Here is a 288,358-nt window from a genome sequence, read left to right on the forward strand (position 1 = left end):
CTACCAACCATCTGAAATAAGAGAAATCCATTTACTATAGATAAATGTATCTTGATGCAAGTTCCTAAGACACTATGACAAAGTTCAATCATGTTTCTGGATTTGTCTGAACACACCAGAATGTTCTCAAAGAAAGAATGAAGATGATTGGAAGTCAGAGAATTACGTATGTCTTCCTCCTCCCAACATTTCCATGACGGTCCAGTAGACAAGCTCTATTCATGACTATTCTCAACAGTTACTTTTTGCCCCACAAGCAGCAGGTCTCCAATATAAAGTCAGAATTTTCACAAGAGATTGATGTTGTTCTAGTCATCTTTCACCACCATTAGACAATTTCATCTTCTGTGGAATATCTTGGCTTATCCTCCCTGTCAATGAGATATAAGGAGGCAAGTGTCCCATCATCCTTGCTCACAAAATTTATGTATACCTAGAATTGAGTAAAAGTAGAGTAAAATGAATTTAAATTTAAAAGGGATGATTTTGTTAAGTAGGAAAGTTTTCTCCTGGGGCATTATGGAGCTTTCCATAAGCTGGTGTGATGTTTTGAGAATTTTATGTTCACTTGAGTGCAGAGAAAAATGATTAAGTTAACAGGAAAATCAAATAGATGTGACCTAGACTAGAACTTGCATGCACTCAGGTACTGATTATTACGATGTAAAGAAATATCTCAATTACTAGAAACATCTTCATTCTGTGAATTTTTTCTCTGAAAAGAATTACCAAAGATTTGGAAATGTTTTCACTCCCTTATCAAATGTCATCCAGAAATTACTTCTGTGATTCAGAAATACATTGGACAGCTATGCTGGGGAGGATTTGGAAAGTATATTTAAGAAGGTCTAAATTTAGAAATATTTATGCTAACCTTTATACCCATGTATAGGCAACAAAAATTTCTTCTGGTATTTTTCTGTTCCAGGTGATAAATAAACTCTTTCTCTTCCAGCTTCTTACAAAGGCATAAAAGTTCTAGATTTTCCCTGTAGGAAAAAAAAAATCTTGTCTAGTTTTCCCAAGCAGCATAAAAGTTGGAAGTCTCTCAAGGAAATACTCCGGCTTGTTAAAGAAATTTTTCAGTAATGGAAAGAGCTATAGATAAGTATCAAAGTTTTAGGACTCCATTCAAACAGAATTTATTTAGCCTTCGACATTTGCCTGAAATTTAACTTCCAGGACTCAGGGTGGGCAGATGAGTGTCAGGGGGGTTTTCTTTTGTCTAATCTCTTACAGTTTTATATTTAAATTAAGTTAGGGTAACTTCTGGAAAATTTAGTATCAAAATATTCTAGGAACATAAAGTTTGCAAAATTAATCCTGTTTAAGAAATATGGATCAAATGGTTTCTCTAAATTGTGAAGTTCTCCGGGTGATGCAGGCAGAAAAAAAATGCATACATTTAGTTCTTATACAGTAAAACCCTGGCAGAATATTTTTATATGTGTTCTGAATTTATGCAAACATGTATGTAAGACTAAAAGTAAATAACAAACTCACAGCACATGCACACAAGCTCCAGATGTGCTGGTTTTCTTACTCTGTGGTTTGTGTCTTCTATAAGGGAAAAGAAATATTAATCATTTCTTTTACTGCTAAGGGGATGGGTGCTGCTCTCATATTTCAGAAAGGGGCTGGAAAGTGAGGGAAGCCAAACTTTTTCCTATTTAAGGCCAAAGCAAAGGAATCTCAGTGGCTGGGTTTTATGACAGGCCCGGTGCTGAAGGGCAGGGAACAACTGATGGTGCTACTCTGAACTGCTTTTCTTTTCTCCTTTTTGCACAAAGAGTCTCATGTCTGATATTTAGACATGATGAGCTTTGTGCAAAAGGTGACCTGGTTACTTCTTGCTCTGCTTCATCCTACTGCTATTTTGGCACAACAAGGTAAGTAGGGACTGATTTCAGAAAATGTTATGCGGGGTTTTGTCTTTACTTCTCACAAAAATAAAAAGGGGGGGGGGGGGAATCAGCGTCTGAAAAGATAGATTTCTCTGAAGCCCCCGGTTGTGAAATGTCCAGCTGACAACTGTAATTGTGCTTTTTTACATGAGTTTAAAAAGAATCATGTGTTTTTAAAAGTTCTCTGGTTGTTTCAGAAAAAGATCTTCTTGTACTAACTTATTTTCATGTTAAAGGCACTGGAAACTTTTTAAAAGGCTTTCTAAGTCTCCCCTCCTGGGCCGTTAACATCTTGGAATGCTTTCCCTGGCTGTCTGGAAGTTATTGGTCTCTTGTAATAATTTTATGTTCTCCTTTGTATGTTGCAGACTTTGAAAGGATAAGCTATTAGGCTTTGTTTTCCCAAAAAGATACGTATTTTTAAATAGTATGCATGAAGAACTGTGTAACATAAGATTTGTTGCATTAGTCCAATCTTTTTGCCTTTTATGTGAGAGAGAATTAAACAGTATCTACTAACTTCCTTTTAATGAGTTCAACCTGCTAAAAGTGTTCCAGTCGCCCCTGCTTTTCTGTTCTAGCACTTACATCTTTGATTAATCCAGATTTTCCTAACAGTTTGAGTCTAAATGTTTTCTACATGTTCCACATTTCAACTATATTTGAATTACTAAACAGGCTGTTATTCAACTGGCATGTTTTTACTTTTCTGTAAACATGGTAAAGATGTGAGTATTGTTTGACTTAAAGGAAAAAAAAAAACATTTACTTTATTTTCTGATAAGTATGTGGAGTGGGTTTCATTGCTTAATTACCCAAAAACTATTGGTGTCTTTATTGATATGAGATATTTTTAAATCCTTGTGTTTTTCTAAGCTCTAAAAACCAGATAAACTGAAGTATAAATTTTGATAGAAACAATTAGGTGATAAATGTAAAACTAGCCAAAAGTCATTAGATGAGAATTTGTGTCTGTACATAATGCATTTCTGTAGTTTCGCAAACATGTTGTACTATGAGAATGAGAGTTTTTGCTTTTGTTGGTTTTAATAATAATATTTAACATCACTGGAGTCTGCAAAGGTCATCTGTGACAGTGGGGTTGGGGGAGTTGAATGCCCAGTAACTTTTTAAAATTTATGCTTATTCCATGATCACACAAGAAGAAAAACAGCCATAGTCCTTGTCCCCTAGATTCCTCTCCCCCTTTTTCCTCCCCTCTCTTCCCTCACCCTCCTTTTCTAGCCACCCTTGCTGACTCCTTTCAATCTCCTCCCTGTTTCTCCTCTCCCTCCCCCACCCCAGGCAATTCCATCCCTCTTGACTCCTCCCCTGCCAACCCTCCCTCTATCACAGGTTATTCTTAGCTTCCATGCTTTTTTCTCACCCTTGCTTCCTCACGCTTTCTTTCCTTTGGACCCACAAGCCTCCTTACTTTCTAATCCCTCTCCCCTTGCCTTTCTCACTCTGCTCAGCTCAATTCTGAGATGAGCCAAAAAATACCCATGTTCCACCACCACAAATAAAAAACTTCCTTGAAGCCCTCAAATTCTGCTTTCCCAGGTGTGTGTGCGTGTGTGTGTGTGGGGGGGGGGGGGGGTATTATCCAGGTTAAAATTTCTTGAATAGGTTAAAAACGATTGGTTTTTAGATCCCAAGGTTGGCAAGACATTTATGATTGTCTGGTGGTGATGAACACAATGAGATATAAATACTATGGATATAAGTACCATGGATAATTCTTATTTTAACTTTAATGAGAAAAGAGTGTCTGATAGCATTATCTTGCCATCACATATGTTTTCATGTTCCTTTTAATTACAAAAATAATAAGTAACTACAAAATTTTGCCAATCCATTTGTTTGGTAAAAGGCTCTGAAATATGTGAAAGGAATTTTGTTTGGCTGTTATTTAATTTGTGATTTTTAAAAAAGGATTCAGTATTTACATATATTATGTTTCCTATAGGTTCTGGAAGAAAATTCTTTTGATTAACTTTGGGGAAATTATAGGAGGTGGCTGACACATAACACACCCAAAACAGTCATTCCCCTGGGTGGGGATTTCTGGTAACCCTGTATGTCCTAATAAACTCAGAAACAGCAGAAGCACAGCAGAAGCTAGCTTGTGGTCATGCAACAGGAGTTTTCTGAAGCATAAAACATGTATTCTCAAAGCATGTTGGTCCCTTTACAAATTCATGAAAGTTTATTTAATTCCTGTGTCTGATTCCAGCAATGGAGAAACCTGGTCTGTTTTACATTTCCTGTAAATCATGCCAGATTTCAAGCTAAAAAATGCACCACCTAGTGGCTGAGTTCTGTGCAAAACCAGCAGCAACAGAATGTTACACAAATTCAGTGTGCTATAAGGTGATTTCAAAATATTTTTGAAATTTAAATATTAACCATTAGTTTCCTAAGGAAATCAATGTACGATATGTTGCAAAATGTATCATTCATTAAAATATTGAGCTTCTATACTTTTACTATGCAGATACTTGCACTAAAGCAAACTGTGAGCCTTGTATTGCTTTAAAACTTCAAACTGCCATGAACACAGAGAATCAGTTGTTACATGTATGTGTGTCTGTTTTCCAATATTCATTCTGGTTTGAACCATCCCTGAAATTAAGCACAATTGAACTAATGAAAATGTGAGGACAGAAGACAGTCATCTAACATGCTTGATTTAGGATTATAAAACTAGGAAGGAGCAATAGTAATACTAGAACCAAAATTCTGTTAAGTCCTAGAAAACTAAAAATCACAAAATATACAGTAAATTCTTAATGTTATTATTGTTATCATCATTTCTCATCAAAATGAGAGGGCAAAAATTGCATTTTATCCAAGACAATACTCACAGATGAACTGATACGTTTCTGTAGGTGAAAAAATATAACTAGCTTTCTGCCTGTTATTGACTTTGAATTTATAGACCTATTCCTTAAACAAGAAGCTCAAAAGTTTGTAATTTAGCCAGGCATTATTATCAGTCTGGTAACAGTACACTTCAAGTAAATAAAGTACTTCTGTTACAAATTTTTGTGTTCTCTCTTCCTGATGCCTTGAATGTGTGTGTGTGTGTGTGTGACCACCTACAGAATATTCAATATCAGATAGTCCAAAGCCCTTAGTAAATGTTCTAATTAAATTCTGCCATTGAAACAGCAGCAGCATAAGAAAATAACACCACTACAACATTCCTAGAGAGAATGACATTAAGTGCTTTCTAATTCAGATTCCTGAGTTGTTGTTGTCCTATGAGTTTTATGCGGATTGCAGTTGAAACTAAAAGGAAAGCCCCTGGTGTTAGGCTCTCTGTCAGACCATGAACTGTCACTTAGAGAAGAGAGCCATCTACCCAAACTGGTGCCCCCTGAGAATGACAAGGCTTTGGTGCAGATACTGTATTTTGTAATGTCAAGTGAAATCACCACCTTGAAATGATTAAAGTGAATTGCCTAAGAGGTAGGTAAAGCTTTAAAAACTAAAGATGTTATTGCTTTTGCTGGACATGAGGAACATTTGTCAAGTTTCTGGGTCTGCAATAACTTTTTGGAAGTGTCTTAGTGAACTGTTTCTTGTAAAGCAGCCTTCCCTGGAAAAGGGGCTCTGTTCCATCAGCTTCCACACTCAAAAGAAAAAGAAGAGGTCATATTGCATTAAAAAAAAATCCCGACTTTTCAAAGAGGAAACTTTCCCTGTTTCATGTCCAGATGACAATGGAAAAAGTGAGATAGCTTTTCTTACACAAATCATTTGTCAGCTACAGTTCGGAGAGTTACATTAAGCACTAGAATTTCTGTCTGTGCCTAATGAAAACACAGCACAAGTGCATTCCTTTCAGATGAACAAATAAAAGCTCTGTTTTTTCCATGACTGGGGTCAAGCACTGCAATTTAAAAAGTAACCTCCATGAACAAATGAAAGTTTAAAGAAGGCACAAACCAAAATGTCAAGAAGATATGAGAATCAAAAATAAAAGCTCCATATATAAGTAAAAGTAATGCCTTGAAAACTGGCACTGAGAAATTTGACTTCAGTCAAATTATACTTCTTTTTCTGGATCTTTTCTATAGTATTTGGTGGGGAGAATGACAGCGACTGCATTTCTCAAGTAAGTAGACCTCAAACAAACACACTTTGAAATTGCACAGCATGTGCAGTATGTTCAAACTCCAGTCAAGGAAAGCTTATAATGAAGCTGGAAGTGCATGGAGAACCCATATTTTCTGAAAATTGGAATCCTTCTGAGCTATCTTAACCATATGTTTCCATTGGATACAGAAGTCTTATCTGTTTGTTACTGTTGTTGCTGGAATCCTACTTATCTGTGTATGGCAAAATGTATGTTGGGCTGCTAAATCACCCATTGATCTTGCTGGTGGTCTGGATGTCATCAGGATGGCCTTGAACATACAACTCTTGTCCATAAAGTCAAGAAAAAATAAACAGTGCAAGTCAACTCCAGATGGTATCTTCCTGATCTAAGACCAGCTAGAAAGGATATTTTGTGCAGAGCTACGATCCTTTTTTAGGCTCTGGTTTGAACTTTACAATGTTACACACCAGATGGGAGTGAACTTTGAAGTTGGCCTTTTTAATCTGACCCAGTCATGGAAACAGCAGATAATAATACAACAGCTAGATTAGGCATGTCAAAATTCAAGAAAGCATTTCAAGTTTCAAATCTTAGCTCTACCTCTGAACATGTAACCTTGGGGAAAGTACTTGGTATTTGGTCCAGATTCCTCATATGTAAAATGAAGTATGTGTGTGTGTGTGTGTAAGATTAATTTATTTTTATTAGCAAGGCAGATTTACAAACAGAAGGAGAGACGAAGAGAAATATCTGTCCATTGTTTCACTCTCCAAGTGGCTGCAAAGGCCAGAGCTGAGCTGATCCAAAGCCAGGAGCTTCCTCAGCATCTACCACGTGGGTGCAGGATCCTAAGGGTTTGGGCTGTCCTTGACTGTTTTCTCAGGCCACAAGCAGGAAGTGGGAAAGAAAATGGAGCAGCCAGGACATGAACAGATTCCCATATGGAATCCTGATGCATGCAAGGCGAGGACTTTAGCCACTAGGCTACTGTACCAGCCCTGTAAAAGGATTTTTACAACAATCATCTGATAGGGTCTTTGGAAGGATTAAATAAAGTATAAATTAGAAATCATTCATAACATTATCTTCAGTATAAAAGATAATATATGAACTCTATCTAGCCCTAGCTTAACATGGGTAAATAAAATTATTCTAAGGAAGAAATCAAAGGTTTTAATGACAATGGAGGTAAGATGTAGAATTTCTGTAGTCAAGATATACAAGTTTATGTTATCTGTGTTAGAATATGTTTCTCTTCAGTGTTCTTACAATGGATTATATTGTCAATGTAACTGCTAGTTGTTAAGTACAAAAAATGTGACTGTCTTAATTTTCTATTTTTTAAAATTTAAACTAAATGAAATATTAATCAGTCTCAAGGAAATTTCTATTTAGAGATGCAAAACCATACATTGATACACAAGAAAAATATCCAGGAATAATGATTCTTAAAAGTTTCATTTTTTTCTGTCTTCTGGTAGAGACATAATAGACAGAATCTATTTTGTCCATGTAAAACAACATTTTAAAAATAAAATTACCCACATATAATGTCTACAACATATTTCCTTTGGAGTCCTTTTTATCAACTTATGTAACATATGTTAAGAAAATTCTATTAAATACCTAAGCAGCAGAAACATATTCAATAAAAAGGCATGCCTTTAAAAAGAGCCAAACCAAAAATATTTTAGTTGGAATCTATATTAATCCCAAATACACCCACTTATAAAATATTCAGCTTTCTAAAGTAATGGAAAGTGATGTCATAATAATTTGCATGACACATCTGTGATTTTAGATTTCCAAACTAAAAACACCTTTGCCTCCCTCAGGATTCTGTAAACATGGGAAAAATAAAAGCTACTTGTTACTCAAACTAACTTAACAAGTCCGTTAGATGCTTTAGGCAATATGTTTTTACATCAAAAATGGCATTAAAACTAATTTTCAATGTATCATAGTAGTAAGAGTCATAGATAGCTAACCAAAACTTTTGATTTCTCCTGAAAACAAAATATCTTTCGTTCAGCATTGTCATGGTTTTCTTGTCTATAATTCATCACTCCAATGCAGAGATCTGTGAAACAGCCTTGTGAGACATTTCACTCTCTGCAAGAACATCTTGCTGCCCGTATTTGGTCATGGAATGATAATACCTAAGAGGAAGCAGGGAAATTCCTTGCCTTGGCAAAGGTGACTAAGGAGCCGACTCCAAGCACAGCGTGAAATTCAGTCACCGATTTCTACAGCAAGAGACTTAGCAGGAGTGCCCAGGTCTTTCAAATGAACCTGAAACAACACCATCAAAGAAAATTGCACTGATTCTTGTTTTGTTAAGCATTCAATCTTCACTTATTTTACTTGGAACAACTTTCTAATGTAAACTGAAACATGTCTGTATTATTTTAATGATCACATGCAGATCACAGAGAAAAACACCCCACAAACCTTTATTTTGAACCTTTTGCATTTTTACAAGAATACTATTCAAGGTTTCTAGTATAATTTGGGCACAGTAAGATAACTAGCAATATCCATTACTAGAACATTGGATTTTACCCAATTCTAACAAATTGATTTACAATTTTAGGTACTTGACAATCTGCTCACTTAATAGCTTTCAGAGTAAATGAAAAATACATTATTGTAGTAGTGTGAGAACTCATTAATAAAACATAAACACAAAAGTATGATACATAGTAGGGAAAAATTTCATATTCATTTCAAAGCATCTTACGAAGATAGTGAAGGCTATTTTAAATGTGAGAGACATAAATGAACTTTGAGTTATCCTCATTTGTATTGCTTTGTCATTTACATTCAGAAGCTATTCTTTGTAACTCATGTAACATATTAAATATGGAAAGACATCCCACATAGAGAGACACAGAGTTGGAAGAACCATCACTACAATCCAGCAGGGCTTGAAGCAGGGAAGAAGGAGTTTGAAATTCAGAATACAAAATGGAAAATCTTGGGCTGAAGCTGATCAACAAAAAGATTTCGTATAAAGTTCATTTACAGAAAATTGAAAAATGATCCATTAGCAAAGGCAAGCACACACAAAAATCTAATAATTTATTGTAGGTGATTTTACCTGGCAATCTTTCTATTTGAAATTTGCATATCTTTTCTGCAGAACAGTTTAACTTAGTTCTTATATATAAGATATTCTCTTAGTCCAGACAAGAAAAGGGGGCTTTTTGCCAGGTCCTTTTAAATTATTGTTCTTAATAATATGAAAAAAATATTGTCCTTTTAAATTATTGTTGTAAATAATATTGTTCTTAATAATATGTTCTTAATAATATGAAAAATACTGTTGACAAATATCTTCAATGCATAAGGATATTTCAAAAACTGCAGAAAATGAAATTAAAGTGTAATTTGATTTTGATGCAAAAGTCTGGAATACTTGCATAGCTGTTTTTGTAACACACACTTTCTGTGAATTTTTAAAATACCATTAAAATTGTGATTTATTTACAAACTGACAAACTATTACAGTAATTCTCAACAAATAATGTTGTATTAAACCACAATACACACTTACTATTTAAAAACTAATATCAAGTTTTATGTTGGTAACCCATTAGCTCAATCATTCCTAATAGGCACTGAAATTTCAGTACCTTCACTATAAATAGAAACCAAACCTAAAATTTTTGTTGAAGCATTTTTTAATCACTTTAATCCACAAATACACTGTCATTCATATATTTCCTATTATTTTTACTTATACATTTCCAGTGCTTGTTTTAAACAATCTCTCTCTCTCTCTCTCTCTCTCTCTCTGTTCCTCTTCTCGCCTCTCTCTCTCTCTCTCATGCTATGGTAGCATTCTTTATGTGAAATAATCTTTGTTAAAGTTTTTCCAGGAAATCTGGAAAAGTTTAATGCTATAAGATTAGCTGAGTTTTTCAATACGGTTGAGAAAATAGAGAAAATATTCAGGTACTGACAAAATCAGCTTTTCTTGTTTTTTAAATGACATGTATCAATATTTTTTTTAAGATTTATTTATTTTATTAGAAAGTCGGATATACAGAGAGGAGGAGAGACAGAGAGGAAGATCTTCCGTCCAATGATTCACTCCCCAAGCAAGCGTGACCAGCCGGTGCTGAGCCAATCCGGCGGATCCAGGTCTCCCACTCAGGTGCAGGGTCCCAAGGCACTGGGCCGTCCTCCACTGCTTTCCCAGGCCACAAGCAGGGAGCTGGATGGGAAGTGGAGCTGCCGGGATTAGAACCGGTACCCATATGGGATCCCGGGACGTTCAAGGGGAGGACTTTAGCCACTAGGCCATGCCACCGGGCCCAAAATCAGATTTTCAATTTAATGATCCTATTAAGTGTGGAAAGAGAGTTTAGGAACTAATAGTAAGTCTTACTCCCAATTACATAGTTAATAAACAAGTGCTTCAATGTTTTATGACATCAATTTTTTGTTTAAATGTTAATATAAATGCAATTAAAATATCTGTTAATCTTAAGAATAATCAGCAAGGCTTTGCCATTTTGCCCAAATACACAGACTTTGTAATTAATTTATTTTATTGTTTGAGAAGCTGTGATGAGAGAGAGAGTCAAACCAATGGACAGGCGAGTCTCACATCTGCTGATTTACTTCTCAAATATTTGCAACAACTATGGCTGGACCAGGCCTATGTCAGGGAGCAGAACTTAATCTAGATCTCATATGTGGGTGTCAGCTATCTAATTGCTTAACCCATTGTCTGCACCACCTAAAGTACACATTAGCAGAAAGCTGGAATTGGGAGAGGAGCTAGGACACAAACCACAACACCATATTTCTGTATCTACTTCTCTTAATACTTGGTAATTTTGTAGGAAAAATGTGATTTTTCTAATTAAATATAGAGATTATCTGCCCCAAACACTCTCTGCTTTGGCTATTGTAAATTGTCATGTTTGCATAGATAAATTCACACTTTATTAAGGATAAAGAGTCACCACTCTGTTAACCTTACTTTCCAGCCCCCACTGGAGGATGCACACACCTTGGTCAGTCCTATGCAGATAGAGATGTCTGGAAGCCTGAACCATGTCAAATTTGCATCTGTGATGGAGGATTTGTTCTTTGTGATGACGTAATATGTGATGAAGAAAATCTAGACTGCCCCAACCCAGAGATACCATTTGGAGAATGCTGTGCAGTTTGCCCGGTGCCTGAAGCAACTGTGAGTTTAAAGAAAATCTGTACATCCTCAAACTTCCTATTTAAGCACATGAATAGCTTCTGTTTGAAAGTTGCATCTACCTGTTAGTATGTTAAAAAAATGAGTAAAAAATTAGGATTATAGCTTTGAGGTTGTATATAATCTGGGTTAAGAAACAAATATGTAAATTGGGGGATTCTATATTTTTTCTAAGTTATTCTTTGTTGTGTTTAACCTCTCACTTTTTCATCCATTAGACCGCTCGTCCTGTTGATGGCCAAGGACCTCAAGGTCCCAAGGGAGACCCAGTAAGTAAACATTCTTCAGTGAATTCCAGTTAATGCTAATGTCCATTCCAGGAATATTTTGCTTTACTTTTACTGTTCACACCCTTTCTAGATTTTAACTCTCACCATCTATATTTTTTCTTTAGCACCCAACCATTGAATAATGAAACCAAATGACTAAGTTAACAATTGTAGAAGTAAAGATACAGGCTTCCCAAAATTAATTTCGTGTCTTATTCTCCATAAACAGTTGAAAAATAAAATATAAGCCAATACATAAAGAAATACAGCACATGTAAACTATTCACATTGTTTGGAAAAGAATTTGTTTCCAAGAGAATGTATCACTTCTATTGTTTCTGAACACTATATAACAGAGCAGCAATAATGTGATAATTATTGAGTCACTAGGATTTTTCACTGTTTCACTCACTTTTATTTTGGATTTTCTTAGGGTCCTCCTGGTATTCCAGGGAGAAATGGTGACCCCGGTATTCCAGGACAACCAGGTTCCCCTGGCGCTCCTGGCCCCCCTGGAATCTGTGAATCTTGTCCTACTGGTTCTCAGGTAATAAATCACAGTACAAAGAACCTCCATTCTGTGATTTCATATATTTGATAAATCCATGCCTAGTTCAAGTGTGTGTAGACATTGTTCTAAACACTTCATAAGTATTCATGTTTCCTCTTAATGCTAACACTATATCTTAAAGGTATTAAATCCATGCAAAATTTCTTAACTTCTCAGCTAGTATATAACATGTAAGAAGGAGTTCCAATAGTTCATGGAAAGTGAATCTAAATACAGATTCATTTATTTATGAAAACTATTTTAATTGCATCAACAGGACTTCATTTCCCTTCTAACTCAAGCTTTGCAAGGTTCATACTAAAGCAGTTAATTAACCATAAACATTCTTTGTTGAATTTGCATCAACAGAAATATTTGTGCCTGTGTAATTACTCTGAAACCTGAAAAGCACCTATTATTGCTCCTGAGCATAGCAATACACTAACTCTTCGTATGAAGCAAATGATCAAATAAATAAATGTGACAAAAATTCTACTAATTGCAACAGGCGAATTTAGAAAGCATATACACAGATCTGTGTTAGGTTTAAAAGGTGATTTTTCAGAAGATATTTCAACAATAAGCAAAAGATATAACTTAAATTTACCCTGATAATTAAACAGAACACATTTCTATACCTATACTTAAAGATTAAATAAATTCCAAAGAAACCCAATAAGTATACATACCTTATTTTGATTGTTTTATTTGGTGATGCATATTTTCTAAGTATATCTACTATACAGATTAAGCACAAACCAGAGGGTATGAATTTCGTCCGTCATCACTAACTGTTGGAAAAATAATTTGACTTTTTAATTTTTCTGTTCAAAAAGAGAAAGTTAAATTGCATAATCTCAATGTTCCTTCAGCTTTAAATGGTCTACTTTCATATCTTTGTTATGACACAGATACTGCTTAGACGAAATAGAACAAGAGCATGTGATTGAACTATTTCTGATATTCACTAGCATTTCTATAAAATGTTTAGTATCAAAGCCATCTGAAAAATATCTAATCACAAAGTTATATAGAAACACAGGTTATGCAAGATAATTAGCATAGCATAATCTCTGGTAAGCAGAAACTTATTGCCAATGAATTGTGTGTGTTGCATACATATCAAAATAATTTTGAAAACAACTGTGTTCTCTGATTTAAAATGATCATATCTTTCTGATCTTTGCTACAGAACTTTTCTCCCCAGTATGAGTCTTACGATGTCAAGTCTGGTGTAGGAGGCATAAGTGGTGGTTTCCCTGGACCAGTTGTACGTACAAATGTCTTGAGTGTTTTTGAACAAAATTCATGCTTCTCATTTGTTAGATTTTTAATGGTTTCTTTTCTAACAACACAACATTTGTATGGAATTGTACAAAACAGTTTATTCTACATTGATGTTGAAAAAGAAAATGGTGGCATTTTCATTCTTATCCTGTCCTAACTGAATCTTTTTACTCATCATCAGTGCCTGTCCTGTCTCTTCCTCACATGGCCATCTGTATCAAGGCTCACTTGCGTTCTGTTTAGGTCACACTCATTTAATTGCTCATTTTAATGTGGTTTATTTCTTTTCATTTCCACTTTTTATAGTTCTTATCCAAGTGATTCAGAATTACCTTTTACTGTCATTTCATTCATTATATGCCACCTTGCAGAGGACAGTTTAAGCAGCAAATGTCCAATATCACAACTCATCCTCATCTCTAGTTTTCAATTCCCACATAAAAATTGCCAGAACTACAACTCTATAGAATTTTATTGGTTGTGATTCTTTTTTTAATCTTTCAATGCCACAGGAAATTATATTAACTAATGTAACCAACAGCTGATATCCTATTTTTAACCAAATATGCAGATTTTACTTTGAAACAACTAAAAAGTTACCATTTGTTGATGTTTCAAAACAGCATTTACAAGAGAAAATTTAATTATCAACTGCTGTTTCAGAACTTTTATCCTACTTAGAAATAGTTTGCTACAATATTGAAGATTTTCGATCTTAATTTATATCTCTGAATAATGACAAATCAGTTTGATATTGCTAAAATTGTTCTATGTGGGATAATTTTCTTGTGTGCATTTAAATCTCCATGGCAATACAACTCTGTGACATCTATGGTGGTAAAGGTATGATGTTTAGAGTTGATTTTCATCATTATTTTTGCGATTTGGAGCAGAAGAACATTAGTACACAGATAAATATTTTTCCACATTAAATGTGACTGTCAGACAAGGAATTATTTCTTCTATAGGGCAGTATTATCCACAGGTTGCAAAGTTAGAATAGATAAAACAGCATGAGACTGGAATAAAAATTGACTTATTGGTCAATGGAAAATACTGGAGAACTCAGATGGTAATGCACACGCACAGCATAGAGATGTCTTACAAAGATGCTAATAATAGCCATTGCTGAAAGGAAAGTCTTTTCAATGAATGATGCTGGTTACACATAAGTAAAAGAATGATGGATTCCTACTTATCACCATACACAAAAATCAGTTTAAGATGGAAGGACAACGCAAATATTAGATCTGTAACTATGAAATTGGTAGAAAAAAGGACAGGAGTAACACTGCAGAGCATTGGTGCAAAAATTTTGATATCATTTAATGCTGAATATTTACAGATTTTTAATTTCTTTTTTAGGAGTTTAAGCAAATGTCTTATAACTTGCATCAGAAATTTTTATTGATTTATGATAATTTCATTGATGGTGATATTTATCTTATAGAGTGTCATTGTAGAACACATAAAACTAAACAAACCCATGTAATAGTTAACAAATGAGATACTTTTTCATATTTCTAAAGACATCGGATTATATCTAAACAGAATTATCACTTTGCTATATGATCCATATTTTCAGTAGTTTATTTTGTATTTATCATTGACATTTGCCTTCCAGGGTCCTCCAGGCCCTCCCGGTCCTCCTGGTTCTGTTGGTCATCCTGGCTCCCCTGTGAGTATAGCCATCAATGCCTTCTACTTTATCATACCAAAATCAAGTAAATGCAGACCTTGCTGAAATTTCAACATCCAAGCATGGATAACTTCAGTTAAGTGATTGGGCCATAACTGGGAAGCTTATTTTTTCCAAAGATATTTGAATTCCATATTTGATTCTTTTCTACCAACAGCTATTTGCAATTAAAAGCCCTTTAAGCTTCCAGTTCTGCTCCCTGCTACTGAGGTCACCCATGTGAGAGACCAGGATGAACTCCTGCCTCCTAACCTTGGCCTGACCTTGCCCTGTCTGTTGTGGGCAAGATAGAAGTTGAAATGTGATGGAAGATTTCTCTCTCTCTCTCTCTCTTTTCTCTCTCTCTCTCTCTTTCTCACTCTCTTCTTCTGTCTCTTTCTCCCCTATGCACACACACACATGTGTGCTATAATTCTGCCTTTTTTTTAAAGTCCTAAAATTAAATACCACATTTAATTTGCATGTAGTATGTCTTTGCATTTAAGTCAATCCAGTTTCAATAGAATTCAGTGAATGGGATACAATACATTAACTTCACTCTGCACTGAAAAAAAAAAACCTATGTTTTCAATCTTCATAAACAGCAATCAAATTTACTGAAGCCATTCACAAATCTTGATTTTTTTTTTGAGATTTAAGTAAATCACATGAAGATTATGCTACTTTAATAAAATTTACTTTTATTGTACTATCTAGGGTTCTCCAGGATACCAAGGCCCTCCTGGTGAACCTGGACAAGCTGGTCCTGCAGTAAGTAATAATTAAATATATACATAATAATTGGCAATTCTGTATAAAAACTATGCTTATTTTATTAAAGCAATAGGTCCCAACAAAATTTACATGAAATTTACCCTTAAAATTTGAATAACAAGTAGAATTTCTATGATATTTAAACTAGCTTCAAAGATCTTGTAAATTCTTTTTTTGAAATGATTTATGTTTAATTTACTTCGTAGTCAAAGGTTTAATAGCTCTCTTAAATAAAAATTTAGCACATAAAAAGTAGAAAGATTATAGAAATAATATAGACAAGGGAATTGCAACAGTCAAGTGAAAAGAGATTCAGTGGAACATAATAGAGAAAAAAATTAATCCACCCACATTCAACCCACTGATACTTTAACAAATTTCTAAGAAGGCACATTCACGATAGTCTCTTTGATAAACAGTACACACACACACACACACACACCCCAATACAGTTAGATCCCTACCCCTAACCTTGTACAAAATTCAAGTCAATAATGAATCAAAGACATATTTAAGACCTATTAAAATACTAGAAGACAATGTAGAGGAAACACTTCAGAACATTTAAATGATGACTGGTTGAATAAGAATCCCAAGGCACAGAAGGAAAGCTAAACAATTGGGGTTATTTCAAACAAACAGGAGTGTATGACTTTTAGAAGCTTCTGCACAGCAAAGGAAATAATCAGTAGAATGAAGAGACATCTGATAGGAAATAAGAAAATATTTACAAAACACTTATCCTACAAATGATTATTATCTAAATTAATATCTTTCAAGCTCTTCCAATGATTCACATATCTTCAAAGCAGTTACAATAGGTTTTCCTGACTAGTTAGCCAACACAGCACTTCCTAGAGGTTACACAAATCTATCAAATACACATTGCATTTGCTTGAAGTCACCTATTAAACTTTATATCTGCTCTCTTTTTCTATGCTTATGTACATCAAAGACATATAAAAACATAGAGTAGATACAAAAGCTAATAATAATGTGTATGTATATGCAGATAGAATAAATATGTTAGTAATAGTACATATATATACACATACATACATAGAGTGGTCACACAGTCATAATGTAAACACAATGGTAAGAAGAATATTCTTCAATTAGGGTTAGGACTAGGGTTAGTGTTAACAGAATCTTCTAGAAGACTATGCTGTATAAACAGTGAATAAGATGGAGTTATTTTAATAAAATATTTACAAACATCTATATTTTGGTAACATATTCAATATCTCAAAAATGTAAAATGGTGCTTTCATTTTTATTAAAATAGACTAATGAATAGTAAAAATGGATATAATAGATACACATTGAAAGCATTTTCTAAAAGGAGGCTCCTTCCTGAAATATACATAATATACAATAATGAATTGTAGCAGAATAAATCTACAAATATGCTTGCTTCTATGTTCTTCTTTCCAGGGTCCTCCAGGACCTCCTGGTGCTATAGGCCCTTCTGGCCCTGCTGGAAAAGATGTAAGTTTTCAAGGACTGAGTGATGATAAAGCGAAATTTAAATATTCCAAATAGAAAATGATCTATGATGCAATATTAGAGGGGAGATTATATTCACAAAATTCATAACTTTTAACGTTTTAGCCCAAATAGTTGGTAAGTAGACATTTATGTATACCATTTGCTGGACTGAACGGTCGTAGTACCCTAAATGCTCTTCTACAGTATCAGGATGACTCATCCAGGGAATACACATAATTTTCTTCTGTCTCCAGCAATAAAGAAATTGATATCAGTGCTTTATAAACTTGAGAATCTGTAAAGCATTTTTAGTACTGTGCTATTTCTTTTTCATCAATTAATTTCCAATGTTAAACCCTTCTTACTAAAGTTGAGGAAGGGCCTTAACTCAGCCATGAGAGATACCTGTGTTTTCCTTTTGCAAGTTTGTATGGAGGGGAGAGAAGCCTTTCTCACTCCTTTTACTGTGAAAATTATCTTATTCAGCAATTTTAGTGTGTGTTATGTAAGAAACATGTAAAGTGCACAATTTGCTCACTGGAATAGCATGTTTTTTTCTCCTACCTGAGCATGTGTGTTTTCCTTATCTCTCTGCCTAGGGAGAATCAGGGAGACCTGGAAGACCTGGGGAGAGAGGATTGCCCGGACCTCCAGTAAGTCCAGCTAATAAACTAATTGGAATAATCAAGATTGTCTTATATTATTATAACATTAAATTGAATTAAGCTTAAAAGTTGAAGGTGTTTTACTGGTTGATTATATTTTTTGAAGGTTCATTGTCATCTATTCCGTTTGTTATTTTAGGGTATCAAAGGTCCCGCTGGCATGCCTGGCTTCCCTGGTATGAAAGGGCACAGAGTAAGTGGAGTTTCCAAATTGCATATCAGTGCTTCCCTTTTGCCTATGATTACTTTTTTCGCCAATTTTATTGGAAAGTTGAGTGCATGATAAATATGGTTTATTCTCACCGTTGTATTTCATTTATTTTAAAATGCTTGCCAATTTTATTTGTTGAGTTAATTCATTATTTTGTGGGAAATAAGTGAGCCAATTGGAAGAGTATAGGAAATCTCCAGAAAGCATAATTTAATTTTCTGACCATCACTATCAGAAGGAAAAAGAAACTATTAACTATACATTATTAATTGCCTTAATCATTTTATCTATAGACTGAATCTAGCAACTCTGCTTTGGGGAAAAACATTAAGTAGACTCAAGCAACCTGATTCCAAAGCTTATCAGCTTAATTGATAAAATATATAGGAAACAATTGTTTACTATGCCACAGTATGGCCACTTCTAATCCAACTCAATTGCCCCTCTAAATTAGCTCAGCATATTTTGTTATAAGAGTCAATATTAAATAACCCGTTTAAAACAATTGTATATACTCTCCACTATTATTGCAAATATTGCTATGCATTGAATGCTACAAAGATTTAAAGACTATGCTAGATCATTAACACATTTTAATGTTTTTACAACTTTTATGCATTTCCTAGGGCTTCGATGGGCGAAATGGTGAAAAGGGTGAAACGGGTGCTCCTGGATTAAAGGTGAGTCACACCAAGTCATGTTTTCATAAATGTTTAACGCTATGGTTCAGTTTTACAATATAGAGCTTATTTTTTTCCTGAAATTTACCTGACTGTTGGTGTTGATTTACATGTGATTGTTAATTGAGATAGTTAAGTGCAGATTATAATAAGCCTGCATGAAAATTCATACCTTGTAGAGGCTCAAATACAAATTGTTGATCATCTTAGTAAACCTTATGGATGACTCCAGTTTAATCTTCAAATACAATAAAATACAGAAATTTGATATTCTTACATTAGATGTCATTTTCTTAGTACCATCGTATTTTCCCTAACACAGTTTTTAAAATATATGAAATTTGTCTTGCCATCATATGAAATACTAATATTTTTGTGTAATTTAGGGCGAAAACGGTCTTCCTGGTGAAAATGGAGCTCCTGGACCCATGGTAATTATGTTGCTTATCATGTAATGTTTTGCTATTAATGTACACCAAAATTGAAACTTGCTCTATTTCCTCTACATCTGTGCATATATGTCAATTTTAAAATAAAATCATGTTAAATGTTCATTTTTAGGGCCCAAGAGGAGCTCCTGGTGAGAGAGGACGGCCAGGACTTCCTGGAGCTGCTGTGAGTACCATCCCTACCTGGCACAGCTGTGGCTCAGAGGGACGGACGAGTGTCCAGGCAGTGTTTCAGGCTGGCAGAAAAAAAATGTTCTTCCTGTAGGATTAGACCTCATTAAATAATTTACTATGATGAGAGGGCAACAAATGAAACCCTTACAATTATTATATTTGTATTATTTTGGGGGGATTTATTTATTTTAAAACTCAGAAAGAGGGAGAGAGGAGAGATAGCAAGAGATATCCACTAGTTCATTCTTCCAAACAGGTGCAAGAACCAAGCTGCAAACATGAGTCCAGAGTTCCCTCCAGGTCTCCCAAGTATGCAGGAACCCAAATACTTGAGCCATCAACCATTGCTTTCTTGGGTCATTGGCAGGGATCTGGGTCAGAGGTGGATAGCTGGGACTTGAACCAGTCGCGATACGGGATGCTAGCTTAGCAGGTGGCACATCCGTATCAGAACTTTAACTGACTCAGACATGTATAACTAGTACTAAGCATAGTTTAAGAAAATCTCAACTGCTTCAGATTTTTGATCAAAATGTTTGTCAACCAGATTGGGAATATTTGTGATATTTCTTTTTCTAGGGGGCTCGTGGTAATGATGGTGCTCGTGGTAGTGACGGTCAACCGGTGAGTAAATCTGAATCTAAAGTGACACTAATTTGCTTCTGGAGTAATGAAAGATTACTGACTGTACTTGTTTTATACTACATATTACACAACTATTACCTGCATTAGTTGCTCATCATTTTTATTATTTTATTTTCAGTTTAGTTTTGTTGTAGGCCCATGTTTACCTTTACTTAAACTAACACTTGACCAGTGATTCTAGATTCAGACACTGTGCTATTTGAGCAATTGCTCATGTATGTATGGTACTTACAGTGTTAGCATATCGTATTACCTATAACATCTAGGGAGAAAACATACATACTAAACTCCGTTACTATCATTGTATAAATTAGAGTGCAAAATTTAGAGATAAGTTCAACATAGCCTCAGAATATTTAGAATAGTATTTTATACACATAGTGTCCTGTGTATTTTATGAGTGTTCTTGTATTATTTACTAGCAATAATCTGTTTCATTTATTTGAATATGAGACCTTGAAATGCCATTTAATTTTTCAGGGCCCACCTGGTCCCCCTGGAACAGCAGGATTCCCTGGTTCCCCTGGTGCTAAGGTAAACACCTTAAAGACATGAAGAAAGTATTTGTGTTTCATAAGTGATTTTTTTATTAGCCAAATAGGCACTTTTGAAATCTATACAGATCTTTAAAGACTTATTCTGAATTCTAGAATTTCTTTCATTCCTGGCATCCTGTCATCCAGATATCTCTTCTGATGCCCTCTCTTTCTTCTGGGAAGCAGAGATAGCAGCCATGTTCAGACCTGTCATTTTTCTCTACCTTTGAACTTACTGGCTTCTATCCAGAGGGCAGGGGAAAGGAGGGTCATTTCAGAAAGCCAGTGGGGGATAAGTATAAACAAGGTGAACTGACTTACTGGTTAAAAGTTGCAATGTAAACTGATTACTTTGGCTTTTATCTTTTAGGGTGAAGTTGGACCTGCAGGGTCCCCTGGTTCAAGTGGTTCCCCTGGACAAAGGGGTGAGCCTGGACCTCAGGGACATGCTGGTGCTCAAGGTCCTCCTGTAAGTAATCAAGTAGTAATTGAGCTACAGAGCTGCTCTGTCTATCCCAGGAAAGCATGTGGTTCAGTGTCAACATCAGTTAAAATGGATTCTAGACAGGAATGTGTCTTAATATTCTATAACCATTCTGCTGTCAGAAATACTGATTTAATCCTTAGAGTTAACTATTAGTTTTGAGAATTGCTGAATTCTAAACTCCATGATTGTTATGTTTCTATCTAGAGAATAAAGTAGGGGTGGAGAGGAGAGTTGTATAATACCTTAAGAAATGTGTACCAAACTACTCGATTGTATGAAAGTTCAGAGGAAAAAAACGAATCAAATACTTTTTGCTGTTTATTCATTATTTAATATTTTGCCAATGACATTATTTGAATAATGGTAATTTTGCCTGCATTTTACATGTTGTGTTATATTTGGGCAAATCACTTTATCTCTACAATACAGGATGCCCAAGAAATTTATTTTAGAAAGAAATAAATAACCCCAAATATACAGACATTCCTTGCATTATTACTAAGATGCTCCCCTCTTTGGTGTCCTAGGGCCCTCCTGGGAATAACGGTAGTCCTGGTGGCAAAGGTGAAATGGTAAGCTGGCCCCATATCTCACCCTCATCTCATACATTGGTTTGCATTGCACTGTTCATGAGAATGTATTTGCAATATAAAGTGAGCTACTCACAAAATAAAGTTCAAGTTTCGCTCATATCAGTGTCCCGATGGCTTTTAGGGTCCTGCTGGCATTCCTGGTGCTCCTGGACTGATGGGACCCCGTGGTCCTCCTGGCCCACCTGGTACCAATGGTGCTCCTGGACAACGAGGAAGTGCAGTAAGTTGCCTTTTTCTTTCTTCTTTCTAATATGAAAACATTGGCTTTGAATCGACAGCAAAAATACTTTTTTTTACTTCCATTCAGTTAAATTTATATCGACTGATTCTGGCTTTGGGGGTTGATTATTTTGTTAATTGAAACCTTCCTGTTTTAAAAAAATGTATGATGTTGTTTCACTTTAGGGTGAACCTGGTAAGAACGGTGCCAAAGGAGAGCCGGGGCCACGCGGCGAACGTGTAAGTGTTAACAGATACAGTTATTTCTTAAGAAAATGAAAAATAAAAAGAAAGTAAATAGGTACAACTTTCGCAGCGAAGTCCAGTCCATTATTTTGCCATTCACTTTTTAGGGTGAAGCTGGTTCTCCAGGAATACCAGGAGCTAAGGGAGAAGACGGCAAAGATGGCTCACCTGGAGAACCTGGTGCCAATGGACTTCCAGGAGCTGCAGGGGAAAGAGTACGTTTCCTTTGTGGGACCTAAAAGAAAAGTCGTATGGCAGGCATTCTCACGATACTTCACACCCAGAGTGAAGCGTTGTGTATAATTCCAAATTTACAACATCTTCGAATTTTGTAACATGAGAACCTCTCCATTGCCACTCAACAAGAATAAGCATCACTCCTTTAGATTGAAGTATTGGCTCTCTTTAATTCCAGGGTGCCCAAGGATTCCGAGGACCTGCTGGACCAAGTGGCACCCCGGGTGAAAAGGTATATGTCTCACTTTTCTATTTTCCAGAAATAACAATACTACAAATAATTACTGCTTTTTACACAGATTCACTGGACAGAGGTCCAACAAAGTTGTCTTTGTGTAGCCTAAATGTTCTTGATGTCTAAGTCAATAAAGGAGTTTGAAATACTTGTTGCTATGTCGATTCTTAGGGTCCTGCTGGAGAACGTGGTGGTCCCGGCCCAGCTGGGCCTAGAGGCGTGGCTGGAGAACCTGGCCGAGATGGCGCCCCTGGAAGTCCAGGAATTAGGGTAAAGAGACACATATGTTTGATTTATTTTGGTAACGAGTAAGGGAAGATAAATGAAGACAAATCAAAGACAATTTAAATCAGCCTACACCTTTCATAAGACTCAAAACAAGATGCATTTAAGAAAATTTAAGAAGAGTTGAAGGGTAAAATAGAAAATAGACTACTTGACTAAAATGTTTGACAGGCAAAAAAAAAAGCATGAAAATATAAGGCTACGTATATAAGTGGCAATTTCTAAATTGTACAAGTAGCATAGATTATAGTTTTGAATATTTTTATTTCGAGTCACCTGACTACTAACTTCTTTAATTCAGGGTATACCCGGAAGCCCAGGTGGACCAGGCAACGATGGAAAACCAGGTCCCCCCGTATGTATCTTCCAAATATCCCAAAAGCTGAGTGAAATAAAATAGCATGTGTATACATAGTTAACTACAGAAAAAAATTGATCATATCTTTGTCAAATCTTTTTAATGTAATTCTTCTTTTTCATTAGGGAAGTCAAGGAGAAAGTGGTCGTCCAGGTCCCCCTGGCCCGTCTGGTCCCCGAGGCCAGCCTGGTGTCATGGGCTTCCCTGGTCCTAAAGGAAATGATGTGAGTGCCCCCGTTCATTTCTCCAATAAATATTTAGCAGAATACCTCTCAGTTTCTATTTGAACATGCAGATAGTCAGAACTCAATCCTTTTTGTCAAAGTTTAAAAAAAAGTGTGAAAATCAAGTAACATAAAGGGAATAATTGATTATGATTTTGTGTGTGCAGGAGGGAGACACAAATGAATGCAGGAGCGCACTGTATGATTAGTGAGTTCCTTTTGAGTATTAATAAACCCTATCCTTTTCTTCTTTAGGGTGCTCCTGGCAAGAATGGAGAACGCGGTGGTCCTGGAGGCCCTGGGCTCCCGGTATGTATCCTCCATCTGTTCGTTTGTTGCCTTCTCCTAGGTGCATGCAGATCCAGTGCTAGGACTTTGTTGTTTTTCATAATCCATTTTCTCTAATTTTTGTTTTTCAGGGCCCTCCTGGGAAGAATGGTGAAACTGGACCCCAAGGCCCCCCAGGACCCACTGTAAGTTCACTCCTATGAAGTGAAGATGGGAGGGGCGAGAGGCGGCATGGGCAGGCTTTGGAAATTACATACTCTGTGACTATGTCATTACAGTTCACCAAAGCAATTAGAAAGCATGCTTGTTTGGTTAACTAGCTAAATGGTAACAATAATTACATGTTGTTCAACTCTGTTTTGTGTATCCTGCATGGCCAGGCCCTCCCCTGTCTTCACATCACTGCTTTAAAAATTAAGCAATGGACTGAATTAAAAGAGAGAGCTTTTTGTAATGAAGTGTACCATTATTTGTTTCTACATAGGGGCCATCTGGTGACAAAGGAGATGCAGGTCTCCCTGGTCCACAAGGATTACAAGTAAGAAATTTGTTTAGAATATGTTTGAAAACTTTTTTTTTTTTAGTAAAGATATTCAGGTTTATTTATTTTTTTTTTGTTATCTGCTATTATTGCCATCCTATATTGTTTTTTTGTTTTTTTAAATTATTTATTATTTAACTTCAGTAATTACATTGTATTATGTGACACAGTTACATAGGTACTTGGGTTCTCCCCACCCCTCCCCAAACCCTCCCACCATGGTGGATTCCTCCACCCTGTTGCATAACCACAGCTCAAGTTCAGTTGAGATTCCCCCATTGCAAGCGTATACCAAACATAGAGTCCAGCATCTTATTGTCCAGTCAAGTTCAACAGCTTCTTAGGTATATCCTCTCTGGCCTGAAGACAGAGCCAGCAGAGTATCATCCCAGTCAATTGAAAGCTCCAACATACCATCAGCAAAAATTTACATCATTATGGAATTAATTGACATAGTAATGAGTAACCAATATGTTAAAAGTAAATGCGAGTTCCCAGCCACCTTCTGTGACCACCTCACCTATACTTCAATTTTAGTTTATACACAACATATAACATTCAAAACATAACATGTTATACATAACATCATATCATCTTAAATTAAGGCAAACATGTGGTATTTAACCTTTTGGGATTGGCTCATTTCCCTTAGCATGATGGTTTCCAGTTTGGCCCATTTGGCCACAAAGAACTGCATTTTGTTTTTTTTAACAGCTGAGTAGTATTCCATGGAGTAGATGAGCCATAGCTTTCTTATCCAATCCTCTGTTGATGGGAAAACTTATTTTTAACAGACAATTCTATTCTTTCTCTTCATCACTGTATTTATAGTATCTGGTGGGTGAGGTGGGGATCCTACTCAATTATGATTCAACTGGAGCTGGATTTGTAGCTCTAACCTCCATCTTTTGAAATAAAATGTCAAGGGATGGTAATGTAGGCGTGTCTCCCATATCTGTTCTAGAATAAGCATGTTGTTCTTTTTCATCTTTTTTTTTACTTCTTAAAAATTTGTACAAAGTGAACACATTTCATATATTTATATATGCCGTTCTAAGAGCATAATACACTCCCTACACTACCCTCCTTCCTCCCTTCACTCCCACCAGATGCAAGCGTGCTGTTCTTAAAAGAGAGTCAATTTAACTCAAATAGTTCTGTCATGGTTTCACTCAGTTTTGTATGTAATGCACAACTATAATGTCACTAAATCCATTCCGTAATGCCCATCCATAGAACTTAATAAACAAAAGGAAATAATAGATGACAATGGAATCTGGGTTTCTAAGGCATGATTATTCTTTGTTGTCACTAGATTTTGAGTGGCCGAGATTTTCTGCCTTGGGAAACCACTCAGTTGATTCTTTTACTACGTTGCAGACACATGTTTCCATGTGAGAAGCTTTCCTGTAAGTAGCTTTGAAATGATTACATTATGCAAATATTGTTCTTTCTAGGGCATGCCTGGTCCCAGTGGTCCTCCGGGAGAAAATGGAAAACCTGGTGAAGCAGTAAGTTGCATTTCACTTCTGAGATCTCAGAAAAAAAAAGAAATAATGGCATTATTTCAAAATTAGTAACAATTTTGCTTTTGCATAGCATGATGTCTCTGTTAACATTTTTTTTGAAATACTCATTATAAAAAACACATTAATGATTTTTCAAAAACTGTTCAATAAGTTTGAATTTTGTCATAAGATCATAAAACTTAAGAAAAAGATACCTAGCTTCAGGATTTGAAAACCTGATATATAAATGAATCCAATGCATGTATTTTTCTTTTATTTGTATAATTCGATTTTATATTGACCTAACTCTAATTCCAATCTCATAGGGTCCAAAGGGCGATGTAGGCGCACCTGGAACCCCAGGTGGCAAGGTAACATTTAAATTCATTCCTTGCTTTCTTCAGTGGTTAATCACACATTTACTTCATACTCTGTCAAAATATTTTATCAGAACAACATTACAAGTGTTTGCTGAACACACTTCAGGAAATTCAGAACATTTCTACTACATCAAATGTGTTTTATGTGAAAAATTTAATTACTCTCATGTTAATAAGTACTTACAGAACCAATCATGGACTTGAAATTTTAAAAGGATATTAGCAATGTGTCAGTTACATATTGGAGTGTTTATTTGTAAAAAGCTTGAAATTCTGCCTTTGCCAATAAAATAATGATTTTCCTATGACAGGGTGATGCTGGAGCCCCTGGTGAACGTGGACCTCCTGGACTGGCAGGTACTCCAGGTCTTCGAGGACTTGCTGGTCCCCCTGGTCCTGAAGGAGGAAAGGTAACTACAGAGAAGCCAATACCCCTAGATTTTACAAAGTATGCTCCACTTCTATCTTGTCATTCACTATTTCCCCCCATATTCTTAGGGCCCTGCTGGTCCCCCCGGCCCCCCTGGTGCTGCTGGTACTCCTGGTCTGCAAGGAATGCCTGGAGAAAGAGGAGGCCCTGGAAGTCCTGGTCCAAAGGGTGAAAAGGTGCCAATCTGCTTTCTATTGATTTTGATGCAAAACAGGCATGTGTGGGCTATGGGAAAGTAATAGATTTTCAAAATTAATGTCATCCTTTTATAGAAAGTGGAATTTGAGATAGATTCCCAAGTCAATTGTTGTTCAAAATGATTACTATACTGCTCCAGAAAAGCCCCAGCTTGCACCTTTTCTTGGCAGATTTTCACTGAGGATGCTCACATTGGATGACCTTGGCTTTTGTTTGACAGGGTGAACCAGGAGGTCCAGGTGCTGATGGAGTCCCAGGAAAAGATGGCCCAAGAGTGAGTACTCACGTTTGGGAAAAATGGGTCTCACTCACAGCTGATGCAAAACAGTCTCTTATGTCATCTTTTATTTTTTTTTCCGAAAACTACTTATTGTAAATTGGGTCACACTTTCCCACCTTGTGAACACTAGAGATAGAAATGCTTTGAAGGTTTAAATTTCAAATTCGTATCTTCTACTATCTGAAAAAATGCTGAAAAATACTTTTAAAAAACTCATTCTACAGTCATAACAAGTCACTAAAATTCAAAATAATCAAAACTTTGAAGAAACTTTATTTTTTAAAAATTGCAATTTTGTAATTTTTTTCATAACACTGGATGCAATCTGACAACAAATAGAACTAGGTGGTTGATACACACACAACTTGTAAATGTCTCAAAGGCATCAAGTTGAGTGAAGAAAAGTCAGCCTCAGAAGATATACCTAGCTTAATTTCATTGCAATAACATTCATAAATATTATAATCATAACAATTTAGAGAAATTTATGTATAATAGTATTTCAGGGGATAAACTAAAAATTCTGAGTTATCCAAAGTTGAATAAAGAAGCGTGCTTTAATTTTCAGGGATCATTACTATGAGATATTATAAAACATGCTCTTTATTTTCTGTAATAAAACTCAAAAGCCATGAATCAGTAAGCTGATGCTGAATTCTATTTATATGATACTCTCCTGGAAATTTGTATTTAATAAGCTCTTTACTATTTACCTACTGAGTAGAACAGATGTCATTCCAACAGTGAAGAACATAATATTTCTAGTTTATGAGATGAATGATATATCTGCATCCTCTTTGATTAATAAAAATAGTAACAAATTCTTTTTCAAAACCTAAAAGTATGTTTCTATTTTCTTTAGGGTCCTGCTGGTCCCATTGGTCCCCCTGGCCCAGCAGGCCAGCCTGGAGATAAGGTAACATTTACCACTTAACCTGATCAAACATCCAAGTATATATATTTGTCCAAACATATATATCGATCTATATCGATCTATATCTATCTATATATTTGGCTTGGATGCAGAGCAGCAGTACTGCTGGTTCATTCCTTTCCCTTTTCTCAGGGTGAAGGTGGCGCTCCTGGACTTCCAGGCATTGCTGGACCTCGTGGTGGCCCTGTAAGTATTAGAGACATTTTCAGAGTTTTTATCACTACCCAGGCAAAAGTTTCTTGTGTTACCCTTAGCAACTCGACCCCAGATATCCTGATTGCCAGTTTTAGTGTTCTGTCACTCAGAAGGTATGAAATGCAAGAGGATGTAAAATTTGCTGAATCTGAAATTTACAAGAGATGATTTTAAAGTATGACCTTTTGTAAAAAAAAAAAAAAGTGAAAAAACATAAAGGTTGTACAAATCATATATGATTAAACAACAAAAATCTTCATGTATATTTAATGAAAATGTAAGCTTGCATCAGTATGACATTTTTGAAATCTGTGCCTCTTAAACGTATGAGATCTTTGCCTAAGACTCCTTATAAATCCAAAATTCTTTACCTTCCTGCTTTAAGATCACAGATACATCATAAATGATTTTTTACAAAATCGGTTCTTTTTTATTTAAATTCTGCAATGTTTTAAATTCTATTTTCTGAAATTATTTAATGAACTGTGTTAAATATTTCAAAATGTTTCCCTATAATACAACAATCGGTAATGCAGGTATTGTTCATTACTTTTTCTGAGAAATAGAATATTTTTCAAAAGTTAGACTACGTTAATAACCTGTGCACATTTAATTTTAAAAGAAAATTGAGAATGTGGGGGAAAGATGTGTTGCCTGTGGGAAGGTGTCGCCATTTTGCCTAATAAATGTATCTTTCTCTTCAGGGAGAGAGAGGTGAACATGGACCTCCAGGACCTGCAGGCTTCCCTGGTGCTCCTGTAAGTCTGACTATTTAAACACACTTGTCAAACCATCCAGAATCAACGCCTTATTAAAAAAAGAAGGAAAGAACAGAAGTACAGTTGGGGTTTTAAGTTCAAGTTATCTATTCCCCATTGGGTTGCATTACTTATTTTCATTTTGGTTGTACTCCTACTCCTACTTTTTAACAAATTGAAATTAAAATACCTATTCTATCTTTATCCCTGTGTAGGGAGACTAAAGCATACTGTAGGTTTAAAAGTACCTAATTTTTTAAGTTCTTATCCTATAAAATGATACTAATTAAGTTTTAGCACATTTATTCTTTTTATTTCTCTTTACTTTTTATTATTATTTTGTGATACAATTCCATAGGCTCTGATATTTCCCTTACCCTCTCCCAAAATTCCCTCCACCTCCCAATGTTTTATCCTATTTTATTACAATAGTATAATCCTTCATAAACAGCCATAAATTCATCATTCTCCTATTTAATTTGTATCCTGACATTGTAGATATGTACAATGGCAGAGAGTCCAAAATTCTATCGTCAAGATATATTTCACATTTTCATTGGTAGTCCATCTTTGATTTGAAAGTAGAGAAGCACACTACATTGTATTTTCATTTCTGGATATGATAATCTCTTACACAGTTTACTGTACATCCCCTTAAATGAAAACCCATAAAACAAAATCAGCAACAGAAAGAAAAATAGAAAATGTACAAATTAAATAACATGCTACTGAATGACTAATGTGTTGCTGACGAAATGAAAAAGAAAATCAAAGACCTTCTTGAAGAAAATGATGCTACTGTGCGACCACTGAGTCTACAATGAATTAAATAAGAGAGAAAAAGCTTTTCTGAAGAAATAAAAATTAAAACAAAAATATCAAAACCCATGAGTTTTAGCCAAAACAGTATTGAAAGGGCTATTGATCTTGTATTTTGCAAGGAAGTTGCCTTATATCAGAGAGAACAAATGATATTTGTCCTTTTGGGATTGACATTTTTCACTGGGATGTGGCCTCTAGTTGGGACCATTTGGTTGCATATGGTAGAATTTCATTTTTTTTTAATGGCTGAGTAGTATCCCATGGAGGGATATTCCAGTTTCTTTTGATGGGTATCGGGGCTATTTCTACGTCTTTGGTATTGTAGATTATGCTGCTGTAAATATAGTAGGAGTACAGACCCGTTCTCGTATGCAGATTTCAGTTCCTTTGGATTTGGATATACTCCTACAAGTGATATAGCTGGATCATACAGCAGATAAATCTTCAGTTCTCTTACCACTCTCTATACTGACTTCTATAGTGGTTGTACTAGCCACACTCCCTCCAACAATAAAGGAGGGTACCTTTCTTCCCACATCCATGTCAGCAGGTGTTAGTAGAGTTCTGAATGTAGACCAATCTCACTGAAGTTATGTGAGACCTCAAAGCTATTTATTGGTACTCATTTCCAGATGGGCCTCCCTGAAGAGTTCTCCCTAGTTGCAAACTAGACATACTTTAGTTTTTCCTTAATTATCTTCCCTTGTGGAAATGCCTTTACTAGTTTTACTTTGTCATGTTTTATGGCTCTCCTTTTCCATATGAAGAATTGTATGTTTGAAAAGAGATGATGATAAACTAAGCACATTATGAGAACTGTCAGATGACAAACTGCCATTTCTCTATATAGGGCCAAAATGGCGAGCCTGGTGGTAAGGGAGAAAGAGGCGCTCCTGGAGAGAAAGGTGAAAGCGGTCCTCCTGGAATTGCAGGACCACCTGGAGGTTCAGGACCTGCTGTAAGTCTCTCTCTCTCTCTCTCTCTCTCTCTCTCTCTCTCTCTCTCTCTCTCTCTCCTAAATACGTATTTTATTAACTTGATAGTTCACAAGTTGGTTCTTTTTAATCTTCTACCATTTTAAGTTTAAAGATTTTGATCTTTGCTCCAACAGTCCTGGTATCCTTTGACCTCGACATGATTATTTCTCATGCTGCAAGCCTTCTCTCTAACTTTGATTTTGATGCTGTTCTTATACACTTCTCCCCCTCTGTGTCACATAGGGTCCTCCTGGTCCTCAAGGTGTCAAAGGCGAACGTGGCAGCCCTGGCGGTCCTGTAAGTACTGATGCTCTATCTACATCTCTCTGAACTAGAATTAAAAAACATTTCTTCTTGACAAGCTATGAGAAACCTATTTTAAACACTCGGTACTAAAGCACAGAATAGAAAAGTTATGGTCAGTCACTCCTGTGAATTCTATGCAAATTCCAAAGAGAAATAGCAAACCACAAATGCTGTGACAATTCTTACACTTTGTGTGTACAGCATGGATATTTGTTCTGCTATTAAAATATGATCATTCCATAGGGTGCTGCTGGCTTTCCTGGTGCACGTGGTCTTCCTGGTCCTCCTGGCAATAATGTAAGTACTTTTAGAAGTCTTTCTTTTTCATTTTGTGTTTCAGAAGCAGCATGCAAATATGTACGAAAAACTTGCATTTCTCATCTCCCTATGATGTCCCATGTAAAATTATTAAAAGTAGATGAAAGAAAGAAAAGGGATTGAGTTTCCATTATATATATTTAAGTGTAAAATGATTCTTTGCAGGGTAACCCAGGACCTCCGGGTGTCAGTGGTTCTCCCGGCAAAGACGGACCTCCAGGTCCTCCTGGGAACAGTGGTGCTCCTGGCAGTCCTGGAGCAGCTGGACCAAAAGGTGACGCTGGCCAGCCAGGAGAGAAGGGACCGCCTGGCTCACAGGGACCTCCAGTGAGTGGCTTCACTGCTCTACTGATTGACAGGATTAATAAATGAGAACGTGATCATGTGAAGGTGAACTGTGTCTTCCTCTTCTGCCATAATAGGGAGCTCCGGGCCCACTTGGAATCGCAGGAGTTACAGGAGCACGTGGTCTTGCAGGACCTCCAGGCATGCCAGGTCCCAGGGGAAGCCCTGGCCCACAGGGTATCAAGGTGAGTAGGCATCTTCAGCTGAACTTGGACTTCTTGGATCTAAATCATCTAACTATCAAAAATCAAAATTTCAGCAAAATCTCAGGTGAAATGGGCATAAAATCAAAATTCAACTTTGAAGGTGTTCAATTTATATGCCAAACCTAGTGAGTGAGTGTTTTTCAGTTATGAAGAAATATTTCTGAAACCTAATTCTAATGGCCACCATAACCTGCAATTTCCTGAAAATTAGTCATTATTAATTTCTTACAACACCCAGGTCTCTTTTACTAAAATGCATTCTAAGTGAGATCATCAACGTATTTGCATGGCTCTGTGGCATTGGAGCAAGTTATAAAAAGCAAGGAACCTGCTCCCTTTTAGCATTTTCCCAATGGATTACAGAGTTTTAAAAAAGAAAAAAAGCAATAAAATTGACTAAAGCAAGCTTTTCTTGGGGAAGTAGGAATAGCAGCATTTTGATTGACTTCACAAATTTCAGCATCTTTCATTGCTTCGTTCACAGGGTGAAAGCGGGAAACCAGGAGCTAACGGACAGAATGGAGAACGTGGCCCTCCTGGACCCCAAGGTCTCCCTGGGCTGGCTGGTACTGCTGGTGAACCTGGAAGAGACGTGAGTAACAATTCTTAGGAAATTTGCAATGAGTCAGGTAAAATTGGATCATTTATTGAAAGTTGGATTGAGTATTATGTCTAAAAGCCTAAGTGGGATAATGAAATAAAGTTCTCTTTCCTTCTCTATCAACACTTTCCTCATTACAATTTAGAACACCTTGGAAGGCCAAGTTTTACTAATATTTACCCAATGAATAATCATCAGTGAAGAAAATTGATCAGCTGCTAAATTAGGGAAACAATTGATAGGGAGAGCCACAGCTCACAATTTTTTTTTTCTGGGTGAAATTGTTCTTCAACTCTTTTTCACTTTGTTTGTTTGTTTGTTTTGTTTTGTTTTTCAGTTTTCAGACAGGTTCTCTTTTTGAAATGGAAACATTTTTACCTAAATCCTTTTCCTGCTTCGATCTCACGAAATGCTAGTGCCTTACATATGTTGCGTGTATGTTTAGGTACCATACCTTTGAAGGACTACAATACATTCAAATAGCTGAGCTTTCTCCTCTTCAAAACCAGTTTTTAACCCCTTGGGAGCTGTGATGCTCCTTAGAAAAAAACAGGACTTAAGAAAGTGTGACTTAAACTGTATTAGGAATACTCAAAGAAACATGATTTTTCTTTTTTTGTTTCTCCCTTTATAAAATCAGGGAAACCCTGGATCAGATGGTCTGCCAGGCCGAGATGGAGCTCCTGGTGGCAAGGTATAACAACCCCTGTGTGACAGTTTACTGTCTTTAAAACCAGTGATTATGGTATTGACGTTGGATTGTGAATTTGTTTACAGGGCGATCGTGGTGAAAATGGCTCCCCTGGGCCCCCTGGTGCTCCTGGACATCCAGGCCCCCCTGGTCCTGTGGGTCCATCTGGAAAGAGTGGTGATCGGGGAGAAACAGTGAGTTCTAATAAGTACAATGCCTTCTTTCATATTGCCCTCAGTAAAGGGGTTTGGCGGTAGAATAGAGTGTCCAATCTGCCAATCAAAATATCTATTACCATTTGTCTTACAGTTTTTGTCTCAGTCATTCCTTAGGCAATTGTGGTAATAAAGCTACACTGGAAGTTTCTGGCAAAACCCACTATTAATTAACTAGTAAAACACAAATTAATACTAATCAGAACAACAAGCCATTTTCTGGATGAATGCAAGACTGAGTCAACTGAGCTTTGCACAGGTTCCTGTTTAGTCCACCAGTAAAGATAAAAATAAAGAATAGACTTGGAAGAGGATAATATTACTTCCCATAACAATAAACATGTGAAAAAAAACTTTCATAACTGCTTGCTCATTTGCATGTTTTCATTTTAGGGCCCTGCTGGTCCTTCTGGGGCTCCTGGTCCCGCTGGTGCCCGAGGTGCTCCTGTAAGTTTTGTTTTGTTTGTTTTTCTACCTCCTTCTAGAAACATAGGAACTATGCTATTTTAGGGCATGTTTGAGAAGCTGGTATGTAAAAATATAGCCATGCAATAAATATTAACTGTCCTTTTATAATACAGAAAGTGATTCATGTTCTAAGAGTTCTTTGGGGCCAGAGATATAAGCATTAATTATTGGCGCCCCAGGCATTCGTCAGGTCAAAATGAAAATAACCACCAAAAAAAAAAATTAGTATTGTTTCTGTGTGAAGTATTTGTTTATTGGCAGACCAGAAAAAAATAGATTTGTTCTAAATTTGATTTCTCCAATATGTATTTGTATGTGTGACCTTAATCTAAAATGTGTTTCTAAAGGGTCCTCAAGGCCCTCGTGGTGACAAAGGTGAAACAGGTGAACGTGGTTCCAATGGCATCAAAGGACATCGAGGATTCCCTGGCAACCCAGGACCCCCAGGCTCTCCAGTAAGTGCATGCATTCTGTTAGGAGATCTACCTCAATGCATTTTAACTAAAGGGCCAGGTAAATCTGAAAGACTAAAAAAGGAAATGTTCCCATCTCTAAGAGCATGGATTCAAGGGTTTATTTCAATGGACACTTGGGAGACATAATAGAAGGATTAAGGAAAGAGAATACGATGTTTGAACATGATCCCCATGGTTCTTGGTCTGATCCTAAGTGTGTATTTTCTAAACCTTTGAATGGTCTTCTCTCACACTCGTCTTTCATTTTATTTCAGGGTCCTGCTGGTCATCAGGGTGCCGTTGGTAGTCCAGGACCTGCTGGCCCCAGAGTAAGGAACATAGATGTGAATTGAAAGATCCATACTTTAGCATTTGTGTGCAAGAGATAGATGTTCTAACATTGTGATATCACAATACTTTTTAGGGACCTGTTGGACCCAGTGGCCCTCCTGGGAAAGATGGAACAAGTGGACACCCGGGTCCCATTGGACCACCAGGACCTCGAGGCAACAGAGGAGAAAGAGGATCTGAGGTAAGACCTCGCTTACACGCATGGATTGAATGTGCAGTTATCTTTGAGTATTCAGAAACATTGTGCAGTATTTTATACTGTTAGAGTCACTGAAACACATGCAGTCATCTCATTTAGAAGTTGGACAATGATTTTAAAATGTTCACCATGTTAATAGTTTTTCCATTAGGACAGAAGTTACAGTGTGATAACTGTGAAGGCAGAATAGGCACAACTGGCCAGTTTGCCGAATGAACATTGAAGTGTTGAGTTTACTTTACAGATATCACAATTAGACTGATCGTGATTTGCATTACTGAGAAGAAATTGCTTCTCAAACAAATTCCACAGTCTGTTTTAGTGCTCTGACCATCATTCCTAATATTTTCCTCTCCCATACTCTGAGAATAAATGGAATAAAAACTACTGTCTCCACAATTTGTACATATGGCAATTGAAACATAAATCACACCCATTTGGTAGTAAATTTGGGCTCAGAATCTAGGTTCCTGAATTTATTCCTGTCATCTCAGTATGAAACCTGTGCTCTGTGGGCTAGTTGTATATATCAGTTATACAGAAGAAAGAATTACATAGTAAAATCTGTACTCTAAAACAGCTGATTCTTACATAAAAGAAATTTATGTAAATTTCTTGGTCATTAAGTGCAGCTATTGTAATTTGACTGAGTATAAAAGCATGTTTATGAAAGTAGTTATAGTAGCATGATGTGTGCACCATTTTTAATGTATTTTCTTGGCCTGAAAGCATATATTTTCCATAGTAACCAAATACATTCACTTCAACACTGCATGTCTTTCTTCATCCTAGGGCTCTCCAGGCCACCCAGGACAACCAGGTCCTCCTGGACCCCCTGGTCCACCAGGTCCTTGCTGTGGTGGTGGTGCTGCTTTTCAAGCACCTAGTGGTGAAAAGGCTGGTGGTTTTGCCCCATATTATGGAGATGAACCAATGGATTTGAAAATCAACACCGAAGAGATTATGTCTTCACTCAAATCTGTTAATGGACAACTTGAAAGCATCATTAGTCCTGATGGTTCCCGTAAAAACCCTGCTCGAAACTGCAGAGACCTAAAATTCTGCCATCCTGAACTCAAGAGTGGTATGTAGGGGATCTTTCACACACAGAAAAAGCATTACAGAGAAAAGCTGCTTCCACTAGAATTGGAGGAGGAGAAAACTTCCACTGTGAATGGAAAATATTTTGTAGGCTGGATAGCACTTAAGGAATGTTAGTTAAATTGAAAACGATTCATACTGTAAGAAAGATATATAGTATAATGTAAATAACTTCCAAGTAAGCCAAGTATATCAACATTCAAGCACAGATTATAGAAATTTTAATATCAATACAATTTGGCATATTCTGAATATAATCACAGTTATTTAACACAAAGTGACATGCATTATAGTGCTCACAGAATTAAACACCTAATTTGGTGCAGGCTTACATAATTGTCACATTGATTTATTTTAAACTAATTTACTGAGGTAAATCGAATCATTGGTTTGTAAAAAAGACACAAATGAAGATTTGCACACTGCTCTATAGAACTGAATATTGTGATGGTCTAAGATTTTGCACATATAGGGTTAATTGTTTGTGAGAAGTAATGTTACTTCAATCATTCTGGTATCTGTTGTTTCTGATAAGGGTAATTTTTCAATATCACTTAAAATAGAAGACAACCATTTGGCGGGAGACTTTAATCTTAGATGTATTGCCATGAATTTGAACTAGACAACAAGCTTACATTATTGAGCAAAATAACATTAGTCGTCTTCTTAAAATAGAAAGATTTCAACAAATGCTCTATTTCAGTAAAAATTATAGGGCTAGTACATAATCATTGTTCAAAATCAAGATGTTGTATTTCATTTTAGGGCTCCCTATAGACGTTCCAATATCTTAATCCACAAACTTCGATATAAAAATTTCTCTGGCATGCTATATGTAAAATACAGTTGCACGAGCAGTCAACAGTATGAAAGCCTTGCTAGATAAACACTCTTTTTCACATTTCACTACTGGATTTTATAACCAATCCCTATTGTCTTTCTTGTGACTTTTCAGGAGAATATTGGGTTGATCCTAATCAAGGCTGCAAGATGGATGCTATCAAAGTATTCTGTAACATGGAAACTGGGGAAACATGCATCAATGCCAGTCCTATGAGTGTTCCACGTAAGAAGTGGTGGACAGATTCCAGTGCTGATAAGAAACATGTTTGGTTTGGAGAGTCCATGGAGGGCGGTTTTCAGGTGAGAAAGGACATGATCTTTAAAAAAATAAGACATCCTCACCTACATGACAGTTTTGTTCCACCTATTATTTCATCACAAACCTAAATTCATTAACAAAGAGCTTGAGTGATTGATTTTAAACCCTCAAAGTGGTCAAATGAGTATTGTTTTATAATTTTTGTAAGAGCTAAATTAGGTTGAATTGCATTGTTTGCAAACACCTTTTTACTTCTGAAGATTGTTATAAAATACATTCATATGTAAAACATTCATGACATCTAACATGCTGCTTTAACTACAAAGTTTGAGCAGGGTTATGTGTTCTTTATTACAGTTCAGTTACGGCAATTCTGAACTTCCTGAAGATGTCCTTGATGTGCAGCTGGCATTCCTCCGTCTGCTGTCCAGCCGGGCCTCCCAGAACATCACATATTACTGCAAGAACAGCATTGCATACATGGATCAGGCCACTGGGAATGTGAAGAAAGCCTTGAAGCTGATGGGATCGAATGAAGGAGAATTCAAGGCAGAAGGAAACAGCAAATTCACATACACAGTTCTGGAGGATGGCTGCTCTGTAAGTAATGATTTTTTTAAGCATCGGAAATAATGTCCTGAGCACTTCTCTATCAGTTTACTTTTCAAAAAGAAGTGAATCAAATTTTAACATTAAAAATGAAATTTAGATTGGGTTTCATCTACTGATTGATTACAGGGACTGCCAAATATCACAAAAAAGCGAATAGTTTTTTTTAACCTCCAAATAAAGAACATGATATCAATTTTTAAGACATAATAAATTTATTAGTTGCTATAAGCAGGTGGTTGCTATATATCCTGTGTTATAGGAACTCTATTGAAAACTCTCTGCTTTTTAATGTTTTGAATATTGACTCCAGAGCTATCCTTTATTAATTTCAATGGTGAAAAATGTTGACTTCACTTCTAATGTTAGTAAATTCCATTATGAGTGACTTGTTTGGGATTAATGAGCAGGAACATGTCCTCTAAGAATAGGTGAATCTGTGTTGAGCTCCCTACTGGGTTTATCATGCAATTTTGCACAGTTTTTGCTTAAGAATATGATTTATCAGCTAAGAGGATGACAGCTTTGAAACAAACCCATCATGTGTGCAAGTTAACATGATCCTCTGAGAACTCCCACAGAAGGTCATTTTCAATTTGATGAATTGAAAGAATTATATAATTGTAACCATAATCATAGACTCACTTTATTTATTGCTCTTTTTCAGAAACATACTGGAGAATGGAGCAAAGCAGTCTTTGAATACAGAACGCGCAAGGCCGTGAGATTACCCATTATAGATATTGCTCCCTATGATATTGGTGGTCCTGATCAAGAATTTGGTGTGGACGTTGGCCCCGTTTGCTTTTTATAAACCAATCTCTATCTGAAGCCCCAGCAGAAAATACCACACTTCACATGTGTTCCTTTTGTTCTAATCTTGCCAATCAGTACAAGTGACCAACTAAATTCCAGTTATTTATTTCCAAGATTTTGGAAAAAGTGTAATTAGACAAAAAAAGGATACTTTTTTTGTTATTCCATCAAATACATTTCAAATGTGTTTTTTGTTCTATTTTTTTACCAATTCCAATTTCAAAATGTCTCAATGGTGCTATAATAAATAAACTTCAACACTCTTACAATAACACTGTGTTACATTGTTTGAATTCTAGACCATCTCCAGTGCAATGGTTATGTTCACCAGTGGAAGATAATCTTTCTTTCTGAAACAGTCAAATCAAAATTAGGAATGACCTCCCTATTCCAACTACCTCAGCTGGTCAGAAACAAGTAAATTCTATGAGTTCCAGATGAAATATATATATATATATGATGACAAAATAATAATTTCATATATTAATTTCTTAAAATTATTGTTAAAAAGAAAGTAGTGCAATTAAAAAAAATTTTTAAACCAAATTTACATTAATTTTGGGTATCAACTGCTTTTAACGGTGCTTCTCTTTTTTCTTATCATTACTGGTGAATATTAATAATTTGGAAGGCTTCAAGGACACGTGTTATGGTGCTAATGTACTTTCACTTTTAAAACCAAACCAGAATTGCTGGCTTTCATTCAATACATACATGGACAATATCTTTAGCTGCTTCCTGTCAGACCAATTAATCAACATACCACAGGGAAATCTTTCCCTTCATCTAGTAAAAGTCAACAACTAAAGGCAAAGTGTGGGGCTACTCTTGTCACGATAACACAGAGAATGTCTTGAGATCTAATTGTGTAAGCTTGTATATGGTTGTTCTTTCTTTTTTTTTCTTTCGGACACCCATAATAAAATATCATGATAAAAGATCGCTGGTTTTTGTCACTTTTCATAGATTTAATAAACAAGTATGCATGTACTCAGGACCTCTAGTGATTGTCATGGAAAACTACATTGAATTCTAGCTCCCCACAATGCAGTGATGCGCAGATAGGTTACAATGGATCTTCATAATACAAGTCGTACTCACTAAGGGAATCATTCAGAGTTTCAGTGTCATATAATTGAGGGAAACTTTGAAGCATATTTAAAACTAATTTTGCTCTGTTTGAAACAGTTTATCCCTACAAAGCAAAGTATCAATCTGGGCTGTCTCCAAAGTGGGACTAGTCAAAAAGGCAGATGCTGGTATGAGGAAGATGAGACTCCTGACCCACCTTATATGAACATTGAATTTTGTTATGATCTCATATTGAATGATCTCAATCATATGGGAATTCAAGAAGTTGAACTCAGAGTGAAGAGCAGAATGGTGATTTCCAGGGTCTGAAATGATGATGTTGGTGAGATGTTAGGCAAAAAAAAAATCAAATTTTAGAGGAAGAATAAGTACAAGAAACCTATTAAACAATTCTGACTATAATTAATAATAATTCAATAAATTATTAGAAATGGTTAATAACATATTTAGTGTTTTTAACACACACAGTAAGTATGTGAGCTGATGCATATGTTAATTAGTTCACTACAGATAGCCCACAACATACACCTTTTCCAAAACATGATATTATATATGGTAAATATGCACAATTTTTGTTACAAAATAATCATTATTCTTAAACTTAAAACTAAACTCAGAGATTGGTTAGGCGCCAATGTCCCATGTCAGAGTCCTGGGTTCTGCATCTGGTGCCGGCGATTGCTGAACTGCTTGAGTACCTGTCAACTACAAAGGAGGCTGGCAGCATCCCCAGCTCCGGATTTTCACCCAAGCCTTTCTCAGCCACTGTGGGAAATCAGGAGTTAGGACTAAATCAGTGGGAAGAATCGATCTCTCTCTCTCTCTCTCTCTCTCTCTCTCTCTCTCTCTCTCTCGTCCTTACCTAGCTCTTGCTATTCCTCTGTTTTTCAGACAACATTTTACCACCATAGTTTTCATTAACTGTAAACTAAGGTCCAGAATGGAGACAAGTACAAACTTAGGAATTCTGATATGAGACACGTGTCTCTGCTAGGCCACACACTTTAAATTGCAATTCTGTAGCTTTCTCTAATCTCTCCTGAACTTCAGATGAAACCCTGAATGTCATGTTGCTACTTAAAGACAAAATTAACTTAGGTGGCTTGCAGAAAAGAATTCTGACTAGGAGCAGGGATTGGTAATGAGGGGATGGTTGGCAGAACAAAGGCATAAAGCCTTTGAACTAAAGGCTGTGCTACGTAGGAATGAAAGTGGGAAAGTGCAGTTTGCACACCACAGTGAGCATTTGGAAGTGATCTATGATAAAGCACTTTGCACTCTCAAGTCAACATTTGTTTTTTTCTGATCTCAAACCTTTGTGAAGTGATGAATTTCTCATCCTTTCAGAATGAGACTTATGAAAACACAGTCATAGGGAGGGTATAGATTTTCTCCTTGGCTTTGAGTCAAGTAGTTAGGGGTTTGATATAAATCACTGATAAAAGCAGTGATATTCATCTGCAGTCTTGCACTTTCTCATGAAATGGCAACATATTATTTAGGAGAAGTCTCTTTTCCTCTGTTCATCTGTTTGTTTGTTTTTTAGGAAGACAAAATATTTTCAAAGCTCAGAGCAAGGAGCTATGGCAAGTGTCACTTAATCTGTGTCCTCCCTCGCCCCCTGCCCCAAAAGATTAGGAAGCAGATTCTTATGAATTCAAGTTAGGGCATGATCAGCTCGTGTCCAAGCTCCTGGTTGGTCAGTTATACTAGTGACCTGCATTGGATGGCTCGTGACTACTCTGTTCTTCACAGAAGTGTCGTTTGCCCAGGTAGGCTTCGGTTGGTTTGGGGTTACGCATATGTGACAGTCACAGCACATTCCAGACCTGGAATCCCCCTAAACAAACACCTCCAGACAGTTCCAGCCATCAAGATTTTGTCTAACAAAAAAGCAAATGACAATCTAGGAATGTAATAAGAGCTCTAGGAATGTTATCTTTATTAACAAGGTGGTTTGGCAGTACCCAGGCCTCAAAAGTAGCCCAAAGTAAATGAATTTGATACATCACAAACTACAGCTGGTGAAAAACATAATCAAAACACTAAAATGACAGAAATCTTGGAATGACTTTATCCTATGAGTATGTGCTACAGCTACTCATTTTCTAAGTGGTTTCTCAAGGCGGGCTATTAAAGACTCAAAAACTGACAGGGTTGAAAAAAAATGCCCTTGGGTGGCAGTTCCTAGGTAACAATGCATCTACTTATCCTTATGCTATAAGCCCTAGTTGATGGCTTGTTTGGGAGCCTCACCTTTTTTTTTTTTAATAACAATCATATCACAATGAGGTATTATCTCACTGCATTTACAATGGCTATTACCAAAAGATTAAAAATGATGAGGAAATGGAAAAAAAAAAGAATCCTTATATATCTTTGGTGGGAATTCAAGTTAATACAGCTGTTTAGAAGGACAACAGCTAGCCTCCTCTTGGAGTATCTAACTTTAGGAGATGAAATGGCATTTCAAAAAGATATATTCATCCCTGTGTTTGTTACATTACTACTCATAAGAAACAAGGCATGGAATCAACATACGAGTCCCTCAGTGGGTAAATGAACCAAAATTCATATAATACATTAATCATGTTTTATTCTGTCATAAATTAAGATAAAATCCTGAAAGTTACAGTAATTTTAAAAAGGGGGGGAGGTTTCTGTGGGTAACTGAAAAAAGCCACACAGCAAAGTCAGATACTGGGGTCCTGCTTGAAGGCTCAGTGGCAAGATCTTCACCTTGTAATTGCTGAGATCCCATTTGGGTGTCTGTTCATGTCCCAGTTGCTCCCACTTCCCATCCAGTTCCCTGCCTGTGGCCTGAGAAAGCAGTACAGGATGACCCAAAGCCTTGGAATCCTATACCCCTGGGGAGACCCGGAGGAGGCTCCTGGCTTCAGCTCGGCTCATCTTCAGCGACTGTGATCATTTGGGAATAATCCAAGGATGCAAGAGCTTTCTGTCTTTTTCTCTTTGTAAATTTGATCTGCCTTTCCAATAGATAAAAAAAAAATAAATACATCTTTTAAAAAAAGCCAAATACTTCATGTTCTTTCTTACATCTGGAAGTTTTTAAAATAGTCAATATTTTTCTTATATCTAATTCAAATACCATAATTCATGTCAGCAAGCAGATTTTTAGTAAGTCTTGGAAATGTAAATGTTTATTGAGCAAGTAGCATGTCTAATGTACTCTTATAATAACTTACCCTAAGATAATAATTTCCTTTCATCATAAGACAGCCCCTTCTTTGTCTCCATCACGTTCCTCTAGCCACTCGCTTGATTGCCATTTGTCACTCTAATATCTTTCCTTGAAATCTTCATTGTGCCACAATTCCAGTCATCAATGCAACTGAAGTTAGAACCCATTTGCATCTGGTTTCTTCTATTCTATGACCTAGTTGGGGATCCCATCAAAGTTTTCAAATATATTTTATGAAGCAAGCAGCATGGAACTCTTAAAGAAGATCTTTCCTGGAGGATGGAACAACAGTTGCTTAAGAAAAGGAATGATCTTGGTGCTCAAGGAAAAATTCCAACTCATATGGGAAAGAAGCTGATAAGTACAGGTTGATCTTGGAAAATCAGACTATGCTGTTTTCCTGATGTGCCATAGAGTTAAACATGTTCAAGCCATCATACACACAGCTTTGGTGATGTTATACAATCACTCTACTTTCATCTGGCCAATGTGAGCATTTCCCTTGGCATGATGAGACTCCACTGTGATTACAAACGACACGATCTGGCTAACAGTTTCAAAATATTGCTGTGGCTGTGCTTTTGACATGTCAGTGTGTAGGCACTGAATTCATGAAAGCAGTTTAGGTTCCATTGTTGAGGATAATGGTATCCTCTATCACAGTAGTGATAATAGGAGGTGAATGAAAAGTAGCTATGTTGTGGATATATTCTGAGTATAGAACCAACTAGAATTGCTAATAAACTATGTGTGCTATAAAAGAAAGATTGTTGTAAAGCACAAATCCATGTTTTTGGCCTGGGTAATTAGAAGAATAGTTTTCAGGGATTCCCCATGAGAAATATCAGAGAAACGCAACATATCTGGCTGATATGCTGCACTGTGGATTCCTGTCAGTCACTTAAGTAACTGTTGGAAGTTGGATGAAAAATCCAGTCTAAAAAATAAATTAAGAAATTTCAGCATTTGTATGATTTCATACCCATTGAAATGGAAGAGGAAAACAGACAATTGCTTTTTTTTTTTTGGTTTTTTTGTTTGTTTGTTTTGTTTTGTTTTGCTTTGTTTTTATTACAAAGTCAGATATACAGAGAGAGGAGGAGAGACAGAGAGGAAGATCTTCCCTCCGATGATTCACTCCCCAAGTGAGCCTCCATGGGCCAGTGCGCGCCAATCCGATGCCGGGAACCAGGAACCTCTTCCAGGTCTCCCACGCGGGTGCAGGGTCCCAATGCATTGGGCCATCCTCGACTGCTTTCCCAGGCCACAAGCAGGGAGCTGGATGGGAAGTGGAGCTGCCAGGATTAGAACCGGCGCCCATATGGGATCCTGGGGCTTTCAAGGCGAGGACTTTAGCTGCTAGGCCACGCCGTCGGGCCCGCAGACAATTGTTTTTACAGAGGAAAAAATTCAGGACCAAACATGGGGGTGTTCAGAAGCTAACAAAATGACTAGGAAGCAGCAAAGAACACAGAGAAGCAATAAAAAGGAAACAGGAATTGTTGTAACCTTGTTGCCAAGTGAAAAGTTGTTATTTTAGAAATATGATGTACTTTGCCCATGTATAATTAAGCCAATGCTGAGTAAGCTTATTCCAAGGCCATTAAGTAATAGATGTTTAAAAGAGAGGTCAAGAACCAGCATGGTAGTGTAGCGTGCTAATGCTCCCCCTCTGGCATTGGCATTCCATGTGGATGCGGGTTTGAGTCCTGACTACTACACTTACAATCCTGCTCCCTATAATAGCTTAGGAAAACAGCAGAAGATGGTTTAAGGCCTTTGGCCTCTGCACCCATGTGGAAGACCTGGAGAAAACTCCCATCTCCCAGCTTTGGACTCTCAACTCTGGTCATAGCATCCATTTGGGGAGTGAGCCAGTGGATGGAAGATCTCTCTCTCTCTAATTCTTTCATGGATATATATATAATATTAATATATATTAATTATATATATTTCATACATATATTTTATATATATTTCATTTATATATATTTCATGGATATATATTTATATATACATTTTAAGAGTGATGTCAATGAACAAGGAAGATGGAAGATCTTTCTCTCTGCATCTCCTCTCTGCATATCTGTCTTTCCAATAAAAATATATCAATATTTTTTAAAATGTGAGGCCAAATGGTGTTATATCAGTTTACTTACTTCCTATTGTGATGCGAAGCAATCCTTTAAATTACAGTCCATGATACCTTTTGAATATCTATTTCATGATAGGGGACTGAATACAATCCTCTATCTTAAACTGACATCTTAACAGATATTATTCAATTTCTTTATTGGAAATAAAATAATTTATAAGGTGTGAGGAAAGAAGAATTTATCCTGTCATTATAAAATATTCACAAAATGCAAAACAGAAGAAAAGTTGATCATCTGAATCCTACACTAGTAATATTTCCATAAAATCTTTTCTGCATATTCTAGCATCATTGTGACAATGATACAATTGTATCTGTGATTTGTATGCTGGTTATATAATTTAACATGACACATTTCATCTCTAATAAAAATTTTTACAATAGTAATTAAAATATAGAGCAAATTGCTTTAAAACATTGTAATTATGTAAGGCAGGCATTTGGTGAAATAGTTAATTCATTGTTTTGAATGCCTGCATTCTATGTTGCAGACTGTTTTCCTAGGACGCTGGCCAGTTTGGTAATGTACACTCCAGGATGCAACGGGGATGGCTCAGATGCTTGGATTAAGCAGGACCCATTGCCACTGCTGTGGACACTTGAGGAATGAGCCAGAGGATGCAAGATACCTCTACCTTTCAAGTAAAACAAAAATAAATATGTAAATAAAATTTAAATGTAATAGCTTTGAAGTTAGAAATCACAAAATGACCTTATCTTTATCTAGCTTGCATTAAAATTGTACTTGTCTGTCTCTATCCTTAGAGAAATCTTCCCAGTTTTAAAAGAAATGGAAAACTATTTTCCTTTCACACAGCTCTCCATTAGCTCATAACTCATTCCGAGAGCAGGATACAATATTGCTAAAAAATATTCTACATAACACCGCATATATGTAAGCTTCCCCCAAGGTTCCATATTCTCTTGTCAATCACAATAATGGTTCTCGAAAGTTTTAGGAAGAACCACTTGGTAAGTGTCTGTCATTAAAAAGAAAGTCTATCAGCCGTGGCCAGGATTTCTAATTAAATTATTATCTGATGATATTTTACTCCTTTTTCTTCTTAACTATACAAACTGCCTTGAAAAACATATTTCTATTTAAAGCTTCTAAGTGCTTTCACTAAAAAGCATTGAATTATTTGGTATCTTCTGGTTACAGCTAATATGATGCTTATTGCCAGAAGAGAGACTACCCTATCATGCCTATAAAATTTAGAAATAAAAATTACAATATTCCACCACAGTTAAGCAATGAGATTACAGCAACAACATTCTTGTTGAAATATTAAAAACAAGATGCCCTATCATAAAGTAGAGCTGAGAAAAAAAATTTAAGTGCTGCCTTAGATTTATTTTCCTGGAAACAAAACACTGAAATGTTAAGTGTAGCAGAGGTACTGAGAAGTCATTTGGGGAGACATTTCTGAAGGGAAATGAGAAAGACTGATTTGGACAGAACAAAGTGTTGACTCACACACAACTGACACTGAGGTTTCAGGAGATGCTACAAGAAGCTCAGGAGCTGAAGAGGTGCTTTGGAAGCATCACAGTTACAGCGTTAGGGATGCATCCTTGTGTTCCTGAATCAGTCAATGATGGTGAGCCGCTGCCTGAAAGTGTAGAGGTTACCTTCAGTAAGGCAGTTTTGGTGACTGAGGGTGATTCTCAGTGAGGGGACAGCTATGAACATTCTGCAACAAATATTCCCAGTAGCTGATGAATCAAAGGGAGAATGCTGTCTTCAAAGGGAGAATGTTGATAGAGCACCAAGTTATCCACTACAGGCTCTTGCTACATACTCAATACTCTGTTAAACACAATGGGAAATATAATATGTAATTGCTTCTCTTTAGGAGAATTTGATTAGGATACATAAGTTGCACTTACATGCAATGGCACAAAACCATCAAAGATGAACAATCATGGAAAACCATGGGAAATGATAGATCAGAGATACAGGTACTAGAAAATCACAGGAAGGTAAAAAAAATGAACCCACTTGGAGGTCTTCAAGAATAGGGAGGTATCATATGAATCAGATCCTAAATAGCAGGAGGTTTGTAACTAGAGAGAGTAAGGGGGAGACAGCGCAGTGAGGACAGAACTGCAGATCTGTGTGGCATATTTGACAATGTAAATCAGCCCAGCTAGAGATCGAGTCCCTGTTCCACATGCTGGTGTTGTGAGAGATCAGGCTGGATGGGTAATCTGAATCTGAGATCTTAGAATAACAAGATGATGAGTTTTTATTGTATCTGCTTTCAGTGTAAGCCATATATAGGTTTTGAACTTTGAAGTGTTGTTGCTTGAGGAGAACACAAAATCAAACGAAATAGGAGAGCCAGGGTAAGATTTACAGGCAATAAAGAAATAATTTTCCTCATCTATCTTCTAAAGCTAATAACATAATAACAACACAATGGATTTGCAATTTTAAAAAGGGATGTCTTATGCTTTATTATTCAAGGTCAAAGGCACATATCTGGTAACGACCATCTTGGTGGCAGAGTTCCAAAGTGGCGTAGGACATCATATCACAAGACCAGGAGTACTCAAAAACTAACCAACTTGATTTTTAAAGAAGACCTGCAGTTGAGAGAGGCTACCCACCCATTAATTCATTAATCACACAAATAGGTGAAACGAATCAAGAAAGCACAGCCATCACCTCCTCAACATTCTCAACTGATTCCTGCCTGAACAATTTCTGTGAGTGATCAAACATGAACTTCAGAGGAGACAAACCTTATGCAAACCATGGCTGCCAATAACTGTGTAACAAGGAAGGAAAAAACACACTTTAGAGTAATGTCAAAAAAGGAGGCAGAGGACAATTTCTTTAAGGTCCAGACTAAAGGAAGATTAACAGACTGTAGAAACACTTCGTAGGAAAATTAAGCTAAGGAGGGACAATGCGGACAGCTGAAGAACTTCAAGAACCATGAAGAAGATGTTTCCACTGAATAACAAAATGGAAAATTTCACAACCCCAGTCATTCTCACAGCTTTCTACGTGGCAGTTCAACATGACAGTGATTCATTGGGAAGGGTGGCTGAACATGATAAAATGTGTGACTGATTGAGGAATACTAGGTCAGGGGCGGCTAAGCAGATTTGGAAATTATCCTGATACAGATGGCCGATGAAGTAATCTGGCTCCAAAATGAAATCATTAGGGAGCAATACTTCCAAAAGAAAGGGGAAAAGGACAACGTGGTGTGTATGTGGTGGGAATTGGGATGCGGGAGAAACATCGCCACATGGAGATTCTGTAGTGTTCAGAGGTTTAAGAAAATGGGATTGAATTTTCTTTCAGTGCCAAGGCTCTGATTAATTCCAGGCCTACCTGGACAAAGAGGAAATAAACAGAAGAAGGGTATCATTACCGCTATTGATAAAACTGAGTCTGATCTTCAAGTCTTGTCTCAAATTGAAACCAGGTGGAAGCTGTCCTCAGTCGAGCCAGCGCTGGCCCAGCTTTGAAAGCGTGAAAACAACCGCTGCCTGTGAGAAGTCACAAAGCCCAGCATTGTGGTAGGAGTCATGTCAGAAACCTCAGGGAGGAGCTTGGGCTGCAGTTCCTCTTTGAATCCTGGGGACTCAAATTTTAACTACAGATGTCTTCAATTTATGACTCATTTTTCTCGTTGGAGCAACCAACAATTCTGAAGGTTTTGTATGCCCAGCTGCCTCTCATTATACGATCTACCTCACAATAGTTTCAACTGCTGGGAAAATTGTTCCCATTACCATTGCAATTCTACTTTCCCCTACTTATTACCATTTGCTTCTATTTTTTTTTTCACATAGGTATAGAGCAAATTTTTGCAGTATTGAAAGAATTTAACTATAACTGCTTATATGCATGTGTTTGACATGTGCTCTATAAAATGTGAGGTATCATAATCTAATTCAACATAAATGCAGTCTTCAAGCTTGTTTCACTTGTAAGATAATCACATGTTAAGGCATTAATGTGAATTAAATGTCATCTGAGGTTTGGCAGTAACATCAAACTACAATTCGTTAAAGAGTTATAAGCATAAATGATCATAGATTTTGCTAAATGGGTACAGTTTTCTCTGCAGAGCTGTTTTTTACAAACAATCTCACTCATATTTTCATTCCTATTCAATTTTCTGAAGAACAATTTATGGAAATATTTATTTATTTATTTTAACAAGAGTTAGAGAGCAAGACCAAGCAAGCTTGCACCACTGATTCACTCCCTAAATGGCTACAATGAGGAGTGACGAATCATGCCACATCCATGATCCTGGAACTCTGTCCTGCTCCCTCTCACGGGCAGCAAGAGTCAGTGCACTTGGGCCAGCTTCTGATATCTTCCCAGGCCTATGAGTAGGGAGCAACTTGAATTGGTGCTCATATGGAATGCTAGAATTGCAGTTGGTAGTGTAAAAAGTTGTACCGCAATGCCAATTCTGATCCAATTCAATATTCCACCAGAATTCTCAGCTTACTCTTACATGTTTTTTTTGATAGCTTTCTCTTGGGTTTAGACATGAAAGTATAAAATTAAAAATAATAAAGGCCAATGTGCTGGTGTATCAGGCTAATTCTCTACCCCCCCCCCCAACCCAAGCATCCCATATGGATGTTGATTCATATCCCAGATGATTCAATTCTGATTCAGCTCCTTGCTTATGGTCTGGAAAGCAGCAGAGGAGGATGGCTGAAATCCAAGGGCCCCTGCACACACATGGAAGAGTCAAAAGAAACTCCGAGGTCCTGGCTTCAGCTCTGCTGGCCATTGAGGACATTTGGGGAGTGAATTGGGAGATGGGAGATTCCTCTCTGTGTGTCCTTCTCTCTGTTAATCTGCCTTTCAAATATATATGTGTATATAGAGAGAGAAAGAGAGAAAGAAACAGAGAGAGAGAGAGAGAGAGAGAGAGAGAGAGAGAGACAGAGAGATGCATTATAACTTCATACTTGGCTTTATGCTGTCTTTTCCAATGTTCACCCCTGCCTTTCACAACACAATTCCAAGACTCCATAACTAAAACATGATGTTCTGTGTGTGTGTATGTGTGTGTATATATTTATAATACATTAAGCACATATATAGTAGCATATACACACATATAAAATTTGTGTAAAACTTTCTCCTATCTCTCTTCCCTTTAAACATTAGTCCCCAAAGCGGTCTCTTCTTGACTACTGTTTACTGCCTTTGTAAATGATGCTGCCCATATCCAAAGCTCCAACAATGGCTCCATGGGATATCTCACTTGTCTTTAAGTATAATGTTGGCCTGTCTCCAGGTATATGCTATAGACCCAACACACATACTATCTCTCCCCACTTTCCCTCTTTAACTTTTCACTCAGTGCTGTCACCTTTCTCCCAGCTACCCACGCTTACAATTCCAAAATCCCCAATTCCTCGCCCTCTCACTCTAACCATATTTTACTTCTGTGTCCTAAATATCTGAAAAACTCACCTCTCTTTCTCCACAGGATCGCAAACACCATTCCTACTTGTTCTCCTCAACCATCATAATAAATGCTCTATTTTCAATCTCCTTCACAATAAAAATTCTTACTGAGAGTTTCAACCAAGATGATCTTTCTAACACAAAAATGACATGTGTCTGTTTTGCTTAGAACATTTTAAATTTTGACAGTAAAAGTTATAGTGGTATTTTAGGTGGTTCAGATTCTGTGCAAATGAATTGGCCTGCTTATAATGCCTTCAGATCCTTCGGCCACCCACAAAGTTCCTGAAATATTCACCAGCTTTTATGACTATCAAAATCTTCCTTTTCATCCATTTCCAGAGATCCTCTAAATGATATAGCTGCACTTGTAGCTAAGAATCACAAGATGGACCTTGCGTGATAGCCTAGTGGCTAGTCTTCACCTTGAATGCGCCTAAATCCCACATGGATGCCAGTTCTAATCCCAGCGGCCCTGCTTCCCATCCAGCTCCCTGCTTGTGGCCTGGGGAAGCACTCAAGGATGGCCCAAAGCCTTGGGACCCTGCACCCGTGGGGGAGACCTGGAAGAGGCTCTGGGCTCCTGGCTTCAGATTGGCACAGCACCGGCCATTGCTGCTACCTGGGGAGTAAATCAGTAGACAGAAGATCTTCCTCTTTCTCTCCTTCCCCCTGTATATCTGACTTTCCAATAAAAATAAATAAATCTTTTTAAAAAAAGAATCACAGAAGATGCTTCTTAAACACATTCAAAATAATTATCCTCCTCATTAGCTTTGAACTCAAGTCCCTATATGACATGTATACTTCTGTATACTTCCCTATACTTCTGTAACTGTATTGGCCACCAACACCTTAAAGCAGTCTCCGACTTGCCAGCCTGTGAGGGAGCTGTGCAAAGAAGTCATGAGTTCTGAAATGATGTGTGTTGATCTAAACTTCTCTGCAGGTTAGGCATGTCTTGATTGTTCAAAATACTAGTTATACCCCAAGATTTTTTTTTGCTTTTTTTAAAAAGTGTTCTAAATAACCTTCCTTGCTTCTTCAGCTCCTTAAATGTCAGCCTATTCCTAAAATTTTATTTATTTATTTATTTATTTATTTATTTATTTATTTATTTATTTTTACTTTTTTCTAATGATTTATATTTATTTTATTGGAAAGTCAGATTTGCAGAGTGAAGGAGAGATAGAAAAATCTTCCATCTGCTGGTTCACTACCCAAGTGGTTGCAATGGCAGGAGCTGAGCTAATCCGAAGCCAGGAGCCAGGAGCTCTTTCCAAGTCTCCCATGCAGGTGCAGGATCCCAAGGCTTTGGACTGTTCTTTACTGTTTTCCCAGACCATAGGCAGGGAGCTGGATGGGACGTGAAGTGGCCTGGATTAAAACTGAGCCCGTATGGGATCCTGGCGCATGCAAGGTGAGAACTTTAGCCACTAGGCTACTACACCAGGCCCACCACATTTTATTTATTTGCTTTCATTTATCTGACATACAGAAAGAATGAGAAATGCAGTGGAAGAGAGAGAGGGTTAGGAAGAGAGGGAAAGGCATAGTTTGCTATCCAAGTTGCTCCCTACATGCCTGCTGCAAGAATGCCTGTGCTGGAATCAGGAACACAATCTTTGTCTCCAGCATGATTCCAGAGATCCAAGTACTTGAGCCATCACCTGGTGCCTCCAAGAGTGTTCAGGAATCTAGAAATAGAAGTGATACTCCTTTGAACCCAGGTACTTTGATGCAAGGTATAGTCATCCTTGACAGCATACTAGTTGCTCCAATAAATTCCAGTACCAGCTCTAAACCAGCCTAGCATAGATGGCCAGGTTCACTGCTTCCCTCTTATGTGACTCTTTAATATCAATTCTCTTTATATGTGTATTCACTTTAGTTGGTTAGTTTTATTCACTAAATGGTAAGAGCAATACAGGAAGTACATAGTGACTTCCTATGATATTGACTGGGTAGTCATTCTGTATTTTACACAAAAAGATGCAGAATAGTTATAGAAAGCATGTGCCTTCATCTTCCTGGTTCATGTCCGTGTCTCTGTCTCTTAGACTTCTGCATGGAAACTACTGATAGCAAAATGTCTTCAGGAAAAGCCAAGATTGGGCACCCAGCCCCCAACTGCAAAGCCCCAGTTGTTAACGCCAGATGGTGAATTAAGAGACATCAGACTATGTGACTACAAAGGAAAGCATATTGTATTTTTTTTCTACCCTTGGATTTCACCTTCATGTGCCCCATGAAGATCATTGCTTTTAGCAACAGGGCAGAAGAATTTAAGAAAGTCAGCTGGCGGGTGATTGGTACTTCTGTGGATTCCCACTTCTGTCATCTGGCATGGATCAACATGCACAAGAAACAAGGACTGGGACCCATGAACATTCCCATGGTGTCACATCCCAAGCACACCATTGCTCAGGATTATGGGGCCTTAAAGGCTGATGAAGGCACCTCATTCAGAGGTCTCTTCATCATTGTGGATAAGGGCACCCTTTGCCAGTTCACTGTGTATGACCTCCCTGTGGGCCGCTCTGTGGATGAGACCTTGAGACTAGCGCAGGTCTTCCAGTTCATTGACAAGCACTGGGAAGTGTACCAAGCTGGCTGGAAACCTGGCAGTGACACCATCAAGCCTGTTGTCCAGAAAAGCCAAGAATATTTCTCCAGGCAGAAGTGAGCATTGGGCTGCTTAAAGGTAACTGCACACTAATGACAGCTGCAGTGTGCAACCATGAATGCAAAATCTCTTCTGCACATTGTTTTTCATGCTTAAAATACAAGACTTTAGATTCAGCCAGGATGTGTGCTATAAAGGAAAGGCCTTTCCTACAGGCTTGGGGAGTCCTGCCTTTTGTTGGAAAAGGCCTGAGAAGTGTTGGGGCATGCCGTCTGACCTGCATGTTGTACCAGTAATGACATCAGCCCTTCGACCTTCTCTCATTTCTATTAGACTTGAATTGAAAACAAAAAAAAAAAGAAAGTGTGTGCCTACAACAGCTTCGTAAGCTATTATCTAAACCAATCTGGGGTCATTGCAAAAATAATTTTATGTCTTGCAGGCAGATTTTAAATTCCATTCTGTTTTATAACTGTTTGCATATATTTTTTCAAAACTGTTTTCCATACAGTGAATGGCATATCTTTATTCTGTAGTAAATTTGTTATAAATAACACATTTTGAAGTATTTTTAGTTAATGTCAGTGTTCAGCCTTTAAAAAGATCAACTCAATGGTTGTTACATAATAAGAATGATCATTTTAATGGCAAAGCATCTTGTATTGTGAAATGCTGCATTCTATACTGAGATGAATGGGAGCAAAGCCAAACTCTTTCAAAACTATATTCAAAGTATCAGGAAAACTTTTCTTTTTACAAAGTTATATAAAAGCAATAGGAATCATCAAATACTGAATCATGAAGACTCTATAGCCAAAGTTCAAAACAGATTTTAAAGAATTTTGTGAACATGGAAAAATTTGCATTTAACACACTGTAGAATTTCACAGTAAAGCTGCAATAAGAACTAATGACCTAGGGCCCGGCGGCGTGGCCTAGCGGCTAAAGTCCTCACCTTGAAAGCCCCAGGATCCCATATGGGCGCCGGTTCTAATCCCGGCAGCTCCACTTCCCATCCAGTTCCCTGCTTGTGGCCTGGGAAAGCAGTCGAGGATGGCCCAATGCCTTGGGACCCTGCACCCACATGGGAGGCCTGGAAGAGGTTCCTGGTTCCCGGCTTCGGATCGGCGCGCATTGGCCATTGTGGCTCACTTGGGGAGTGAATCATCGGAGGCAAGATCTTCCTCTCTGTCTCTCCTCCTCTGTGTATATCTGGCTGTAATAAAATGAATAAATCTTTAAAAAAAATAAACAAACAACAACAAAAAAAGAACTAATGACCTAACAGGAGTATTGCCAACAAGGCCTTTCCTTTCTCATCTCCTAACACTCATACACCACTGAGAAGTGGTCAACAGTGGACTTAGACGCTGCTTTGTGAACTACCCGATGTTTCAGGAGCCACCCTAGTGTTTATTGCTCTTTCCTTCGCTCCTTTCACTTCTGGAACCACTATCTCCTCTTTTTAAAAAAATTTTGAATATAACAATTAGAGAACAACGTTTAACTATTCTTTCCTCAACCTAGTGAAAAGAAGAAAGACAAAAGTACATGAGGGTTTTTCACATCTTCTTTGCAACTATCAAGAGTCTAATTCTTTTCCATTTTAGATTTTAATCATTTTTAAAATGTTGCCACAGTCACTTTATGTGTTATTATATACATAACATATATGTACACTATTTTTCTTGAAAATAGAGAAATTCGTAACACAACATGTAGGATCCATGATAATGACCACAATGTACATAAACAAGGGTATATTGTCATATATAAAATAGTTTAGTAAGGCAGGATTTGTAACTATTTTTTTAATATTTGGCAAAAATTGATGTAAGTTAATTCATATTATTTCTGTTGCATTTTTACACGTAGTAATATTCAATGTCTTCCACATGTTCATGATGCTTATATTGTGATTTTGGGACACTATCATTTTAGGACTGCTCATATTTTGCTTATTTCCTAGTTTCCATGCAAGTAATATGAATTAAACATTTTCTCCTATTTATTATAAAAACGTTACCAGTTTTAGCATGCTTTCAAGCATATTTATTGTGTTTTGAAGAATATGTATCTTAGAATTCTTTAGTTATCTATATATTTGTTAGTTTCCATTCCAAGATCACTAAGATAGCCAGTCATTTTATACTAACATATTCAGTTTTTTTAATTGAAATGATTAATCTATACAGAAACTGTTTTGATGAGAGAACTGATAGAAAAAATGCTTCCAAATGATGTCTATCAAGTCACTCTAATAGAATTTACTGAACAAATGAGAACTAATGATGCATATTAAATTCTAATAGAGATACATTAATTTCCAAATATCATTGTTTATTTGTAACTGCTAGATTTCTGCTATTTTTAAATATCCTATGTGGTCAATGTCTCAACTTTAATCACCATTTCTGCTTGGGGGTATCCCTTACAATGTTCTTGCTAATTTTTTAATCCAAACAGCTCTAAGTCAATTTTTGTTTTCATTTAAGAGTTGATAGTGGGTCCAGCACAATAGCTCACTGGCTAAATCTTCACCTTGCAAGGACTAGGATCCCATATGGGTGCCAGTTCCTGTCTTGGCTGCTCCACTTTGCATTCAGCTCCCTTCTAGTGGTTTAGGAAAGCATCAGAGAGTGTCCCAAAACCCTGGGACTCTGTACCTACATGGGATACCCAGAGGGAGATCCTGGCTCCTAGCTTTGGATCAGTTCAGCTCCGGACATTGCAGTCATACGGAAAGTGAGCCAGCGGATAGAAGATCTGTTTCTCCTTCTCTCTGTAAATCTGATCTGCCTTTCCAATAAAAATAAATAAATCTTTAAAAAAGAGTCAACAGGAATTTTGAGTGAAATTATTGTGTAATTATTAACTTTTGAGAGAGAATTACATTTTTAAATATTGTGCTTCATTATATGAGAAAGGAGGTTTACTCCTAATTTACTTTACATGTCTCAGTCAAGTGTCACACGTTTTTACCCAGTAAATTTCTAAAAATTTATTTTAACGGCTGATTGGATATTTTTATTGGTACTAGATAAAAACCATTTCTTGTGTTGTGTTATCTATCTTGCATTACTAGCAGAAATTGTAATAAGAATATAATAAGGACAACATATATTTCACACAAGTACAAAATTAAATGTGGGTACTTTCTGAATGTCTTCTCCAGCTACAGAGCACGTAATTTCTCATTATGCATTTAATAAAAGTGTGTTGAACATGAATAAATTTTAAGGTTTTTGGTTTCTGTAAAACAATTACTACATATTTAACAAACAGAATTAATAGAAAGACTATCACTAACCAAATAATTGCCCAACTACATATAAAATTGTAAATTGCTCTGTAAAGAAAAAGTACAGGGTGACAATGAAGTTTAGAGAAGGATACTATATATAGCCTGGATTGTGGGAAGAGCTAAGGAAACTAGAGAGGATTTTGTGAGGATACGTTACGTGCCAGAGCTCAGAAAGCTGAGCACAAGTAATGTGAGATAGGGAACACATATACAAATGATTTTCTCCAGGGATAACACTGAGTAGCATTAGGAAAGGCTGAGGAGTCTGGCTGGCGCAGTGCAGAGTAAGGCATACTGTGCTTTCATGACATCTGAGAAGTATGCGGAAGTTAGTTCACAACAGAACCTCACAGTATGAGAATTTCTGTCTTTATTCCAGATGTGTATCTGAAGCTTTTAAGTGTGTGTGTGAGTGTGTGTGTGTGTGTGAGTGTGTGTGTGTGTGTGTGAGTGTGTGTGTGTGTGTGTGTGTGTGAGTGTGTGTGTGAGTGTGTGTGTGAGTGTGTGTGTGAGTGTGTGTGTGTGTGTGTGTGTGAGTGTGTGTGTGTGTGTGCACATGTATACAGTGTGATGGCTGGGTGAGGGGAAGTGAAAAATGATGAGTGACATTTGTATATTCAGATTTATGTTTCAAATGGATCATTCTGGCTACTGTGGGAAGCATAGTAGGATACAAAGCTGCGTAACGCTGAGACCTGCTAGCAAACTTTTGGAAAAGCCCATGTGAGAAATGATTGTGAGGATTAGGCAGCGGAGATGGAAGGAGGGGCATGGTCCTAATGAATATTTAGAAGAAACGCCTGAAAACATGTGTCAATGGCAGGATTCCTGTAGAGTGAGAGTGAGAGAGCAAGGGAGAAAGCAAGAAGGGTAACAAGAATGACCCTCAGATACTTAGCCTGCCCACAGGGATGGCAAGGCTGTGGACTGAACATAAGTCAATTTTGAGACAGAAACACTGTGAGCTTTGTTTTGAATATAACACCTCAAGATTCTCCTGAAATTCAAATGAAGATGGTGAGTTAATTTATGTATACATTTTTCATTCTCCAAGAGCAGATTTGTGTGAATGTATGCAGACTATGAGGCTGCTGAGCTAAGTGTGGGTTTTTAAAGCCACGAGTGCAGAGCTGAGAGAGTGATGGGAGTATACCGGCCCGAAGAGAAAGAGAATACGATTAATTCCTATGAAATGCCAACATTTATGTCATTGAAAAATGAGGTATTGACAAGGAAGGGTTACAGAAAAGGTTGCTGCTATTCAACGAGTTACTCATTTTGATGAAAACAATAATCAATCTACTGGCCTCCTGATTGCTCTATAGGATTTTATCTTGCTGCCACATGGTTATTTGATTTGTCACTATGGGACTTCAGCCCCCACATTTACTTGCATGAGATTATTTTCTGTCTTGAAAACGATCATGTTTTAAATAAAAATAAAGTTATTTTATATTGCTGTAGGCATAGTGAATTGGGGATTCCGTGATAGTTACAAATAATTTGTTCAGAGTTTTGTGCACTTGCTTTGCAACACAAAATGCCATTTGCTTAAGAAATGATACTTTTTATAATGTCCTTGAAATTATTTTCAATTTGGGACAAATTACATTGAAATTGGCCAGAATTTTAAAATTTTATTGTATGAGTGTAGATTTTTTCCATTGATGTTATGATTCCATTTCATTTTGTTACTTTTGATCATTTATTTACACTTTAAAATATATTTTTATAAAACAATATCGCCATTCTCCTCTTTTGCAGATTATTTAACTTTTGAGCATGCAGAATTTGAGGTGCCTGTAGAACATGAATGCAAAGAAGCCCACCAGCCTACAGGGACATAAAGAATTAGGTTGTGAACAAAAAAATTCAAGGGCTTTGGAATACTCTTGGAAGCCTTTTATTTGTAGAATTCCTGATCTCCAAATAAAAACTGCCATTTCTGCAGCTGGAATCCATCAGTGTTACTGAATTCACAGAATCACATATATTTCTGGCTCATCTACCTGAACAGTATCATTTGTTGAATTTGAAGGGAGCCCGGCAGAAATTCACAGGTGCCTATAAGCATGCAGACATTCAAGTTCAAGATACAGAGCTGAAATAATAATTTGAGGGGGAAAGTGATGATTTGAAATAAATATCAAAATTAAAACTCTGGGTGCTCAGCACAGTAGCTTAGTGGCTAAAGTCCTTGCCTTACATGTGCCAGGATCCCATATGGGTGTTGGTTCGTACCCTAGCTGCTCCACTTCCCTTTCAGCTCCTTGCTTGTGGCCTGGGAAAGCAGTCTAGGACAGCTGAAAGTCTTCGGACCCTGCACCCGCGTGGGAGACTTGGAAGAAGCTCCTGGCTTCAGATCAGCTCAGCTCCACCAATTGCAGCCACTTGAGGAGTGAATCAGCAAATGGAAGATCATTCTCTCTGTAAATCTCACTTTCCAATAAAAATAAATAAATCTTCGAAAAGTAAAAGAAACTCTGTAAACATCTATGATAAACACATGTAATCATTTTAAGATATGTTTTATATCATAGCTTATGAAATAAACCATGAAATAATTGTTGTTTACCCTTTGGGTCAATTTTAAAAGGCATAAAGATATGTTGCAGCATGTGTCTCTACTCCCAAATAAAATTTGGACTCCCAATGAAACATTAAACATATCTTTACAGTAAGTTACTTGATTTTGTATCTTTGCCCATACCTTCCATGCCATGATATATTTAAATAACAGAAAGCTAAACTTGTAACTGTTACTAAGGGACTGTACTACTGTGATAATTGGGGGTGGGGGATGGCAGGAGGGGAAAACAGAACAAGAGAAAAGGAGGGAAAGGGAGGAACTCTTATCTTTGCAAAATTGTATCATGGAAAATAATAATTTAAAAAACCTGCAAAAGTAGAAAGGCAGGGGCAGTGGTAGCCAGTGTCATGTGACCTTGGTGATCAATGTTGAGACAGATTTCTGAGCCAGTATATGCAGGTTGCAAGAGATTTGTTTTATCTTCTTAACAACTAATAGAGTATACTGCAACACCTTACCTTTCACCATGAAAAATGAAAAGAATCTAATGCTTTTGAAAGCATTTCATTTTAAAAAACAAAAGAAAAAGAAAACCACTGACATGAAAAAAGCGTGCATTTAATTTGATGCTTCACAGAAATACATGACCAAAGTTGTGTGCATGGCTTGTCTTTTGGGATGGCCCCAGCTGCTAGGGAAGAAATAAAAATGGAGCCAACAAATGCAATTAAGAAAAAAAAAAATCTCTGAGACACAAGGGAACCCACATGTTCTACTCTAGGAAACATGCAAGTATTACAGAGCGCTCCAGACACAACATGACGCAGGGACAGCGAAAGGCACTGCAACAACGCTTCTTCTACCAGAACTAGAGGTCTAGCAATTGCGGTTTCATAAATGGTGTTGATGAAACAATCTTTATTTTTAACGACTTTAATAGAAATAATTTTAGCACCATCATTAAAGAGAAAATAGCAATAATATTTTTCAGCCCTGCCAATCTCCATTCTTGGAATAATAACAGAAGCATAGCACCTTTTAGTATCTAAAATATAAACAAGAATAGTTAAATCCATCCCAGCTTCTAGAGATGAGGTAGCTCATGCTAAGAAATGTTGGGTCATTTTTTTCCTATGAAAGTTCAAAGGCCAAATGGTCTAATTATCACATTTGAATGAGTTAGCTCCGCAACTATGTGTTTCTGGATGTTTTTCTTCATTATAAGCTTCAGGATGATGAGACTGTATATGTGGAAGAATTTCAACTTTGAGTCTTAGATGCATGTATATAAAGTGGTATGTGTAAATAGTTTTGTATTAAATGCCATCTTAAAAAAGTATGTTAAATGTTTACTCACGTAATTTCTATCTGTATCAATAGGTTATATCAAAAGGGAAAAATGTACTGTTACATTTAATCAAGGATGGAGTTTACATGTATTACTCTTTGTGAAATTTCAGAAGATAAAAGTAACTTATTGGTTTTCCTGAAATTCTTTTGAATATATATTATTTAAAAATTTTCATTTAACAGAAAGTAACTGGTACTTTTGAATACTCTAAAGATTCTGTATAATGGTTATACAATATCAAGACATACATGTGGTTCCAATCACAACATTAAACAATTTGATTTTGCTTTTCATTGTAATCAGGGGGTGAAACAAAAGGGCACAACTTTTGAATTTTAAAATTGCAGCCAAGCAAACTAAACATGTCTTATAGTTTTATATACCCCACTCTTTAAGCTACCTGCCAGGAAGAAGAATTTCCTCATAAACTCTGAATAACCTTTTCATTACACTGATATAAATTGAAGAAAAAGGAGATTTCTTTATTTAATCAGTTTACTTCTTTTTAAAGGTGTTCACTGTCATTGGTCATCTTAAACCTAAATTGCAGTATTGGGAAATATTTTTGATCAATTAAAACTTGAGAATTGTAAGTAAAATAAATATTCTGAAGGATAAGAAGGCCAGGCACTTCAGACCATATGTACAGTGCTGCTGCAGGATCAGCCACTACTTCAAGAGTCTCAGGATCAACTTCAGTCAGAGTTCTTGTCAATGATGGTGGTCGTCATGGATGGTGGTGGTTGCTGTCGGTGCATCTTGGCTTACTTTACATAAAACAAACTGGCCCAATTTCAACGCCAAATTCCTGGTCGGTGCTGCCAACATCCACAGGGGCAATATCTATGATGGGCAAGCGTGCCACGTTCTGTGTTCTGTATTCAAAGACAGTCTTGCCCATATTTCCATTTCGTTTCTGGAATTAAATGGTGCAGTGGTTAATGCTAGCCACATGCATGGTATGCATTTGTTCCATGATTTGAGGACATTTCCTTAGTTCTCTGGCCAGTACCCAAATGATAACTAGTAACATAAATTACCGAAGATTTCTTCTTCACAAATGAAATGATCATTCATAATATTATCTCTTCATTCTATATCTAGATATGCTAATGAGATGTACAAATCAGGAAAAATAGCAGATATTACAGATTGACTATAGAATTTAAAGTTTAGAATTAATGAATTTTAAGCCTGGATTGTAATCCACTACGTTGATAACAGATTGACGGAGAGCTTGCAGAACAGCTGGTATCCAGTCATTTTCTTTTTTGTGTGGAAAAACACTACCCTGCTTTGTGGGTTAGAACTCACTCAAGTTCATTCTGAAGAACAATCAGCAATAAATCGCTTCTGTGCCTACATAGAGGGTAAATTTGCCTCCACTTGTAGATCTCTGACATCTTTCTTATAAAAAATAATGTTTTTCCTCATCTAGGAAGCAATGCACATTAAGAATTACTTACAGAGCAAGTATCATGGAGAACTGTGTATCTGAATCTAGCATTTCCTTCTGCTTTGATTTCTAGGTCATTCGCCCCTTTGAGAATCACAGCTTTCTTCAAACTCTTGGTCTGATCATCCATGTATCCTACACTGTTTTTGCAGATGTAAGTAATGTTCTGGGAGGCTTCTTTTGACAAAAGGCGCAGGAAGGTCATTTGAGTAATTGCTGTGTTGGGTGAATGGTGGTCTCCATAAGTAAACTGGAAAAACAGAGTCATAGATATTGTATTGAATATTTTGATAGTGACTTTCAGAGATGGCAGGTAGGTGGACAGATTTCAAACAAGTCAGCTTTGAAGAGTGTTAGAGGACAAGCTATTCTACCCATGCATATGCAAATATCCTAAAAGTTCTATGAATATTCATAAGAACTTTTGCCCTTATCAGTCCTAACCAAGAAGTGATGAAGTCAGTAATAAAAGTATAGATATTTTTAAAATATGCTTCAGTCACATATCAAAAATAACTCACCATTTTATTGCTAACTATAATTAAATTTTGGAATTAACTGCTGCCATAAAATCTTTTTTAAACTAACTTATACCTGAAGCAACTATGAATTTGGGGCCGATATTGAGTTGAAACAGGCTGAGGCATGCCTGTAAATGCAAGCACCCCATAAAAGCTCTGGGTCATGTCCTGGAAGCGCCTCTTTTAATCCAGCTCCCTGCCAATATATCCAGGAAAGAAGCAGAAGTTGGCTCTCTCTCTCTTTCTCTCCTCTCTCTCTCTCTCTCTCTCCTCTCTCTCTTCTTGCAATTCAGTCTTCAAATGAATAAATAAGTCTTTTTCAAAAGAAATAAAAATTCAGTTTCCATAAACAGAAGTAAATAATCAAAAATAATCTCCAAAGCATTTTTTTTCTATATCTCCACTTTCAGACTTATTTTCAGTGATTTGAGATTCTTACACAATAGTAAGTAAATTACATTTCAATCACTTATACTTAAGTTTTAAAATTCCCTGCTCACTCAATGATGGTAAAGTCCAACACAGTTGCATAAACTCATGTTGGTCTTATTCATGTTAATTCTGAAAATGAATTCTGGGAAAATGTTGAGAGAGCTGAGGTGAGAAGAAAATCTCAGGTTTAAGCTGCCAGAAAGAAGTAGACATATTATAACAGCATGTGGCAAGCCCAGGTAACACGTTAGTCAGTGAACTATAGTAAAAGCATAGGATAAGTTGTGAGTTAGAAAAATGTTCATAGAATCCCTGTCATTACAAATCATGCCTTAAGTTTAAGTAAGACTATAATTTATAGTGATTGCCTCACTTTATCCACATACTGTGTACTAGACAGTACACTGAGCACTTCAAAATTCACACAAAGCCTTGGGATAATGTGCTTTGAATTGACAAAGTTGAAGGTTTTATGACTTTATAATTCTTCAATGAGAAAGTTATAATTCAAAATTTATGCTAATTCAACTCACAGTGAAACATTCCTTGTGTAATAATCATTGTAATTATATTTAATGAGAATAGATAACTGGAAGATAACATGAGAATGGAAAACTGCTCAAAGAATAATAGCACAGTCCTCAATAAAGTAAAATAAAATAATGGAAAGTTGAGAGCACAATTTTAAATAAACATATTCAATTACCTGAGATCCTCTATTCATATCAAGACCATACCAAACAGGCTTATGGTCAGGCAATTTGCTGGCCCACCAGGTTTTACGTGGTATACTGGATGGAATTGCTGAAATACAAGTTTCTCCTGTTTCCATGTTGCAGTAAACTTTGATTGCATCTTCCACAGATCCCTGGTTAGGATCAATCCAATATTCTCCTATTTTCCAAAATAACAATATTTGTTAAATAAAGTCTCAAAAAGATTTTATATCTCCACAAGAATCAACAATGAGTGGCTTTAAGGATGTAAACTCTAAGTACCCTATGAATAGTCCTTAAGGGAAAATCAACTATGAGTGCATTTTGGACATTTTAGAAAGGTTAGTAGCTGTTTCAAGGCATTTTGCCAAATTACATGATTAAGGCTCAAAATATTCACATGAAGAAAGTATTGTACAATTTCTAATTTATATCACCACAAATCATTTTTCTTCTCAAAATCATCAATATTTTAACTCTTGCATGGAAGTGTAACTACCACCATGAAATAAAACTACTAAATAGAATATATCTATTTATCATCTTGCCCTCTAATTTTTCATATAATTGTTTCCAACCATAAGCTTGGTGACATGTCTGTAATATTATCTTTTCTCTACCACTAAACAGAAAGCCAACAATGTCTTTTGGGAACGATTTAGAACATACAATTAGAAACACTAAGTCTCACTCAGCTGGCCAACATTTACTCACCACTTTGCTTTGCGGAATGGCAAAGCCTTAAGTCATCACAAGTACGGGCTGGGTGCTTTTTAGAACCATCAGGGCTGCGCATGGTTTCAATCTGACTACTGAGTGATTTCAACGTGGCATGGACCCCAGGGTCAGTTATGTTTTTGTCATCAGGAGCCGCCTGATCTTCAGTAAATTCTGGAAGAGGATCTGGCATGCTTTCATCATAGTGCCCCATGATGTCTCCAAGTGCAGCTGTCAGGTGGCCAGGGGGACCTGGAGGGCCAGGTGGTCCAGGCTCACCAGGAGGACCCTGGTTAGAGAGAAATCATAAAGACATTAACACGCTGATTTTCACCTTCCTAAATTTGTGACTTTGTGCATAGGGAGTACAGCGCTGGGGTATCTGTGACTCATGGTTTTTTAATACCTAAAGGGCTGGCCTGACAAGCTGTAGCATTCCAAGGATGAGGAATGATGCTATCTTTCCAGGCAACCTGTCTGCAGGCAGCATATGTAGGCATCAAAGCAGAAAACATCTGCTCTGTTGTTCACTTGGCGGACAGAACATCCTTCATGTGAAGAACATGCAGAGTTTGGCTCATCATTGCCAAACTCTTGGGGGCCAAGGTGCTACTACAAAATAAGTATTTTTAAGTATTTATGGACAGAAAAAGAAGGAATGCAGGACAGTTGTGGATGGTGGTTCAATAAAACCATGCGTTAATAGCAAGGAAATATCCACACAAAACTCCAGCAAGAGAGAATTTCCTCCTACTTTGGGTCTTGGGAAAGGGAAGGACAAGAGAGGCCTTTTCCCACACATTAAAGACTGTGAATATCAAAATTCAAAGTACTAACCAAAACATGGACAAAGTCCTCTTCAGACTTTCAATCAAAATAAATAATGCTACTATTTTATTTGGCTAAGACCTAGTGGAATGAGAGGGCAGACAGAGGCCAGGAAGTTGGTCCACTTCATGAATTCTCTTCTACATTGCCCAAGGGAAAAACTTGACAATAGGAATGACTCAGGTGATAAACTGCAGATACACACAGTCCCATGTTGCCAGGAAAGACCTGGGAATCAGATGGCTGGAGTTCTGTGGTGAACATTTGGCCTCATAAAGAAGCACCAGCTGGATGCTCACAAACTCATTCATTATCCAACATTTTATGAATACTAATATGCATATCCCACAGATACTTAGATATTGCCATTTAAAGTATAGCAATGTTTTAATAAATTATAAATACACTTCTAACTTGCTATTTGTTGTCATAGCTTTAGCATTAAGTTGACGCCTGGGGAGCTTGGACCCTGAGTTTATATACAGTAAACAGCCAGTGTTAAAATATTTGAACTAGTCACTATGTGTCTAAGCTCTTGTGTGATTTCTAGGATCAGTTTTCAGGGTTAAGTCTCTTCTCACGAAGCAGCAAAGATATTACTGGATAGAATCCAAGCTATTCAATTCAAAGGCATTTCCAGAGTGCAAACCCTGGTGCTTTACCTCAGGTCCTGCTTCTCCTACACTGCCCCGCACACCAGGAGGTCCAATAGGTCCAAGTGGTCCAGGGTTTCCTTCTTTCCCAGAAGGACCCACTGGGCCTGGAGGACCCTGTAAGAAACCAAGACTGCATTTTAGTTTCTAGGAAGAAAAATGTTACCATATCTTTCTCTAACCAAACAATAAGTTTACATTTGGAATAACTGCAATGAAGTTGAGGTTCATTGTCTTCATGATTTCTGGTACTTTATACTATTCATAATTCAATCACTTGAGAATTTTCCATCATCCTTGTATGTAAAAAGATCACCTGAAGCTAAAAATTTAATGGGTTAGTCAGCCACTTTTTTTTTTGAGGGGGGCGTGTTTACAATAAGATTTTATTATCTGCATATACGTACAGGATTCATAGTGATAACCTGATTTTCCTTTTTCAAATTTTATTTATTTACATAAAGTGAAAAAATTCACACGCAGTGCAATACAGATTTAGGAGCTTATTGATATTTTCTAGTCTATACCTACTTCTGCCCACATTCCTCACCCACCCACCTCCATCCCTCTGTTTTTTTGGTTTTTGGGGGGTTTTTTTTTGGTCTACATTTTACAAACACAAGTTTAACATTTCATTAGGTAAAGATATTAATACCAAGCAAGTTGAAATTATAATAATAAAGAAAAAGATCACAAAACAAAACTGAATGAAACAAAAATTTGCTATTGCTTGGGAGTATATACAAAGGCTATACACAGCAACTAAATTCCAGAATGTTACCCTTATACCTGCAGATTATATTTTTGTACTCTGTGTTTTAGTATCACAGATTAGGGGAAACATATGACTGTTTCATCTTATCTCAGATACTGCAAACTTAGTTAAAAATCCAATCAACTTAGAACAAAAAAATTACAGCTGGGGGCATTTACTATAAGTTTTATTTATATGCATACATTTTAAAATCTCATCGCATTATAGTAAATTTTGTACTATCATTTTTTATTTCATGTGTAATTTCTTTAGAATCTAGACATGAGACATTTTTAAAATAAATATTCCCAATTTTTGTCAACATTTTTCAATTTTCATAAATAATTATGCATGTCCATTGTCTTCTGCACTAATGACATTATAGGCAGCACAAATACAAATGTAAAATTTATAAAAGCTTCAGGTATTGATTTTGTTTTACAATTTGCTTCAAAATAAGCCTTATGCATACTACTTGTGAGAAACTATCATAATTAAATATAAAAGACAAATTAGATCCAACTTCAAAATTCAACTCCTTTATTGGTAGTCATATAATTTCAGCTCAAAAAGTATAAGTTTAATGGAATTTCAAATAAATTCAGAGAAAATTAACAGCAAGCATACTGAAGCCCTAGCTAAGAGCTTTTAATGTCATACCATAAAGTAATATGTCACATTTCATATCTTTGCTTAAAACTAGTTGCTTAATGGATCATCTCATATATTTGCAGTTTGAAAGAACAAGATTGAACTCTACCTTCAATATTAGTAAGGAGCAGGTTAACAAAGGTGCTAGTCATATCTGTAATTTAATTTTTCTTTTCTTTCTTTCTTTTTTTTTTTTTTACTTACTCTTGGGCCAAATGGTCCAGGAATTCCAGCACTACCTTGTTCACCATTTGGACCCTAAGTAGAAATAAAAGTAAAGCTTTGTCAATATATATATATACACCTATGTTGCAACATTCTCATATTTAAACGCACTAGATTGGCGTTAGAAGCATAAACTACTTTATACATGCATCAGTCTAATTGTCTACATGAGTTGACCAATAACAAAAATATGATTTCAGAAGTAAACATACATATAGCTTTTGGCTGTATTTCTTCCCTACGTGCAAATATGGGCAACTACATCAGGTTATTAAGACACACTTTAAAATAAAAATAAGATTTCAAAAGTCCATCTATCTTATAGACAGAACAATGTTCGTGTGTTCATGTCAAGATATCTGTGTGTTTTTACATGGTGGGCAGGAAAGCACTTAGAGGAACGGCTTACCGGAGGGCCTGGAAGTCCCTGGAGACCAGTGAAGCCCCTGTGGCCTTTCTGCCCTCGGTCACCTCTATCCCCATGATCACCTTTGTCTCCACGTGGCCCTTGGGGTCCCTAGAAACAGTCAAGGCATGGACATTACTAGTTGTGACTACAATTCACCATAATTTCATGTTTAACAATTATATTTAGTGCTAATTTTAAATAGTATAGTTCATATGAGTTAACATACTGACATATCTGAATATTATAAGACCTAGGAATTTTGTCTCTTTTTCCCAAGGAAGAGTAGATGACCATTTGAGACACAAATATAATCATTCCTTCCTAAAGATCTGGTTTTCAAATGTTAACCCTACATTTATACTAAAAAGAGGTATTTTTAACTTCTGTATTGTCTGAAATGTTTTTTGAAGACAGTTTTTCAAATATTTGTGAAAATATTGTCAGCATATGCAGATTCTTTTAAATTTTAATGGAAGTACTTTTGCAAATTACCATATTTTACAGGAATTATATATTTACTAAACTTACATATGCCAACAAATTAACCGGATATGAATGTTGAGACTCTATTAAAACATTTTAAAATATTTGAGAAAAAAGCAGAAATGTCATTAAGCTTCTTTCCTCTAAGGAAAACAAAGATTACTTCATGCAAAATACAAGATAAACAGATCTGTAGATAACCATGTATATATGCATATTCATCTAGAGGAACTATATAAGGGAGACTATCATACTGAGAAGGAAGATACAGTGCAGTATGCATCTCTCCTTCTGAATAGATGATGGACTCCCAATGAAACTATTAAATATATCTTGACAATAAAATGCCAGACTCTACTATTGTCTATACCTACAATATCACTTCAAGAGAAGAACGATGGACTTGTGACTGTTACTGAAGGATCATACTGTTGCTTATAATATAAGGGAAGACAGTGTGGTGGGGAAGGTAGAAGGGGAAAACCTGGATCTTATGAAAATGTATCATGAAAAATAAAAATAAATATTAAAAGAAAAGCCCTCCTGGAATCCAGTCCTTTGTAGTAATCTTACAAGTGACCAGAGTGTGGGATCAGCCCAGGTACAAGGACAATTTCCTCTGCCTCTATTGTTTGCCTAAAAATGAACTGAGCCCTTTACCTCTAACCTTGGGAGGCTGACAGAATCACCAAATTCACATGGCTCTGAGGTGAATTTTTCTCTGATTTTCTTTGCCTTTTTTTCATTTGATCCTTTTTCAAAAAAATCTATTTCCTAGTTGTCATGAAGACATCATAGAAGCTTTTTCATTATACAAGTAAGACTAAGTTCAGTAGCTCTTACATATTTTACCTAGCAAGGTAAACTATCAAAACCAATCTTAATGCTTTCATAATGTTACGAAGGCTCCTTAATTTGGGGGATATCCCAAAGTTCTATAACCAAAACTAATCTATATTGGGAAGTACCTATTTATTATATTAGTTATAATTAACTCGATTATGAAAAACTAAAACATCATTTTTGTGACTACTTAGGAATCCATTCACTCTGCTGATATACTATGAAATGATGGTAACTTTGCTAATTCATCTTGAATCTAACCTAAGAATTGTATCATTTAATAATAGGCCACAATTTTAAGCATATAATTTTTATTCATGATTACAGGCCTTCTATAATATGCAGCACAAATAATGACCTATTATTTTTGCTCATAAGAGGTCATTCATTCATGGGCTGTCATGGTGGTTTAGTACGCTAATCCTCAGTCTGCAATGCAAGGACTCCATATGGACACCAGTTTGAGGTCTAGCTGCTCCACTTCCCATCCAGTTCCCTGCTTATGGCCTGGGAAAGTAGCAGAGGATGGAGCATGCCTTTGGGTTCCTTCACCCACATGGGAAACCCAGAAGAAGCTCCTGACTCCTGGCTCCAGATCAGCTCAGCTCTGATCATTGTTGCCATTTTGGGAGTGAACTAGCATGTGAAAGATCTCTCTCTATAGATAGATAGATGATTGATAGATAGATAGATAGATAGATAGATAGATAGATAGATAGAAATATATAAATCTTCCTCTCAAATAAAAATAAGCAAATCTTAAAAAATAAGAGGTGATTCATTCACAAACACCTCTAATAAGAATTAACCTGAAAGTGACTGTAAATAGCAAAACCATCAGGACACAGTAAAGTTTAGTTAGAAAAAATAAATAAATAAAACATGGAATTTGAATAGCACTTTTTCAGAGTTTTAAAATCCACTTGTCCCTGTACTTTTAGAACATTTTATTATTTTGGGAGAAAACTGTGACTTGAAATGTCTTCCCTAGGGGCTGTTGTGATGTGCACCACACATTGGAGTGCCTTAAGTCCTGGCCACTGCATGCCTCTGATAAAGCACCCATTGCCCTCTAGTTTGCCTTGGGGGAAACCAATGACATACTTTCTAGTTTCTTTATAGTCACAAGCTTAACCTGCCACTGAATACAAAATTCAACAAGTAGTAAATAAATTAAAAAAAAAAGAAAAACAGCTGTTCCTCAAGAGTATCAATAAGGGCTAAAAGCAATAATCAAATCTAAGAATATTAAATTTGATCATACATATTACTTAAATATTTTTATTAAAGTCTTCATTGACCATTTTGAAGGAATTCAAAATAAAATTCAGAGCATCTGTGTTAAAATTGCAAAAGCCAATACATGTGCTTATGTTATTTCAAAATAACTTAGAGAAATTAGTATTTTTCAGTTATGTATCTTAAATTTTATTTCTTCTTTGGAAATAGACTGATCACAAGGAAACATACATTTTTTTTTAAGAAAACTAGAAAACTTACAGGTAAGCCACGTTTTCCAGCCCGGCCAGGTGGTCCTACAGGGCCCCGAGAACCCTAGAAGAAGTAGTCACAATTGGCATGCAAAAAAGATCTGCTTATATTATATTGATACATCATATTCAATTCTACGTGTTTGTAATGTGCATGTATTATTCGTAACTGCATCTATGTGTATGTTCTTATGGCTGATTGATACAGGAGGAAGACCAATACATGCAGTAGCAATCTGCTTGCTCTAACTGTAATGACATTTTTATGTCAATTTTATTCATTGGCTTCAGGAAATCATGCTACCTTGGTGTTACTGCAGCATATTATTTGCTTTCACTTTACAAAACAGACACATCAATCAAAGTATTTTTAGATGATGGAAGCCAAAGGATCAGGATTGCCTAATTCCTAGTAGACATTATCTCCTTGCAGACTAGAGGAAAACACGAACCCATAAACTGCTGTTTATCATTCTCTGGAGTCTTAACTCACAGCACATGCATGACTGCATACAGGTCTATATGTAGCTTATAATACATACAGTGGCCAGGGGACTGCCCCTACTCACCGGGTCACCTCTCTGTCCTGCATCTCCCGGGGCACCAACAGGGCCAGGAGTTCCAGGGGCACCCTGAGAACCTGGCAGTCCTGCAGGCCCAGGGTCCCCACGATCACCCTGATGAAAAGAACAAATTTACTCTTTTAACATTTAGCCTCTATATTCATAGTATTCATAATAGAAACATCACCTTTCAACCCTATGATTACTTATTATTTGCTAAGATGTTTTACTTACATTTAACAATAAATAAAACAAAATTGAAAAGACTAAGATTGCTCTTTGCCAATTTTAAATCTCATTTCACCCCTGGTCTCCAACTGCTTACTCCCGCTGTCATGGACTGGTGGGTTATAGAAGTGGTCAACTCTAGAAATCAACATGCTTTCTAGACTAGCAGTCTCCATATTGGAGTGTTAGTAATTTGCATACATGAACAGGTTCCAAAGTATAAAAACAAGGAAAAGTTTAAGGCATACACTTTCATATTTCAATTCTTCGTATATCCTTTCATTAACCACCCTTTGTCACTCCCTTTGTTATTCATGCTTCTCCAATTTCATGAAAGAAAAGTAGGTATCATCATACCATGTATGTGATTATTATGGTGCAATGTCCCAAAGAGAATGACCTCCAAGCTTAAAATTCAGAAATTTTTCTGGAAGCACTGTTCACTTTTGAATAAAACTAGAGGAGACATTATGAAAGGCTGCTCCTTGTTTTAACCACATAACCCAACCATAACAAATATCACTCGTCTTTTTAAATCAGAGATGGGATAATTGTGTTATAAACATATACGACCATAATTATGTCACTTCAGAGACAACTAAATTTTTATTTTCTGACATAAATTGTCTCACTAGACTGATTTGCATTAGCACATAATAAATTAGAGAGGCCAAATTGGCAACTTCCAGCTTTTGAAAATACATTTAAAGCACAGTGTTCATTCAGAATTTAAACGGAATGTGGACCCGTCATGGTGGCCTAGCAGCTAAAGACCTCGCCTTGAACGTGCCAGGATCCCATATGGGCGCCGGTTCTAATCCCGGCAGCTCCAATTCCCATCCAGCTCCCTGCTTGTGGCTTGGGAAAGCAGTTGAGGACGGCCCAAAGCCTTGGGACTCTGCACCCATGTGGGAGACCTGAAAGAAGTTCCTGGTTCCCGGCTTCAGATCAGCTCAGAACCAGCCATTGCGCTCACTTGGGGAGTGAATCATCGGCCGGAAGATCTTCCTCTCTGTCTCTCCTCCTCTATGTATATCTGACTTTGTAATAAAAAAATAATAAATAAATCTTTTTTTAAAAAATAATCTAAACGGAATGAGACCTATTTCAACTATTTAATCTTGTAATTTCAAAAAGGTAATAACTAAAAATGGACATACTGTTTTTAGTTTTCAAAATATTTCAGGGGATCCATCAACAAAACTGTTGAGAACTGCTGCCTTAGGTAGTACAGACCAACAAAAGAAAAGCCAAGATGCCAAGACAATTTACGGTCCCTGAGACTGCAGTACGCACTGAAAACATTTGCTCAGAGATCTCCAAAACCCTTTCTCCACCCTTAGCTCCTTCTTCCACCAGAGTGCCCTTCAGTGCTTATCCTGGGATCAGTTCCTTGGGCATGCTACACAAGTTACAAATGCCCAGGATATCAATCACATTTTAATGTGTGTGGTTAATGTCTTTGCCTTGTATGCACCAAGATCCCATCTGGGCATCGGTTCTAATCCTGGCGGCCCAGCTTCCCATCCAGCTCCCTGCTTGTGGCCTGGGTAAGCAGTCGAGGATGGCCCAAAGCCTTGGGACCCTGCTCCCGCGTGGGAGACCCGGAAGAGCTCCTGGCTCCTGGCTTCAGATTGGCTCTGCTCCAACCATTGCAGTTGCTTGGGGAGTGAACCATTAGACGGAAAATCTTCCTATCTGTTTCTTCTCCTCTCTGTACATCCGCCTTTCCAATAAAAATAAACACATCTTTAAAAAAATGAGGTCCAAAAACTTTGCTCAAGATAATGTAGCCCATTAGTAAATCAAGATTGAAGATCAGGTATACCTGCCTCCAAAGTCTATTCTATTTTATTATTTATTATTATTCTATTTTATTCATGAGCCTGAGAGCAGAAAAGCAATGACATCATGATAGTCTTTAGAGTGAACAATGACAGCTAGTGTGGGACAACTGTGTAACGGCCCAGAGAGCAAGGGAACTCAGGCCAAGTTGGTGATGTGTTCAGTTCAACACATATCTAATTTAAAAGCACAACATGCAAAAGCAAAATAAAATATTTCTGAAACCATACGGTTTCAGTTCCCATATGCCATTCCTTTTAGGGGATGAAGAGAAGAATTCAGATGCCAAACAGCCCTATTTCATCTGTAATATTTTTGCTAATGAATCTGGAGTTTACAACACTCCTTTATATGAAGCCTTTATGCTGCACTGAAGATGAAAGTATTTTGCCTTCTTGCCTTATAATCCTTGTTGAACATTCAAATGCTATTAAGACTTTCGAAAATTATGATCTCATACACAAGGGATTGTTACCATTAGGACAATCAGCTTTACTGGGGCTAAAAAATGATGAGTAGATTTTAATATTATCTGAAATTAAAACCATTTCCGATTTCCATGACTAGATTTTACATTCAGTAGCATTGCTCTTACACGTTCTCCAACAGCACCATCTCTTCCTGGAGTCCCATCATTTCCCGCTGGACCCTGTAATGAGTAATGTCGGAAAATCATCAGCAGAGTGACAGAAAGGAACGTCCTGATAGTCAAAACCTGACAACATCTCTTGCACCTCTTTTCTTTAAATATTAAAATTGGATTTATTGCATTTGAACAAGGTTTCTGTCCCTTCTATCATTCTGAAGTGCTTATAAAATCATTAACATATCTCTATGTAAGTTTTTAACTTCTCATTTACAAAGAGAAGAAAATCCTCAAATATGATCAGCAAAAAACACAACTACATTCTTGTCACTTTACACTTTGTTTCTATTACCAACAAATTATCTGTTCTTATTTATATTTCATATATTAATCCAACTACCAACCTTGGACAATCAACAAAATCAAATAACTATGTTTAAATATCATTTTTTGATACTATTAAAAGCCCTCTGTTTTATTTCTACTTTGTATTTTAGAAGTGTTTTCTACTATTTTATCAAAAATTATTCTGAAAGCCTTTGCTGATTCATTCACTGAAGCATTGAAGGGAGGCTATTTCAAGTTTTTACTTCCCAACCTGCCTGTTCAAAGGCCCAATGAAACATGGCATTTATGTTGACTTTTTAGTTATTGGGAAGTAAACTGATTTCCACCTGCTTTGCCTCTATTCAACTGCTATGAATTTTGTCACTATAAAACTCAGCAATTTGATAAATATATCATTATGGAGTGAAAAAATAAGAACAAACATGAATGAATACGTCCTTTCACCTTTGAAACAATTTGAGAAAGAAAAGCCCTTTATGAAGGTCAGTGCAAAACGTACATCTCATGCCTTTTGGTTTCCATCACCATTTAGCCAACCCTCTGGGGAAGTAGCAGATATCAAATGAAATCTCTGAGAAACTTCCTTAAGGGCAAATGTGCAGTCAGTGTCTAAAGCTAGTTCTAAATGGAATACATTGTTCTTATGACACACTGATGACAAGAAGGCTTTTAGTTTATTTGTTTCTGTTATTTTTCATTGTAATACTCACTTCTGGTCCAGGCTCCCCTACAGGACCATTTGAACCTGGGGGTCCCACAGGCCCAGGTGGACCTTTATCTCCTGTTGCACCAGTTGGTCCGACTTTCCCTGGTGTACCCTAAAATACAAGCATAAACAAGTCAACAGTATAAGGATGCCCATTCCCTTGCTATTTTTACACAGCAAGGAAACCACAAAATCACCCTTTGCCACCATCTCAGATCTGCATTTTGGTTTTCAAAAATATCTAAAATGATTGGTTCTGGCTGCCTTCCTGGAATCAGCAACACTAATCAGTTATACGCATTGCTCTCCACGTCCATTTTGTCTGATTTTATTCTATAGGTCTGTACACTTCCACCTCATGACTGAGACATTCTGCATTCAGATCCTTGAATTACTTTGGCTATTACTGCCTTTAACTTCTACTTTGCTGGAATCAGATTTCTACCTATGCACTTTGCATTTCTAGTATCTTGGGAATCTATTTATGTACATTCCATGTAAAAATACCATCACTTCATCATATACAGCGAATTTTCAGCAGCGAAATTTGATTTCTTCAAAGCAAACATTGAATCAAATTGCTACCCATTCCCCTGGGGATCTGAGATTCTTAAGTACCCTCCTGGGAAGATTTCCTATGGATCCTTTAAAGCTCACCCCACATTTACCTCTCATATTACTTTAGCTCAGCAATTTCTTCTCTTTGATGGTTTAGTGTGAAATATGGATTTTTTTTTCTGTTGTTGTTAAGCATGTTTATTTTAAGAGAGCTCCCTACTCATCAGGAGATTACTCTCATTTCTAGCTCCAAGGAAATTTAATCTTTGAAAGAAAGATGTAACAGTCAGCAAAAATCCATATCCTTATTTTGATTCTGCTCAAGTTTTGGGGTTAAATATTTTCCAGAGACTTTGCAAGGTAGTTAAGCATTCAACATGTTAGACCAAAAGGGTTTTAAGGGCCTCAGGCTGTATAATAGAAGACTGATTAAACCTACCTATTGAGGAAGAAAAAACAATTCTCTCTGCACAACTCAGATGAAGTATAAACCAAAGCAACTACTCACTGCTGGGCCTGGCAGGCCAGGCATGCCCCGCTCTCCACGCTGCCCAGGCATGCCCACGATGCCTCTCTGTCCCGTCGTCCCTGCTGGGCCAGGAGGGCCATCAGGACCCTAATGGTAAGGACAAGCTCTAATTACAAATTTTTCAATCTTTAGAAATATGTTATAGATGGATTATAGCTTCACATCTGACAAGTAAGCTGAAATTCACATAAACACACAAAAAAATCCCTAAACATTATTTAAAGTGGAAACAGCCAATTGGCAGCAAAGGCACTGACAACTAGTGTAAATATTGACTGAGTAAAAGAACTAACTATTCAGAGAAATATTTTTCTATGTCTCAGAAGACAAAACTCTTAAAAATAAAGAAACATCAATTTATCTAAACACAGTATGGAGTCATTTGGATAGTAAATAGTATTGTTTATCAATATGAAAGTTATCTAGAGAGATATATGTATCTTTTCTCAATATAGCACACATCTTGAACAAATATTCTCTTTGGGAAAACGCATTTGATGCTATAGCTATGATACCACTTGGGACTCGTTCTAACCTCCTGCTTATGCACAAACTGGCAGGCGGCAACTGATGGCTCATCTGCTGAGCTGCTCGCCACCCTCATGGACACAGATTGAATCCCTGTGTCTGCCTTTGAATTCCACGCACCTGGCTTTTTAGCCAGCTATTGCACATATTTAGGGAGTGAATCAGTTCATAAAACTCTCTTTCTCCCTCCCCCTTTACCTTCCAAATAAAATAAATTTTTTTAAGTATAGAAATAATTTTGAGGGTTTGCTTTCTGGACACCATATCCATTACCATTGTACTTTTTATATTTAAACATACACTTTTCTCCCAGATTACAGGATTATCAATTCAGAATCTGTAGGGCCTAATGTACTATAGGACTTAGGAATGTACCAGGCATAGTATTTAAATTGTTTCCCTGTGTCAGTAATTATTGTGAATTTCTTTCTGTGAATATCTCAACCAGAGGTGATCTGGAACCCAGACGCCAAACTTACAGGTTGCCCATCTTCTCCTGGGTCTCCTTTGTCTCCTGGGCCACCAGGGGGGCCAGCTGGTCCTCGATCTCCCACTCGCCCATGAGAGCCAGGATCCCCACGAAGACCTGGAGGTCCTTCCTTCCCAGGTTCCCCTATGGGCCCTGCAGGTCCTGGTGCTCCCTAGTATGACGCAGAAAGAAGCATAGAAAGGAGAAAAATGGAAGCTATTTAGAGGGATGGACATAGTGAGCCCAGTCTCAGAGACAGATGCCCAAGCCTCTGGGGTCATTCTTTCATATTAGATCATCAGGCTTTCAGTGATTTAAACAAATCAACATGGAAAAAAACACAGCTATACTTGCATCCCTATGGAACTCTAAATGTAATTTCAAGATAAATCCATTTACATCATGGTCAAAAGAGGGGTACCATTAGCTGGAATTTTCACCTTGACCTAGGACTCTGTTCCAACAATATATTTTATTTTCAGATTTAATCAGACAATGAAAAAATAATGTTTTGTAAGCAAAAGTTACAAAGATGTTGCTAGGGGAAGACAGTAATTATTAGCACATAATGCTCAAAAGAATCATCCCCCAATGTTAAGGTTAAACAAGACTTGTAAATATGTACCTGTAAGAAATACTGAATGACTAAATATGAATTATTTAATAAAATATCACTGTGAATTATTGTGATTCATTGTTAAGCAGGAAAACAAACATTTAAATAAAAGAATATCCAGATGTGTATGCACATGTGTGTGTAATTACTGGACCATCAGTGACTGCAAACACCAGATTGACTTACAGTAGGGCCTGGAGGTCCAACTCTGCCAGCAGAACCAGGAAATCCTGTAGCACCCTATGGATACAACACAGAAAGTTTCAAATAATATGAATTATGTACATGTATTTTTCTAAGAATTAGGCCTTTAGATTGACTCCCATGCTGAAAGTATAATTTTTTTCTGTGTTCTGTTTTTTTCTGAAATTATGTGGATTAATTGGCAGAAAAGGCACAGTAATACTCTACAGAATAAGATTATGCAAAACACTTTTGTATTTTTTATTTATATCTTTATCTGGATATATCATTTCTGTTACCTAGGCCTCCATGATTTCAAAACTGATTTCAACTCAGATCTCTAAGCTAAATGTCATTTTCAGTACTGTCTAGTTGCTATATTACAATTTGTTATTACATTTTCAGAAGATGAATTTTCATATGGCCAGGAATAATAATCTATGTGAAACTAGCTGTGCATAATGCCCAAAGTATCAAACCAACTTACAGGTGGGCCCTGGGTTCCTCGACCACCTTTGAGTCCAGGAACACCGTTAGGACCCTAAGAAGAAAGAAACAACAAAAAAAGGCACACTGTAGTGAAGCAGGTTCAACATGCAATGAGAACATTGAGTATCCAATTGAGATTTCTCGTTGCATTTTAGCTTCACTTACATGAGGGCCAGGGGATCCCGCTAGCCCTTGTGGTCCAGGAGATCCAGCGTCTCCCTTCTGGCCTGGCTCGCCGGGTTCACCTTTCACCCCTGGCTGCCCATCGGGACCCTGCATGTTATTGCATAAATAAGCAATTGGTTACAAAATTACAGACAAGACATTTCACAGTCATGATTACTAATGCCTCCTTTAGTCATATTATTAAATAGTGCTTTATACCCAATATAAAACAACAAAGAAAATGTGTGCTGATGAGATCTTTGAAGAGAGCTATTTCCCACATCCTAGGTAATTCAAACAACTATAGAAGCTCTACAAATAAACATTGATTTGTATTCTTGTTTACAAAAAAAGTATTAAAAGTGAGAATAAGACATTAAAAATTAAAGCTCCTCATTTTTTAAACTTTTATTATACACAATGAGTCCAATTAAATTCATTACTAGGACAACAGGAGTGTTCATATGTAAGTTAGATATTTTCAAATGATACCTGAGGTCCAGCAAAACCCACAGCTCCAGTTGGGCCATTTTCACCACGAGAACCCTAGAAGACACGGATTATCATAACTGTTGCACATTGTTTTAACTGGTGTCAGTATTTTAAAATGTAATTATGTGTAAATCTGGTGTATTTAGAAATGTACTTAGATAATATTAGACATAAGATTGAGGAAGATTCTTAAGAGTGATACCAGGATTTGGATCACAAAGCAAAATCCTAAATTGGAAAGCTTAATGTAGCTTCTTAATTATTTAGTGAACAAGATGCCTACTTAGACTGATAATTTTTTAAACTTGATTAGTGAAGTAAAAGTTACAAGCCAAGAAGTTATAAAATCCTAAAGTACTAAACATGAACACATATACCTCAAAATGGAATGCTGAATTATTTTATTACTCAACCTTAACACTGAAACATATCAAAACATTCCCACTTACAGGATTGCCACGAGAGCCAGGTGGGCCAACTAAACCTCTAGGACCAGGTTCACCCTGGAAAGTAGATATTATATGCTTATTATACAGAACAGCAGCAAAATATAATACAATGGAATAACACAACTGCAAAACATTGGGCAGCGTGTGAAGGTAGTCAATGGAAGGAAATTCTACAATAATCCATCTCAGCTATCATATTTCATAACAGAGATACTTTATGAAAAAGCCAGCATCCAGGCCTCATGATGTCGAATGTCCAGAATTACACTTTGTGACTTACCTTTTCTCCCGTTGGACCTGCAGGACCCGGAGGACCCAAGGGACCTGGAAGACCCTGGCAATCAACAGAAAACAGGCATACTGAGTGGAAGCATGCAAGCATATCTTTCTGTTTAAGCAGGCTAGTAAGCAAACAAAAAGAAGGGGTTATATTGTTGTAGCTTGCCTGTTCTTGCAAATCACTATCACATACTATACAATCTGCATAGTTTCAAGATTTTTCTATCCAGTCTAATACCATCTCCACCAGATTTCCTCCACGTAAAAGTTTTGGTCCAGATCAACTAATAGGTGCACCAAAGTCTTGAAATACTGGCTCTTAATTAATGCCACACACAAAATATTTCCATGTTTCTTGGACAATTAATTTTGATAATATTTATTTTGGAATCTGAGTTGAGATTTAAGAGAATATTTTTTCTCTTTTATGTAGAGATTTACATTTCTAAATCATAATACCATTGAGATGAGAAGGAGTGGCATACTCAAATCTACACTCAGCTGGTGTATTTAGAGTTCCTTTTACTTAGTGCAGAAGAGCTAATTCAGGGGCCTTGCTTGTTCTCCTGGACAGATGATCACAATCTCCAAAGGCTGGACTTGCTTTTGGAAGCCTTTCCAAAACAAGCTCTCTGACATTTGTGTTTTCTCAGTTCATACACAGCCAAAATACTGAGATCATTTAATTTCTGTATGTATTATTGAAGAAACAAAAAAATTGTTTTTAGACTGCATAGTTTTCTCAAGAACATGAGGAAATTATGTTTCTACATTCTCTGGATCTACAGTAGGACAATTTATCCAATGTGCTGCCCTTTAGGACTTAATTAAACAGAACACCACTTTTATACATATATTCCACATAATATTCATATGCAGAAAACGTAACAATGATTTTTTACTTTATTATGATATTGTAGTAAATGCTTTGTTCTGCTTATTTCCTAACATAATGTGTTAACTTCACTATAAAATATACTTGTCATTGCTTATGTACCAATCCTGTTACACTAAATTTTCAAACTTACTCTATGAGCACAATACATTCATATTTGTGATTTCCTCTTAGACTGGCAACACATTATTCCTTCAAACATAGTAGTACTACTTACCATGTGTTTTGGGATATTTGTGATGCAGAATGAAAAAAAAATGTAAGATTTACTTAAACTGCTTTTAAAATATTAAGTCAAATACTTTATTTTATTAAAAGGCAAAAGAGATAGCATATTCATGGTTTTTAAAACTGTCTCACACTCACCTAGATTTATGAGGAAAAAGTAGTGATTACCATTAAGGTAAAACTTTCCTGTGTATCATTATGTTTGCTTAATCAAAATTATGTTGACTCAATGTGTAGAACTAAATTGTGTCTCACTGTGTTCCTGTTTTAATGATACAACCGCTGTTGTTATGGCTCAACATGACAACTGGACATCTAACGGCAAATCATGTCACTTTGAAACTGAATTTATACATCAAACATCGGGAACTTTCCCAGAAAATATTGAGTGTTTGAGACAATGTGACTAAGCATTCTTACATTATGTTATCATCCATCTCCAAAATACATTGTCCTTCTAGTCTGATTATTTTTGGAATTCCAAACGTCTTGTAACTTTGAAGGCCTAAAGCTTATTAAATGAAAATTTCTGACATGACTTTAAACAATGCTTTGGAATCAATGATTCTTCCTTATATACTACTAGTTCAGCTTCTTTATTAATACACTATCGATGATAATTTACCATCCTGTAATATTCTTAGTCCTAAAATCCATCACATTGAGACCTGATTATAACTTTGGTGAATCTACAAACTCTGCTTGCCTGAAGTAGAATGAAACCAAGGCCAGCTTATTAGATCAACATTGTAGCAGAAATAAACATTGTGCGTGAAAGTTGCCCAACAATGACTTTGGTTTTTGGCTAGTTTTTAAAACAGGGTAAGCAAATGTCCATCCACAATTGATCAACACGAAATCTTAAATGTCATCATTTTCCGAGGAAATTTGATTAAATTTTAAAAAGTTTTGGGAAACACATATGACGTTGGATCCCAGACCTGCTACAAAAAGAATGCACCCACTTACTCTTGCTCCATCATTGCCAGCTGTGCCTTCAGCACCTTTCTCTCCTATTCCACCCTGAAAAAAACACACAAAGACCATTTAATTCTACATGTGTGGGGCAGCTTCTTAGAGCAAGGGCTTAATTGTCATGTGTGCAGTCTCTTGAGCATAAAACAGTCTGGCCCTCTGAATTCTCTCAATCACTCTTTACTAGAATTAAGGAATGAAAGACTTGTGATTCAGGTTGGTAGAAATAAAATTCTGCTCAAGAAATGATGATCATTAAGAAGTCTAAAAAGATGAACTTGGAAATGAAAAATAAACAGACTTACTCTGTCACCTTTCGGGCCAGGAGTTCCTGCAATTCCCCTCTCTCCTGGCATACCTTGAAGGCCTGGTGGGCCTGTGTCACCAATAGTCCCAGCTGGCCCTGGACTCCCCTAAAATGAGTAAATACAATGTGACCATACTACTATATTAGGATTAAACACAAGAAGTTGCTCTTTTAATAAGTCAGCAAATGTATATAGACCAATTTACTACTTATATTTTCATTTTGAAAAGCTGTCTGAGTTGTCTGTGAGTTGCATTTTTTTGAAATGGGAACAACAGGTTTGATCTCTCCTTGTTCATGTTTTCGACATTTCTCTTGCAGGAAATTTGAGCACCACTCCCAATAGTATTGACAGCGTTACCTTTGGTTGTTTTGTTTTGTTTTGTTTTTGGCAACATCATAGAAATACCAATAGAGAACATATTGCATTTAGAGAAATCTCTCAGACTCTCCTTAATAAACTTGTGATAGTAAACTGATTTTCAGGTTGATTTTATGATTAACTTAAATCAGGACTTTTTTAATCACTTGGGAACATGAAAATAATAAGGAACATCATTTTATATGATCATAAAAAAATTCTACTTCAATTATTTTTTTACTGAAATTGCCACATGATCTTTTGCCAGTAACAAGTGGCACCTAAAAGGAAAGGAATGAGTTTTGTCATGTAACATGTTGTATTTTCAACTTTTAAAAGCTACATATAACCATATATATGGTCAGAAGAATTGTAAAACAAGGAAAACGAGGCATATAATTAGAAATACTATCCAGTAAATTATGTCCGTTTGTATGCTTGTCTTTGCTTCACTGAAATTATTAATAAAATTACATAAATCAGCACGGAGAATGTATTTATTTACAGAAATGTATCATCTTATGTCATGTTTAATCATCCCTATCATAAACAAAGGCCTTTGCTGGCTTTGTAGTTTCCTGGGAAATACATAATGGGTGCTATCACATATTTCTTGAAGAGGAAAATTACATAACCAAATTATCTTCCAAAAAACAAAAGAAATTAATTTTACAGCCATCATGTATTTACTGAGCAACCACTTTAGAGTTCTACCAAGATCATAAATGTACTTACTTTTGGGCCATCGGGGCCATGACCTCCAGCCATTCCCTTCTCCCCAGGGAGCCCAGTTATTCCTGGTTCTCCTCTTTCCCCAGGATTTCCTCGTTCCCCCTAGAGCAACATTGCAATGTTAAATAGTCTCAATATTTGAACTCAAAACACATTTAAAATGTTTCCACAAAATGGCTTCTACTGGAGAAAAATTTAGAAGTGAGCCATCATTAAGTTTTAATTTGCTAATTTGGTGACCAAAAAAAAATGAATTTAAACTCAGAATATGCTGACTTCACATAACAAAATATTAGAAGAATTTAATAGTTAAAGTAAAGCCCGGAATAAAATTTAGGATGCATCTCTAACCCGAGAGCAATTGGAATTATAAGTAATCATAAAGGAGAAAACACTTACTCTAGGTCCTAGTGGGCCAACTGCTCCAGGATCTCCAGGAACACCCTATAAATACATTTTGTTGAAATGGAAGAATAGTTTGAAAAAGCTCTTGAACATTTTTAGACATCTTTCCAATTCACACAGCTAATTCATCGTAATGTATACCATTAGAAGGCATAGTGAGCCCACAGTACCGAATACTGAAAAACAAACACACTTTTACAAATGAGAGGATAATATACATGTTGCATGGAAACATTTTTCCAGAAAAAAATCTATATGCCCAATTGTTTGATTTTTGACAATGAGAATGTAGAAATATTATCTCACAAAGATAGTGCATTAGTTTTCTTAGATATAAGAAAGTACATGCTATGTGGCTTTTTTCTCCCTAATACAAAGCTCAGATAGACTAAAAAAAAAGACAGGGACAGACACAGCCCAGATGCCTGCAGTGGCCGAGGCTGGGTAATAGGAGACCTGGTTAACCCAGCCATCCCCACTGCCTCCCATGGCCTGACTGCCAGGAAACCGGAGTTAGGGGCCAAATACTGAACTCAAGCACTCTGACACAACATGCTGGCATCCGAACTGATCTCCTCACTGTTAGGCTAGGTCTCTGCTCCAGTGACAGTTCCAGTATTTCTAGAGTACTCTAAGAAACATTCTACAGGTACATCCAAACATGAACCAGAAAATTAGATTGAAAGAAAAATCTCTTTTAATTTTGAAACCCTTTACAAAGCTTCATTGTGGAATCATGGATTCAAACAAGTACAGTCACGTCTATATTAAACCTTTGTTTTTTACTTTAAGAAAAGTGTATCATCTTAATAGTTTTCTTTTTGATAAAAAAGTTACAACTTTACATAATAAGCTCTGTTCATGCATTCTGTGATTAACTGTTCCCACAGTAGCATGATTTTTCTGAAATCCAAATCTGAAGGCCTTGCTCTTTTGAAAGGCTTTCATCGGCTTCGAGTGCTGAATTTAAGATTGTTTATCATGAAGCCTCTGATTTTCCACAGCAGCCCCCTCTCCCCCTGCATCAAGTTGTAGGACATATTCCTGATTTATCAAATACATTTCAGCACCCTAAACTGAGCAGCAAGTCTTTGCTCTAAGTGCTCCTATATCTTGGAATATTTTCTTCCCTCCTCCATCTTATTTTATACAAGATACTACTTTTCCTTGGAAATCTTCTTAAACCTCTAAATCTCAAATAGGTCGATCTTTTATGTTTCCATAAATGTAGCACCTTACTTATCACTGCACATAGAATGTTCTGTTACTATACCTATCTCTCTATCTTTACTACTCTGTAGAATACGGGCAAGATTTACACACATCTTGTTTAGCTTGCTCTGGCCAGTGTTCAGCAGAATCAAACATACAGTATTCATTAAAGAGTTGCAAAATGGCTCCATGAACACACGAGATACTCAAAGAAAGATAAATTAAATAAATCTACTAAATAAAGTCATAGCAATAAAATAACATGTTCATAACTCTTTATAACTACTCCAGTAAAAGTCTATGGTGAACCATAATCCAGTCATCAGCAATTATCTAATTTGAGAAAGTTACCTAACGTTTATATAAAATGCAAATAATAACAGCATGTAGAATAGTTCTGAATAGTCAAAGATGATGTGCTAAGAAACCCAGAACAGAGACTCACAAAGTGATAGCATGAGCCAATGATGTGTAGTATTCAAAAACTTACCTGATCACCTGGTTTTCCACCTTCCCCAGGAGGCCCTGGTGGCCCAGGAAGTCCCTTAAAACAAAAGTGAATCAGATTGTGAATCTGTGAAGGCTTACTAGCCTACCAATATTAATAATCCTCCTTTTAGCTTCTAGATGACATTTTCAAGGAGAAGATATTGTGTACACACATTAAATGACACCTTAAGCAACAATTAACTGCTTAATTAAGCAACATGCTTAATTAAAAACATGTTAAGAAAACCAATTCTAAGGAAACATAAGAGATAATTTAAAGCATTGTATTTTCATTTGTATGCAGCCTAACGAAAACAAAATCAGAATACAAGTGCAGGATTTTCATGGTTCTGGGAACAATACTTGAAAGTGTTAGAGTATTCAAATTTTGTCCTGAATAGTTTCCAGAAATTATGATTATTCATGCTGTTAAATAACGTGCATACTCTTATGAAGATAAATTGTGAACACTTTTAATAAAAATGGTAGTGACTACCAATAAAAATAGATAAGCTTAACTTAAAAGATTCAATAACCTTGTTGAGACAATGGAAACATCTTATTATTTTCAATTTACTAACAAGTTTGGATTTTGACTAGTTTTTCAGGAGAAATCTGTTCCTTCTCATTGAATAAGGTGTTTCATTTTATACAATGTCTCTCCTATTCACTAAAAGAGGGGCAATTCTTTCTTTTTTAATTTAAAAAAGAAAAATAGCGTTTGAGTTGATGAAAGAGGAAATGGTCCTGCCTAATAAGTTATAATTCCACCAGTCTGTAATCTAAGTGTGTCCTGACGTTGCTGATACATACAATGTCAGACAGTCCTGCATCCCACTGTCTAGACACGTCCAACAGTTTCATTTGGAGTCCATCTTTGATTTGCAAGTAGGGATGCATACTGCATTGTATCTTCACATCTGGATATGGTAGTCTCTATTAGACCATCACTATACATTTCCTTTAGTGATAAGCCACAAAATAAGGTCAACAACAGATATGAACTATACTATTGTAACAATATGGGGAAAATCGGTTGGGGGGAGGTATTTGGGGGGATCCCAGACCCCCCCACATGATTGTACTATAAAATTCAAAAGAAAAAAAAAAGAATTTTCAAAATACTTAGAACTGAATGTTAATAAAACTGTTACATAAAAACCTTTGAACTGTAAATAAATCAATATGCAATAAAATTTATAAACCTGATAATCTTATATTAGAAAAGAAGAAACAGTGAAGGTCGGTGAGCTAAGCATACAACTTGAGAAGTTAGAGAAATAGCAACTGAAATAGACACACAGCATGAAATAGAGAGGCAAATGGGGGGAAAAACTAAGCAAAATTGAAGAGTGCCATAAACAGGTAAGTTCCTATGTTGAAAACATTAATAAAAATGATTTCAGGAAAAACTGCTTAAGAACAAGAAAGAGAGAAATGGCATATATAGTCAACACTGTAAATTTTAAGTTCAAGACTTAAAAAAATAATAAAGTAGTTTGCTCTGAACCAGAAAAAGAAAAGAAAAAGAAAGAGGAAATGGAAAATAAGTCATGTATACCTGAAAGCCAGTGGGCCCTGGAGGTCCCTGCTCTCCTCTTTCCCCAGCAAGACCCTGGGGCACAAAGGAAAGAAAATCAGGGTTATTATAGTCACATCTCTGTCCCCGTATTCCATCAAGTGATCCACTAGATGTATTGACATCTCTTCAGATTTCTGTCAAAGTTTTTCCTTGTAGTTAGGTATTAATACAGCATCCTAATCATTCAATGAAATTGAGAAAAGTCCCTAACAGGGAGAAAATGTCTTCTAAAGCCAGGAAAGAGACAGAGGATATGTATTTGCTTTTTGATATAAACATGTCTGGAACCAACCATAAAATTATGAGGAAATCAGACTCGAGCATGGCAAAACCCATTTTATATATAATCTATAATACAGATTTATTACATACATGTAAATAGTAATGTTTGTATTGCTTCTGATAGTCATATGAATTAGTAATCAAATTTCAAGAGCAGAATGACTAACAAAAGACAAAATAACATTCTAAAAAGATATTTCAATTACTCCACCCCAAACAAAAAGAAATGCCAAAGTTTTCCTGATAAGCAATTAATTTTAAAGTCCCAAGCTGAAGGTATAACCTCAAAGGGCAAACAATACTTTTTTTTAAATCTCATCCAGAAAAATAACAAGAGCTTGAATAAATTTTATAAGATGCATTATTGGCAAAAGTAAGCATAATCCATTATTTAACTATTTTAAATAAAGTACAATAGACATACTTGTGTAAAAACATTCCCTCAGATTATATTATCTGAATCAATACATAAAGATAGTGAGATAACATTTGCCACTCAACTTTTAAAGTTTAGGATGAAAAGACCAATGGTGACATGTAAAAAAAAATGCCACTGCAATCAGAAGAAAAGATAGAAACAAAATTCTGCAAGTCTGTACACGCACATTCACTACATCTGAAACTTACTTATAAGTAAAACCTGAGACAAACATATATGTTTCCACTACAGGATCACATACCGGGGGACCAACAGGGCCTGAAGGACCAACTTCGCCATCTTTTCCAGGAGCTCCCTAGTATCAGAGATTATTTGTCAAATGAGGTCATATAATGTGGGGAGTTTCATACACTCATATACATTTTGCTTTGGCAGAAATGTATACTTACCCTCTGCCCAGGAACACCAGCATTTCCTGCTTCCCCGGGTTTTCCAGGGTCACCCTAAAGAATAAATGGAAGCTATTCTAAAATTCAGTCCGTTTACCACAAATAAACGCACTCCAAATGAGGATTCGAATGAGGCTGCAAACATCACACAAGGTACTCACACTGCTACCTTTGGGGCCGGGAAGACCCATACTGCCGGGCTGCCCTCTGATCCCCACGGAGCCTGGAGGACCCGGGCGGCCATCTTCCCCAGGAGCACCCTAGAAGATCGACAGGAGCCGCGCAAGTTGTATGGAAATTATCTCTTGTACCACACTGGCCACATTGCACTTGCCTTGCTTGTATAAAAGTCGTACAAATCTAAAATTAATGTATGAACTGAACTGTATTTGTGAAAATAAGTATGTCATTGTGAAAAGTTTAGAAAAAGAAAGGATGGTGGAGGCTAAGTGGGGAATGTGGGCAGAAGAGAGGGTTGGGTGTACGGTGGGAAGTAGCACTATACTCCTAAATCTGTAAAGTGAAATATGTTCATTTTAGATAAATGAAATAAATTATATTAAAAATAAAAACACATGTAGTTTGAGAATTTAGAAGAGATTTTACTCGTGTTCTACACGTATGCCTAATCTTCATGCTTCCTAACACCTGCATCTTGGTAAACAGAATCTTCTTTTGTTTATTCTGGTTTGTGGTAACAGAACTTCAGGACTTGTGTTTCAATTACATTATTAAACGTAGGATTCAAAATACATGTAAAATTAATAGCGATTGTTGTAAACATGAAACATTTACTTAGCATCACACATTGGTACTGTGGCACATTCGGCAAAGTTGCTGCCTGTGATACCAGCATCCATTGTGGGCACTGGTTTGAGTATGAATGCTCCACTACTGATCTAGCTACCTGCTAATGTGGCTGGGAGACCAACGGAGGATGGCCCAACTGTCTGGGACCCTGCCACACAAGTAGGAAACCTGGAAGAAGCTCTGAGTTCCTGGTTTTAGACTGGCTCAGTTCTGGCCACTGCAGTATTTGAGCAGTGAACCAACAGATGGAAGATCTCTATCTCTCCTTCTCTCTCCCTGTAAGTTTTTCAAATAACTAAATGAATGCTTTAAAAAATGGAAGTACATCAAGAAATGAGAATGATACTAATAGGCAAATTTCACCAGTATTTAAAAATACATCATTTCACATTTTTTTCTTTTTACTGAAGTCAGGGAAGCAATTTGAATATCAGACATATGTTTGGAAAAAATAAGGTGAACTATTGGCCAATGTGAAAGCAGACAGATTTACGAATTTTTAAAATTTGTTTTCATAGAGTGAAAGGGCATTTTTGGTATATAAATATAATCAGTTACCACATGATCAAACACATTAACCTCAAATAATTATTATTTGTCTCTTTCTACTGAAAAATAGTAATGGATGTGACTCTTTGCTTAAATTATTTACCAAAGGTCCAAGTTTTCCTTCAGGGCCTTGAACACCAGGATTTCCAGTCAGACCCTGAAAACAGAAAGCACCTGTCAGCTTGCTGGACACAGTCAACAAGACACAAAAGGAGGAAACTAACACTGCATTCTTGACAACTGAATAAAAAAGGAATTCCTTAACATGAATAAACTTTCAAATGACGTTCAGTAAAACAAATTTTCTTTACAAGTTGTTTACTGTTCTGTAAAGAAATAGCACAAAATTGGACAGTTTTTTTTTCTGACATAAGGTAGTGAAGCTATCAATTTATACTGCTTAAAGTTATGTTTTCTATATACAATTAAAATAAACTAACATTTAAAGTTAATGAATTGAAAATAATGTTCCAAGGTCTGAAAATAAGCTAAATTAAGCTGTACAACACAACCTTTGGATAAATGCCCAGCGGAATTTCTCCTGGGCTGACACAGCCAATGACTATGAAGTTCTTACCCGTGCACCAGGAAGCCCTGGCTCACCCGGACGTCCTGGGTCCCCTTGGCCTCCTTTAGGTCCTGATGAACCTACGGGACCCCTCTCTCCTTGAGCGCCCTGTTCCAAAGCCGGGCAGGGATTAGCAGAGAAAAACAAGATGGAAGGCCATAAGCAAAACTCTTGTTTTATAAATCAAGGCAATAATATGATATGCATTTATTTTGCCAGAGAAGGTATAGTTACCTCTTTGAAAATAATATCAATACAGATTCTGTTCTAAGTTTAGTTCCTTGCAAAACAGTGATTATTTTCCCTCAATAGTGAAGAAAATTTTCATTATTCCTAGAATTGGGATTTTCTTTAGATAAATCTAAATTTTCCAACTATAGGAATATGTGAATATATGAGTCTATGACTTTTTCTCCTCAGAAATATCCCTAAAATGTCTAAAAGCAAGTTTCCTTATTTCTGTGATCATTACCTTTCTCCCTTAATAGTTTAGAATGCAAAAAGTAATACATGAGGGAGTTTGCATTAGACCTGACTCTTCTCTGGGTCTGAAAGCACACGGGTCAGACCTGGATTACTACTCTGGAGAACGGCATCTTTTGGAGAACCACCCAGAAGAGAATCAACATTGAGGGATAACTTACCTTTGGGCCAGGTAAACCATCAGAGCCTGGAAATCCACGATTGCCAGGAGCACCCTACAAATAACCAAAAGCCTTCATAACTATAACTGAGCTTTTTGTAATATACATCAAATGACTGTTTTTTTTTTTCTATTTCTAGTACCCTAAAGTTTAAGGTTCTGTGGTCAAGCCAACACAGGTATAGAAATAGATATAGATATGTAAGGAAATATGACTAGAAAGAGGATAGTTTCAAGTTTTGAAGACTATATAAGTATAGTCTCAGATAATTCTTTAAATCAGAAAATGTTATAGATTCAAAAGAATTGATACATTAGACATGACATGGAAAGGCACCATTTAATTGTGATCAAAATGTCAACAGAAACATATAGTGATGGCATCTTGGACTTGAAACCTTTGGCATTCTCTCCAATATAGACAAATATGAGATCATTGTGTCTTGCAAATTTGGTTCACTATATGCTAGTCACAAGAATCTATTATATCTTGAGAAATCAATTAGATCTTTCTAGGGTTCGACCTAGGGTTTGCATTTTGCTTTTTCTCTGTTGAATACTCTTTTTCCCCAGTTCTCCTGTTGGTTCATTCTCATTTCCAAATCTCATCTAAAACACCATTATTTTAGAAAACTAAAATAATTATCTAAACCATTATCTCAGAAAACTGTTATTTCTGGACAACACATATGATGCTAAACCACAGCCATAAACCCATGGTTACTCTTCACCATGTCACTTCACTATTTACTAAGTGCAAATGGCTCTTACCAAAGTGTACAAATATACTTTATTCAGTGACTTATTTATTGTTTACATCCCCACTGAAGTTAGCTACTTTTTGTTAGCCCCCACATGAGAACTGGATTTCTGGTTCTTGATATATTCTGAACATCAACAGCTCATATTGATTTTTTTTTTTGTTCATATTGATTTAAAGTAGGGATTTAATTTTTACAAACTGAAAGAACACATAAAGAATGATGAGACCCTTGGCTTTGTTTTATTCATAGATAATAATAATAAATTGTGTACATCACATACATCTATTTCCCCTATCCCTTGTGTTCCTAAAACTTACTCATGCAATATCCCCAGAACTACTAAAATCTATTTTATTATTCAAATTTACCCTCTCTCCCATTGGACCTGGAGGACCAACTGTTCCAGGATCACCTCGGGGACCTCTTTTACCTTCTTCACCAGGTGGACCTATGGGACCTTGAATACCATGTGGCCCCTGGTAAAAACAAGACAGTCATCAGAAAGAGGTATTTGATGAGTGAGTTATAGCAGATTTGTTGAATGAAATCAAGTATAAGTTTTAATATGTATTCAATTATTTTCATTACAAGCTATTGAAGTTTTCATTGCTATTGTAAGTAGTTAAGTATTTTGATCTGTACATTCTAGATAATATTTGTTCTCTTCTTGTCATTAAAAAGAAAACGAAGTCTTACTGGTTCTCCTTTTGGGCCAGCTTCTCCTTTGAAACCTGGAACCCCTGGGTCACCCTAAAATGAAATATTAATAACTGTAAGAACCAGGGGACATAGCCAGCTCAACTTGCTCAAATTAATTAGTGAGTAGACCTTAAAAATTCTGTGTAGCTGATTCTGTATTGAATCAATAATACAATGTAATCATTGATTTTCATTTGGTATAGTTTCTGGAATGCATTTGAATTATTCTAAAATTCAATACAATCTGGTGATATTTTGTTGTTAAAATTAAAAATCATTTTTCTCTTGCACACTGGCATCATTAGAATAACTGTTATTCAGATTTTATCATTAAAATTATAAGGAACAATGATATATCTACACATGGTCCATTTTAAGATATGAACTTGCTTGCCAGAGTTGAAATGATTTTATATTTATGTTATATTTATTAAGAATTTGGAAGGTTCAAAGATGGTATTTCACTTTGGACACTTCTCAGGTTTTTTCTTTAAATGCTAATTATACTTTATGTTCCAGAACTGGATTACTAAAATCAGAACATGGTAAAATCAAATGTGACATGTCAGAACAACTCAAATTTTTATATATCCATCAGTAGCACTTAAAAAGGATTTATCATCCTGACCACATTATTTAGAACACAATATAAAGTATTTGTCTAAAGTAGCACTAGGAGAAAAAGTTCTTTTATCTTTATACAAATCAAATTCAAAATTACTTAGGCATAACTTTCAATGTTTTTAATTACTGCAAAATATGGACCTTAAAACATTGGAATTTATTCAACATGCATAATATGTTGGAATCACTTCACAAATAACTATTAAGAAAAAACCATTTAACCTATTTTGGCTAAATCCTTTTTATAAGTCCCTATTAAACTTCTATATTTCCTCCAACTGGCTTTCTATACCAGTAACTTTTCAACTGCTCATAACATTCTATGAAGCAGTCTGTGATATCATGACTTACTATTTTAGTAATTGCTCAAGTGCAATATTCTATAATAAGTTTCTGCATAAAATTTAAACATTTAAATATACTCTAACATTTGGCTTTAATTTGCAAAGATGCCAGTCTACCTTTCCCTCATTGATGCAAGTCACATTATCTTTTTATTTGTTTTATATATCATGTTACTATTTTGGTGCTCTTTGTTGGATTATATTAAAGGATGACAATTATTGTAAAAAACCTTACCGGTTGCCCTCGAATTCCTTGAGGTCCAGTGCTGCCTTGTGGTCCTGGAGATCCAGGGGGCCCTGGCAATCCAGGAGGACCAGAGGTCCCAGCAGAGCCCTATGAAATAGTAACAGCTGATGTAATGCAAAGGATCACATCCACTTCATTTTCATTAAGTATAAATAAATTCAGTTACGCACCGTCGGGCCTTTGGCACCAGGTGTGCCATCAGTTCCCACTGCACCCTAAAAGAGATACAAAATGATTATCAAATATCTAGCCACAGCTGGACATATCTGTTTTTTTTTTTTTTTTTCAAATGTCCAGGTATCTTCCAAGAGAAGCCAGGAAATTTGCAAAATAACACAAAACCAATCACCAATATTTCAACAAATTACTCTCATGACTGATTTCAATTTCCCATAAAATATGAAAAACATTTATAGAGATGACATTGGAAATAATGTTTTGTTGTTGTTGTTTGGTTGGTTCGTTGGTTTTGTCATGAATTTGAAGCACTCACCCCAAATTCAAAGAAACAACATTACAGTAGGTAGCATTTGTTTCAATGTTAGAATAGCATCTGGTTTTCTGGCCCGGTCTTAGGTAGAAACTTACAGGAAGACCCTGAGATCCAGCTGGACCTGGTGGCCCAGTTTCCCCTCTCTGCCCTTGAGGACCTTCAGGACCTCTAGCCCCAGTTGGACCTGCTTCTCCCTAAAAGGGGGAAAGAGGAAAGGTCAATTCAGAGAAATGCAAAAGTGAATGTTTCAAAGTTGATGGCTTATTTGGAGTTTTGCAATTTAAATCCAAACAATAAAAGAGGGCATGAGCACAAAGAGATTTATCAGGAATGTAAACCTAAACTCAGCCTAAGGAGTGGATTCACTTGCCCACTCCCTTTAATGGGATGATAATGGTGAACTCTTCACTTCGGAACATTCTTTGTATTTCAGTTTACAGAGACAGAAGCCTCCACATCCATCATGGTTAATTTCATTTCCCTGTCATCCTAACCTCCAGGAAATCTGGGAATTTTAACTACCACATCTATCAGAGTTTTCTACTCATTACATATTTAACATTTAACATAAACTAGATTGATGATGAAAAAGCAGCAACAATGCTACAATAGGTACTGCAAAGTCATACAAATAATGAGAATATACAGTCTTATCCCAGCGGAGTTTTCTTTTAAATACATTCCTTAGAAAAATATTCAAGTCTGAGTACATATAGGTAAGGAGTATATTCAAATTCCTCAAACAAAACAAATTGAGTAAGGGATGAAAACTGCAGAAGTTGTTTCTGTTGGGAAACTTCAAATCTATCAATGCATCACATGACAAAAACTTGATGGACCCATCAAAGATTTTAAAAATTGCCTCACATTTTTAGAATAATCCAATGTCAGCTAAAAGGCACTGCAGGATTTGGAAAATAGTTTTTCAAATGTACCATACTTACTGTAAAAACATCCATCTAAAAATTTATCTCATCAGTACAAGAAGCAATATAGCAAATCATGTATCATACTAGAATATTTTGTTTTAAAACTACAATTCCTTTGACTTTCAGTAAAATGAAAAATAGTAGGCCTATAACTCTCAAAAGAACTTAACAACTTCTGGCAAAACAGTATGACAGCCCATGCAATAGAAAATGGTGACAGTAATGCTAAGTCTTCTGAAACACTTCTGGGACATGTCCATAACCCGACATTTGCCATAACCTTGGGTTCTTAGAAAGCTTTGAAAGAGAAATTAGAGCGCTTACCTCATTCCAGGATGAGATCTTGCTTTCCTTTTACAGCTCTAGCAGTAAGCAGTAAGGTGATTGACCCAAACTATTTTGTATAAACAGAACTGGAAGGTCCTGTTTGTCTGGTTCTGTTGTCCACTTAGTGATCGGATAGTTTAGAGTGCATGACGCTTAAACTGGATATCTGTTTCTTGCTACTATAGTTGATTTAATTATTTGTATTGTGCACTGATGTAAGCTTGGTTGATTGAATGATTCTTATCATGAGCCTGTGCTCTCTAATTGATTGAATGATCATTGCTTAAGAACCCTTGAACATGGCTGAACAGGGCTGCTCTCCTCTTCCACGTGTGGTGGAATGGGACAGTCCATTTGGTAAATAAAAACTCCTGAGCTTCTACGAGTCTTCCTCTGACTCATTTCTAGGATAGAGTCGGTCAACTTGCAACATTGATCTATTCCAGAAGTCCCTAGAAAACCTTCATTAGAAGCTTTTGAAGTCACATCAATAAAATATATAATAAAATATATCAAATTCCTATTTTCACTGAAATATAAAGAATCAGGCACTGCAAAATATTCATCACTCACAGACCCAGAGACCAGGGCAGAACCTTACAAGAATAGTAGGAAGATGGTCAAAACAAATACTTTTTAATGTGGGCAATAGAAAGACAGATAGGGAAATATTTTCCAAAAGAAGCAGAGAAGCTAGGTGTTCAAGCTTAAGTTAGGATCTTTCGGTAGCCACACCCAGTACCACAAAAACCCAAAAGGAGAGCAATGTATCTGGCATGAATGACTGTAATCCCTGCGGTTGCAAATAGTCTAGAAGTTACATTCCCGCCTGGTGACTCACAGTTCCAGGCTTTACGAAGGTTCTGGCCTTATTTTCCTAGCCAGAGCTGTTTTAGGGGTAAGTGTGCTAAGATAAAAAGGGCAGGAATTATGCATAGGTTGATAGGGAGAACTGAGATTGGTGCAGAGTCCCTGGTAGTTAGATTAGAACTTTAAGGAAGTCAGATTAAGAACACCCCATTCTTGGAGTCCACATTTGGTCTCAGGGAAAGCAAGGACTGGCTTGTGAAATGAGTTAAAGCATCATCTTAAAATAGCTACAATCCTGTGGCAAAGATTTTAAAGATGACATTGGGCAGAGTCTTTGGAAATCTGACTTGATTAATCCCACATTCAAAGCATATTTGACTGTTTTACTGAAAGTTCTATTAGCTTGCTTGTTTACAGGTTCAAATGCCAATATAAGTAGTACAGCCAACAAGAAGCACAAGTTTACATGGTGTTCTCTGTATCTGGTATGATGCCAAGGATTTACATAGATTAATTCACATAATATTCAGCAAAATGTCTTGGGAAAGCAAGGTTTAAATGAGTTGTAATCATTTCATAGAGTTCAATTTTGCAAAGAAATCCCTTTTCAAGATAAAGGAAATTATTGCTAAAGGCACTCTGGGTGTGAAGGGTAATCAAAAGTGCTGTGTTGCTTAAAACATGAAGGCAATGCTCTGAATTTATTCACTGAGTTAGCTAATATAACCTTGTGTTGGTACTGCAGTCCTTGAATTTATACCAACCATTAAGAAAAAGAACAAATTGTGACTCATTAACAAATGTTAATTTCTCCCAGAAAACACTGTAGTTCACTCCCACATGGAGAGCCAAACATCTTCCCTTTTATCCTTTTAATTTCCCAAACATCACTCCTTAAAGAGCTGCGTAGAATGAGGGGGAGGAGGGCAGCGTGAGGGCTTGTGTTGTTTGAAGGAACAGCCTTTCGTGATCTCTAATTTACTTTAACCTCATTTTGTTTAGAACATTCTGCTGTTTGTTCCATCAAGCAATCTGTCCAAGACCAAAGTTCCAGTTTAAAGCCATAATTTCTTGTATCAATTTCAAATTTTTGCTTTTACAGTTTCAACAAAACAGATCTTTTGGTGCAACTGTATGATGATGTTATTATCCTTAAATTACATATCCTGTAATTTTATTCTTTGATTATATTTAACTCGATAATAATTGACAGCCAGTATAGTCAATATTCTTTCTTTAGTAAATAATTACTTGCAGAGGTAGGGTTTGACTCTATTTAAGACACCACTAGGGATGCCCAATCCTATATCAGAATGTCTGGGCACAAATCCCAGCATTAATCCCAACAATAGTTTCCTGCAAATGTGCACAATTGGAGGCAACATATGATTCAAGTGATTGGGTCCATGAGACACATATCAAAGAACCAGACACTTGTCTTAAGTTGACCAAATCCTAGATGTTGCAACACTTGGGGAGTGAATCAGAGGTTAGGAGATTCATTCTCTCTCTACTTCTCTCTTTGCCTTTCAAGTGAATAAGTAAGTAAATAAATATCTGAGAGTAATTATCATACTGCTCAATGAGTGAGATATTGTTCTTCCCTTTGGGATTCATATTATCAAAAAGAGATAAATACATTAATATTTTACCTTCATTCCAGGATTTCCCGGAAAACCAGCAGAACCAGGTATCCCAAGAGGACCCTATTGAAAAAAAAAAAGAAAGAAAAGTAAACAAACATGTATTTAATCAGTATCTAAATAGATCACTTATATTTTTTGATATCATTGTGTGCTTTCACACATGATTTAAGAAAAATCATCTTGTTTTTAAAAATAATTTTGATAATAATGTAATTCTGTTACATGCATCTTCCAACATCCATCTACAATAGTTCTGAGACATATTCAATGATACTCAACGGGATTTGTCAACTGTACCAGTAGTGCTGTTAGTCACAAATTCAAATTCTTTGGAACGATAGCTTATTGACAGATAATACTTCTCTATGTTAATCAAGCAATAAGCAGCTTTAGAAATTTTTATTTTGTATCAGAATCAGTGTTTATTCTATAAAAAAGTTATGTTTAAGAATCATCTGGGGGGCTGGCTTATTTGGTAACACAGCTTGTGAAGCTACTGCTTTTAACTCTGGCATCCCATATAGGTACATATTAAAAACCTGGTAAATAAATCTATTAACACAGAATCATGTGGCTATTTTGAATGATTTCTTCAGGCAATATTAAAGCGATATTTATTATACTCATACATTTGAAAATAAAGCTATAACTCTGACTAGAGGTTGCATTTAAAGAAAATGAGTATAGGAGAAATCTAATTCAAGATGTCTCATTTTTTATTACAATATTTTAATTTCATAAGTGTTGAATCAATAAAATTCTTCTCAAAGTACATTTTCTTAAATCCTATATTGTGTTTCCTTTTACAATTAATAAAGGAAAAAAAGACCCTAGGGATCCATAATTTAAACTACTTTAATTCAATTTTCTTTTTAGCACAGAAGAATTAAAAGGTTGTTTGAAAAAAAAACCAGGATTTATTTATTTTTGTTGGAAAGGAAAATTAACAGAGAGGAGGAGATACAAAGAGAAAGATCTTCTATCCACTGGACTGCTCCCCAAATGTCTGCAACAGCCAGAGCCGGTCTGAAGCCAGGAGTCAGGAGCTTCTTCCACATCTCCAGAAAAGGTGCAGAGTCCCAAGGTTTTGGGCCATCCTCTGCTGCTTTCTGATGCCACAAGCTTGGAGCTGAATCTGAAGTTAGAGCAGCCAGGACATTAACCAGCACCCATGTGGGATGTGAGAGCTTGGGAGTTAAGGATTGGCCAATTGAGCCAGTGTACTGGTCTAAGCCCTTAAAAGCTTTAAAAATATTTTATATCTTTCAGTGTCAATGATGACCCACATTGAGCATAAAACTTAAAACTCTCACATATTTTCTTTCATTGTTTTTTTTTTTTTATTGGCACGGCTTAAGTTGTGGAGCATAATTAAACTTCTGTTATTTCAACAAGATAAAATTGTCCAGTGAGAAGCCAACATGCTTATGTAGTAGGTAAAACTGCCAGATGGTGGGTGCCAGTTTAAGTCCCACCTGCTCCACTTCTTAACCTGCTCCCTACTAACGGCCTGCAAAACCAGAAGACAGCTCAGGGGGCTTGAGGGAACTTTCACCCGCATCAGAGACCAGTATGAACGCCTGGCTTCGGCCACTTGGGGAATGAACCATTAGATGGAAGGTCTCTCTCTCTCTCTCTTTCTCTCTCTTTATAAACCTGATTCTCAAATAGGTAAATCCTTTAAAAAAAAATGTTCAATGAACTATTTAGCTACAAGCAACAGAAGTACTCCACTACTAAAAAGTTCATGTTAAAAGGAAAGATTGTAGAAAAAATTTCATACGTCTTAGATTTTAGATTTGTAAAACATTTTAAATTATTGAAACAATTTTCAGTAGATGAACCACCTGCAGAATTTTTTTAAAAATTGGGATTTCTGAGTCCATCTCCAGAGACTGTATTCTAATCGATGAGCAGAGACTTTTTAAATTGCCCTAAGTAATAAACTGGTAGGCTCTCTTTTCATAAATACACATAAAAGTCATTAGATGATGCCTACTGTTAGCATTACATATTTTACTGATACACAATTTTAATCTTTTATGCAATTATTTCTTTTGCATGCCACATTGTATCTTCATTTTGAAATTTGGCTACCGCTTTTAATGTTCTTCATTGTGAAAAAACAGTAGTTCTATATTTCAGAAAGTTACTTTAATTTCATACTACTGTTAAAAAGTAATTTATTTTTATTTTGCTAATAGAGATGAAATTTAAGTGCCTCAGACAAAAGACCACTGAGCATAACAATAATCTGCTCGCTCTCCTGGCTCTCCTGGGCTTCTTGTGCGGCCATACAACTCAGCAGTTAATGAGCAGCCATGGAGGTGTTTACACATGGGACAGTAACCATGAGGACGGCAAAGAGGAAAAAAGGTTAAACAATATGTCCAAAATTTACGAAATTACACTCTTGTTGATTTTTATTTTAACAAATAGTTAAGTAAAATTTCATAGTTCTCATCTTCAAATTTAAAGTTTTATAACTGCAGAAGATCTCTCATGATAGTGCAAGACTTCCTGTAGCAAAATGGAACAGTATTATCAATACTGGGCAGAATAATCAATTTTTTAAAAATGTAAGAATGTCCGGGCCTGGCATGGTGGCCTAGTGGCTAAAGTCCTTGCCTTGAATGTGCAGGGATCCCATATGGGTGTCAGTTCTAATCTTGGCAGCCCCGCTTCCCATCCAGCTCCCTGCTTATGGCCTGGGAAAGAAGTTGAGGATGGCCCACGACCTTGGGACCATGAACTCACAAGGGAGACCTGGAAGAGCTCCTGGCTTCTGGCTCCTGGCTTTGGAACGGTGCAGCTCTGGCCATTGCAGTCACTTGGGGAGTGAACCATCGGACAAAAGATCTTCCTATCTGTCCGCCTCTATACACATATTTGACTTTGCAATAAATATAATAAAACTTAAAAAAATTTAAACATGTCCTGAGACCTCATCATTTCCTATACCAAGTTGTACTTTTATTTTCAGGGTTTTAGTTTCTATCTATATGTTAAAAATTGCAAAATCTATGTTGGCCCATCAAATTTCCATCCTGAGCCCAACTCTAACCCAAAATTCAACTCAATTTTCTTTCATCCTAAACCCAAATTTACAAACAGTGGCCTGTTGTTCTTCCTGTAATTCTAATCACAAATTACTTACATCCTGAGTGAAATTTTAAATCAGAAAGTTATTGGGTCAAGGCAATCAGAGGCTCATCATGCATTGAAATGCAGCCTGAGTAAATTAATATTGTGATAACTTTAGTTCACACCCTTATAATCTTCCACTGAAATTATGGCAGTGTCACTTAAATTCAGTCTTTATTCCAATCATTTCAATCTCAGCTTACAAACAAGATGGTCTTTCTATTTATGATACTCATATATTTAAATCCCTGCAAGTCTTCATCAAGTATTATATGGAGGCATCGAAAACCCCTTAGAAGTGGTAAATGTAATATTTGACTATGTAGTTCTTATCTCCCAAACTAATTATGCTGCATTTCATTGAGATTATTATGTTTGTCCAAGTGTCTATCTCATTGTATATTTTACAAACCCATCTTTAGAGACTTTACTTGAAATTTGTTCCTTTTAAATATTCCTATATATCCTCTTCCATAATGTTTAGATACTTCCTCATCTATGCTCCCATATCTCAAGTTATAGTCTATGTCATTGTACTTGGCAATAGCATTATACAGTAGTATTAATTAATGTATATAATTTTCAAGGATAAGAATATGTGTTTGTCGTCCTTTTTATTCCAGGTTTCTGTAATACAGTAGATTGTCTCTAAATAATTGTGAATGTACAAATAGAAGAATTAATTAATTAATACAAAAGAATACAACTTTCATCCAAAAGATTAAAAAAAATAATAAATGCTAATAAGGATGTGGAGAAAAATGTATCTTAATATATCATTGGTGGGAATGTAAAGTGGTGCAATCATTATGGAAGACAATACGGAGATTTCTCAGAAATGTGAAAATATGCCACATGATCCAGCCGTCCTACTCCTAAGATTTTACCCAAATAAAAGGAAATCAGCAAGTGAAAGTTGCTTGTGTTCTAATGTTAATTGCAGCCCCATTCACAATAGCTAAGATATAGTATCAATCTAGAAGCCCATCAAGTGATGACTGCATTAAAAAAAAAATAGTATACTTTTACCATAGTACTTAACCATAAAAAACGTGGAATCATGTCTTTTGCAACAAAATGAATATAATTGGAGGCCATTATGATTAGTGAAATAAGCCAGTCCGAAAAAGATAAATATCATGTTTTCTCTAATCTGGAGTAGTTAACATAGAGCATAAAAATGTAAGACTGAGGGGACAGAAGATGACTCAATTAAAAATCCTCCACCTACAAGTACCAACAACCGATATGGGCACTAGCTAATGTCTCAGTTGTTTCACTTCCCATTCAGCTCTTTGCTTTTGGCTTAGGAAAGCAGCAGAAGATGGTTTAAAGCCTTGAGACCCTGCACTCATGTGGGAGATCTGGAAGAAGCTGCTGGCTCCTGGCCTCAGATCAGCTTAGCTCTGAACATAGTAGCCATTTGGGTAGTGAACCAGCATATGGAAGATTTAACTGTATCTTTATCTTTCCTTCTCTCTGTAAATATTCCTTTTCAGAAAAAAAATCTTAAAAAAAATAGATAATGAAATGAACATCCCGTGATATCATTTCCATTTTCAGCTCTTATTTGTACTCCTGTATAACTTTGGTCTTTCTCCTTCTTACTTGTTGAAGATATGGCTAATGCTGCATCAAGCCCATGATTACAAAATGAATTAAAATTTTATTTTTCAAACATTGAAGAAAAAAAAAAATAAATGAAAGAAGAAGTAGTTGAGGTAGGGAAAGACAGACAGAAAAATAGTTATCTTTTTAGAATTGTAACCATGAAATACATGAGATCTGTTCTCTTTATATTAAGAAAGTTATAAAAAGTACAACTCACCATCGGTCCAGGTTTTCCTGGCATACCATGTGCACCTCGTTGTCCCTAAATACAAGAAGAAAAATAAAAAGAAGAACACAATATTGAATATTTCATAGTATTTCTTCATAGTTCATTTGCTTTGAAAATAATATCCACTGGAAAAACTGAATAAATTTTAAGGATTAATAACTGACAGTAAAATAACAGTTATACAATGTACATTTATACAAGTTGATATGGCAATAGTAAATAAACACATATATGCTATCATTAGAAAATAAAAATCAAGATTAAGAAAATTAAATGAATCAAAATTATTCTTTATGCTTCAAGCTATCACCTGTCACATGAGCTCAGAGACCATGAGTATTTAAATACTTCAGCCTTCCTAACACTCAGAATAACACAGAGGAAGTTTTGTGCTCCTTGTGAAAACCAGCAAGACAGAAAACCAACAAACACACAGGAATTAAGTTGTTCATTTTCTGGGCTTCACCTAGATCTTCCTTTAAGACTGATGTATTCAGTCAGTAGGAAGTGTTTCTGCTGTGACTCATGACTGTGGCTCTCTTCAGTAGCTGTCATTAGCCAGAAGGAGCCAGATCTGTCAAGGTTGTGTCTCTTTGGTCAGTGCAGAAGGACAAAGGATTGACCCCCGTTCAAAACAACTCTTAAGATCCCTCCCTTCCATCTGCAACACAATTAAATTCCTATGGAAAAATCTACCTCTTTATTCACCTATTGACAGGAGTAGTTTTTAAGGGCACTCTTTGTTTTGAGTCAGTGTCCTAGGAAACCTGACTTGAAACACTAAGAAAGTTGGTGGTGCTAGAAGTGGTTCATGAAAGTGGCCCATAAAATGTAATTTTTAGGCTGGATTCTCCACTGTCTAGCTGCTGGTAAAGGGATTAGAGATCACCCTTGGCATGCTGTGGTGAGGCAGTCATGAATATTTGCTGAGGTGGTGGAATGAATATAGAGAGAGTGTAAGGGAATGGGATGAGGACGCAACTTCATCAGCATGAAAGAAGGTTTAGGGAAATGAAACAATACATCAATAGGAGAAAGAAAGTCTGACAGTGCTTAGTCAAGGCTCCTTGCCAGCATTTTGAAAGATTCTCATCTTCCACAACCAGAGAAAAGAAAACGCTGAATATCAGATCCAGTTTTTAATTATAAGCACATAAGCACTTGAACAAGCTGAATACTCAAACCTGGAGGGTCTGTTACGCCCTAGTTAGATTTCTTCATTAGAAGGAATGGATCTATATAATTTTGCATTAGAATATCTTAGTTAACACAATTAAGAACTTGGAAATCTTAAACCCCTGAAGCCACTGGGCCTGTGGAAGAGACCCATTATCTCCATTAACAGCTTACGTTTCTCTTTTGTTTGAAGAAGATGTGGAAGATTCTTCTTCACAAGACAACATAAGTTTAAATGTTATAAGCATAGTGGGTGCAATTTCATGAGCTACAGATTTAAAATATTAGCCAAATATTCCTGCAGATCTGAATGGGCCCAACCCTGTGGAACTGAGATTTCTACTGGTTTACTTAAGAGGTGGGATAATGACACGCTGAACTAGGCATGACCATGGTTCTTTCTGATACCCATGGGAGCTGAATTGGGAACAGGTCAGGCTGGTCCAAGCTGTCACACAAGCAGGCACACCCAAGAAAAGGGTATGTGGCAGTCTGGGCCATAACATCCACCAGCTCATATAGGCCGGGATAGAGGGTACAAACTGTGCTAGGTAGGGACCTAGCACCCACTGGCACGTGTAATATCCGGGTCTGGGAGTAGTCCTGGTTGGAGAACTTGGGAAACTCCTCTGGTGGGCCATAGCTCTCACTGGTGAACATATGATTTAGGCCTAGGTGTTGGTCAGGCCAGACAAGGCAGCCCCACAAGTATGTGGGTTGGTTCTGGAGGTGGATGGATTGGGCACAGTCGAACCAAACCTTAAAACACTGGTATGTGTAGGAATCAGGCTGGAGTGCAGATCATGGCTGGCTAGGCTATCATACCTACTGGTTTACATTAGCCAGGAATGGGAGCAGACTGTGCAGGGCTAGGCTGAAGCACCTGCCAGAGTTGGGACTGGGGGCAGGCTGGCACAGGCAGGCTGCACCATCTGATGGCAAAGGCCAAGACAATCAATGGGCTATGCAGAGCTGGGTCAGAACACCACTGGCATGTACAAGATCTGTGGCTGGGTACAGGCCTGGCTGGGGAGCCAAGGAGATACCCTGGCTGAAATGAGGCTCCCACTGGTGAGCATGAGAACCAGAATGGGGTCAGCAATCTGGGCTGGACATGGCCTGCAGTATTCCTTGGCATGGTTGTGGACTGGCTCTGGGGTACACAAGGCTGGGCTAGACTCCAGCAATCACTTGTGCTCATGACAGCCAACGTGGGTATAGGATGGGCTGAGCTTGGCCTCAGTTCCTGCTGAACCATATGAGAGCTGTGTCTGGGCATTGTCCAGGTATTGCTGGACTATAGCAACCAGCAGTAAGAACTGGAATGGCTGTGGGCTGGTTGGGCAAACCAATGTTCCTGCCAGAACAGGAGGTGGACTAAGCCAGCCTGGGCCAAGGACCCATCGGTGTGCACAAGATCTGCCACTGCAAACAGACCTGATAGAGGAGTTTGGGGAATTCCTCTGTCACAACGCACTCCCTGCAGCTGAGCACAGGAACCAAGGCTGGGAGCAGCCCACACCATGCCAGGTTATAGTACATGCCAGTATACATGCGGATCAGGTCACAAGGCAGGCCAGGTTGGGCCAGTTCATAACGTTCACTGGCAGATCTGAGAACCAGGATGGGGTGCAGAATAGGCTGGGTTAGGCCACAACTCCAGCCAGTTCACATTAGGTCCAGAACTGGGCTAGCGGGATTGGGCTAAGCTGCAGCACCCACCAACATGAGCTGGAATTGGGTGCAGACAGGCTGGCCATATTACAGCACCTGCCAGCAAATGCCAAGGTAAGGCAGGTCATGCCAAACTGGGTCACAGCGCTGATCAGTGTACCTGAGTCCCAGGGGGAGGGGTATGAGCCTGGTTGGGTGGCAGCATGGGCTCCCCTGCTACGCCACTGCTCCCACTGGTGACTGGCAGCAGACCAGGCCGAGAAGGGCTACAACATCTATTGGCCTGGATGTTAGGGGGAGAGATAGACAGGGCTACGTGAATGTATCCACTGGTGCATGCATAAGCCAGAGTAAGTGCAGCTTGGTTGAGCTTTACCACAGCATCAGCTGGCAAGTGCTGGGAATGGGGGCAAATCCTGTTAAGCTAGACTGCAGAACCACTTAGACAGTGCAAGATCTAGGACTGGGAGTGGGCCTGTCAGGGAAACTGTGGGCACCTCTCTGATGGGCTGCAGCTCCCACTGGTGAGCATGAGAACTAGGGCTGGGGGTGGGCCTGTCTAGACATGCAGTGGCACCCACCAGCATGAGTGTGGGCTAGATAGAGGGGTCAGTTGGGTTGAACTAGGCTCCAGTGCCCACTGATGTGTACAAGAGCTGAATGAAATTTGGGACAGATTGGACAAGTCCACTTCACATGCCAGCAAGCACAGGAACCAGGGTTGGGGGCAGGCCTTGTGGAGGTTATTGTGGGTTGCTCTATCTAGGCTGCAATTTCCACTGGTATATGTGAGGACTGAGTATGTAGTGGGCTGAGCTGCAGCATCAATGTGTTTGCATTAGAGATGGGGCTGGAGAAAACTGATCCAGCAATTGCAATTACCAGTGGGTACCTAGGCTGATGTGGGTGACAGGCTGAGTCAGACCCCATACTGGCAAACACATAAGAGTCAGGTCTTGGATCACCTCAGTTGAGGTCTCTATCGGGATCCTCCCAACTGAACCACTAGACTCAGAACTCCAACCATGGGGTGGGGCTGGGGGATTGCAGAAACAGTGACTGTAGAGTGCATGTGTCAGAACTGGATCTCCTCAGTGGAAGACAACGCAGTGGACAGGATACACGTATGCCCATGCAGAATATGGCAGTCCACTGGGGCCTGCAGAGGACATCTGGTACCATACCAAAGGAAGAAGGACAGAACAAACTGGACAACTACCTCAGCCAACTGTTGACAGAAAATATTTAGGCAGATGGAGACTCTAAGATGTCCTATGTCAGTCAATGGACCTTGTAAAGATTGCCTCATCTTTGAATTGGCGAGATTGACAGCACTCCACAACTACCAAAACCACTGAAGGAGAACTGTTGGAGCTTGCTCCACATTGGGGACCCTGGGATGACACTGGGTGACCATTCCCCATCCCCAAGTACTGAGGTAGTTGGGAGGCTGGGTGCAACTTCTTCCCTATCCTCCCCCACCCCCAGATACAGCAGGAAAAGAAAATTTGGAAACAAAGGCCTCACCCACTTTCCCCTAACCTTCAGTCCTTCCCACTCTGATCAACAAAGTAAACATTAGCGAAGTAATTAAATAACCTCTTATTATATCACAAAAGACAAATAAAGATAAATAAGAGATAAGATTTTAGCCAACCACAGTCTGATCTTTAGAGAGCTGTTAAGCAAATTAAAAGACTTTGCTTGCTACCCAGCTTCAAAGTTCAACATCAGGACAGTTCTCAATCTGTGCAATCAAAATAGAGTAGACAGATGACTAAGGAAGCTCACATCTCCAAAAGCGTGTTCTCAGAACTTACCATTTCTTATTGTGATAAACATGAAACAAGAAGACGTGGAAGAAAGCTTGGTGTGCAAAAACTGCTCCATAGATGTTATCTACTTTTATGATTTTATTATCACTTTAAATCTCATGGTTCCCTATGGCTTATATTACATGATACTATACTTTTTCATTCTTCTTATTTCTCATATCAAAAGAAGTAGGTAGCAACATACCCCAGTTCTGTGAGATGGTAAAGGTAACAGTCCAGGTGGAGGTAAATAGGAATTCTTTATACTATCTATTCATATTTCTGTAAACATTATAATTTATTCCAAAATAAAAATGTAAACAATAGTACTATTAATCACTTTGAAAAAAGAAGTTCTATAAAGCAAATCAGAAACAGAGTTCAAAGACATGGCCCAACAGAAAAGCAGCAAGTTTACTTACAGGAGCACCCTGTGGCCCAAGCCGCCCTCTCTCTCCTGGCATTCCTCTCGGACCCTGCAGAGGAGACATTAAAAGCATCCCTTGTATCATATACGTTGAATTGTAAAATACTGAATCCACTCGAGACTGGATATAATCCATCAATAAGCCTCAATGTTTACAGGAGCAATCTAAGTTTGGAAAAAATCAGAACCCATGGCGATACTTAACCTTCCTGTGTAAATTAGCTTACATTTAACCTAGCCTCAAGAGGTTTAAATGCCCAAGGAAACACAGAAAGGGCTCCTCTCCTTTCAAACCCTGTTATATCTTTTGTGATTGTCTACCAGCAAGTTATCAAGATTTTTTTCATTAGCTAACCTATGTTCTCATGTCTTTTCATTTTTTTACTTAAATGTTCTCTTAAAGAAATCTTTAAGCCAAATAAATAACAACAACAAAAAAATACATACCAGGGGACCCATGGCACCCATTGGACCAGTAGGACCAGCTTCACCCTAATGCAAAAATGAGAATGAGAAACCTGAAAGTTTTATTCACATATTTTGCTCCATGCATGCATAATTTCAAAGAGGACAACAAAAAGAGCAAACTGTCAATGAACGATATAAAAATTCAGCTTATTACCTCTTTTCTAAATGAAATGAAAACTGATTTTCTGTAGAAGTAAATACATACAAGAGCAGATATTTCATACAGTGGTTAAATGCCACTGGTTTTGAGTTCTGTTTCCAGTTCTGGTTTCCTGATAATGTGATAATGTGCCCCTGGAAAGCAGGTGATTTCTCAAATACTTCCATCCCTGCCACCCACGTGGGAGACTCAGGCTGAGTTCTGGGCTTCTACTTGAGGCCTTGCCCAGCGTCACAAATTGTGGGCATTGGGAAAAAGCTATTGGATGGCAGATCTCTCTCTCTCTCTTTCTTTCAAATAAATGAAGATAAATAAGTAGGAATAAATGAAATAAGATTGGAGATTTAAACAAGTTGATGAAAACTTTCAGACCTAGCCATGGCAATATCTGAAAAAAAGTAGCATATATATGATATAACTGAATTAAAATTAGGTGTCTGGTATCTCTGAGTTAAAAATTAATAAAGCTAAAATTTGCTGTCACATTCATTGAAAATCTTTCATAGAAGATTTAAAATAAATATCTAAAACCAAATATTTTTTCCACATGTGTATCAAATGATACTTCCCACTAAAAACTCTACATTGCCTTGATGTTTTCCCTTCCTGTGGAAATGAATGCAGTCTGGAAAGAAACAAGGTCTGGAAGTCCCTGGAATTAAAAATTGGTAACTAACAGGGGAATTTTTATTCAGCTAATAACTTATTTATACTATTCTTTTCCAGCAAATAATGTAAAGGTGGAGGTAAAAACCTGTAGCACTGAGTCAGACCTGAATGATACAGTGAGGTCACACCGAGTTACCATGCAGCTGATTACCTTAGAGCCCGTTGCTCCAACTTCACCTTTTGGACCTTCAAGACCTTTGTGTCCCTGAAAAAAAAAAAAATACAAATCTACCTTTATATTCTGCTTTTTCAATTCTCAAAAACATAAAGAATAAAACAATAAGCCCACAGAAAACTATTCTCAATTTTACCAACATTTTCTCTAGTTTTCAACATTTTGGAAAATATATTGAGAGAAAATTAATGTTTTTACCTCTAAATAACATTTCCCCTTGTAATAGCAGCACCTTTCATATATTTCTGACTTGACAGAAATTTAATCTATAGCTATAAATAAAAACTTCACAAAGAAAACACACCATGATAGAATTCATGCTATAAAATATATACCTCTATTGTTAATATTCAAAATATAGTTGGATTTGTGTATTCAGTCTCTATTTGTGGGTTCAATCAACCACAAAGGAAAATATTTTTAAAGTAATATTCCATTGTTCCCTATGTGTACTACGGATTTGGCCTATGTTATATTTGCACTGAATATATGTAGATTTTCTTTCTTAGCATCACTGCCTAAAATATAGTAAAATAATTATTTACATAGCATATGCATTTTATTGAAGGTCAGAGATGAATTAAAGTACATAGGGGGATTTAAAGAATTATATGCAAATGATAGGTCATTTTACATTAAGAACTTAAGTGTCCAAGGATTTTGGTAACCTCAAGGGTCCCAGAACCAATCCTCCACAAATATCAAGGGGAAAAACAGCTAATAACTATTACAGAAGCACAAGTCTAATTGGAAATATCATTGCTCAAAACAGGGGCTAGTCAGTGTGTATTGAATGAAAATCAGCATTGCTTCCAGATAGCCACATGACAGATGCATTCTATAACAGCATACAATATGGAATACTAGGTTGAATTATAAAATAAGCATCGCATTACCTCCTAAGTATAGGCTGACTGGATAGCACTAAGGACCTAATGAATTCCCTGCTTGTACCATGTCATCTATTCTACTATGTATTAGCTGTTTATTTCCTTGACTGTGTCTTATCAACTTGAAACTGCTTCTTTCTGGCTTTGACTTTCACAGCTGCATTCTCTTTTATAGCACAGAATCCCATACATGGGAAGAACTTCACATATATTGCTTCATACAAGTGAATAAAATTCCAAAGAAGTAAGGAAAAGCTTGTGATTTCAGGAACCACAGGTGACAGCAAGTTAAGGATGTTTGACAAATGGGATTGGGAAGATTTTGAAGTTGATGTGTTCAGACTTTATAAAGCACAGTATCTAAGATTATGATGGATGAACTTACTCGGTGACCCTTCAAGCCTGGAAGACCAGGAGCCCCAGGAAAGCCTCTAGCTCCCTAGGGAGAAAAATGGACATGGTACTTGAGAGCACTAATAAGAACAGGAATTCCATAATAGGTATTTTTTTTCAAATGTATCAAGTATACACTTTTTCACCAATATACCAAAGGAGCAGTTTTTCTGTCACACTAAACCCAAGTGAGTAATATTAGCAAAGCAAACACATTTTTGGAAATAGAAAAATGACAACACAGATAAACATCAGGCTTGATTAATATCAGGCTTTTCATTTGATGACATTTTAAAATTTTACATGATACACTGAGTCACAAATTACTAGCAAGGGAATAAAACAAGAACATAAGCATAAATCGGCATGTTCATTTGTAGCAGAAGAGTAAATGTTATCTGTTTCAGGCCAATGTTTTTTTATTTCCTTGGAATTTCTGAATATTGGCAGCAGAAAATTATGAGGATCGTATTATCAAGCAATTTTTAATAAAATGTCCATGAACAGCTGTATAGGTTTAGTTAAGAAACTAAATGGAAAAATGAAATATCCAGCAGAATTTAACGATCAGAAAATATAAGATTGGTTCCTGACGAAAATTAGAATTCTGCAAATTCTATGCATCTACGCACACTAAGTAGAAATAAAACAGAAAATCAAATTCAATGTTCTGACTGCTTTGAAATGACTTTTAAATCACTTCCCTTATTTTCTAAAATATAGAGAAAACAGTGACAATTATTTTTTTGTTCTCATTGCCTATGTTAGGTTTTTTCAATGATTTGTCATCTAGCTTCCACCAGGTGATTGCATTACTTAACACTGAAAATTGACACAATGAATGATTATCAATTACTATTTATTAATCACCATATTTCTGACACATAGTTTATGCCCAGCACTATATAGAAAACATTCAGTGAATAATAGTTAGCAAAACAACTCAATGGGAAAATTCTTTAATATTTCTACCTCAAATAACTTTTATCCGAGCCTTTCTTGAGAAGTTTCTCTTATCCTAGCTCTGTCTTACATAAGGTGGCAAAACCTTGCTTGTCTACATTTGATACATTGCATTCACTATTACTGAGTGAGTGAACAGGAAACTCAATAAACAAAAATCTCGCATTAAAATCAAAGCGGTAATTCTTCTATAAACTTTGGCCCAGAAAATACGGGGGAAATCAGTTGAGGGGAGGGAATTTGAGGAGATGGTAATGAAATCCCAGAGCCTATGGAATTGTATCATAAAATTAAAAATAAATTAGAAGGAGGAAAAATAATATTTCTTCAGCATTTGGGGGGACTTTCACAATAAGAATACATAAATTAATGTTGTCTGAACAAGTGAATCCCACCAAGTTTCCTGTTAACACAGCCCTGCTTAGGAATTCTTTCTCATCGGTAATTCCCTTTCAGATTTTTAACTAGAATTTTCCATTTTTTTCTGAGCTATCTCTGCCTGCCTTCCTTCTTCATCAGGCAATTCAGTACACATACACTACAGTCTATAGGGGAATTACTGAGCTATGTTATTCCAAATAATTAGCTAACTTCAGTTTTTATGGTCTGGGAGGCAAATTCCCATGTCATTACATATCCCTAACAAAACAAGAAAATGAACCAAATGTACGAACACTCATAAAACATTCCTCATTGTGCTGACCCAGGACTGTCAGCACCATGCAATCACACGTTGCTGGGCTGAGCTTGCAGAGCGCATCTGCGTGGAGCTGGCAGGGCACCTTTCCTCCCATGGAGGACCCATGCTGGGAGCTCATGCGGCAGGACACGGGAGGTTCCCAGCCTGCATTTGCTCAAAAGGACATCTGTGCTAATGACCAAACCTCATACCTTTGTCTGCACTTACTTGGGGGAAGGAGAGAAAAAAGAAGAGATTGGCTTTATATTACAACTAAATAATCCTTAGAGCCCTGTCCATTCCCATAAAATGTCAGCTTTGTTAAAAAAACAAAACAAAACAAAACAAAAAAACCAAATTCTAGCGGTGAACCTCATCAATTTTCAACAGGTAAACAAAGCAACGCAGCGCGGTGCTGTTGGCTGTCTTGAATGGTAGAGTTATTAGCAACTTCTAGGAAGCACAACTGGAGGCTGGATCCACTTAGGGGCCGATAGGCAAGAGCAGGAGTGTCTAAAGAGATTTTTAGCTTGCTCATTATTTTCTGGTTTTCTCCATTGCCTGTAGAGCGCACCCTAGCGGAATACCTAGGCACTATCAGTCATCACAGTATGGTGAACTCAAATGAGCAAGTGTTCCAGTCCTAAATTATATGAAATCAGTTGCCAAAAACCTGTCTCTTCTGTGAACCAAGGGTGAAGAAACCTATTTAGGAAGGCTGGCAATTCGTGTTAGGAAGACTGGCAAAACCTTGTCATCAGAGCTTAGGACCTAGAACACTGATTAGAAATTTCAGTCAACTTTAAGTTTTAGGGAGTTCATAGGCATCCTATTTACAATTTATTTATTTTCCCAGATGATACAAAAACAAATCCACAATCTCTCATTCAAGCTATTGTTTTAAATATGTGGGACAAGTATAAAATAACAGCATCAGAAAGTAAAAGATAAACAAGATGGATATGTGAAATGTGAAAGGTTGGCTACTTTATTTTTGGAAAAACAAAAGTTCTGAAGCAGGTGCTGTTATAGCAAGTTAAGCCATTTCCTGCAGTGCCAGCATCCCATATGGGTGCTGGTTTGAGCCTGGACTGCTCCACTACTGAGGTAGCTCCCTGCTGATGTGCCTGGGAAAGTAGAGAAGGATGGCCCAATTTCTTGGACCTCTGCATCCTCACAGGAGAACTGTAAGGAGCTCCTGGGTCCTGGCATGGGATTAGTTTGGCTTCAGCTGCTTGTGGCCATTCGGAGAATAAATCAGCAGATGAAAGATCAGTCTTCCCTCTTCTCTGTGTACGTGTGTCTGACTCTTTCAAATAAATAAATAAGATCTTTTTTAAAGTTCATAGGCTTTTGAAAATTCAATACCCAGTCTGAGTGTATCCACAAGTTAGATTATGAGATACTTATGGCACTAACACAAAGAAAGTAATTGGAATTAATTAATTATATTGGGTTTATATTTTGACAAGGGGAACGTTGGCCAGTGGCTTCCAATTAATAAACGTATAAATAATAAATTACAAGTTAAGCTTAATGTTGTTTATCTTTAGCAATTTGTGTCTTGTTAAGAAGAAACGTACCGGAGAGCCTGCAAATCCTACTTCACCAGTATTTCCGTTTCTGCCTGGTTCACCCTTTGAGGCAGGAAAGGGGGTAGAGGGGTGAAGTGAAGAGAGATTAAAACGTTATTCTCAGAGACTTACATGAAAAATATATTGTAGATAAACGTCTTTAGAAAGCTCTTGTGCAACAGTCGAAGCAAAACAAAACTAGGCTCTATTTCTGATAACAATGCATTCCATGAGACCATCTGCAGAGCTTCCATGAGTTTACAAAAAGAAATAAATAATTATCCTGATCTTATCTCCTGCACCATGGTATGAACATTAGCATTTACAAACAGAAACACACACACACACACGTAAATACACATTTAGGCCAGGAAATCCTGTAGGATCACCTGGTACTGAATAATAATATTATATCTTAAAATACTACTTGGTACTTCTTCTCATGTGAATTTTTTAAAATTACATACTATGACTCATAAGGAAAAAACCTATATATTTGCCCTACCCATAAGTTTTATCATAAACTTTGGTATAACTAAGAAAAGAATATAGAAAAGCAAATGTGTTGTTACCATTGTTCTCTGGTCAGACTTTTGTTTTTTTTTGCGTTAAAATCTGAAGCTGAATCTTAACTTTTATTTAAAACTTAATTGAATAAAATACTTTCCAGCATTGGGAAGTCACAGTGGCATTGTACTGCTGACATTTTTCAGAGCTCATATAATTAAGATCAAGTAAGGATATATTGTCATCACAGCAATGCGATTTCTTGCAGGACAGTTCCGTGGTGCCATCAACAAAGGCTGTGCCTATGGCGACACTGTTCTATCTCAGTGAGAAATCTTAAAAGAAAACCCAGGCTATACAAGGAAGAGACGTTATGTAATAATCAATGTTGTTAACATTAAGAGCCCTTTTAGATTTTTATGAAATGCCATACTAAATTCTCCAGGTTATAATAAAATTAGTGGAAACTAAAAAGGTGAGGAAAGTGAAGTGAAAAATAATCCAAAACACTCTTAGTGACATTGTTCTACTTCTTAAACAAAAAATTTCCAAGCCCAATTAGAAGGTTGCTTACGTCTTCACCAGGTTTTCCAGGAGGGCCCTCTGGTCCACGTGCACCAATTGGACCCTAACCACAAAACAAATTAAAGAAAAATCAGGAATATTGCCTCTACCAGCCAATGTGAAAATCCAAATTTATGGATACAAGTGAACATTATCATAGTAAATTTTAATTAATGCTTATATTGTATCTCTAAGGTCATGATTACAAAAAGAAATATGGTAATTGCTCAAATATAGGTATCTCAATAAACCTACTAAAAATGATCTAAGTCTTCACATTGAAATACTGACATATCATAGAGAACATAAAGCTCCCAAACTGAACTATAAGGTCTGGCTCCATTAAGGAGGTGCCAGGAAAATAAATGTATCATATTATTATAACAGTGGACCCAAGCGTAATTGGGTCTACATGCTTACTTGACATTTACCATTGGTCCAGGTTCACCAGGTTCACCAGGGGGGCCTGCAGGTCCTACACCACCCTAAAATCAAGAACACATGATATATAAAAGGATATCATAATACTCTAACCTACAATCTCTATAACATATAGGCTAGTTGTTTAGCCTCCTGGCTTCGGTACTTTCCAGCTTTGTGAAACTGGGCAAGTTATTTAACCTCCCTTGAATTCTACTTCCCAATATGAAATCTGAGAACAATTATGGTATTGATTTCAACAGTATGTTATGACTACCTAAATGCTCCATGAACACTAAGAACTAGAATAGAAGTGGCACATAGCAAGAACTCAATCAATGGTCGTTATTATCATCTCATCATCATCATCATCTTCACCAACTCCTATTTCTATTAATCAATAACTTGAAGTAAAATACCATACAATATGACTATGGCAATGCAAATAACCTTGACCAATTTGAAACATTTTTATTTAAAAAATTATTTACTATGGCTTATTAAGACACTACAATAAATAAAATAGCACTATATCATAATTTTACTGGTGTTTGATGCATGTAGAAATACAATTTGTGGTATTAAGCTCTTTGTAAAGACATCATGGAGTTTTCTTGACTGACACTTCTGACATACACATGGACATGTCTGTCCTTTGAGTTGATGTAATATTTTCATAGTAGGCACGTAATCAACTTTGAAAGTTTTCTACACGAAATGAGATATTCATCTTTTATTTCAGAAGCAAAGGCACATAATTCTTGCAGTTGGAAATCAGTTACAGAAAGAAATCAAATGATGAAAATTTAACCTCTAAATAAGGTTTGACAAAACACTGTATGTATTTCTGTGTGCAAAACATATTTAACACAGCTTATTTGAAGTGAATAGTGCAAAAAGCAGTTTAAAAGACAACAAAGCTATCACATAACATTGACATTGTTTATATTCTCCTAAATTGTGTAAATAAATTAATTTTAAAAACTTACTTGCTGCCCTTGTAAACCTTGAGGTCCCCGAGGACCAACAGGACCCTTAAAAACAAATAAGAATAAAAGTTGCTTGGTATTCATGACAATTAGGTCCCATGTTTGCCCTAGGATTGGGAAAAGTGAAGCTTTGGCACTGGGATGGGAAAGCGGTGATCGGATGTTTTCCATCTGCATTATCGTGAAGGCAGCTCACTTCAGGAACAGGAAAGCTTGGACAATACATGGGATGATCTTACCCACTCAGTGATATCACAAAGGGAAAGACACAATATATTTGGGAACCACCAAGAGCCTTCAGGACACCTGCATGTTTGAAGGATGACTAGTTAAACCAGGATATTCAAATAAAGAAAGCTCTTGGCAGGCATAAAATATGTAGCAATCTGCTTATTTAATTTTTCAGTTAAAGCTTATATCTAAAAAGACAATATTTCCTACTATTTAATACAAGTTCAATAAGACGTCAGACTAGATTATTATTATCACAATTTAAAATAATTAAAATCAGATTTGTTCTTTTTTTTTATTTATTTACTTTTTTTATTGCAAAGTCAGATACATAGAGAGGAAGAGAGACAGGAAGAAAGATCTTCCATCCACTGATTCACACTCCAAGCAGCTGCATTGGCCAGAGCTCAGCTGATCCAAAGCCAGGAGCCTCTTCCAGGTCTCCCATGCGGGTGCAGGGTCCCAAAGCTTTGGGCCATCCTCAACTGCTTTCCCAGACCACAAGCAGGGAGCTGGAGGGGAAGCGGGGCTGCGGGATTAGAACTGGCACCCATATAGGATCCCGGGGCGTTCAAGGTGAGGACTTTATTGGCTAGGCCACCGTGCTCCAGGATGGGGAGAAAGGTGATTTAATGAGATCTCACAATACTTCAGATTTCCTGAAATTCTGTTAAAATAGGATATTTCAAATTCTGTTATATGCAAAGAAAAAAAAAAGAATTTAGAAAGTAAGTCATTTCACTCCAAACAAAATATGAATATTTCTGGCTACTCAGAACATGGAGTGGAGGAGAAAGATCAGTCAGGAGATTGTGAAACTGTTGGCCTAAGGCAACCAGGGACTATTAAGATGACTAAGAAGCAATAAAAATAGGCATAGTAAACTATTTCCTATTTCAAAAGTTTGCCAAATCACTGTGTCTCATTTGCACCCTAAAAGACAATGTTTTATATATATATATATATATATATATTTATATATATATATATATTTATATTTACATATAGATGGTACAGCTTTTGTTCTGGTAATGGTTTTGTATCTTAGTATTCTTCATTTTCTTCAATTATTCGTATAGCGCCTTTGTCATGTCAATAAATGCCACGCACAGTTGTCCATGGAACAAAACTGGGGTTTTAAGTGTAAACATAAAGAAATGGGAGAGAGGAGGTGGTGATACCCTTCTTATTTCTCAATTAGCTAGCTCAAGCCTCTATATTTTTCCACATATTCTGTGATTAACAGTAAAATCTGTGCTTACCACAGAGCCAGGCATCAGTCCTACTTGACTTCCAAGTCCAGATTTCTCATCCAACCCTGCCATCTGGGCTGAAAATGGCTAGAAAAAGCAAAGTGTAGACATTATTTCCATACGTTAGCATACGTTTAAATTTGAGAAAGTCGTATTCTCTGGTATTCTTATTTTAAACATTGAACTTTAAAGCATGGAAAAAGATTCAAGCTGTTTTGACTGTGTTATCGCATGTTTTTGATGGGCCGTTCGTCCCAGAGGCTGTTGTAAGTATGCTGCCTCAGAACAGCTGCAATGGGACAGATGTCCCCCACCAGCTAAAATGATGGATCATGGTAATAAATGTGTGGCTAGTCTAATTTATTTCAGATTTTACTCTCTTTATCCGATTTCCTTCCACAACTACACCATGTCAAACATTTGAGCAAAGCCTAAGTGATGTATTTAAAATATTTGCGCTAAAGATTCCAGATTCCATTTCAGATCATGTTATGTAGTCTTGGTTCTTAGTTCTCAGCAAGTCTGTGTTAAACTGAATTTATGCAAGCTGATAACAATTTTATCATCTTTTTCAGGAATCCATAAATGTGGCAAGAACTGCAGACCATTTCATCTATTTTCTTTCTCATGGAAGAGAGCCAAGTAATCAAGCTGACCAGAATGGTTTACAGTCATTCCAGCTCTTATGCTAATTTCATGGTTTCAGTGGGAAAATGTGTGAACTGCTTTAAAAAAATAATAATTTCTTCTACAATCAGTGGAGAAACAGATGTATGAGTTCTTGTAAAATAAACACTATGTTTTTGCTATGCTATGTTATCTACACACAAATCCCCCAGTGTCTACTGTAATTAGTATTAACTCAGTGGCCATTTCACGGATGTCACCGAGAGTGTGTCATCTTCCCTTGTTGTGGAGACATGGTGCAGGTTTTGTCAGCATTGCGAGCCCAAGGAACAGCAAGAAGCCCAGAAATACATCTCTCTTTCCAGGTCACAAAGGGAAGTGCCAGTGGTCTTTCAGAATCATCAAAATTACAGAGTCCAGAATTAAGACCTACAAATAACTAGAAGCCACAGTTCAGATTTACTGAAGATATATCTGTTTCATTGTTGTTTGTGGCAGCAGTGTATTAAGTTAAGGGTTGTTCTAGTCAAGCATCATTATCTGAACAGACACAGGTTAAAATCACAGCAATAAGACAATGGTTTGCTGTGTTTGTTGCATATGACACTGAACAATGTACACAACTCACCCTGCTTATGCCATCAGGGCCTGGGTGGGATGGATGGCCCGGAGGTCCTGGAGCTCCAGGTTGACCAGGAACACCGGGTTCTCCATCAATTCCCTGAGGACCACGAGGACCCTGGAAAAACATGGCTTGGTTATTAGAACCCAAACTTTTAAATGTGTACTTAGCAGAAGGCCGAAAGCACAGGTTTCCTTTTGGACACCACGTGTTCATTCTTGTAAAGATAGATGGAAATTAGGCCACCTACAGTAATATACCCCAACTTAACACTGATGAGAGACATTATTATTGTGACAAGATCTCGCTAAATTTTACTTCCCCTGTTAAGTATCAGTCAACTGTCTTAAAATAATCGTAAAATGATTTTTAGTTCCTGAGTTTCTAAAATGAGCTTCCTAAGCTGAGCTTGATCGTTCAGTTATTTTTGAACAGTACTTCAGCAACACATTTTACATTCATATCTTCTTACCTTCTTTATATTATAGTTATTTAGTCATGTTTCTAATTCATCACCATATTCTCCAAAAGTAGATTAAAATGTCGAGAGGGATTTTCATCTTTCAATGTTTAATGTTTTGTCTAGTTCCTGATACACAGAAGGCACTCAATATATAAGTATGACACTTTCATGTTTCAGTCCTCTTGAGTACTTGAAGTCTGGCACTGTTTATTTTCTTCCCACCACCGGAGGAAGACTAGACCAGTGAGAAATCCAAGGCAAAGGCACTGTGCCACAGGCAAGTCTAGCTCTCAGCCCAGTGAGCAATGATTCCCAGCTGCCAAATTCCACCCTTCTTCTAACGCACATTGTGAATATGGCTTGGGGAACTGCCACGTTGTCAGTTATGGAAATTCTCAGTGCCTAACCTCACCATTCCCACCGTCTTGTTCAGTAGTTCCTGGCTTTTTGACCATGAAACATCAGAAAACAATTCTTGTCTTTTAAAAATCAAACCTCTTACAATTCCTATATCATTGACCACTTACTTCCCTCTTTTCCTTAAACATAATAGAGACTGATTTAAATTGCTGTGTAGGAGTTCTGGATCATATGACTATAGACATATATCTTTAATTACATTGCAGACAAAATAATAGGTTTACTCATAGAACTTTGTATGGAAACCCTTATAATAATATTTTTGCACGCTTCAATGCCTTGATAGTCAAATATCATATAAAAAAGTGTGAGTGAAAACATAATCTTTGTTCCCAACGAGGTTCCCAATGATAAAACAGATCAGACTCAGTGTCAAGGAGCATAGCGAGAAGCTGCCAGGTTCCTGTCATTAACCAAAAAATTTCAAATATGAGACAATCCATTTTCTCAAGGCATGATCCATTCCCTATTTCAACAGAATCCTTTCCAAATAACCCACATTATATAAGATTATATAGATTAAGAATATAGCTAATGTACATTTATAAAAATTATCCAAAAATAAATAAGCAATATTACCCAAGAGAGCTTATATATATAAATATATATATTATTATACATATGTATTATATATTACATATATTAGTTTTAGCAGCTTTTAGGATGAATTTTTAGTGGAAAAATATTAAAAACACTAATCCATTAAATATATTCCTATATGAACGGAATCATATAACTATTATTTTAAGAGAAATATTCCTATCATTACCTCCTGAAGATAGTTGCTGTTAAGCCAACAGCAATCCACAGCAAAAAGTACTTGTGCATTGCCACTAGGTGGCAACCTATAAACATCCACAAATACAAAAGACTGACTCAGAACAGTCTAGAACTATATTTGTTGCTGGTTAATGGCCTCTTACTGCCTCTCTCTCTCTCTCTTTCCCCTATATTTCTTACATACACATACAAGATAAAATGCTAGGACTGACAAGAATTGGTGTTTTCTGCTGTTTCACAAAACAGGAAACTGTAATAGAGATTAGACATCATGAGCCTAGAGCTCGGCACACTGCCCATCTCAGTGGGATGCTAGTTTGTCACTGTGAAATCACATGGAGAGTGAACCTAAAGCTAAGGATGTGTGCTGCGAGACAGCCATAGTGATCAATGGCTAGTACTGGGGTTTTCATGAGAATCTCTCAGTATCAGTAACTCTCTATCCAGAGCAATTTTGACCAGATTTGATGACAACAAAAGATGTAATGGGTATTGGGGGTTGCTACAGGCACCTAGTGGATAGTAAACAGGAATGTTGCAAAATGTCTCAAAATGAAAAGGGAATTATCAACTTCCTCCCCCCAAATGACAACAGCACTGACACTGAAAAATTACACCATACATTGTGAACCTTTTACATATTTGATGATAACAGAAACAGGAGTTTTCAGCACCACCCTATATTATGATGACCCTAATTTTAGTACAGACAAACAACTCATAGAAGGCTTGGAAGCAGAGGCAAAACATTCTATGTATGGGGATTCTGTGGTATTACCGGTAGTGTGAAATATTTGCACTAGCAAATTAACAAGACTCTACAAATCAAAAGGGATTTAAAGACACACACACACACACACACACACACACATGCTTAATAAGATTAAAAGGAGAAACAGATTTCCTACTAGGGAATCTGCTACAGTAATATTTAATTCTTCATAAATACTTCCCACTTTTTCCTCATATAATACACACCTACACAGACTCAATTCACATTACTTTGGGCCTAGCCAAGACAAGAAATGGATGCCATCACATGTTTAATCCGTAAGACAATTAAGAGAAATGAAGGGTAGATTCATTGACTACAAGTCAGAAATTCTGGCAGTCTGAAAGTACTCCCTTGGCAACTCCCACCTGGAATTGGGACCCAGTATCATCAATTTCTTACAATGTACAAGAACCTGATATTAAATCTCTACCGCATGGCCTTCCATCTTCCATCCATCTATGTCTTAACAGACTCTAACACTGAAGACCATGGGTAGACATCCAGAGAGCTACTAGCAGTGTTTAAGTTACCAACACTGGTAAGACAGTTCAACAGAGCAGCAATGAAAGTGGGATTGAGAACAGTTTGAATACTGCTTTGCTGCACACCCTATGACTACGTCCAACTAACTTGGAACACTTTAATTCAGTCAAATGCCTACGGTTCCAACCATGACTCCAGCTTTGTTTGGAGAAAGTATTAACATTATGCTATTTACTTGCGGAAATGTGTAAAAACATAAGAGCACAACAAGGATGAAACCAGCAATGAAACTTCTTAAGGTCTTGATCTAAAATGTTTTACTCTCATTTATGTGTTCAAAGCTGTCTATTGATACATTGCTCATCTCTTTCTTCCATTTATTCATCTCCATTAAGATTTATTTATTTGAAAGCTGGAGTTGCAGAACAGAGAGAAGAAGAGATCAATATAGAGACAGGGAGATATTCTATATTCTGGTTCACTCTCTTAAATAGTTGCAATGTTTGGGGTTGGACCAGGCCATAACCAGGAACCAGGAACTCCATCCTGGCCTCCCATTGGGGAAGCAGAGGTCCAAGTATTTCAGCCATCAACAGGGACTATCTCAGTCACATTAGCAGGGAGCTATGTAGAAGTAGAGACTCTGGGGCTTAAACCAGCACTCTTATGTAGAATGTCAGTTTTAAAAGTAATGGCTTAACTCAGAACTGTGCCAGAACATCAGTTCCTAGCTCACATTTATATAGATCAATACATATTCAAGAGCTTAAAATCCACTTACAGCAAAACTTTAGTGGGTATGATGAGAGAAAAAATTAAACTAAATGAAGTTTTTAAATTAAAACATAAGATAGGAAGGGTGGTAGTTACAATGCTCTCTGGGACACCCATATCTCATCTTAGAGAGTCTAGGTTCAAATTCCCACTCTGCTCCCAATTACAGCCTTCTATTAATGTGTCTCTTGGGAAGCAGTAGCTAACAGCTCAAGTAGCTGGGCCCCAGTCAACTCATGTGGAAGACCTGTGATCGAGTTCCAATGCCCCTGCTTCAACCTGTGTTGAAGGGTATTTGGAAAATGAACCAGCAGATGGTGATCTCTCTGTCTCTCTCTCTGTCTCTCTCCCTCCCCCAAAATAAAATATGATAAAAAATAATTTCAAATAAAATATAAAAGGAGGCATAACTATACACACAGGAATTTTTTAATGAATAAAACCAAAAAAGCAGGAGGCCATTTACTCAGTGGTTGAAACTCCACTTGGATTGACCTTCATATCAGAGTGTGCTTACTGAGTCCCAGCTCTGTTCTCAGTCCCAACTTCCTGCTAATGTGCACTGTGAGAGGCTGCGGTAGGGCTCAAGTACATGCATCCCTGGCTTGCCCAGGACCCAGGACTGTACTCCAGGTCCTCCCTTCAAACAGACCTAGACTCAGCGGGCAGTGAATCAATGAATGGATCTTGATCCCTCTCTTTCACGCAGTCCCCTCTATCTCTCTCTTTCTCTCTCCATCCTTCAAAAATAATATATTACATTTATTAAAAAATACATAGGGTATTGATAGTTGTAAAACAATTGATCCAGTTATTGAATATGTGAAAGATGTTAGAAATTCAATTTTAGAAGTGAGATATTAGACAGAAAAAGAAATGTAATCCTAGATTTGGGAACAATTTTATTCTGTATGACAGATAATGAAAAAAAATTCATATGTACATATCTATATATCTATATCTACATAGATATAGAGAGACTATAATATCCAAATGTTTTTTCAGGATTATTGAGGTGATCATTTCAATTTAAAGATGACTGCTTTCTGAGGAAATGAGTTTGCTGATTTTTAAAATCACTACTTTGATATCAGTGTAGTATTTACTCAAAGAGAAAGAGAAAAATACTATCTGGGAAAAATAATCTTTCATGAAACTGTTTGAAAAAGTCTATCCTCTGCTGATTTCTTTTTCATTTATCCAATTCTTTACTCCAACAGTAACCAAAGATCCCAGAGTTTAAGTGATTATCTCAAAGTACACTACTCTTAGCACTGATTACTCACGAGTAACAATTTCTCAGAAAAAGTGATCTGTTAATTATATTTCCTCAAATTCTATTTTAATTTGACCATAAAAAGGACAAAGAAATATCATTTGAGTTATCTAACCAGATAATAAGCAATCATAAGCCTGTGGTTAATTTCCTCTGTATTAGAAGAACCTCGTAGCAATTATGACACATATTCTTGTTAACATCAAACCATTGCCTCTGCAGCAGGAAGGAACAAGGTGTGAAGGGCTTGCTTGACTTACAGGTCTGCCCTTGGGGCCTCGCTCCCCTCTTGGTCCTTGGGATCCTGGAGGTCCCTAAAACAAAAATGATTACTATAATTTAGACACATTTATACTTTGGGTAGATTTGCTTTAAAGGCTTGCCTATTTTAAAAAAATGGAAAGCAGAATGATCATACTTTTTAATTAGGTCTAGTTGAAAACTGTAGAGAACACTACCATGTGCACTTAAGTTCTTTGTTTCTTTGACGTGGAGCTTAAAGGCCTGTAATTAGGTACCACGGGCCAGCATGGCCGCGTTCAACTCACACGCATGAGCATGACTGGAATCTGCAAGATGTTAAGGATTATATTTGCTGTTTTCTCTCAAGTAAAGCTCTTGTGACCAAATGATGGTCATAAGAATACGCAGTTTGGATCTTTGAGAACTATGTAAGAGGACAAACTTCAAATTACCAATTATCACAAGGAATATGAGAGTTCAGTTTGGTACATGATATCCTAAACTCCTCGTGACTATTGAGCTACCGATGAAAGCAATGAAAAGAAAGGCTTCTTAGTCTACAAGTATCTCATATTCAACATATTTTTCCCTTGATTTACACTGTTACATAGTTTTTCACTATAACCTTAAAACTCAATTCTACTTTTCCAAATGACAATTGCAGCTATTTTGCTCTTAAAGTAACAATGATTACTATATTTCAAATGTGATATTATCTGTTATCTTAGTGTGGCTTTATTTCCCTCTGGAAATGAAATGAGAATTTCCAGAGGGCTTTTATTTCTCTTAAAACGAGAATTTCCATTGGATTATGAAGACAGATTGTGTATTTATTTGGTGAATCATAAAAAGTAAGGACCTTCACAAGGGCCACAGTAGGTCCACTGAAGTTCTATTAGCATCTCACTTAGTTGACCTGGTGTTCTACACTTCACAGGAAGTGTGAATTCATTGCTTTATGATTGCTGATCAGATTCCAAGCTTGAAATAATTATCTTTGATACTGAACAGGAAATGTGCTATTCTTTATCTTATTTTTCAAAATATATTGAATATATTCTTTTCACTAAGCTAACAAAAATCAGACTTCCTTAAACATAGTAAACAGGTAGACTCTAATTTCAAGGAAGAAGGTCAATTTAAAATTAGCAATGCAACAGTAGATTGTTTTGACTGTCACATAACCAATAATAACATTAACACAAGGAATAATAAGATTCATCAATTTTAGAAAATGATCCACTGTGTCATTCTCTGCTGACAAGAAATGCATAAACTTAAAAACGGTTTGACATAAATGTGTCAAGAAATCAAACATCATCTTTTTATACTCTCTTACTGTCTCATGGACATATCTGTGAAAATTTTCAGTACCTCAAATAACATGAAAGTACCAGAAATATTTAAGGTCATTACTTACTGCTGGTCCTGGACGACCACGTATGCCTGTGACCTGATTAAATGACAAATGACATAATTTGTAAATGTTTTATACAGAGAGTTATAGGTCAAGCAAGCAAGAATACCAATAACAGCACTGGGAAATTTGAGTGAAGCAATCAGTGTCCTATAATGATGCCCTGGAGCTCCACACCACGTGCATTCAGATATTATACAGCTCAAACTCTACTACAGGAGGATGTGCTGGCAGAGTGATTAACAGTACCAACACTGGAGACAAGAAGCTTGCATTCATCCTTACCCTACTAATCCTCTCTGTGGTCAAGTTTCCTTAAAATAAAATCTTAAGTGGAAACTTAAGATGAAATGGTAATGGTGATTATAAAACAATCTGCATCATAAAAATTATGAATATGTGAATATTTATAAAGCTTTAACCACTTAAGCCATATAAACAGAATATACACATGGTGTCTCAAATGAAAGAAAACCATATACAAGGTTTCTTCTAGGTAATCTGATTTCTTTTTAGGTGATATTTAGTAAAAATTGATTTAAACAAAAAACAAAAATAAACACTGCCAAATAAATGACCAGTGCATGCTTTTGTTTTGACAGACATGATAATGTCTTTAAAACCTGTTAGAACTGTTGTGGAAGAAGTTTCATTATAGTTAACAATATCCATTTATTATCAACAAGTCTAAAAAGGTCTTAAGACTTCTTAATGAAGAAAACAGTCTCCAAAGTGTGAATATTAAAGTACTCTACTAACTTACGTTGCACTTGATATATTCATACAATATATTTAATTTTATAAAATCATGATTTCTGCCTTTAGCAATAGAAGTACAGAGTTAGGAATATAGAGCAATAAGTAGTATGTTAAATAACCTATTTTAGTTTGCTTGTGTTATGCTGAAAATGTACATACAAAATAACTAAATTCTTTTATTGAGAGTATGCAATATGCAATAATGTACAACTGAAGTACAGTGAAGTTTAAAATAGCGTGCGAACACACACACACATCTATATATACTTACCACTGGCACTAATCCTGGTTCTCCTTTTTGTCCCTATGAAGTTAAGGAAAAAAAAAGATTCACAGTAAAACAGAATGCTTTACTAGATAAGAATATACTACTCTAGAATATATCTATATTTTTTAAAAATGAGAAAATACACACCAGCATCCCATTTCGGAATATCTGCATTTGACACCCAGCTCTGACTCCTGACTCCAGCTTCTATCCTAGGGTGCAGTGGTGTGGTCAAGCCATGAGTTTATCCATTATGGGAGACCTGTCTTGAATTCCCAAGACCTGGCTCCGTCTCTGGGCTAGAGATATTTTGGCCATTGTGAGCATCTGGGTAGTGAATAAGCACACAGAACTCTCCCACCGTGTCCCCATGTCTCTTTTTTCTCTTTCCCCTCCCAGGCGCTCTCTACCCCTCAAATATTTTCAAATACAAAATCAATCTAATCAATTTTATTATATGTAATCAAAAAATGTTTCACAAAAACATCACTATTCCTGAGTGGCTAAATTCTAGCTTTCCATTCACCGGGATCCCATGTGGGTGCCGGTTTGTATCCCAGCTGCTCCACAGCCCTTCCAGCTCGCTGCTTGTGGCCTGGGAAAGCAGTATATGACCCCCCAAAGCCTTGGGACTCTGCACCTGCATGGGAGACCCAGGAGAGGCTCCTGGCTTCGGATGGGCTCAGCTCCAGCTTGTGTGGTCACTTGGGGAATGAACCAGCTGATGGAAGATCTTTCTGTCTCTCTTCTCTGTATATCTGCCTTTCCAATAAAAATAAATCAATCTTTTCAAAAATTACTATTCCTGTGATGCTTCAAAAAGTCCAAAAAGGTACAATGTACAGCTGTTTCCTTTCCATTTTAACACTGACTTCTTATAAACAATGGACTTGAATAAGAAGTAGCTATGCAAGAGATACGTAAGGAGAACGCTTGCTAGAAAAAACTACCAAAAAATTAAAAATACACACAAAGTTCAGAAATCACGTTTTAACTTTCCTATGCTTATTCTTTATGTGACATATTTCTGTATTTCTAAAACACTATTCATTCTTTCTAGCACTCATGTAAGAATATAAAAAAGAAATGAGAGATATGTATATTCATCTTTGCAAAAAAGAAAAGTAAAATATAATATTTCTGGTTAAAGAATTCTTGATATTAGAAAAATTTAGGAAAAGCAACTGAATAAGAATATGAAAACGCCAAGAGGCAAAAATCTCCCCTTATTTGTCTGTCTCCCTCTCTGTCTCTCCCCCTATTTACCTTCCTATCTATCCATTGTATTTTTCACATATTAATCTACCTTAAGATCTACATTAATATTTAATTTTCAATACACTCAGCTAAATGTGAACAGTATTTGAAGTCCTTTTCTTGCTATACTCATTTGAATCTAAATCACTTCGTGGACCTTTTGTCTGTATTAGATTTATGATATCTTCCTCGGAATAATTTTTTTAAAGTGCACAATTAGCCAGGACCTCTCCTTTATAGTGTCACTGTCATTTATCTCTCTATATGATAAATTGCTTCACTGAAGTTTCACTATTTTCAAAAGTAAGAAAATTTAAATTAGCCAGTAATCTGTCTAATGTCTGTCATGAAAATTGGACTCCTTGCGCATTTTCATTTTTGATCCCCTGGTCCACTCCATTTGGATCATATTGAAGGGAATATTCTAATTGCCAAGGTAACTAGAAAGTTGAGAGCTCTGCCAAGAGACAAGGAACTCTGTTCATTCCATGGGATTATCCATGTCCAGATGACAAACGGCCAAACTCCCCAGCTGTGCCAGCATCTCAGTACATCCCACCACTCTCCTCTGGGGTTTGAAGTTTGTCTTCAGAGTGAGACCTAAGCCCCTGAAAGTGGAGGAGGGGAAGTACTGGAAGAAATGTGTGTCTGGCAAAATGTTTAGTTAAACTGAACTAGAACTGACATTCTTCTCTTCCTGCTATCCTTCCTTCTTTTCTTCCTTCAAATGTATACTGTACTTCTATTTATGTGTAGGGTAGAAATAAACCCAAAGAAGTAAAGTGTATTCTTAATTCCTAAAAAGTTTGCAACTTTCTCTGAGAAACAGATACAGACATTTAACCATAAAGCACACGGAACGTGAGCACCCGCAGTCTCCAGGCTAGATGAGCAGCGCTCATACCTGTCACAGAGGTGGACGCAGTTCTTTGCACCTGACAGAGGGCCTGAGAACATTTCATAACATAGTTTTTTTGTGGCAATATTAGAAGGAACTCTTAAGAAAAAAGACATTGTAAAGTAAAACTTACCTTTCTTCCTCTACCTATAGAAAGAAAAGAATAAATATATTATTTTTGGAGAAATGATTACTTAGAATAAGCAAAATATTTAATTTTAATAATGGGTTTCCTATGGAATCAGACTTTAGTTTAAAAAGATGATCCTATCACAAGGAAGCACTACTCAAAAGTATTTTGTATGAAAACAGTGCATCCTTTTTGAAAACTCTAACATGATTTTAATATTTCTCAGTGTTTACATCATATTTAAAATTATATCTGATCAGAGTTCTCTCTTTTTTATACTTTTTATGCACAAGTCTTCTCATTCCTATGGTCAAAATAAAATATGTTAAAGGTATTTGATTACCCAATAAAAATCTCATTCTGTCCTCAAGGTTACTATTATCTGTTCTTTTCTGCTGTTCTCAGGCCCTTTTTGTATTTTCTCTGTTCTTCGTTTGTCTGCATATGGATACTGAAAGGTTACAGATCTTTCAGTACATGTTTCCCTGAATGCTTTTTAAATAAAAGTTTACAGGATTCTGTTGGATAATCCTAACCCAATCTAGGAAACTAACTTTCACCTGTCCCCATGATAAGCCTGTAGATTGCTGCTAACCTTTTGCTATTACAAGGATATTATCTACTACCCAAATGGGACAGTTTAAATATTACAGGCAATGCTAATGTTCATTATGCCAAGATGATCCTATGAGTTAGAATGTTCATGGGCAAGTTGGGATGGATGGCCATGTAATTAGAAATAATGATATAATGAATAATGGCTCTATGAAGATATGAAAGCTTATCTGCATGATAAATTCAATGCATTTTTGAGTCTAACCATATAGGCATTTGCACTTTGATACAGATTGTTAATATCCCTTCATAGAGGTTATATTTCTTCATATTTTCACAATCAGTGCACACTCTTCCCCACAGGCAGCACACACAGTAATACCCGTTGTGCTGTCCAACACTCTGAGCCAGTCTGACAGGTGAAACACTGCAGTTCAGTGTAGTTGAGATTTGCATGTATTTTATTATGAGGAAATTTTACAATCCTGTATGTTGAGGAACATTTGTACTTTCTTGTTTTAAAATCATTAGACAATTACCTTTGCCTATATTTTGACAGAACAATTTGGTTTTGGATCCTGTATGCTTGGTATTTTTTTATGTAAAAGTTAGTAATCATTTATAAGTTGAATTGTAGTTTTTTATTTTGTTCATTTTTATGATTTCTGTATTTAACCTAGCATTAAGAAATCTTTCCATACTTTAGCACTACAAAGAAATTCTACTGTGTCATATCTTTGAAATTAGGTGGTTAGTTTTTTCACATTTGAATCAAGATTTATTTAGAATTTGCCCCAGTTAGGAGATATTAATATTGCTCAACTTCTAGATTTTCCAGATGACTGCCTAGCTATTCCAAGAAGAGATGGGAGGCAATTCTCTTTTTTCTACTGCTAGGATACAATCTTCATCATATCCAAACTATGTATATTTGAATCTACTTGGAGAGTTTTATTATACTTATATTCAGATAAAAAAATTTTAAACTAACAAGTCCTTTTAATATCTTTAATTCTTACAGACTAGTCAACACGTGATTACTCTTTATAAGATTTTACCTAACTGTTCTTTTTTGCTTATGCTGTATCAGTTTTTGTTTTTAATCTGTCAAATTCTTAGTGTTCCATATCCCATTAGAATTATGTTTAAACTGTTAACTTATTGAGAATGTTAAACTAATTTCTAATTTTTAATCTTAATTTTGAGATAGTTTTTAAGAGTTGGTATTATTTGTTGTATATCAAATTATCAACAAATAATACACAACAAATATCTTTCCTTACTACCCCTCATTCCCTCCCAAACCATTTCTTGCTCTTTTTTTCCTTCAGTGTTTGAGATAACGTGTTTAAATCTACATTATAACAAAAAGGCTTAAAATCTCACGTAATAAGAAGTTTAACAAGTACAAAGCAAAGAAGTTCCCAGGTTAGTGAGAATACAGACAACAGGTATAAAAAAAAGTAGCAGAATGGACAAAAGGCCATTTTACCCACAAACATTAAAATTTTTACGTATCCAATGATCATTAAGACCAAAGTAGGCAGAACATTCAAATTTTGAAGTCTGCAATTTGAATTAACACTACTTTACAGTTTTCCTCAGATAAATGTCATTTATTTAATGTCAAGTTTATCCTTATGTTCTGTTACTATTGTAACTAAGATTTTTTTCAATTCCTATTATTTGTTCTATACTGTAACTTTTTATCCATAGTATATTTACTAATTTAACTTTGTTATTTTGTACTAGAGTGTCTGGCTAAATCTGGCTAATTCTGTTTTTGTATTAATTTACTTAGTTGCTTTAGGTTGTATAATCACACAACTGTACTGCCTATCAGTGGTTAATTTTAAACCTCTGGTATCTCCTCTTTTGTTCATTGCTGGGCACATTCAGGACTACAAATGGGAGGTGGACACTCACACACTATTCCCTGAATTTAGAGTAAAGATTTCAGTATCCAGCATAGTAAAAATTTTAGCTAAGGTGTAAATATTTTACCATTTTAAAAAGCATGCATTTATTGCCAAGTTACTACGTTTATTAAGAATATTTATTGATCTTTATTAATGCCATTACATTATTTATGTATAGAAGCATATTCTTTCTTTTCATAGATCTGTTAAGATAATTATTTTTTTTAACAGCTTTCTAAATACTGAATTATCCTAAAGGTTGTGCATTAATCTCTATATTTTCATTACTGGTTCTTTCATCATGCTAAAAGATTCAGTATTTTATTTAAGATTTCTAAACAAGAATTTGTAAGACTAGTCTACACCTTTCTTTTTATGCAATCTTTGTTATATTTTCCTTCCATAATATTCCCTTCATAACAAGAATTAACGATGGCCTTCTCTTTCAGTGTTCAAGAGGGGTCTTAATGCGTTACAATCACCTATTTTTGAGCATTTTTCCACAACTGTGAAACCACCTACATCTGTACTTCAGGAAGTCTAGCTGCTTAACGAATTAATAAACTTGCTGTTTTCTAGGGATATATGTGCATTCAGTTTTTCTCTAGTACGTGGGATTATATTTTATCACAAGAGTATCCATTTTATGTAAGTTCGCTGATGTAGTAACACAAAGTAGAAATGGCTTTCTCATGATTCTTTCATGTTGTATTGTTATTTAGAAATTTTCTCCTGCCACTTATTATTTTGATTTTTATGTTTCCAATTTTGTAGAATTATATTTTGGATTTGCACATTATTTACTCAGTTTCAGTTAGCTCACTTTTAGTCCCTGATGTTTTTCTTTTATAATTTCCCTCCAACTCTTTTCAGCTTATTTTGTTGATGCTATTCTTGAGGTGAATGCCAAACGCAGATTCACTTTCTTTGCAAATATTCATTAACAATTTTTTCATTATCTATTTAAAATCATATATCTCACTACACCTTCAAGGATTTATTTTGTCTTGTGTGTTAATCCTGACATTTAAAAACAGTTATATGTAGACACTCCTATTTCCCTTATCACTATTCTTTTGCAACCTCTTCGATCTGTATTTGCTTAGATAGTTTCCATTAATTTCACTAAAATGGGCGATGGTAAAAAATGGCAATATTCCGTATGTCTTATGTGCCTCCCACCTTAAATTCCACAGTCAATTTTAAACAAAAAAAATGCCCTTCCTTTGCATCACAGTAGTATTAAATGTTCCAGTAATTCATTATATGATATATAAGTTTGAATGATATTCTCTTGAATTCTAACTCACTCTAGTTCACTTCACCTTTGACATTATATATCAGTTCTACCCTTGCATCTATATTGTCAGAATAAAGAATTATTGTTTCCTTCTATGTGGATGAGAAAAGCCATGAACTTAGCAATGAATAAGGCACTGGGTATCTTCTTGGCTTGCTGAATTCCGAGAGAGAAAAACACTGTGAATGCACAGGGAGACTCCAAATCACTTCAAAGTTGGCCTTAAGTGTTCTTACCAAAGTTAGTATTGCTGCTCCCACTCGTGTGTGGACACACAGGACAGCATTCGCCAGGTGGGGTCACGGGATCGGCACAGTTGAGTACATCCTGGCACTCTATCTTGTCACAAAGAATGGCTCCATTGTCACAGACACAGATCTGGCAGGGGGCAGGATGCCAAATGTCCCTGTTTAAGTACATCTGACCATTCTGTGTGCAGGCTATTTCTTCATCATATCCGTCTGTAATAAGAAGAAGAAGATTGGTAAGATGAAATTTTGGTTTTTTCTGGGGGAATGGTTAAGAAGGTGAGTCATCTTGTGGTTTCTAATAACTTCTGGCCTAAGAGTAATCTCCCAAGGAGGTAAAACACAAATGAGCTTACTTCATTTAGTTTTCATGTGCAAAATTATATGTAACTCATCATCAGTTTATTGTGATATTTACATCTTTATATGACATGGGAAGAAAAATCAGTGTAATCACAGTAATATACTATTTAATTGGTGAACATTTTCCACAATATTTTATTTTGCATTAAATATGTAACACAAGGTCAATAAAGAGAGACAAACAGCAATCACCTGAAAATTGGTAAAATAAAAAGTTAAAAATGTAACTTCTGTGTTTGGTGAGCTCAACAGGACTTTCAAACCATTAGATTAGTAAATCCCTCCACAGGAGATAAAATGAGTTCATTAAAACAAAAACTCCTAAATAAAGTAAATGGGTTTATTCCAATTATTTAAACATGAAGTTAAACAAAAAGAATAGCCGTGCCCCATTCTGTGGAAAATGTTTCCATTAGGCATTCCAAACTAAAGGCTCTTACTAAACTGGAAAAGAAATGTAAAACAAAAATACATGATGAGTTAATTATTATTGAACCAAAATTAATTAAAGAATGCCGTAGGCAATATCTTCCAAATCTTCTTCTATATTACAACAAAAATTTAAGGAAAATGAAAAAATTATGTTCATACACATAAACACACAGTAACAGCAGTTATATATATTCATATTGCATTTTTAATACTGTGATTCTGTAAGAAACAACACTATAGAATTTAAAATACACAGTTGATCATATAATCCTTGGTTAATCCTTCCAATTACTTAAATTTAAAACTCATTTACAAAGGCTTAATGCCTTCTTTCTTAGTCCTAATCAGCTTGATTGTGTTCCATGGCATTCACTATTTCACTCCCACCTTCCAAGCTGGTAGCTTGCTTACTTATGATCTCCCCTTGAAAATGCCGATCTGAATACCTTACATATTTATGTGTTGGGTCTCCTCTATCCAACCCATAAGCTTCCCAGATTCTTTCAAGAAAATAATTCATTCACCTTTGACTCATTCATCAAGTATGTTTTGTTAGCAAGGTAACTGAAGAGTTACTACCAGGCAAAAATCACTACTCTCATGAAGTCCACCACAATTAGTATTAACTAATTAATTTTCATTTATTTTCACTTGTTAAATAAAACAAGAAACTCCATGAAGGTAAGGTCAAGGGATATTTAGTTCATTATTACATTTTATTTATTTATTTAGTTGGTTAGTTATTTATTTATTAACTTGAGAGTCAGAGGCAAAGAGAGATTTTCCATCTGCTGGCCAGAGTTAATCAGGCTGAAGCCAGTATGCTGGAATTCAATACAGATCTCTCATGTGGGTGCAGGGCCCAAGGATTTGGTTCATCTTTTTTGTCTGTTTTCCCATGTACATTAGCAGAGTGTTTGCTTAGAAGCCAAACAACTGGCACTCAAACCATCGCCCACATGGAATGCCAGCATCACACATGGCAGCTTAACTTGTGGCACCACAACAATGGCCCTTCATTCCTGTATTACTAATGCTTGACACCATGTCTTTCAGAGAGTGGCTATTCAATAAATGAAACTTTCCTTGCTGAATCAAACAGTATGCACTAATATATCTAAATTATGGTTCTCTAATTTAGTTGCACAGCTTTTATTATTATTACTATTTATGTCTGTTTTCAATGTTACCTACAAAGGTAAGGGAATTGCAGACCCATGTGGGCCACTGATAAGGATAGAGACAGGGCTGGGGTGGTGGAGGAACTTGAGGTCTTTTGTTGAATTAAAGAAGCTGACCATTCTGTCTTTCACATGCATGTGGGTATGTTGCTCATCTTTGCAAAGGAGTCTGCAACTGAATTGGCCCAGCCTTGTAATGCGCTCAGAGGCTGGAGGACCCGTCCACGTGATGATTCCTGAGGTTGGGGGTCAAATGGAACAGTTCAGTCATGAAGCCCCCAGAACCTGTCCTCAGATCCTTCTCTCTGTGTACTGGCAGGTACAGCAGACCAGTCCAGCCCACACTTCAACCCCTCCCATGTAAATCCCAGTGGGCACAGCTGCTGGATCTTGTCCACCCCTAGCCCTGGTTCTCTTAGGCACCAGCCAGTGCTGCAGCCTAATCAGAGAGACCCCTAAAAACTCCAACTAGACTTGTCCCAAGTCCTGGCTCATGCATTCATGGGTACTGAAACCTAGTCTGGAAGACCACCAGGAGCCCCCACCAAGTCCACCCTCAGGCCCATCTCTAACATGCAATGGCAGGTACTACAGCCTAGCCTGGGTTGGCCTTTTCTCAGACTGGTTTCACAAATGCCAGCAGTTCTGCAGTCTAATTGGGGAGACCTCGAAGAACTCCTACCAAGCCTGCTCCAGCCCCAGTTCCCACATGGGCATTGCATCCTGGCTTGGCCCCAATCCTCATGTGTGCCCACATATATAGCCTGGCCAACACAGATCCCTCAAATCACCTCAATTGGCTAGCCACAAGACCTAGCTTGCCTGTGTAGCAATGCTAGCCAGCCCCCAGGCTCAGAATACTTCATGTTCGGGCCCAGAACTGTAGCTAAAGTCCTCACCTTGAAGGCACTAGGATCCCATATGAGCACTGATTCTAATCCCAGCGGCCCCACTTCCATCCAGCTCCCTGCTTGTGGCCTGGGAAAGCAGTTGAGCACGGCTCAAAGTCTTGGGACCCTGCACCCACACGGGAGACCCAGAAGAGGCTCTGGGCTCCTGGCTTTGGATCAGCACAGCTCCAGCCATTGCAGTCACTAGAGGAGTGTAATCATCAGATGGAAGATTTTCCTCTTTGTCTCTCCTCCTCTTTGCATATCTAACTTTCCAATAAAAATAAAGTAGATCTTTGAAAAAAAAAGAATATATCATGCTCGTAGGTGGCTGCAGTGCCTGTTTAGGTCCAACCTTCAGAACTTTTCATCAGGTTGGCCCCCAGGTTGGCCCCTTGCTCTGACCCTCCCATGTGTTGATGGATTCCTCAGCCTGGCCTTGGGGTGTCCTCTGGGTTCCCCCATCTAACCCATCCCCTCTCAGCTCTCTCAGATATCCATAGGTTCAATGTCCTAGTCCAAGGAAGCCCTAGCTTCATTCTATATTTCTCAAACAAGCCTCAGTGCCACCCTTCCATGAATTCCACCCCTGGGTTCATGTAGACCCAGTCACAAAGCACAGACAGGGCAGTGCCCATGTTAGTAGCAGCAACAGATAGCCCAGCAGCCCACAGTGTGTGGTGGCTGATGCCCCACTTTCACTTTCAAAAATTTATTTGAAAGAGAAATTGACAGAAATCTCCCATTCTCTGGTCTACTCCCTCAGATATAAGCAATAGCTAGGGTTGGCCAGGTCATGGAAGGAACCAAAGTAACCTGAGCTACCACCTACTACTTCCCTGAATGCGTTTTGGCAAGAAGCTGGAATTGGAAACAAGGCTGACACTAGATTGCATATATTCTGATGCAGGATTGAGGCATTTTAAATAACATTCACTCTACCTAAATTTTGCAAAACTAAATGTCAAAAACAATTTATATTAACTTTTCGAAGAACATTAGTACTCAGTGTTAAAGATAAACATGATAAAATGATAAAATCAGGATGCAGACTTATACCTAAGAATGTACCTCAAATAATTTGTACTGCTCAATTACATCTCAATAAAGTTGGAAAAAATTGGTTTTCTCATAATCTCTATGGAGTACATTGTTTTACATATTTAATTTTCACTAGAGATGCCAGGAAAATAGGAAATTTATTCCAGAGCATCCAGATTCCTCATGATTTGCTTGCTTTGTTAGAAGAAAAAACTCAGTTTCTAGCCTGGTCTATCTTCATGAAGTCATACAAATAAATACTGCCTGCTTCTGGAATCAAGGAGACACTAGGACTCATAGTTTAATGTGTATTTTGTAAAAGCAATTTCTCTTAATGAAAAAAATGTCTGTCAAATATGGAATGTGCCTTTTAGATGAACAATTAAATTACAACAGTATATTTCTATGATGTACATTTCTTAAAAATATGACTTGTATAAATTGGGTTTATACTAAAACCCACTGAAGAATTCCATGAAGTAGATAATCTAAGAACTTCTTTCATTAACTTTTATAATTGAGAAAGAATCATTCAAACACAAATGTTAAAACACCTTTGCCTGAAATAAGATATGCTGTATTGTGATCTTATTCTCTGGATTCTTGGAAGTAACAGCGTTAAAACATATTTACTGGGAATTAAGCACTGATAGTGCATGTAAATTGAAAATACATGTTTTTTTCCTAAATATGTGCATATGTATCATTTTTATAGAGCATCATATATATGTAAATGGCTATATATATATATACACACACTTCTAATTTATATATTCTTACTATATATTATATACATTTTAGTTTTTATCTAACACATTTAAATGATATCTATAACATGTCAATATCAGTTAAAACAATAAAATAATTTATTATATCACTATGAAACCTATATTTCATATATTCGTAAATTCATTATGTTACACATTATATTTATAATAAAATATATTAGCTTTGAGTAGGTATCATAAATGGCTAAGAGAGCTTCAAAGACTTCACGGAAAATGGAATTAAATGATAATGTAATTTTTCCTTAACATTTTTGAAGCATCTTCATATCACTCATGTAGTAATGAACTATTTCAGATACACAGATAACATTAAGAGCAAAAAACAAACAAACAAAAAACACCAAAAAAGCAATCAGACGACCTTAGTTGGGATGTAGGCATTTCAATGATGTTATCAATTAAATATCATTACACTAAGAATGGACCTCTATGGGAGCACCTAGCTTTCTGTCTCTTTCAGACACAGAATAAGAGGACATGCTCTCTCCATCCTGTGTTACCACATAGTTTCTTCCTGAGCGATGACATGACCTCAACCCATTGGGCAACATGGACCACTGCATTACTTTCTTTAAATGGCTATATTAAAGGATAGCTTTATACTGTGATTCATCACTGGTCTCTTTTCCTGGCAAATTTATAATTACATTTAAGATGATGTGGAAAGTTAGATGGAATGCTTTTAAATGGCAAGGAGAGGAAAAACCACATTTGCGGCTAAATCCTGCCTCTCCTCACCCTCACAAGAATGCACACACATCCCAGAGGGCTCTGCAGCTCAGTGCACTTCATTGTTCATGTCTGAATGAAAGGCACATACAAAGAAACAGTGGGTGGAAAATGCAGGCAGTCTTGCCGTCTTCATGTTTCTACATAGTAGTTGTGCTCCCTGTGATTAGGTTGTCTGTTCTGTTTTCTACATTTGTTTAAATGCGAAGTAATGTTAAAAAAAATGCAGTTAATTAAAAAAAATTTGCAGTGAAGTTTTCATGATATAATCCTTTTATGTATGGAAATGTACTAAAATAACTGAATCATTTTCAAAGGACATTCTGAGAAATATAATGCTATATTCCTGAATCCTACACACAAATTATGAAATTAACCTAAACCAATATCTTTAGCCTAGATCAAAGGCTCAGAACTTAAAAATGATTACATGTCTTAAATATTGATTTTTGGTTCAATCTGAAAGAATTAAAACTATAATTTTGAGCTGTTTATGTTTTTATTATTTATATTTCTTTAACTTTCCTAAAGTTTAGGAGCACTGATAAAAATTTAATAGTAGTGTCAGTACTTTATGATTTTCATAGCTTTCAAAAACTTGTATCTTCCAAACCCCAAGATTTCTTTACCTCATCAAATTTTCCAATAAATTTAATCCATTGTGAAGTCATTCTCACAAGTACCTTGGTAGTAATACTTTAGAGAAAAAAGATGTTTTATTTTTATTTGAAATCAATTCAACAGTCCTATGTTCCTCATATAACCTCCCAGATGTGTCTTCCCATAAATCTTAATATTAAAGTTTTTTGTTAAAATTCAGTTCTTAATCATTAGATGGCAGAGAAAATCTATAATTATATTATAAATAGACATTTGGCAACTAAATTATTGTAAGTATGGCTTATCCTGTACATCTCCATTGTTTTATATGCTTGGCCACACAAAACAAAACACCTTCATAGAGATGGCTCTATTGAAACCTTCTGACTAGGCAAGAGACAAGTGATTCTATTGCTATATTAGATAATTACAGCCAACTTAAGGACTTTCAAAAGTATATAAACTAAAAATATTTAAAAGAATACTTAACATTCTGTACCCATTAACTAAATTTCTTTCTCACAGAAATAATGTAGGGTGCATATGTGTTACAAAAATCTCTCATTCAAAGAAGAGGTTGTTTAAATCATTCTCATTCACTGGACCGACCTTTCAGGAACTCAAACTGAGTTCATGTCGTATAGCTAGTCTTTAATAAATGTATTTGTAGCATGGATGGCTGTGCAAATGAATGGACAAAGGAACTATTTCATTCATGTGCAAAAAGAAGACACCATAAAATGGAAAAATCTTCCATGTGTGTAGGCAATTAAAAAAACATAATCAAAATGTCCATAGTACTCAAAGCGATTTACAGATTCAGTGTGATTCCTATCAAAATGCCTACAACATTCTGCTCAGATCTAGAAAAACTGATGCCAAAATTCATATGGAAACACAAGCTGGAAATAGCACAACACTGAACTTCAAGATGTATTCCAGGACATTTTTAATCAAAACAGCCTGGTACTGGCACAAAAATAAGCATAAAGACTAATGAAACAGAACGAAATCCCAGAAATTAAGCCACACATAAACAACCAGCTAATTTTTGACAGGTAAACTGAAATTAATTTAGGGAGAAATGACAATCTCTTCAACAAATGGTACTGGGAAAATACAGTTTACATGTGCATAAGTATTAACAAGACCTGTTACCTTAACTTCATATAAAAATAAACTCAAAATGGATCAATAATCTAAATCTACCATCTGTGACCACCAAATTATTAGATGAAAACAGAGAACCCCTGTAAGACATAGGCATAGGACAAGACTTCCTGAAGAAAACCCCATAAACATAGCCATTTAATGCAAAGAAATAATATGAGATCATAACAAACTAAGAAGCTTCTGCACTGCACAGGAAACTGTCAGCAAAGTAAAGTGGCAACCAACAGAAAGGGAGAAAATATTTGAAATTATGCAACCAATGACGAATTAATATCCAGCATTTATAAAGCACAAAATTAATTCAACAAAACAAAAATCCACTTAAGAAATGAGTAAAGGACACGAACAAGTGTTTTTTCAAAGGATGAAATATAAATGGCCAACAGACACATGAAAAAACCGCTTAGGGTCTCTTGCCATCCAGGAAATGAAAATAAAAATCACAATGAGATTTCTCTTCACCCCAGTTTGAACTGTTATGACCTGAAAATCAAAAAACAATAAATAGTGGCATGGATGTAGGGGAGAAATTAACCCAATTCTTTGTTGGTGGAAATGTAAACTAATGCTTCTATTATGAAGGACAATATTGAGATTCCTCAGAGATTTTTTTAAATAGATCTACCACATGGCCCAGGCTTCTCACTTCCTGGGAATTTACCCAAATGAAATGAAATCAACATATAAGAGAAATATTTGCACACTCATATTTATTACAGCTCAATTCACAGTAGCTAAGATATGGAAGCAACCCAAATGTTCATTAACAGAAGAACAAACAAAGCACAGCATACATATAGACAGACATATATATACATACTATGCAACACCACTCAGCAAAAAATAAAATAGGATGAAATCTTGTCTTTTGCTATATATATGTACTGGACACCATTAAGCCGAGTGAAATAGGCCTTTTTTCAAAAAGAGAAATATCATGTTTTCCCTGATCTGTAGTAACACAAGAGTACAAAAAAAAATTTAACCTGTGAGAATGAGATGGGCATCATGGCCTTTGATTACTGTTGATAGCCTTGACCATATTCTTGACAAATAATGTTTTTTATTTTCTACTTGTTATTTCTTGAAATATTTACCCAATTGAGCACTAAATCTGTGATTGCAAAGTGAAATGAAAATATGGCTTTGTAAAAATATTTTTTAAAGGAATAAGAAATTAGGAAGGAGGGTGGGTGTTGAATGTAGGCAGGAGGGAGGCTAGGATGCAAAGTATCACCATGTTCCTAAATCCGTATTGTTCACTTTATATAATTTTTTTAAGTAACAAAAAAGGGAGGGGGGGAAGCACATCCCACTCCTTTTCATCTTTCCTTATATGCCCCACAGAAAATATGCACTGAGAACCCCTTTTCGGAAAGAAATGGAAATGTGTCATACGATCCAAAAGTCTCTGGGGTCCAGACCTCAGAATGGCTAGAATGGCAGATTGTGTCCGTCACAGCATGACTGTCCATGACCCTTCAGCCTTGCAGACCCATTTTCCTTAGGTTAGGAAGGTCTGAGCTAAAATGATTTCGTTTCTCTGTGATGCCTTGGAAGGACTGCAATCGCAGCACTATGAGCTTTTGTGACAAAGCAGACAGCATGGCGCCTGATGTGTCCTCTGCACCCAGCCACAGACGCTGCCTTGTGACGCTCCACAGCACAGTCCTAGCTGCTGCACTGTTTTCCAGAGACCCTTCCAGGAAAACCCTTCCTTCTTTCCTTTTGCTGTGAGGCACTGTTTATCATCAGAGGGAGACAAGAAACAGCATTCAGTTCTTCCTTTCACTCCTGCCCAGTAAATGCCAGCAATTGCAGGATCTGCATTTCTCTTTTCTTATCCAATGTCCAAAGTTCTGTAAGTTCCTCAGTGATGAAGTCAGGAGGGTCAGTCACTTCAGCATCCAAGTCTGGGTGAGTGGAACTATTATCCACTTTCACTTTCTCATGGCAACCTAAAATTCAAATACTTTCTGGAATATTTATCCAAATCATTATTTTTCCTGGGTTGCTCTCTCCTCTTCACCATATCAGTTAAATATGAGTAGGAATTCAATGAATTATTTGAGCTGAATTAAATTTCTATACAGCAAAAAACCAATGTTTTATATTCTAAAGCAATATAATAATTATCACTTTAAATTTTTAACTGAAATTAAGAGAAAAATGGAAACAAACCATTAACAAAATTTCAATGTTGTATAAAATCTCATATGCAAAAGTTTTTCATTAACTAATACAATTGCTGTTCTATTTAAAACAGAAAAAATACTTAGGAAACATTTTTATATTGGTAGTACTTATACATATTTGAATATATTATTACAAAATTGTATCATTGTGGCCAAAATGTGCAACTAAAACTATGCATGCTTCAATGCAGCACTCAATTATGTCTTAAAGAAAGCTTTAGATTCTGATCTACATAGATTTAATTTACATTTATTCTTGCAACTATTAAAAATTAGGTGATTTCAATGAGGAACCAAAATGAAAATAAAAATTGTCCTTCCTTTGCCATGCGTTTTCAGAACAGGTACTTAGCATTTTAAGACTGTAATCTGTACTCCAGAATCTAAATCCATCTCTTCACCTTGATATTCAGTTTACAACACGTACTCATGGTTGTTTAAAATGCAACTATTGCAAGTTCAAAGAAATAATATGTACTGTATTTCAAACCAGTCAAATGTCATTCCCAGGTTCAGTAAGAGTCATTGCCTTCATTCAAAATCATAGCAATAACTTCCTCAAACCACAGAAAATTTATTCACCAGAAACTTCTATGATATTAGGGAGAACAAAAAACAAATCAGGAAGAGGACAAGAGGAGGGAAGTAGACAAAGGGGCAGAGAGCAGAGAAAACCAACAACCAAAATCATTTTCTTCTCACAAAACTACTACACTGAGGAAGATTTTAGTCTGTCATTTCATGTGCTTCTAGTAAGTTACTCTTTTCCTTAACACACAAATAAGATACAGTGAATGTGAACTGGACAAGATTTATTACAAGATCAAATACTTTATTTTATTAAGTTATTTAATGCAATTTCATTTAGTTTTGTTTAAATTCCAATTTTAATTATCATTATTTGACTAGCATCTTAATTTTGTAAAACAAAATTATGAAGAAAACATCTATAAAGAAACATGCTATGTTCTTTAAATATTTCTGGGAAAATTAGGAATTTTTAAGATGTACAGCTGAGCACACTGGCTCCCTTGGGGGAGCGAAGCACAGTGGGCCTCCAGGACTACCCCATCCTGGAGGTTAGGTTTTTTGGAACCACACAGGTGCCTGTATCCAGGCTGCTTGCTACCCTGGGAGAGGGGAACTCGCTGCAGACCTTCAAGACCCCCAGCTTGGAGGCTTTTCAAACTGGGTGCAGGTACGTACAGCTGAGAACGTTGGCTCCCTCAGGATGGCATATAGCCAGGGCCTGTGGCTGGGCTAAGCCTCTCGGGCCATCCAGGGGTTAGAGGGTCTTGATTTACAGGTTGATGATGGGATCGCACATGTGGTGGTGGGAGGTGACTTGTTTTTATGCCCAGGTTAGGAATTATAGCTGAGGGATTTCCATTGATAAGTCCACGACATGTATACATATGTAGGGGACTGACACCAGAGTGGTTTGGAGGGGAGAACAAGAGTGAGAGAGGTGAGTCTGATAGCAGAATCTGCGGGGCATTGTGGGCTCAACCATGTAGAACTGATATCCCTGCAGGCTCGCCCAAGAACTGTTGATGGGGTCTGACCTTGCTGGAGAGCTAAGGGGGCACCCCAGTGGGCTGGGGTTCCCACTGGTGAGAATGGGAATAGGATTAAGGGCAGCAGGCTGGCTGTACATGGCTACAGACTGCACCAGCATGCATGTGCACTAGGATGGTGTAATGACAGATTGGGTTTGACTCCAGCCCCCACTGGTACTCAGGAGAGCCAGTTTGGGTGGAGAATAGGCCAGACTAGGTCTTGACTCCCACTGAACCAAGTCAAAGCTGTGTCTGGGTGCAGACCAGGTAATGCTGGGCTGCAACAAACAACAACAAGAACCAGAATGGACATGGCTGGTTGAGCAAGGCCACTGTTCTTGTCAGGACAGGAGGTGGACAAAGTCAACCTGGACCAACGACCCACTGGTATGAGCAAGAACTGCCACTGGGAGGAGACTCGATGGAGAAACTTGGAAAACTCCTTCATTGGGACACAGTCCCTGAAAGTGAGTGCAAGAAGCAAGGCAAGGAGAAGCCCAGACCATGCCAGGTTACAGTATCAGCTGGCATACATGTGGGTCAGGTCTGGGAACAGATCAATCTGGGCCAGCACATAACACCCACTGACAGATCTGAGGACCAGGGCAGGAGGCAGGAGGAGCCAGATCAGACCGCAACACCAACCAGTTCACTTTAGGACCAGGACATCTATGACTGGGCTGGGATAGGCTGCAGCACCCAGCAACAGGAGCGGGAACAGGGGGAAGACTAGACTAGGCCAGGCTGCACAATAAGACTGCAGATGCTGAGGTGAGGTGAGTTATGTCAGCCGGGGCCCAGCAAGGGCCGGGTATGTGAGTCCCAGAAATAGGGGATCTGACAGGGCTCCAATAGCTTGGCTCAGGTCATGGGGACCACCTTTGCAGTGGGGGATGGTTCCTGAGCCCCAGGGACAGGGGAACTGGTAGGGTCTGGATCACTTGGTCCATCCAGATTCTGGGACGGCCTTCTAGGTGGGTATTGATTTCGTGAGCCCCAGGGGTGGGGGATCCAATGATGCTTGAAACACCTGGCCAAGGTACTTGGACTTGCCTGCAAGAACATGCCCTACTTAATGAAAAAAGAGGAACTGTGAACACAGGCCCTGTTGTAAAAGGAGAATATGGCAACACTTTTGATGCTGTAGCAGAAGAACAGAACCAACTGGACAACAACCACAAATGATAACAGCAAACAATCTCGGTGAATGGAACCGAAGGACATTGGGAGGGTGACATCATCCTTGGATTGGTGAAATCGGCAGCATTTCAAAACTATCCAAACTACTTGGACAGAACCCTCAGAATATGTACAGACTGAGATTCTGGGTTGATATGAGGTGGTGGTTCCTCATCCCTGGGAACTGGGATGTATGGAAAGTCGTGAGTGGTTTCCCTCTTTGTCTCTCCCCTTACCCCAGGAACAACAAGAAGAAATAGCAAATTTGGAAGCAATGAATTCACCCAATTTTCCCTAAACTTCAATCCTTCCCACCCTGATCAACCATGTAATCATTATTAAAAAAATAAAATTTATTTTAAAAAAGCATGTTTAAATGTTTCAACATTAATACTAATTACACTCACACAATGGTTAGTACATGTAAACATTAGAAAAGAATGTAGAACATTTTCTAAAAAGCGGGGAGGGTATTAAAATTTTCCTAAGACAAAAAGATTCACTAGGTTGCTTACTTGTATTTAGTAATAACTAAATTAACTAAGAAAAGTGTCTCAACTCCTCTACTGGTTGATGTATTAGGAAATCAAAAAGATTAGTACTCACTGTTGGTAAAGGAAAAAAACACTCAAAGATATCACAAATTTACCATGTCAATCTAATAAAAGAAACATCAACATGAATTAACCCATTTAGTCAATATTTATTATCAAAAAATTTTAAATAGTAACTGTCCAGTACTTTGGATCAGGGAATAAAACATGTGACAAATTTTTATGCCCCCAAACAATCAAATATCCCACAACTGCAAAATGTAATGAAACTTTCTTGTACAAGAATATTGCACCCATGTTTAGTTTCAGGAGTAAACTGTAACATTTGCATTGAAATTGACAAACTCAATTCTATTTTTTCCTTTAACACAAATGTATCCTGGGGACTTATGAATTACTGGTTCTTGTCTCCCTCTATGTTGAAAAGGTCTTTACCTAATGTTATTTATCTTCAATAGTTACAACTACGTTTTGAGAACCTGAATATCTCCTAGAATCCAAAACAAAAACAATCTCCAATCATCTGGTAAGGCATGGGAGTGTATTCGTGAAATAAACTAGAAGTAAAAGGAAGACAAAATTCCAAATGACGTTAAGCTATCATAAGAGTACGTAACCTACTTGTCCTTTGCGGTTCTATTTGATGATGAGATATATTCCAAACCTGAAGGCAGCAAGGCTGTCTGAGTATATAGCAGGGAGAGTGGAGACCCATCAGTGCATGTCATCCAATGGGCCCCCAGAATGTAGAAGCCAAAATGGCTTATGGCCACAGTTTCAAGATTTAAGCATGCATTTCAGTCCTCCTTGGATGTTTTAGTCTTCCCATACCTATGGCATTAAGAACATTTTCAAATTATAAAATAAATGCATGCATTCTTGAAGCAAAATTAAAAAATACATAATGGTTGCATTTTGGTAAAGTAGTTCATTTTAACATTTGTATCTGTTTATTTTCACTTTATTTGAAAGGCATTGACAGAAAGAGGCAGCCAGGGATCTTCTATCTTCTGGCTTACTCCCCAGATTCCTGCGACAGCCAAGCCTCGGCCAGACTGAAGCCAGGGGTCAAGAGCTCATCCAGCAAACCACACTGCTGGTGGTGACCCAAGCACTAGATGATCGATCTGCTGCATCCCAAAGTATGCATTAGGAGGAACCCAATATAGTTTCTTTGTTCAGCAATACTTATTATCTGTTACTTTGCCATGGGAATACAGAATTTCTTCCCACTGTAAGGAGTATACAAATTAGCAGGGGGCCTCCACAGTAACAAATTACAAAAACATGATTCTCCACAGATGAAAGCAAAGGCAAACCCAGGTTCTGTGGAGACAGGAATGACATCTCACCTAGGCCAGAGGTGAGAGAAGTCACAAGAAATCTGTAGTTCAAGTTCTGTAGTTTCCTCTCTTCTGGTTTTTTTTTAGATCCTTTATTTTTAAGAGAGAAAATTAAGATCAAAATTGATTTTACAAATTCACTTCCAAGCTGTATAACATGGTTACCCCTGCACCACTGCCCATAACTGACAATAGACGCTTTCTCTCTGTCAACTGGTCAGAAAAAGCCCAGGTAATTCCTCTCACCTATTTAATTTCATGGCCATCTGCTTGCTTGCCAGAAGCTAAAGCAGTGGCACTCTTGTTTCTAAACCAACTGGTGAGTCTACAGTGGCTGCCTTGGAAGATTGCGCTGTGGTTCCAAAGTCCAGGAGCTGGGCGAGCAGGTACAAGAACACAGGGAGGAACCAATAGTTGCCGGTGACTAACTCTGGAAATACAAGGATAAACTGCAAATGTGTTTTCCACATCCTATGCCACAGCTATTTCTCAAATTTAGATACAAAATTTTGAATTATTCTGTCTTGGCATTTTAAGAAGTCCAAAAAGGTATTTCTATTGGATTATGTATGAAGGAAGCTAAATTTAGTCCATGGATACTGGTTTATTAAAAAAAAAGTAGAGATATCAAATGCCTGACCTAGATGCTCCCTTAGATTTATGTTCAACAAATCTGCTTCTCCTCATTGCATACATAACTTAAATATTCATCAAGGATCCACCTGCTGTATGTTTGGCCATGCCTTAAAAGAGAAAGGTGAAAAAGACACACATACAAAATCTTACCGCAGAGGTAAGATTTTTTAGGTGAAAAAATAAGAGAGTTTGTGAATTGAAAGGATTTCTTCATAATTTATGTTTTTAAGATTTATTTATTTATTTTTATTGGAAAGTCAGATATACAGAGAGGAAGATCTTCTATCCATTGTTTCATTCCCCAAGTGGCCGCAATGGCCAGAGCTGAGGCTACCTGAAGCCATGAGCTTCTTCCAGGTCTCCCATGTGGGTGCAGGGTCCCAACTCTTTGAGCCGTCCTCCATTGCTTTCTCAGGCCACAAGCAGGCACGGGCTGAATGGGAAGTGGGGCCACCGGGATTAGAACCGAAACCCATATGGAATCCTGGCGTGTACAAGGTAAAGACTTTAGCCAGCAGGCTATCATGCAGGGCCCAATAATTTATTTAAAATCCAGAGTAACAAGAAGGAGGAGAGAGGAAGAGGGCAATGAGAGAGGGGAGGAGAAAGAAGAAAGGAAAGGGGAGAGACTAGTTTATTTTCAGTAATGGTCTGCATCCAGGAGCCAGGAGCTTCATGTGGGTTACAGTGTCCACAGTACTTTGGTCTTCTTCAATTTCCATCCAAGGGACATAAGCAGGAAGCTAAATCTGAAGTGGGGAATCAGTACTCTAATTGGTACTCCCCTGTGGGATGTTGAGTTCTCAACTGGTAGCTTAACTTGTTGAACAAAGGTGTCAGTCTCATGTAACATGCCTTCTATCCTGTCATTTTCTCTAGTAACCACAGTTAGACAAGGGAGAAAACAATATGCATAGTGTAACAGGTATGAGGAATTATATATAAGAAATCTGAAAAAAAAAAAGATCAGATCACTAATAACTGAAAATACCTGAGGAGGGGTTAGCTGCAGTTGATTCTTAAGCAAGCACTAAAAAAGTGAGGTCTTTGAGACAGTTGAGGTGAGAAAAACTGCCCAGAGAAGAGGCGGCACAATCAGCTGAAAGAGGGGTGGAGAGGTGAAGAGCGCATGTCATATGTGAAGGGACCGGAGGCACCGCATTTGTCCACTCTGCTCTCATCCTGCAAACACACATGGCAAAGTATTTGAAAAATACTATTATATTTATATATTTACCAGTAAACTCTATCTCAGAGGTATTTTTCCTGAGAGTGAAATATGTTTAGTTTCTCTCCATAATGCAAGTGCAGAGCAGTGTTTAATATATGGAAGATATTTAGAAGACACTGGTTAAATACATACAGTTCATCAACAGGAGACTGTATAAGTTGCTTTTAGGAATATTAACCTAACAACAGAATGAAGGACTAATTAGAAGCAAATGAACACAAATGCCACAAATTATTATACCAAAGTTAGGAAAAATAATACTTTGGGGAACAAAGAGATAGGAGTAAATTCATGAGCTGCCAGGTATAAAATATGTAGGGTTTGATTAATTATGGGTGAGATGTAACACTAGAAAAACTAAAACTCAACTTTGGAGTATCTATAAACTATACATGTTGGGTACTACTATATGTTAAACTGTTCCTCCTCCCCACAAAAAAAAATTACTGTGAAGTCTTAGCCCCATAACTGTACAATGCAATTTCAGAGGGAAATTAATTATGTTAGAGAAATAATTAGCTAAGATGGGTCGCGCTGGAGTAATATGGGCCCATTATCCACTATGAGCAATGTCGTTTTCAGGAGAAGAGGCGCAGAAATGCAGACATGCTTTGTCATTTTAAGCCACCCAGTCTAGGTGGCTTAATGTACATATCTCCAGGATAGGAACATGCCTAAACACAATATGAAACATAGTTTTAGAAAGATATTATGGAGAAATTCTAAACCCTACTTAAATTTTGTAAAAATTATAAACCATATTGGGGATGTATACTAAGGAAGAACTAAGAATTACACCAAGTGTCTTAATGAAAATGTTCTACTTCTTTCTAATATGCATCCTGGTGGGGGTGCAGAGTCAACAAAAGTCACAATGCAAACAAACGCCAGAGTCGCCATTTAAACCACACTCAGCTGTTACACTCCAAGTTAGACAATGACGCTACTGTAAAGAGAATAGAAAGAAGACGAGAATGGGTAGATAACATTTTAAATCTAAATGTTGATTCTGAGTTCAGAGTAAGAGAGGATGATAATAAGCTAACAGAGATCACACAAAGGATGGAGAGCAAGAAGTGTCTGGTCATTTGAAAGAAGCAAAGTAAGCAAGTGACACATTTAATGATTCTATGATGATGTCCACCTTAGAGACAGGGATTGGGAAAGAATAAAATGTGTGTGTTTAAATAGTAAAATTGTTAGTAAAGAGAAACAACTGAAGTACACTAAGGTCAAGAACCCTATTTCTTCTTTCCATTCAGGTCCTAACACTAAATGGTCAATATTTCATTTCCTGCTGCTTTGCCTGCAAATCCACCAAATATAACCATCTTAATATCCGGTGCAACTTTTCCTGGCTTTCATGGGGCCCTACCGGATATTGATGGGGGAGGGAATAACTATCTCCATGACATGAGTAAGTCTCCAGGCATTTTAATGAATATGGACAGTAAATTATTGCATACCAACTATTATTTTGTTCTATTTTTAGTTTTCAGAAACCAGGAAATGAACATATTTTCCAGAACATTCAGTTTATATTATATAAATATGACTCATGTCAAAACAAACAATATACATGTCATGCTCTCTATTTTATTTCAAACAGGTGTCTCTGAAAAACAAATTGGGAGGAAAAACAATTCAGGATAATTCAACATTTAAAAATGTGATTTAAAGCAAGTTGTCAACTGCCCGTTTTAAAAATTGAACCATATTCTTATCTTCAGTTTCTGTTTTTGAAGTCTGAGGAATCCTTACAAAACTTCTTACCTAGATCCTGCCTTTTTCTCTTTCTGTAAAAGAAAAAGATTTGTTTATTTACTTGAAAGGCAAAGTTATGGGGGCGGGGGGTCTTCTGTCTGTTGGTTCACTTTCTAGATGGCTAAACGGCCAGGGCTAGGCTACAGTAAAGCAAGGCCGCTGAGTCTCAGACTGCCGCCCATACAGGATGTCAGTGCTGCAGGCAGTGGCTTCAATCACTACACCACAATGCTAGCCCAAGGTTTTGGCTTTTAATTTAATCTTTACTAAGGGGTTTGAAATAGACTTCTTGCAAGGACCAAGCTAAAATCTAAATTACTCCTGTTCAGCCAATAAAGCAATAAATATGACTATACATTTTGCTTTGCCATAATATCAGAGCAAATGTGATCTAATCAAATTATCCAAACATACACTGTTCTTTTTATAAACATTTATTTGTTTTTGTTGGAAAGACAGACTTACAGAGAGACAGAAAGATGCTCCATCCATTGGTTCACTCCCCAAGTGTGGAGCTGAGCTGATCTGGACTAAGGAGCCAGGAGCCAGGAGCTTCTGGCTGGTCTCCCATGTGGGTGCAGGTTCCCTAGACTTGGGCCATCTTTTCCTAGGCCACAAACAGGGAGCTTGAGGGCAAGTGGAGCAGCCAGGATATACTCAGTTATTCATGTGGGATCCTGCCACGTGTAAGGCAAGGGTTTAGCTACTACACTATCAGACCCAAACATATATTTTTCATATGGAAAATAACTGCATAAAACTGGATATTCTCGTGGCATTAACAAAAAAATAATAAGAGGTTTTTTTTAATAGAGTTTTACTAGTTACATTTCAAGTGTAAAGGCTAATGGGATTTATAGTGAGCATAACAAAACTTTTCCTGACTCTACTGTATTATCAAGTGGAATAACAAAATGTACTGAATATAGAAAGGAAGGTAAAGTATATCTGCACCAGTAATCATCTTATTACAGAGGTCCAATCACAGCAGAACTAAGTCATGTTTTGCACCTAGATTGCTAAAGAGAACAATGCGTTTAAAGGCATTGTTTTGTGTCCACCTGCATTTACCCACAAATTCTCTTGGAATTAGAAATTCTACAAGTCAGACACAGTCCCCGAATCTATGCAAAACTTCAAAAATAACACTATTCAAATGTTTCTTGTTACTCTACCTTATCTCCTAAAAGTAAGAGACAGTTTACATCCCTTATCAACCCAAGACCTTTGATTCTTTTAACTGCACATAGTGGTTCAAGAGTTTAGCTAAAACTTGTGAACATGAAGTGTTCAATGACAATGTTATCACAAGCAAGAATTGATGCTACCCTGGATCAACATATATATAATAAATTATAAACTCCATTTATAAAAATATCTAAAGCTAAAAAATTATTTCTTATCCAGGGATTGGATTATATCTAAATTCATTTAGAAATAATTTAGTGTATTTATTCAACTTATCTAATTTAGGAAGTAAATGAGTAGAAATACCAATACAGACAAAAAGTAAATGATTCATTTAGTATATGTGGATTCTTTATAATGGTAATATTTTATATAATGGCATGAGACTATGTAAAATCTCCCTCAACTATAATGAACACCAAATTAATATTTTCTATTTTAAATTATAATATCTTGAGTTTTATTATCAAAAGAAATTTTTATATAAAATTTGGCCAAAACTCATAAAATTTTATTTCTTTTCACATTGCTAAATAAGAGTGAATTTCAAAAAAAATCATACATCACTCAGAGCACATCAAATGTAATATTCTGCAGAGTGCCTTAAAAGAAAAAATCCTTTTTCCACTCCTAAAACAGCTGTGAGAATAAGTTAGATTGCTTAGTAAAGCATGTAAATAAAATAATGCAAACAAGTATAATTTATCTTGCAGACCTATAATTATAACAAAATGAAAATTTTTAAAAAGTAATAATAATAAGTGTAACAAAAATGGCCATACTTAATAAAAGTAGTATTAGCAATCCAGGAGGCTACTTGGGTTTGGAAATATTTTTGTAGGATGAAGTAATAGAATGAAGTTTCCTAAGATGAATCCACAAGATACATCAAAGAATACTAAGACAGGCAGGTGTGGTGGTGCAACCAGCAAGCTAATCTTCCTGTTGGAACTGGCATCCCACATGAATTTCAGTTCATGTCCTGGATGCTACACTTGCAATCCAGCTGTCCACTTTTTGAATGAGAGTGCAGCAGGGGATGCCCAGGTCCTTGGCCCCAAATATCATGTGAGAGACTAGGAAGAACCTTCTGGCTCCCAGGTTAGGATCAGCTCAATTGTGGCCTTCGCCACCACTTGGGGGACTGAACCAGTGGATGGAAGACTTCTTTGTCCTTCTCTCTCTGTGAAATCTGCCTTTCAAATGAAAATAAATAAATCTTTAAAAAGAAAAAAACAAACTCTAGGATCAATAGCAGGAGACTGGGTGATCTTTATCCATCCAACTGATATCAAATATCTATATGTGCACCATGTGATTTCACCACTCAGTACTAGAGTTGCACAGAAACAAAGGCTTCATTCTAACACCACAAAGACAGAGCCTAACAAGTCAGTCAGGTAATCAAAAAACCTGAGTGGACATTGTGGTTTACCAGGTTAAGATACCACTTGGGGTACTTACATCTCATGCTGGAATATCAGTTCTGACTACTCTGCTTCTGATTCAGCTCTTGCTGACACATCTAGAAGGTTGCAAAGATGACTCAAGTGCTTGAGTCACTACCGTCTTTGTGGCAGATGGAGTTCCTGGTTCATGGCTTCAGCTCATGGTTCAGTGGGCTGAAGCAATGGATAAAAAAAATCAATCCTTCACTCGCCTCTATTTTTATCTCTTCTTTGTCTTTATCCCTGCCTTCATCCCTCTTTCAAATAAAGTAGAAAGTCATTAGAAAGTCTTTGAAAACATGTAATAATTTAAATAGCAGAAAGTTAAACTTGTAACTGTTACTAAGGGGATTATACTACTATGATAATTCAGGGGAAAATGGGAACCAAGGAAACAGTGAGGAAGGGATGAACCCCTATACCTACTAAACTATCTTGTGGAAAGCAATAACAAATAAAATAAACCTCTCCTTGTTGAAGGAAAAAGAAGAAAACATATAATCAACAATTAAAGTACAAATGATAGGAAGCTTGATACAAACAGATACTAGATTCCATAGGAGAAAAAAAGCAAGCATTGTTTAAGGTATGTTTCGGAGGATGCAGTTAGCCTTTCTACCGGAAACAGCTGATAACTGAGAAGGGGCAGACTCTATCGGGAGATGGGTCACTACAGTCAGAAGCTTAGGACAGAGAAGTCGCACAGTGAGAAAAGGGCCCAGATTGGAAGCAATAACAGCCTCACAGATCTGGAACATGGATTTCTAATGCACTTCAGGGTGAATACGACACTGCCAACCCAAATCAAGAGAATGAAGAATAATGACAAAGCAAATTTGGAACCCGAGCTAATAAACATTTCAGACATATTTCTACTATTCATCTAGTCACTGGAAATCCCCAAGAAGCAAAGCGATTTGGGACAGGGCAGGAAGAATGTAAACTGAAGGGCTCAGGCAACCCGAGGTTTGTTTTTTTTTTTTTTTTTTTTTTTTTAAATCTTGCTTATTCACACTGGCATTGTAATCTTTGGCAAGTGACTTTTTTGATACTAAAATATTTCATCTTAAAAATAGGAATAATATACTTCCCACTGAGGTTCATTTGGGAATCTAACACTGTGTGATTGAAACATAAACTACTGCTACTTAACACAGAGACAGCGTACTCCAAGTTCAGAAACAGTGACCATAGCAGAGAAGAAGCACAACGTGATTGACACTTGTCAAACAAGATTATTTTAGCTAGTATATGATACTGGACAAAGATATCACAGCAAGTTACTCAGACCTGTTAATACCACAGTATCTGAACCTCATGCTCAAAGCACCTTTTTAATATAATCACAATGCAAAGTTTCTGAAGCCAGCTATATGGCACCTTGTTGAGAGGTTTGTTAAGCCACTAGAGAGTATCTTGTGATTTCTGTGCATTTATCTCTAGGCTTCCAGTTGTGTTTTAAGAGTAGGTTGGCTTTGTGCTTTCTGAGCCAGGCGGCAAATCCCAGTATCATCTTTCAGAGCCATTTAAACATTCAGGTTATTTTTATGACTGTATATTTATGATCTTTAGTGCTTTTAATTCAAAAATTTCTTAAAATCAGACCCATAAAAATTATATGTGTTTTGTGCTTTTAAATACTGTGTATCCTGCAAATTGAAGGGTTTTCATTTCTTCTTAAATTTTAGGTTTGATTTTTGTTTTTTTAGGTTGGTGTTTCTCAAACCTGGCTTGCCTCAGAATCATTCAGAATGTTTGAAAATACAGAATATGTGACTTGGATAATTCTGTTTCTGATTTTATTTTGAAACTGAAAATCTGTACTTTTTAGAAGCTTCTCTGGCATTTTGATGCCAGATTTGGGAATAATTACTGTCGTCCTCACAATAAGCACTTTCAGCAATGGACTACTTTCTTTATACAAGAGAAAAGAAGAAAACTGTCATTCCTTACATTGGCATTCTGATTTGGGATCTTACCTTTCTTCTAGTTGTTACAGAGGAATGCAATTTCTACTTCTCTGTAACAACACGAATAAAAATTAAATGTTCCTCAATTTGATGGGACAGATTGAGACTGAGAACTACAGCACACCTGAGATCTCTTTCACTAAACATCTGTCTGAAGATATAAACACCTCGAAACTAAAATCACGTTAATCATTAAGACTCTTTGGCATCTTAGTAAGGAACATTCCTGGAGAAACTTAAAATTTAGATTGGATTGGTGAGTTTTGGGTGTAAATGTAGGAAGCCACTGAGTTTTCCCAGAATTCACTTGTGTTTATGATCCCCTAGTGAGTTTTATCACTGAGTAGAATTCACAGTACAAAAACAGAAATCCCAAGAACAACACTTCACATGGTGAATTTAACAAGCAAAAACAACTACCTTATAGAAAACAGATGGTTGATGTTACTAATGCCGAAATGCTGTCAACTTTGTCTTCACCCTATTTTTCTGTGCCTTCATAAATTGGCAAAAATAAATCCTTGACATTTTAGCAAAGTGGAGTTGGCCTGTACATAATTTATTAAAGAAATCTGAAAAGTCACGTTTTCAATTTTATATATGTAAAAGGACTAAGAGTGTCTTTTATTTGGAGAGCAATTAAGAGATATTCCTTAAAACACATAACAATAGAGAAAGATTAATTAGTCTGGATAAAACAGTAATTTTATATTGAATTGCCTTTATTTTTCTTCTTTTAAAACATTCTTCCCTATTTTACACCCACGAGTTAGTAAGTGCCAGATAATGTTTATTTTTATCAATCACCTACCTGCTTTCAATCTGTGAAATCATAGCATGTAAACAGGATATTATTTCAAATTTGGAATCAATAAGCAACTTATCTGTATAACACATTTCAAACTTCACTCATGCTAAAACTTCAGAAAAGAAGCTGGATTATAGTGAGTGGATTATATAATGAACTATTTCTTCAAACAGATTTATTATGTTGCTACATGATATAACCCAGTGCTGGGAAGTTTATACTAGTATAATCGAGGTGCCCTCATTCAGCTCACACATTGTTTTTTTTCAGTTGTTTACAGAAAAGAACAGATTTTATGTGTTTCACACCTATTTCTTTTTCATATATACTATTTAAACCCATAATGAAGCTTCTTACCCTCCCACCCTTCCTTCTTCCTATCCCCTGCCCCTTTTTACTGTCTGCAATAACAACTTTCAATTTGCTTTATTTGACACAGGCTTAATCCTTTACTAAATAAAAATTCAACAAGCAGGAAATGGAAAAGCCTCAGGAGTACAGACAATGGCTACAAACAATAATCCAGCCTCAAGATGTGAATTTCATTTATATGCATCGTAATTTTTACACTCCTTTATTAACTACCGCAAATCTAAGGAAGCACGTGATGTTTGTCTTTTTGAGTCTGACTTATGTCAATAAGCATAATAGTCTCCAGTTATTTTAAATTATGATTTTTCAATGATTCTATCTGCATCATTGATGAATTTTATCATCATAAGTGATCCTGAAGCCAAGAAAAGTGAAAAAATTCATGCTTAACTAAAGTAAGATGCCTGTATTATACTCTAGAAATCTTTTTGGTAAGAGAATTGAGATATTTTTCCTTCTTCTGTTTCTTTAGCTTAATTTCTTTATCTCTGAAGGGACCAGTCTCCATGTGTTTTGCATGCAAGTTTTCCTTCCTGTAGCAATTCATGGGAAGGGGGATTTTGTGGATAGAGACTGCATATGCTTCTGAAAACTTCACTATAGTCTATAAAAATATTTGACTTTCATTTACAAGAATAATTGGAAAAGGATTAAGTTTGGATTAGAACCTGAATATTTCATTGAATTATTACTCAGCATTTAGCACCTAATAAGTGCTCAAACTCAAGAGTAGTTATTTTTAACAATAATAATATTCTTTCTGAATGTGTGCTTTAGTTCCTAAACTATTCTATCTGTAAATGGATATCGATCTATTTGCTGCCATATTCCTGACATCTAGCAGGACATCAGGGACACAACAGGCAAACTAATTTGGAAAAGAGAAAAATTGCTAATACACGTAAATAGTCACATTTTCTCTGAAAAGATCTCATATATATCCAGCATCTCTCCAGAGAGTTAGGTTTGTTTGTTTCCATAAATAAAAACAGATTTAGAGAACAAATCAGTCCATAATTCTATCTTTGTAAAGTGATTATGAACAATGGATCCAAGCAACAAAGTGAAAAGCATATAAAAAAATCAAAATGTATTCATTTTCATTCATTCATCACATAAATTAAATGCTTTCTATATGTTATGCATTATAGCAGTGTTAGGAATATTCATGTGAACAGGCAAAAAGCTTAGTTTATTCTTAAATTAGTGGAAGCAAAAAGTAAGAAAATAAGTCTTTAATCTTTTATATTTAACAGTGACAAAATGGCAAATAAAATTGAAGCAAAGCAAAGACAGAGATTGCCAAAAGAGAATCAAATTGTAAGAGGAGAATCTGATCCTAATTTCAAGTAATCAGACATAAGCTCAAAGAAAGTAGAATTTGTGTAGAGACATGAGAAAAATAACTGTGTTTAAATGACAATTCTAATTGAAAAAATTTCCATATTTAAGCACTATCAACTTAAAAAGTGATTTTAAGTTCCTTCTTAGATTTTAGGAATATTGATAGCTAAGTGAATTGTAGAGCTCATAGATCAGAATAATCAGCTACTTTGCGTTTGTGCTATCTAGCAAATGCAACATAAGGAACCAAAAACAAAGTATTCCTTTTTATTCCTACAATGGCTAAACTTTCCTCAAAAGTTCACAGAAACATGAATAAGAAAATCTAATTTCACTGAGGTAAAAAAAAAATCTGTAATGAATTACATTGTCCTTGGACTTCAAACTACAAGTCATAGGATATTTTATTGAACAACAACAAAAAATTTACATTCAAAGATTGGCTTCAGCTCTCATTGAATTCTGAAGTTTTCTGTTTAACAAACACAAAACTTGAGCTCAAAATTTGATAGAAAGACAGATTGAACTTGGTGGGGAAGAAATATGTGATGATATTTGTGCAATTGGGATTTAGAAAAACCCACTGAAGCTACTCTCTTTTGTCCAAAAATATAAAATTCTGCCAACAATAATGAATATATGTTAAAGAATTGAAGTACTGATAAAAATGAACCCTTGAATATTATTCAGTTTTATAATTATCTAAAGAAAATTTTATCATTCATATATCTTTCAGTTTTATCTGGTTTACTCTCATACTTGTCAAGAAAATTAGAGATGAAACAGAGAACTTCTATGTGTAAATCGGTAATTAAATATTTCTCATAAAAATATTTGAATATAAAAAGTAAGCTATATGTAGTGTAATGTAACTGGTAAAATTAATATGAATATTAAATTTCAAATAATACAGAAGGTAAGAGATTTTTTTCATAAGCTAGTCATTATCCACCAAGGTTCATATTTATATTTTGCTTTATTTAAATGTTTGAATAACTATTCATTGAGATGTGCTGACATATGGTTACACATGTTCATGGCAAAATCCTCTGACCTCAAGAGGCCAGAATAGCCACGTTTCACATCTATTTTTATGATATGCAATCATGGCCCAGATTCTACAGACATAAGTAGAAGTTTCCTACCACATCAACATTCCACAATAACATTATCATCTTGCTACACATAACTTCAGAAAGTCAGAGGAAAGAAAAAAGGGGACTTGCCTTTTGAAAAGCTAAGGATATGTTGTACATATATATATATATATTTTAAATCTGTTAGATGCATTAAATTTTGTGCATTTGAAGTTGTCTTATAATCATGTTAGCCCTGACTTCAAACATTAAATAAGTAATTAATAAGTTTCTGATACTTTGGCTATATTTTTATTCAAAACAAATACCATTAATATTTTTGAAAAGTATAAAAGTATTAAAAACAATGAGTGAAATTCATATAACCAAGCACAGAAGAATACATATTTCATACCACTTGGTCTTTTATATAATTAAAAATATGCCTTTAATTTATTGACAAAATAAATAAAACAATATTAATTAAATTTTCCTCAGCTGGGTATTTTGAAAAAATGCTGGAGAGAAACTTAAACATTTACACAAAAATAAAGAAGTTAAAGAAGAAGAGCGTCTGGAGAACAACAAAGAGGCTGGTGGGCCTAATACTGATGGAATAATCTATCTGGGCAACAAGCAGAAGAAAGATCAGTTGTGCTGGCTCTCTCCAATCATAGACATCTTGAACACGAAGTCAAAGTATTATATTTCCTTGGTTTATGATAATGTGACACCATAAAAAGTTTTCTTCTTGGATGATGAGCTGTGTAATGAAGGCAAGGATGATTGAATCACCTGGGATTCTAGAAGGAATTTAAGTCAGAGAGGAGGAAAAGATTCCAAGAAGTCATGCAGGATGTTAGTCATTCCTCTGGAACGAGTATGAGTTGAGGAGTGTCAAGCCCATGGTCAGAGAAAAGGAAGGAGTAAGAAGAAAAAGAGAAGGTACAATGTTCAAGTCACCAGCACTTGCTGAATAAGAATTTAGAAGTTATAGACCAAAAAGGGGGGGGGGGAAGATTTCTGGAATGATCATCGCTCTCAGTTTTCTTTCAGTATTGGTTTCTGATCAAGGGATTGGAGAGATATACAGGAAATCACTGCCCTTCCCACCTATGACCCTACATTCTACTGAAGACATGGCCACACAGAATCAATTCACTCTTTCTGAAAACTTTCACATTACCGATAAAAAGAAGAAAAATGATATGCTGACCAATATTTTTGGAGATCAAGACAGATGCTTATGAGAACTGTCTGTGTCATTCTCACTGGTAAGGCAATCTTTACAGATGTGATAGCAATATAATGTAAGCTTGAAAATCACTACCCCTGGGCCCGGCAGCGTGGCCTAGCGGCTAAAGTCCTCGCCTTGAAAGCCCCAGGATCCCATATGGGCGCCGGTTCTAATCCCGGCAGCTGCGCTTCCCATCCAGCTCCCTGCCTGTGGCCTGGGAAAGCAGTCAAGGATGGCCCAATGCATTGGGACCCTGCACCTGCGTGGGAGACCCGGAAGAGGTTCCAGGTTCCCGGCTTCAGATCGGCGTGCACCGGCCCGTTGCGGCTCACTTGGGGAGTGAATCATCAGACAGAAGATCTTCCTCTCTGTCTCTCCTTCTCTGTATATCTGACTTTGTAATAAAATAAATAAATCTTTAAAAAAAAAGAAAGAAAATCACTACCCCTAAAGTAGGTAGTAATACAAACATAACTTCTATGGCCATTTTCTAGACTGTTGTACATTATTACCAACATGTCTGCCTTAAAAATTTCAAATTCGATGAACATTGGAAAACATATAAAATATTTTTTTGGAATCTGAGACATTTCAAAGGCCAGCAAAAGGCTAACTTCCAGAGGGAATAGAGCAAATTATCTTATAAAGCTCAATGTAAAAAAAAAATATATGTTTCTTAAGCTTTTCTAAAAAGGGTATCCTGCTAGCCCCAATCACAACTGCTATCCACAATCTTCTGCATGCATTACGAACCATATGACATTAATGCAGCCTTACAAGTTTCATGAAGCATTACTTTCAAACCTTTGAAAAATTATCTTCTCCTGATGAGAGTATCCTTACTTCTAATTTATGCTCTTGGGTACCTGGAATAAAAATGAGGAACCTTCAAAAAGTTCACGGGAAATGTGTTTTATGAAAAAAATATGTATGAGTTTCATTTTTTTGGAACAAAATTAACTTACATTTCATTTATCCATGAACTTTTCAAGTTCCTTCATATAATGTGTGTCATAAATTTTCAACACAAGTCTGAATTTTTTGTCTTTTTATCTTCCTATTTCTACTTTCCCTTTCAGCTGACTGTTACAGATGAAGTAAATAATAAAGAGATAGGGATTACATTCTCTCATTTTCCTAATTTTTAAGCCATGGGTCAAGAAGCATTTTCCTTTTTGTTCACTGGAAGATAAACAAATGCATCCACAAGGTGGATTAGACTGTCTGACCAATATTATGGGGACAGTGAGGCAAGAATAGGTTTAGACTGATGGTTACTGAATTGGATTTTGGCCAAACTCCCCAAAGTCTAAATCACCATAAGCACAAGTTAAATGGGAAATCAATAATGTGGGCCCAGTATTTCTATGATCTGGTAAATTTTAAGGAGAAACTGAAAATCAGTGTTTGCATTGAAATGTCTTCATTTATTAAAAAATTACATAATGCAAACAATTTTATAAATGTTATGTGAGCCACACAAAACATACATGAAGACATTATTCAGTTTGAGGTCCCCAGGAAAGAATCAGTAGTTTGGAGCACATTTTTAAAATACTTTGGGGGGGATCAAGATGGCAGATTAGGGTAAGGACATGTTTAAACAGACAGAGAATCATTAGCCGGGATGAAGCAGAGAGGGCACATGCCAGGAAAAAAGGAGAGGACAGACCGACGGTAGAGGGGCACCTGGAGACTGACAGACACAGAAAAGCAACAGAGACAGCAGTGTGGTGTTGCAGTAACCAGATACCTCAGTGGCAATCATGAAGTCATAATCTGAGCCCCACCACCAGCAGCAAAACCTGGTGGAAAGGGAAGCTCACTAAGTATTCAGGAGTTGAACCCAGTCTAAGAAATGCTCATCTTGCTGATCTACTTGATTCTACAAGAAGCAGAGACAGAGTAGCAGATCCCAAACAGGCAGTGCAGGAACAGGGTGAGTTTCACAGCACAGGACCAACCAGAACTATATCAGGTGCCATTTTGTGTAGTGAGGTAAAGGCTTTGGGATGGGACTACCACTAAGCTGGGAGCAAACTCATTTTTGGCTCAGTACATTGCAACAATGTTGCATCTTAAATGTTCCACAGAAAATAGGTCCCAGTAGCCCCCAGGCCTAAAGGCCAGCAGATCCAGAACTCCACAAGTGCCACATCAGGTGTCATTTTGTATAGTGTGGCAAAAGCTGTGAGGCTGGAAAGAAAACAGTGAGCTGCACATACGCTGAGCTGGGAGCAAACTCACTTCCAGCTCAGTGCATTCCACTGGTCTGATAGGCAAAATGATTCTGACTTTGGATCCTACAAGTCAAAACAAATCTGGGTGGCTCTCAGACTTAACAGTAGGCAGGTTCTGACAAGATCAGTACCACCACCAACGAAGTTATTTAGGATACCTGCTGTCTCCCTGAACCTGGAAACTGCTTGAACTAGAAGTGAGAGAAAGGCTGTACAGACAATTCGTAGCACAGAATCACAAGAAGTAGAGAGTTGTAAGCCAGGAGTTGGGGCTACAGAGACTGGTGGAAGTCTAACACAACAGACCAGATCTGAAACTCGCTAGAGGGAGTATCACACATGACTGCCAACAAAGAATCATGTACCAACCACAATAAATAAAATCAAATTGTAGACCTGTGGGTAACACCGCTTAGAAACCTGCCCTAAGGAGAAGAATCTGCTAACCAAAAGTACAATGACCAACAGCAAAAGAAGAGACAAAGTCACAAGGAAGATTTCACTGAAGACTCCCTGAAAAGGAGCAAAAGCCTTTGTCAGTCTCAAATTTAACTGAGGAAGACATCAAGAAAATGGGGGAATAAAGAACTTAAAAACACTTGTTATGAAGCTTCTTATCAACAATAAGAAGCACATGCGGGAATTAAAGGAGTATGTCAGGTAGAAACACTGAAATAAAATCAAGTCGAATTATTGGAAATGAAGGACACAATAGGGCAAATTAAAAATTCAGTGAAAAGTCTCCATAATAGAATGAAGGAGGCAGAAGAAAGAATCTCAGAATTGGAAGTTATTTCTTGCCACAAAGGTGAAATAATCAAAAAGCTGCAAGGACTTTTTCAAACTGAAAAAAGTATTCAAGAATTGAAAGACATTATTAAAAGGCAAATTTAAGAGTTATGGGAATTCCAAAAGGGCAGAAAGAGAAGATGGGTTTAAAAATGTATTTAATGAAATAATAAAGGAATATTTTCCTAATCTGATGAAAGAATTGGGAAACAGAATACAAGAGGGGCACAGAACTCTCAACAGGGTTAACCAAAAGTGATCTTCACCATGACACATGATAATCAAGCTATTATCAGTTGAACATATGGAAAAGATCCTTAAATAAGAACATGAAAAAAATCAATTGACATATAGAGGAATGGCAATCAGATGCACAGGTGATCTCTCACAAGAAACTACAGGCCAGAAGAGAATAGAATGACATATTCCAGATCCAAATAGAACAAAAATGTCGGCCCAGAATAGTGTGTCCATCAAAGCTTTCCTTTATCTTTGAAAATGAAATAAAATTCTTCTACAGCATAGAAAAGCTCAAAGACCATGCCTCTTCCAAACCTGCCCTTAAAGATAACTTGAAGATGTTCTCTTGACAGAGAAAAGACATCCATTGAAACCAAAGGCAAATGTAAAGAACATCCAGTAAAATAACAACAGAAGACTAAATCAAACAATGAATAATCCACTGCTAAAATGACAGGAAAAAGTTACCACCTGTTTATATTATCCCTGAAGGTTAATGGCTTAAACCCATCAATCAAGCATCATAGAATAGTAGTCTGGACCAAAAAGCAAAACCACCTACCTGTTACCTACAGGAGACATACCTCACCAACAAACAGCAGTAGGAACTGTATCTGATGGATTTGATGATTTCATTTTTATTTTCATTTCCTCAAAACAGTTTTTTTTTCTCATATTAAATTCCTCACTGACGCTTATGTCATACAACTGCATCATTTTCTTCAAGAAGGTTCTTGATTTTTTTTTCACTTTTTCAGCAACACATTGGTCATTCAGTAACATGTTATTCATGACATTGGAAGAAATACAGAAACCAACTGAAAGAGATTCTAATGACCAAAACTGTAACAATTTGACCACTAAAACAAATTTGTGATTGAATTTTCAGCTCAATTATATATAATATAGATGAGTTCATTTTAACATTAATCAATTAGACAGATATGTGCAGGATTAAAAGTTCACCTGCAATGAAATTGTAAATAACTCTGAATTCCTGAAATATAAACTCTACACAGTGACTTCCTCCCAACAAGTAAAGATGAAGAGAGGGAAAACTGGAATATCTGTATTGCAGACACGTGACAAACACCACCCTTGCCTGGTTATCAAACTGACTGGATGATGCTGGTCCTTTACCTGAGAGCTTCCTCTCAAACACAACTCTAGTCTAATCATGAAAAAACAAACATATTGTAATTGAATGATGTTCTATCAAATACATTACTCATACTCCTTTAAACTAGTAAGTCACAAAGAATCAGAGACTCATGGTCAAGAAGAGCCTAAGGAGACATGGCAATGAGATGTAGGTAAAAATCTAACATGACTGGGAAAAACATACTTGAAGATAATTATAAAGTATTGCTACCGGTTCACTGTTTGTTAATAAATGTAAGATCTTATGAAAAGAAGGGGAATTCAGTCTGCTGTTTTGAGGAACCCTCTATACTACCTGGTTTTTTTTTGCTGTAAATACAAAACTTCCAACATTAAAAGAGTATATTTTTAAAAATAAGCATATAAAAAGCACATTGCAGGAATAATTTGGTTAAATTTTAGAAATTAGCTGTAAAAGCAAAAATCAAATAAGCATAAAAGTTTAAAAGCATTTCAGTAATGCAACAACTACACACATCGTCTATATAATATCATACAGAGAAACAAACATACAATAATATCATACAGAGAAACAAACATACAAATAAAATTTTTCATCATTCAAACATAAGGCACATATCTAAGGCCTTAATGGTACATGGATTCCTTTTATTTTTATTCCGGAGTCTTTTTTCTTATTAATGCATTTTAATGTGAATGAACATCATCACTTTTTATGCATCAAATGTATGTATATAGACCAGAAAACTAAACACTTTAGTTATTGTTGCACTTCAATAGAACTAATGATAAAGATGCAGTAAATTTACGCAGACAGAAACACACACACCCACGCATACGAAGTAAGAAAGAGAAAGGGAATTTGATCTTTGCTCAAATTGCATAGCTACAGTCAGAGCTTTATGCTTTCATATCACATTCCTTTTACGACATATATCTCCCTATCTTTTCTTTTTATTAATTCTTATTTCTCATTGTTGTCTTTCAAAGTATGCTAGTAAAAACAGTTGCTGGCATCAAAGATCCAGTTGTAGTAATTACCATCAAGTAGCCTTTGACCAAATCACTTTTTTACTTGATTTTTTAGAACAGTTCTTCCAGTAAGAAAAAAATAGCCATCATAATTGTAGCTCAAATAAAATGAAATAAATTAGATAATGAAGCACATTATTTAATACTTTACAAATAGAACTGGTTGGTTGGTCCAAGTATATTCTACTCTAAAATGTACTTAAAATTTGTACCTTGATTACTTCAAATTTAAGAAAAAAGAATAATCATTCTTTTATTTAAAGGAACTATAAAATAGTCACACATATTCTCTTTAATTATCATGTGCTGCAAGTGTGTTTTATGAGACTTAATGGAGGACTTGAAAAGACAGAAATGAGAGAGAGGTCACAGGAGCCTGGATGACCTGAGCTATAGATTCCAAATGGTCAAGACTGAGTTGGAAACAAAGTAGAAAAATATTGTGCATCAGATTATGGAAAACTCTGATGCCTTAAAATGCTCAATGTCACAATTAACAATAAGCAACATTTATTATTGTTGATTTTATACTAGCATTTGGTCAGATGTGATCTGATAATTGACCATGACTAATTGAGGTAAGTGCTATTGGCCTATTTTACAGATGAAAGAGAATATTACTATGACAGTTTTCAAAGTTTTATCTATGTGACCACAGAAAATACATTCTTTCCATCACTTTAACCAAAACCCAAAAACTAAATTGATGATATATAGTGGGATGTCTATCTGATTGGATTGGTTTATTCATAACTCTGGTTAAAAATTTCGTACTTTAACTCAATAAAATAAAAAAAGCTTTTACAGTCACAAGATTCACATGATTAAAACATGTTTTTGAATTACCACATTCTGATCTCTCAATTTCTTCCAGAATTCTTGAAATTAACCTGTGCCACATCAAAAGAGAAATGGATTGCTAACTTCCTGAGTGCTCAAGGTATATTCTGATCCATACATAAAGTTAACTGTCCAGTGTTTGATTCAAGAAACTGTGGGCCCAGCGCAGTAGCCTACTATCTAAATCCTCATCTTGCATGTGCTTGGATTCCATATGAGCACTGGTTTGTACCCCAACAGATCCCTGCTTGTGACCTGGGAAAGCAGTAGAGCACAGCCCAAAAGCCTTGGGGGCCCTGCACCTGCATGGAAGACCCAGAAGAGGATCCTGGATCCCAGCTTTGGATCAGCTGACCTCCAAGACATTGTGGCCACTTGGGGAGTGAACCAGAGGACAGAAGATCTTTCTCTCTGTCTCCCCCTCTCTCTGCAGATCTGCTTTTCCAATAAAAATAAATAAATCTTAAGAAAAAAAGAAATTGTGGAATTTGTTGATGAACCCAGCTTTTTTTTAAATCTAAAGATATCCAGTTGTCCAATATGTTTTATTTGCTTGCATAAGGAAGTTTATGCCAAGAATCAATAATCAACAGTTGAGATTGATCAAGATAAGCAAATATCCAGATGTGAAGATACAATGCAGTATGCATCTCTACTTTCAAATCAAAGATGGCCTCCCAATGAAACTGCTGGATATATGTGAACAATAGTATGCTGGACTGTCTGCCATTGTCTGTACCGACAATGTCAGGACACACTGAAATAGCAGAATGATGGACTTATGATTGATCATGAACGACTATACTATTGTAATAATATGGGGGAAATCAGTCGGTGGAATGGAATTTGGGGAGGGCATAGGAGAAATTCCAGAGCCTATGGAATTGTACCACAAAATTAAAAATAAAACAGGAAAAAAAGGTGAAATAACTTTAGATATTTTATGTAAGGTCATTTTATAGATAGTGTCAAACTCTTGCTTGGAATCTCTTCTGTCTAGGCTAAGATATAAAATGAATCTAATGTAATTAACATCTAAATTTTTCCCAGGCTGGCACAGTAGTACAGCAGGCTCAGCCTGCACCTGTGACATTAGTATACCATATAGGCAGTGGTCTGAGTCCCAGCTGCTCACTTCCTACTTATGTCCTGGGAGAGCAGTCAAGAATGACCCAAGTTCTTGGACATCAGCATCCATATAGGAGGCGTGGAACAAGCTCCTGGGACTGGGCTTTGGAACAGCTCACCTACAGCCCTTGCAGCCATTTGGTGAGTGAACAAGCAGATGCAAGATCTCTGTATCTCCTTCTTTGTCTGAAACTGACTTTCCGGTGAAAATAAACAAATACTCAAAAGGAAAAGAGTTATATTTTCCCTACTCTGAGCATATATTGCAAACACTACATAGTTTTGATAAGCTACAACTGGACTGGACATGGAGTATTCTCAGAAACATATGTTAAAACCATGGGTTTTGATGTTATTAGTGAAAATTATCTTTCCAAAAATTTACTTTTTTATTTGAAAAGCAGATTCTACAAAGAGAAAGGAGAGACAGAGAGGGGTCTTTGTCCATGGGCTCACAACCTAAATAGCCACAATAGTCAGAGCTAATCCAAAGCCATCAGCCAGGAGTTTGCTCCAGATCTGCAAGGCACATACAGAGGCCCAGGGACTTGAGCTCTCCTCTTGCTGCCTTTCCAGGCCATAAGCAGAATATTCGGGAAGAAGTGTAGCAGCTGAAAATCAACTCAGTCACTACAGTTCAATTTGCATATATCACCTCTTTATGTGTATTTGTCATTAAAATTTATTTTACACTTTTTCCTTCTTTATATTTCATTCTAAGTAAATTCTAAATTTGATAAGCTATCAAAAATGAATACAAGATGTTGTATGTTACTGAGACTATATCACATAACACCAGTGACAAATGTGTCATGTTTTAAGAAACACGCTCATAGATCATAGAATTAGAGTATGAATAACTGTTTAGGTTAACTCAAGTCAGAAAAACCACGGGTATATCAAAGATTAAGAAAATCAATGACTATAATAAAATAATATTTAAATATACATAGGGAGACTTTATTAAGATTACATTAACATTTTACTACTGCCCACATCTAAGACTTTATTGTACATGGGCTTAACAACTCAGTAAAATTATCAGGCATTCCATAAATGTCAACCTCAAGATAATAATTATTATTATATTAATGCACATTCATGAGTGGTTATTTAAATCATTATTATTCAATCTCTTTAACAGAACATACCTCCTCACATTTTATGATCACATGCAGTTGCCCAAGTCCTTCAGATTTATTTGTGCTATTATTACCTTGTAATCTTTTTTCATTGTAACTAGTAAGTCTTCTTAAAAAGCTTTCAACTATGTCACCTTCCTGCAATTTCAACAACTATTCTGTTACACCCTGACCCAATAAACAAATTCATTCTACTTTCAAAATACAGTTATTTCCTTTACTCTTGTTACTCATACTTTACATCCCTCGTCTTATTTATATGTCTTCTTATTCTCTGGGCTATCCCCTTAGATATTATTTTCATATGCCAATAGAAAAACCAATGCTTAATTAAATCTCTCTTTTTTTCACATTAGTCAGGACTTCTTATACTTCCCTGTCAATATGTAACACATAAGATTCTCAGGAGCCTCTAGCTTCAAGCTGCACAGGCTATACAGCTAGCTGATTCTGACACCAGGATGCATTCTGTTTGGAGGGCACCTGTGTGTTGTCCCCACACTTCACAAAGGTTCTAACTGAGGGGTTCCAGTAGGAGTTGATATTCAATACAAGTGCTCCTTGTCTTCCTATGATCCCTGCTGAAGCTGTTGTCTACTGGATACACACACTGGATACTGGATGCACAAAAGTCCTGTTCCTCTGTCTAGGGTAACTCAGCAGAAGCACTGTTTTTTAATTTGAAACAAAGCTATGTAAAGGCCTATCCTATCCCTGAGATTAAGATTACATTTCCTAGTGAAGAATTTTTGTATACTATTTTCCTAACTGAGTATAATCATAATAGTGTCTCCTGCATTCCTTGCTAGAATGAAGCTTCTTCATTGGCATTAAAATACATAATATCATCCAGCAATCAGTTCTTTAACAATCATTGTGTCCTTTTTGTTTTGAGTACAAGACACAAAGGATTCTGACAGCAAACAATTTACAGTCAGATTCCAGAAACTGGCACACACATGGAACATTTAAGCAAAAGTACATCATGATTTTATGTGAAGCCAAGTATTTCAGGCAATGAAAAAGAGATATATAGAGGTCAGCCTAATTAGCAAAGACTTCAAAGAAGAAGACAGTCTTAAAACGGGCTATGAAAAAGGAGTAAGACACAGCTCGGCTTTAGGAAAGAATGAAGACATGGAAAACATCTACATATGGGTATTTTATGCTATTTTACACTTATATATACTATATGTAGCATACCACAGATGTTTTATGTTCACCCTTCAATAAACACATAGCTCCAGAAATAATTTCTTAAATAATATGACGCCATAATGAAAATTAATAACAGTAGAGATCACCAGATTAGAACTTTGGTTACTATCTGTCTCAGATCTCTGGGGAAAGGAAGAAGGGAAAATCCAATGCTCATATTTATCATCTGCACACCAGATGGTTATGAAAAGGAGTGTGGATATTCAAAAGCATTCTTCCCCTTCAAGAACCATGCTATTATGATGCAATACTCTTGAACCTCTAAAAACAATGAACTCGAAATCACTGAGAAGTTTCCTGAACAATTCAATAAACAAAAGGGTAAATAAATTAAAAAGTGTTTTACATACACTAAGAATAGGAACATCAGTTTCAATAAGCAAGTACACAGTTGGAAGTTTTTAAATAAAGTTTCACCAAACTGGGAGATGAAAGTTTTTTTTTTCTAAGCAAGAATTTTCTGAAATGGAGAAGGTAGAAAATGAATGATCAGTACTTGCTGACCCTAAATTTTGAATTAGAAAACTAGACATTTTTTGTAGTGATGTATTTTAGCTCTTAAAAAGTAAAGTATTTTGTAATCATACAATAAGAGTGTGATCAAGCAAAGATATGTGTAGCTATTCATGCTCTTTATGTATGTTATGTTCAACTTTTTCAAGTGGTTTCAAGTGATCTAATTGAATAAAATCCACTATCCATTTTATTCAATTTTAAAGTATATGTATATACTTCTATTACCATAAAAATCCTACAGAGCTTGGGAAGATGTTACTTGCTTCTAATTCCAATACATACTGTGAAACACGAGATGCACTAACTCGTCTGTGTGAGTGGAACATCCTGAGCCGTAAGCAGAATTTGAGCCCTAAGTAGGCCTGACTTGCTGACGTTGATGAGGAATTCTCCATTCGCTTTTAAATGGGAACAGATGCCTCGTATCTCTGAGAGAGGAAATTGCATTCTACAGTAGAGGAACTCAGCCTTGCCATATTAATAAGGCAAGACATTTCATCATCTCCTAAAATACATGAACATTTAACTTTCCTTCTGATCCTTTTTCCAAATTAGCCCTTCCTTGACTCTGGAATCTCATGAACTGAGTTAACCTAGTCCAAAGCTAGAATGGCCTTCAAAGACATGCACTTTTTAAATCTCTACATGTGTGAAATGGTGGAAATCATAAGTGTTTCTGCATTCTCATAAATGCTGTCCTCCCTCTAGCACTCAATAAATAGAACACATTGAAAATACAGAGATTCCTGCATTTAGGAAGGGTTAGAAATACAACATGAGGGATCAGTGCCTTATAGCAGGTAAAACCCCCTGCATTCAACATGAGCGTCAGTTGAAGTTCTGAGTATTCCACTTGTGATCCAGCTCCCATAAGATGCCCGGGAAAAGAGCAGAGGATAACCCAGTGCTTGAACCATTGGATCCATGTGGATGTTCAGCATCTTGACAGATTTGAGCAGGAACTGATGCAGACTGTATCATGGGTACCCATTTCTTTCTATTCACTATTCACAACAATTAATAATCCCAGCATTTGGCAAAAGAATGTCATACAAAATAATGTTAGGAAAGAGAGCTAAGAGAAATGTAGTCATGACTGTCTTTAAGCAAAGTAAAAAGGAATTGTTTAAAATAAAGTAAGCCACAGAAATTCTGAAGACTTTTAAAATACATCATTAAAAGCCCAAAATAATTTTGTTGTCATGAGTCATAAAAATAGACCAGATGCAAAAAAAAAAATGCTTTCACAGCAAACTGTTACAGTAAAAGCTGACTTCATGGGAAGAAACAAGCACAGAACAGAATGATTTAAAAAAAAAACCTCAAGAAAGAGGGGAGCCTCCAAAATGTGAAAGATGACCTATAACTAAAATTGGACAAGAAAAATATCTGCGAAGTTTTATTGCAAGCAACTTCAAAGTCAACAATGAAAGGCTAATTTAAAATGTCAAAGAGAGGAAGGAATTTAACCATAGAATCCAAAAGAATCCTAAAGATAAAACGGTGTATTTGGAGAATACCCAAAGAATGATTATTTCTTTTCTGCTTTGCTGTATACAAGAAATTATTTCACAACCAAAGGCTATAATGAAAGTAGCTATATCGGAAATACTAAAGGAAATTGCCAAAATGTGTCTTATTCATTAAATCTTCAGTGCAGATAAATGCTCAAGATGCTATAGCACCTACACAAATAATCACAGAAATCTTAAGGTTGAAATACTGAAAAATGAACTAAAACATGTCACTGTTACTGGCAAATTAACCAAGCCAGAAAAGACAAAATGTTGATGTGACCCTAATTTGTACACAGCAACCAGCTAAGAGCCTGTGAACCTAAGACTTATTTCCACCCAGCCAGTCTGGTGGAATTTTCTACAAAGGGGAAGATAATGATGTTCTTATCTCAATGGAATCAGTAGAGGAAACTTGGTCCTGGAAGGGGAAAAGTTGCTTATCAAATAATTGTACAGAAGAAAATTGGGGAAGGAGGGAAGAGAGGTGGTATTGTCCAAAGACAAAGTTCATACTAAAACTCTTGGAACATCAAGCCATCGTTGGATTCAGGAGGATGATTTGATGTATTAAGGAAGCTGACATCTTTGGAAGTACTGTTTCAGGTAGAGAAGTTCAGATACTGGAGCCTCGGAGGGACTAGATTCCTACACCTCCTCTAGCTAGACAAACTAGTTTAGAGTATTCTCACAGTGATTTCTGTTGTCTTGAAATTTCATGCACATGCTTTCCTTAACAGCCCAGGGCTGTTGCAAATTCCTAATTGATATAAACAACAAAAAAAAACCTAAAACTTTTATGACAAATTAAAAAAAATTAGATGAAGAAGAGAAGCTTTGCCTTGAGTGGTAATCAAACAAAGAAATGTCTCTGCAGATATCTGCTTGTATTTAAGGAAAAATATGTTTTTACTCATTAAAGGAAGGGCTATACAAATTTATCTGGATGACTAGCTATGGGAACCACTCAGGAAAAAAAATCAGCCTTTTCACAGTCCTTGAACACAGTCCAACAGGAAACCAATTTTAAAAACCAACTTACTTGGGAAATGGAAAAAAAACACAATGGAAAAAATACATATGATGTTTGACACTTGTATTCAACATACTACTAAGTACAGAATATGTCATGTGGTGTAAGTAGCATATCTAAAAAAAGATACTAAAAGCAGAAAACAATTAGCATGGGGCAAGCAGAGGCTTAAGAATTGCCACAAAGAATGAAATTTCTGGATGAATTGATCTAGAAGAAACGGGATTCTCAAATTGTAACATTAAAGAAATCAAGAGTGTGACAGTCCAGTGATGTCTACCAAGTTATAAAGGACTTGAAAAATAAAAGATTAGGAAGAAAAAAATAATATATGTATAAAACAAAAATGTACATTGCCCAATTTGATGTCAGAAAACTGTGAAATGAAGTAAGAATCAAAAAGAGTTAGCTAAATCTGGAAATACAAGACATGATACAAAGATACTGGGAATACTTTTAAACTTCCCTTTTCCCTCATATTCAACAATCACAGACTTATCTGAATCTTCATTTTCCACAATACAGCTTCACTGCATAAACATGAGTTCACACATGGAATAGTAATCCATATATATGATTCTCTTAGACAAAAATGAAAATTCGTAAAATACGTGAGTGGACACTAAGTTCAATTGAACTCTCACATGGTCTTCAAAAAGAAATGTTGATTATACTTCAATGAATGTTTTTACTAGAGAATATTGTTTTTCTAGTGAAATGATTTCAGCATCCTTCTTATCAAAAGGAAAGCCTGATATGTGAATTCCGGATGAGAGCTTTCCCATTGTTACACATTCTATGCAGCTTCAGAAACTAGTTGTGAAGACTGCTAGGACAAAATTTCCACAGTCTTCACATACAGTTATTTTTGAAAGTAAAATGAGTTTAGCAATAGTTACAGATTATCAGTATCTGAATATTAATATCTGACAGGAGAAACAAAACTTTTGACCTTCCAAAATCCAAAGAAACTCTATAAATGTCTTTAATATTAGTTATTAATTTTTGTAAGTTTGAAAAATCAACGATTCTTTCAGGAGTCACACAGAATATAACTTCATTTTGGGGAGCCTTGTGAATAGGTTTAAACAAAAATCTACCACACTTTTGTCCAAAAGTATGCATACTAAAAAGGTTAATTACAATTTAGACTTGAAAAAGGAAGAAATTATACTAAGTGTAAAACAATGGCTGTTCTGTGGGTAAGGTTTAAGTCTAGCAGTTAACATACCAGCAAAGAGGGGTTTGGGGGGGGGGGCAGAATCTCTGAGCCTAAGAAACTGTATCATCAAAAAATTTAAAAATAAAAATAAATATACCTACATCCCATATCAGACTGCCTGAGTTAGATTGCTGTGTCTTGCTCTTGAATCCACCCTATTGATAATGAAGATTCTGGGAGGCTAGTGATGGCTCAACAGATTGGCTTCCTGAAAAGCTCCATATAAGACCTGGATTGAATTTCCTGTACTTCAGTCACTGTGGGAACGTGAAAAGTGAACAAGTGCAAAGGATGGTCTATCGCCATACGAATCAAAATTAATTAAGTGAAATTTTAAAAAAATGACTGATCTCTTTGATGAGTTGCGATCTAAATTGGGCATTTCCATTTTTTTTTTAAGCACTTTGTGGTGTTGAAGTCTACCATTTTAAGTTTATCATTCAGTCACAAATTTGCAGAATAGCTGTCCATGTTGGCATTCTTTTCTCTTAGCCAAATTTTTCTACTGAAAAATAAAATCATGTTAGCACTTATCCAAATAGAAATGTATTGGACTGGTATTGCAGTACCGTGAGTTAAGTCACAGTTAGTGATAATTCGGATCCCTTATTAGAACACCAGTTCAATTCCTGGTGTCTGTTTCTGATCCACTTCCTGGCTGATGTGCCTGGGAAAGTAATGGAAGATGCCTGAGTAATGCCATTCCTGTCACCCATGTGGAGATCTGGAGAGAGTTCCTGACTTCTGACTGGGACTTAGCCTAACCCTGCTGTTAAGCCCATTTGGCAAGTGGAATGTATGTTTCTGTCTTTTCCTCTCTCTTTGCCACTCTTGGCTTTCAAATATATAAAATAAATCTTTAAACACAAAATAGAATCTTATTTAATGTTGTTTCAAAGTTTTAGCAGAAACTTAAACACAGTTTTTAAATAACACATGTTTTCTATGCCATGGATTTTTTAAATTGAGAGCAATGCCAAGGTTTTACAATTTTATTTTCAAGTGTATTTTATGTGTACCTTCAATTGTTATGATTGGCTTTAATTTATGTAATTAAGTATAAAGTCAATATGAAAAACTGGCTCTTGCTCATTAGTGGTAAACATTCTTGAACAATGTGTGTGCCTTCAGGAATCAAACTAACAGGCTCACAGTCTATATTAAGGTCAAATGAAAGCAAGCAATTGTGTAACCACTGAATGGTTGTGACTGTTCCCTAAGGCATACATCTTAAATAGTCTTTGATAGTTTCAGTAAAATTATATCCTAGTAAGAAATTACATTAAAAAACAATTTTGTTTTAAAAGCCATCCTGCTTTTGGGGGAAAAAAGTGACAAATTATGTAGGTTATCTCCTGATAGAGTTCAAACTCCTGGCTCCAACTTCTGACCATTAGCTGGTGACCATGTGGGGAGTGCATCAGCAGAAGGAAGAAAGCTCTCTCTCTGTCTCTCCCTGTCTCTGTGTAACTCTTTCAGGTAAAATAAATAAATTTTTTAAAGCAAAAAAGATCATGCAGTTTATAGACTATTGGTCTAAGATTTAAACTGAAAGTTTCTAACTGCAAGAACAGTAATAAATCAGTAATTTCTCTACAACATCTAGCTACAAGTCATGATCATTGTGCAAAACAACGACAGAAACAGCAAATTCAAAAACAGCTGAATTACATCTCTGTGATGTTTCTTCTGAGAGGAACTTAAATGGCAAAGGGCATGGATAGTTAATTTGGCAAACTGAAGTGGTAGGAAAACCAAAAGCAATATAGTTCAATTCAAATTGGAGACTTATTCCCCCAGCAAATTTACAATAGAACACAGGTTGCCCAGGTGTAGCCCAAGACTATCCCGCACAGGAATAGCTGAAGTATGAAGTAGGTCTTTAGATTCCATGTCCAGCAGAGGCTGACTTTTTACAACAGCCTAGCCTTTTCTGGTTCATGGCCAAACAGCAAAAATCTTTTATGTATAGGGAAAGTATGGGGAAGATGGAATATCTTATTAAGATGTTCAGAAAGATGGGAAATTGTATTTATTGCTGAGTAAAATTCATTGATTACTTAGGGATAGCAACAGATTGATAGTCCTCATTCTTAAAACAACACATAAATTTTAAAAACACTGGGGAAAATAATTATAGCTGATATTGAAAATGTAAAGTCAAATATTTAATCAAGGATTAAGTTTTTTGTTTTTGTATTTTTTCCACCTTTTAGAAAACAATCAAAGAGAGTACCTGATTTGCAGACAGAATTCTTGGATGCCTATGCAATTCAGTTTCAAGAGCTCACAAGACATCAGCTTAACTAAAAACATTTAAAAGTTGATTCTGAAAACACTATATTCAGTCTTCTAACGTCATTTGACAAATGCATTTTTTTCCCAAATGAACAAAAGCATAGTCTTGATTCTAGAGGCCTGCTGAGAAGGGTTCAGATGGGAGAAGAAACACATTTGTGCATGCACTTCACAAACATGTCATTTAATTCCCACGGTAGCCTTTCAGCAGTAATATGTACAACCACCATTCTACAGATAAAGAAATTGAAGTTAAATAGCTGTCGAGATCACTTTGATAGCACATAATAAACTCAGGATTTGCTTGACTTCAATCATTTAAGTTTCACTAACCCCATAATTCCTAACAAATAGTAGTAGTTCAGAAAAATATCTCTGGTTAACCTATATTAGTATTATAATATTTAGAGAAAAGACAATGAACATGTATAGGGAAGAATAAGTGGAGTATACGGGATTAATAAGCCTAGGTGTACAACCCAGTACAGAGGCAGACGTGTTTGACTACATCCAATTAAGAGCACCAGGTTTTGTCCTGTTGCCTCTTCTCTTGCCTGTATCTATATTGTCGGGTTCCTGCCTGCCTTCTTTCCATGCATCTCAGCCCTCTTATATCAGTGCTTCCCATCCCTTCTGGTTATTCTGGAAACATATGTTTCAGTTTTCTGTAGCAGTTGCCAAAACAAGCATTTCAACATCTGGAAATCATCCTCCATCACTTTCACTGGTACGATATATTTGCCTTAAAAGGTAGTTCTCATACAGAGCCCCTGAGATTCTGCATTACCTTTGAATATGAGTTTTCCAGCATTTACTGATTATGGAAAATTGAATTCCACAGACTGCAAACCCTAGCACTTTCTATTACGTTAATAATAGCTTATTTTATGACTCAATGTGATGGTATCCTAAAGTAAAACAAAATTAAAGGAAAATATTGAGACAACTAAGCATATGAAAAAAAATATCTCACACACACACACATCTATATTCCTTAAAGGAGAACTTGTAGATTAAGTTTTTTATTTTCTAAGACACGATAGTTCAAAGTCGATGTTTTAATACAAACTGCAAAACAACAATGAAGGAATGCATAGCCAAACCACAACAAAACACATGTTATCAGGTTGAAGTCTCAAGCTGACTGGCAGGACTTGTTCACAATGATTCTACTTATCTATTAGAGAGAGAAAAGAGAGACAGACAGGCCAGAACTTTCAGCAGCTGGTTCACTCCCCAAATGACTATAATAGCCAGGTTTTAGCCAGGCCAGATACAAGAGCCAGAAACTGTGTTCTAGTCTTCCACACGGATGGCAGTGGCCCAAGCACCTGTGCCATTCTCCTCTACCTTCCTAGGTCTATTAGCAGAGATCTGGAACTGAAGTGGAGGATCCAGGACTTAAAGTGGCAGTCAGATGTGGGATGCCAGCATCACACATAGCAGATCACTCAAGGGTGTCAGAACATTAGTACCTGAAGCCCAATTCCTAAAAAGGAGAATTATATTAAACTTTGAGTTTTGTCAAGCTGCTGGTAAATACTTGATGAGTGAATGAATATATTGAGTAGTTATGAGTACCTTAAAGCAAAGTCACAAACTTAAATTTTAATTACATTTATATTATATTTATTAACTGAAATAATCATACATATGTTTGTATGTATATTTACAATTTATCAATTATCTTTATTTTTCTCTACTAGTTTTTGATTGCTGCTATAGCAAACTACCCAAACTTGGTTGCTTTATACACACACACACACACACACACCTCTCATAGCTTCAGGGTCATAAATTCCAAATGGTTCTCACGTCCAAAGCCAATGAGTCAGTGTTCCTTCTAGAAGCCCTGGTAGTGACAATCCATCCCATGACTCCTGTAGCTTCTAGAAGTTGCTTATATATTTTTTTGGCTCATGATTCCATTCCAAATTTAAAGCCATAAATATCAGGCTAGGGTTTCTACTACTGCGAACTACATGGTTCTTTCTGTCAATTCTTTCTTCTATGTGATACTGTTGTATTAATTTCCTGAGGTTACTGTAACAGATTACTCTAAATTTACTAGTTTTAAACAATAAAACCATATCATTGTATAGTTCTGAGGTTAGAAGTTCAAAATAGGTTTCCCTGGGCTAATAGTGAAGGGTTGGCAGGGCCTCAGATCCTGGAGAGGGCCAAAAACAAAACAAAACAAAAAACTGGTCCATCTTCCAGAAGCCATCTGTATTCTTTGACTAGTGGCTTCTTTTTGTTTTCAAAACCAGAAAAGTAGTATATGCAAATCTCTTTGGTTCTAATCCTGCTTGCAACATCACCATATCCTTCACTGCCTTTCTTTTCCCTCCTTATTTCTCTCATAAGAGCCAGTTAATCCAGGATAATTGGCTGATTAACAACCATAATACTACCTACAAACTTAAGTCCCCTTTTTCATACAAGTTAGTGTATTCACAACATACTAAAACTGAAGTTTTCTTTGGGCAACCATTACCTTGGCATTCACAATTGACAGTAGTAGTTCAAGTTCATGTGCTCAAACACTTGCTCCTTACTCTTTCCTCAGAGTTGTATCTGTTCCATTGCACTGAACACACAAAATGTCTGCTGAATAATTAATTTTAAATGTTCTTTTCAGGAAATACTGTTATTGGAATAACTATTGAGAATTATAGGATTTTAAAATCAAACAATAGAAAATTACATATCATATTGCATTTTAAAATACATTATTTTTATGTATTATCATTTCATAATACCTTTCCAAAATTTGAAAGTTTAAAATATTCTCACTTTTCTGATTCATTTATTGTTTATTCAGTATCATAAATTAATTTTGAGAGAATCTGATTATCCTGCTTTATCAGAGATATCATACCAATAATATTTCGACTGATATAAGCAGAATATTATCAAAAACTTGATACTTGAATACAGAAGTTACATTCTAATTTCTTCCAACTGTGTTTGTACTAAATATTGTGATCTAAGACCAGACACACGATGTAAAATCACACTGTCTTCTCAAACTTCTAAAACAGTTAACACAAAACCTCATGATAATGTTTGCTGGGGAAAGTAATAAGCACACAGCCTATTCAATGACTCTAAAAGGCAACAATAAAACAGTAGAAATATGATTTAAGATCAGTTGCCATGGTAGCTAAAAAATAATCTCTGATCACAAAATGGAAAATTCAGCCTAGGCAACTGTTAATATAGCTTTGTAATAATGCAAACTGACTGTCTCTATATATATCTCCACAGTGGATGATAATCAGGCTATACCAAAGCAAATATTGGGGCAAATAGTTAAATATTCTGTCCAATTTAATGAAACAAATTAACATTTTTAGCAAAATGTGCTAAATAAGTTTTTTGATATATGCAAACAGCCAAGATAAATAATTCTAAAACTGTCAGATTCCATTTGTTTCTTCCAAATATATTACAGCATGTACAAGTCATAACACATCTGGAAGTTTATTCCCTAACAAATGAAAAACCAAAGAAATGGTACACAAGACTCCAACGTATGCATTGAGTTAACAAGATCTGCTAAGGACATCCAAATAAAGGATCCAAAAAGAGCATTTTATAATTGTTTTATATATTTGCAACCATAATAACAAACACATGATTCTGTTTCCTCAGAAATCTATGCAGTTCCTTGCAAACCCAACCAGACAAATAACATGGAATCTCATCCAGGCTACCATTCATTTCAATGTGTAATTCACACATACAATAAAGGCAGAGTGGAATGGAATGGAATGTGCTTTGCACGAAAAAATTAAAATAAAGCATGGACTAACTGTTACTGAGACTGAATGCTTTGTGGTATCCTTACTTGAGATATTGTTTGCCAAAGATTGGGTCCAAATGTCCTACTCCCTTTGGTATGTCCTGGTTTAAAGAAACAATTTAATACTTTTATCATCAATTAAACCATTGGACTAATAAACTGTTTAAATCTGATATTATTCATAAACATATGATTCATTTTTTACCTAAATAGGGAAAATATGTTTATGGTAACTCAAAATAATAAAACATTTTTATTTTACATATTATTTTTTTTCTTATGATAGACCTTAGGTTCAATGAAAGTAGAGGTTGTGTTTTATACTGTGCTATTACTATAGCCTAACACAAAACCAGGAACATAGTCCATTTCTGATAAATACTTGATAATTCTTAATCATAAAGTCAGTTTTATGCAACATTGAGTAATTGGAAATTAGTTACTAAGAGTTACTCCAACAGGCAAGGTAAGTACAATGTCTGAGATCAAAGTAACAGCACTATGTAGTTCATAGAAATGTACAGTCTTTATGGTAACAAAATATCATTATCACATATGCATTCTAATCAAGCCAATATTTTATGTAATTCATTATTAAATCCCTAATCACAATTCACTACTCTTTGTATATTTCCTACTAGAGCTACAGAGATCCCTTATCCTCAGAAAATATAAAAGCAAAGTGAACACCATCATACTATATTCATTCCTTTGATAAAATGTCCTTAAGATTAGAAAACAATATAAGCCTTAAATTTATTGAAAAAACATTTTAAACAATTATGTGAATTTAATAATTACCATGTAAAATTAGCTCAGAAAACACTATGATTTCTGGAGATCTCCTCTTTAGAAATTCTATTCTTTGTTTTTGAAGATTTATTTATTTTTATTGCAAATTTAAGTATATAGGGAGAGGAGGAGATTCACTCCCCAAGTGACCGCAATGGCCTGAGCTGAGCTGATCCAAAGCCAGGATCCAGGAGCTCTTCCAGGTCTCCCCAAGAGACAGGGTCTTAAGGCTTTGGGCCATCCTCGACTGCTTTCCCAGGCCACAAGCAGAGAGCCTGATAGGAAACAGGCCCCTGGGATTAGAACCAGCACCCATATGGGATCCTGGCGCGTTCAAGGTGAGGACTTTACCCACTAGGCTACCGCTTTGGGCACTAGAAATTCTATTCTTAAAGAAATCTCACAATGCAATAGAAGACTGACTCCATGCTGCCAGATCCAGTAACTTTTCCTCCACCATCCTATGCACAACAGGCACAAAAATCTCTTGCAATAAACTTTCTGATGGCTTTCACCACACTATTTTTCCCTGTCTGCTTCTTCTGAGAAATTTTCATTCATTTCCTAACCACTTCATCTGATTTTTCCATTACCTAAACTGATTCTTGACTTATTTTCCAAAATGTGTCTTCTAAACTTTCCTATTCAATTATTTCTTTAGAATGATTACTTCAAATGTTTGTAAATACACTGAAAGCTTCCCAAAGTCAGGAACCTATTCTACTTCTGAGTTTATTCATAATATATACATTGATTGCACTATGACACGTTATTTCATGAATATAAATCAAATATTTCTGATTGGTGGTCTTCTCAGTTATGCAAACTGACAAAACATTTCTGCAGGATATCTAATTATTAACTCATTTATAGCTGCCTTCATGAAAATTATGTTGATCAAAAATGTCCTTACAACAAAAATATTTTCTTAGTAAATATTGCCATTAGAAATCCTCCTACTAAAATCCTTACATGTCTAATCCTTTCTGCAGGTGCTCCAATGACATGTTGTTGTTTATTTACCCATTAGATCTTTTTACAAAAACCTAAAACTAATCGTATCTCTTGTATTAGTACTTGAAGTATGAAGACCACTTCTAACTCTTTTTACTCCATTGCCTAAGATGGCACTTTGAATGTAGGGATCTAGGAAGAAAACCAGTAAGTACTAGCTTGGTGCCTCCCCCATTAATTTTACAAACAGCAGAGTATATAAAGCTAAGGCAGAAACCTTGAAAATTAAGAGCATCTAACAAAATGCTAAGCAGGTATTAATTTCCTTTCCATGACTTGTTTTTTTTCTTTTGTTTTGTTTTTTGTTTTTGCTATTTTTCAATCATATAGCTTGAATTTCTTCCTTAATTTATATGCAGAGTTCAGCTTGAAAGGTACCAGTTTCGTCACAAGGCAATTTTATCTGGATAAATTAGAAACACTGTGGTTATTTTCCCCTCTCATTATGCTCCTCATGTACACCCACAACTTTTAGAAACCAGGTGTCATAGCGTAACTAAATACGATCTTTAAGAAAATGAATTGTCTATAACATCAAACTACACTTTCTGTAATTACCACCTCCAAAAGGTTTGGTGTCACTGACATGTTCAAGAATGTGGTACTGAACCTAAGTGATGTTTGTGTATTGAGGGGTACTCTTCATAATAACCAAAATTCTCTTCCCCCCTTTCTAAAACATACAATTAAAAGAGCCCTGGATGAGGAGCCAAAATGCCTAGGTTTTACATCTTTGTCTGAAATGCTATGAGTAATTTTATCTCTTCTAAGTCTCATCATATAATGTAAGGTAATGCATGTCCATTAACTGAGTGGATATACTTCGTGAATATCACACATTATTATTTATATATAGAGAGAATGCTAAAAAGAAAAAAAGTCAACAGAGTATATTGCTGGCCAGCACAGAAAACACTAACCCTGCCACTGATACAGCACATTTCTTGTCATTGGTAACATGGCATCACCCGATCTTTCATGCATTCAAAAGAATAACACATTGCCTAGCTAGAAAAGGAAATGCCATGTATCATTATGTAGAAGTATTTCCAACAACTTATTATTATTTGTATTTCACTAATATTCTTGATTTAAAAAAAACACACACTATTCACTGGTTATCTTCACAGTGCTTATAATCCCTGCTTATTAAAGTAAGCAGAGCAGAAGTATAGACTAGTTTAGAAAAGCATCCCAGCATATATAATTTAACGAATAAAGTATACATTGTTCCCACTTAATCACCAATTTGGGATGCTTTTAAGTATATATTTCATGAGCAAAGCAATAAAGGTAATCTTAATTTAATAAATAAATGCTGGTCTAATATATAAATACAGGCTCTGAGTTTTTAATTACTCATATAAGTTTGATTAACGAAATTACTCAATAATCTGACAATTAGTAAAAAAAGGCACTTGACGGAACCATCAAGATAAGTACATTTTGTTTGGAATATTAATGAAAAACATTTACTGAGTGCATGATATATTTTTAGCACTGGATCTGCATCTGATTTTCTGGTTTGGAGAGATGGCCTTAAAGTCTCTTTGGCATTGCAGATTTGTCAGTGGCACTTAATGTATGACAAGTAAAACAAAATCATGAATAAGGAATAGAAAAAACTACCAGTGCCATACTTAAAAGGAGAAAAGATTTTTAAAAATGTCTGGGGTATTCAAAAAAGTAATGAAACACAATGCCTGTCAGATTTGATTGAGGACTGGGAGGATTTGGCTGTGAAAGAGAAATGAGAAACAGTAAAGTTATCTGAGTTTTAACCCAGACAAATGATTCTAGTCAGATATTCTGCCCACTGACATTTTCTCTGACCTCACATTGTTGCCTTCTCTCTTCTTTCTATACTCTTTTGTCCTCCTTGCTCTTGTCTTACTCGTCTCATCCTTGAGTTAGACAAGCAAATCCTTTGAATTAAGGTGCAAATGTATGTTTCTGCACCATTCCTGTACATGTATACTGACTAAGTGAAAATCACTGTCAAATCAGTTGCATGATGGGATACAGAGCAAGGAGAATAACAATTTCAAACAAAACACCATCATTCAAGATTAGAGCATCATTTCTTTTAGCAAACAAATTATTCAGCAGCATCCAAAGCAAATTCTAGTGTTACTGACACACATTTATAATGGCTTTTCAGGGATGTAATTTATATTCCCCCCAAAAGTAAGTTATTGTCTAGTGTTTTAAGATACACACAAATGATTCACTTACTGAGGAGTACATTAAGTTAGAACCTGACAGTTTTCACCCACTAGAATTTCTGATTGAACGTATATGTCAGTACTTGTGGGTAGTTATTTTTAAATAAGTTCACCAAACTTTTAATATGAACAGATCCTTATCTTCATTAGATACCTACTTCTTGCAGTCATTTAAAAATAGGCTTTTCCCTTCTCCACTCTGCCCTACCACCAAATGACTTGTACTGAGCTTCCAGTGGGAGCTGAGAAAACAAAATGTTTACATGACTCAGTCAGTGCTGGCAAACGAGGTAAATGAGAGAAAGAAACACAGAATTAGAGTCTCGTTTTCCCAAAAAAAAAAAAAAAAAAAAAGACAAGCAGAATGATCCAAAATATTCTTTGCTCAAAAAACCAGTGGCGGTAAATCAAACATCCTAAATATTCATACTATAATAATCTTCCAAGAAACATTATTCTAAAAAATAAGACATGAAGAATAAGGAAAAAATAAGAAATTGAGTACAAGTAGGGAAATTACATGTTTTCTACTCCTCAGGTAAAAAGTCATAATGTTCAATAATAATAACTACTGTTATTTATTTTTCTCCTTCATCTAAGTTTCTTCCCATTAATATTATTAATGACATAGCAGTACCATTGGTTCACTGGTTCCTGCAAAAAAATTAGCAGTACTACTGTGAGGATTAGAAGACACAATGCTAAACTCAGACATGAGTTTGCCTAAACCCTTAGAGATACTGAGTGTTATGATGGTAAAATAGTACACATTCATATACCTTTTTTATTAAAAAGCCTAAGTTAACATGTAACCTATACACTTTTACATGCATTCATTGTGATTTTTTTTTGCTATAATCCTCATCTTTTTTTAGCTAGAAACTTGTTATTGAGCCATTCACTAAAAAGCACAAATAAGGCATTGTGTTCCTTAAGGGAACCATAATTATAACTCTGGATCAAATTTCAACTCCTAATTCATAGTAGTGACACATATTTTGCCCAGAGACTACATGTGATGCTTTCTTTCACCATGCCTGTGAGACTACTTACAGAATTACACCAACAAATCCAACCAACATGAGTCTGTGTATGGAAATATTCTACAAGGAGACTTCCAAAGACTTGTGGGAAAAATGAAATTAAAAGACAATCTTATTGCAAAAAAAGAAAAACCTTGAAATCCACATAAAAGGATTTCACAAACACCTTTTCCATGAATATTTTGAAGTCATTTTTCATTCTGGGTTTTCAATGGCAAAATTGTTCCTGGGTGATTTTTTAGATTTTACAAAGGAGGAAACTGAGGTGGAAAGAATTTAAGTCACTTCCACAATATCTGATACAGTTGCAATTAGAGTACAGGTTTCCTGTGCAGCGGTCAGTTTTAATTTAGAAACTTTTCTTTCAAATTATTTCAACAATTCATTCATGAAAGACAGTACCAGTCTATTTAGTTGAGACTCTCATCTCTCTAACTGCATGTTTCTGTCCACACAGGATTCTTAAAATACACCAGAAAGTACACAGGCCTGAAGGAAGATGGAAGCTTCAGCTAAACACTTGGCTCCAGTTCTTGTGAAGATCTGTCACCAGTTTAAACTTCTAGTTCCAAGTCCCCTTGTAACCTCTGGAAGAGGGATTCCATGCTGCAAACAGACCCTTAGAATGTAACTTTGATTTGGAGAAAGGCTTCCTGATGAGACATTAATAAGGAAAAAATAAAAAGTAGTGGATCTAGCCTTCTGCCAGGAAGCTACACTTTTCCTTCAGAATTGACTGTATCAAGCTATCTTACCAAAAAAATGATTTTGTTTCTTCATGTTAGATTGATCAAAGCAGCTATCCTTGATTTTTTTTTTCCCTATTTAGTTCCTTTTTGGGGCCCTGGATGTTGCCAGAAAATGATATAAGTAAACAACTTTACTCAATTCAGATTTTAATAAGCATGTTGAAATAATAACACAACCTTTAGCTGACAAGGAATTTCCACAAATATTCTGAACTCTCTACTTGCGATATGTAAAGAGAAAATATATATGAGGTACTATTGTGTTGGATAAATGAGAGAATTAAGCTACCCTGCGCTGTATTTACAAGAAACTTACATTCCAGTTCTCTGACTCAGAGTCAGTGCTGTTGGGACATGATTGCCAAGTTTACTTAATGTAAGTCGAAAGAGTGCAAATAGCTGCTTGCTCTTCACTGACTTCTTAGAGCAAGATATGTGTCCTCCCTCACACAAACAGTGCCCCAGGGTTCAAATGAGTGTACTCTCATCTCAGTAAAACATCAGGAACATTAGGGGAGGTTATATGTATTGAGCAGAGTCTCATTTTCTCAAGCAGCTCCACCTGAGCCGTATGTACAAACAACTGTTAAAATCTTGGTATTAGCAAAGAAAGAACTGACTTGAATGAATCTACGGACTGCTGAATTTGTGAAAGGCATTCCAATAACTCTGAAGGTTTTTGTCCATTTGTTTTCCTGACTTGGTTTGTGGGTACCCCAGAGCTGAGCACAGGATTGGCCCAAGGGGAAAAATATAAGTTAAATAAGAACCCATAATTATCATTTCAGGTGTCCCTACTACACCCTCCCTCCACCCACCTAGCCTTCAGTTATTTGTCAGATGCCTAGAACTTATTGCTCCTTTATCTTTCCTCCTACCAAATTTAGTAACTACGAATAGTCTCAGGAAGATTATTTCATTCATGGAGGCGATACTCTATTAATGACTGTGAAGGAAATCCTTTAAAAAGTGCTACTAAAATCCACATTTCTTCTGTGTCCATAAAGAGTCATCTTTTAAAGTCATCCTCAGCATGCAGATGCTGGAGGTCACAAGGTTAACAAAAGCAAAGTCAGAACTCAGACAGGAGACCCCACAGTCCCTGGCATTGCTAACTGTTTAGGCTAGATAGAAAAGAAGTTCTTTTTTTTTATAAGATTTGTTTATTTTTATTGGAAAGTCAGCTATACAGATAGGAGGAGAGACAGAGAGAAAGATCTTCCATCTGATGATTCACTCCCCAAGTGACCACAACGGCTGGAGCTGAGCCAATCCGAAGCTAGGAGCCAGGTGCTCTTCCGCATCTCCCATGCAGGTGCAGGATCCCAAGCATTTGGGCCAAACTCAAGTGCTTTCCCAGGCCACAAGCAGGGAGCTGGATGGGAAGTGGGGCCGCCAGGATTAGAACCTGGAGACCATACGGGATCCCAGTGTGTGTAAAGCGAGGACTTTTTAATCACACTGGGCCCAGAAAAGAAGTTCTTAATGTAGGAATTGTTGACTATAAAATTTCTACATGTAGAAAAATACTAGTGGTCTAGAACTAGGGAAATTCCAAGCATTAAAAAGAAAAAAAAATTCTCACCTGTTAAGTCAATGCCCTCCTCACACTACCTCCAGGTCTAACTTACAGTATAAATGTTAATAGCTCAAAAGAGTACAAATGTGGCATGTGGCACTACTTATATTATTGATTCTAAAGCAATTGAGCCTTAGAACATGCTGAAAAACAACTGAAGAATCAAAGAAAAAAACCCGGGTTGACAAAAACCTTGAAATTGTCTAAACAAATCTATACATATGACCGTATCGCTGTGCATATCAGCATGGAACCTTATGTTTTAAAATACCTCAGCGAGACGATAAAGGTCAATTATCAATCACTTTGCTTCTTCGCTGTCAGAGAACCCTTGTCCGATGCACGTGATACTTCCACACTCTCCCTCCTGTCTCCCACATGCTGCTGATCCCAAAGGGGCACACAGGCACTCCGTGTCAAAACTTTTTACTGAAGGTTTTCACAGTGGGAAGATTTTTTTTTCCAAAATATTTTATTTTTCCAAAATATCCCAGATAAGAAAGGGAAGAGATTGCAAGCAAGGAGATAAAGAACAGGTTGCAGAAATTCCCACTGTAACATGATGCCAGGAAATTGGGCAACTGCTTTGGGAAAGGTCAGTTTGAATATACATGTACGTTTTAAGGTACAATCCTGAAAGAATTCAAAAGATATCTTCAGAAACTTTTGGAATCTGGTGAGAAAATGTCCATTCTGAATATATTAAGCAATTAAGTTTCTATTAAAAAAATAGCCTTGTTATCTGTCATAAAGAAAAGAGCTGAACAATTCTGAACTTTGGGCCTGGCGCAGTAGCCTACTAGCTAAATCCTCGCGTGGCATGCTGTCATCTCCTAAGAGCATCAGTTTCTGTTGTGGCTACTCTACCTCCCATCCAGCTCCCTGCTTGTGGCCTGGGAAAGCAGTCAAGTTTTGCCCAGAGCCTTGGGACCCTGCACCCGTGTGGGAGACATAGAAGAGGATCCTTGCTCCTGGCTTCAGATTGGCTCAGCTCTGGCCATTGCAGCCACCTGGGGAGTGAACCAGCAGATAGAAGATCTTTCTCTCTGTATCTCTTCTCTGTAACTCTGACTTTCCAATGAAAATTATAAATAAATATTTGATGAGATGGAAATGTTAATTGCCCTGAATTGTTCACCACACAGCATACACATATTGAAATATTGTACTATGTCCCCTAACATTGTATAATTATTATGGATTAATATAAGACAAATTAAGCAACATAATAGACTTTAAATGATTCTACTGTTTAGACTGTGAAACTCTTCATGGACACTTTGGAGTTTCTATGACAACTAAATTCCATCCTTCTAGAATCTTAATCACAGTTTAAATGGAACATTAAAACATTTCTTTCAGAGCCACTGTCAGCTGACTCCCAGGAGCAGAAAATATCACCCAGATTTCCTAAAAGGAAAATCACTGTATAATAAACTCACATTATAAGTGAGTAATAGGATTAAAACTGTACTAAAGCAATAATTACAGAGCACAGGTAGCAAGCTCTAGTTTCCCACGTCATTAGAAACAAGAGGATCCACAACTGATTAAATATTATAGGAAGTTAGACTGGATGGAAATGTCCATGATTTGAGGCAGTTTAGAAGAGCGACATGCAAACGGAGCAACTCTGTGAGACCCTCGTGAAGGCAAGGGTGGCCTTCAAATACCAACGGCCTGTTATTCAAATAGAGTTTCAAAGCATATTTCTCTCAAAAAAGTAAAATAAGTCATCTGCTTCTTGCTTCTAGGGCATTGGCAGCACTGTACTCAAAAAACACATGGCAGGGACATGAAGCAGCTTATGTGAGACATACCTTTGACACATGTAGGAGAAATATTTATGTGCCAAAAATACTAAAATATCATAAAACATATTGGTTTAACATATTTAGTCTTCCTTTGCATACCAAAACATGAAGACTCCCAGTGGAATTTGCAATCATTTGTCTAGATCAATATATAGAGCTCCTTTTGTTTCAATTTAGTCTAATCCTTTATACAAAAGATTACCCTTCACCATTCCTTTTTGTTTTAATAGTCAAAGAAAATGTAAGTACAATGAAATCTTCCCAAGATTATGGGAATGCCAATTGGTTGGGGAAGCTATGAGTTGTTTCTAAGCAAAGTTCATTTTAGTTATACTACACTTAAGGGAGAAAAACATAAACTACAATTAAAAACACATCGATTCTACTTAACAGGGTTCAAGATTTAAGGGAAAACAGGGAAGGAATGGAAAAAGCATTGAACATTTTTGTTTTTTTGTTTTAACAAGCATCTAGAAAGACTAAACAACATTTCCCTTTCATGCTTCAACAAAACCTCCCTAATGGAATTAACAGTCGTTCTTCATTCATGGCTTCACCTCTTTTTTTTTTTTCTAGTATAAACTCATATAAAACAAAACTCTTTAGTCAAGATCTCTCATTACTTTGTAACACACAGTGGAACTAATGGCCTTTGGTGAAATGACAGAAGTTTTGTGTTTATAATCAAACAGAAGAAAACTAGAGACTTGTTTGGTGTTTTTTCCCATGGTAATTAGTTAATCTCACTGTCACCCAGTCCACTCCACCAGAAAGCCTAGCTAAAATCTTAGCACTGACATAAGAAACATTATTGCCTGAATTAAACTATATAGTGTGATTTCTTCAACATAAAGCTCCAAAAAAGGGGAGGGAGAAGGGGAAAATGGCTTAAAAATACTATCAAACCAGCACAGATAAATCTGATAGATTTCTCCACCTCAAGAGTAAATAAGCACATAACTTCTATTAAGAGAATTAGAAACATTTGGAATGTAAAAATTGAATTTGCAATGGTAATGATCTGTATTCTCTGAATTCCATCACGAAAATCATCTAAAGCTGAGGGCTACAAAACAATTCATTTAGCATCAAATACAAGAAATGCCATAGTATTTTATCATCTGGTGAAAGTCCACTTCAGTTAAGCTCTTTTAGGTTAAGCTCTTTTTTTTTAAGGCTTAAAAAATGAGAAGGAAAATAAAAACAAAAAAAAAATTGAGAAGGAAAAACAAAGTGCAACAAAATAAGAAAAATGTGTCTGTATCTTATACCCATTTCTGCTTTCTGGAGTCAATTTCACAAGAATCTCCTGGGAATGAACAGTGAAGTAGATTAACAGCGTCTGGGAAATGAGGTAACTTACTGCAAAGTCTGGGAAAAGACAGTCCCTCCCAGCACCATATCCAAGGAGTCCCAGGAGCAGCCTTGTAAATCCCGGTGCAGTGTAGCAATTCCTCTCATTCCAAGGCAACCAGAGCAATGCAGAGGGGAAAACAAGCTTCCAATTTTTAATAAACATTTTATGAGTGGCACATTTTTCAGAAAATAACTTGCGAACGAGACAAGGTTGGCAAATAGGCATGAGGCATCACTGCGACATGGAGTGGATCACACATGGCTTTCACATAAACTGGAAACGATCACAGAGAACGAGATGTTTTTGTGAAACAGCAGAGGAACATGATGCTTCAGTTCATGGGACCATCAGCAACTCTCCAAAGGGAAGAGGTTTTTGCTTGACTTCTTTTTATTCTCCCCAGTAGTAAGGCTACCAAAGGAGATGATACAATATACACCTTCTATTTCAAAAGCAAAATTTTTAATTGGCTTAGAAAAATTTATGAATACAATATAAAATTATTGGTGTATTATCAAGGCAATGATCCCACAATAGTAGATGAAACTTACATTTTAAGTTTCATTTGATGTAAATCTCTCTGAGAACAGAAGTTGTTCAATTTTATATATATCATCTAACATCTTGGCTCTCAACTTAACCAATAAAAATGGGTTCTTATTGATGTTACATGATTGAGCAATGTAATAATACTTACTAATATTTGATGGGCACCTCCTATATTTTTCAATATCATGCTATCATATAGGTGGTTCACATACATGATAGTCTTCATAAAAACTGATATAATATTATTCTTATTTTATAGAAAAGGAAACTAAAGCATAAGGAAATCATAAAAGCTACCTAACAATACACAAAAGAATTTGCAAACCCTGAATTGAAATCAGTTTACCCAGGCTTAAATGAATGCATTGTAATAGAGATTTTTTTTGGATTTTTCACACTTGGTATGTGCAAGAAATAATTACCATGTACCTAGTGTAGTGAGTGAATTTGTGACTTGACCCCTGTCTCCCAAGAAACTTGCCATTAAGTAATACTAACGCACCCAAACACTTAGAAAACATGCAATTGAAACAAAGGGGTTATCTGTTGAAGATTAAACTCTCCTAATTTTTTCTGGGTATAACTGAGACAGTTTTGGAGGAAAATGTCAACAAGTAGAGAGAGGATGAAAAGAAAAGCATTGATGTAGTCAAACAGCAAAGGTGATTAGATATACCGGTTGGATGTGACCTGAGAAAAGATGCTGTATGGTGTGCAGCTATCGATTGTGTTGAGTAGGGACAACCAAAATAATTTCAGGTGTTTGGTATAACGGAGAAGATTATGAGTGGTATTGAAAGTCAGTTGGATTATTTTAGCATATTTATATTTAAAACACAAAAGATATAATGTACTAAGTGTGATACAACAAGCAGTGGCAAACTGGAATAAACCATTAAACTAGTAGTAACACAATAAAATGGAATTTAGGAATACTAATCTGTTATGAAATTGTAAAATAAATTCATGGAGAAAAGCAATCTCAACATAATACAGTTCCTGCATGGGAGAGGTGACCCAGGGTTGTGAAACAGCAACATGAGTGCATTTAGTAAACTAGTGACAGAATGTGAATTCCCAGTAGACTATGAACCATAGAGATTACAAAAAGAAAAATGTGTGTGTGTGATGTGTATTGGAGCATGAGAGCTATAAGCGATTCATTATTCTGAGACAGCTAATGGCATGGTGGCATAACAAAGCAATTGTCCATTTGCAACACCTACATCGTAAGTGGGTGCCAGTTCTATCCCCAGGTATTCAACTTCTGTTCCAGTTCTCTGCTTGTGGCCTGAAAACACAGAAAGGATGGCTCAAGTCCTTCAACCTCTGCACCCATGTGGGAGACTCAGAGAACCCACTCGTCTCTTGGATCATCCCAGCTCCTAAACTATTGCAGCCATTTGGGGAATGGTCCGTCTCCCTCTCTCCCTCTCTGTTTCTCTCTGTCTCTGTCCCTCCTCTCTATAACTCTGCCTTTCAAATAAAAATAAATAATTCCTAAATAAAGTAGAATATTATTTTTTTCCTCAAGTTACTGTGAGCATTGGAAGATTTTAGTGAGGGAAATTGAATGATCAAGTTTCAGTTTTATTCCACACTCAAGGGTAGATCAGTATACATATGCGGGTGGAATAGGCATGTGGAAAGCAAGGATATAGTTTGAAGGCTAAGTAGTAACCCTGTGTGATGGCTCAGTGGTTAAATCCACATCTGCCAGGATCCCATATGGGCACCAGTTCATGTCCTGCCTGAGCCATTTCCTATCCAGCTCCCAGCTTGTGGCCTTGGAAAGCAGTTGAGGATGGCCCAAAGCTTTGAGACACTGCACCCACGTGGGAGACTGGAAGAAGCTACTGGTTCCTGGCTTCAGATCAGCTCAGCTCTGACCACTATGGCCACTTGGGGAGTGAATCAGCAGATGGAAGAACTTTCTCTCTGTATTGTCTTTCCTTTGTAAATCTGCTTATTCAATAAAAATAAATAAATTTAAAAAATTAAAACACTAAGTAATAAACAGGGCCCAAACGGAAACATTTTTAGCAGAGATGGATGAGATGTAAACTGAGAAACATTAAGCAAGCCAAATGGTAGACAGTAGTAAGAATTTTATTGATTGAGTGTTCAGAGTATGATAAAGAAGAAATTGATGTCATAAGCAATACATGAAAAAAGATAGTGAACTGTGTATTTGAAATGCCTCCAAGTTAATCTAGAAAGTCGAGTGAAAGAGAGACCTGAGACATGCGAGAATTTAGTTGTTATGAAAATTCTGCTTCAATAGACGATGTAGAAAGAAAATATACAGTAGGAATCTGTGAGCCAAAGCCTACGAGCAGAACACAGAGAACAGAAGAAGCCCATGAATGAAGCATGGAGGTAGAGAGCAACACTTCCCTTGGAACATTTCAGGAAAATCGATGAGAGATGTGAAGGGGGGGGCTTTGAAATATTGAATATGAGGCCATATCAATGGCTCAACTGGTTAATCCTCCACCTGTAAGCACCAACATCCCATATATGTGCTAGATTGGTCCTGACTGCTCTGCTTCCAATATATGTCTCTGGTTATTACACGGTAAAGCAGAGGCGTATGGCCCAAAAGCCTTGGGACCCTGTACCCATGTAGGAGACCCGGAAGAAGATCCTAGATCCTGGCTTCAGATCAGCTCAGCTCTGGCTGCAGCCATTTGGGGAGTGAACCAGCAAATGGAAGATCTTTGTCTCTGTGTCTCCTCTCTGTAAATCTTCCTGCTCAATACAAATAAATTAAATCATTTTTAAAAAGAAAATAACTATTGATTGTGACAGTTTATGAGTCCTATATGAGGTTAAGATCAAACATGGTTGAAATCTATGTATTACTTTTTCTCCTACAACTAAATCTAAACTTTCCAATGTTGTTATCTCAGAGCAAGTCACATCAGTTTCAAAAGAAGTGGATCCATTTTCACATACTTTATGAATACCATGTAAGGCCAAGTCATGATATGCATGAATTATTCTTGAACTTAGAACAAATTGTGACTCCAGAAAATTTTATTCTCTGACCACAGATTACAAAAATTCTAGTTTCCTAAGTACAAGCTTCTGAAAGCTTTTTTTTCTGTTTTTACTGCACATCCTGCATAACATGCACATCTACAATAATTTTTAACAAAAATTCCAGGTCTTTACAGAAAGTGATAAAAGTGAGAAGAGCAGGAAGTTAAGCAACAGGAAATGTTGCAAATGAAAAATGCGTATTCAATTGTAAGTGTCTTTGAATAACAAGTGTTCTTTGCATAGTCAAATAATTCACCTAAGTCTGCATGAGGGGAATTTAGGCTTTAAACTATTTTTCCAAAAGTGATAATGCATTTACAGGGGCCAGAGTTGTTGGACAACAGGTTAATCCTCCATTTGCAGTGTCAGCATCCCATAAGGGCACCAGTTCAAGTTCTAGCTGCTCCACTTCCGATCTCGCTCTCTGCTAATGAGCCTGGAAAAACAACAGAAGATGGCCCAAGTCCTTAGACCCCTGCATTCACATGTCTGTCTGTCTCTCTCTCTCTCTCTTTCTCTCTCTCTGCCTCTTTATCCATAACTCTGCGTTTCAAATAAATACATAGGTAAAACCTTAAAAAAAAAAAAGGAGCAGAAGAAACAAAAAATGAAGGAGGTGCAGTTTAGGAGTAGTTTGGTTGCACAGCAGGACTCAAGCTGGTGCTTCCAGATGGGAGGCTGGCATCACAAGTGTTGGGCTAATCTGCTCCACCACAGTGCTGACCCATAACTTGAATGTTACACAGGAAAAAGAAAAAAGAATTTGCAGTGTTTTATTGTTAAGCTATAATAGAGTATCTTTAGGAATAAAGTGAGTAACTACATATCAAGTTATTATCCAAGTGATAATGTGTAGATTTAGAACATACAAGCCCATGATTGAAGATCAAAAAAGTAGGGAGTAAAAATTTAATACAAGGGTTCACTGATGAGAATCAGTCACTTGTAGAGCTTTGGAAAGTACATATTCTCAGACTCCATAACAACCAATTAAATCAGGGTATTTTTGGAAAAGAGGGAAGCCTAGGAATCAACATTAATGACAAGATCTCTCAACACGATGCATAGCTCACTTACCAACTAGCTTGAGACCTGGTCAAATTAAACATTGCATTGGTCAATAGAAAGAATTTAGCAAATGTATCTGTTCACCAATCTACTTATGTAGGGAGATATAAAGTCCTCAACAAAGATTGACTACTTTGGATAGAAGTTATAGGCACTTCTTAATTGATCCGAATCAGGAAGCAAGGAAACTAGCCTAACACTGAAGTACCTTCCAACGTTTGTAATTTTGAAGTCTCCTCAGAAATTTACCCTAATCCCAGTGAGTTTGCTCACTTAACTACATTTATTTCTTTGTTCTTTATTCTGTTTCATCTAAAGAGACCAATGTACATGATTCAATGCAGAATTCATTGGATCAGCTCTGTAGCTAAATCAAAACAGCCATCCATCCTCATCCTTTACACAGCATAGCTCTACTTTGTAGAGTATATTGCTAGTACGTAGGGCTAGTACCTTCATTAGCCTCCCTTGCAGCTATGTAGGACCACAAAAGTAAATATAAGCTTAAATGCTATGAACATTTAAAAGATTCCATAAATGATGTTTTGAGAGGGAGGGTCACAGCCTTTGTCTCCAATCCTGTAACCAAATACACAGAAAGTACAAACTGGCTGGAGCTCCAGCAGCCACCCAGGACCATAAGATCAACAACCAAGAGTGAAGAGCTAGCTACAAATTGCCTAAAATGCCTACTGATTTTTTTTTTAAAGATTTTATTATTTTTGGAAAGCCGGATATACAGAGAGGAGGAGAAACAGAGAGGAAGATCTTCCGTCCGATGATTCACTCCCCAAGTGAGCCTCAACGGGGCCGGTATGCTCCGATCCCTAGCCGGGAACCAGGAACCTCTTCCAGGTCTCCCATGCAGGTGCAGGGTCCCAAAGTTTTGGGCCGTCCTCGACTGCTTTCCCAGGCCACAAGCAGGGAGCTGGATGGGAAGCAGGGCTGCCGGGATTAGAACCGGCTTCCATATGAGATCCTGGCAGGTGCAGGCAAGGACTTTAGCTACTAGGCTGCTCCACCGGGCCTGAATAGCATCTTTTTACAGAGAGCTGTTCATTCGTAAGTTGCATTAAACTAATTACTATTGAAATAGGTATTATGAGTAACTAAGGGCATTTGGATTTTTCTTTTGTAGTGTTTTAATTTATGTCTAACTATGTGTAGCAGAATGCAGTAAACAAAAAAGTAAGTTTTTTTTCCTCTAATGTAAAAGAAGGTTTTAAGTAGGCAGTGAGAGGCTTGTCCTTTGATTCTGCAAAATCAGTAGGCATTGGGCCCGGCGGCGTGGCCTAGCGGCTAAAGTCCTCGCCTTGAACGCCCCGGGATCCCATATGGGCGCCGGTTCTAATCCCGGCAGCTCCACTTCCCATCCAGCTCCCTGCTTGTGGCCTGGGAAAGCACTCGAGTTTGGCCCAAAGCTTTGGGGTCCTGCATCCACATGGGAGACCCAGAAGAGGCTCCTGGCTCCTGGCTTCATATTGGCTCAGATCCAGCCATTGCAGCCACTTGGGGAGTGAATCAACAGATGGAAGATCTTTCTCTCTGTCTCTCCTCCTCTCTGTATAGCTGACTTTCCAATAAAAATAAAATAAATACTTAAAAAAACAAACAAAACAGGATGTCATTCAAGTCCTGCCAGATTTAAAAATGAATTTCTTCATATTCCTACCTGAAAAGATACAAGAAATCATGATATAGAAAAAAGATTGTGAGCTCTCCTGCTGTTAGAACAAGGAGTTAGCTTGAGTCAGGGCATCAGTGCAGAGCTGCAACACACGTTGCAGACTTATGATCCATTAGAAAAATTTAGCACTTGGACATATCTTCTAAATTATGTGTCAAAATAATTCATTTTGACATAAAGTCTCTAACTTGCATTTATTTACTTTTTTTAAGATTTGAAAGAATTTTATGCTCAAGTTCCCTGGCAATAAGGGAAATCCAAATTAAAACATCAATGAGGTACCACCTAACGCCAGTAAGACTGGCCCACATGAATAAAAGCACCAACGACACTTGTTGGCGAGGTTGCGGGGAAAAGGGAACCCTACTCCACTGCTGGTGGGGCTGCAGGCTGGTACAGCCTCTATGGAAATCAGTATGGAGAATATTCAAACAACTCAAATTCAACATACCGTATGATCCAGCAATAGCACTCCTAGGAATATATCCAGAACACTTGTTCTATGAGAAACCAACATGCACTCCTATGTTTATAGCAGCACAATCAGTAATTGCAAAAACATGGAAACAACCAAAATGCCCATCAACAGAGGATTGGATAAGAAAGCTATGGTTCATCTACTCCATGGAATACTACTCAGCTATTAAAAAAAACAAAATGCAGTTCTTTGTGGCCAAATGGGCCAAACTGGAAACCATAATGCTAAGGGAAATGAGCCAATCCCAAAAGGTTAAATACCACATGTTTGCCTTAATTTAAGATGATATGATGTTATGTATAACATGTTATGTTTTGAATGTTATATGTTGTGTATAAACTAAAATTGAAGTATAGGTGAGGTGGTCACAGAAGGTGGCTGGGAACCCGCATTTACTTTTAACATATTGGTTACTCATTACTATGTCAATTAATTCCATAATGATGTAAATTTTTGCTGAAGGTATGTTGGAGCTTTCAATTGACTGGGATGATACTCTGCTGGCTCTGTCATCAGACCAGAGAGGGTATACCTAAGAAGCCGTTGAACTTGACTGGACAATAAGATGCTGGACTCTATGTTTGGTATACGCTTGCAATGGGGAAATCTCAACTGAACTTGAGCTGTGGTTATGCAACAAGGTGGAGGAATCCACCATGGTGGGAGGGTTTGGGGAGGGGTGGGGAGAACCCAAGTATCTATGTAACTGTGTCACATAATACAATGTAATTACTGAAGTTAAATAATAAATAATTAAAAAAAAAAAAAAAAAAGAAAGCTGGAGTCAGAGGCCAGAACTAAGTATCAAAACAAGTACTCTTATGTGGAACATGAGCTTTCTGTTGTTGTTTTAAAAAAAAAAAAAAAAAAAAAGATTTGAAAGAATTTTAATTGACATGTAAAAATTACACAGATTTGTGAAGTCCAATATAGTTGATCACTGTATACAATTTGTAATGACAACCTGCGAATACTAACATTTCTCTGTGTTGAAAGCCTTTCCCTTATCATACATACTTATTTCTATCAGGCAAGGGCTCTGCTTCTTGAAATATTTCTGGCAAATAACCACTGTCACATACAGAAAATACGTATTTGTAAGTCTTGAAAAGATGCCAAAAAAAGCTTATATGCATGTAGTAACATGCAATAACATTTCTCTAACTTTCCAAGAGGACATATTTCTACTTAAATGCCATAATACATGTTACTTACTATAGCTACAATTTAAAAAACATATATTTACTTTGCATAAGTGCCTTAGATATTTCTCTAAAGTGTTTCCTTAAGCTTACTCTTTTCTAAATTCAATTTCACATGATATTCCTAGATTCTGATACTTTCATTAAGCCTATGACTTGCCTGATCAGGAGAAATAAAGTGTTTCCAAGTATTCCTACAATATCAATTTAAATCCAAATACAAACAGTAGGTAAATGAAGCTAAATACATCTGAATATATTGAATTCTAAATATCCTTTCTTATCATTTTAAGTAGTTAGGGCAATAATCACTTATTTTGCTAACTGAATTTTTATCACATATATTCTCTTAGGTTGAGTAATAAAAGAAGACTTTATTATTTACAATATACATGCAAGCAATTACCCCTTCTCTTGGAATTCCAGTTTCTGTAGTGTTTAATTATACTGAGGGCAGAAGAGTTCATTGGCAGATAGGAAACGTCTTTGTACAAGCATCATGTTCCTAATATTTGTGGAAATTAGTAGTAAGGGAAAGTCACCCAGTCTACAGAAATATCTACAGAATAATCACAACTATTTGAAAAACTTTTCTGGCATATGGTCTACACCATATATCATAAACTATATGGAATATTCTTTCATTTTTTTAATATTGACTTATTTTCATACTTTATACAAGTAAGTTATTAATGTTAATACAGGTTGATAAAGAAATTTGCATTCATTTTTGTAAATAAAGTTGCTTGTTGGGTAGAGGGGAGCAAATGGTTTCTTTTACAATCAGACTTTCCGATTCTATTGTAATTTTTTCCGTGCTTTTTCTTCACTTTCCAAAATTCTACTTTCATTTAGTTATCAGCCCCACCATTCGAAACAATATATCCTACTCACCCATGACAAGGAAACCAAGGAGTTTTTACATTTTTACAAATTTCCTTAGTTTAAAACATAAAATTTCCAAAATCTCAGAAAGTGCCCCCTCTATGGGACTCTTCACAGAGTGCTGAATATTCATCTCCAGACACTCATTTTCACTCTTTGGGGCTTTTAGAACTTATGTTCTCTAGCTTAATTTTGTAAGATTAGAGCAAAAATACACAGAAGCACCTAGCAAATACACATATACTACATGTGTGTATGGATATGTAGTTAAAAGATAGCATTTGAAAATTTTAGTGAATTTGTTTAGTTTTGAAAATTTGAGTCTGATGTTAAAGACTTATGGAAATCTGTGGTGGTGTATTAGCAAGAAGTACATGTCATTATTTGAAATTTCAAGCCTTGACAGTAAGGATTTAATTAGCAGTGAAACCAGATTCCATATTTTCCTTTTATCTCTCACAGTAATGCATTCTTGCTTAACTGTAGCATATAACCCAACCCTAACATATGCAAATTGCATAGGAAAAAACTCTGTAACCAGGCAAGATTTGTCTTTGGGAGAAAAAAGAATAAATAAATAAAGAGCTAGAGTCTAAGGAATAATGACCACACAAATACTTCATGCCAAATAAGTTATATATAAGGCATGCTGGTTTCCTGCCTTCCACCCTCCAACCAGGGAACCACCACTGTCCTGATGATCCAGTCACTAGGGTGGGAAAATACCACGCTTCCAGAAATCTGGCTTCTATCAGCCTGTGTCATGGAGAAATTCGGGAGACTGTGTCTGCTCAGTAAGCAAAAGTAATCTTAGGATCACAAATGAAAACGATAAAGAAATGTACGTTTGTAAAGACAAAGGAAGGAGTAGACAAAGACAAAAACAATTCAGAGCTATCAGGGCTGCTGCAGAGGTCTTTTAAACAAAGAATTTTATGAAGCGGCTGGAGTTCAGTACAAAAAGACTCCACCCTACCCAGCTTCTGCAGCAACTTTTCCTTGCTCTTAAAACTCCAGCCCACATAACAGACCTCCGCTGAGGAAAAGTGCCTTTATGGCCCCGTTTTAAGCCACTCTTCTGTGAGATTTCCCACTGCTCACTCACACAAGGGCAAAGGAGCCTAATCGTCGACTTTCCCAGGAACAGTAATGCACTCTTTCTGATGGCAGACAGAAAAGCTGCGGACTTAGAAATATCCCAATTGTCTCCTGAGCCATTTCCCAGGTGCAAATCTGTCAGCCCCTGTCTCAAACTTCAAACCAGAACCTCCTCTTACTGTTCTTTCTGGGGCTTAACATTCCACTTCTTTCCCAAACCGTGCAATAAACATCACAAGCAAACTCACCGACGAACTCGCCATCCTCGCCTTCTTCCTGGGCTTTTATTGAGACAAATTGCCCTAATAAAACAGTAAGAATGAGGAGAGGTCTTGCTTCCACCCAGTTTGCCATCATATCTAAATATTAGACATGTGGGTCCTCCTGGGAGTGAAAAGTTGATTCTGAGGTTATTGTAGCACCATGAAGGCAGTTGAGGGGTCCTCTTTTTTCAGCACCAGCCTCAGGGCAGCCGCTGCAAACCCACTTTTTCAGCACAGACTCCAGCACAGTCTGCGGAAACTTTTTTCAAGCGATGCAGCTTTAAATAGGAAGAATGCTGCCTCCACTTCTTTTCCTGCCCCTTTTCAGCTTGTTCAGGCTCATAACCATCCAGTGCCTGCCAAGCAACGGTCTGATTGATGGTAAACAACCAAATCAGAACACGCGTCTCTGTGCCTTTAACTTGCCCTATTTCAGTTGTGTTTTAAGCATAGACAGGGCTTAATAACGGAAACAAACTTTTATTTCTTTCCTTTTATTTTCCTAAGTCTGTTAGAAGGGAAAGAATCCAAGTCTTTCTGCCCGTCCCCCACCCCAGACCCTTCCCCCCAGACACACACCCCTAAGTTTTCCACTACTTGCTGAAAAAGGGAGGAAATATAGATCTTCAGCCTAGTTTCTAAGATTTAGATAATTCAGGACTCCCTTCTCCACCTTAAATCTTCCAAGGGTCACATTTTAACCCTTTCTTTTGAGTAAGTAGGTGGGATTCTTGCTCCATTCTCAATTCCTGATTCTTTTCCAAAATTCTGAAAGGAGAATGTTTGAATGGAACTCAGGTATAGCACACATAAGAAAATGGTATTAGATAAACGAATGTATGACAAATCATAATTTGAGTTAAGAAGATATAAGAGGACTTCAGAAACTTCATGGAAAATGTATGCTGTAAAAAAGCTAAATATGATTTTTCTTTTAAGTTTTGCACTGAAAAAAAATTTAAACTGATTTTTCACTAACTTTTTTAAATCCTTCATTGACCCTATCCTAATCCCTTCATTTCTCATGTTAAACAATCACATATTCAGTTTCCTTTTTTTTTTTGCAGAAAATGCCTTGCTAGAAAAAGTCTACCAAAGCAATAGGAAGCTGGGAAGTGCACTACATTTGGATATAGCAAGGTTCAAACACCAGCTCTGCCACTCACTAATTTTAAAAATACCAACACGTCTTTAAATCTGAGCACTCCAATGAACCCATCTAAGAAAAGGGCTTTGCCCAAACCAATGCCACAGGATTGAGTAACACTAAAATAAGCCACATAGTATTAACTAAATTTCAAATTACAAAAAGACAACGGAAAAGAGACAACAGTGTTATTAACTCTAAACAAACTTCTCAGGAAATATAGCAGTAACAATCAAACTAGCCTTTTGGGGGCAATATCCATATGCTTCTGTTCCACATTCCTACTTGCCAAGGTATTAGCAATGTCAATGTTTTACATACACTAGTATATTTGCTACCATGAATTGCCCTAGAATCAGAATGGATTTCCACATTACACAGATGAGTCAACTGCTTGTAATTATTTAGCAATAATTGCACTGCACTGTGCTAGGCGCTGAAAGGAGAATTTGATACATAGATCAATAAAGGCAACTTATCACCTCCAGAAACATCTTTAGGAACTGAGCACATATATTTAAATGAAACAAACAAACAAACAAAAAAAGCCATAGCATATATATGTGGGGACAGGGGAAGGGGAGTACAGTAAACCCAGTAGGAATTTATCCAATAGAGAAATTATAAAATGAGATTAGGTTAGTAAAGGATTGTCATTATTTCTCTTAACAGGAAAAAAATGCAGAAAACTGAATTTTAGCTTTGGGGCTGGAATCTCTGGATATATATTCCTAAGACAGTCAATATTCCAAGTCGTTTCCAATTTTCTAATCCTATACCCCTCAGTGTAACTTCACATAGATGCATTGCGTTTCAATGACTTGTATCACCACCACACTGTTTTCAGAAATACCCTGCTCCCATATCAGGAGAAGCACCCAGAACCCAAAATATTTCTTCTGCTAATTCTTTGTAGAATATCTGAGACAGTGCAAGACTTTGAAATCTCCTTGCTAAGTATTTAAAGAGATCAACAGGAAAATAAATAAATGTAAGAGTAGCAATTACTTGTTCTCTGAGCTTCCCAGTTTTATTTTATTATGTTTTATTTTATTTTGTTTTAGACACCAACACAATACTGATATCAAAGACCTGGAATGACTTTCAGTCATATGATGTGAAATCTTCTTGGAACACAGAAAATATATATTTGTAGAAAAACTTTAACTTTGGCAAACTATGTACCATGTAGAGATACAAAGATGTTAAGATCAGAGCATCAGATAGATCCTACAGCACAGTCGGTGAAAATAATACTCCATACCTGCTCAGATCAGCATCTTAGTATCTATATCTACCAAGATCATTATCAATGTATTACAAAGTTATTTTAAATTTATCAACATGCTACACAACATACATGGGAAGACTTAAAACACAAGAGGCATTCACTCCAGTTTCTATCACCCCTTTTACATCATACCAAAACCTCATAGAATCATAGATATAAAGCAAATGTGTTCTCTTTTAATATTGACTTATGTATCTGGAAGGTAGGATTACACAGGCAAAAAAGAGACAAAGAGAAGGGAGAAGAGGGAAGAGATATCTTTGATCTGCTGGTTCTCTCCACAAAGGATCACAATGTCCAGAACCGGAACAGGCAGAAGCCAGGAGCCTGTAACGCCATCTGGGCTGCCACAAGAGTATCAGGCAGTCAAGTACTTAGGCCATCTTTTGCTGCTTTGCTGGGTACATTAGCAGAGAGCTGGGTCAGAAATGAGCAGGTAGAGCTCAAATCAGCTCTCAAATGGGATGTACCACAAGATTAGTCCCTGCAAATATTTTCATGAGTACAGAAATAATTCAACATTTTTATTGTCCTTGTGAAATGTTGACATCCATGGCCATCATAATTAGTGAAATGTTTTACAACCTGGCCTTTAACTCCATGCATGACTTTAGGATCCTATATTACCATGCAGAAATCTGCTTACTGTCCATAGATGTGCTTGAATTAAGGATAAAGGATGGAACCATGTCTTAGTCCCAGAAGAACAGTTTATGCTTTATTAGTGGTAGCAGAGCTCAGAGGTCTGTACTGATTCAAATAAGCTCATCCCAACTGTGCACATTTTATAATATGTACTTGGTGAATTTTAACCAATTGTCACAGCATCCCTGAAAGCTTTTTATTATTTTTCTCAAACCATATATAAGGAATTATGGTTCAAAGAATTTTACTCGCTCAGGTTAGCTCAGTTAATAAATGACGAAGTTTCAGTGACAACTGACTTCACAGCGAATGTTCTCACTGCTTCCCAGCTCTTGGTAGACCCACCTCATAGGATTCCAGCTTCAGAAAGAAAGCTGTCTCAGTTCCAGCTAGGGTTGATCCCTTCATCTGGACCCTCTACCCCATACCTCAACCTCCTTCCAGCCATTCTTCCATTAATGTTCTGTCTGATTTCTACGTTCATCTTCTCATCCTGTATTTATCCTATGCCCTGTAAACCTGCTCTTCACACACTGCCTATTGTTTTAAAAATATTTTTGATAGATTTCCCTTCTCTTCTTATCTCCTGTAGTCCCTTTGCCTTCCATCCTTTGCGCTCCTCTTCACCTTATGCTTCAGGATCTCATCACCAGCACATGACTTTCTATTGCCAAAGATAGCAGCGATCTCTTCTATTTTTTTTTTCCATGCACAAAGTAAGATTTATTTACACAAGAAACTTTTTGCCTCCAGAGTAGAACTTGAAGGGAGAAAAACTCCAACAACCTCATCTAAAACAATTCCCCAAAACCCTTCTTGCATCCTAACCATTGTGTTTGTTATTGACTACTGCCCTCTTCATACTCTTTTTTTTTTTTCCCATGACTTCACTGGTCCCACCCGGTGAGTCCCCTGTTTTTCAAGTCAAAAGTCTTTTGCTAATTTCCTCTCTGTAAATTGTTTGTACTCAGCTATGTTTTTCCCTCCTTGGCCATTGTCTTGGGCTATATTAACTACAGATCACCTGCTTTTATTCCATTGACATGCTAATAGCTGCCAGGCAAGGCTTCCCTCCTGACTTGCAGATATGCACTTCCAAGTACACACAGTGCATGTCACCCTCTGGACAGATCCACAAAACAGAGTAAAACGAAACGATTGTCTGCTATTATCCTGGATACCCTTTGACGCAGTGAACATTTCCCTTGACTCAAAGATCAGAAACCAGGCTCTGTCTTTTCCCTCAACTCCCAAAGAATGTGTCACCAAGGCCTGTTGATTTTGTTAGGCATTCCTTCACTCAATTGTTCCCTTTTCTTTTAAAAAAGGACTTCTGATGAAAACTACTGGTTGTTTGCCTCTGTTTATCGTCCCAGTACAAAGACAATTCTATAGTAAACAAAAATCCTTAATATGTGATTGTTGATCTGAGTAAATGAAATTCTATAGTTATATTGGTTATAAAGAAGATAGGAATTAATACTGATAATGTAATACTGGTGAAAGTTGTGGTCTGTTTATCACAAAGTGAATTTTAAATTCTTCCTCTAAAACTAAGAGAGCTACATGAATTTTAGTAAGGCTTTCATGTGCTTATAAGATATAATAACATAATATGATAAAGTATAGTAATATATTTTAATGTAATAATAAACGACAATTTCTTGGTTTATATCTCTTCCTGATTTCTGCGTGCTATCTCATCTCTAAGGAATATTTTTCCTGTCACACAGAGCAATTTCACACCTCAGAGAAATTTCCCGCAAGTTCAGAGCTTTGCCGGAACAATTCACTTTCCTGGTCTAATTCATTCGCTCAATCAACAACTATGTATGTGGCCACTAATACCCATGAGGTTTTATTTATGACACTAAGAATGTAACTGAACAATACAGCCAGGCACCTGATATCACGGAGCTTCAACCTTGAGTGGCAGTGCAGCAATAAATAAGCAAACACACAAACAGGTGAGTTCACAGAGTGATACATCACGAACGAAATAACAGTCTGTTGTTTTACAATTACACAGCGGTTGGAGGCAGCGGGGTGTTAGAGATAAGCCCACCAGGAAAGCCCTGTGAAGGAGGTAACTTTAGTGCCTGAGACCTAAAATTGGAAAAAAGTTTATCTCTGCAGAACCCTGGGCAGGGACAACCAAAAGACATAGCAAGCATTAATGTATTTATTAATTCAGTTTCTATTGCTGCCATAAAGATTATTACTGATTTGGTGGCTTAAAGAAACACAAATACTATCTTACAATCCTGTATATCATAAATCTGGTATGGATCCCACTGGACTAAAATCAAACTGTGAGCAAGGCTGCATTCTTCTCTGAGGCTCAAGGCCAGAGTCCATTTGCTTATTTTTCAAAATTGTGGGGGTCACGCACAGGGCTGGTTTCTCAGTCTCTTCCTCCATCTTCAGAGGCAGATACAGCATGTCTCTCTGACATGGCTTTTATTGTTTTCTCTCAGACCACATTCTCTGCTTTTTAACAACCCATTTGACAATACTGAGTACTCCTAGCTAATCCAAGATAACATCCTCCACTCAGAAGCCCTTAATCACACCCACAAAGTCTTTCGAAAAAAGAGAGTCACTTCATTTATTTTAAAGGCAGAGTTACAGAGATAAGGAAAAAACAGAAAGAGAGAGAGGTATCTTCTATCCTATGTTTCATTCCCATTGGCCAGCCCTGAGTCAATGTGAAGCCAGGAGCTTCCTCCAGGCAGGGTTCCAAGCACATGGGCCATCTTGCACAGCATTCTCAGTAGGGAGCAAGATAGGGGAAGTGGGACAGCCAGGATGTGAATCTGCAATCATATGGGATCGTTAGTGTGGCTGGCAGTTGCTTACCAAAACACTAGCTCCTGCAAAGCCTTTTTTCGACAGGAAAGGTAACACAGATTTCAGGATTTGGACATGGATCTTCTTTCTTTGAAAGACATAGATAAGCATTCATTGTGCAAGAGTGAAAATAAAGTTTTAGGGTTTGTATGAGGTAAGAGAAGAGTGGACATGAGATTTATCATTAAAACCTTGAAGTTCATGGAAAGAAGCTGAAATTCAGACTTTTTTTCCCTCTAACTAAAATGAAAAACTAACAAAAGTTTTATAAACAAAAGAACACCATACTTTAATGTATTTATATGTTAAAATCTACCCGTAAATTTGAGAAATACATAATAGGAAATTAAAGCTGGAAGTGGGGACTCCAGTTAAGTTTTACTTTCAGACTAAAAAAGTTATGATGGCAGCTTGGACTAAGGAGGAAAAGTAGAAATAGAAATGGAAGGATTCAGAAGGCATTGTGTGAACAAAATTGGTGATGAATTATTACAAACTAGAAAAAGGGGAAAAATTGAAGAAGACACATACCCTTGCCCACATAGTGACAAAACTAAATCATTACCTACCATGATGAATCATCCTACCTCATCATGGTGTTGACCAACCTCTTCTCTTTTGTGGGCCTAGCATAATATTATCAGTGCTTCTTATCATACTAAAATTTTCTACAATAAGGACATTGTTTGGCTCTTTATTTCTGGTGGATTTTCATTGAATGCATATTGTAAACATTGCATCGGTAAAGAATCCATGGAAATTGATGACTGACCAGGACAGAAGTGGCAGTGAACAAAAACAGATGATTGCAAGATGTCAGCTCAAGAGGACAAGGAAAATGGCAATGCTTGTAAAAGAAATAATTGAAGCAAAGAACACAAACTGGTACTACAGCAGCAGGATAATGTATAACAGATTAGGTACATGTCTGCACATGTGTGCTTTGAAGATATATCATAACTTTTTAATAGTAAAACAATTCATGTTAGAAGTATACTCTTTTCTTACCCTAAGACACTGTAAAAATAATCATGACTAGAATGCATCAAGCACTTAGTATATGTCAAATATCATGACCAAGCTAAGCCTCAAGTCAGTGCTGAGGGATAAGTGCTATAATTTTCCCAAATTTACAGATGAGGAAAAAGATGAATCTCACAGAAGAACTTAAATAATTTGCATTACATTGGACATCAGAAATAACATCGGAACCAGTACTGTGACTCAGCAGATTACATCACAGATTTCCATGCTTAGATCTTATATCAAAGTACTGGTTTAAGTTTTAGCTGTTCACATCTGATCCACATTCTGGTTAATGTGCCTGGAAAAGCAAGAAAAGATGCCAAAGTACTTGGACCCCTGCCACCAAGTGGGAGACCAGGGTAAAGTTTCTGTCTCCTGTTTTCAGCCTGAATCAGCCCTGGTCACTGTAGACATTTGGGGAGCAGGTATATGGAAGATCTTTCTATCTCTGTCTCTTTTCTTGTTTGTCTCTCCTTAACTCTGTCATTGTGACTTTCAAGTAGATAAATACTCCATTAAAAACAAATTATCATAGCGGTGAGTATTGCATTAAGTGTATTAAGTCACCACTTGTGACACCTGCAACCCATATAAAAGTGCTGGTTCAAGTCTTGACTTTAGAAACAATTTCCTGTTAATCTAAGCTGGAAAGCAACAGATGATAACCCAAGTACTCTCCCCCACTCATGTAGGAGTCTTGGGGTTCCTGGTTTCTGGCTTCAGACTTGTTCTGATTTGGGCTGTCACTGGTATTTGGGAAGTAAACAAGTTAATGAAAAACCTTTCTCTCTCTTGTATTTTTTCTCCCTATTTCTTCCTCTCTTTGCTTTCCAAATAAGTAAATTTTTTTCTAAAAATGTGTGGTCTCTTAATAAAGAATTGAGGTGCAAAGAAATTATATCTTTATCTCCTTAACTCAGACCATTATTATTTTCTTTAAGCAAATGGTAATAGAATATCTCAAAATATTATTAGCATTGGTGCGATCCTGACAACCTCTTAACAGGAGGTCATGTGCGTGGAGCAGGGGGGGCACTCCAGAGTGGAGCAGGTGGTAAGGAGGAAGCTTGGATCCCAACCATGAAGACTCCCAGACCTTCACCACAAACTATTAATACGAGCAACAAGGACTATACCCCAACTGCCAAGGAGGCCACAGGGAATTGGATGCCCTCGGAGGCCGAGAACTCTGAGGTCACCCACCCCCAACCGGAGCTCCCGCAGGGGATGGAAGAAGTCCAAACACTACCGTGCAGAAACCAACGTCATTGGAAAGACAACCAGAAGCCCTGAGCAGTCCGCAGAAACAGAAGAACAATAAATGTCCTTCTGGACCAGGGAGGAGAGCTTTCTCTGGTCCGAGCCTGGCTCCACCTCTGGACCCCCGCCCTCCCTCGCGATGACCATCGGGATCGCTGCGAAAACCCTTCATAGCAAACAAACAATCATACAAACTTAAAAAACCTAAAATAAATAGACAAACAACAAAAAGTAGAGCTTGGAATCTGACAGGAAAGAGCTGGCGTGGATTGGCTCATGCCTCGCTGGGTGGGACACAAAGATTAGTCACTCCTCACCATGGTGTTGAGGATTTTCCTGCACACCCCCCCCAAAAAAAATGTTCTGCACCTTAATTGTCGACAAATGTCTTGTTAGAGTTACAAGCCAGTCTAGATTATCCCAAAATCTGCCAAGATCAGCAAATCATACTTCAACACAACAAATGGCTAAATACTAAAATGAAATAGACACGAGACAGCTTAAGAGTACACTATAGCCATTTTAAGGTATATAGCAGCCGGTCCTGTATATAGACTAAAATTGAAATGTCAATGAGCTAATCATAGGATGTGGTTAAGAACTTGCATTTTTTTTTAACATACTGGTTACTCAAAACCATGTCAATTTCATAATGTTGCAAATTGCTGTTGATGTTACATTGGGACTCTTAATTGACTGGGATGATATTCTACCAGCTCTAACTTCAGACCAGAAATAGTCTCCCCAAGAAACTGTTCAACCCATCTGGACAATAAGTAGCTGGACTCTATGCTTGGTATATGTTTGCAAAGAAAGAATCTTGATTGAATTTGAACTGTAATACTGCAACAAGGTGGAGGAATCCACCAGGGGGGAAGGGTGTGGGGAGGGGTGAGGGGATTCCCAGAGCCTATGAAACTGTCACATAATGCAAAATAATTAATAAAAATATTATTAGCATTTTATTTTTTGAAATAAATAAATACATCTAGCAATTACTTATAGATTTTACCCATATCAAAATTCTATGAGTGAATGCATGCAGGTTTTATCTGCATATTTCCAATAAACTATATTTTTACAGGGGCTGGCATTGTGGTATAGTGGGTAAAGCCTGTGATGCTGGCCTCCCATAAGAGTGCTGCTTCATGTTCATTCTACTTCGCTTGCAAACCACTTCCCTCCTAATTACTTGGGAAAAATGGCTGAAGATGACTTGGTCCCAGCAATCCATATGGGAGACCCAAATAAAGCTCATGGCTCTTGGCTGTAGTCTGGCCCAGCAGATTAAAGATCTCTCTGTCTCCCATCTTCACTCTGTTTTGCCCTCATTCTCTGTAATTCTGACTTCCAAAATAAATTAACAAATCTCTCTCTCTCTCTCTCTCTCTCTCTCTCTCTCTCTCTCTCTCCCCCTCTCTCTCTTTTCTTAAAGTGAAACCTAGGGCCCTGTGCAATGGATCAAATGTCAACCCTCCCACTTCAAGTGCTAGGGCCCCCTATGGGCACCATTTCATGTCCCAGCTGCTTCACTCCCCATCCACCACCCTGCCTATGGCCTTGGAAAACAGTAAAGGACTGCCCAAATCCTTGGGACCCTGCACCTACATAGGAGACTTGGAAGAAGCTTCTGGGTCCTGGCTTCAGAGCAGCTCAGCTCTGGCCACTGACGTTACTTTGGGAGTGAACCAGAGGAAGGAAGAACTGTCTCTCCTCTATAAATCTGCCTTTCCAGTAAAAATAAATCAGTCTTCCAGCCAAAAGTGAAATATATTTTTATTATTTAGGGATAAATGTATTTTGTTTTCTGTATTACAATATTGTTACTTTAACATTCTTACACAAAAGTTTCAACTTCATCTGAATTTTATAATTTAACTAGGTCCTATTTTTAGAAAAGTTGATGATATTACCTTTTAAAATATTGTATCTTCTCCTAAGGCCATCAACAGGCAATTTTAGAAGTTACAGAAAGTCTGGTATGCCAACACCATAATTATGACAAATAACACTGGTATGTGTAACATCCTACCATTTACATAATATTGGACCACACATATAATCTCTGAAACACAATAATCCAGTGAAATAACATGAACTAGATGAGCATTGTCATATTGTACTGGAATTCAGAGAAATTACCTGAGTTTTCAGAAGTTAAAGAATTCAAAGAATATTCTCAGATATAGCTGTGCAAGTCCTAGCATTGTACTCACTCTATTTTGATAACTAAAATATAATTCAGAGTTGCCAGCTAGGAAAGGAGCACCAAAATTGCAGAAATGTAGCTATTGTAAGAACAAACCCTCAATACAGATTGGTCGACCACATATTGGTCCTTTCACTCACCAGCTGTGTAACTACATAAAAATTATTTGCCTCAGTTTCCCTATCTGCCAAATAGGAATAATAACACATATCACCTACATAATTGGGTTGTTATAAGGATTAAATGATTTCACACTTGTAAAATTCTTAGCCCAATTTATAGCAGAAAAGTAACATAAAGGGAAGTACTGATTACATAAAAAGAATTAACTATGTTAGTGCTTGTTTTTTCAAAAGATTTATTTGCTTCTTTTAAAACTACATGATTCAAATCAGGTTAAAACTTGTTTATTAAATCCTACTAAAGAACCATAGTAATTTAAACAGAATTTAATCACCCACCAGATTATGCTCCATCAACTCTTCTTTCATTTATATATAAAAAAATAGCATGTATTACATCTGGAGACATGGTTAAAATAGAACAAGGTTCACATTTTTGGTGTAATTCTTTGCATTCTGACAGATACATACAAACATACGACCACAATCACAATCCATAGAATATTTTGTTTACTCCAGTAAGTTCCTCTGCTTGGAGTCAATCTTTTCCTCCTATGTCAATGCTGGCATCGTTGATCTGATTTCCATCCCTATAAATTTCATCTTTCCTGAGTGTTAGATAAACAGAGTGGCGACATATGTAGCTTTTTGTGTCAGATGCCAAGACTCATCCATGCTATTGCATCTATCAGTAGGTCGTAACTTCGTTACATACTTTTATGTTAAAATATTTTAAATTAAATGCTCATTCTTAATCATTAATCTATTCATTCTTCAAGCTCAGTGAATCTTAAAACATGAATGATTGCTTGAATTGGAATAAGATGATTTTTTTTTTGGTAGCTAAAATGAAGAGTCCATGAGTCAAGGCTTCCCTTCAGGGAAATTTTTTAGATGGCAGAACAAGGTACAGACTACAAAGAGGAAATTGTCCAGGAGCACAGTGACACTAAAGGCCAGTTACACAAAATGAAACTGCTGCTGTTTCTGTGCTGCTTTAAAAATAAAAAATCAAAAGCCTAAGAGTCTCAAGTTGTTGCTCAACAAAATGAAGTCATTCAGACCATCAGACTCCAAGATTTGCATTATTCAATACATAATTATGTGGAAGTTAGTTACAAGTCCAAGAAATTTGTTGTTTCTTAGCATGGAAAGGGCGGATAATAGCATGAAAGAACAGGCAATATATTTTCCTACATTTTTAAGTTCATAAATATTTTGCTTGGTGTTTTAAACTTTCACGTATACTGGGGGAAACTACTTTTTCCCCGCTTAGGACCTCAGCTCTATTTTACAAAGCAATTAAATTCTGCCTTTGAGAGGTAATGTAAAAAGCTTTTATAAATTGATCACCAACACATGGCAGAACTTCCATTTCTGTTATACTTTTATTTGACATTTCATATTTGCTTCCAGTGCTTCATTAAACTAACTACCAAATATCAATATATTAGACGCAATCAATCCCAGTTTTTATTTTTTCCTTTTCCATATTTATGGTAACTTTTTATTTCTATAAATTTTATAGTTTTTATTAAATTATGTTACATAGGTAAACAAGTGTCATGTATTTCCCTAGCACAGACTTAGAAGCATAGTGGTATTCCTACCCTACCCACCCTCCTGCCTGAGTTCCTAACCCACCCTCCTTCTAGTTTTGTATCTTTTTAAAAATTTTTTACGATGACATGCTGTCAGTTCACTTTACCATCATGAGCTTAACAATCCAATAGGTAAGGAATTCAACAAATAGCAAGCTTTGATTCGGAACACAATGAAGTAATGAGAGAGAGAGAGGCAGACAGGTAGAGAGACATTTTTCACTTGATGATTCATTCCCACAAAACTAGGACTGGGATAAGCCAGGGGTCTGGATTTGGTCTAGGTCTCCCACATGGGAGGGATGGACTCAGGTACTTATCACATCATCTGCTCACATCATTTGCTGCATCCCATAGTGTCCAGTAACTGGAAGCTGGATTGGAAGCAGAGCAGCTGGACAATCAATCAAAAATTCAGAGGAGGGATATGCGTATCTCCAGTGGTGTCTTATCCACTGTGCCTAATCCCACACACAGATCTTTCTAAATATACTTGTTTAGATGATATATTACAGATAAAAATATGTATCTCTATCTCTCTCCCTGATGTAAGTGTATCAAATGAGAAAGTCCCAGCAGTGTTCATGACTTAATTAATGCCAAAATGCAAAAACTGTTGATTAGAATCCCTATCATAGCAGTTGTTCTCTCTAATTTTAAAAGAAATTAGAGTGCTTTATTTTAAAAAATTGTGAATACACGATAAAGTGTGTAGAAACTGAAAATTTACCAGCTATTTAAAACCAGAAATCAATGATTGATTATTCATATTGACAAAACATGCTACGATTCTTACTTAATAGTATGTAAGTAATGTTCATTAGCTATGATGGAATCACTGAGTTAAAGTTATTGGATGTATGTGAATTATAATTTTCATATAAATACTTTCAAGCCCTGAGTACCTTAAGTATATGCAAATATGTGGTGAAACAAGCTTTGATCACAATGACTGAAGCTTCAATTTTATATTTAAGTATAATTAGTAGGTAGACAAGTTTCTAAAAATTCTAAACATAGTGACTATATTGCTTAAAAATCAGATGTTTTTACTATACATTTAGCTTTAGTTACTATTTAACTAAATATGTGTGCATCTACATACAAGAAATACACATACACCAGAAGACTATATGATTTTGAGCTTTGATATTCTTACAATTACATACTTATCTAATAATATATCTGAGTATTCCTTGACAACCAAGGACAAAAATATGAAAGCCCATTGTGTTGACTTACTGAAAAATGGATTTTCCATAACATAGGCCTCATTCACCAGTTGGAAAATGTCCTATTTTAATTTTTTGTATTTGAATGACATAACCTCAGGAGATTGGGAGGAACACATGGGTTTCATTTTATTGCTTTACAGAGACTTGTTTTCCTTGGAAGAATCATAAGGTGGTAATGGATGAATGAGATTTTATAAAAATGAGTTGTCTTCCCTTTAACATCATTTCCAATTTTTGGAATGACAGGAATCTTGAAAACTGTTATTAGAACATCTGAAATCTCTGTTTTACACACATAGTACATAGCTAAACAAATCAGCAGATACCTAGTACATTTAGTCATCTCTTTTCCTATTAACCTACTAATGTTAACTTTATTGTCATTTATTTATAAAAAGAGAACTTTTACTAGTTCTTGTCTGTGCTGAATCTCTAAGGTACCTCAACTGGACTCAGAAGCCACTATGTAGTTGATTTTCTGCATTATTTCTGAGTTTGTGCAAATATATTTGTGACCTGTAAAATTTCTCCAAATACTTCAGTGATTTTGGACATGAAAATCATCAGTAGCAGGAATAACTAAGAAGTTACTGCATCCCTAAAGCAGGAGCATCAGTCATGCCCTCCCTTGTTTCTAAAGGCGCCTTGCTCACCTAACATGTGCGTCTTATTTAAGAAATGGAAGGGGTCCAGTTCAGAAAGCTGCCTATACTTTAATATAATGTATATTTGTTGAGAGTTACTTTGAAAATGCAACTACATATAAGACATGGTCCTGTCCAGCAAGGACTTAGCTGGTTTGGTGACAGCAGTTACAGTCACTGATCTCTGTACATTACACAGGTATGGATTCTACTAGAGAAGTAAACAGAGGGCCCATCAAGGTGGTCCAGTGGCTAAATGCTCGCCTTGTGTGCTCCGAGATCCCATATGGGTGCTGGTTCATTTCCTAGCTCCTCTACTATTTCCCATCCAGCTCCCTGCTTGTGGCCTGGGAAAACAGCAAAGGATGGCCCAAACCCTTGGGATCTTGTACCCACAGGGGAGACTATGAAGAAGCTACTGGCTCCTGGCTTTCGTTCAGCTCAGCTCCAGCTACTATGACCACTTGAAGAGTGAACCAGCAGATCGAAGATCTTTCTTTCTGCCTCTCATTCTCTCTGTAAATTTGCCTTTCCAATAAAAAAATAACTCTTTAAAAAGTAAAATAAAACAATAATTAAAAAAAAAGAAGTAAACAGATCAAAACCAGACAGATAATCAGGCCTGGAGTCAGCAGAAGGCTAGAAAGAACTTGTGAGTGTTGTGGAACTGAAGGATAACTTCCAAAACTGGAAGCACTCCAGGAAAGATTAGCAGAAAGAAAATTAGGTAATCCACACAGCAAAACTCTCAGGTGACTTAAATTATTAGTTACCCTGCAATGTTAAATTTTAACCCACTTAACACTACACCACAGAGGTATAAAACCTAACATTTTTAATTCTTAGAGAAAATCATGTAATGTTTACAGTACAGGATATGGGAATAATGGCTAGGAAATATTTTTAAAGCCAAATGTAATAAATTCCAACCTTAACAATACCTTCATTTATAATTGTCTAGCCAGCATTTCAAGATAATTACTATATTAATTGTTGTGTTTCACAGTAGCATGACTTTAATTGCTTCACAAAACTTATAAATGATTGCACTAGTTTCCAGAATGGTCTGTAGTCAAGAAGGCACAGAAAGACATTTATTAATGTCCTCACACATCTTTATTCTTACAGCAAAAAGAGACTTCCAAGTGCTCTGCATGGTTTGTTTCTTGTAGAACCACACCTATTTCTTTGCTTCCAAAAGAAGACATAGCTCAAGCAAAAATGTGGATGAATCAGTAACCACACATAAATCTGACTTCTGCTTTTCACAGAGTGGCCTCATCTCATTTTCCATGATCCCTCCAAGGTGGTCATCTTTTTTCATTAGCCTGGGTCAGCACAGCAGAGAAAAACTAAAAAAGTCTCCCCTGCTCACATACAAATTATTCTAACTTACCTAAGTCAGTGAGTACTACCACCAACGTAAAATACTTTAAAAAGATGAAAACCAGTTCCAAATATGGAAGAAAGGGAAATGAATTCCTAGTATAATCTAAGGAATTTGGGGGGGGTGGGGATGAAAGAGCTAAGCTTGTGTCAATAAGCACTTGAAGTGGGCTAGATCTCAAAGCACATTATCTCCAGTAGGAGAGCCACGGGAAACATGAGCTCTCCCTATCCACTTTACTTGAAGAGGGGACACCCTGCGACCATTGCGTCACAGAGGTCCTCAGAGTTCAAATCCTAATACACAAAATGGTACGGAGAAAGTCCCTTCATATCCCTGTGTGTTATTCAACAACTATTTATGAATGGACTTTATCAATTCATTTTAAAATGAATAAAATATTGGCTGTAACTCTCATTCTTGTTTATTTGACCTCAATTTAGGGGATGATTAAACACAACCAGACTGAGACAGACTCTATTCAATTCTTGCCTATTTTTAGCCATTTAAAGTGCATTTTTTTGATGGGTAAAAGGAAAATGGCAGTAAGTCATAAGATGTTTCTTGGTAGGGCAGGCTTCCCTGAACAGTGCCAAACCTCAGAGAGAAGTTTCAACTTGATTATCATTCTAACAGGGTAAGTTGAAAGGAGAGCTAGTGTCTGGTGGGAAATGGGGAGAAAGAAGAATGAGAGAAACAGGCTGTCACTCTGCTGGAGAAAGCAAACAGCTTAAAAGCAACAGGAAAAAAATCAAAATATAATCCTCCTATCAGTTATGACCATGAAAAGCTAAAAGTAGAGCTATTGTAAAAAAAAAATGTATTAATTAAATTGAGAAAAATCTGAAAATGACTGGTGGTATCCCTGTCTTTGCTTTGATACTCAAGAGGACCTTACTAAACATCCTAACCTACACACAGGTATAAAATTGTTAATTAACATTTAATACAGAAAGATTAAGTGACAATCAAAAACTATGCAAACAGTAAACACCTCCAGACTTGAACTCGGATCTGACCCTGGTTCTATTCCAGCAAAGGATGAGCATTCTGGATGCTCCCAAAATCTCCTTTCCTAGGGACTGGGTAAGTGAGAGTTTCTCTTTTCTAACCACCTATTTGTACGATATAATTTTCCATATAATATAACTGACTGGAATCAGACGCAAATGTGAGATCCCTGCTGTATTTGTTTAGCCAGTTACTGAAAACTCTCTTAAAAATGCAGTATCATCTGTCTTGTTAATTTTTTTGGTTTTAGTAAATCCAGTTATTTTCATAAAAATAGAGTAGTTGTGCTAACATTTAATAGGTGTATTGTTAAATGAATTAATGACTTATTTGAATTTCTCATTTTAGTCCTTACAATGGTTGACACTGAAAGATACAATGCGCAAAGATTTATTTGGGGATCTTCAATAGTTGTAAGACAAAAAAAGGCTTATGACACCAAACCACAGATGTTAGAAATGTGCCCTACCAACGTGGCATAAGCATGTTTAATTACAAGTGCAATTTTATACAGATTTTAATTTTCAAATTAGTAAGAATATACTTTCCTACACCCAGCAGGGTAGCCTAGTGACTAGAGTCCCCGCCATGTATATGCTGGGATCCCATATTGGCGCCAGTTCATTTCTTCGCTGCCCTGCTTCCCATCCAGCCCATGCTTGTGGCCTGGGAAAGCAGTAGAGGATGGCCCAAAGCCTTGGGACCCTTCACCCACTTATGACCCAAAGAGGCTCCTAGATCCTGGCTTCAGATTGGCTCAGCTTCAACCATTGTGGTTACTTGGGTAGTGAATCAGCGAACAGAAGATCTTTCTGTCTCTCCTTCTCTCTGTAAATCTGGCTTTCCAATAAAAATAAATAAATCCTTTATTTAAAAAATGTTTTCCTGCCACCACTAGAAAAAAGAAATTGCAGAATATAAAGAAAATAATTTCATTAGCAAACTTACATCCCAATGTAATGGTCATCAACATTTATAACATTGTTTTTCCTGAAGATGTTTTCTAAAAGATTTATTTTTATTGGAAAATCAGATTTACAGAGAGGAGCAATAGAGAGAAAGATCTTCAGTCCTCTGGGTTTTCTCTGCACATGGCCGCAATGGCCGGAGCTGATCCGATCCAAAGCCAGGAGCTTGGAGCTTCTTCCACATCTGCCATGTGGGTGTAGAGTCTCAAAGACTCCATCCATCCTCTACTGCTTTCCTAAGCCACAAGCAGAAAGCTAGACGGAAAGTGCAGCAGCCAGGACATAAACTGGCACCCGTACATACTCATGTAAGAAGGATCTGATGTATTTAAGGAACAAAAAGAAATCCCAAATGGCCAGATCATTAAAATTAATGTTTTGCTCTGGTGTAGGAGAAATTTCTCATAGGCCCTTATTGTATTCCTCTGCTTATTAAGCTTTAATTAGATCATGTTTTATTACCACTATCTGAAAATAATGTATATCACTATTTATCCTACAAATTTCTCACATGGAACCTGGGAAAACTAATACATGAATATAAAGTTTTTCAACAAAAGATAATTAGCTGACTGACAGATACAGAATCTGATCTGTCATTGATCTTCCCTGCTTGTCCTATGGTTAAGCAAGATCTCTATTCTGCATTTATTTGAAAATGAGAAGATTTCATTATGAACATGAAACAGATGAAATAGTTTTAATTGGGTGTGATAACAAAGCAAAAAAAAAATGCCATAAGGGATCCTCTTTTTGAAGAAATTTAGCGGGTAAAGAAGAGCAAGGCAAAAATTTTACAGAAAAGGTGGGAAGACAAAAAAAATCATTTGTTGGTTGTTGATAAATGAGAATCATACAATGACCACAGCTATTTATTACAAGTTTTATTAATGATGTGTCTGAGTAACTCAGTTAATCATCCATAAAATGCTATTCATAATTACAGATATAAAATAGATTCTAAGCATGAATATCAATCCTTTACCTGTCCTTCTAAAACGTATTGCCATTTTGAAGATAGAGAGAAATAATTGTTTAAGATGATGATAAGCACCAAGCTATCATTTCTCATCTTCAAGGATAATGTCAAATTATTTTTTACTGGTGACATTCTAAGGCCCTCATTTGAGCATCAAAAAATTTGTTGCTTTATATTTTCAAAATAATTGTACTCCAATTTCAACTGTTTTCATCTGCTATTTTTATGCACTCATTCAATCAGATTAACATTCATGATAAAATCCAACATACAGGGCCCAGCAGTAGCCTAGTGGCTAAACTCTTCACCCTGCACACACCGGGATCCCATGTGTGCACGGTTCTAATCCCAGTGGCCCCGCTTTCCACCCAGCTCCCTGCTTACAGGCTGGGAACGTCCCATGGCCTTGGAACCCTGCACCTGTGTGGGAGATCCAGAAGAGGCTCCTGGCTTCAGATCGGCTCAGATTTGGCCATTGTGACTGCGTGGGGAGTGAATCAATGGACAGAAGATCTTCTTTTCTGTCTCTCCTCCTCTCTGTAAATCTGCCTTTCCAATAAAAATAAAATAAATCTTTAAAAAATACTATCAACACCTATTAATTCGAGTTGCCATTTTCTTAAATATCATAAGCTGATATGTACTATTATTTGAACTTTCACATAATTAAGCTTTACTTCCCAGGTAGACTATTGCTTTTTCACAAAAATAATCAATGCTAATTTTTATAAGTTATATTCCCATAAATATGAATCACTGGTCTGTTTCCTGATCAAAAAGCAACATTGGACAATTTAATAACTGTATTCTTATTTAGTAATAATTAATGTAATTTACACATAAATGGCCATTAAAAGTTTAAATGCAGGGCTGGGCTGGTACATGGCATAGTAGACTAAGCATCTGCTGGCAGCAGCAGCATCCCTTATGGCTTTTGCCTACGGTCCCAGTTTCTCTGCTTCTGATCCACTTCCCAGATTGTGGCCTGGTAAAGCAGCAGAGAACAGCCCAAGTCCTTGGGCCCATGAACCCATGTGGGAGACCCAAAAGAAGCTCCTGGTTCCTGGCTTCAAACCATCCCTGCTCTGGTTGTTGTGGCCATTTGAGGAAGGAACTAGCAGATGGAAGATCTCTCTATCTCTTCTCTGTAATGCCTACTTGCAAACAAAAATAAAAGAAATCTTTAAAAATTTTAAATGTAAAATTGTCTGATTATGGGTAATGAGAGTTGACTATGCCATTAGGGCATAGCTATCAGAATAAAATTTATTCAGGCAATAGTTAATAGTTTTTCTTCTCTTTACATTTAGAACAGCATACAAAGTTACATTTTTTTTAAGGATGTATTAATTTTTATTGAAAAGTCAGATATACAGAGAGGAGAGACAGAGGGAAAGATTTTTTGTTCACTAATTCACTCCCAAAGTAACCGCTATGGCCAGAGCTGAGCTGATTCCTAGCCAGAAGCCAGGAGTTCTTCCAGGTCCCCCACACAGGTGCAGGGTCCCAAGGCTTTGGGTCATCCTCTACTGCTTTCCCAGGCCACAGGCAGGGAACTGCATGGGAAGTGGAGCAGTCGGGATTAGAACTGGGACCCATATGGGATCCTGGATTGTGCAAGGCGAGGACTTTGGCCACTAGGCTATTGTCAGGCGTGCTATATTTGTTTTAAGCCCATCTAATCACCAAATTGTACAGTGGGCAATCAAAAAATAAAGCAGAACTCTAGAAATGCAGTTAACAAAATCAGTGCAATTGAGAATCTTGTATTTATACCAATAAAACTAAAAATAATCTACCATCTGAATATGTACCTTGAGGACAGTGTTGTGGCACACCAGGTTAAGGAGCTGCCTGTGATGCCAGCATCCAATAGGAGTATCTCTTCTAGTCACAGCTATTCCACTTCCCATCCAGCTCCTGGCTAATGCACCTGCGATAGCCGCAGCTGATGGCCCAAATGCTCTGGCCCCTGCCACCCAAGTGGGAAACCTGGGTAGAGGGAGTTTCCAGCTCCTAGCTCTTGGTTTCAGCTGGGCAAGCCACAGACATCATAGCTGTTTGGGGAGTGAACCGGTATACGAAAAATTCCTCTCTCTCATTCCTGCTAACATTCCACTTCTCAATTCTTCCTAGAATGCTAACTTTGAAATAAACAATTATTTAATTTAAAAATGTGTCATGACACATTTCCAAAGGAAGCAATGCAAATGTACTTGTCTTTCTCGTTTTGCTTCACCTGATTCATTTTTTTTGTCCATCCATCCACATCTCTGCCTCATGAGGCTGACCTTGATTTGTTGCATCAACAAAGAGGCATTCTCGTTCTTTGGCTCCTTGAAATCTGCCCAGTTGAAAGCATAGTAGAAAAACATGACCCCAGTACCTAGTACCCTGCCTGCCTCCCTCAAGGCCATGGAGAGGGCATGGGTTCATTCCAGTGAAATAGATTTGTCTCACAGTGACATTCCCCAAGGTTTCAATAATGGTTCTACGTTGCTTATCCAGGTTGAGGGATGATGAAGGCAGGCCCCAGGTGAGTCACCATTTGTGGTTGATCATTCTTTGGTGACCACAAGTAACAAATTTGATGGCAAAAGTGATAATTAAATTGATCCAAATTGAAGACTTAGAGATGAGAAATTTTTAAAAGCTAAACTATGCCAATTTTTACAGCTATCTTTTGCTCAAAGTCATTAGACATCACCTCAAGTTTAAACTTAAGGGCTCTGAACTCCAAACTAATAAGTAACAAATAATACCAGCAAAACCTCTAATAATAATTAAAAGGCAACTAATCTTCAAATTAATATTTTTGAATCCAAAACAGATCTGAGGTTACAGGGCAGGTAATCTCTAACAATGTGAGAACAAGTTAGGGTTTCAAATGGAAGGAAAAGAGCAGGAGACAAAAAAAAATTTTTTTTACAAGGGGATCCAATATGGCTGAATAGGGTCTAGACACACTACTTTCAGCAGTTTTATGACAGAAAGAGGATAAAGGAAGGAACTACTTTTCCAGTAGTCTACGAGATGGAAGTTTTCATCAAAGAACAGAGGGGGAAAAAAAGACAAGGATGATCCTTTGGAACAAAAGAAGACAAAGAACCTATTGCACCCAGTCATGGTCACAGCCAGCCACTATGTTACCATGACAAGGTAGGAAGAAACAGCTTTATGCCTCACCTCTTCACAGTTCCTGCTGAGTCCCACAGTCAGCCTGGGAACTTCCTGGGGTCAGACCAACTGCCAGGCTTGGAACATGCAAGTCACCTTGATTCCTTACCACTCCTCAGCCTTTTAGATTGCCACACGTGGTAGTGAAAAGTGGGGCAGTGCTCATTTGGTCCTACCAATATCACGACCAGCATTAGGGGTAGGCTGCAGCAGCCCCAATCACTGATTACATTGCCTGAGTGATAATCTTGTGATCCATCTGGACTTTAAGTCCAACATAGAGTGCTAACTGAGAATATAATGCTGGTTTCCCATCCCTCCTAGGAGTGCCCCAGTGAATAATGACTCCACTAAGAGCCCATTGGAGAGTTTGGCAAAGTTATAGGATATAAAATCAACACACAAATTCTAACAGCCTCTATATACACAGACAACTCCATGGTTGAGAAAGAACTTCCAAGATCAGTTCCAGCCACAATAGATACCAAAAATTAAATATTTTGCAAAAAATCTAGCCCAGAATGTGAAACATCTCTACAGTGAAAACTGCAAAGTATTTAAGAAAGAAATAAAAGACACAAAATAGGGAAGAATTTGTCATGCTTGTTGAATGGAGGATTAATATAATCAAAATGTTCCTATTAACCATAGTGACTTGCAAACTTAACTAAAGAAAATATAATGTGAAAATTAATTTATAGTAATTGAATATAGTGAACTGTATGTTGGGATAAAAGGTAGGATTTGAGATAAATGTGAGAAATAAGTGAAGGGAACACGTTTAAGGGAGTAAAGAAACTTGACTTATTCAACAGACAACAAGTGAACTGGCCAGGTGATGAAAGACATTCATATTCTGAAAGAGTAGGAATTACATTTCCCCTGCTTTAGAATTCATAGTAGAAAATTGTTACTGAGCAAAAGAAATGAATGATGAGAGTAATACATAAGCATGTAAGTCACATTGACAAAGATGAGTTAAGAGTGACATTTTCCATATTCATTTTGATTAAGATAATACAACTACTGTGGGCATGATGAACTTGAGAGTCATCACGAAAAGTATCACCTTTTTCATGAGATTCACTCAGACTTTAGGGATGGGAATAAGAGCGAAAAGGAAAGTTAGAGATTCAGATATTTAACCTTTTCTACGTATCAATTTTGACCACTTACATTTATTAATAGTTCCACTTAAATACTGAAGTTAGTTTTTCCTCAAGAGCTTTCATTAACACTACAATTTTCCCACGGCCTCCCTATCACTGCTAAATTAAAACCCCATTCTCTGTTAAATATACGGGAATTTTTTCTCTGATAGCACAGAAAAAACATTAGAATATTAGGAATAGAGTGTCAGCATTATGACTCAGTGAGTTAATCTGCCTCCAGGGATGCTACATTTCATGTTGGAGTGACTGGATCAGATCCCAACTCTATTTTCAACCCAACTTTGTGCTAATATGCCCGGGAGTTGAATGGATGAAGTCCCAAGTTCCTTCTACTCACTTGGGAGACCGAGATGGAGTTCCTAGATCTTGGCTTCAACCTGGTATGGCCCTGACTATTGTAAATATATGGCGCTAAACCAGCAGATGGAAGATCTCCCTTTTATGCTGATTTTCAAATAAATAAATGAATGAATTTTAAAATAAAAGCAAGGATTCCAAACCACTTTGAGGAATCATGATAATTATTTTTTTAAAAAAGAATATTTTTAATGTTAAGAATAAAATTCTCAATGCAGTATTTGATGCATATTTTGGAAATAAGATAGAATGACTACTTCTAACATACACAGAGGACAGCATATACAATGAAGATATATCTCAGCCATCATATCATTGTCCTACTTCTTTGCCCCCTCCCAAATCTAAAAGTGGCATCACTTTCAAGTTCTAACCAAAAGAACATAGAATGAAGTTAAGTACAATGTAGTCAAGAACCAAACACCAGAGTTTCAGCTTATAATTAACACACCCATCCCATAAATACAGTAGAAACTCTAGTGGAGTGGTAGAATTACAGGGAGCGGACCAGTATTTGCTTTGGCAGATGTGGATTCTGTGCAAGTGGGAACACAGCTGCATCAGGATATTTTAGTGTTTCTAAAACTGCTGAATTGCACATTAAGGAATATCCAAAGTTGTAACACATCAGCAAATTCAGAGAATAGAGTGCCATTTTGATGTTTTAAAACTTTTGAGAGAATAAATGAGCTTCATGAGCATTTTTGTCACCTTATCAGTTGTAAAATAACACTCCAAGCCTCATTAACAAGGACATATCTTACACAGTTACAAATTCTTTTACCTCTTTGAATATTTTACTGTTTTCCATAAATTTCAGAGCAACTTCAAATCTAAAAAAGACTTACTTAAGATATAGTTACATATACAATGAAATTTCAGTGAAAGCAAACTATCTCACATTTATGTTCAGAAAAGTAATGACTGAAAATTATTGAGAATGATATAACTTTGTCCATGAATTTCCCTTCCAAAAAATAAGAAATTTTTATTTAAAGATATTAAATTATCCAGTTTAATAAATTAGACTATGTAATGAAACCATTCAGGTTTCTTTTTTTAAAAAATCATTTATTGAAAGTTGGAGTTTAGAAAGAGAGCATCGTCCATGCTCTGGTTCACTTGCCAAAGCATCAGAACACTTGGGGCTAGCTCAGGTTAAAGCCAGGAGCTTGAAGCTTCACCTGCTATGCCACAATGCCAGCTCTTCAGGTTTCTTTAACACTTCAAAAATGAAAATGAAAAAAGTATGATTTCATTCATTAAGAGTTTGTTAGATGAATAACAACTAAATATCTCTTTGGTGCCTTGCTTCTCTTCCTTAAAAATGTTTAAGACATTCTTTTTGGTTAATCACCACCTACTTTAGGCTGCATTATTGTCTTGAATTTAGTTTTAAGCTTTCACATCCATTTATTTCATCTTTAAACTCTGATTTTAGCATAATAAGATCTTTCTACATATTAATTAATTTTTCCTTGACTTGCTGTTCTAAGGCTAATTTGTAAATGAACATTCTATCAAAGATTCCAAGTAGCTTTCATTCTATGTCTCAATTCACTGCCAAATCTTTGGTAATAACCAGTGAAGCATTTTATTTGGAAGAGATTGATTACAAGTAACTTATGTTAATACAATAATCTTTTTAATTGTCATTTTAGATGCATCAAAAAATATTAGATTTATCTAAACCCAAATTCATCACTGTTCTCAAAACCAATCCTCTTTTCCTAGTTTCCATCTGGTTACTCCAATTCAAATAATAATAATAATTCCCTGCCTTGGGAAATCTATGCAGAAAACCAGGTTTTTTTTCCTCCCTATTATTATATGCGTTTCTTTGTTCAATGATTGTTACAAAATAATGGATCACTACACACGATTTGAATGAATGAATGAGCAATATATCTACGGAAAGAGTAAAGGATCATTAATTTTGCCTGGAATTCTTAGTATAATGGAAGAGTTTACAGTTCAAGGATGATTCAGATTTTGTCAAAATTATAAAAGGAGGCAACAGAGGCAACAAAAACAAAACAAAGGAGGTTTTATGTATTTCAACATGTTAATCTTGCAACTGTTATTAAAGGACTATACTACTGTGATAATATGGGGCAAAACAGTGGGGAGGAGAAAATGGGGGAGGTAAAAGAGGGAATTCTTACACCTGCAAAAAATGTATCATGCAAAACAATAAAATAATTTAAAAAATTGTTTCCAGAAAGTGAATCAACAGCTTCAGAGCGAGTGACATGAAACGGCAAAGACAGACCGTGAAGAGGCAGGCAGTGAGCAGTAATGCCAGCGGAGAGGCAAAATCAGTAAGCAATTTGTTTTTAAAAGTAGGTTTGAGCAAAGTTTGAGGAATTAGAACTCCGTGATATAGGCAACGAGGAGCCTATTTTGATTTTTGCAATTTGAGGAAGAGAACTGACACACGTGTTACATGGCGCACTGTATTTGTTACTGAGCTATGGAGTCTCATGCCCAATCTATCTTAAACTTTCTCCTGAGATGCTGGCATAGGGATGCTGCAAGTCTCCCACTTTTACTAACTGCTTGCTTGTTAAATTTGGTCAGGAGAGGCAAGTGAGGGAAAACATTAACAATTGTAGAAGGGGGAGGTAACTCTCCTTTCTGTTTGTTTCTTGTTTTTATCAACAGCATCTCACTAGTGTCCAGGTTCCTGTCAGTCGTTCCACAGAAAGCCTCATCTGTCCTTAGTGGCACCAGTAGCTTCCAGGCAATGCATCTGTTCCAAATCCTAGTTCTGCTTCACAGGACCTTTGCTTTCACCTTCTAGCTCCTGAAAACCCAGTCTCCTGCCTTTGTCCCCCAGCTCTGGAGGTGACAGAAGCATCTGCAGCTTTTCTATGATTATTCCTTTCATTTTTTTTCAATCTTCTACCAATTCTCAACCCATCTTCCATCCCCCTGTTGAAATATTTCCTGTGGCTGCAGTTCTGACTTTGCACTGACTGGCATAGGCACTTTGCTGTAGATTAAAGACAAAGCAATAAAAACCGAAATTACAAAAATTGTTAAAAGGCTTCTTCAAGACCTAGAATGATAGTTCAATGGCTAAATCCTCCGGAGTCCTGTATGTGCCCTAGTTCGTGTCCCATCTGCTCCATTTTCTGTCCAGCTCCCTGCTAATGCCTGGGAAAAGCAGTAGAGGATGGTCCAAAGCCTTGGGACCCTGTACCCATATGGGAGACTCAAAAAAGTTTCTGGCTTCAGATCAACTTAGCTCTGGTCATTGCAGCCATTTGGAGAGTGAACCAGCAAATGGAAGATCTTTCTATCTTTCCTTCTCTTTGTAAATCTAATCTGAATTTCCAATAAAAATAAGTAAATTGTGCTTTTTTAAAAAAAGTGTTTCAGTATTCTAGGCAAAGAACAAAATAGTGGCTGTATGAATGAAAAGGATAATGGAAAAAAAATTGCTAACGGGGTCAGTGTTGTGACATTGCAAGTTAACGTGCCAGCATTTCATACTGGAAACACCAGTTCAAATTTTAGATACTCTAATTTTGAAGCAGTTCCTTGTTGATGTGCTGGGGAAAGCAGTGGAAGATGGCACAAGTACTTGAGCCCCTGCTGTCCATAACAGTGCTCAAGGGAGGGGCAGCGGACTCCTGGCTCCAGTTTGGTCCAGTGATGACTATTATTAACTACTTGAAGGGAGAGCCAGAGGATGAAACATTTCTCTCTCTCTCGCCCCCGCCCCCATTCATTTATCCCCAGTTCAAATCACAGCTTCTGAACTTTCAATCCAGCTCCCTGAAAATGCTCCTAGGAAAACTGGGAAAGCAATGGAAGATGGGCTAGATACTTGGATCTCTGGTACTTGCAGAGGGGATCTGGATGGATAAAGTTTTAGGCTTCCGGCCTCTGCCTGGCGAATGTGACCATCCGGGGGAGTGAACCAAGATGGAGGATCTCTTTCTGTCTATATCTCCCTCTCTTTCTCTGTAACTATGATTTCTATTAAATTAATTTCAAAAAATTAAAATAGACCAGTGCTGTAGCACAGTGAATAAAGCCACCACCTGCAATGCCAAATCGCATATCAGAGCACCAGCACAAAATCCCAGCTGCTCTTTTCCTGATCCAGTTCCACGCCAATGTGGATTTGGAGATAGATCCACATACTTGAATCCCTGAAATTAAATGGGAGACAAGATAGAGTTCCTGGCTCCTGACTTTGGCTGGTTCAGTCCTGAGCACTGCAGCCATTGGACGATCTCTTTCTCTGTCTGCATCTTTCTGTCTCTGCCACTCAAATAGATTAACAAAGATATAAAAATATCAACATAAAAGTGTAGACATTTATAAACAGTATGACAGTTTTAATTCCATAATCCATAACACAGTAACACTATATCTATTACCATTTTATAAAAAAGGAAGCAGATATTTCATTTTAATAACAGAAAAGAGATTTAATTCCTGAGCTATTTCTGAAAAAAAAGCAATAATGTTTGGGCATTATTTCAACAGAAAGGTTCATGATAGAAAGAAGTCAACAAACAAACACCTTAGTCTTGGTAATTGGGTGGATAATGAAGCTTTTAACCAAATCAAATCAAAGTAAAAGATCAGATTTGGATGTCAAATAACTAGGTCCATTTCAATATTTCATATTAAAAGTGCTTTCAGGACATGTGAGGAGTAACGTCTGTTGAAAGTTTATTATGGATTCATGAGCACGGTGACCTGCGGCTCCTCAGGGTTTATGTTTCAAAGAAATTAAAAATCATAATATTTCTTGCTCTTTCTTTAACTTTTGGGTTGTTTATTTGGTTAAAACTTATTTCCGGGTAGGAAAATGATTCTATTTTTTGAAAAATGTGAGCTTCTCTCATTTTTCTTCATTTTCTTCTGGTTTCTTTGAATCCTTTGCCGTTTTAGGTTTTTCTCTTTGTTTGAAAAAAGTTGATTAACTTTATTTTGCTGAAACATTTTATTACTTAGTTTCTCTTTCTGAAAACTATTCGGGTTTTTAAGAAAATGTTTCCGGGTTGTTTTTTATTTTATTTTATTTATTTTATCTTCCAAATATTTTTAAGGTTTTTTTTTTCTCTTCGATGTGGGTTTTTTTTATATTAAAGATTTAACAATTCTGAAAAAAAAAAAAAAGAAAGTTTATTATGAGTCGGGTCCAGCAAAAGGGTTTGAATGGATGAGGACGATAAACATTTTAGAGCCCTTATAATAAAGATCCAAGGTAACGTTATGAAGGTAGATGGTAGTGTCTGTCCTGAACAGGAGGTTAGAGAAAGATGCTGACCCTCGTTTTTTAAATTGCCCAGGATAAATATTTATACCTCTTTTTCCTACATAAGGAATAGCAAGCAATCTTCAGAAGGAGTATATATTAAGCTGTAAGATGGAGACAAGAGCTGAAAGGAAATGGATGTGGTGTGACACATGAGAAAAGTATGAAACTATTGAAGAGTTTTTTTTTTTTTCTACTTGGAAGGAAACAAAAAGGAGAGAGTGACAGAGATAAAAGAGAGTTTAGAACAAAATGCCTCCGCTCTGGGCTGAAACCCAGGCTCCCAGATTGAGCATACTCCACAAAACTGTTGGCTGCAAGGCTTAGGATGACATCAGCAAACCAATCCCCAGCCGAGGAGAATGAGTCATATTTTCGTCTGTTTTCACTTGATTCAAATATTTTACATTTGTTGAGCTTGAAAAAAAAATACACAGAGGAAGCCACTGAAAGTGGAAATTTCAACATCCAAATATGGTGAATTTCTGACTCATGGAATTGCAGCATCATAGAAATGAATAACTTTGATTTAAAGAGACATTTTTAAAAATTTAATTTAATTTAATTTTTATTTCTTTTTACATTATTATTATCATCCTATGATACATTTCCATAGGCCCTGGGATTTCCTCTGCCCCCTCCTCAAATTCCCTTCCCCATCCCCACCAAAATCCCCTATATTGTTACTATAGCATAGCTCTTCAGAAACAGTCACATGTTCATCATTGTGGGCATGTACAATGGCAGAGAGTCCAGCTTCCTACTGTCAAGACACAGCTAATAGTTTCATTAGTAGTCCATCTTTAATCTGGAACTAGAGAAGCACACTGCACTGCCTCCTCACATCTGGACATGATAGTTTCCATTATACAGTCACCATGCATCCCACTTAAATGAAAAGCCACAATACAAAATCAGCAACAGGAAGAAAAATAGAAATTTACATTGCCATAATTTCTCAAGAGGTCTTGATAGTTCAAGAGTCCTGAACTGCTGGCGAACCCGCCACTCCAATTGCGATGAAATCCCTCCCAAATACACAGGCTGCTATTGTCCAACTTAGTGTCTCCGTCTGCCCAGGTCTTCACTGCCAACACTTGGCTGGGGTAGTTGATCAATTTGTTCTGTCCTCCGTCCTCTGCCATGGTACCAGGTGTCCTCTGGAGGCTCCAATGTACTGCCATATCCTCCATGTACATTTGGATATGCTGTCCACTGCTCCATCTGAGCCATTGAGGAGACCCAGTTCTGACACATGCACTCCATTGTCAGACCATGGAACCTGTAATTCTCTCCATGGTTAGGGTTCTGAGTCCAACAATTCAGTTGGTAGGGAATTGCCAAGGAAACCTCATCAGAGGCCATTTCAGACCTGATTCTCTTGTGTGTTTCCCAATACAGGGTCCAAAACAGTCTGTTATCCAAATTAGCCTATGCACACACTGGTGGTTGCAATTACTGGGGATAGAAGGAGACTGAGCAGGGCCAGGTTGCAGCACCCACCAGCTAGAGTTGGAACTGGTGGCTGGCCAGGTCAGGTCAGCTTGCAACTTCCAAAGGCAAAGGCTAAGACAGATGAGGGTCTATGCCAGGCCAGTTCAGAGCAACCATTGGCACATGCGAGATCTGTGGATGGGAGCAGGCCTGGTTGGGTTACAGGCACAGTAAGCAATGTCATAATTACATACTAAATATCTATCCCATCTACAAACTTTTTGAGGTTATGCTGTGAATACTCCTTATAGAAAGCACCATGAGTGAAGTATTGAAAACTCTTCATAAAGTCTATTTTGGGGATAGAATTATGGAGAAATTTACTAAAAGTTACTAATCCCTATTTTCAGTTACTTATAAAACAAGCATAGATCATCTGTGTTTTATGTATTAGCTATATTTTAATGATTTACACTTTTTTTATTGAAAGAGTTGCAGAGAAAGAAAAGAAGAGAGACAAATAGAGAGCTTCTATCCACTGGTTCACTGCCCAAATGGCCACAATGGCCAGAGCTGCATCAGTCTGAAGCCAGAAGTCAGGAGCTTCTCCTACATGGGTCTCCCACTTGGGTATAGAGGTCCAAATCAGAAACACTCCTAGAATTAAAATGTTATTTCAGTGTAGTTGGCATAACAATGCTAAAAATTCTAGACTTGTTCACTCCCTCCTTCCTCACTTACCTGAATATTTCGTTTACTCAGATACCTTACCGTACCTGAGTAACAATAAACTATACCTGCTATTGGACTAAGAAGTAATCTAATTTCTCCCATATCATACAGATATGCAACTTTAATGGTGTGCAAAGCCTATAGTAACATTTCTCTTGTTACATTTGTAGCACATCAAGAGTGTAAGTCAACTTAATTATAACAGCTTCAATGTAATTTTTTAAATTAAATAAGCCATTTTTCTTCTCATGATGACTACCTAACAATGGTAAATTAGATAGAATGATTTGGAAAAAAAATGATGTCCCAGACCTCATCTGTCCATTAAATCCTATTATGTCACCCAGGAATTTACATCTTGAGCTTCATCTTTTTGTTAAAGTTATTAATCACTACTGACTGCAGCCATATTCATTCAAGTCATACACTGATTCACTAATTCATTATCCTTTTCCTTAAGACCTAGTGAATGAAAAATCTACATACCTGCTGTCTTGTGCTAAAGAGATATGGTACGTAAACTAAATAAAATAAATTAAATGCAACTAATGTCTGCATAGAGTATGCCATTGGGAAGAATTAATCCTGTTAAACAGCAGTCACATTTGAGAAAAGATGGTAGAATTCTTTAAAAAGAGAGAGAAAGAAAAAGAAAGAGAAAATCAAAAGATAAAAAAATATTAGCATAGTCTAATGGTGAAGGTCACAGGTTCTGGGGTCAAGTAAATCTGAATTTTGCTACTTAGCTATATGAACTTGAATAAATAATCTAGATCTTCTTTGTAATATAATCTCCCAGAATATCCTTGAGGATTAAATAAGCCAAATAACACCTTGAGTCCTGAAAATTGTCTCTGATACATTATCTACACTCCAATATGTATGCCTCAGGTCGTCACTTGGCCTACTGGCTAAAATGCCAACATTCCAGGTCAAAGTGCATGGGTTTGATCTTGGCCTTTGCTTCCAATCAAAGCTTCCTGCCAACACAGACCCTAAAAGGCAGCAGTGACAGGTCAAATAATCAGATCCCTGCAACTACATGGAAGACCTGGATTGAGTTCCTGCATCCAGGCTTCAGCTTCCATCCAATCCCAGCCATGGCAAACATTCTGAGAATTAAACAGCAAATTGAAACTAGCTCTCTCTATCTCTCTCTTTACTTGGAAGTCAGAGTTATAGAGAAAGAGGGAGAAACAGAGAGATCTTTCAGATGCTGATTTACTCCCCAAATAGGCACAATATCCAGAACTAGGCCAAGCCAAAGCTGGCAGTCAGAAGGTTTTCCCAGGTTTCCCATGTGGGTACAAATGCCCAAAGACCTGAGCCATTCTCTGCTGATTCCCCAGGCCATAAACAGGGGGCTTGCTGGATCAGGAGGGTGTTACCACCCACTATGTCAATATACCGGCTTCCCACACCGTTTCTTCATTTTCAAAATGCTTTTCTTTGAATGTGTGTCTTTTTTATTATTGAATGCATCTAACAAAATCTACTTTGCTGGAGGAAAATGCATGAGTAGTCCCCTAGATGTGTTAATGAGCATTAATGATCTTAATGATCAACACAAAGAAATTCTAAAAGGGAGGGCCAGTGTGGTGGCTCAACAAGCTAATCCCCCAAATGCTGGCTGCTCCACTTCCCATCCAGCTCCCTACCTATCACCTGGGAAAGCAGTGGAGAAAGGCCCAAGACTTTGGAACCCTTTAGCCACAGGGGAGAAAAATAAAAGAAATAGAGGCATTTTAGGACTCCAGGGGCTAAAATGTTGAATTGGAACTCTTTTTCAAATTATATTTATTTATTTTATTATTTTCCATGATACAGTTTTGTAGGCATAGGAATTCCTGCATTCCTTCTATTTTTTCCCAACCTATTTTTCCTCCCAAAATTTTCCCCTATTTTACTATAGTAAAACAGTCCTTCAACAACAATTATAAGTTTAACATCCTGCTATTCACATGCATCATGCATTTGTGTATATAGAAAACGACAGAAAGTTTAGCATCACATTGTCAAGGTTTATTTAACTGTTTCATACCCTTATTCAGGAGTAGAGATGCCTATTGCAAAGTGTCTTCACTGCTCCATATGCTGGTCTCTGTGTTAAGTGGGACTTTATTTTGTTTGGTTGGTTCACAGATTACTCTATGTAGAGTACCTTTTTTTACTCAACATTACCACTGATCAATAACTGTAATGCAAAAATCAGAACTAGTATTTATATTTTAACATGAATATATACTATGATTCCTTACAATGAAACTAAGTTTGTAGTAAAGAGAACATAAGTTTAAAAATATGTACAACTGATGTTAGCATACAAAGAATGCTCCTACTTCTCTATAAGCAACTGAATTGGAGCATTAGACTATCAAGGATGATTAGTCAAAACAGAAGTTTTTAACTGTCAGTAATGTATATGATAATTTAACACACACAATTATTAACACACTATTCATTATTTGTATTTTTGGTGAGAAGCACAGAAATAGAATTCACCAGACTTCTATTTGCAAGGAGCAAAACCATAAAACTTGCAAAACCAACAAGCACCTCAGCATGCAACAACTGTTTGTTTTATGCATTTTATATGAATTAGCATTCTGAATGTCTTACCCTGACAAAGTCTGTTGCTTTCAGAGCAAATTCAAAATTACCATTGATGTAACAAAATTGCTTTAAAGTTGGTGTTCCAAAATAAAACTACTATAACACATAAGTATTAATCCACAAAAAAAATTTAAAATAGCAGTCAATCAAAACTGTGCTTTGGGGCCAGCACAATGTTATTGTAGGCTAAACCATTGCTTGTAGTGCCACAGCCCACATGGGTGTCAGTTCATGGTCAGCTGCTCTACTTCTGTTCCAGTTCCCTGTTTATGGCCTGGAAAAGAGCAGAGGATATTGGGGCCCCTATACTCACGTGGGAGATCCAGAAGAAACTCCTGGTTCCTGGTTCCTGGTTCCTGGCTCTGGGCTCCTGGCTTCAAAATGGCCAAGCTCCAGCCAGTGATTATCGCCAGTTGGAGAATAAACCAGTAAGAGGAAGAACACACACACTCTCTCTCTCTGTATCTCCTTCTCTCTGTAACATATTCCAATAAAAATTTAAAAATATATATATTTTAAATATATTTAAATGGCTCTTGCTTATACTTTGTGTTAATTTTTCACATTAGATATGCATTTTGTATGTTTAGACAATCAGTGATTTTATCAAAATTTGAATATAACTGAAAGAAAGTATTCTAGTAAAAGCCAAACACATTAATGTAAACATGATTAGATTAAACTCAGCCAATAGAACATGGTTCAATCACAAAAATAATGAAATCCTGAAACTTGCAGCAGCACAGGTGAACCTAGAGGATACTATGCTAAATAAAATAAACCAAACACAGAAAGATTAATAGAGCATGGTTTTACTGAAATGAAGAGCCTAAAAAATATTAATGTCCCAGAAGTAGAAAGTAGAACAGTGGTTACCAGAGGTTGGGATGATTGAGGAGAGTGGGAGGGGTTGATGTTGGTCAAAGCATACAGAGTTAAAAAGTGGAAGGTTTACATTTCACCAGATCTATTGCACAACAAGGTGATTATAACAAAGGATGATAAACTGTATTCTTGAAGGCAAATAAAGTGTATGCTATTGCTTTCATCATGTAAATGATATTTACCAATGATAATGTACTTGTTGACTAACTATACTTAACCATTCTATGTTTTACACATTTTTCAAACATCATAATGATAGAAGCATACAATGTTGTATGTGAAGCAAAACATTTTTGACTCACATCTATATTTTTATATTTGTTAGGTTTTAAAGTATTTAATTTTTAAATTTGAGAAGCCAGAGAGAAAGATTCAACACTTCTGTTGGCTGATTCACTCTGCAATGTCCCAAATTCAGGAGACAGGAATGCAATTCTCATCTCTCACATGAGTGGCAAGAACTTGATTACTGAACTATCACTTCTACCTTCCTGGTGCACACTGGATGGGAAGCTAGAATCAGGAGTCAAATGTGAGAATCAAACCCAGGCACTTTGATGTGGGACTCGGGTGTCCCAACTACTAAGCCAAGTGCCCACTCCCTGTTAAGATATCCACATTCCAATTTGGTGTTATTTCTTTGTTTAATTCTAAATATTTATCATTAATATATGTAATTTCTGTTCATTTCTTTCAGAGAATTTCTCAACTTTAATAAGTTTCAAGCCTCACAAAATCTGAATTGACACGCATGCAAGTGCAAAAACTAAATGAGAGGTCAGCGTGGTGGCATATTAGATTAAGTCCAGCTTGCATACTGGCATTCCATATAACAGCACCAATTCAAGTCTCTATTACAGAATGCATAGTCCAGTTCCCTGCTAGTGCACCTGAGAGAGCAGTAGATACTACCCAAGTACCTAGGTTCTGCCATTTATTTGGTAGATCTGGTTCCTTGCTTTGGCTTGTTCCAAACCTGTCAGTCACAGTCACATGGCGAATGAAACAGAAATGAAAGAGTCCTCTCTCTCTCTCTCTCTCTCTTTCCCTTTCTCCACCATTTTGTCTCTCAAGTAAATTAACCTTTTGAAAAACTGAGTGGATAAATTTTATTGTAAAATATCATTTAACAACTGGGTACAAAAAAATTGAGTGGATAAATTTTATTGTAAGTATTAAAGATTTCTAAAGTCATTTCTAAAGTGAATTTTCAGTCAGAAAATTTCCTAAAGAACTCAAATTAATATGAAGATTATACCCTCAGAATTAGTCTGTCCACATTTTAATTTCACAGTTCTGACAAGTACAATGTATTCAGAAAAGATTTTCTTCTAAGGTTTTTAGGTGACAATCAATGGGAAAATGAGCTAGTACAAAGGGAAAATTGTCAGCCATTGATTAGTTTTCACTCAAGTATCACTTAGATATAGTTGAAATAGACTATTTCAGACAAATACATATTTTGGTGAGATTTTGAATTTAGAGGAGTCTGAAACTGATCAGTAATCTTACTTACAAATTATCAAATCAGTTATCAGCAGCTGCAATATATGACATGAAAGGCTCAATCAGTATTTTAGCATGTTGTTATCATTGATGATGCTCTCTGGTGTATAGCAAGTATCAGAAGAGGGCCCAGTACAGTAGCCTAATGGCTCAAGTCCTCGCCTTGCACACACCGGGATCCCATATGAGCACCAGTTCTAATCCCTGTGGCCCTGCTTCCCATCCAGCTCCCTGTTTGTGGCCTGGGAAAGCAGTCAAGCATGGGTCAAAGCTTTGGGACCCTTTACTCATGTGGGAGACCCGGAAGAGACTCTGGGCTCCTGGGTTCAGACTGGCACAACTCTGGCCATTGTGGCCACTTGGGGAATGAATCAACAGATACAAGATCTTCCTCTCTGTCTCTCCTCCTCTCTGTATATCTGACTTTCCAATTAAAAAAAAAAAAATCTTAAAAGAAGCATGAGATGCATAAGGGCCATCGCCCAATCCTCTCTACCTCTGTTTCCCCAATATCTTTTCGATGGTGCTTAATAATGTTTAAAAATTGTTTTAACTTGTTATTTTCAATGTCAACTTCCTGCGTCTATGGTATAAACTCTTAGAAGTTAGGGCATCTTGTTTGCACATCTTCAATTCAAAGAAGAGTAGTTGGCTTGTAAAAGATACTCCAAACTTACTGTCTTAATGAATCAGTAAGCTCATAGAAATTAATAAAAAGCCTTTCTGGAAATGCACCATCTGCAAGTTCACGTAAGTTTGATTAGCAAAGTCTACTACTATATCTCAATAGAAATCAGAATGATGATGATAAGCCAATCTTCACGCTTTTAAACACTCTAAGTTATGAAAAATTATTACAACATTAGCCAGTTCAAAGTTCAGCTGCTGGTCATAGATTAGTAAATCTATATATAGTCATATTTTGCTGTAATCCTAAGTCTACCTTAAATAGCTGAAAAAATATGAAAAAGTTATTAATTTTTTTTCATTATATGAAGAACAAGAGAATTGTCCCATATGCTAGTAATAAAATTTTATTTCTATTTTGGTGCTCAGGATGTGATTAAGATCCTATCATTTCACTAGACATAGGAACTTAAGTCCCCAGGGGAAATACTAGTGAGGATAGTGTAAAAAAATGCTTTTTTTTTAAAGTAAAAGTGGCCATTCTAACATTAACAATGATTGCACATGTTTAACTTGTAGCCTATATCCAAACTTCACAACTTCTTTACCAAATTGAATTTATTAAAGAATGAGGAATCCAATCTAGATAAGCTTACATTTAGATAAAGAGAAACCACAGGCATATGGAGCCTAGACAAGAACTGCTCTTGACATTTGGTAAACAAAGATTCTTTACTCTAATTGACTATATGCCTTAGAAAAATGCATTTCATATTTCTCTCTCTACATTCTCCCCACTGAGAAAAGGATGAAAAACATCATTACATGGCAATCTTTCAAAGGTTATACTATAGCCCAGCTCTGTGGCACAGCTTGCTAAGTTGCCACTTGCAATGTTTATATCCTAAATCAGAACACTGGTTCAATTCCTGTCTGCTTTGCTTCTTATTCAGCTCGGTAATAATGCACCTGGAAAGACAGCAAACGTCTCTCCATGTGCTTGGGTTCCTACTTCTGACAAGTGGAGAGACCCAAGTGGAGAGAGACCCAAGTGGAGTCCCAAGTTGGAGTCCCAGGCCCTGGGCTTTCTGGCTGAACCAGGCCTCCCAACTATAGTCATTTGGAAAGTAAACTAGCATATGGAAGACTTCTTTGTTGCTGACAGTTGGTCAGTCAAATACATAAGTATATATAAATAAGCAAACAAACAAATGTCTATTGTCAAGTTATACTAAGATTTGACAGTATGATGATGCTGGACTCCACTATAATTGTATTTGTATGGACCAGTGCTGCAGCTAAAGCCTTCACCATTGTTTCCACATCCCACAGGCACTGGTTCACGTCTTGACTGCTCCAATTCCGATCCAGCTCCATCTTTATGGAATGAGAAATCAAAAGGAGATGGTTCAAGTAATTGGGGTTCTGTACCCACATAGGAGACCCAGAAGAAATTCCTGGCTCCTGGCTTTGAATCAGCCAGGCTCTGGCCATTGTGGTCCTTTGTGGAGTAAGCCAGCAGATAGAACATCTCCCTCTATCTCTCCTTCTCTAACTCTGCTTTTCAAATAGAAGTAAATATTTAAACACACACACACACACACAAGAACTATGTCCCCGTGCTTATAATACAAGGATGGACTCACAGGAAAATAGCTGATAATCTATACTGTTTGGAGACACTTCAGTGGCAAAATGATGGACTTGTGAAAATTCACAAGAGACACCCATTTTAAGACTGGAGGGGAGAACAGTGGGGAGGCGAGAATACTTGGGAGGGGGAGGTAAACACCAGTGCTTATTAAAGTGTGTCATAAAACAATAAAAAAAACTTCAAGAAAAACAACACCCCACACACAAAGGTATATTGTGTGATGTTTTAATATTCAAGGCTCATATTAAAGGCTATTTACCTTCTAAAATATGAATATGTTCTTGGGATAGTTGCAACACGCTGAGTCTATTCTGAGTCATGAAATGTTGAGAACTTTAAAAAAAAGACATTACTAGAACTAGGCACATACATTAACAGTTAACACATGCAACTAATGTCAATTTAATTGATCTTGATAAATCACTGCTATTTTGGCACTATTTAGGTTTTTCCTACTCTCAAATGGATACCAACTGTAAAATTCAACTGTTTTAGGGTTTAAGCCAGAAGTCTGCAAGAGCTAATATACATCAAAAGAATCTGAGATGATCAGTAGAGTCGAAAGCTCTTAGGTACCTTCTCCAGACAGTTAGATTCATTGAGACTGTGCGTACGGTTTACTATTAAGAACTATTAGAGCACATAGCTGCAAATGGCAAGGCCTTAACTGTGTTAAAAATATTAGAAACACAAATATGTAGTACAGATGAGGGGCATTTAATGAACTAAAATATCATTAAGTGTCATTTTTCATACTGTAGTCTGCAATACTTGCAGGTTAGTATTTTATATATTCTACCAGTTGTATCCTCATAGCCAGGAAAAGTGTCAGTTCAATTTTGCTCCACTACAGAATTGAAAGGAACAGCTGGATACTAACAGATGCCAGAACAGAAATGATCAGGTAATTTCCTTCTTAAGCTACCAAGCCAACTGATCCTCAAAGAAACCAATCTGGGCACTCGAAAAAGCACTTTAGGGCTTGACTCTAAGCCATTGGAATTCTGCCAAGGCAAACCTGTCTGCTTTCCTCCTCAGAAGGGGCTGTTGTGTTTGTAGTTTAGGAGAGGAAATCACCGCTACCCGATAGAAAGCCTCCCAGAGTCTCAACAGTACAACTCTGTTACAGGCCAAGACCAGATCAGCTCTGAGCATATTAAAAACAGACTTCAGTACCAGAGCGAGTTAGCACCTCCCCTGTGAGCTGTTTCCCATGTGGCTGGTCTGCTACCTTACGCTGAGAAATTCACCCAGCATAAGACATGTATCAGAATAACTCTTCATAACATTCAAGGACTATAAATAAATAAATTCCAAATTTCAATTAAAAGGTCAAAATGTAGAACTGCATTTAAGAGTTTGCTCCTGTGCAAGTTAGTTTTTGTTAAAATATTTACCATTCATTGGACAATTCAGTTCTCTGAATGACTTGCTTTACAAGAAACCAAACAAAATCATTACCAAATGAAGCCATTTTAGAAAGGGTTTCCTTCTAATCCAAACTGAAGTTCACTTCCTCTTCCAGACTATCTCACTCCTAGTGCATACACAGACATGTCACAAAAGAAGAAACACAAACAAATGAAAAAGGAATTGACTTCAGCACATAACAAGACAATGAGATAGCAGTTTGTAATTATCAAACTGGCAAGAATTTTTAAAATTGGTGTTGGTATAACACAGGAATATAATAGAGTTATATTGGAACTATCTTGAGGGATAATTAATCAAACTGAATGCAAACATTTTATGCTGAACATATCCCTAGTGGCTCAACAGTGTAACTCAGAAGTCTTCACAGAGAATTAGAAAGATGTGACTGTGAGAATCATAGCAACTCTGGGACACAAAAACTGCCTGGGGCTGTTGTACAGTATAATATAGATGAAAAGGCAAGTGGCTAGGCCTCTCAAAATCTTTGATACAACAGGACTTAGGCCATGATGAGGTGACAAGTAAAAGAAGTATCCATAGCAGGCCTGGCACAGTGGCTCAGTGGCTAAATCTTCGCCTTGCATGCACCGGGATTACATTTGGGTGCTAGTACATGTCTGGCTGCTCCACTTCCCAACCAGCTCCCTGCTTTGGCCTAGGAGAGCAATAGAGGATGCCCAAAGCCTTCAGACCTAGTACCTGCATGGGAGACGCAGAGGAGGCTCCAGGCTCCTGGCTTCAGATTAGCTTAGCTTTGGCCATTGAGGCTACTTGGGGAGTAAACCAATAGATTGAAGTTCTTTTCCTCTGTATTTCCGTCTCTCTATAAACCATCTTTTCCAATATAAATAAATCTTCTTTAAAAAAGTACAAACAAAGTACAAACAAAAGCAGAAGTATCCATAGCAAACTGACCCAGTTGGACTTGTGAGAAGGGAGCAACCAAGTCATTGCTCTTGAAATGCTGCCTAACATTATTTTAGTCTAAAGACCTTTTCTCATCTTAATCACTACAGTCCATCTCACAGGAAAATCTGTTGTCAGATTTGGCAAAAACAGCAACCTGGCTATAAATTTTGTTAAAGGAAAATATAGTGGGTTTTTATTTTCTGTTAAAACAGAGAGCATAAAATCAGGTTTTTCAGAAATAATTGTACATGGAATAATAACCATAACCCAGAACAGTATAAAAAAAATAAGAAAAAAGATAGGAAGGGCTCCTTCTGAAAAGGCAAAAACAAACAAACAAACAAAAAACCCAGGGATTGCTATTCAGACCGAGTATTGATTCTCCTCTAAACAAAGTTCAAAGTTCACCTTGTGAAAAAAATACATCCATGAAACTAAAAAGGAATGGATAAAGAAGCTGTGGTACATCTACTTCATGGAATACTACTTAGCCATTAAAAAGAATGAAATTCTACAATTTACAAAACATGGTCCCAGCTAGATACCATTACACTCAGTGAAAGAAGCCAATCCAAAAAGAACAAACACAATATGTTCTCTCTGAAATAAGGCAAACTTCATGCAAAATACAACAATAGATATATAGGTAATCATAATTATACATACATTCATCTGGAGGAACTGTAAAATGGAGATAAGTGAAGATACATTGCAGTATGCCTTTCTAGTTCCCAATGAAACTATTAAATACATCTTGACAATAGGATGCTGGACTTTCTATAATTGTCTATACCTACACCGTCACGATATACTTATGTAGAAGAATGACTGATTTGTGACTGTTGTTGGAAGACTATCCTGGGGGGATGTGGGGGACAAGGAATGAGGAGGTTGGAAGGTGAAATCCCTGAACCTTTGGAATTGTATCATGAAAAATTTAAATTTTTTTTAATTTTAAAAGACTATTACTATGTTAATATCTCTTATGTTTAGTTGAAGAGAGCTTGATTATTTTGTATTGTGGTGAAGATCGCTTTTGGTCAACCATGTTGGGAGTTCTGGGCCCATCCTGTATTCTGTTTCCCAATTCTTTCTCCAGATTAGGGAAATTTTCCTTTATTATTTCATTAAATACATTTTTAAATCCAGCTTCTCTTTCAGCACCTTTCAGGACTCCCATAACTCTTACATTTGGCCTTTTAATAGTGTCTCTTAATTTTTGAATACTTTTTTTAGCTTGACCCAGCTCTTCTTCCAGCTTTTTGATAGTTTCCCTACTGTAACAAGAAATATCTTCAAATTCTGAGGTTTTTCTTTGGCCTCATTTATTCTATTATGGAGACTTAGAGGAACAGCAATCAGACTCCTCACAGTTCACCTCTCACATGAAATTCTACAGGTCAGAAGAGAGTGGAGTGACATATCCCAAATTCTAAGAAAAAATTGTCATCCCAGAATAATGCACCCAACAAAATTTTCCTTTGTCTTTGAAAATGAAATAAAATTCTTCCACAGTAAAGAAAAGATCATAGAGTAAACATCTTCCAAACCTGCCCTACAAAAGATCCTGAAAGATGTTCTCTTGACAGAGAAAAGGAATAACATCCACCAAAACCAAAAGCAAATAAACTAACAACAGAAGACTAAATTAAAGCAAAACCAGTAAAATAACAACAGAAGACTAAATTAAATAATGAACTACCCATTGCTAAAATGACAGGAACAAGTTACCACCTATTCATATTAACCCTAAATGTAAAAGGTTTAAACCCATCAATCAAATGTCATAGATTAGTGGACCAGATTAAAAAAAATCTATCTATTCCCTACAGGAGACACATCTCCCCAACAAAGATCAGCAGAAAGTATGTCTGATGAATTTTGATGTTTTTGTTCTTATTTTCATTTTTTCAAAACACATTTTTCTCATTAAATTCTCCACTGACTCATAGCTCATACAGAAGCATCATTTTCTTCAAGAAGGTTTTTTATTTTCTTTTTCATTTCGTCAGCAACACATTAGTCATTCTGTAGCATATTATTTAATTTTATGGCATTGTAAATTTCTTTTTTTCTTCCTGTTTTTGATCTTGTTTTGTGGCTTTTCACTTGATGGGATGTATATTAACTGTGTAATGAAGACTATCATATCCAAGAACATGTCGTTTAACTTCATGACATTGTAAATTTCTATTTTTCTTGCTATTGTTGATTTTGTATTGTGGCTTTTCATTTAAGGGGATGCATAGTAACTGCAATGGGGATTATCCTATCCAGATATGAAGATACAATGCAGTATGCATCTCTACTTCCAGACTAAAGATGGTCTCCCAATGAAACTGTTAACTACATCTTGACAATAAGATGTTGTACTCTTTGCCATTGTCCACGCCCACAATGATGGATTTATGACTGTTTATGAAGAACTATACTATTATAATAGCATAGGAGAAATCAATGTGTTGGGGGAGGGGATTTAGTGAAGGGGTAATGGAAATCCTAGAGCCTATAAAACTGCATCATAAAATAATAATAATAATAATAATAATAATAATAATAAAAAAAAAAGAAAAAAACGACTACCATATATTCATCCATGAACAAGCTAGGTACTTAGGTAAGCAACTCATCCCTTCTACCTCCCAAGAAAACAGGAAGATTATAGCCATCTAAAACTAGAAGCAGAGCCTAAACAGAAACTAAATTTGCAATTATTTTCATCTTGAACTTCCCAGACCCAAGAAGTAGGAAAAAGTAATTTCTGCTGCCTATAAAACACGGAGTCTATGGTAAGTTTGTAATAGCAGCTTGAACAAACTAGTTTATCTGAAATTGAAATTTTGGAGTTGCATATTTTCCCCCGCAGTTTAGCAAGAGAGATTCTTGACAAACAACCCATCTATAATGGTAAGTGAGGTAGGAATAGAAGTTTGGCTTGAGCATATGGCTACTGGTTAAATAAAAAGATTATTCTGAGTATCATAGTACCTATAAAAATAGCATCATAGTCTCTAATTCTATCTTGAGGGAGAGCTGCAATAAAAGAGTGAACACCAAGCAAAATTTAAGGTTGCTATAGATCACTGATAGGCATTGCGAATGAAAGCCATTAGCCCCAATACAGTGCCAATAGCAAAGTAATAGTGGCAGGATATGGAACCAATTATCTTTGACAGCAGTAAAAGAAATAAATATACACCAATATTTTGATTGAGCATAAATGACAAACTTCCCTCTTTAGAAGACAAGAAATGTTGCCACAAAGAGGTAAAATGAGAGAAAGAATGGCTTGCATCTTGCAATTCATGGTAGGACTCATGCCTAGAATACAGGAAAACAATTCCTTGCAAAGGGGGAAATGTAGAGAAGGGCTAGGTTTCCTAAAGAGTGATTGGACTTCCATTTAAGAAAAATGCTTTCTGTTTGTAACTGATATTGAGATCAAGTTTATTCCTTAACTGGAAACGTTGATAAAGCAATAAAACAGAATAGTTAGATTCATGGTGCACTGGTGTTCCGTGTCAGAGTTTCCTAAACAAATAGCAAAGACGTTTTAGTCAACACCAAGTATGTAGTAATAATAGTCTCAGCACAAGGAATACATATGGTGTTATACTGAACATAAAAAATTACTGTTTTCCTGTTTGGCATCTGCACCTTTAAGCTGACTGCCAACATTTTGTTTCTAGATAATTGGAGACCAAGAGTCAGGAAAGATAAACAGTACTTTAAATTCTTCCAATAGAGAATAAAGTTACTATTGCTTTCTAAGGCAGACTTATAAGAAGCCACAAGCTGAAAGAGGCAGAGATAGCTAAAAATGAACCATTAACATTTATCTTCAAATGGCTGCTGGTCAGTAATTATAAACAGCTCAGTCACCAGAATTGACCCCGAAATTCTAAAGCAGTATTGCCAGAAAGCACATGGAATTTAAGTGCCTTGGTCTCATTACATACAGTTTTGGAACCACAGCTTTTCTTAGATATTTGGAGAAACAAACTCAAATGGAAAATAAGTATAATCCATAATCATGCTCTATTTTTCCCTTTAATGAAATATTTTCTTTTGATTGAGTTGATTTCATAATTTTGTGTTGAAAGAATTTTTTTTTCATGAAACACTTACAAGGTCCTTGTTTTTACCCTACTCACCCAAAATAACCATCACTGAACCACATTATCAACCTAATGGTACTGAAAAGGTCAATTGCACAGCCAGATGTGGCTATCTGGACTTTGAGTTACTGATATTTTGATCCACATCAGCAAATGCTGATGAACACAGGCACTGTACCTCATAAGCATGGTATTAGAGATGGGTTTGGTCCACAGAAACCTGTGTCCTGCCACAGCACATCTGTAGGTTCACTTACACTAACCAAATCCTTTACTGTCCCTTTATTATTGGCTTCATCTTTTTTGTTCTTCACTTTGGGAAGCTTTTATTTCTGCTGTGATGTGTTTAATGTCATTACTTAAGAACTGTTAATTTGTTTGCTTATATCAACTACAAATATTAGAAGATACAAGGCAAAATTCCCTCCAAATTACATACACATTACCACTGTGAATTTAGGCCTCTTAAATTAACCTACATTTTTATAGCACTGTCATCAATTCCATTTAAGATCCATTCACAGGTTAGAACCCGTTCTCCAAGAGTGAGGTTTTTTTTTGATTTCCAATCAGGACCCAGGATGGTGAGTATAAATATTCCATGATTATAGGCACCCACTTACCCCTTCAATTTCCCCAGGAATTCCCTGGTTTTGCCACTGAAATTTCCTCATTCTAGGAACATCATCAGGCCTGAGCAAATAAGGATGGTGGGTCAGTCACCACGTGTTTAACTTCTATTAATTCAGGTAGTTCTCTCTACCAAACTGTACCTGGAGGTCTTGTTTTTACTCTAGAGTTTATAATTCAGTGATGGTGCCTGAATCCCCACCTCAGAAGGAATTACCTGTAGTATATTATTGGTTAATATTTATAACCAATTAAATACATAATTTGCATGGTAAAACATGTGAACTCATTTAAATGTTTATGTTTACATTTATATATACAAATATTATAACACATATGATGTATCAAGTCATATCAAGTCTGGCATTAGCCATACTCAGAATAACTAATGTAGTCATTAATAGGAGTCAAAGGGGGATATCTCCCTTCTTTTTTTTTTAAGATTTACTTTATTGTTTTATTGGAAAGGCAGATATACAGAGAGAGAAAGATACAAAGAGAAAGATCTTCCATACGCTGGTTCATTCCTCAAGTGGCCACATCAGCCAGAGCTGAGCTGAGCCAAAGCTAGGAACCAGGAGCTTCTTCCAGGTCTCCCAAGCAGGTGCAGGGTCCCAAGGCTTTGGGCCATCCTCTACTGCTTTCCTAGGCCACAAGCAGGGAGCTGGTTGGGAAGTAGACCAGTTAGGACCCGAACAAAGGCCCACATGGGACTTGGTGTGCAAGGTGAGGATTTAGCCACTAGGCTACTACGCCAAGCTCAGATCTCTCCTTTCTAAATGTAATATAGATCTTCTCATTTCCATAGAGTAGTGTCATGGCTGATCACCATTCACTGATCCATTTAATGTATACATTGAGTGACTACTACATGGATGGCGATGTTCTGAGTCCAAGGAATACAGTAGAAAAGGAGACTTACACTGTGTCTGTGAGGAATTTATATGATGGAGGAATGCACTGTTACTCAAACAGTCTCATAAATAAATACTAATTGTGATGAGTACAATGTAGAATTCAGTCAATAGGATGAGCCATAGCTAGACTCAGAAACATCTCCTTGAAGCTAACCAAAAAGGATAAGCCAAAATGGAAATTGAAACCACAATAAAATACCACATAAGCCCTGAAACATCCAAAAATTTAAGTGAGTGTTTAGCCTAGTGGTTAAGATGATCACCTTCCTTCCATCTTGAAATACCCAGGTTCAATTTCCAGCTCTGGCTCCTGAATCTAATGCAGATCTTCCTGTCAGTGTAGATCTTTGGAGGCAGCAGTGATGGCTCAAGTAATTGTGTTTCTCCCCCCACCCCGAGAGACCTGGCTCCTGGCTCCTGCCTCCTGGCTCCTGCCTCCTGGCTCCAAACCCAGGCCTGCCATGGCCCTTACGAGTATCTGGGGAGTGAACCAAAAAGTGGAAATTCCTCTTCTCTTCTCTCTTCTCTTCTCTTCTCTTCTCTTCTCTTCTCTTCTCTTCTCTTCTCTTCTCTTCTCTTCTCTTCTCATTTCCTCTCTGTCTCTCTGTCTTAGAAATACAAGCCACTTTAACTTTTTAAAATCATACATATTGAGTGCTGGCAAAGAAGAGCTGCAGAGGTAAGTCATGTTTAGTGCTGGTGGAAGAGTATGTTCCTTGTAGCTTGATGTCTCTGAGTGCAACATTCTCCTTCCATACTACACTCTTTACTGCCAGGGTTGGGTCTGCAGACTACATTCCCCAGAAATCCTTGCAGCTGGCTCCCTTTTCAGTCTTACTTTAAAGATTGTCTCATTTCTGTGTCCTGCATATTTTCTTTGTTTAGTTTCTTTTAAGGCATATATTTTTATGATACCTATAATGATACTGTAGAATAGTGCACTGTTTTTGCTTAGTGTCATGCTATAGTTTTACCTTTTTATAACTTTATTGATGTAAAGAGAACAAATTTCATGTTTAATATATGCAGATTTCAGAGCATAAAAATACTTCTCTCCATTCTCCTCCATGACCATGCTCCAACCCATCTTTGTCCTTCCTTGATTTTTTCTTTAATTTCTACACTAATATACTATCAGATTATTTTGTAATCACAAACGTAACCCTCCAAAACATGAAGAATTTAACAAGTAGTAGGTAAACAGAAATAAAACCTCAACATTTTCTTCAAGAGTCTAGTATAGGACCCGGCGGCATGGCCTAGTGGTTAAAGCCCTCGCCTTGAAAGCCCCAGGATCCCATATGGGCGCCGGTTCTAATCCCGGCAGCTCCACTTCCCATCCAGCTCCCTGCTTGTGGCCTGGGAAAGCAGTCAAGGATGGCCCAATGCTTTGGGACACTGCACTCGTGTGGGAGACCTGGAAGAGGTTCCTGGTTCCTGGCTTTGGATCGGCACAGCACCTGCCGTTGCGGCTCACTTGGGGAGTGAGTCATCAGATGGAAGATCTTCCTCTCTGTCTCTCCTCCTCTCTGTATATCTGACTTTGTAATAAAAATAAATAAATCTTTTTTTAAAAAGAGTCTAGTATATACGAGGACTATAAGGAATAATATAACCTCAAAGTGTTAGTTTTTCTCATATGCATTACATTTTTCTTTCCTATATATCAAATACAGCAATTCAGAAAAATACATGATTTTGTCCTTTCTGATTGCCTTATTTCACCAGGCATTTTTGTTGAGTGTTTCTTTTGTATTACAGACACATCTTCCTGATATAATCCTAGTTTTGTTATTATTGCCTTTATTTCTGGGATATTTTCCAGGAAATCTTTGCCTATGCCAGTATCTTGCAGAATTTTTCCAATGTTTTCCTCTACTAATTTGATGGCATCAAGTAATAGACTTGGATTCTTGACCCACTGTGAGTTGATTTTTATGTAAGATATAAGGTAGAGTCTTCTTTCATGAAAGTCCACTTTTGTTAAATGTAAAGATCCAATTTTCCCAGGACTATTCGTTGAAGAGACTGTCTTTTCTCTGGTGATGGAGTTTAACTTGTTTGTCAGTGATTAGTTGGTTGTAGATGTGTGGACACATTTCTGGGGGTTATATTCTGTATCGTTTGTCCAGACGTCTATTTTTGTGCCTTTACCTAGAAACTGAATCAACAAGAAAGACACCCAAAACAGAAAATCCCAAGATGCCTAAACTACTGAGTTTCTATTGCGCATTTTAAAATAAACAGTTCCAATTCGTACACCATTTAAGACAATTGAAAAGAAGTGACTCTGCTCAAAAATCTTTTATAAGGAGTATATCACCTTCTCAAACCAGAAATAGATACAACAAATAAAGAAAACTTCCAACAAATATCCCTGTTGAAGGTACAAAAATCATCAAGAAAATACTAGGTAGTCAGACCCAACATATCAAAAGATCATTCACTTGGAGGAAGTGGGATTTATGCTTGTTGTGCAGACATGATTCAATATATGCAAACCAATTAATGTGATACATTACATTTACAAATTGAAGAATAAAAATTTAATTATCTCAATATTTACAAAGCAAGCATTTGATGAAACATAACATCTTTTATTACAGAACTTTAAGAAAATTGGGTATGGAAACAACATTCCTTAACACAAAAAGGCAATATATGAGAAACCAAAAGCCAGCATCATTTTTCATGGAGAAAAGCTGAAAGCATTTCCACTAAAATCCAGAGCCAGACAAGAATGTCCACTCATATCACTGCTATTCAATGTCGTTCTAGACGCTTTGGCCAGAGCCATTAAATAAGAAAAATAAATCAAAGGTACATAAATGGGAAAGAAGCTGGTCAGACTGACCCAGTTTGCAGATCATATGATACTATATATACATAGGGAAAACAAAAGACTTACTAATAAACTATTGGAATTCATAACAGAATTTGGCAACGTTGCAGGATATAAGATTACATTAAAATCAATTTTTTGGTACATACTGTGAACTCCATGGCTGAAAAAGAATTTATAAGATCACTCCCATTCATATCCTTTACCAAAAATGTTCTGAAACTTTGCAATAATTTTAACTACAGATATTAAAGATCACCACAAAGAGAACTACAAAACATTAAAGGAAGAGAAAAAGACACAAAAAATAGAAAAATCTTCTGTGTCCATGAATTGGGAGAATTTGCATCAACAAAATTTTCAGTACATTTAATAATGCATGTTATTTCAACATTTAAAAGTAATATTATTATCAGTACTTTCCCTTTTATAAGAATTTTGAATTTGGTATGTTTTTATACACATAATATTTAGTTAAAGCATACAGATGAAACACACAGAGAAAATCTTAAGTTCTTTCTTCTTGAACTCCAATAATTTCATAAGGCTATTTCTCACAACTATTATTTTTGTTATTTAAAAAAATCTGGTCTGTTCATTACATTGAAGTCTGCTACTTACATCAGTTCACGGTTTTTCTTAACTTTTTCTAGATTTTTTATTATATTTTAATGGTTTCCTATTTTAACTTATTTTTATTTTACCTCATAAAAATAAATGCATCCTTGATTCATATTTTCATGAGGTAATTTCTATAGAAATTATACTTTCCTCCTCCTTTGTTTCATAATTCTCTCAACTTTATCTCTTAACTCACAGAATTCAAAAAGAGAGATGAAGAATAAAATTATAGACATGATAACAATAGCAAGACAATAACAGCAAACAAAGGCAGGGGGTTCTCAATAAAATGAATATAGCAGCTACTGATATTGACAATGTTTTCTTAAATTACATGTATAAAATGCTACACCCAATAAGTGCCTAGAAATTCAAAGGAGTGAAGAATTACTTTGGTCTAGCTTTATAAAGGAAAATACCCTAAGAGAAGCTTGTGAGTTAATGATGTGAAATGAGAACCCTTCTGTGGTGACAGTTAAAATGTGTACAATTTCTGTTATTTTAGTTTTCTTGGCAAGGCGTGGGATCACTACGGATCAAACAAAATTGGAATGACAGAACATCCATGTGTATTTTAAATAATGAAACCATATATGCATTCTCATTTGGCACATACTTTCCATTTGTTCATGGAAATTTATAAAAGTAAGAAATGATGATTAAATTTGACAAATTATAATACTAGGTCCTGGCGCAGTAGCCTAGCAGCTGAAGTCCTCACCTTGCACACACCAGGATCCCTATTATTGAGATCTCCATTGAGTTTTTAATTTGCTTTATTGCATCCTTCATTTCCAATAACAATTTGGCTTACTTTTGTTTCAGTGTTGCTCTTTCTGTGTGACATACTCCTTAAATTCTTTTTTTTTTTTAAGATTTATTCGTTTTATTACAAAGTCAGATATACAGAGAGGAGGAGAGACAGAGAGGAAGATCTTCCATCTGATGATTCACTCCCCAAGTGAGCCGCAACGGGCCGATGCGCGCCGATCCGAAGCTGGGAACCTGGAACCTCTTCCGGGTCTCCCACGCGGGTGTAGGGTCCCAATGTATTGGGTCGTCCTCGACTGCTTTCCCAGGCCACAAGCAGAGAGCTGGATGGGAAGTGGAGCTGCCGGGATTAGAACTGGCAAACATGTGGGATCCCGGGGCTTTCAAGGCGAGGACTTTAGCCGCTAAGCCACGCCGCCGGGCCCACATACTCCTTAAATTCTTGCATGTGCTTCTCATTGTTGACAAAAAGCTTTAGAATAAGTGTTTTGCATTCTGTATTCCTAATTTTCTCAATGTATTCCTCAGTTAACTTTGAGGCTGGCAGAGGGTTTTGCTCCTTTGCAGGGAAGTCTTCAGTAATATTCATTGTGCCTCTCTGTCTCAATTTGCTCTTGGCTATTGTACTTCTGCTTATCAGATTCTTCTCCTTGGGGCAGGTTTCTAAGCTGTGTCACACACAGGTCTACAATTTGATTTTACTTATTGTGGTTGGTACATGATTCTTTATTTGCAGTCATGTGTGCCACTCCTTCCAGCCAGTTTCAGGTCTGGGCTCTTATGCTAGACTTCCACTGTCTTCTCCGTAGCCCCAGTTCCTGGCTTGGCACTCTACCTTCTGTGATTCCATGCTGAGGCTGCACTATTGTCTGTACAATCTTTCTCCCACTTCGGTTGCAGCAGGTCCCAGGATTAGGGAGACACAAGGTATTCTAAATAGCTAAGTTGTTGGTGGTACTGATCTTACTGGAACTTACTGGTCATTAGGTTTGAGGGCCACACTGACAGATTTTTTGAGTCTTAAGATGCCAAAGTCGGTATTATATTTTCTGTGTGGCACCAGTACAATGCCCTGAGCTTAGTAAGTTCACTCCCAGCTCGGTGCATGCACCAGCTCACTATTGTCCCTACAGTCTTAAAGCCTTTGCGACACTAGACAAAATGGCAAAAAATATAAGAGAATCATGATGGCAGAATAGGGTGAAGACACATTTAAACAGATGGAGAAACATTACCCAGGGTGAAGTAGAGAAGTCACATTCCAGGGAATAAGAGGAAATAGAGTGACCACAGAGGTGTACCTGGAGACTGATGGACACAGGAAAGTAGCAGAAACAACAGGGTGGTGTTGTAGTGATCAGACATTCCAGCACCATTTAGCCAAAAGCAATGTGAACTCCACCCATGTGCCCATCTGGCTGGTTTGTTTGATTTTACCAGGAGTAGTAACAGAGCACTAGATCCCAAACAGGTGGTGCAGGAACAGAGTGGATTTCACAGTTCAAAGCCCCAGCAGAGTCAAATCTGGCACCATCTTATTTAGAGAAGCAAAGGGTATGGGATAGGACTGTGGAAGCAGGAAGCTGGGAACAAACTCATTTTGGGCTCAGTGAATTACAACGACATGGCATCCTCCAGGTTCCTCCAAAAATAGGTCTGGGTAGCCCCCAGACCTAATACCCAGCAATCCAGAACTCCACAAGTGGCACATCAAAGTGGTTGATTTAAAAAAAAATTCTAATTCTTCTGAGGAATTATAATTGCAACTCTAATTCAAACAAACAAAAGAGCAAGATTGAGATAGAGGAAAGATTTATCTGCCAAATTAAAGAGACTGGTTACCTTAGATCTGAGATAGGTGGTTAAGGGGACAAACACTGGTAACAGAGCGACTCTTTGACACCCTAACAATGTCCCTGGATAGACAATGGCTCCTATGCAAATGAAACAAGTCAATGATATTGTGGGAGTAGAAGGAAGCATCAAAAAAAGCAGGGTAATGAAAAACAGTCCAAGTAAGTATTAGGTAGAAAAGCGTTGATGTAGGTGTGTGGACTGAATTAAAGAACATGAGACAGAGTCACATAAAAGAAAAAGAACTGTTTGTCAACTGGGATTGCTTATCTAGAGGTCTTGTTTGGTGTCCAAAGACCAGTGGAGATTCATGTGTATTAAACAAAATTAACATGCACTCATGGCCTTCCTTCAAATTGACAACATGTTAGAATCTGCAAAGGTTTAAAGTGGAGAAGCTCAGCATAGCCACATTCATTGGCCCAGGGAACACCTTTGTAACACTCCATTGCCACACCAAACAGAAGATGACATGGAACAACAATTTAGGAATCCTCATTCCAAAATTTTCAGTTTTTTAAGCTGAATATAGCACCATATAGCAACATAGCAAGCAATTAACCTACTTAGTAGTGCAGGGTTTTGAACAAGCATTTGATGACTATACAAAAGCTTTTTAACAAACATACTCTAGTTTTTCTCTAGGAGTAAAATGAGTTAATATAATTTAGTTGGAAATATCTTATTTCCCAAGTATTTAAAGTTATGTTTTGTTGCGTTTAATACTTCTTTTCTGGTATTTTTGTTGTTGTTATTTTCCATGATATAGTTTTTTAAGTGTATGGATAAATATTCCCACCTCCTCTTACACCCCCTTTTTTTCCCCCGCCAACATTTCCCCCCATATTATTATAACAGCATAATCCTTCAGCATCAGTCACAAGTCCAACATTCTTCTATTTAACTGTATCATGGCATTTTAGGTATTTGCAATGGCAGAAATCTCGTATTATACAGACAACGTATATTTAACAGTTTCATTGGAAGTCCTTCTTTTCTTTGGGATTAGAGATGCATACTACAACGTATGGGGAATATATATATATATATATATATATATTCATTCTACAGAATGTTACAGTTTCTATCACATGACATGTGCTTTCTCCAGTATCCATCATCTAGTAATCTTTATTCTCAATATACATCTGTGTATGCTGTAATTTACAATTGTACAACAAAGTCTAGAAATTCAGACATTTCCCTTATCTACAGCTATTTCCATGTTTTAAAAAATGGGAGAAGAAACAGATGTTGGATGGTGAAATGTATCTTAAAGTATTTCAGAAATTTCTGGCAGAAACTTCTAGCATGGTAGTGGAAGAACAGCACTAAAAATATGTTAAGTTTATTTTGCATGTACTTTCTCAAAAGAAAAATAATTCGAAACAATTGAATACTTTTGAATGTGTATTGTATAAACATGTATAAATATGAAAAATAACTTTCATTGGACACTATTTCATCATACTTTTGAGTCTCTCCTCATTAATAAATTTTAATTTCCATCTGTGTATTATCCACCATTTTTATTAACTGATAATCTCATCCTTTTCTTCCTTTAATGTCTATTAAAGCATTTATACAAACCTTATTGATAAAAAACTAATCTCTGAAACAATATTTTACTACGAAAATTTAAAAAAGATGCTTGTGGTTTAAGCAATAATTCAACTTTCAGGACATATCTGGTCATTTTTGCAAAATATGTTCATTACATTGTTGGTAATGCTGTAATTCTATATCATTAAAGCAACATTAAAGTATCCTTAAGGATATTTTAGTGGTTAGCTTAAAAGCTGACTCTAGTAAAAAAGAGGCTGTTTTAATATTTCAAAGGATTTAGGAAAAAATTACTAGATTATTTAAAATTGTATAATACACACGTTTTTAAACATTTGTCACAAGGATAGCCAATTCTGTAGTTTTTTGGCAGACCAAACAAGGTTCTATTAAAACAAACTTCTAAAAAAATAATGTTGGCAATGTAGACACATATTATCACAGGATTGTTTTCCCTTTTGCCAAAATTCTCTAAGATGGCTACTGGAATTTCATAAAAGCAATCATCACTAAGTGCAAGCATATGTCTAAAGAGATCAAATTCAGACTGTCAATATGTCCTGTCAAAAGAAGGTAGCCAAACTTCAGCAGATGACTGAGCTATGAATAGGGAATTGATTATAAATTTCTAGGATAATTCATAATCCGAAGCTTTTCTTGTATTCAAAATAATTCATAAAACTTTAGGAAACTTGAACACAACTGAAGTACAAAAAATCATGCTTGTTATTTTCTTCCAGGTTTCCAAATAGAGCTTTTTTTAAAAAAAGATTTATTTATTTATTTATTTATTTATTTATTTATTTATTTTTATTAGAAAGGCAGATATACAGAGAAGAGGAGAGAGGAAGATCCATCCACTGATTCACTCCCCAAGTGGCTGCAATGGCCAGAGCTGAGCCATTCCAAAGCCAGGAGCCAGGAGCCTTTTGTGGGTCTCCCACATGGGTATAGGGTCCCATGGCTTTGGATCGTTCTCAACTACTTTCCCAAACCACAAACAGGGAGCTGGATGGCAAACGAGGCAGCTGTGATATGAATTGGTGTCCATTTTGGATCCTGGCCCATGCAAGGCAAGGACTTCAGCCATCAGGATGGAGCTTTTACAAGTAGTTCTTTTGGGGGACAGCAGATGGAGCTACTACTGTCAACAAAATACCAGCTTACCTTCTGATTGTTCTACTTCCAATGCAGCTTCCCACTAATGTGCTTGGGAAAGCAGCAAATGATCCAAGCACTTGGGGCCCTGCCACACACATCTTGGTCAGGCCTAATTGTGGTAGCCATTTGAGGAATGAAACGGTAAATCAAAGGTCTCTCTCTCTTCCTTTTTTCCCTGCCTCTTTCTCCGTTTGTTCTCTCCTTCACTCCAGTTCACTCTGCTTTGCAAATAAATAGATCATTTTTAAAGCAGTATTCTGTTTATAATGACTCTTGAGTACTCCTGCTTAATCAATTGATAAACTGTAAAGCAATTCAGTTAGCACAGGCACCATTCAAGCACTGTCAGCTTCATTTAAGGCCTATGTAGTTACCTATATAAGTCCATCCAAATGAACATGGCTGTAAAAGATAAAGGAAGAATAGCACAGATTCCTTCTGTTCTATAGCAGCAAGATGTTCCAAAAATAAATATGGACTATATGAAAAGAATGAACCTAAAGTAAAGGTGCTAGGGAAATAGGACATGCACAGCAGCTTCCAGTTCTATAGGACTTGGCATGTAGAGGACAGCTCCTAGAGCCTCAGGAATAAGTCACTGGTTTCACTGATTACCCACGCAGTTTGTATATATTGTCCCATTTTACAGATGACTGCTAAGGGACAAATAAATAAGTAACATGCCAAGGTCATATAAGAGGCAAATGGTAGAGCAAGGATTAAAACTTAGACAATCTGGGGCCTGGCGGCGTGGCCTAGCAGCTAATGTCCTCACCTTGAAAGCCCCGGGATCCCATATGGGCGCTGGTTCTAATCCCGGCAGCTCCACTTCCCATCCAGCTCCCTGCTTGTGGCCTGGGAAAGCAGTCGAGGACGACCCAATGCATTGGGACCCTACACCCGCATGGGAGACCCGGAAGAGGTTCCTGGTTCCCAGCTTCAGATCAGCACAGCATCGGCCCGTTGCGGCTCACTTGGGGAGTGAATCATTGGACGGAAGATCTTCCTCTCTGTCTCTCCTTCTCTGTGGATATCTGGCTGTAATAAAATGAATAAATGTTAAAAAAAAAAACTTAGACAATCTGACTTCATAACCCATGTTCTTAAACAAGTAACAAAACTGACAATAGGCCAACACGCTGTTTTGTATCTCTAGAAGTATTTCAGTCAATTATTTTAGATTCTTTGTGACCAAACATTTTGCATTCATGCTAGCTGGAATCCTCAATGGAGTGGCTCAACTTCCTGGTATGATTTGCTGCATCACCAACCTCTCCCCCTGCTTGAAAGCTTAGAACCAGACAGAAAACAGCCAGCTTGGACTCACATATACCTTACTAGGTGGGACACAAAGATTAGTTATTCCTCACCATGGTATTGAAGATTTCTCTGCACACCCCTCCTAAAACTGTTCTGCACCTCAATTGTTGACATATGCCTTGTTAGAGTTATAAGCCAGTTTACACTATCCTAAAATCTGCCAAATTCAGTAAAAATTTTGCTTCAACACTATAAACTGCTAAATACTATAACAAAAATAGACATGAGACAGCTGAATAGTACCCTATAGCCATTTTAAGGCGTGTAGCAACCAGTTGTGTATAAACTAAAATTGAAATGTCAATGAAGTAGTCACAGGATGTGGTTAAGAACTTGCATTTTCTAACATATTGGTCACTCAATACCATGTCAATTAACTCCATAATGTTGTAAATTGTTGTTGATGTTATGTTGTGGCTTTTAATTGATTAGGATGATATTCTGCCAGCTCTACTTTCAGACCAGAGATGGCCTCCCCAAGAAACTGTTGAATGTATCTGGACATTAAGATGCTGGACTCTATGCTTGGTATATGCCTGAAATGAAAGAATCTTGACTGGATTTGAACTGTAATATTGCAACAAGGTGGAGGAATCCACCATGAGGGGAGGGGTTGGGGGAATCCCAGAGCCTATGAAACTGTGTCATAAAATGAAATGTAATTAATTTTTTTAAAAAAGTGTATCTTAGAGTTCTACTGCTTTTCCTTTTCACCAGGGAATAATATTGCTCTTCTTTCCAAGGTTAAGTAAAATTTTTACTTTAGCAGTTAATTCCATCCCCTATTGTACTCTTTAAATGGCTGATTCAAAACTGTCCTTACACAATCACATCATTTTTTTTTCACCTGAGACTACATATCTATCTCTTTACTTTAAGAAATACTCCCACAATCCTGCTGTCTCATTAGCTCATCTTCTCTCCCTTGTTTTAATTTTTATTTTAGGAAAACATGGACAAAGTGGGGCTAAATTACATATTTTAGTCAAAGACAGAACAAGAGTCATGACATGAATTTTGCTATCAACAAGTGTAAGGAAAACAGAATTTGCAGCCAGATACCTACTATGTTCAATGTTGTGATTTCTTCACACCAACACACACAAAAGGGTACCGATGATGACTATCACATTGGGTTAACATAAGGAGATCACATGTGACTGAGAGTAAGAAAATCTCACCAAATGATCTTGTGAGTCAATGAATAACTAGGGAGTATTTGAAGGTTATGGGTTATTATGGTTACAATAGGAAATTGTATAATATTAAAGAGGTAAGAGTCACAAGCAGAGGTTGCATGTGTGTAAAGAAAGAGATGGAGAGAAAAATGGAGAGAAAAACTCTGTAAACACTAATGTCCCATAAGGTACTCAAATTTATTCATTCTGAAGAAATGTACAGAATATCCAAAGACATTAAAGCAGTGTTATGGCACCTGGGATTCATAGTGAACTGGCCAGTGCACTACCAACTGATTTTGCACACTCCAATCAATATATCCTCCCCAAGATCTCCATGTCACCAAAAATCACCATGAAAGCTTATTTCCTTGTTCCAAAATCAAAAAAGAATTCTTTATTATCTACTCAACAAATTTTGAGTGACTGCGGGCCTGGAGGCATGACCTGGCGACTAAAATCCTCACCTTGAACACGCCAGGATCCCATATGGGCGTGGTGACCCTGCTCCCCATCCCATCCAGCTCCCTGCTTGTGGCCTGGGAGGGCAGTTGAGGACAGCCCAAAGCTTTGAGATCCTGCACCCGTGTGGGAGACCTGGAGGAGGTTCCTGGTTCCTGGCTTCAGATTGGCACAGCACCTGTCGTTACGGCTCACTTGGGGAGTGAATCATCGGACGGAAGATCTTCCTCTCTGTCTCTCCTCATCTCTGTATATCTGACTTTGTAATAAAAATAAATAAATCTTAAAAAAAATTTTGAGTGACTGCAGCTGACGTCAAAGTACATATAATTTGCTATAAAAATAAACAGACTACGGGCCCAGCGGCGTGGCCTAGCGGCTAAAGTCCTCGCTTCTAACGCCCCGGGATCCCATATGGGCTCCGGTTCTAATCCCGGCAGCTCCACTTCCCATCCAGCTCCCTGCTTGTGGCCTGGGAAAGCAGTCGAGGACGGCCCAAAGCTTTGGGACCATGCACCCGCATGGGAGACCTGGAAGACATTCCTGGTTCCCGGCTTTGGATTGGCACGCACCGGCCCATTGCGGCTCACTTGGGGAGCGAATCATCGGATGGAAGATCTTCCTCTCTGTCTCTCCTCCTCTCTGTATATCTGGCTTTCCAATAATAATAAATCTTAAAAAAAAATAAAAAAAAATAAACAGACTACTTCTATTTTAATTACAAAGAAATGATAAGTTCATGAAGAAGTAAGTCTGTTTACACTGATGGGGCATTATAGGATGTATGCATGTAGAAAAACATGACACAGTATTGCATAAAGATGTACAATCTTTATGAACTTTGTCTGTTAGAGTGTATAAGACTAATTTTTCCATTCTTGAGTCCAAAATCCAACGTCACTTTTTTTGATTTCTTGAACCTCATTTGATTCTTCAGCTTTATTTTTACTATTTCAAGTTCTCTCCTGCATGACCTCTTGAGACACATCAAAACTAACAGTTTAAAAAGAGCTAGTAGATAGATTAAAATGTTGCCTGTACTGAATTATACACTTTACATAATATCCTTTTTTCTCAATTTATTGTCAAGAATTCCACATTATGTGACATTAATATCTCAAATCTGCTTTGAAAAATAGCACTGTATATCTATATGTACATATACTTTTATTTATGTATATATGAAATCAAATGATAAAATGCAAAGTTACAAATTTATATTCACATGTTCTCAATGAACTCTATATTTTTCTCATGTTTGAAATATTTAAAATAAAATACAAGAAAGAGTAAAGACGGTAATGTTTAAAAGAAACTCAAGAGTTCTGTAGTCACAGCACAGCTGAGTACAGCTGGGATATTGGACTTGGAGGAGAGTAGTTGCAGAAGAGAAGTCGAAGAAGCAAAATTAACTAAGAGGTCAAATTCTGAAGAATATTATTACCACAGTAAGAAATCCAAACTTGTTCTTAGAGTTCTTAGTTGGACACTGCTCTCACGTGAAAATGATTTGTTCTAGTCTGTGTTTCCCAACAGGCAAATCTGAGAGTGGCTTTAGGATAAATTTGAAGAGGGATTTGCGTAGCATATAATGCAGTTACTAGCGTCATAATGATGAGACAGCATGATAGCTGCATAGATAATGCAGTGAAGCTGATAGAGAGAAGGATATTATTCTAATAAATACTTCAGAGTTACCATCAATAATGCCAGGGATAAGCTGGAATAGCACTTTATCAGCTGTGTGGCTTAGGAGTCACCCTTCATTGCTCTTGTCCCAGACTTGTCTTCCCCACTGACTAACAGCTTAGGACTTGATGAAATTAACATACCTCCCTTAGACTGATTTTTCAGATCTGTGAGGTCAAAAACATGTAGCGCTTACCTTCACACATGTGGTGAAAATCAGCCAGTAGCCCCCCTAGCAAGTTCTTGGCACCTGAAGTGCTCTGTAAATATTGTCATTTTGACTCCTTATTAAGAATGCAGAATTCGATGTATCCTTCAGATGTTAGCTATTCCTCCCTGTCTTGCATGTCCTAAAATTTCTTAAGTGTTCTTTACCTCTCTATATACTGCACTTAACCTCTATTCTTCATGCCATCTCTGAAACTCAGATTTCTATCTTCCAAAACCCAAGTAACCCAGAGTTCATAGTTCAGTCATCGTTGATTTTCCAGCACATTTTATTTAGCACATTTCAGATTTTAATCAAGTTATGTCAAAGGTCTATGAAAACCTCATTGTTTCCTAATCCTTACTACATAGAATCTTCCTCTTGAGGGCCTGTACCTAATCTCCCCTCTGTGCTCCATGAGTTATCCACCCAGGACAGCTCTTACTGTGCTTTTAACACAGCCATTTTGGCACAATCTGGCCTGAGTATTTGGCTTAGTCATTGGGTGCTTGGGATTCTCACATTCTTTATGGAAGTGTCTGTATTTCAGTTCTGATTCCACTCCCAATTCCTACTTCCTGCTCATATGCACATCATTGGGAACAACTGGTGACAGTTCAAGTACTTGGAATCTTCTAATTCATGCATGAGAGAAATCAATATTCAATTTCCACATCCAGTTTTGGAGTGGCCCAGCCCAGGTATTACATGCATTCCGAGTGTCATTCCCAGTAAGGGGAACCTCTGAATTCCTCTCCCCCTCGCTAACTTCCCTGTCCTCCATCTCGTTCCTTCTCAACTACTTCTCAAAAGAACAATTCCAAAGCATAACTATTTGATCATTCAGTAAATGACAAATGATTCAAAAGAAAGCCATCAACCAAATGATAAACCTCATATGGCCACCAAGCCCACTGTTCTTGTAGTCAATACCTACTTCTAATGTGAAATCATCCTGGAATCTGTTGCTAGAAAAGCAATCTGAAAGGTACTCATTAAGTAATCTTAAATTCATACAATTTGGTTCTCTGTTGATTGTCATTGTGTATTTTATTATTCTCACAAAATCTTCCCAAAAAGTAAAACTCCAATCTTCTCAATTAAGATAATTTTAACTTTTAAGCACATACTGTGCTATAATTGAAGAGAGATGATTGTTGTTCATCCTGTCTTAACCACAGTACATGTCATCGCGTGGGCAATGATTTGACTGTTTCACAAACAGCAGTTATGAAGGGTGTAAATATTGGTTGGCCTAACTTAGTTTAGAAGCTCAAGGCTCTTATGGCGAATGATCTAAAGGAGCACCACCGTTAACACTAAAAGCTCTTAGATAAGTTCTTAAAATGTCTCAGCGGGGCAATCAGCCAAACATATGTGCCATCCAGATTTCCAAGTCTGCAGATTCAAAAGGAGAAAATTGCCTGAGCTTGCTCAGAACTGACAGCAGTCTGTAGCTACTTCTCCCATGCTCAGTTCCAGTGTAGCGCTCCTGCCCCAGCCACTGACCCCCCACAGGGCTGGCTTACACACCCTCAGAAACACAGCATTCCCTCTGAGATGACACCATCGTTAGGCTGCCAATGCCTACAACCAACAGCCAAAAGGCAGGCTTCTGCTGCTGAAGGATGCCAGGAAAACTGTGCATCTGGGGCCAATTTCAGGAGGTAATTCTCCACACAGATTCTTGTTAAACCTAGGCATAAAACTCAAAACATCAGTATTCTTTTTTCACACCACAGACACAACAATCACTGTAATGTTTTTGTAATGCTGAATGCAAACAGTTATTACATGTGTTCAATTGAACACACAGAAAACACACCTGCACACTCTGTCCTCCAACCCTTCCCAAGGGGTAAGCACAATCAGATATGGAGGGCAAAAGCCATGCATCACTCTTGTTTCAGCAATCAAAAACCTGGCCAGTCAGACTCATTCCCACGCAGTATTAGAGACATGTGCCGCTGACTGAAAGATGTGGTGTTTATTTAAGCCTCAGAATCCAAATATAAATTCCAAATGTTGATCAATGGATGTGATCACACCAACTCAAAAATAAAGTTGATATCCAAACATATTTAAAGTATGGTTAAGATACAAATTTCATATAAATCAAAAATGTGCATCCAAATTAATTATTAAAACAGTAAATTGTGTGTAGCCTTTTACATTTTTTCCAAATGTATAATAAAATGTATTTACTACTATTTATACTTTTGCTTTTCTCTCTCCAAATGGAGCCCATGGTCCATTCCAGTCTTTTTGTATATTATTTGATTTCTCTGGTCCTCCCCTCCTCTACAGCCTCCAGTAATCAATACTCAGTGTTACTTTTCAGTTTTGCTTTGTTTTCTTTTTAATATTTTAGCTACTACATATAATCAAGATCACAGAGTATTTGGTTTCTAACTGGATTATTTGGCTTAAAATGATATCTTACACTTAAAATAATTTTGCTGCAAAGGAAGGGTTATATTATCTTTAATAGCTGAATATTATACCACATTTGATTTATCCATTCATTGGTTATGGAAATGTTGGTTAATTTCATGTTGTGCCTACTCTGAACAATGCTGTGATAAATATGGTATAACAAGTATGTATTTGACACAATGATATCATCTATTTTGGGTGTATGCCTAGCGCTGGGATTGCTGGATCATATGGCAATTCTATTTCTAGCTTAAAAAAATGGGGGCCCAGTGCCATAGCCTAGCAGCTGAAGTCCTCACCTTGCATGCACCAGGATCCTCTATGGGCGCCAGTTCATATCCCGGTAGCCCCGTTTCCCACCCAGCTCCCTGCTTGTGGCTTGGGAAAGCAGTCGAAGACAACCCAAATCCTTGAGATCCCGCACCCACAAAAGAGACATGGAAGAGGCTCTTGCCTCCTGGTTCCAGGCTTCGGATTGGCACAGCTCTGGTCATTGCAGCCCCTTGGGGAGTGAATCAGCGGATGGAGGATCTTCCTCTCTATCTCTCCTCCTCTGTGTATATCTGGCTGTAATAAAATGAATAAATCTTTAAGAAAAAAAAAAGAAAGAAAATGAAATTCCAAACTGTTCTCTACAATGGCTGCACTAATTTACATTTCTACCCACAATGTATGAATTCCTCGTTCTCTACACACTTGCCAGCTTTTATTACTTTCTTTTTCTTCTTCATCTTCTTTTCAATACACATTGTGACAGGATTGAAGTGTTTCTTACTGTGGTACTGAATTGCATTTTCCTGGAGGCTAGTAATAGAGACATTTTTCCATGTTTAAGCTAGCCATTTCGATTTCTTCTTTTGACAAATATTTATTCAGGTCCTTTGTCTATGTCTTAATTAGACTGACTGCCTTCTGTTGAGTTTTTTTGAACTACTAATATATTCTGGGTTTTAATTCATTTTCAGATAAGCATCTTATAAATATACATAATCCATATTTATATAAATAAACGTTATATACATTATATATTATATTATACATTATTATATAATATATTAGATACCTATTGTAATCTGTATAATATAGTTTATATGTATATAATATTCCTTGAAATCTCTTGGATATCCTTTTATTATTTCCATTGTTGTACAGAAGCAAAGGAAATTGCAGACTTTGATGCAATCCCATTTGTCTACTTCAGCTTTTATGTCTGTATTTCTGAGAACTTCTCCAAGAAGCCAGGCTATAACAATGTTTTAAATCTGTTTTCTTTCAGTAATTTCATAATCTTAGCTTTATATTTATGTCATGCGCTACCTAAACTTGATTTTTTTATGTAGTGAGAGGTAGAGATCTAATTTCATTCTTCTACCTGCAATATTTCACAGATCAGTTATTGAGTAAAACCTTCTTTCTCCAGTGCATGTTCCTGAAAATTTAGTTAAAAATAAGTTTTCTGTGTATGTGTGGATTAATTTTTGCGCTCTCTGTTTTGTTTCAGCATCTATGTACCAGTTTATATGTCAATACTATGATGTTTAAATTAGTATAGCTTTGTAACATGCTTTGAAACCAGGTATTGTAAAGTGTGTGTGTGTGTGTGTGTGTGTGTGTGTGAGTGTGAGAGAGAGAGAGAGAGAGAAACAGAGAGAGAGAGAGAGAGAAAAACAGAGAGAGAAAGAGAGAGAGAGAATGTTTTGTTCTGGATCACTTTGTCTAACCTGGGTCTTTGTAACTCCATGTGAATTTCAGATATTTTCCCTGATTGTATGTAAATATTATTAGTGGCCAGTTAAGCTTGTGAACATAGAATGAATTAAAATGTCTTTTCAAAAACTAATGAAAGGAGGGAGGGAAAGAGCAGTAGTGGGGGGAGCAGGAGAATGAGAAAAGTGTGGTTATCTTCTTGGAACTGCACCTGAGGAATGCATAAAAATCTGCTCCCTCTATATTAATTAAAAAAAAGAAAGAAAAAGCATGTCATTGGTGTTTGTAGGGCGCAAAGTGAATCTGTAGCCTGATTTAGGAAGTATGGACATTGTGATGATAATTCATTTTCTAATTAATGAGCAAGAAATAATTTTACATTTTTTTCTGTATCCTTTATTATTTCTTTCATCAGTATTTTATAATTTTCATTGGGGAACCTTAGATATCAGAACAACTGCTAATAAAAGAACAATTGCATAGTATAAAACGATATGCCAATAAAATATGCATTTATTTCCTTCTGAAAATGTGAAAAGAATGCAAGTGCTGCTATGTACCATTCTGAGCCCTTTAATTTATAGTCTCACAGAAATACTTCATTTGAGCCTAATTTTTAAATTATTTTTAACTTCACACAGTAAAAATGTAATTTTTTAATTTCACTATGGTTAACATGTTTAAAATTTAAAAAGGCAAACTCAATTTCAATTATTTTGTCTCAAATTTATACCAAAAATGGCTGGATACACTTCTTAATTTTAGTGACTGTAATTACACACTACTTAATCATCCCTATATGTGTCTTTCTTCTGTAATTATAATAATAAACTGGACACGTAAAAAAATTAAAGAAAAACACAAATTTTCATATTTCACATCTTTGTGCTTGGCAAATGATTTATCAAGCTGACATATATGACACAAGATGTTTGAAGCTAACTTAAGATTTATCCATTAAATAGTCACAGATAATAGGAGACACAGTACAATTATAGTAACTGAGCACTGAGAGTTTAGAAGGCTTGCACAATAAAATCAGGGTTACTCAAGTGTTAGTGGCATTTCCATGTGGATGAAGTATCAGGCTCACTACCTGAGAGAAAAAAAGTTAATCCAGTTTAGGAAACCAGGAAGGTTAACATTTGTCCTTGAGTTAACCAGGGTGAGGTTCAAGTTATACCTGGGACTTCTTATACAAAAGAGATGTAAATGAAACAGTTCTCAGAAATACTCAGGGACGTTTGGAAAGAAAGCGTTGATTTATTTAATTTTATTTTGTATGTGCTACAGATGTCATGATATTATATTCTAAAACCTTTAGTATGTATTGATACTATATCATTTATTTTTTAAAAAAATTCTCTGAAAAAATGCTGAAAGCTATTAAGTCTTTCAGAAAAGAAGCGTGTGCACATAGTATTTTATTGCTAGTTTCAGAAAGTCTTAGCTTCCCAGGAGGTCACCCATGGAGATCATTTTAATGCCATTATTAGTAAAGAGATACAATGGCTCTGTAGAGTAACATACGAGTGCAGTGGCCAGTTAATGTCCAGTCTAGCTGGTAATTAAGATTATTTGGACAGCCCAGTGACCAGAGGGATGTCCGGTTTCTACAACTGTAGGATAATTCATGGATTCAGCCTCCATGGAGAGCTGAGGTTCTTTATTACCACCTTCTGAGTGTCCTGTTTGGTCTACAAAGTGATGCAGAATTTAAACTTGTGGTATGAAAATCAGTGAGCTCAGACTTTGGAAGTTGAATTCACCAAAGACTGAAAATGTTGTGTTCAATGACAGTGAGATAAACAAAGAGCTCACTGCCTGTGCACCATGCCCAACACCACAGACAAAAGTACAGTGGGACTTTTATAAGGGTCAGACTTGAATAGGAAAGGTCACAGGAAAAGTTTCTGGTAATGGCATTTGGCAGGAGGTAAAAGAAAGAAAAAAGAATGGTGAACAGATGTTCAGTATTTAGGATCTGTTGAAGGGAAATTACATTACTATAGTAGGAATTCAGGTTATATAAAATAAAATCTTTCATCTGATGCTCTTTGCAAGGCATTAGTCCCAGTTTACTGGTGGACATGGCTGTTCTTCTTTCTTGAATATTAAAAAATAGGACAAATACTGCTGTATATCAAGTGATTGGGATATATGTTTGGGAAAAATGAGAATCCGATTCAGACATATAAGTAGATATTCAAATGCCTTGAGGACTGACATAGTGGCACATATATTTGATACTTATTTTACTGTAAAAATTTCTAAAATTATTTTTAAATTCATTGAATTCCTGTAATCTGACATTTCACCCAAATTTCTCTATGTAAAATTATAAGGGGGTAAAAGTATTCTGAATATAATTTACAACCAACATAATTAGACAGCATCCTCAGATTAATTCTAATTAAGTTGTATTCACAATAATTAACAGTGAAAGCATCATGATTTCACCATCAATTTACAAATTCCTAAATGAAATAATATTTTAAATAAAACAATTCTGATGTCTATATATACATGCTAAAACTAATATCTTCAGTAAAGTATAAGCTGGAAAGCTATGCAGAAAATAATGGAAAATATAAAAGAACTTCTGGAAAGACTGTTAGGAAGTAATGACATTTACAGTTTCACTAAAAGCACCAGGAAACAGTCCAAGGAATATTGGACATTTGGTCAGTCAGTCAGAAGGTAGCTGGCAATTGATCAAGAGAAAATCTGAATCATGAGTCTATCTCCTTCATACAGTCCATATGAATCAGATGTCTGGTAGCTAGATCTTGGTCTCCATTCGAAGAGTCAAGAACTACTTTATATGTTCGGCTTCATGACCGACTTTAGATTTCCTGTTCTTTTGATTTTCAATACCTACAGCTCTTGTTCACACAGAATGTGGAATAGAGTGTAAGGATCCTCTCATCCATTCATACCACCTTTTATTTTGGCCAGCTGCTGAGGCAAAATTGCCATGTCTATCACCTCCAAAGGAAGTTTGACCTTCCAGCCAACTAACAGGAAGCACAGTGGTGACTGCTATAGCAACAGACTAAACAGTCTAAAAGGCAGCGTTAGAAGACGAGGTAGGCAATCCCAAGTACAGGAGGCATGAAGAAAAACCCTCCAAGCATAAATCTAAAACATTCAAATGAAGACATATAAGGACAGTACACATCACGGTAAACGCTAATTTTAACAAAATATAATTATTTTCTATTGTTTTATCAACATTACTTACAGAAACTTATTAAATTGCTTAATTTCAGTCTCTAATGAACTATCATTCAAATAATAATTTCAAGCTAAGAATTTTCTTCAATAGTTTCCAAATACAGATCCTTAAATAACATGACTAGAAATAATTTTAAGCTGTTCCAGTCTGTTAGAAATGCTCCCATCTAGCCTTCCAGTTAAAAAGGAAAATATTAGTAGCACTAAATGCAAGCCATAAAGGAAAGAAGGCACCTGTCCAAACTCTACTTTCATTTTTTTCTCTGAAAGTTTTTGGTATCCTTAGCCTTTCCCTTGTAAATCTCTCTCTTCTCTTTCGTCCTCTCTCTCTCTTACACACACACACCTTAGCGTCTGCTTATTATTACAAAGATTATTTCTCATCCTTCCATACAAAATAAATTATTGCCATTTTTAAGGATTTATTTATTTTTATTGGAAAGTCAGATATGCAGAGAGGAGGAGAGAAAGAGAGGCAGATTTTCTGTCTGCTGATTCAGTTCCCAAGGGGCCGCAACAGCCCAAGCTGAGCCACTTCAATTTGAAGCCAGAAGCCAGGAGCCTCTTCCAGGTCTCCAATGTGGGTGCAGGGTTCCAAGATTTTTGGCCATCCTCGACTGCCCTCCCAGGTCACAAGCAGGGAGCTGGATGGGAACTGGGGTGGACAGGACCAGAACTGGCGTCCATATGGGATCCAGGTGCTTGCAAGCCGAGGACTTTAGCCACTAGGCTCCCGTGTCAGGCCCATTATTGCAAATTTTATACCACTGTATCTGTGACGGTGGGCAAAACTTAAAAATTGCTTATAAAGAGAAGCATCATTTATGAATCATTAACTAACTGATTCTAAGGCCTGACTAAGCCTTTTCTTTCCATTTCCTTCCTTTCTTTTCTTTCTTTTTTTCTTTCTCTCTCTCTCTCTCAAGAATGGGAAAACAGATTTACAGGGAGACGGAGAGACAGAGAAAAAGATCTTCCTTCCACTAGTTCACTTCCTAGATGTCGCAAGGGAGCAGCCAGGACATGAACTGGAGCACCTATGGGATCCTGGCACATACAAAGTGAGGACTTAGCCACTGAGCTATGGTGCCTGGTTCTCAGTGCCTTGTCCATAAAAAACGTTTTGATGCTTTTATCTAATCTTAGCATGAAGTTCTCAGAAAATATAACATAAGCACATATCTAATTTTAATATGGTATAGTGGCCCATCAGAGATTCAAATAATCAATTTAAAAGAAAATTAAAATAATATATATTCAAATACATAAATATGCAACCATAATGACGCAGTCAGACATAAGGAATAATAAAATCCTTGTATCAACTCATAATCCAATCAAGTGAATTTGATATAAGTAGAACAATATCTATCTGATAATGGGCAGATATAATTCTAAAATCAATATCTACATAGATTGAATGTAATTGGCATTACATTTAAGAAAAATATATTATATCAAAACTGATAAAAGTGCTTGTGTTTCCATGTTAAGAAGTTGTTTCTATATTGAAATAATTTCAAACAAATCAAGTAGAATGTAGGACAATTCTGTTCTTTACTGTACTACATACATTCCAGGTGTAACATCCTCCGCTTCCTGCTGGTAGATATCAGTCCCAATCATTACAAGTAGAAATGTTCCCACAAATAGCTCAAAATTCTTCAAGGAAGCACTGCTGCATTTGTGCCTCTACGACAGTCACAGGTCTGGGTGAACCCAGGCACCTTTGGACCCACACTGAATGCATGCAAAGATAAGGAATGGCTTCTCAAGGAGAATGATCCTGGAAATTTTATGTGGAATTACAAATACTTTCAAATCCAAAAAAATGGAATCATGCAAACCATGCTCTAAATTACAAGGAAAATAAGTTTTAAATAACATAAAGTTAAATACTTAAGTATTAAAAAATTGATTGCTATATATGAACTACAAACATCTAGAATATGATTGCAAGATAGTTTATTATGGTAAAAAGGAATATAAGAACTGAAAAAAATGTACAATATGCTAAAGTATATTTTAAAACTTTATTGAAATACATAAGAAAACATAAATTATTAATTTACAATACTGATTGAAGAGAAAACTCAGGGTTTTTTTTAAAGATTTATTATTATTGGAAAGCCGGGTATACACAGAGCAGGAGAGACAGAGAGGAAGATCTACCATCCAATGATTCACTCCCCAAGTGAGCACAACGGGCCGGTGCGCGTCCAATCCGATGCCGGGAACCAAGAACCTCTTCCAGGTCTCCCACGCAGATGCAGGGTCCCAAATCTTTGGGCCGTCCTCGACCGCTTTCCCAGGCCACAAACAGGGAGCTGGATGGGAAGTGGAGCTGCTGGGATTAGAACCGGCACCCATATGGGATTCGGGGGGCATTCAAGGAGAGGACTTTAGCCACTAGGCCACGCCGCCGGGCCCCAAGAAAACTCAGTATTTTTACCACATCTATTCTGATGATATAAATATTTCATTGCAAATTAAACTTCACAAGATACAATGCAACATACAATCCTACTTCCAGATCAAAGATGGATTCCCAATGAAACTGTTAACTATATTTTGACAATAGGATGCTGAACTCTCTGCTATAGCTTGTACCTGAAATGTCAGAATACACTTAATAGCAGAATGATGGACTTGTGATGGCTTATGAATAATTGTACTATTATAGTAATATAAGAAAAATCAGTTGGGGGAGAGGGAATTTGGGGAAGGGGTAAGGGAAATCCCAGAGCTTATGGAATTGTATCATAAAATAATAAATGAATTAGATATGTTTTAAAAGTAAAAAAATGAAAAAAGAAAACTTCACAAGTGTTTTCTATATAAAATTCAAAAGTCAAATCTAAAATTGACAGAACATAATAATAAAGAAATGGTGACGTTAGGTCAGGGAAAGGCAAATAAAATAATGGAACAGAATGAAAGCCCAGTAATAAATTTATACATATACAAAAAAAAACCTTTTATAGTTGAAAGAAGGAGCAATGCCAAACAATGCATAAATGAGCTACATCATATGAATTAATAATTTAAAGACAAAAAGTAAATTTTCATTCTAGATGAATTATAGAACACATTTCTGGGGGGCAAGTACTGCAGTGTAACAATTCAAGCCCCTGAATGCAATACTGAGGTGTACCATTTGGAGTTTCCATTGCTTCACTTCCCACGTGCTCCCCTGCAAATATGCCTGGAAAAACAGCAGAATACATTTGAAGTGCCTAGGCTTCCGTTCTCATGTGGGAGACCTGGACGAAGCTCCTGGCTCCTGACTTCATCTGATCCAGGCCTGGTTTTTCCAATCATTTGTGGAGTGAACCAAAAGATGGAATATCTGTTTCTCTCTCTGTCTCTTCCTCTCATTCTTTAACTCTGTCTTTCTATTAAAATGCATATTTTTCCAAAGTAAGAACATATTTCAAACTCCACTGAAATTTCATAAATTAAAAAGATTAAAAAATTAATCTTACTTGAATTTAAAAAATTAGCAGGCAGGCCATGCTAGAATATATTTGAAAAGCACATAACTGAATAAAGGATCCATATGCTTTACCATGTGTCCACTAGCATACATGCACAAGAAGGCTCCAGAGCAGCAACATTCAGAAATTATTCAAATGTTTACTAATAGCAACAAACAACTTTAAAAAAGCAAGTGCTATATTTGCATGTGATTTATATAGATGAAAATGAACAAGCTACAGTTACTTGATGTGACATATACTACTCACAGAGACATTATACAGGGGTCAGCATTGTGACACAGCTTTTAGCTACCACCTGCAATACTTGCATCCTATATGAGTGCCAGTTTAAGTACTCACTGCACTACTATGATTCATCTCCTTACAAATGTGCTAGGAAAAACAGAGTTTGATGGCCTGAGAGTTTGTTTAGATCTCTATCAAAGGGCTGTCTGAATACTAACAAAGAGCTGATGTAAATTCAAACTTCTTATTCAACCTCCTGCTAATGTTCCTGGAAGTCAGCAAATGATGGCATTCTTCCCCCCAAAATTTTATCAATTTATGCCTGTTAATGCTAAACCAGATGTAACTGCATAGAAACTTTGATGTTAAGTTTGTACTCAGCTGTTATGTATGATGGATGTTAATATTGATCCTTTCACTGTTCCTGTGCCACTCTGATTTAGGTTAAATTCAAAAACATGTTAGCTTGGGTTGCTGCCACTCTTAACTAAGACCCAGACTGGACTCTTGGTTCCAGACTGGGCATCTGGAGAAGCATTTGGGGAGTAAACCTGTGAGTAGAAGACTTTCTCAATTTATCCCTCTCTCTTTCTTTGAAAGAAAAAAATTAATTTTAGAAAGGAGACTTTAATCACAGACTTTAGTGTAACAGCAAGCAAGCTAACAAAAATCTAGGTTTATACCTTGGTTTCTTTTTTTTCTAGAATTTATTTAATTTTTACTGAAAACACATTTTATAGAGAAAATGCTGAAAACAGCATTATATATAGAGAAAGAAAGATAAAGAAAGAGTTCTTTCATCTGCTGGTTCACACCCCAAATGGCCATAACAGCTGGAGCTGGGCCCATCTGAAGCCAAGAGTATTTTCCTACACAGGTACAAGGGTCCAAGGACTTGAGCCATCCTCCACTGCTTTCCCATGCCATAGCAAGGAGCCGGATCAGAAGTGAAGCAGTCAGGACTCGAACTAGTACCCAAACATACAGGTAGCCAATGTTGTGGGTGGAGGCTTGGCCTACTACACCATGGGATTGTTTCCTAGGCATCGGTTTAATATACAACACCAAAGAACAACCATTAAAAAAAAACTCTGAACTATCGTGCTATAACAAACTCAGTAGCTGAAAACAACAGATATTGTTCTACCATAATTTTAAAGACTAGATATCAGTAAAACCATGTTCTCTCTAAAGGCTTTTGGGGAATAGTCCTTACTGGCCTTTCTAACTTTCGGCAGTTGCTGGCAATCTTTTGTGTTCTAAGGCTGTAAACTCATAATTCCAATCTCCATTAACAAATCTCATCTTCCATGAGTATCCTGACTCAAATTCCCTTCTTAATAAAGAGATAAAGTTATTGTATTAAGTACCATTGTAATAAAAAGAAACCACATCTTAATTACATTTTCAAAGACCCCTTTCCTAACTAAGGCGACTCAAAAATATCAGAAATTAGGATTTCCAAAAAACAATTTTAGGGACACAACTCAATCTACAACAATCTAAGACCTTGCTCCAAAGGAGCTTTATGAATGCCCAATATGCATATGAAAAGAATGTCAAATATTATTAACCATCAGAAAATCAAAACCATGATATAATATTTTGAACAGCTCTACACAGCTAGAATCCATAGGTAAATGGTAACTAAGATAGGAAAGGAGATGGAAAAATCTGAATCCTCCCACACAGTTAGCAAGAAGGTTAACTACTATAGTCCTCTGAAAGCGTCAAGTAGTTTCTTAAATAATTAAATATATTGTATTGTTACAAACTGAAAACATGTCTGCCCAAAAGCATGTACGCTAATGTTATACAACAATTAAGAGTAACCAAAAGACAAAAACAACTCAAATGCCTTATCAACTAATGAGCAATTATTCATGTGATATATCAATATATGGAATAATATTCACCCATAGAACCATGAAAACATTAGCCTAGAAAAGCTATAGATACAAAAGGGTATATACTGCATGAGACCATATATGTAAGATGTCTGGAACGGGAAACTACATAGAGACAGAAAGTAAGTCAGTGGTTGCTGAGACAGGGCTAAGGGAAAAACAGACATGACTACTAATGTGATTAAGATGTCATTTGGGGGTTGCCCAAGGCAGAAATTACAAAAAAAAAAAAAAGGAAAAAGAAAATGTTCTAAAATTACATAGTGGTAGAACTTGAACTCTATGAATAAACTAAAAAAAACGAATTGTATATTTTCAAAGAGTCAATTTATGGTGTGTGAGTTATACCTCAATAAAACTGTTATAAAGAGATACTTTGAATTATAGATTCAAAAGTGCTTTCTGTCATTAGCTATTCAAATGAAATGTACAGACAATCTGACCAGTCATTCTACTAGTAGGTATCTACAGCCAAAAATTCTTGGGCAGCTGCATAATGACATCTCTGAAAATGTTTATTATACTATAATGTGCAGTACTGGCAAGATGGATGCATCCTGGGTATCCACAATTTATTCTAAACACATAAACAAAAATGTTCATTTAAAAAAGCATACAAATGAGAAGATAGAAATTAAACACATGTGAATGGTTGCTTAGTGGCACGGAAGAAAAAATGAGCAGTGCCTTCAGGTGACAAAAAAAAAAAAAAAAGAACTAATCCATGTGCATGTCGGCTATCCATCATATTAAAGAAGCAACAAAATAAAAAATAAGAATTCCAGAGAATTGGGGAACCAGAACAACAAATTCAGAGCAAACCAGATCTGACGCTAAAGTCAGGGATTTTTATGTTCCTAAGACATGATTCACAAGGGCAGCCTTTCTCCATTTAATTCACTAGAGTAGACACAGGTCATGCATGACTTATATTTGTATTTGGATAAGTACTTTGAGGCTCAAAAACAAGCACTTTGGTCAACTCTAACAATTACAGTATCAAATCAAGTAGGACAATGAAAATAATCACTGTTAAGAGTCTTGTTATAGTCCCAGAATGATGATCTAGTGGCTAAATCCTCACCTTACATTCATCGGATCCTATACAGGCACTGGCTCCACTTCCCATCCAGTTCCCTGCACTGTGGCCTGGGAAAGCAGGAGAGGATGGCTCAAAGCCTTGGGACATAGTACCCACGTGGAAGACCTAGAAGAGGCTCCTGACTCCTGGCTTAGCTCTGGCCATTGCAGTCACTTGGAGAGAGAACAGTAGATGGAAGGTCTTTGTCTTTGTCTCTCCTTTCTGTTTTTCTATCTTTCCAATAAAAATAAACAAATCTACCTGGAGGGATCACAATTCCAGACCTTAGGACATGTATTATAGGGCAGTAGAAAGCAAAAAGTGTGATACTGGTACAGAAACAGAGAGGAAGATCAATGGAGCAGAATAGAAACATCAGAAGAGCCCACACATGTACAACAATCCAATCTTTAACAAGAGAACAGAAAATAACCAGGGAAAAAAAGGTTGGTCTCTTCAACAAATGTTGTTGAGACAGTAAGATTAGCAGCCTATAGTAGAAAGAATCAAGACCCTCACCTTTCACAGTACACAAAGATCAAATATAAATGGAAAAAGGATATAAACTTACACCTAGAAACCATCAAACTATTAGAAGAAAATGTAGGAAATACTCTACAAGATATAAGTGTAAGCGAAGACTTCCCAGAAAAATCATCGAGGGCACAGGCAGTCAAGACCAAAATAAATACATGAGACTAAATCAAACTAAGAAGCTTCTACACAGCAAAGGAAACAATCAGCAAAGTAATAAAGCAACCAATAGAATGGGAGAAAATCTTTGCACATTACACAACCAATAGGGGAGCTAATAGCCAGCCTATACAAAGAACTCCAGAAACACAGTAACAAGACAAACAAACCAGTTAAGAAATAGATGAAGGAAATGAGCAGATACTTTTCAAAGGAACAAATCCAAATGGCTAACAGACATGATAAAATGTTCAAGCTCCCTAGCAATAAAGGATACAAATAAAAACCACATTGGGATTCCACTTAACCCCAGTGAGAATGCCTACATACAAAACCTACTGGTGAGGATACGGGGGAAAAAGCACCATACTACACTGCTCCTGGGAGTGTAGACTGGTTTAGCCACAATGGAAGTCAGTATGGAGAATACTCAGGCAAGTGAAAATTCACCTATTATATAAACCAGCAATCCTGCTCCAGGGAATTTATCCAAAAGAACTGATAAATACACATGAGAAAGCAATGTGCACTCCTGTATTCATTGCAGCACAATTGAAAATTGTAAAACATGGAAACAACCTAGATGCCCAGTAAAGGACGACTGGATAAAGAAACAGTGGTATATCTACTCTATGGAATACTACTCAGCCTTTAAAAATAATGAAATTTTACCATTTGCAACCAAATGGTCCCAGTTGGAGACCACTATGCTCAGTGAAATGAGTCACTCCGAAAAAGGACAAATATCATATATTCGCTCTAAGACAACTTCCATCGAAAATACAAAACAAAAAATAAAGGTAAACAAACATAAACTTACAATTTAACAAAGGATGTGATGGAGACCAGAGTATCAGCAATCAAAGAAAATAGACAGAATGCATCTCCACTACTGAATAGAAATAGCCCCCCCCATGAAACTTTTAAAAATACCTAGAAAATATTAAACTTTCTAGCATTGCCTAGATCAACAATGTCATGACCCACCTAAAAAGCAGAACGTTGTACTCAAGACTACGCATGATAAGTATTTTACTACAAAATACAGGAGACAATAGGGGGCAGAGGTGGAGATGGGGAGGGTGAGAGGAAGCTCTATGTCTGCAAAACAATACAACAGAAAGTAAGAATAAAAATTAACTAATTAATTAATCTATTTTAAAGGGTTTTGTTATAATATATTTTTGTTGGTTTCGTTGCATAGTGTTTTTTTGAAATTTTGTGAGGCAAAAACAGATCTTTATCCTGCCATTTCCTTCCTCAGATGGCTGCAAAAGCCAGAGGGTCAAGCTGAGGCCGGAGCCTAAAACTCCATCTGGATCTCCCATATGGACGGCAGGTGTTGACGTCCCTGAGCCGTCATCTGCTGCCTTCCGAGCTGAGTTAGCATGGAGCTGGACGAGAAGCACAGAAGCCAGTACTCCAATATGGGAAGTTTCCATTGCAAGCAGGGTTTAACTTGCTGTGTCATAACACCAGCCCCTCTTAGTGTTTTTAAACAATACATTTGTCCTTTCTAAAAATCTTTTCATGTATTGTGAAACTTTCTATGTTGATAAAGATATAATTCTACATATTTGGGTTTTATGTATCTCACTTTCTAAATGGATATTAAAAAATGATCACTTTTTTTTTACATTTAGCAAATATTACTCGGACAAACTTCCAATTTAAATTACATCCTACAACCTTTGGATTATAGCTTTTTAAAAACAGATATTCAGGGGAGTAGTACTGTTGCATAGCCAGCTAAGCCTCTGCTTGCACCACCAGCATACCATACAGACACCAATTCAAGCTCTGGATGTCCCACTCTCAACCCATCTTCCAACTAATGGCTTTGGGAAGAGCTAGAGGATAGCTGAACTCTTGAGTCCCTGTACCCACACAGAAGACCTGGGAGAAGCTCCTGGCTCCTAGTTTCAGACTGGTGTGAACTCAGCTCCGGTGTGAAACAACAAGTGGATGATCTCTCTACCCTCCCCCCCATTCTCACTCTCTCTCTCATCCTTTCTCTCTTTCTCTCACTCCCTCTCTCTCACTCCCTCACTCCTTATTTCTGTAACACTGTAATCCCTCCTTGTTTCTGTAACACTGCCTCCACAATAAAAATCAAAAAATTTTTAAAAGATTTTTTAAAATTCTTCCTTACTGTGGAATCGTTCTTTATTCAGAATAACTATCACTAAACTGGCTCATCTAAGAATTAGCATTTTTTTCCGCAAGGAAAAAAGTGTCATTTAACTTGCAAGATACAGTATTTTCTTCTCTTTGGATAAAACTTAATTTTGTTGTTCAAAAGTGTCTGTAGTTCCAGCACCAGTTCTCTGGCTTACTGAACATGTGGCAGAAGCTGAAATTATTTCCAGATCTCATGCTATTTTTGTATTAGTCATTTGAAAAAAATTTTTAGCCTGTTCCTCACTTAGAAACAATTTTCAGACAAACACTTCACCTCTGAAAAGAATCAATCAGAATCAGCAGGTCTGAGACTCAGAGAAAATTCTTATGTTTGACAAGTGTAGTTTTAATGACCTTTTATATGTTTAGTTTGTATACATTTAGTTACCTATTAAAACAATCTCTTGTTCACATAGAACTGTTCACAAGATGAAGAAATTGTGAATCTTTCGGTCAAGAAGACTTCATTACCTAAACAAGATTCGAGTATTAAGAGTCAACTTTGCTATTTGGCAGTACCTCTACTTCTTTGAGACTTTAAAGTTTTATTTAATTTTATCTCAATCTACCTGAAAGAGTGAAACAGCAATAGGGTAACAGAGAAATAGGCGGGGAGTTTGGGGAAGGAGAGGAGAAGGAAAGAGAAGAGGAGAACAGAGTGGTAGAGAGGGAGAACGGGAGGGGAAATCTTTCATAGTCAAATTCACCTCCCAAGTGCCTGCAACACCCAGGGCAGCTCAAGGCCAAACTTGGGAGCCCAGAACTCCGTCTGAGTCTTCATGGAAGCAACTCTCAAGTACCTGAGCAATCACCTTTGTCCCTCAGGATGCAATACAGGAGTGGACTGAAAGTAGAGGAGCCAGATTCACAGCAGCTATCCATGTGGGATGCGGACATCCCAAATTCTGTTTAACCCACTCTACTGTAATAGCACTCATCCCTCACACACATTTTAAGGTAGGATTATTATTAAATGAGAAAATTACTTGTGTCTCCAAGTTTTGTGATGCTCTTAAATAAATGTCTAGCTTTTATTGAAGGAATGAAGTAAAATATTTCATAGGTTGGGTCATTTCCCATTCTAATACTTAAGCATTTTCACAGGAAATCTTAACCAGCCCAAGACTTTAACTCTTCCATTATTTCTTTCTATAATGCAGTTAGAAAACCATGGGGGGGGGGTGGATGAAGATGGAGGAAGGGGAGATAGAGGTAGGAATTCCTGTATGTATAAGACCATACATACGATGGAAAAGAATATAAAATAAATAAAAAATAAGCACAAAATGAAAAATAATAAAAACAGTTGACTACTTTGTTATATATTAAAAAATACAACCTTGAATACAGTTTATAAATCACACTTCATGTGAGTGTGAGGAGAACAGTACCCTCATTCACTGTTGGTGGGAATGCAGGCTAGTACAACCACTATGGGAGTCACTATGGAGAGTGCTAATAGAACTGAAAATTAATCTACCATATGATCCAGCCATCCCACTTTGGGAATATATTCAAAGGAAGAAAATATGCATATGAGAAAGTGACTTGTACTCCAACTATATTTACAGCAACACAATCTATAATAGTGAAGACTTGGAAACAACCCAGATGCCCACTGAAGGAGGAATGGATAAAAAAACTGAGTGAAATTTTGACATTTCCAACAAAATGGTCCCAACTAGAGACCATTATGCTCAGTGAAATAAATCAATCAACAAAAGACAAATAGAATGTTATCTCAGACATAAGGCAATCTTTACACAAAACACAAAATCAACAGATATATAGGTAAACAGGTATATACATATATTTATCCAGAGGAACTGTATAATGGAGGCTAGTTTCTGGATTTTAACTTTGGAACTCAAAGCTAAACAATGACATTCAGAGGGGATCTGAGAAGAGCAGATGTCATTCTCTGTGAAGACAAACACAAGTAGCATAGACGCTTCAGGAAGTAAGGAAATTTTTACCCCCTGTACACCATGATCACCAATTTTATGAAATGATTATAACTTCCTCTTTGCCCAGAATATTACTAAAAATGACAGGGCAATTCTATTCTTTATCTACAAACACAAAGAAGGTACAAATAACCCTGCATTACAGTATTCTTGGGAAATATATTTCAAATGAGGTGGATCAAAACTCTGGTTATTTTCTAATGCCTTACAAGGATAACATGTATTTATACAATGCTTTGCATATTAGGCAAATATAAAATATAGAAGACATTGTGATGCAGAAGGTACAAAAAGTTTTGAATTAACGAGAGTTGCCTTCAAATTCATCACTTTCTTTTTTTTTTTTTTTTTTTTTTTTATGTATAATCCTTTTTATTGTATTGTTGTTGACAATCTTTACATAGTTAACTATAGTTGAAGGAAAATCAAGAAAGAGAAGGAAAAAAAAAAAAAAAGGTTCAGGGGGATAGGGAGGTGGGCAATGCTATTATGTCCATATTGTTTCCATCATGTATCTGAGGTAAAAGGGGATATTGAGGGAGAAGCCCCACCCGGTTTCCCGCCCACCCCAAGTCCCGGATGTGGGGCATGCTCTGAGATATGTGCTCAAGTGGAGTTAATAGTTCTCCAGTTATGGGTCACTGCCAGTTTCGCTCGATGAGGTGGTCCACTGATTGATATGGTCCATCATGAAGTCTCCATTTGTCCCATATTTCGCTGCCAACATGTAGCTGAGATGAATGATTGTCCTATTCTGTCTTCTGTCTTTTCTTGGTTAGAATTCTGAGTCCAGCAGTTCAAGTGGGGAGATCTCCAAAGATACTTTGAGGTATTCCCAGACCAGATTCTTGTATGTTCTAGCAAGCACAGGGCCCGGCACAGTCCATCACCCTGATCAGCTGGTGGTTGCAATTGCTGTGTTGGTTCTGTTTTCAGTCCCGAGTTGCACTGGAACCAATGGGTGTTGCAGTCCAGTCTGGTTCGGCCCTTACATCAACCAGTGGGAGCTGCAGCCTAGTTGGAGCGACCCACAATAACCCCCACCAAGCCTGCCCCCTACCCTGGTTTGCCAATTTGTGTAGCAGAAGACCAGTCTGTCCCCCATCCCATTTGGCTCTGGTACTTGTCAATGGGTATTAAAGCTTAGTTCTATCTAATCGACTCAACCATCCAGCCCTCACAGATGTTGTTGAGTGCCTCTGTCTAGCCATCCCAGCCCCCGTCCTAGTTTTCATGCCCTCCCACGGGAATAGTGACCCAAGAAGGGGGAACCCACTTTTCCCTCCCAGGTCTCTCTGTCCCGGTTTATGCACTCTTTAGGTGGTCCTGTGATTTGACTCGACAGAATTAGTCCCCAGTGCCAGCTTCTGCCAGCTGATGCTGTGGCCCTGATCTTGTCCACATGCAGCGCACAGGTGTTGTAGCCTTGCTTAGTCGTGTCTGTCTCTATCCCAGCCAACACTCTCCAGTGGGAGTGGTTGTCCAGCGAGGGGACCAGCCCCTTAACCCCCCCGCCAGCTCTGCCCCTCCCTTCCTGGATCTCACGTGTGCTGGATGGGTGTTGCATTCATATCCAGTACAGGCAACCACGCCCTGGCGTTCCAGAATGTGTACTGGTTTTGTCGCAACCAAACCCGGCCCATTCCACACTCTGTTCTGGTGATCGGATTTGCCAGAGGATGACATGAACTGATTCAGCCTGGCCTGCTCCTGACCCATGCCGAATGCATGCCAGTGGGAAACTTTCCATGGCCTATTCTGGGCTGTTTCCAATCATGCTTCTCGCGCTTACCTGCAGGGACTGTGTCCTGCCAGAGGAGTTGCCCAAGCTCCTCCATCAGAACCCCTCCCAATGCCAGATTTTGCGCTTGCCAGGGGGTTCTTGAGCCAACCCTACTCAGTTCACCTCCTGTCCTAGCAGGAACAGTGGCTTTTCCTGGCTGGCTTTCACCCCACTCTGACTCTTGTTGTTGGATGTTTCAACCCAGCCATGGCTCGTCCATACCCACATACAGCTCACACATGGCTCAGAAGGGGATTGAGACCCAGCCTAGTCAGTCCCACATCTACCCTGTTTCTCCATAACACCAGATGGTGCTGGGATCTGAACCGGCCTGGTGCATCCAATCCCAGCCCACACTAGTGCCTCGGGTGACTGCAACTGTTTCCTAGATAGAACGCAGCCCCCATTCCAGCACATACACCCCTTGGTGGGAACCTCATCCCAGCTGTGGCTTCCCAGATTGGGACCGTTCCTAGCTGTAAATCACACACCTGCACGTGGTTGCTCCGAGGACCATTAGGTGCCAGCCTGCTACACAAGCCGGAGCTTATCTTTTACTTGATAGGTGTTCAAAGCTCAGCATTGTTAAGGGATTGGAAGTTCTTCAAAGGAAGAGTTACTGGCATTGGGAATCTTTAGGATTGACTCAGATCCCAGAAACAGTGGGGTCACTCTAGAGCTATCTCAGCAGCGATTCAGATGTCCAATACCCCAGAGCTCCCCGGCCGGGCGGCCAGTAGGCACAGCCTGGCGCCAAATGGCGCACTGGCCGCCCTGGCCCAGCCCGTCTTGAGCCATGGGCACATGGCGGACTGGGTTCGGGATCCGAGCTAGACGTCCTCTCCCGCAGCCCTCGGCTCGCCTCTGGCAGCCGGAAGTTAAATCCTGCAGGCCCGAGGTTGCGTCCCTCCCCAATCCCGTTCACCCACCACCCAATGAGGGTGTTGGGTGGGTCCTGGACATGCCCAGTCACGGAGGCCTCCCCCCTCGGCGTACTCACCCCAGAAGGAAGCAGGCCGCACCCAGGCATGTCCGGGCCCAGCCCGCCATGAGCCATGGGCACATGGCGGACTGGGTTCGGGATCCGAGCTAGACGTCCTCTCCCGCAGCCCTCGGCTCGCCTCTGGCAGCCGGAAGTTAAATCCTGCAGGCCCGAGGTTGCGTCCCTCCCCAATCCCGTTCACCCACCACCCAATGAGGGTGTTGGGTGGGTCCTGGACATGCCCAGTCACGGAGGCCTCCCCCCTCGGCGTACTCACCCCAGAAGGAAGCAGGCCGCACCCAGGCATGTCCGGGCCCAGCCCGCCATGAGCCATGGGCACATGGCGGACTGGGTTCGGGATCCGAGCTAGACGTCCTCTCCCGCAGCCCTCGGCTCGCCTCTGGCAGCCGGAAGTTAAATCCTGCAGGCCCGAGGTTGCGTCCCTCCCCAATCCCGTTCACCCACCACCCAATGAGGGTGTTGGGTGGGTCCTGGACATGCCCAGTCACGGAGGCCTCCCCCCTCGGCGTACTCACCCCAGAAGGAAGCAGGCCGCACCCAGGCATGTCCGGGCCCAGCCCGCCATGAGCCATGGGCACATGGCGGACTGGGTTCGGGATCCGAGCTAGACGTCCTCTCCCGCAGCCCTCGGCTCGCCTCTGGCAGCCGGAAGTTAAATCCTGCAGGCCCGAGGTTGCGTCCCTCCCCAATCCCGTTCACCCACCACCCAATGAGGGTGTTGGGTGGGTCCTGGACATGCCCAGTCACGGAGGCCTCCCCCCTCGGCGTACTCACCCCAGAAGGAAGCAGGCCGCACCCAGGCATGTCCGGGCCCAGCCCGCCATGAGCCATGGGCACATGGCGGACTGGGTTCGGGATCCGAGCTAGACGTCCTCTCCCGCAGCCCTCGGCTCGCCTCTGGCAGCCGGAAGTTAAATCCTGCAGGCCCGAGGTTGCGTCCCTCCCCAATCCCGTTCACCCACCACCCAATGAGGGTGTTGGGTGGGTCCTGGACATGCCCAGTCACGGAGGCCTCCCCCCTCGGCGTACTCACCCCAGAAGGAAGCAGGCCGCACCCAGGCATGTCCGGGCCCAGCCCGCCATGAGCCATGGGCACATGGCGGACTGGGTTCGGGATCCGAGCTAGACGTCCTCTCCCGCAGCCCTCGGCTCGCCTCTGGCAGCCGGAAGTTAAATCCTGCAGGCCCGAGGTTGCGTCCCTCCCCAATCCCGTTCACCCACCACCCAATGAGGGTGTTGGGTGGGTCCTGGACATGCCCAGTCACGGAGGCCTCCCCCCTCGGCGTACTCACCCCAGAAGGAAGCAGGCCGCACCCAGGCATGTCCGGGCCCAGCCCGCCATGAGCCATGGGCACATGGCGGACTGGGTTCGGGATCCGAGCTAGACGTCCTCTCCCGCAGCCCTCGGCTCGCCTCTGGCAGCCGGAAGTTAAATCCTGCAGGCCCGAGGTTGCGCCCCTCCCCAATCCCGTTCACCCACCACCCAATGAGGGTGTTGGGTGGGTCCCGGACATGCCCAGTCACGGAGGCCTCCCCCCTCGGCGTACTCACCCCAGAAGGAAGCAGGCCGCACCCAGGCATGTCCGGGCCCAGCCCGCCATGAGCCATGGGCACATGGCGGACTGGGTTCGGGATCCGAGCTAGACGTCCTCTCCCGCAGCCCTCGGCTCGCCTCTGGCAGCCGGAAGTTAAATCCTGCAGGCCCGAGGTTGCGTCCCTCCCCAATCCCGTTCACCCACCACCCAATGAGGGTGTTGGGTGGGTCCTGGACATGCCCAGTCACGGAGGCCTCCCCCCTCGGCGTACTCACCCCAGAAGGAAGCAGGCCGCACCCAGGCATGTCCGGGCCCAGCCCGCCATGAGCCATGGGCACATGGCGGACTGGGTTCGGGATCCGAGCTAGACGTCCTCTCCCGCAGCCCTCGGCTCGCCTCTGGCAGCCGGAAGTTAAATCCTGCAGGCCCGAGGTTGCGCCCCTCCCCAATCCCGTTCACCCACCACCCAATGAGGGTGTTGGGTGGGTCCCGGACATGCCCAGTCACGGAGGCCTCCCCCCTCGGCGTACTCACCCCAGAAGGAAGCAGGCCGCACCCAGGCATGTCCGGGCCCAGCCCGCCATGAGCCATGGGCACATGGCGGACTGGGTTCGGGATCCGAGCTAGACGTCCTCTCCCGCAGCCCTCGGCTCGCCTCTGGCAGCCGGAAGTTAAATCCTGCAGGCCCGAGGTTGCGTCCCTCCCCAATCCCGTTCACCCACCACCCAATGAGGGTGTTGGGTGGGTCCTGGACATGCCCAGTCACGGAGGCCTCCCCCCTCGGCGTACTCACCCCAGAAGGAAGCAGGCCGCACCCAGGCATGTCCGGGCCCAGCCCGCCATGAGCCATGGGCACATGGCGGACTGGGTTCGGGATCCGAGCTAGACGTCCTCTCCCGCAGCCCTCGGCTCGCCTCTGGCAGCCGGAAGTTAAATCCTGCAGGCCCGAGGTTGCGCCCCTCCCCAATCCCGTTCACCCACCACCCAATGAGGGTGTTGGGTGGGTCCCGGACATGCCCAGTCACGGAGGCCTCCCCCCTCGGCGTACTCACCCCAGAAGGAAGCAGGCCGCACCCAGGCATGTCCGGGCCCAGCCCGCCATGAGCCATGGGCACATGGCGGACTGGGTTCGGGATCCGAGCTAGACGTCCTCTCCCGCAGCCCTCGGCTCGCCTCTGGCAGCCGGAAGTTAAATCCTGCAGGCCCGAGGTTGCGCCCCTCCCCAATCCCGTTCACCCACCACCCAATGAGGGTGTTGGGTGGGTCCCGGACATGCCCAGTCACGGAGGCCTCCCCCCTCGGCGTACTCACCCCAGAAGGAAGCAGGCCGCACCCAGGCATGTCCGGGCCCAGCCCGCCATGAGCCATGGGCACATGGCGGACTGGGTTCGGGATCCGAGCTAGACGTCCTCTCCCGCAGCCCTCGGCTCGCCTCTGGCAGCCGGAAGTTAAATCCTGCAGGCCCGAGGTTGCGTCCCTCCCCAATCCCGTTCACCCACCACCCAATGAGGGTGTTGGGTGGGTCCTGGACATGCCCAGTCACGGAGGCCTCCCCCCTCGGCGTACTCACCCCAGAAGGAAGCAGGCCGCACCCAGGCATGTCCGGGCCCAGCCCGCCATGAGCCATGGGCACATGGCGGACTGGGTTCGGGATCCGAGCTAGACGTCCTCTCCCGCAGCCCTCGGCTCGCCTCTGGCAGCCGGAAGTTAAATCCTGCAGGCCCGAGGTTGCGCCCCTCCCCAATCCCGTTCACCCACCACCCAATGAGGGTGTTGGGTGGGTCCCGGACATGCCCAGTCACGGAGGCCTCCCCCCTCGGCGTACTCACCCCAGAAGGAAGCAGGCCGCACCCAGGCATGTCCGGGCCCAGCCCGCCATGAGCCATGGGCACATGGCGGACTGGGTTCGGGATCCGAGCTAGACGTCCTCTCCCGCAGCCCTCGGCTCGCCTCTGGCAGCCGGAAGTTAAATCCTGCAGGCCCGAGGTTGCGCCCCTCCCCAATCCCGTTCACCCACCACCCAATGAGGGTGTTGGGTGGGTCCTGGACATGCCCAGTCACGGAGGCCTCCCCCCTCGGCGTACTCACCCCAGAAGGAAGCAGGCCGCACCCAGGCATGTCCGGGCCCAGCCCGCCATGAGCCATGGGCACATGGCGGACTGGGTTCGGGATCCGAGCTAGACGTCCTCTCCCGCAGCCCTCGGCTCGCCTCTGGCAGCCGGAAGTTAAATCCTGCAGGCCCGAGGTTGCGCCCCTCCCCAATCCCGTTCACCCACCACCCAATGAGGGTGTTGGGTGGGTCCCGGACATGCCCAGTCACGGAGGCCTCCCCCCTCGGCGTACTCACCCCAGAAGGAAGCAGGCCGCACCCAGGCATGTCCGGGCCCAGCCCGCCATGAGCCATGGGCACATGGCGGACTGGGTTCGGGATCCGAGCTAGACGTCCTCTCCCGCAGCCCTCGGCTCGCCTCTGGCAGCCGGAAGTTAAATCCTGCAGGCCCGAGGTTGCGTCCCTCCCCAATCCCGTTCACCCACCACCCAATGAGGGTGTTGGGTGGGTCCTGGACATGCCCAGTCACGGAGGCCTCCCCCTCGGCGTACTCACCCCAGAAGGAAGCAGGCCGCACCCAGGCATGTCCGGGCCCAGCCCGCCATGAGCCATGGGCACATGGCGGACTGGGTTCGGGATCCGAGCTAGACGTCCTCTCCCGCAGCCCTCGGCTCGCCTCTGGCAGCCGGAAGTTAAATCCTGCAGGCCCGAGGTTGTGCCCCTCCCCAATCCCGTTCACCCACCACCCAATGAGGGTGTTGGGTGGGTCCCGGACATGCCCAGTCACGGAGGCCTCCCCCCTCGGCGTACTCACCCCAGAAGGAAGCAGGCCGCACCCAGGCATGTCCGGGCCCAGCCCGCCATGAGCCATGGGCACATGGCGGACTGGGTTCGGGATCCGAGCTAGACGTCCTCTCCCGCAGCCCTCGGCTCGCCTCTGGCAGCCGGAAGTTAAATCCTGCAGGCCCGAGGTTGCGTCCCTCCCCAATCCCGTTCACCCACCACCCAATGAGGGTGTTGGGTGGGTCCTGGACATGCCCAGTCACGGAGGCCTCCCCCCTCGGCGTACTCACCCCAGAAGGAAGCAGGCCGCACCCAGGCATGTCCGGGCCCAGCCCGCCATGAGCCATGGGCACATGGCGGACTGGGTTCGGGATCCGAGCTAGACGTCCTCTCCCGCAGCCCTCGGCTCGCCTCTGGCAGCCGGAAGTTAAATCCTGCAGGCCCGAGGTTGCGCCCCTCCCCAATCCCGTTCACCCACCACCCAATGAGGGTGTTGGGTGGGTCCCGGACATGCCCAGTCACGGAGGCCTCCCCCCTCGGCGTACTCACCCCAGAAGGAAGCAGGCCGCACCCAGGCATGTCCGGGCCCAGCCCGCCATGAGCCATGGGCACATGGCGGACTGGGTTCGGGATCCGAGCTAGACGTCCTCTCCCGCAGCCCTCGGCTCGCCTCTGGCAGCCGGAAGTTAAATCCTGCAGGCCCGAGGTTGCGCCCCTCCCCAATCCCGTTCACCCACCACCCAATGAGGGTGTTGGGTGGGTCCTGGACATGCCCAGTCACGGAGGCCTCCCCCCTCGGCGTACTCACCCCAGAAGGAAGCAGGCCGCACCCAGGCATGTCCGGTCCCAGCCCGCCATGAGCCATGGGCACATGGCGGACTGGGTTCGGGATCCGAGCTAGACGTCCTCTCCCGCAGCCCTCGGCTCGCCTCTGGCAGCCGGAAGTTAAATCCTGCAGGCCCGAGGTTGCGCCCCTCCCCAATCCCGTTCACCCACCACCCAATGAGGGTGTTGGGTGGGTCCCGGACATGCCCAGTCACGGAGGCCTCCCCCCTCGGCGTACTCACCCCAGAAGGAAGCAGGCCGCACCCAGGCATGTCCGGGCCCAGCCCGCCATGAGCCATGGGCACATGGCGGACTGGGTTCGGGATCCGAGCTAGACGTCCTCTCCCGCAGCCCTCGGCTCGCCTCTGGCAGCCGGAAGTTAAATCCTGCAGGCCCGAGGTTGCGTCCCTCCCCAATCCCGTTCACCCACCACCCAATGAGGGTGTTGGGTGGGTCCCGGACATGCCCAGTCACGGAGGCCTCCCCCCTCGGCGTACTCACCCCAGAAGGAAGCAGGCCGCACCCAGGCATGTCCGGGCCCAGCCCGCCATGAGCCATGGGCACATGGCGGACTGGGTTCGGGATCCGAGCTAGACGTCCTCTCCCGCAGCCCTCGGCTCGCCTCTGGCAGCCGGAAGTTAAATCCTGCAGGCCCGAGGTTGCGCCCCTCCCCAATCCCGTTCACCCACCACCCAATGAGGGTGTTGGGTGGGTCCCGGACATGCCCAGTCACGGAGGCCTCCCCCCTCGGCGTACTCACCCCAGAAGGAAGCAGGCCGCACCCAGGCATGTCCGGGCCCAGCCCGCCATGAGCCATGGGCACATGGCGGACTGGGTTCGGGATCCGAGCTAGACGTCCTCTCCCGCAGCCCTCGGCTCGCCTCTGGCAGCCGGAAGTTAAATCCTGCAGGCCCGAGGTTGCGCCCCTCCCCAATCCCGTTCACCCACCACCCAATGAGGGTGTTGGGTGGGTCCCGGACATGCCCAGTCACGGAGGCCTCCCCCCTCGGCGTACTCACCCCAGAAGGAAGCAGGCCGCACCCAGGCATGTCCGGGCCCAGCCCGCCATGAGCCATGGGCACATGGCGGACTGGGTTCGGGATCCGAGCTAGACGTCCTCTCCCGCAGCCCTCCAAATTCATCACTTTCTATCATTTGACAACCAATGTGCTTTTCATAGATTATTGCTCAGTATCTTGGACATTAACTTCCTTGAATATAGTTTAACATAATGAACTATCAACCAATATCAGCTACAATGGCTATTATTTTAAAAAGACAAACGATAACATGTTTTTGCAGGGTGTGAAAAAATGAATTTCTGCCAGACTGTTGGTAG

The 288,358-nt window shown here is 37.5% G+C and overlaps 2 protein-coding genes and 1 pseudogene across 2 annotated transcripts; 2 read left to right on the forward strand and 1 right to left on the reverse strand.

Moving 5' to 3' along the window:
• The first annotated feature begins 1,686 nt into the window (after positions 1–1,686).
• On the forward strand, positions 1,687–39,060 carry COL3A1 (collagen type III alpha 1 chain). Its single transcript, XM_058664709.1, has 51 exons — positions 1,687–1,889; positions 11,013–11,215; positions 11,452–11,502; positions 11,936–12,049; positions 13,245–13,322; positions 14,964–15,017; positions 15,735–15,788; positions 17,226–17,279; positions 17,879–17,932; positions 18,084–18,137; positions 18,782–18,835; positions 19,222–19,266; positions 19,397–19,450; positions 20,038–20,082; positions 20,584–20,637; positions 21,010–21,108; positions 21,654–21,698; positions 21,841–21,939; positions 22,125–22,178; positions 22,292–22,399; positions 22,600–22,653; positions 22,828–22,926; positions 23,243–23,296; positions 23,425–23,523; positions 23,779–23,832; positions 23,943–23,996; positions 24,296–24,349; positions 25,810–25,863; positions 26,187–26,231; positions 26,552–26,650; positions 26,739–26,846; positions 27,089–27,142; positions 28,011–28,064; positions 28,215–28,268; positions 28,982–29,035; positions 30,708–30,815; positions 31,078–31,131; positions 31,384–31,437; positions 31,624–31,785; positions 31,881–31,988; positions 32,494–32,601; positions 33,251–33,304; positions 33,388–33,495; positions 33,910–33,963; positions 34,332–34,439; positions 34,715–34,768; positions 34,864–34,971; positions 35,782–36,073; positions 37,046–37,233; positions 37,550–37,792; positions 38,469–39,060. Exons 1-51 carry the CDS (start codon positions 1,814–1,816, stop codon positions 38,613–38,615), a joined length of 4,389 nt encoding a protein of 1,462 aa, XP_058520692.1. The 5' UTR covers positions 1,687–1,813; the 3' UTR covers positions 38,616–39,060.
• Positions 39,061–52,619: 13,559 nt separating this feature from the next.
• On the forward strand, positions 52,620–53,216 carry LOC101533138 (peroxiredoxin-1-like; annotated as a pseudogene).
• Positions 53,217–59,592: 6,376 nt separating this feature from the next.
• On the reverse strand, positions 59,593–200,965 carry COL5A2 (collagen type V alpha 2 chain). Its single transcript, XM_058664710.1, has 54 exons — positions 200,602–200,965; positions 132,514–132,738; positions 128,507–128,520; positions 126,222–126,254; positions 125,195–125,227; positions 123,792–123,845; positions 118,567–118,677; positions 117,321–117,398; positions 115,828–115,872; positions 114,850–114,903; positions 114,429–114,482; positions 113,357–113,410; positions 110,124–110,177; positions 108,825–108,878; positions 107,824–107,868; positions 107,372–107,425; positions 102,274–102,318; positions 97,308–97,361; positions 93,685–93,783; positions 93,267–93,311; positions 93,085–93,183; positions 91,879–91,932; positions 91,551–91,658; positions 90,420–90,473; positions 89,785–89,883; positions 89,311–89,364; positions 88,010–88,108; positions 87,849–87,902; positions 87,701–87,754; positions 86,718–86,771; positions 85,158–85,211; positions 83,450–83,494; positions 83,054–83,152; positions 81,956–82,063; positions 81,645–81,698; positions 79,554–79,607; positions 79,274–79,327; positions 78,825–78,878; positions 78,333–78,440; positions 78,166–78,219; positions 77,682–77,735; positions 76,890–77,051; positions 75,862–75,969; positions 74,800–74,907; positions 73,751–73,804; positions 71,089–71,196; positions 70,530–70,583; positions 67,704–67,811; positions 67,274–67,327; positions 65,674–65,781; positions 64,181–64,472; positions 63,457–63,644; positions 61,808–62,047; positions 59,593–61,257 (listed from the first exon to the last, which is right to left on the reverse strand). The coding sequence occupies exons 1-54, from the start codon at positions 200,708–200,710 to the stop codon at positions 61,111–61,113; spliced, it is 4,512 nt and encodes a 1,503-aa protein (XP_058520693.1). The 5' UTR covers positions 200,711–200,965; the 3' UTR covers positions 59,593–61,110.
• Between the last annotated feature and the right edge of the window lie 87,393 nt (positions 200,966–288,358).

Source organism: Ochotona princeps, chromosome 5 (assembly GCF_030435755.1).
Source record: "Ochotona princeps isolate mOchPri1 chromosome 5, mOchPri1.hap1, whole genome shotgun sequence".
NCBI classification, from domain to species: domain Eukaryota; kingdom Metazoa; phylum Chordata; class Mammalia; order Lagomorpha; family Ochotonidae; genus Ochotona; species Ochotona princeps.

Bases quoted from the DNA above. Each gene is read 5' to 3' on its own strand.
- COL3A1 (XM_058664709.1), top strand. From the start codon at position 1,814: ATGATGAGCTTTGTGCAAAAGGTGACCTGGTTACTTCTTGCTCTGCTT. The intron at 20,638-21,009 runs GTAAACACCTTA...TTTATCTTTTAG, and splicing joins CTGGTTCCCCTGGTGCTAAG to GGTGAAGTTGGACCTGCAGG. The intron at 21,109-21,653 runs GTAAGTAATCAA...TTGGTGTCCTAG, and splicing joins CTGGTGCTCAAGGTCCTCCT to GGCCCTCCTGGGAATAACGG.
- COL5A2 (XM_058664710.1), bottom strand. From the start codon at position 200,710: ATGATGGCAAACTGGGTGGAAGCAAGACCTCTCCTCATTCTTACTGTT. The intron at 114,904-115,827 runs GTAAGTTTTTAA...TCTTGATTTTAG, and splicing joins AAGGTTTACAAGGGCAGCAA to GGTGGTGTAGGACCTGCAGG. The intron at 83,153-83,449 runs GTAAGTGTTTTC...ATGTTGCTCTAG, and splicing joins TTGGCCCACTAGGACCTAGA to GGGGAACGAGGAAATCCTGG.